The following is a 288,358-nucleotide window of genomic DNA, read 5'->3' as shown; positions in this document are numbered from 1 at the left end:
GTTTTAACACAGCAGTAGAAACACTAAGGCAACACACATGCGGGCGAACACCCAGACACTTAAAATAATAAAATAACATTTTAAATAAAAAAGAATCTCAGTGAGAACTTGGTTATAATCCATCCAGTTTCTATTGTTTAAAACCAGTCCAAAAAAAATACACTGCACATGTAAAGGTGGATTCAGAAATTCACTGGGAAAGACAACAACGGAGAGGGTTGGCCAAGAGAAACTAACTGTAGCTTAATTCTACTGTGAGGCTCAAGATCATGTCTCACTGTGTTTCCCTCGAGTGTGTGTGTGTGTGTGTGTGTGTGTGTGTGTGTGTGTGTGTGTTTCTTTTTGTAAACATCTCCTAAAAATGTAAACAACCAGGGGGAAAGCACGGACTGACAGGAAGCAGGAAAGGAGAGGGGAACTCTACTGTGAGTGTCTGTTACTCTCAGCCACTGTCCAGGGGAAAGATACACCCTCCTGGGGTGGGGAGGAAATTGTGGTAGCCTGCACAAAGAGCAAACCAGTTGATCCCATAATGCCTCAGCAGAGGAAGAGGACATGAAAGAGGGGCTTGCCTGAGGGGGATACCCATCAACTTAGCAGAGACTGCAAGGATATGACCTAGCCCAAACCCCAGGGTGATTTCCTCTGAATCGAAAATCAGGAAGGACATGATATAGATGAAAAACAAACCCAGAAGCCTCTGAAGCTAAAGACGTCATCAGCGTTGAGGATTTTATCCTATTCTTATTTATCGGGGGCCGGGGCGTGCCAGTGGGAGGGTATGGGCCTTTGGGCCTGTGAGTACTGGTGAAGGCCAGCGATGTCTGCTCACCTGGAGCTACCGGCAGCCATGAGTCTACTACTGTGGGTACTGTCAGTTCCCCAGGGAAAGCAGAAGTCCTTGACCACTGAGTCATCTCTCCAGTCCCCCATTTCATCTTTATTAACTCTTGCTGCCACCCTGGTCCCCGCACTCCCCCACACATGGATAGATCTTAGTGATGAGGGCTATTCTGAAACTCCTGCTAAATACTTTGCATATAGTAGCTAATTGAGTCATCAAAAGCATCAAAACAATGAGGAAACAAACAGGTTCACAGAAGCTGGAGGAAGTCTTCAGAGTCGCATGCTAATTTGTGCAGCCAAAATTCAAACTCTGGTTCTTCCTGGTGACGACGCTTCTGGGGTCCCACACAGGTTGTAATGGAGAGTCCCGAGACTGAGTACACAGGGGTGTGCTTACTCTTTGGTACAGTAGCAGGTAGTGACAGAGCCTGACCAGAACACAGCTTCCCCATCCAAACCTTGACTCTAGCCAGGCCTGTCTCCACAGCCAAGTAAGCTTTCCGTCCACCAGGTTCTTTGGCTCCTTTTTTGCAATTAAGTGACTCATCCTCCCACCATTGCCTGGTCCTCTCTTCCTGTCTACATCTTTGCCCTTCTGTCTGTTGCCAGGCTTTAATAGAACTGCTCTGTTTTCTTTCTGTTCTCACTGTGATGCCTCTTTGCATAGGAACTCTAAGCAACTTTCTTAACAGTGGTTTTTTTTCCCCCTGTCTTTGTTATCCATAGCAACTGGGAAGTGAAGGTTCTGTAGTGAAAGGTTAGCTAAATGCCAGTGGGTTATATTGATAGAGAGGTCTCCTCCCTCCAACCCTCAGACTGAAAGAGAAATCTGAGCAAACTCACGTCCTTTTCTTACTCTTTTTGACATCTAAATAATAGGGACACACTTTTTTCATAAGTTAGTGGTAGAGTGAGAACTTCACTTGAAACTAGAAAAAAATCATAAATTACTCCCCAAATCTCCATCGAAAGCTTCTACATGGCAAAGAGAGTAATCAACTGAGTTCTGGTTATCTCCTGTGCCCTCCCTGAGTTAGTCTATGTTTCGTGGAACTGCCCTTTAGGCTATGCCTTGCCACCAATGACTTCATTTTACAAAGTAGAATTTGACATCATGTGGTGTGCAAAATAACGCCACCTGCCCAGTACCAACCAAGATGCGCCTAAAAGTGAAAGGCCTATATTGTGTGAAACTGGCCTTCAGGCTGTGCCTTGCCTAGGGTCACTTCATTTTACAAAGCAGAATTCGACATCTTGTTTGTGCACCCAACTACCACCCTTTGCCCGGTACCAACCCAGAGGTACTTAAAAGTAAGAACATACCACCTGTAAACTTAAAGTAGCCTGGGAACATGTGGGCACATGAGGATATTAAAACCATATCAGAAAAACCAGGGCCAAGAACTTACTGAGCATACAAAAGTCTGTGTGTTGAACACTTGATCCCTAGCTGTGTTACTGAGGGATCATGGGGTCTTAGGGTGCTGCCTTCATAAATGGGCTAACCCACTGAAGAGCTCTTACTGATGGGCTATTGGTTGAAAAGGCGTGGCTTGGAGAGTTGAGCAACTACCTGTTTCTATGTATAGCTGAGATTTAGTGGTTATTTGCCACATATTATCAAGGCAATGAGACCTTGACATGCTATCTAACCCAGGGTCTTCCACTTCAAGCATGTGGAGACTGAGGTCAAGACAAGTCTAAAGATGGACGTCCATTTATGTTAGATCCAGAAGTAAAGGTCCAGAGCTTGAGCTATCAATGTCTGTATATGCCCTTCTGAGAGGGTTGGGATCGCTGTGATAAAATATTTGAGAGATACAGTTTAAGAGGAGCGCTTACTGTGGCTCATAGTTCAGAAGTCTAAGTCCACGGTCAGCAGGTCAGGGTGCATTTAGACCTGTGGCAAAGCAGAAGCATTATGACTGAAGATATACCTGAGAAGGGCTTGTCTCCCGTCCCCCTCCCCTGTCTCCTGTCCCCCCCTCCCCCATCTCCCCCGGCCCCTCCTGTCACCAAGGAGCCAGAAAAGAAGAGTCCAGGGATAAATTATACCCTCCGTTGTTGCGGGTAATTTTTAAAACCCATGCTTCCTCCTTTGCCTGGGACTGTGGCCCTCACTCCGGACTTAGCTCTGAGATCAGTTGCCACGGCTCCCACTCCTGACTTGTCCATTCCTCCCAGTTTAGCTCAGCCAACAGCCAGCTACAGCCTTTCCTGGGAGCTGCGATTGCACCCCCAGCCCCTCCCAGCTAGCCTGACCAAGCGGCTTCTCTCTTTCTCTGTCCATCTTTGCTTGGCAGAAGAAAAACATTGACAGCTTTAGTACCTCAGAACTTGCCAGAAAACACAGTTTCTGGGCACAGAATCTCCTGTCCTAACATTATCAGCTAGCGTGCATCAGCCATCTGCTGGTGGCAGAGTCTGGTTCTAGCTACCCCAAGCTACGTGGTTGTTGAGTGCTTTACAAAGCCCTGCTGAAAAGCCCTTTCTCCTTCATCGAATCTCTTCTTTCCCCCTGAGACCCGGAAGTCCCACCTTTACCCTCCACCCAGCAATTGGCTTCTGTCTTCCACATTAACCAAATCAAGAACCAATTAGGGAATCAGCACCTCCCTCTACACTCTGTCATGGCCAAGTCCTCAGCAGGTTAGATGAATGAAAACCATTTTGACTCACAGTATTTCCTGTTTTTTTACTGAATGGAATGCAGTATTGTTTTAGGTAGAGGAGTAACTCTGAGAAACTATATCTAAAATCAATTCCATTTCTAACAAAACTATAACATATTTTAAAGCAGAGCATCATGTGCTTGGTTTCTAGAATGCACCAGGACCCTTCTCTTTCTGTATAACTTGTTTCATTTTTCACCTTAGCAAATAAAAGAAAATAGAAACAGATAAATGAAATGAAAAAAATAATTAAAAAGGAGAGTAATGTGGGACGGAAGACATAAAAAAGACAAGAAAGAGGGCTGTGAGAGCAGGGAGAAGAGGAAGAGGACAAGAAAGGAAGGAAAGGGAGACCCGGTGAGAGAGAGACCCAACCGCCTGGTCAGGTAGGCACTCCTGAGGCTGCAGAGCGGAAGAGACCACCAACTCTGCTCACCCCTGCCCACATCCCTGGCCCAAGAGGAAACTGTATAAGGCCTCTGGGCTCCCGTGGGGAAGGGCCCAGGAGCGGCAGGACACCTGCCTGAGACACCGCCGGAACCTGAAGGAAACAGACCAGATAAACAGTTCTCTGCACCCAAATCCCGTGGGAGGGAGAGCTAAACCTTCAGAGAGGCAGACAAGCCTGGGAAACCAGAAGTGACTGCTCCCTGCACACACATCTCGGACAGCAGAGGAAAAAGCCAAAGACCATCTGGAACCCTGGTGCACTGAAGTTCCCGGAAGGGGCGGCACAGGTCTTCCTGGTTGCTGCCGCTGCAGAGAGCCCGTGGGCAGCACCCCACGAGCGAACCTGAGCCTCGGGACCACAGGTAAGACCAAATTTTCTGCTGCAAGAAAGCTGCCTGGTGAACTCAAGACACAGGCCCACAGGAACAGCTGAAGACCTGTAGAGAGGAAAAACTACACGCCAGAAAGCAGAACACTCTGTCCCCATAACTGACTGAAAGAGAGGAAAACAGGTCTACAGCACTCCTGTCACACAGGCTTATAGGACAGTCTAGCCACTGTCAGAAATAGCAGAACAAAGTAACACTAGAGATAATCTGATGGCGAGAGGCAAGCGCAGGAACCCAAGCAACAGAAACCAAGACTACATGCCATCATCGGAGCCCAATTCTCCCACCAAAACAAACATGGAATATCCAAACACACCAGAAAAGCAAGATCTAGTTACAAAATCATATTTGATCATGATGCTGGAGGACTTCAAGAAAGACATGAACACACTTAGGGAAGCACAGGAAAACATTAATAAACAAGTAAAAGCCTACAGAGAGGAATCGCAAAAATCCCTGAAAGAATTCCAGGAAAACACAATCAAACAGTTGAAGGAATTAAAAATGGAAATAGAAGCAATCAAGAAAGAACACATGGAAACAACCCTGGATATAGAAAACCAAAAGAAGAGACAAGGAGCTGTAGATACAAGCCTCACCAACAGAATTCAAGAGATGGAAGAGAGAATCTCAGGAGCAGAAGATTCCATAGAAATCATTGACTCAACTGTCAAAGATAATGTAAAGCGGAAAAAGCTACTGGTCCAAAACATACAGGAAATCCAGGACTCAATGAGAAGATCAAACCTAAGGATAATAGGTATAGAAGAGAGTGAAGACTCCCAGCTCAAAGGACCAGTAAATATCTTCAACAAAATCATAGAAGAAAACTTCCCTAACCTAAAAAAAGAGATACCCATAGACATACAAGAAGCCTACAGAACTCCAAATAGATTGGACCAGAAAAGAAACACCTCCCGTCACATAATTGTCAAAACACCAAACGCACAAAATAAAGAAAGAATATTAAAAGCAGTAAGGGAAAAAGGTCAAGTAACATATAAAGGCAGACCTATCAGAATCACACCAGACTTTTCGCCAGAAACTATGAAGGCCAGAAGATCCTGGACTGATGTCATACAGACCCTAAGAGAACACAAATGCCAGCCCAGGTTACTGTACCCAGCAAAACTCTCAATTAACATTGATGGAGAAACCAAGATATTCCATGACAAAACCAAATTTACACAATATCTTTCTACAAATCCAGCACTACAAAGGATAATAAATGGTAAAGCACAACATAAGGAGGCAAGCTATACCCTAGAAGAAGCAAGAAACTAATCGTCTTGGCAACAAAACAAAGAGAATGAAAGCACACAAACATAACCTCACATCCAAATATGAATATAAAGGGAAGCAATAATCACTATTCCTTAATATCTCTCAATATCAATGGCCTCAATTCCCCAATAAAAAGACATAGATTAACAAACTGGATACGCAATGAGGACCCTGCATTCTGCTGCCTACAGGAAACACACCTCAGAGACAAAGACAGACACTACCTCAGAGTGAAAGGCTGGAAAACAACTTTCCAAGCAAATGGTCAGAAGAAGCAAGCTGGAGTAGCTATTCTAATATCAAATAAAATCAATTTCCAACTAAAAGTCATCAAAAAAGATAAGGAAGGACACTTCATATTCATCAAAGGAAAAATCCACCAAGATGAACTCTCAATCCTAAATATCTATGCCCCAAATACAAGGGCACCTACATACGTAAAAGAAACCTTACTAAAGCTCAAAACACACATTGCACCTCACACAATAATAGTGGGAGACTTCAACACCCCACTCTCATCAATGGACAGATCATGGAAACAGAAATTAAACAGTGATGTCGACAGACTAAGAGAAGTCATGAGCCAAATGGACTTAACGGATATTTATAGAACATTCTATCCTAAAGCAAAAGGATATACCTTCTTCTCAGCTCCTCATGGTACTTTCTCCAAAATTGACCATATAATTGGTCAAAAAACGGGCCTCAACAGGTACAGAAAGATAGAAATAATCCCATGCGTGCTATCGGACCACCACGGCCTAAAACTGGTCTTCAATAACAATAAGGGAAGAATGCCCACATATACGTGGAAATTGAACAATGCTCTACTCAATGATAACCTGGTCAAGGAAGAAATAAAGAAAGAAATTAAAAACTTTTTAGAATTTAATGAAAATGAAGATACAACATACCCAAACTTATGGGACACAATGAAAGCTGTGCTAAGAGGAAAACTCATAGCGCTGAGTGCCTGCAGAAAGAAACAGGAAAGAGCATATGTCAGCAGCTTGACAGCACACCTAAAAGCTCTAGAACAAAAAGAAGCAAATACACCCAGGAGGAGTAGAAGGCAGGAAATAATCAAACTCAGAGCTGAAATCAACCAAGTAGAAACAAAAAGGACCATAGAAAGAATCAACAGAACCAAAAGTTGGTTCTTTGAGAAAATCAACAAGATAGATAAACCCTTAGCCAGACTAACGAGAGGACACAGAGAGTGCGTCCAAATTAACAAAATTAGAAATGAAAAGGGAGACATAACTACAGATTCAGAGGAAATTCAAAAAATCATCAGATCTTACTATAAAAACCTATATTCAACAAAATTTGAAAATCTTCAGGAAATGGACAATTTCCTAGACAGATACCAGGTATCGAAGTTAAATCAGGAACAGATAAACCAGTTAAACAACCCCATAACTCCTAAGGAAATAGAAGCAGTCATTAAAGGTCTTCCAACCAAAAAGAGCCCAGGTCCAGACGGGTTTAGTGCAGAATTCTATCAAACCTTCATAGAAGACCTCATACCAATATTATCCAAACTATTCCACAAAATTGAAACAAATGGAGCACTACCGAATTCCTTCTACGAAGCCACAATTACTCTTATACCTAAACCACACAAAGACACAACAAAGAAAGAGAACTTCAGACCAATTTCCCTTATGAATATCGACGCAAAAATACTCAATAAAATTCTGGCAAACCGAATTCAAGAGCACATCAAAACAATCATCCACCATGATCAAGTAGGCTTCATCCCAGGCATGCAGGGATGGTTTAATATACGGAAAACCATCAACGTGATCCATCATATAAACAAACTGAAAGAACAAAACCACATGATCATTTCATTAGATGCTGAGAAAGCATTTGACAAAATTCAACACCCCTTCATGATAAAAGTCCTGGAAAGAATAGGAATTCAAGGCCCATACCTAAACATAGTAAAAGCCATATACAGCAAACCAGTTGCTAACATTAAACTAAATGGAGAGAAACTCGAAGCAATCCCACTAAAATCAGGGACTAGACAAGGCTGCCCACTCTCTCCCTACTTATTCAATATAGTTCTTGAAGTTCTAGCCAGAGCAATCAGACAACAAAAGGAGATCAAGGGGATACAGATCGGAAAAGAAGAAGTCAAAATATCACTATTTGCAGATGACATGATAGTATATTTAAGTGATCCCAAAAGTTCCACCAGAGAACTACTAAAGCTGATAAACAACTTCAGCAAGGTGGCTGGGTATAAAATTAACTCAAATAAATCAGTTGCCTTCCTCTATACAAAAGAGAAACAAGCCGAGAAAGAAATTAGGGAAACGACACCCTTCATAATAGACCCAAATAATATAAAGTACCTCGGTGTGACTTTAACCAAGCAAGTAAAAGATCTGTACAATAAGAACTTCAAGACACTGAGGAAAGAAATTGAAGAAGACCTCAGAAGATGGAAAGATCTCCCATGCTCATGGATTGGCAGGATTAATATAGTAAAAATGGCCATTTTACCAAAAGCAATCTACAGATTCAATGCAATCCCCATCAAAATTCCAATCCAATTCTTCAAAGAGTTAGACAGAACAATTTGCAAATTCATCTGGAATAACAAAAAACCCAGGATAGCTAAAGCTATCCTCAACAATAAAAGGACTTCAGGGGGAATCACTATCCCTGAACTCAAGCAGTATTACAGAGCAATAGTGATAAAAACTGCATGGTATTGGTACAGAGACAGACAGATAGACCAATGGAATAGAATTGAAGACCCAGAAATGAACCCACACACCTATGGTCACTTGATTTTTGACAAAGGAGCCAAAACCATCCAATGGAAAAAAGATAGCATTTTCAGCAAATGGTGCTGGTTCAACTGGAGGGCAACATGTAGAAGAATGCAGATCGATCCATGCTTATCACCCTGTACAAAGCTTAAGTCCAAGTGGATCAAGGACCTCCACATCAAACCAGACACACTCAAACTAATAGAAGAAAAACTAGGGAAGCATCTGGAACACATGGGCACTGGAAAAAATTTCCTGAACAAAACACCAATGGCTTATGCTCTAAGATCAAGAATCGACAAATGGGATCTCATAAAACTGCAAAGCTTCTGTAAGGCAAAGGACACGGTGGTTAGGACAAAACGGCAACCAACAGATTGGGAAAAGATCTTTACCAATCCTACAACAGATAGAGGCCTTATATCCAAAATATACAAAGAACTCAAGAAGTTAGACCGCAGGGAAACAAATAACCCTATTAAAAAATGGGGTTCAGAGCTAAACAAAGAATTCACAGCTGAGGAATGCCGAATGGCTGAGAAACACCTAAAGAAATGTTCAACATCTTTAGTCATAAGGGAAATGCAAATCAAAACAACCCTGAGATTTCACCTCACACCAGTGAGAATGGCTAAGATCAAAAACTCAGGTGACAGCAGATGCTGGCGAGGATGTGGAGAAAGAGGAACACTCCTTCATTGTTGGTGGGATTGCAGACTGGTAAAACCATTCTGGAAATCAGTCTGGAGGTTCCTCAGAAAATTGGACATTGAACTGCCTGAGGATCCAGCTATACCTCTCTTGGGCATATACCCAAAAGATGCCTCAACATATAAAAGAGACACGTGCTCCACTATGTTCATCGCAGCCTTATTTATAATAGCCAGAAAATGGAAAGAACCGAGATGCCCTTCAACAGAGGAATGGATACAGAAAATGTGGTACATCTACACAATGGAATATTACTCAGCTATCAAAAACAACGAGTCTATGAAATTCGTAGGCAAATGGTTGGAACTGGAAAATATCATCCTGAGTGAGCTAACCCAATCACAGAAAGACATACATGGTATGCACTCATTGATAAGTGGCTATTAGCCCAAATGCTTGAATTACCCTTGATCCCTAGAACAAACGAAACTCAAGACGGATGATCAAAATGTGAATGCTTCACTCCTTCTTTAAATGAGGAAAAAGAATACCCTTGGCTGGGAAGGGAGAGGCAAAGATTAAAACAGAGACTGAAGGAACACCCATTCAGAGCCTGCCCCACAGGTGGCCCATACATATACAGCCACCCAATTGGACAAGATGGATGAAGCAAAGAAGTGCAGACCGACAGGAGCCGGATGTAGATCGCTCCTGAGAGACACAGCCAGAATACAGCAAATACAGAGGCGAATGCCAGCAGCAAACCACTGAGCTGAGAATAGGACCCCCGTTGAAGGAATCAGAGAAAGAACTGGAAGAGCTTGAAGGGGCTCGAGACCCCATATGTACAACAATGTCAAGCAACCAGAGCTTCCAGGGACTAAGCCACTACCTAAAGACTATACATGGACTGACCCTGGACTCTGACCCCATAGGTAGCAATGAATATCCTAGTAAGAGCACCAGTGGAAGGGGAAGCCCTGGGTCCTGCTAAGACTGAACCCCCAGTGAACTAGACTATGGGGGGAGGGCGGCAATGGGGGGAGGGTTGGGAGGGGAACACCCATAAGGAAGGGGAGGGGGGAGGGGGATTTGCCCGGAAACCGGGAAAGGGAATAACACTTGAAATGTATATAAGAAATACTCAAGTTAATAAAAAAAAAAAAAAAAACAAAAACAAAACAAAAAAAATAAAAAAAAATGAAAAAAAAAAAAAAAAAAAAAAAGAAAGGAAGGAAAGGGAACAAGAGAAATTACCACATTTGCCCTGAAGAATGCCTGAGGCATCAGATAAAGTCAACTTGATAAAATGTAACTTAGTGACTAGAGTCTTTAAATTAAAATGTCATTAACTTGCTTATTCTGTGTTCATAGGGAAGGGTGCATGCAGACCACTGCACCATACGGAAGCCAGAGGACAACCGATGAGTCAATGCTCTCCTTCTCTCAAGTGGGTCCCAGGGGACAAACTCAGGTCGGCAGTCTAGGAGCCATCTAGCTGCTAGCTCCAACAGACTAGTGTGGCAGCCAGGGGGCGGGGCGTGTTGGGGTGTCTACAACCTTGATAGATAGGGAGAAATGAGCTGCCAGAGACAAGAAGGCCATTCGGCACAACACGGCACAACAGCCAGTTTGGGTCCAAACTTTGGGACTAGGTCTCTGATCGATGTATTTTAGGCTTATTTAAACACGGTACAATCTGGTAAAACCTATTTTTGCGTTGATTAACTCAACCCCACATGTGGATCCAAGCACATTTAAGTCTCTTTGAGGAATGAAGCTAAATAAAGATCAGATGTGACTACATCAGAACTCTAAAGTATATGGGACACCTTCTATAAAGATAGGTTTTATCTTTATAGACAGAGCTGAGAAAAATGAGTACAGAAGGGACACGGGAAGAGTCCAGTATGGTCTCTGGCTACACAGATTGCATAAAAGTCACTAGGCCAGGAAGTGTATCCACTCCAACCTTCTGGACTGAAACAGGTTTTGTATTCCTTCCTGTGAAGGAACAACCGTGTGTGGTTAGCATTCCTGGTTTCTCTAGTGTGTTTCTCTGAGCACAAAGACCTCCGTGCCCCCTGTAGAGCAGGTCTTCAAAAGATATGTTTTATGATTTCATCTCAAATTAGTTGCAACCTAGAGTTTAATACAAACCCTATTTTATCCTTTCTATAAAGCTGATGTATAAAATATGTCTAATTGTTTTAAATATTATAAAGTTTTTATTATATAACAAATCAGAAAGTTTGCCCATGTCTAAAAATTGAAAGTGAGACTCTAAATCATCTTTCTTTTTTTTTCTATAGTTTCCGGTCACATTAGTGGCTTTACCTCATCTTTCCTCATTACTCACCATAGGTGGCAACTTCACACCCAGTTGCTCACTTGACAGGGATCCCAAAATGTTTCCAGAATTTTGTGTGGTATTTTCACTTCCCTTATTTTATGTACCTTCCTTCCTGTTATTTTCTATGACGTAATTTCAGACTTAGAAGCAAAGAGCGTTTTTAAGAGATTATATAATTTAATCAGAACCGAAAAAATATCCCTACTGCGGTTTGTCTAATAACTCACCTATTTATTAAATGTCTTAGTACAGTGCTATTGTGACAAAAGTTAAGAGATATTTAGAGCGTCTCGTTGTTGAGGAGGTGCGTGAGAATGCAAGATGTCTGTGCGCATGTAACGCATGTGGCCGACGTTGACTTCCTCCGCTCCCAGACGCTGTGGTACCCGGCTGACTCAGACGCGAACTCTTCTGGGCCAGACTCTCCGAGAAATTTCTGCAGCACTGAAGCAGTGCCAAGTTACACCAACAGAGTTCTGCAAGAAATGTCTCTCCCTCATCAAGAAAACCAAGTATCTAAATGCTTCCCTTACTGTATCAGAAAAGGTGGCTTTTAAGTAAGCTGAAGAATCAGAGAAAAGATACAAGAAAGGTCAGTCTCTTGGAGAAGTAGATGGAATGCCTCATCACATCTGGCCTCGGACAACATGGGCATCAAATATGTTAAAAGGTTCTGTACCACCTTACAATGCTACAGTGGTTCAGACGTTGTTGGATCAGAAAGCTCTACTCATGGGGAAAACAAATTTTGATGAGTTTGCTATGGGATCTGGAAGAACAGATAGCCTGTTTAGACCAGTTAAAAACCCCTGGACTTATTCAAAGCAATACAGAGTGGGATTTAGGTCAGTGATAGAGCAAAGCAATACAGAGAAAGAAGCCGACACGATGCCCATGAGAATTCACACTGGCTGGTAACTGGAGGAAGCTCGGTTGGCAGCGTGGCAGCATGGCAGCGTGGCAGCGTGGCAGCGTGGCAACCGTGGCAGCCGTGGCAGCCGTGGCAGCCGTGGCAGCGGTCCCGGGCTTTGAGGCTCTGGGATCGGACACTGGCAGATCCACCAGGAACCCTGCTGCCCAATGTGGGATTATTGGTTTCAAACCAAACTGTGGCTTAGTTTCCCTGCACCGCCTTATTCCCCTGGTGAATTCAATGAGCATGCCAGGAATCTTCACCAGCTGTGTGGACGATACAGCAACTGTGTTAGGTGGACTGGCTGAACATGACCCCAAAGATTCCACCACAGTAAAAGGCCCTGTTAAGCCACCCACGATTCCCAGTGTGCCGGATGTGAGCAGACAGTGTATACAAATTCCAAAGGAATATCTAGTACCAGAATTGCCAAGAGAAGTACTAGCTCTCTGGTCCCAAGCTTCTGACCTCTTTGCGTCTGAAGGAGCCAAAGTGGATGACGTCTCTGCCACCCACCTTCTTCTTTTTTTTTTCTTTTTTTCCTCCATCTTTATTAACTTGAGTATTTCTTACTTACATTTCAAATGTTATTCCCTTTCCCGGTTTCCGGGCCAACATCCCCCTAGCCCCACCCCCTTCCCTTCTACATGGGTGTTCCCCTCCCCGTCCTCCCCCCATTACCACCCTCCCCCCAATAATCATGTTCACTGGAGGTTCAGCCTTGGCAGGACCAAGGGCTTTCCCTTCCACTGGTGCTCTTACTAGGATATTCATTGCTACCTATGAGGTCAGAGTCCAGGGTCAGTTCATGTATAGTCTTTAGGTACTGGCTTAGTCCCTGGAAGCTCTGGTTGGTTGGCATTGTTGTTCATATGGGGTCTCAAGCCCCTTCAAGCTCTTCCAGTCCTTTCTCTGATTCCTTCAACGGGGGTCCCGTTCTCAGTTCTGTGGTTTGCTGCTGGCATTCACCTATGTATTAGCCCTATTCTGGCTCTGTCTCTCAGGAGAGATCTACATCCGGTTCCTGTCGGCCTGCACTTCTTTGCTTCATCTAGTTTGGTACCACCCACCTTCTACTCCACGGTCTGCTATCATGGACTGTGTTCGTTAGAAGTAGCATTGAATATGGCAAGAGTTGATGGGCTACAGTACAGTCACAGGTCTGCTATTGATGTGTCGTCTACTGAAGCCCCGTATGCTGCAGCCAGACAAGAAGGGCTCAATGATGCGATGAGAGGAAGAATTCTCTCGGGGAAACTTTTTCTCATTAAAAGAAAATTATGAGAATTATTTTGTCAAGGCACAACGAGGCGTCTCGTTGTGAATGATTTCGTGAATGTTTTTGACTCTGGGGTGGATGTCCTGCTAACCCCTACCATGCTCACTGAGGTAGTGTCATACTTGATATTTTAACACAAGCTATAAATATGGCAGGCTTGCCAGCAGTGAGTGTCCCTGTGGTCCTCTCTAGCCAAGGGCTGCCAATAGGACTGCAGCTAATTGGATGTGCATTTTGTGACCAGTAGCTTCTGACAGTTGCCACGTGGTTTGAGAAACAAGTACAGTTTCCTGTTACTCAGCTGCAGGACCTCATGGATGATGGCTCCTTGATCCTTGAGAATGGAAAGTTAACTTCTGCTTCTCTAACCCAGCAATGATCAGGATATCATGCGATTGGTGTGTGCAGGTCAGTGAACAGCCCAGAGGAGGTAGTTCTATCCTTTCACCTTGTAGGTTCCAAGAATTGTCAGGCTTGGCAAATTCCTTTACCTACTAAGGCATTTCACTGGTTCTATACCAGGCAACATTTTAATGCAGTAACAAATAGTAAAAGACAACTCGAAATCCAACTTTTGAATGAATGATGTAACAGGTAATTATAAGAGCTATAAAGAAATCAAACACAAGAGGAAGCTAGAGAGTGAGTAAACAGAGAGCTGGGTAATATGGAAATTTAAAGCATTGAGTGTTGTGGTAATAACTAATATCAATGGGGGGGTCTACCTGCCTTAGACCATTTAGTTTCCAGATAAATGACTCATTTTTATATTTATAACAAACCTTAGACAGCACAAGAGCTGGGCAGATGTTGACCCTCTATGCTGTTTTGCCTACTTCTGTAGGTTGATGTCATTATGCAGGTGAAGGCAGACAAGATAAAAGGAGGCCTGTTAAAGGAGGCCTGATAAAAGGAGGATGAAAAGGAAGGCAAGCAAGAACAAGGGTTTTAGAAGGGAGGGAGAAGAGGAGAAGGAGAGCCAGAACGAGGTGAGGAGCTGAGAGAACATGGCGGCAGATGTTAAGATTCTCCTCTGCACAAAGATACAGGTTGTTATGACTATTTTTAAGGGGTGGGTGTGTACAGGGTTTTGTGCTGTCTAGATGGGCAAATCATATCTTATCAATCAGATCAGAGGATATTGTGTGGTGTGTTCTTTCATGTGGTGACTTAATTGAGTTCAAGAGAAGGTGTGGTGGAGGAACACACCAAGCCTGCCACGGAATTGAGATGTGTGTGCCTGGCGTGATGGCAAACTGGCAAGGGCTATAGGCATCTTTAGTCAACCTAGTTTTAAATTAAGGATCAAGGTTATATAGCATCATGTGATGTACATGAGGATCTTCTTGTCCCTGGGGACAACCAGACCTTGGGGGCCAATGTTTAGCATTACAATGAATAGCAACAGATCAAACCTCAACTATTAAGTGTTTCTGAGAGAAGCAATCATGGGTTTTTGAGAGAAATAATCAGTAAGCCGTGATCTAGGATGAATAATCCAGTCTATGGCATGCATGTATCTTTTTAGAATGCCTCTAAAATGTCTATAACAGTCCAATACATTTTGTAGACCAGACTATAAAGATCTTTTAAAAACTCAAATAATCTTAAGCAAAACCAAATTTGTGTTTCTCGTTACTGAAGACAGGAGCCTAGAAAATAGAGCTCCAAAGGCTTAGTTTAAAAAAAAGAAAACTTTCAGAGTAGCATACAGAGAATGCTTGCAGAAGTACCTCAATGATAGGAATTTCTTTTTTTTTATTAACTTGAGTATTTCTTATATACATTTCAAGTGTTATTCCCTTTCCCGGTTTCCAGGCAAACATCCCCCTCCCCCCTCCCCTTCCTTATGGGTGTTCCCCTTCCAACCCTCCCCCATTGCCGCCCTCCCCCCAACAGTCTAGTTCACTGGGGGTTCAGTCTTAGCAGGACCCAGGGCTTCCCCTTCCACTGGTGCTCTTACTGGGCTATTCATTGCTACCTATGAGGTCAGAGTCCAGGGTCAGTCCATGTATAGTCTTTAGGTAGTGGCTTAGTCCCTGGAAGCTTGGGTTGCTTGGCAGTGTTGTACATATGGGGTCTCGAGCCCCTTCAAGCTCTTCCAGTTCTTTCTCTGATTCCTTCAACGGGGGTCCTATTCTCAGTTCAGTGGTTTGCTGCTGGCTTTCGCCTCTGTATTTGCTGTATTCTGGCTGTGTCTCTCAGGAGCGATCTACATCCAGCTCCTGTCAGTCTGCACTTCTTTGCTTCATCCATCTTGTCTAATTGGGTGGCTGTATATGTATGGGCCACATGTGGGGCAGGCTCTGAATGGGTGTTCCTTCAGTCTCTGTTTTAATCTTTGCCTCTCTCTTCCCTGCCAAGGGTATTCTTGTTCCCCTTTTAAAGAAGGAGTGAAGGATTCACATTTTGATCATCCGTCTTGAGTTTCATTTGTTCTAGGCATCTAGGGTAATTTAAGCATTTGGGCTAATAGCCACTTATCAATGAGTGCATACCATGTATGTCTTTCTGTGATTGGGTTAGCTCACTCAGGATGATATTTTCCAGGTCCAACCATTTGCCTAAGAATTTCATAAAGTCGTTGTTTTTGATAGCTAAGTAATATTCCATTGTGTAGATGTACCACATTTTCTGTATCCATTCCTCTGTTGAAGGGCATCTGGGTTCTTTCCAGCTTCTGGCTATTATAAATAAGGCTGCGATGAGGGAATTTCTTTTTTTATTGGATTTTTTATTTACATTTCGAATGTCATCCACATTCCTGGTTTCTGTCCATAAAGCCTCTATCGCATCCTCCATACCCCTTCTTCTATGAAAATGTTCCCCCACCCACCCACTCCTTCCTGCCTCCCAGCCCTGACATTGCCCTACCCTGGGGCATCGAGCCTTGGCAGGTGCTTCTCCTCCCACTGGTGCCCAACAAGGCCATCCTCTGCTTCATATGCAGCTGGAGTCATGGGTCTGTCCAGGCGTACTCTTTGGATAGTGGTTTAGTCCTTGGGAGCTCTGGAGGGGAGGGAGGTCTGGTTGGTTGGTATTGTTCTTATGGAGTTGCAAACCTCTTCGGCTCCTTCGATCCTTTCTCTAACTCCTCCACTGGGGGCCCTGTTCTCAGTTCAATGGTTGGCTGTGAGCATCCCCCTCTGTATTTGTCATGCTCTGGCAGAACCTCTCAGGAGACAGCTATATCAGTCTCCTATCAGTTTGTACTTCTTAGAGTCAGCATATTGTCTGAATTTGGTGGCTGTATGTATATGGGCTGGATCCCCAGGTGGGGCAGTCTCTGGATGGCCTTTTCTTCAGTCTCTGCTCCAAAATTTGTCTCTGTATTCTCCTCCTGTGAATAATTTTGTTCTCCCTTCTAAGAAGGACTGAAACATCCTCACTTTGGTCATCCTTCTTGAGCTTCATGTGGTCTGTGGATTGTATCTTGGGTAATTTGAGCTTTTGGTCTAATATGCACTTATCAGTGAGTACAAACCATGTATGATTTCTTGTGGTTGGGTTACATCACTCAGGATGATATTTTCTAGTTCAATCCATTTGCATAAGAATCCATGAAATCATTGTTTTTAATAGCTGAGTAGTACTCCATTGCGTAAATGTACCACATTTTCTGTATCCATTCCTCTGTTGAGGGACATCTGGGTACTTTCCAGCTTCTGGCTATTATAAATAAGGCTGCTATGAACATAGTGGAGCATGTGTCCTTGTTATATGTTGGAGCATCTTTTGGGTATATGTCCAGGAGTGGAATAGCTGGATCCTCAGGCAGTTCAATGTTCAATTTTATGAGGAACTTCCAGACTGATTTCCAGAGTGGTTGTACCAGCTTGCAATCCCACCAACAATGGAGGAGTGTTCCTCTTTCTCCACATCCTCACTAGCATCTATTGTCTCATGAGTTTTTTATCTCAGCCATTCTGACTGGTGTGAAATGGGTTCAGGGTTGTTTTGATTTGCATTTCCCTGATGAGTAAGGATATTGAACATTTCTTTAGGTGCTTCAGGGCCATTCAATATTCCTCAGCTGAGAATTCTTTGTTTAGCTCTGTACCCCATTTTTAATAGGGTTATTTGATTCTCTGGAGTCTAACATCTAGGGTTTTTTATGTATTTTGGATATTAGCCCTCAGTGATAGGAATTTCAAAACTTAGATTTATGTGTGGGAAAAAATGTGTTCTCTGGGTGCTAGAAAGGTGGCTCAGTGGTTAGAAGGGTAACTGCTCATCAGTAGTTCCTGATTTTGGTTCCCAGAACCATCAACAGGCATCTACCAACTTCTGTGACTCTAACTCCAGGAGATCTGACATCCTCTTCTGACCTTCCACAAACACACACTCACATGCCCCCTCCCCCCCAAACACACAGTTAAAAATAAAATGAATCTTTTAACAAAACTAAAAGGTGTCCCACCTCTTGCAGCTGTGAGACTTATTCTTTGGTGGCAAAAATTCATTTTCCCAGAAACTTCCTTGTGCAGGTTATTTTTCCATATTTCTATAACCAAATGCCTGACAAAAACGACTTAAGGAAGAGTTTACTTTAGGTTGTAATTCCATGGGAGAGAAGGCATAGTAGCATCCACGAGGGCAGGAACTGCTCTTGTCCACAACAGTGGAAGTGAGGTGGCCCGCACCACAACAAACAGAACAGAACTTGGGCCAAGCTATAAATCTTGAGGCTTATTTCTTCCCTGACCCATGACTTTCAGCTAAGGTTCCACCTCCTAACGGCACCAAAACTCCATGACACAGTACTACCAGCTGGGGACTAAGTGTTCAAACAGGTGAGCTGTGAACATTTTACATTCAAACCTAAGTGCTCTGCCCCTAGCTAATAGCTCTTATAAAGTAAAAATGCCCTTAGCCCAACTTTAAGAGTCCTTATAACCTCTTAGCTATGAGTCTGTCCCTTAACTGTGAGCTGCTAGAATGTAAAAGAAAAGTTACATGCTTGCAATATACAATGGCATGGAGTAAAGATTCTCACGCCAAAGGGAACGAATCAGGACAAAGCAAAGAAAGATAGGATCAAAGCAAGACCAGCACCCAGCTGGGTAAAACCCAAGCCAGGCAGCTCCACGTCCAAGCATGAGGGGCTTTCACGTCCAAGCATGAGGGGCTTTCACGTCCAAGCATGAAGGGCTTCCATGTCCAAGCATGAGGGGCTTATAGAGGCACGGGTTTGGTTCCCACAGGCTTGGATAACCTCTCGATTCAGTGCTGATGCCTGAAGTCTGAGTCCTGTCTTGTAACACTGCATTCATCACTGTAGCTACTGCATCTTGGCCCTTTGAGTGAGGTCAAGTACAGTGCTAGTATCGGAAGCTTTTGTCACGCTTCACAATCCTGGTATTTACGTTATCCTGGGACTTCTACCAAGACTTAAGCTTCATACATTGCCTGGCCTCGGCTGCTTTCTGAAATCTTGCAAGTCTCCCTAAGCCCATGACCCTCACACTCCGTGTCGATGAACTACTTGCACTTCCAGCAAAGCATGCTGGAAGCTATTTCTTTTCAGACACTCTCCTTTATGGTGTGTATTTTTTTAATGGTTTTACAGCATGTAGCCTTTCATGGGTGAGATCTTACCTTCAAGGAACCATCTATTCATCCTGTGGGGGAATACGTGCTTTATTTTTAAGGACACTTACCACAATCGCAAACACTTTGTTTGCATCTACTGATAAGTATAGGTAGATTTGGCTGTTGTGTGTCCCTGGCATTAACTGGCTTTGTGATGCTTTCCTTGAAAAGCTCCACGTGTTCACCTCTCTCTGCTCCTCTTCCTGTTCTCTTCCACTGAGGATGTGGAAATGCAGTGAGCATACCACAGCCTGAATGCTATGCTGGAATTTCCTCCCCAAACAAATGAGTCAGTTGCTTTGGAACCCAGCTGCCTTCTTATGATCAGGACATGGGCAGAACCAGATTATTTTTTCCTCCAAAATATAACATGAATATCCTGGAGCCCAGCTCCAGAGTCATTGTTCTACCTGGAAACTTCACAAGCCTGGCCCTTACTGTCTACATTTCAACTGACAACCCTGCTCTCCTAGACTCCTGCCCATTCAGCTCTGTTTACAGCATTCTGCAGAATCGTCAACTTGTAACTCCAAACTCTTTTGCCTTTCTCCCACAAACCAGTTAGAAGGCCTCAAAGCCACATGGTCAGATTTATCATTGCAACAGGTCCAATTCTCTGTACCGATTTTCTCCATTGCAACTTAGGCAAGGAAGGATTTGTGCTAGCTCTGTTTAAGGGGTGGGGAAAGCAAGACTACTTTCTCGGGAGCGAGTACCTGTCCATGGTAGCAGGATGGTAGCTTGCTCAGACCTTAGGAAAGAAGAAAGCAAGCTCAATGGGAGGACCAATCTATAAACCTCCAGACTTGCCTCCAGTAACCCACTTCCTTTAGTTAAACCTTGCACCCTAAAGATTCCACAATGTCTCAAAACAGTATCACCAGCTAAATATTAAGTGTTATAACACATGAGCCTGTGGGGATATTTTGCATATAAACTATAATGTATGTGTCTGTTGTACATGCATGTTCATATGGGTGTATACATGTGTGCATGAAGGTACCTTATGCTCATGCATGTGAACATCAAGAGTTGGCATCAGGTGTCTTTCTCTATCACTCTCCACAGCACTAAGGTAGCTAATGCATAGTCTAGATTTCACACGAGTTCTGGGAATCTAAACTCAAGTCCTCATGCTTACACAGTAGGCACTTCAAGACCTGAGCCATCTCCCCAGCCCACAACTTAACACTTCTGTATGTAAAAGAGTGCCAAGAGTGAAACGATGTGGTCCCTGTCTCATTAGCAAGAATTAATGAGGTCCTTACTGTGTGGCTTTACTTTTTAATTTATCCTTGTGGAATCAGAGTCATGTCACTGCAAGTTGAGAAAGAACTTCATTTTATGATATATCCCATTAAACTCCATCTCCACCTATCGATCCTACATTTCTACCACAAAGAGCCAATTCCTACTCATGACATCATCAGATGGCATCAGGATAGATCTGCTTAAGTCAAATGCGTCCATTATAGACTTCACTAGCAGCAAGTCTGAAAATCCAATAGATCCAATTCAATGGCAAACTGATCACTCCCCCTTCTGTAAGACAACCTCTCTTAATGAACGAAGCTGTTTTTATTCCATGCCTGTGTCCACCAAAACCTAGTTCTGAAAGTTTCTACTTTGGTTCTTTTGCAGCAATCCCTTTGTCCTCTCTGTGTAAGTGACCTTCCTTATTGAGAGGGAATGACTTATTTCAAACCCACATCCTCTTTCCCAGGCTTTCCTCCTACACTTTGCCCTTTGGTTAAGCGCAATTTCTTCTTCCCAGGAGTTTATATGCCATCTACTTTTCCCAATAGGAAATGCTATCAGAGAGGGCTTATATCCAAGATATACAAAGAACTCAAGAAGTTAGACTGCAGGGAGACAAATAACCCTATTAAAAATGGGGTTCAGAGCTAAACAAAGAATTCACAGCTGAGGAATGCCGAATGGCTGAGAAACACTAAAGAAATGTTCAACATCTTTAGTCATAAGGGAAATGCAAATCAAAACAACCCTGAGATTTCACCTCACACCAGTGAGAATGGCTAAGATCAAAAACTCAGGTGACAGCAAATGCTGGCGAGGATGTGGAGAAAGAGGAACACTCCTCCATTGTTGGTGGGATTGCAGACTGTTACAACCATTCTGGAAATCAGTCTGGAGGTTCCTCAGAAAATTGGACATTGAACTACCTGAGGACCCAGCTATACCTCTCTTGGGCATATACCCAAAAGATGCCCCAACATATAACAAAGACACATGCTCCACTATGTTTATAGCAGCCTTATTTATAATAGCCAGAAGCTGGAAAGAATCCAGATGCCCTTCAACAGAGGAATGGATACAGAAAATGTGGTACATCTACACAATGGAATATTACTCAGCTATCAAAAACAATGACTTTATGAAATTCATAGGCAAATGGATAGAACTGGAAATAACATCCAGAGTGAGGTAACCCAATCACAGAAAAACACTCATGGTATGCACTCATTGATAAGTGGTTATTAGCCCAAATGCTTGAATTACCCTAGATGCACAGAACACATGAAACTCAAGAAGGATGACCAAAATGCAAATGCTTCACTCCTTCTTTAAAAGGGGAACAAGAATACCCTTGGGAGGGAATAGGGAGGCAAAGTTTAGAACAGAGGCAGAAGGAACACCCATTCAGAGCCTGCCCCACATGTGACCCATACATATACAGCCACCAAACTAGATAAGATGGATGAAGCAAAGAAGTGCTGGCTGACAGGAACAAGACGTAGATCTCTCTGAGAGACACAACCAGAATACAGCAAATACAGAGGTGAATGCCAGCAGCAAACCAGTGAACTGAGAAAGGGACCCCCGCTGAAGGAATCAGAGAAAGGACTGGAAGAGTTTGAAGGGGCTTGAGACCCCATATGAACAACAATGCCAACCAACCAGAGCTTCCAGGGACTAAGCCACTACCCAAAGACTATACATAGACTGACCCTGGACTCTGACCTCATAGGTAGCAATGAATAGCCTAGTAAGAGCACCAGTGGAAGGGGAAGCTCTTGGTCCTGCCAAGACTGAACCCCCAGTGAAGGTGATTTTTGGGGGAAGGGTGGTAATGAGGGAAGGATGGGGAGGGGAACACCCATATAGAAGGGAAGGGAGTGGGGTTAGGGGGATGTTGGCCTGGAAACCGGGAAGAGGAATAACAATCGAAATGTAAATAAGAAATACTCAAGTTAATAAAGATGGGGGGGGGGAAACGTTTTCAGACATTTTACGTGGTAATTAAGCTATCATATGAGCCCAAAAGAAGATCAGGCTAAGGATAAATGGAGAATGAGATGGACAATTTTATACCTCTTTTAACATGGTAGAATCCATTGCCTTAAAGCACAAAGACATAGGACAAATGTCCACTGTTTGACAGTACCTTAAGAGAAACAGAATTCACATAAAATACAAAATGGCTTAATGAGACTTTCAAGCACTGTTGATATGTTTATATTTTTACTGAAGAGCAATGTCTTGCCTACGAAGTTTTAATTAGATTTAAAATTGGATCCAATCCACATAGAGTTGATTGATTGACCACCATCCTCCCCAGCCCCACATATGTTTCATCACATCTGACTGCTCATGATGCCAAATGAAATCTGAGCCTCACCTTCCATAAGCCCAACAGCCAAGACTCAGCATGTTCTGGGAGAACCACTCCATCCCTAGGTTATTCTGTAAGAAACATCCTTACAATGCCTTAAATACAGCCTCTAGCCCTTGGTAGAGATTTTGTAGCTTGGGATGGCTTAGACACTCCCAGTCATGAGTCCTTTCTGAATATCTCTCTATGCAAACACTGATATTTCCAAGACCATGGGATGCTGTAGACTATCCTGATGAAAGGAATCTTGAAAGACTATAAAAATGGACACTAAGAGGTCTATTAAAGGAAAAAACACCTTTTTATGGTCATTTTGACCATGATAGATTAGTTATAGTCTAATCGAGAGAGAGAGAGAGAGAGAGAGAGAGAGAGAAGAGAAATATACCATAGGATGATAGGATGTCATACACTCCAATCCCTGTCCCAATTTTGCCATAAGACAATAAATGAAGTAGGAAAAGATGACTTCAGTATATTCATCTAAAAATGCAAAGTGTAATGGTTTGAATTGAGAATGGCCCCCATGGGCTTATATGTTTGAATGCTTGGTTTCCAGCTAGTGGAACTCCTTGGGAAGGATGATGAGGTGTGGCATTGTTAAAGGAGGCGTGTCACTCGAGGTGGGCTTTAGGGTTTCAAAAGCCTGAGCCAGGCCCTGAAGTGGAAACTTAAGGGTTATTTGGAAAGTCAGTTGTGTTGGATAGTGTTTTGCTGGAGCAAACACATGAAGGAGTGTTTGAGGCAGGCACAGGTGAAAGGATGTTCTGCTAAAGCAAGCATGTGAAAGGACTTGTGATGAAGGATTCTTCACTAATGACACACCTGTATAGGTCTGCCTTACATTGTATAGTTAAACTCCATTTGTCAGGACTGCAGAGAAACACACCAAAAATCTTCTGGGCATGTGCTGTGGCTTCTTGCCACTTTCTCTGATTTCCTGGACTCAGGCTGATTGGCAGAGTGATGTTAGCTGATACAGACTCACATGGAGTTTTGCTAAGTCAGATTCATGTGCTAAAGCAAGACATGTGGTTAGGCAAGACCCATGATGTTTGGAGGGAGTATCAATAAGACTCAACGAACAGAAATGGAGGCTTGACTTGCTTGCATAGATAAGTACTTGTTGGTGTCAAACCTTGGATGATCTTCACTTTGCTGAGAAGGACAGCAAAAGACTTCTCCTGTCATCCTAAACTATTCTTGCTGACTTGTGCCAATTCGGCTAAGGCCAGGTTGCTTCTGCTAGGTAGTGCCATCACTGCTGATTTGCGTTTGCTATCCCAACTCTACCAAACTGGACTGCTGGTATATCCATGAAAATGTTTGCAATTGGATCAAGCTGCTGCAGCTGACCTATGAACTGAACTGCTGACTTCCTGACAATGCAGATGGGATTTTCTCCAAAGAACCATTTCTAAACAGGTCTACTTCCCCATATCCTTTCTTTTCCACTATGTCTTGTGGGTTGTGAGCTAGAAAGGGGGTTAAAGTGTTTAAGAGCTATCTTTAAAAGTAGACTTTGAAAAAAATTAAAGTTCCAAGGCTTAGTCTTACCCTTTTTCTCTCTCTACTTCTCCAGCACCGTGCCAGCCTGACTGCTGCCACACTCCCTGCCATGATTTTGAACTCTGAAACAATGGGCAAGGCCCCAATCAAATGCTTTCTTCTGTAAGTTGCTTTGGCCATGGTGTCTTCACAGCAACCAAACATTAGCTAAAACATAGTGTGTGTGAGAAAAGGAAGATGACTAGATCTGTAAGATGCCATGGATGTACAGGACAAAATAATGGGCTACAGCATCAGGTACATTCCAGCTTCAACTCTGACACCGTGTGAGGCTCAGGGATGTCCAAGCCTTGCTTGAAATAGTAAGTCTTACACTGGGTGGTACTCACCATTTTACAATAAGATTCTGCTTTGAGGAACGCCCATTCAGAGCCTGCCCCACATGTGGCCCATACATATACAGCCACCAAACTAGATAAGATGGATGAAGCAAAGAAGTGCAGGCTGACAGGAACCGGATGTAGATCTCTCCTGAGAGACACAGCCAGAATACAGCAAATACATAGGCGAATGCCAGCAGCAAACCACTGAACTGAGAACAGGACCCGCATTGAAGGAATCAGAGAAAGGACTGAAAGAGCTAAAGGGGCTTAAGGCCCCATATGAACAACAATGCCAACAAACCAGAGCTTCCTGGGACTAAGCCACTACTCAAAGACTACACATGGACTGACCCTGGGCTCCAACTGCATAGGTAGCAATGAATAGCCTAGTAAGAGCACCAGTGGAAAGGGAAGCCCTTGGTCCTGCCAAGGCTGAACCCCCAGTTAAGGTGAATGTTGGGGGGAGGGCGGTAATGGGGGGAGGATGGGGAGGGGAACTCCCATATAGAAGGGGAAGGGGAGGAGGAGGGGTTAAGAGGATGTTGGCCTGGAAACCGGGAAAGGGAATAACAATTGAAATGTAAATAAGAAATAACCAATTTAATAAAGATGGAGAAAAAAAAAGATTCTGCTTTGAGGCGGGAGAGCTGGCTCAGCAGTTAAGAGCCCTGGATGCTCTTGCAGAGGACTGGACTTTGGGTCTCAGAACCAAAATGGCGGCTCACAACTCTCTATAACTCCAGTTCCCCATGGGTACTCCATGCACACAGTGCACATACATACATGCAGGCAAAGCACTCACACACATACAACTTTTAAGTCTCTAAAAGAAAAGGAAAAATAGTCAAGACAATGGTCCTCCCTTGCTGTCCTTTGTTTGTTTGACTTTAAATCCAGACACGCACTGCTTATTGATGAGGATGCTTCCTCAGAAAGGTATCTTTGCATTACTTCATCATTGTCTGACTATCATAAAGTACACTTACACAAGCTATGATTGCTGTGATGCCACTACATGGTATTACTGGGCCACTGTCAGCTGTGCCATCTGTCGTTGACTGAAACATGATTCTGCAGCAAACAGTTGTTCAATCAGGGAGAAATGTACCATTCACAACTTGACATAAAATTAGATTGTTTTGATAGGAGAGCACTACAGGGCTAATGTTTTCTCTGATGTAAAACTGAAAGTGTTCAAAATACTCATCTCAGTTGCTTTTTCATCCACCTCCAAACTCCAAGAAATTGAGCCAGTATTTAGTCCCAGGAGCAATCAGGTACTCGAAGAATTCAAGACTCCTCTCTTTAGACAGGAGAGAAGAGATGCAGATAATAGTTGGGTATTGCTTGACAATGAATTCCTTCAGAAGGAAGTAGGGAACCGAATTCTTTTAGTGAAACAAATCAATCATGTGAGTCTTTAAAGGTGAATAAGCTCTCTACATGGGGCTATTACCACAGTAGAAAGTAAAGAGAGAAAAGGAGGTGGTGTTGCTGGGTTTGAAGATGGAGGAGGAAGCAAGAACCAATAAGCTTGGGTCACCCTAAGAAGTTAAAATGCACAATTCTGGGTCAAGTTTCCAGACGGAAAGATGCTCTTCACATGTCTTGATATAGCCCAGTGGGACTCAAGGCAAAGTTCCTGCTTTGTGTTCTTTTCAGACACTAGGTCTATGGTAAATTACTGAAGCAACCATAGAAAACTGAGACAGATTCCTCAGTTCAGCAGCTCCAAACTAAGTATGCATCTATTCACCCCAAATCAAACCACGGAAAGCGAATCACAGCTTCCTCCTGACTAAAGTGTCTCCATGCCCTTAGGACTTTCTCCTTTCAGTCACCACTAATTCCTCACACCTCACCCACCAACTCATGTGGTGGCCTCTCTCTCCATTGACTCTGCACTCCAGGACACAGCAAGACCTTCCCACATCCCTAGTTTTGACCTTCCTCTGGTGAGGCTTCCTCATTCACACCTCTGCTTTTGATTTTGTGTTCTCCGGCTTCTATTCACAACAGTTTTAGTCATGTCACTGAGAGGAAGCTCAATCAAGTGAGTCTGGATAAACAGCAGAAAGCATCTTCCAAAAGAGGTTGCAGCCACTGGGGACTTCCAAGTTACATCACTACACTAACATAAGTTTGGGAGCTGATGATCCGGATAACATTTTTTGGTCTCTATGAGCCCTGTAAAGTCACTTCTTCCTCTGAACTCGTGTTTACATAGTAATAAATGAAAGGGAAACATTTAAATCAGTCCAAGTATGAAACAATGCATTTGCAGAAGAAAATTGTCTGTCTTTTCAGAAGCAGTGATACTAGACACCAATAAAACATTCTAGATGAAATGGATTCCTGATTATGTCTTACGATTGAGTTTTGTGTCTGGCATGGCATGGTCAGAAGTGTTGGCTAGATGATGCCACAGTTCACAAACACTGTTAAGTAGACAGAAGCAAGAGCTTTGAGTCAGAGATGTGTTTAGAGAGGTGATATATTTATAGGCTGTGGCGCCTCTCTGTTCTGTTCCTGTGGTGTTTTTTTCTGCCTGTATTACTTTAGAAGAACAATAATAGGCTAAAGTAGAAATGATATGATCTTACCTCTGTCTATATGGTGACTATTATGGGTTGGACTATGGCCATATTGTTCAAACAGAACTTGAAAGAACTCTTTGCTTCTGCAGAAACAGAAGAGTAAGTGTACAGACCTAGAAGGTTCCATTCCAACCTTAATCAAAGCAGCTGTTTTTAAAATGTTTCCTATCTTAACAATGGCTGCTCACTTACGCATGGTTTTATTGATATAAATCTTTTTCATTAAGAATAACAATGATGGGCAGGAAAGATGACTCAGTGGTTAAGAGCCCTGACTGCTCTTCTAGAAGTCCTGAGTTCAAATCCCAGAAACCACATGGTGGCTCACAACCATCTGTATTGAGATCTGATGCCTTCTTCTGGTGTGTCTGAAGACAGCAATAGTGTACTTATAATAAATAAATAAATAAATAAATAAATAAATAAATAAATAAATAAACAAATAAACCTTTTTTAAAGAGAATAACAGTGATTGCTCACTGACTGTAGTTTAAGAGCAGTGTCTACCTTTTTCTTATTTTAAATTAAATGTATCAAAATCACACATGCATTGTTCCATACTTGTTCTGACTCAAAGGATCCCTCTTTACTCATTACTGAGGAAACATTTGTAAGCTTCCTCCACCTTTATGTGAGTCAGGTGATCAAACTCGGACTGTTGGGCTGGCACAGGAAGCATCTTTCCTTGAGGCACCACCTTGCTTGCCCTAGAAGGATCTTAAGCTGAGACTAGTCCACACTTACACTAAGAACTTTTAACAAGTGCTGAAAAAGAGGGAAGTCTGGGGTTGGGTCCTTGACATTTTTCTAGCACTTATGTGATCAAACTATTATGGACCAAGATACTAAGGAACTTAATGTGAACGACAGACGACTTTGGCTTCCTCCTGCAGCTTTTTCCCATGGCACATTCTTCCCATGGCAGCTGAGGCTTTGGTACAGGTTTCATCTTGTTTCCTCCTTCCTCTGTAGGCCTTACACAACAAGGCTTTCACACTGCACCCATAGTGCAGGGATGAATTCCAGACTGGAGGGAGAAATTCTTGCAGGATCAAGAATTGAGCCACAATTCCAAGAATGACTGGGCCTCAGAAATCTGTTTTCTAGGCAAGCACTCTACCACTGAGCCACCTTCCTGTCTGATGGTTTCTGTACAGTCATGACCAATGGCCAAGGATTAATTTCCCCTTATGCTTCCAGGAAACAGCCCATCACCAATGAAAGGAAGGGCAGGAACTCAAAGAGGGCAGGAACCGAGAGGCAGGAACTGATCAAAGGCCATGGAGGAGTGCTTCTTCCTGGCTTGTTCAGACTGCTTTCTGAGAACACCCATGACCAGCATCCCAGGAGTGGCACCTCCCACAGCAGGCTGGGCTCTCCCACGTCAGTCATCACTCAAGAAAATGTACTGCAGGCTTGCCCAAGGGCTGCTCTTATGGGAACATTTTCTCAGTCAAGGTTCCCTCTTCCTTGACTCTAGCTTGTGTCAAGCAGACATAAAACTAGTCAGAATGCCTCCTTAGCCTGGAAGCTATTTTCTAAATGTTGAGGCCTGGAAAGAGAAAATTGAGAATTGAGATGATATTTCTGGAGGCAATTGCCATCTCTGCAAAGAAAGAAGGAAAATGGGGTAGGGATTGGAGTGAACACATTGGGATTGGTTAAAATATTAAGAAAGTATAAAGGGTGGCCCTTCTTTGATGTCACTTTAATGTTATTAAGACAAGAAGGAATTAACCCTTTATAAGACTAAATATCCCAAGGAGAGACTACTATGATTGTGGACAGAACTGTGAAGTAAGGCAGCTCAGTAGAATCAGGAATCTAGTACTTTCTCCCTGCATCCATACTTCTGAGGAACCGACTCCCCAAGAAGCACAGTAGAAGCTCGTGGCTCCTTATGTGCACTTTCAGATATTAACTGCTTCAAACTTTTCAAACATCACCAAAAAGCAAGGAGTTTGTCTCTTTTGCTCTATTAGGAGTCTAAAGTTAAAAGAACTGCTTCAGACCTGTCTCTAGCGCTTAAGCCAAGAATTTCTAAAATACAATTTATCTGTACCTGTTGGTTTCTCCACAGTAATACTAACCCCGTAGTGTTGCTGAATTTTTCATTTTGGAGGAAAGGAGTTTGATTTTCACCTAGTTTAAACAAGATCACTTGCCACTGTGTTGCAGATACCTCATGGTCCTTTTATTGTCATTTTTGATACAGTGTAACATTCCACAAAGTGAGGGTTGCTGGACTTGCCTGTGGATTTCTTTCTTACACCAGTTCTCTTTAAGCCTTTGTGATGACATCAGAGCTCCACCATGAGTGGATAGGAGAACATTAAGTCTAACACAATGTTGTGTTAGCTCTTCACTGCTTTTTCTGTACCATAATAACAAAAGGATCGAGCGTGTTTGCAGGGTAGGAACCCATCAAGTTCAGGTTAGGCAATAAGATAACATGTGGATATGATAGTCTGGTTTAGATATCAAGAAACAGTTCTTGGTTAATTTCCTCTTATTAAGATGGGAAGTTGAGAGAAATCTTAATGATAAAATGTTCGTTCAATTTCAACAAAATATTTTTAATTATTTCTTTTATTTTTTGATATTATAATATAATTTTATCATTGTTCCCCTTCCCTTTCCTCCCCCACAATCCTCCTTTGCTTTGGAGACACTGTACTCTTGGTTACTTTAGTTGTACATGTCCTGTTTCTGGTGGTGTCATTGCTGCAGTATGCATACCAGTGAGCGGGAGGGCACAAAAAGTCAGTGGGAGAATTTGAGCAGAGTACGTGTAGGTAGGATATGGCCTGAGCCCTCCCACTCACGTGAAAGTATGTCCCCTCCCCTGAAGCACAAGCCTATACAGTATGACACCAAAGCTTTCTGCCCTTCACAGTGACACCACCCCTCAACACCAACACTAAAGTATTCACTCACTTCAAATCTTTAGCAAATTGGAGAAGTAAAAGATAGTGCACGATTCACAATAGGCACAGTACTTCCCGTCTAGCAAGCCCAATAGACACTGGTGATGATGCTATGATAAAGGTCACACTGATAATTCATAACCACAATTCAATTCCGAAAGTCTGACATAATCAAATACTCATATATATTCCCAAAAGTTGAATACTGAGCATCATAGTCTAAACATTTAAAAGTTGACCAATACATCCATAAATGGCAATACCCATGCAACCATATATGGATAACCAATAACTCCTCTCTGCATGGTGTCAAGCAGATCAACTAAGATTTCATTTCTGTCTGCTGATTAGAAGTTTTTATTTAGTTGTTCCATGAAATCTTTGGAATTATTTAACTGTTTTATCATCATAGCACATTAATAAAATTTAGATGAATTTTTAATGTATAACTTAACCCATCATCCTCAAATAAATTTAGAGCATTATATTTTTTTAAAATAATATTAGATTATATCGACAATATGGAATAGCAGTTAAGAGCAGAAATTTGACTGATATATACAAAACCTCCAAGCATGAGGTCATTCATTTTAGTGTCTACAGTTTCTTATCAAGGATCTGAAAAAAAATTTTGGAAGAACAGGAAGTGATCAAGTAGATCTTGGGCTTTAAGATAAAAATAAAATCTGAAAATAGATTAAGCTTACTAGGGATTCCACCAGAAAGAATCACTTCAAGACAAGGAAGGCTTAAAATATGCACAAGGTTCTTGACCTACGGTCCCTACACCAGAACTGTCCAGATAACCTGGGAGGATGTCAGATGCAGCATTAGAAACTGGAGCTGTTACAGATTGGAAACGGGACACATTGAGGTTCCACCCAAGATCCCTTCAGAAACTGGCGGTAAACATCACAGCACCACGGTTGGTCCTGACACACCTATGTTCTGAAAACCTTCGAGGAGGAGAGCATAACAAAAGCCCAGAGACTCATAGAGACAGAAGTATTGAAAACATCGTAAGTTAGACACATGTGGAGCAACTTTGCTCTCAGAATTCTGTATTCCCCTGAGACAATTCCCAACATTTCACTGCAGATTCCCCGTGCACATCACAAGTCCCAACTGGTTGCCCAACAAGAATCTGAAAGGAATTTCATTATAGAACGAAGTAGGGGAACTTGAATTGATCTACATAAGTTCTTGAAGGTGGAGGATGTCTTCTTGAACTCCTTCCCCTTTACCATTGATGGTACTCAAGACCGTTTCATTGAATGAATGGAAGGCCTCAATCAGGAAGTCTGTAGCAATCTGATCTGAGTAATGACAAGATCTGATCTGCACTTCAGCTTCAGCTATGGCAGTGTCACCTTGCACCAACTATTCTCGTCTAAGTTTCATTTTCTTTGGTAACAGTTTCTATACAACAGAACTACTCTGTGGATTAGAAGAGAAATCTATAGAAAGGGCAAGGCAGAGTGCCCCAAACGTGTCCTCTGTGGGTAATTACAGGGGTACCACTTTGTAGGATTCAGTGTTTAAGGCCTTGATATCTTCCAATCTATCTTATAAAGATGTCTTTTAGAGCACACTGCTGTGAGAGGAGGAACTAAACTGTCCCTCACTGAATTCTTGCTCCACTAACAAGGTCTGGTGTCTTATGTTTAACTCTGCAAAATACCAATGTGTCCCATTTCCAATCTCTGACAACTCCAGTTCTTAATTCTTATGATAGAAAGACAGGAAGATAGCAGAGTCAAAACCTTCCTGAAGTTACTTTGTCTCAATTGATCAATGTGAGTAGTTAGAGGAGAGCTGGATTAAGACTTAACAGATTCACTTCAGAACTAAACATCATACATTGTTACTTAGGTGAAACCTCAGCAGGAATTCAGATTTTATAATTGTCGAAATTGTTGTATAGAATTTTTTTTTTCATTGAGTTTAACATAGGTGATTACAGAGCCCTCTCCTGGTTGGGTTTCTGATTTTCTTCTCCTTTGGAAGAAGATATTAGATGGCTGCTTGCTGTTGCCTTCCTTGTCTGGAGGTGGGGATACTTGTTTGGTTTACATGGGACATTATCTTCTATCTCCTCCAAGATAGCATGGGCTCCAGTTAGGAAAACAGCTCTTGGGTTGGGGATTTAGCTCAGTGGTAGAGCGCTTGCCTAGGAAGCGCAAAGCCCTGGGTTCGGTCCCCAGCTCTGAAAAAAAAAAAAAGAAAGAAAAGAAAAGAAAAGAAAGCAGCTCTTCCAAATAGAACGCTTGCTGCAGCTTGATGATTGTAAGCAGTCCCCACCAAACCCTGAGCTAAGCTTAAAGGAACCTGCAGCAGGCTGGGGCTTAGGGTAGAGCACTTACATAGCATGTTCAGGACCTGGGCTTGACCCTGCCCTCTTCAGAGAGAAAAACTGCAGGAGACATTTTTCACAGATTTCACAGAATCCCATGGAGTCATCAAATCTTGATAGATACTTCCCATTCATTGTGCCTGAGAAACCACAGATGAAATGACTGCAAACTTCCAGTAGGATATGTTTCAGAAGAGCCTTGAACACTTGTATTTCCTCTGCCCATTGACTCAGCTGTGGGCGGCTATGAGAGATTCCCTCCCTCTACGTCCATGCATTTAGGAATGTTTCAAGTATTTTTTCTCCGAAACCCATCTGTCTTATCTGGTCTTGTCTGGTCTTGTCTTGTCTGGTCTTGTCTGGTCTTGTCTTGTCTGGTCTGGTCTGGTCTGGACTTGACTTGGCTTGGCTTGGCTTGACTTGACTTGACTTGACTTGACTTGACTTGACTTGACTTGACTTGACTTGACTTGTCTTGCCAACTTCCAGTTTCAGTCAGTGTCTTACCTTACCTTCCTTCCCCCAAAGCCATCTCAGCCACCGGACATGGATTTGTTTGTGGTTTTTTTTTTCTTCAAGCTCTTTTACATATTCTATATTTGCATTGCAGTCATTTCCATTCCAACCTGAAGAGCTCATCTCTGAAACCCACTTTTTTAGGATGGAGATCAAGAGCAAGGACTCTGAAACCACAATGAATGAATTCATTCAGAAAGACAGGCATCAGTCAATCGTGGTACCTCACATATGTGATCTGCAGTAGGGATGCTGTGGCAGGAGGATTTCTGAGAGTTTGAAGCTAACCTGGGCTACATAGTGTATTTCAGGCAAACCTAGGATGTAGAATGAGACTCTGTCTCAAAAAAACAGTCAAACACCACCACCCCCCAAAGGAACAAGACTAGTCTTTTTTTCATGCAACCAATATAGTCATTTCTAATTAAAGTTGACAATGAAGTTGTGGGACCATAGGATGATTTGTCCTTTTAGGATTAGTATCCATGTATAATTGCAGTGTAACCTTATGCCTTCCTTCTTTAAATTCTGTTCTTTATTTCCACTTTCTTTTTGATTTCTCAAATTCTTTTAATGCTCCTCAAAGTGATCAATAAACTCTGTCAGGACAACTCGGGTAGGAAAATTATAAACGAAAATTAGTTCATAACAATGTTTCTCAACCTGTGGGTCATGACTCCATTGGGGGTGTTTGAAGGACTCTTTCACAGGGGTAGCAGCATATCAGATATCCTGTATATCTGATATTTACATTATGAGTCATAGTAGTAGCAAAATTATAGTTATGAAGTAGCAACAGAAATAATTTTATGGTTAGAGACACTGTGAGGAGAAATTGTTACAGCCTTTGGAAGGTTGGGAACCACTGGATTACAATATAAACTTAATGTGTAGAAATGTTATTGCTGAGGACTCTAGGAGGCACTCAAGTCTCCTTATACCCACCCAACCCCCCTTTATTGATTTATTTATTTATTTATATCTCAAATGCTGCTCCCCATTCCAGTTCCTCCCCCATAGAGTCCCTACTCCCCTTCCCATTTCCTCTGAGAGGGTGGGGCCTCCCCTGGGTATCTCCTCACTCTGACACATCAAATCTCAGCCTGATTAAACGCATCCTACCCCACTGAGGCTGCCATAAAGACTGAACTGCCTGGCTGCTATATATGCCACGAGGACCTCATTTCCAGCCCCTATAGTCCTTTGGTTGGTGGCTCAGACTCTAAGAGCTCCCAGGGGCTGAGGTTTGTTGACTCATTTGGTCTTCCTATGGGGTTTCTATCTACTTCAGGACCTTTGATCCTTCTCCCACCTCTTCTGTAAGTGTCCCTGACATTTAATGTTTGACTGTGAGTCTCTTCATCTGTTTTGGTCAGCTCTTGGATGAAGCCTCTCAGAGGACACTTATGCTAGGCTCCTGTCTGCAAGCATAACTCAGTATCATTAATAATGTCAGGAATTGGTCCTTGTCTATGGGATGGATTTTCGAGTTGGGTCTGTTATTGGTTGGCCTTTCCGTCCATCTCTGCTCCATCCCTGCATTTCTTTTACATGGGATAATTTTAATTTCTTTTAGTTGGTGTCCGTATCTCACCTCTGGGGTTCCTACCTGGCAATAAAAGGTGACCTCTTCAGGTTCCAAGTCCCCACTATTAGACATCTCCAAGAGGTTACTTGAATTGACTCCTGGGAACCTCCCCTACCCCATGTCTCTGAGACTTCCTAGAGACCCTCCCTTCTATCCCCCAACCCCAGCAGCTGCTGATTTCCGTTCATTCTCCTGGCCCTCTGGACCTCTCTCCTGTCTCTCCACCATACCTGATCCTACCTCCCCATTCCCTGCACCCTACCCTCTCCTGCCCATTTCCCAACCTCCCTCTGCCTCCTATGATTATTTCGTTTCCCCTTTTTTGTGTGTTCAAGCACCTTTGCTTATGCCTTCCTTCTTGTTTAACTTCTTTGGGTCTGTGAGTGGTATCATAAGTATTCTATATTTTATGGTTAATATCAATTTATCAGTGAGTACATAACATGCATGTCCTTTTGGGTGTGAGTTACCTCAGGATGATATTTTAATCCATCAAAAAAATTCATGATATCCTTGTTTCTAATAGCTGAATAGTATTTCCATTGTGTAAATGAACCACATTTTCTGTATCCATTCTTCAGTTATGGGACATCTGGGTTGTTTCCAGTTTCTGACAATTATGAATAAAGCTGCTACGAACATAATGGAGCACCTGTCCTTGGGGTATGGTGGAGCATCTTTTGGGTATATGCCCAGAATTGGTATAGCTGGGTCTTCAAGTAGAACTATTACTAATTTTCTAAGAAACTGCCAGATTGATTTCCAGAGTGGCTGTACAAGTTCGCAGTACCACTAGCAATAAAGAAGTGTTCACCTTTCTATACATCCTCACCAGCATGTACTGACTCTTGAGTTTTTTTATCTTAGCCATTCTGGTTGGTGTGAGGTGGAATCTCAGGGTCATTTTGATTTGCATTCCCCTGATGACTAAGAATGTTGTACATTTCTTTAGATATTCAAGATTCTTCTGTTGAGAATTTTCCGTTTAGCCCTGTACCACATTTTAAAATTGGGTTATTTGGTTTCTTGGAGTCTAACTTTGTGAGTTCTTTGTGTGTTTTGGATATTAGCCCTCTGTCAGATGTAGGATTAGTGAAGATATTTTCTCAGTCTATAGACTTGTTGAAAATGTCCTTTGCCTTACAGAAGCTTTTCAGTTTCATGAGGTCCCATTTATCAATTGTTGAACTAAGGGCCTGAGCCATTGGTATTGTGTTCAGGAAATTGTCTTGTGTACCAATGCGTTCAAGGCTATTTCCCACTTTCTACGTTTAGTGTATTGGGTTTTACATTGAGGTCTTGATCCACTTGGACTTAAGTTTCATTCAGGGTGATAAATATAGATCTATTTGCATTTTTCTACATGCAGACATCCAGTTAGACCAGCATCATTTATTAAAGATGCTTTCTTTTACCTATTGTATGGTTTTGGCTCCTTTGTCAAAAATAAAAAATCCTTTGTCCTTAGGTGTGTGGGTTAATTTCTGGGTCTTCAATTTGATTCCATTGATCTGCCTGTTTCTGTACCAGTACCATGTAGTTTTTATCACTATTGCTTTAAGGTCCAGGATGATGATTCCTCCAGAGGCTCTTTTATTGCTCAGAATTCTTTTGACTATCCTGGCTGTTTTGTTTTTCAATATGATGTTGAGAATTGTTCTTTTAAGGTCTGTAAAAAATGTGTTGGAATTTTGACGGGGATTGAATTAAATCTGTAGATTGCTTTTGTCAGGATGGCAATTTTCACTGTTAATCCTAACTAATCCATGAGCATGGAAGATCTTCTCATGGTCTAATATATTCTTCTATTTCTTTCTTCAGGAACTTGGAGTTCTTATCATACAGATCTTTTACTTGTTTGGTTAGAGTTACACCAAGATATTTTATATTATTTGTGGCTACTGTGAAGGATGTTCTTTCCCTAATTTCTTTCTCTGCCAATTTATCCTTTGTATAAAGGAGAGCTACTGATTTCTTTGAGTTAACTTTATATCCAGCCACTTCACTGAAGTTGTGTATCAGCTGTAGAAGTTCTCTGGTAGAATTTTGGGGATTGAGCTTATATATTATATTATATATATATATATATATATATATATATATGTGTGTGTGTGTGTGTGTGTGTGTGCGCGCGTGTGCGTGCGTGCGTGCGTGTGTGCGTGCATGTATGTATATGTATATGTATATGTATATGTATATGTATATGTATATGTATATGTATATGTATATGTATATGTATATGTATATGTATATGTATATGTATATTCATATCATCCACAAATAGTGATACCTTGACGTCTTCATTTCTAATTTGTATTCCCTTAATCTCCTTTTCTTGTCTTATTGCTTTGGCTAGAACTTCAAGTACCATATTGAATAGACAGGGAGATAGTTGGCAGTCTTGTCTTATCCATGATTTTAATGAATTTACTTTAAGTTTCTCTCCATTTAATTTGATATCAGCTATTGGCTGGTGGTATATTGTTTTTATTATATTTAGGTGTGTGCCTTGAATTCCTGATTTTTCCAAGACATGAAAAGGTGTTGTATTTTGTCAAAGGCTTTCTCAGCATCTAATGAGATGACCATATGATTTTTGTCTTTCAGTTTATTTATACAGTGGATTATATTGATAGGTTTTTGAACATTGATCCATCCTTGCATCCCTGGAATGCAACCTACTTGGTTATGATTATTGATATTTTTGATGTGTTCTTGGATTTGGTTTGAAGAATTTTGTTGAATATTTTTGCATCAATGTTCTTGGTGAAATTGGTCTGAAGTTCTCTCTCTTTTTTGGGTCTTTGTGTGGTTTAGGTATCAGAGTAACTGTGGCTTCATAGAATCAATTAGATAGTGTTCCTTCTGTTTCTATTTTTGTGGAATGGTTTGAGGAGTATTGGTATTACCTCTTCTTTGAATGTCTGGCAGAATTCCACACTAAATCCCTCTGGCCCTGGGATTGTTTTGATTGGGAGCCCCCTTCTCTGACATGATGGGTGGTATGGCTGTTGTCTCAGATACAAAAAAGCAAATTAATAATATAAAGGTATAACAAATTAATTCAATCATAGATTTACTTGATATAAAAATAGGCTGAAAATCTATAAAATCAGGCTGTGTAAATCATGGTTGTCCATTTCTCATTAACCTATTCATAAAGTGAACTGCCAATTTTATGAACAGCTAAATGAAATATGGAAAGCATGTAGAAATATGAGATGACTGGACAAAGGGAAATTATTCATAACAGGTAGAAGGCAAAGCTTCTCTGTTTCAATCCTTCATGACTTCTTTCTGTAGCATTCTTTTCTTCTGAGTATAGGGTACGGGAGTTTGGGGAATGTGGGGGACATGTGATGTACAGTTCCACAAGGCAGGTCTGAAATTTTCTTTACTGCCAACTCTTCCACAGAAAGGTAGGGGCAAAACTGTGTCATAGCTTAGGGGAATGGGATTGCTGTTTTCTCTATTTTGCTTTGGAAAAGAGAAATTCTGCTTTCTATGTCTTTTCTACAAACACACACACACACACACACACACACACACACACACACGGGGGGGGGGAGGGAGAGGAAGAAGGAGAGAGAGAGAGAGAGAGAGAGAGAGAGAGAGAGAGAGAGAAGCTTTACTCCTGGGGCTTCCTTAAAAGCTTTCACTTTGGGGTTGTCACTTCAGTTCCCCCTTCAAATAGCAGAAAAATACATCAACCTAAACTATTAATAAGCAATCAATATTAATAAGCAATTCAACAGATTCTGACCAAATTAGCATTAGCCAGACTTTAGTCTGCTTGAGATTCTGAAATGAAATACCTTTGACTTAAGAACAGAAATTTGGCTGGGTATAGTGGCTCACATCTGCAATTTCAATATTGTAGAGCCTTGGGAGTATCACTATAAGTCTGAGGCTGGCTTGTAATACTTAATTTCAGAACATCTCAGGGTACAATATAAGACTTTCTCCAAAACAAAAAACAAAAACAAAAACAAAACAAAAACAGAAATTTATTTTCTCAGTTCCAGACACTGGGAAATCCAAGGTTTAAGTGCCACCTAATTATCTAGTTTCCATTCTGAGCCCTCTTCCAGACTTAACAGGTAGCTAGCTCTCTTCTTGCTGTGTCCCAGTACTGCAGATAATAAGGGCTCTATCATCTAAATCTAATTTTCTCCATAAGGGCCCATCTCAGAATAGCCACAGTTTCCATCACACTGATAGTTAGGACTTTAGTGCATGAATTTGGTTGAGAGTGGAGAGATACAACTCAATCCATTCCAATCATAAAAAGAGAAGGTCAAATTGAGAAGCCTGCATGGTCTAGTCTAATCTCTAGAAAACAAGAGTAAAACTCGGATAAGAAAGAAACCAGAATGAGACTTCCAGTTTCCTCTTACTGTGTTATTCTCTTACTTCATCTTGGAAACATGACTCACAACAACCAAAACACAACCTAATGCAGAAGATCTTTAAGGTCAGGTCACTCCTTCTGCTCCATCTTTTAGCCACATACTTACCTCAAACACAGCTCTCAAACACTTGATCACATCCCTTCCTCTAGAGCTCATAACCTTATTAAAAAGATTATCCATATGACTTAAATATATTGACCAATTCCAAAGATATAACCGGTCACATTAAAGTTCTTGGTGGTATAGCAGAAGAAATAGAATGTTCTTAGAGTCCTGCTATTTTTCTATGGTTAAACTCCTTGCTCACATGGCTGGGGTGACTATGTAAATTCTAATCTTGTTTGGAAAGACGCCATCCAACATCTCTACTTCAAAAATCTTAGAAGGAAATTCTGCAGCTCTAAGGTTAATGTGGCCTCATTGCTTTAAAGAATTCCTATGCACTTCGGTGTAAGTAGCCCTCAAAGTTCTAGGTTCTATGTGGTAAGGATTCTGGTGTTAATCTTGAGCTGCTTTACCCACTCCCATTCTCAGAATCCTTGTGGATTTGGACACACATAGCATCTGAAAAGAAAGGCAAAAGATTTAGATGATTCTTCATGAATATGATTAAACAGAATTGGCTGGGCGTCAATCACCCCGGGCTAAGCCAAACTTCTCAATTTAAAAAACAGCCCTTCAGGTACCATCCGCCAGGGCAGGGGTCACCTCAAAGGGCCATCCTTACTCCATCTATCCAGGAGAAAAGCTCAGGGAGCCAAGTTTCCTTTTTGTGTATTTGTTTCTTTTTGTTTGTGTTTCCGTTTTGAGACAGGATTTCTTTGTGTAACCTTAGCAGTCCTAGAACTAGCTCTGTAAACCAGCCTGGCCTTAAACTGACAGAGATATGACTGCTTCTGCCTCAGAGTGCTGGGATCAGTGTGTGCCACTATGCCCCACCTAAGGAAGCGAGTTTCTTACAACCCCTACTGGTTGGATAATTTACTAGAATACTTCATGGCACTGTATTAATTATTGCAGGCTTTTTAATAAAAACAATTAAATAGAGGATAGCACAAGGAAAGCTCTGGGAGAGTTTGGGATTTGAAGCCTCTGCTGTCCTCTCCCCAACATGCTTGTCATCACTCCCCCTATCGTTCATGTATGGTAGCATGCAGAGAGGTAGCAATTAGTGAAGCCCACTCATGTGCCATGTTCCAGAGTTTTATTGTAATTTCATTACATGGGCATCACAGATAGGAATAGTATCCTGCCCCCATGTTTGAACCCAACTCCCTCCATTGCTTTCCAGAGGTCAAGCCAATATCACTGTGGCTCAGAGCTCCAATCCCTTTATTTATATGGTTGGCTTTCTGAGTGATCAGATTCATATCCTGGGTCATTTCATTAATGTTAACTATCAAATGTCCCACTGTGAGTCATTCTGTTATCATAAAGTCACTGTCTTTATCACTCAGGAAATTCCAAGACAGAAATGTGTACAGGGAAGACAAGCTCTTATCTGATATGCTTAGTAGCTACTCCAGCAAGAAAGAAATGCTACCTCTTTCTGGGTAGAAGAAGCCAAATAAAATAAAGCTCAGAACAGCTAACTGGTCTCAGCTGCTGACAAGAGTGGCTATACAGCAATAGCCATGCCTGGGTCAATCTTGGTGAGCAGAAGTCAAGTTGCTGAGTTCATGATTAATCTCTATTCTGCTATGAAGACCACTTTGCTCACGAAATCAATGGGTAACAGCAAAGAGTTACTGGGGGGAAAGACTATCTGGTACCCAAAGAATGACTCTTCCCATATACTAAATGCCTAATTCTCTTCTTCTTAAGGTAACTCTTTGGTGAACATTTATATAAGACACAAATATTTTCATGTTTTCCACATTCATAAAGCCTACTCGCACTCTAACCTTCCAAGTATCTCGTCCTATTCATTTTGCTTACTTCTCTCCCAGTGACACCATCAGCTACAGCCCACAAAGTGGTTTGGACTCCCTTGTCTGGCTCAGATGCTATGTGTATCCAAAGCCACAATGATGCTGAGAATGGGAGTAGGTAAAGCGGAGCAAGATTAACATCAGAATCTTCACCAATATAGGACCTACAACTTTGAGGGCTACTTATGCTGAAGTGCATAGGTATTCTTTAAAGCAACAAGGCTAAATTAAGCTTGAAACTGCAGAATATGTTCTCCAAAATAAACAGCAAGCTGCACTGCTCAAACGTGTGCCTACTGAGATTCCCTTTCACAATTATCCTTCAGAGATACCCCTCAAATGGACTGTAACACAACCACAGTCCACTTGAAGGCAGTGTCTGTTAAATAGATCAAGCCTTTTCTTACTCATCAGAGGGAATTCCCCTATGAGACCACAGTAAAAGAGGCAGAGAAATATTATAACACTGGAGGTCTTGGACATTTGAGCTGCTTAATCCTGGTAGCCAACTTTATGGCTTGGCAGGTTTAAGAAGAGTTCATGGTGGGAAACTCGGGTTGCACGGTTGCTTCATGACCTATAATTAACCACTAGTTTCTTCTGAGGCCTGATTTAAAGCCAAGACCTATCTTGAAGGCCATGGTCTGGTGATAAAGTTTGGGTCTTACTCAAAAATCCTCAGCATCTGGGATGTAATTTTTACACAAGGACTTGTCAGAGGAGCCAAACAAGATTTGAACCTGTCACTGATAGGTCAAGTCCCACTGGATCTGCCACCTCCATACAAGCCATTTCACAAAACATCTACAGCACCTAGATTTTTTTACAGTATTTGGTTTTGTTCTGTGTTTCATTCAAAACTGGCAGTATTTAAAGGGTAAGGATGATTAAAGGCATGGGAGTAACACAACCAAATCAGGGTCATACAACATCAAAATCCAAAGGAGACCAATAGACATTTGGGGTATTTATTGGTTGTAGGAGATGTCACTTGCAATAACATTCCTTCATCGTGGAAGGGATACCTATTATTTAGAGTACATAGATTGCTTCCTTGTTTTTATTACATTAGTACTCACAAGTCTGAGGAGCCGACATTGCTACCTGAGCCCAGAGAAAAGTTACACTGAAATCTATGCCAATCCCATAGGGAGAGAACAGAAGTATTGAAAATAAAGTCAAGTTCAATTCTCTGGGGGCACTATACTGGTTTGGTGAGTTGTGAAATTTTGATATTATCCTTAGGAGACTATAAATTTACTCTTAAGGATTATTTTCTTTTGTAAAAAATATTTTTGTCAATTTTTATTTTAAATTGTAAATGTTTTAAATAAGTACTTAAATAAGTTATTGTCTCATTTAAGATCTTCAAACGATGTGATTTAATCATATTCCGTCCTTCTAGTCTAGCTCCTCCACATCCACAATCTCATCCCTGTCCAGTGTTTCAAAAACAATACTATCAAATCCAATTGGAGCTCCCATATATTCTTGGATGTGTGGCCTTTCACTAGAGTGTGACCAACTTTCTGGGGGCTACACTCTTGAGAAAATGGACCCCCCTCCATTGCCAATAGCTCCTTAACTAGGGGATGGGACTTTCTGTCCATCTCTTTTCCATGCTGGCATTCAGTCTGGCTTGGACTTCTGCATGCTGTCATAGCTACTATAAGATCACGTGCACAGCTGCACTGCTGTGTTCAGAACATGCTGTCCTTGTAATCTTCCTTTGCCTCTGGCTCTTATGCTCCTTCTTCCCCCTCTTCTGTAATGATCACTGAGGCTTGAAGTAAGGGACATGATATAGATGTCCCATTTGGGGCTAAGCATTCCTCAGTCTCTTATCCTCTGCACTATGGCCAGTTGTGGGCCTCCAGGTTAACCACTATCTCCTGCAAGTAGGACTTCTCTGATGAGGATTGAGGGACACATTAATCTATTGGTACAATGATTAATCATTAGTAATCAGTTTAATATTGTGTCCACATAACACAGTGGTTCTCAACCTGTGGGTTGCAACTCCTTTGGAGGTCAAATGACCCTTTCACAAGGGTGACATATCAGATATCCTCCATATCATACAGTTATAGTACTATGATTCATAACAGTAGCAAACTTACAGTCATGATGTAGCAACAAAATAATTTTATGTTAAGGTCATCACAACATGACCTATATTAGAGGGTCGCATAGCATTAGGAAGATTGAGAACCACTGGTTTAGCAGAATAAAGTCCTAGGTTTTCCCTAGTGCCTATGCCCTATCTATCAACAAGTTCTTGGCCCGATAATGATACCTGGTGTGGGTTTAATTTTGTCAAGTGGGATTTAAATCCAATTGAAAATGTTTGGTTAGCCCCATAATGTTCGTGTTACTATTTTCCCAATGACCATGTCTTATGAGGCCAGTCATTATTGTAGCTTGCAGCAATCATAGATGAGTAAGACTGATTATTCCTTTTCTCTTCCAGTACCATGCAAACACATTCCAGCATGATGAATGTTAGCCAGTAGGATTGAAGCTTCTCGGTCAGTATCAGCTTGATATCGCCATGTTCCATGACTCCAGCATATAATGTCCTTAGATAGGGTCTTGCCATAGAGTTCTGGAAGGTTACCAAGAGCATTGGCAAAGCCTGTACTATGTAAGGTCTATGGAACCTCACTGGCCAACAACTCTAAAAACTGTAACCCATTTCATATAATCATGAAAGGAACTATGAATAGGTAAAACTCAAAAGTGGTTTAGATAAAAAAAAGCATTAGAAAAAACTTTAGGGGAAATTGAGTGGTAATTGGAATGTGCTTTTAAGGAGAAAAAGAAATGACATAAAATTTCCAATCATAGAGCAAATACTCATGTATTTTAAACAGTGGGTAATAGTAAAAGTAAGCTTACTGAGTTTCTCACCCAGCCATCAAACAAGAGTAAGAATCATAGCTCTAGTTTTAAATGTAAATGCATACATAATGTATATGGACATATATGTGCATCCTTCTACAGTAGTAGGTTTCCATGTGACTTTTTTGAAAGGAATTTTGTGTTACTTTTCCCTCCCTGGATTATTTTCTCTACCTAGCCCTCCTACTACATTCAACCCTTGTAGAGATAAAATTATAAGAAAGGAATCCTTTTCCTTTCCTCAGGTACTATATTGGGTTTAAAAATATATCAAGACATAGTGGTGGAGAGGGTGGAGGGAGATGGGGAGGGTGGGAATAGCAACAGGAGATATCAGGTAGGGGGAGGGTCAAGGGAAAGAGTATCAGGAGAGACATGTGGGGTTGGGAAACATCTCTGAAACAAGGTAAAACTCTAGCACAATGCTAAGTCCCAGATGTCTCTGAGGGTGATCCTAGCTAATACTCCTAGAAATGGGGATACAGAGCCTGAACCAGCCATCTTCTGTAACCAGGCAAGACGTTCAATGGAGGGATTGGAACTCCAAACTAGCCACAAAAGTTTTGATCTACAATTTGTTCTACCTACAAGATGTGCTGGGATAAAGGGGGTGCAGAAATTAGGGGAGTGGCCAGCCAATGCTTGACCCCACTTGAGACCCATGCCATGGGAAGGAGCCTACCCCCAGACACTGGAGGCCAGAGACCTAGAATAGAACAAAATATGAATGGCAAAAAAGTCAATGAAATTATTCCTAATGATATTCTGCTGTACTCATAGATTGGATTGGTGCCTAACCCAGTTGTCATCAGAGAGGCTTCAGCCAACAACTGATGGAAACAGATGCAGAGACTCACAGCCAAACATTAGGCAGAGCTTGGGAAATCCTGCTGAAGAGGGGAAAGAAGGATTGTAGGAGCCAGAAGAGTCAAGAAAACACACAGAATCAACTAACCTTGGGTCACAGGAGCCCCCAGAGACTGACCCACCAACCACAGAGCCTGCATGGGACTGACCTAGGTCCTCTGCACATATGCTACAGTTGTGTAGCTTGGTGTTTTTGTGAGACTCCTAACAGTAGGAGTATGGGCTTTTTCTAACTCCTCTGCCTGCCTTCGAGACCTTATCCTCCTACTGGGTTGTTTCATCTACCCTTACTAGGAGAGGAGATGCCTAGTCTTACTGTAACTCAATATGCCATGGCTGGTTGATATCCATGGGAGGCCTGACCCTTTCTGAAAAGATGAGGAGTTAGGCAACAGGGACTAGGTGGAGAGGAGGGAGGAAAGACTGCAGTAAGGATGTAAAATAAATAACGAATAAGATTTCGAAAGTCAAATTACACACACTAAAATGAAATTTAGGTGATTACAAGTTTTCTGTAGCACGCGGCAAACATCCCTAGCTGGGGCAGTGGTTGTCACGTTTTTGTTTGTATAGGCCTTTAAGAGAAATTTTTTAAAAAAATTCTCTTGTCAAAAATATTTAAGTGTATAACTGAAGCTTTCCTCCTGTGTAATAATTGGCGATCTAGTTTCACTTCGGTTGCAGCGATAAAACACTCCAACCAAAAACAACTTAGAGGGAAAAAAAGATTTGGCTTACATTCAGGTCACAGTCAATCACTGAGAGAAGTCAGGGCAGGAAATTGAAGGCAGCTTATCTGAACATTCCCTCTAACTAAGGAACTCACATAGGGATGCCGCCTGATGACTCACTTAGCTAGTTATACTGACCAAGACCACCTATGTAGTGACAATTTTAGCATTTTGGTTTCTTTTACACACACACACACACACACACACACACACACACACAGAGGAATATTATGGGAATGTGTTTTTGTTTTAATCTCAGGTGGGAGGTACTTTAGACTTTCCACAGCAGCTGACTATGATTTGCCTCCTGCTGTAGCAGGGGCATGATTTTGCCAGCAGCAGATAGTTTCTTTAAGTGTGACAGTTGGAATTCTGGGGACTTCTCAGAGGATATATAAATGCTAGGGCTCCGAGAGTTGGGGTGGGTTGTTGGTTGTTGGTTGTTGGTGGTCGCAGTTTGTTAAGTAGTCACGGGCAAAGAAGGAAGAAGAAAAAATTAGATATCCTTATGGCAAAGCTCAAATTTATCCCAAGGAACTAAATGCCCCTAAGGAGCAGGAAGTAGTCTAACAATAACATTGCCCCATTTTCAAGTATTCATTTTTTCTCTCCTGTTTAGAGTTACAGGGTTGGAAGGATGAAGGTGGGGTAGAGAAGGGTAGAATAAAACACTCACACAGCTGCACAGGAAATGTTGCTGTCCAGTGGGCGAGGGCTTGTAGGTAGGCCTAACAACCAAAATAATTCCCTCATAAACATGCTCATAGACTAATCTTATCTAGGCAATCCCTCAGTTGAGACTCCTCTCTCAGGTGATCCTAGGTTCTATCCAGTTGACAGTCAAATAAGACAATTGGAAACTATGAAAATCCAACTACAGTATAAGTATTGACCTTTTTATCAAAGTTTCTTGTTGTCTACTTTTTCATTTTTTTTAAGATGTACTTACTTATTTTATGTATGTGAGTACACTGTCGCTGTCTTCAGACACCAGAAGAAAGCATTGAATCCCATTACAAATGGTTGTGAGCCACCATGTGGTTGCTGGGAATTGAACTCAGGACCTCTGGAAGAACAGTCAGTGTTCTTAACCACTGAGCCATCTCTCCAGCTTGTAAGTGTTGACTTTTAAACTAGAGCTGCCGCCCTTACTCTTGTTTGATGGCTGGGTCAGAAACTCGATAAGTTTACTTTTACTATCGCCCACTGTTTAAAATATATGAGTATTTGCTCTATGATTGGAAATTTTACATCATTTCTTTTCTCCTGGAAAGCATATTTCCATTCAATTTCCCCTAAGTTTTTTTTCTAATGTTTTTTATATCTAAAACACTTTTGGTTTTTACCCACTCATGTTCTTTCCATGCTGACTACAATATTGTTTCTATTTTATTTCCTGTAAGTATAGGACTTTAGAGAGATCTTAAATCTGTTCTGGATTATAAGACTGGAGAAATGGCTCTGCAGTGAGGAGCATTTACTATTCTCTCAGATGGCCTAGGTTTGATTTCTAAAACCCAAACCAGGTCATTTACAACTGCTGCTGGCATGTAACTCTTGCTCTGGGTGGTCTGAACCCTCTCCTGGTCTCCCTGGCTCCTACACTCACACGCACATACTCATACAAAGAAACACATTCATACACTTACTTGAAAATAAATCTTTTAAAATAAGTTTGTTCTGGATTGAATTATAATTTTTAGTAGTATGCAACTCATTGGGTCACATATAAACATTTTATTGTAATTATACAGCTTCAAGATTGTGACGGATTTGGATTGCAATCCATGGAATAATACATGGAAATATGTTTGTATTGTGATTGCACAATAGTATGGATAGTGTGGTGATTGATTTGAATTGTCTACTTGATTGAATTAAGAGACACCTAAGTCAATGGTCTTGTTGGGCACCAAAGGAAGAAGCCCTTTGGTCCTGCCAAGATTGGACCCCCAGTGTAGGGGAATGTTGGGGGGATGGGAAAGGGGAGTGGATGGGGAGGGGAACACCCTTATAGAAGAAGGGGAGGGGATGGGAGCTTATGGACAGGAAACCAGGAAAGGAAATAACATTCGAAATGTAAATAAAAAATATATCCAATAAAATTTTAAAAAGAGAGGGAGAGACACCTAAGCCATTAGTGAGGCATACTTTTTGTGGGTCTGAGAGGGTGTTTCCAGAGAAGTTTAACTGAGGAGGAAAGAGCCATGTTAAATATGAAAGGCAAAATACCAGGGGTCAGGGACCTAATAAAAATAAAAAGGAGAAAGCATGATGAACATCAGTATTCATTTCCCTGTGCTTCCTGTCTGTGGATACAATGTAGCCTGATGAACAACAGCATTCATTTCCCTGTGCTTCCTGTCTGTGGATACAATGTAGCCTGATGAACAACAGCATTCATTTCCCTGTGCTTCCTGTCTGTGGGAACAATGTAGCCTGATGAACAACAGCATTCATTTCCCTGTGCTTCCTGTCTGTGGATACAATGTAGCCTGATGAACAACAGTATTCATTTCCCTGTGCTTCCTGTCTGTGGGAACAATGTAGCCTGATGAACAACAGCATTCATTTCCCTGTGCTTCCTGTCTGTGGATACAATGTATCCACCTGCTTCACATTCCTGCCAACATGTATTCTACCAGGATACATGGACTGTATCCCTTTACACGGTGAGCATAATAAATGCTTACCTGTAGCTCCTTCTGTCAGGTATTTTGGTCACAGCAGTGAGAAAGGTAACTAACACAGGTAGATAGAATTTTTTTTTTTACTGCAGCACTTTTATTTCTCTTTACACAATGACGTGTTGCTGGGGCCTAATGTTCTCACTGAACAGTAGAAAACCAAAATTTGTCATTTCTTAAAGAATTGAGTACAAAAACCTTACATAAATTAGAAGGATGAATACATTTACAGGTGTCGATGCAAACGTTCCCAACTCAAGGCAAGTAACAACCCATGGCGGTCAGGAGGGAAAAAACCAGAATAGAAACTGGGTCCTAAGGCTCAGACTTTCCCACCCTGTTAGACTGGCAAGAAAAGAAGTGGTAACTGGTTCAGGAACCCTTGCCAGCCTCGGGAAATCCTGGAAGTCTGCTGTTGGTTAATACCCTGCACAGATCACTACATGGTGCTCACAGAGATCCACTAGGCTGGGGACTGACTTTTCCACAGATCTCCCCAGCCACCAAGTGACCGAGCCACATGAACTAAGGACTAAATCAAGATATGCACAGGGTATTAAACATATACCAAGGGAACAGTTTACTTGAATACAAGGTCAAAAATCGGCAACAAGTTCTACGATCCAGTGCTGATATCAGATACAAGCTTCAAGGATACATTTCTTTTCAAAGGCTTATTCCAGTTTCATGAGGCTAGCATGAGGTGTGTACATTTGCCAGGGCAAATCGATACTTCAGAATCAGCTCATGCAGCAGATGCCTGGCACCTGCTCAGTCCATCTAGAAGCATTTGCGGTGGATGATGGAGGGGCCTGACTCATCATACTCCTGCTTGCTGATCCACATCTGCTGGAAGGTGGACAGTGAGGCCAGGATGGAGCCGCCAATCCAGACTGAGTACTTGCGTTCAGGAGGAGCAATGATCTTAATCTTCATTGTGCTGGGAGCCAGGGCTGTGATCTCCTTCTGCATCCTGTCAGCAATGCCTGGATACATGGTGGTTCCACCAGACAGCACTGTGTTGCCATACAAGTCTTTGCAGATTTCCACATCACACTTCATGATGGAGTTGAAGGTGGTCTCGTGGATGCCACAGGACTCCATGCCCAGGAAGGAAGGCTGGAAGAGAGCCTCTGGACACCGGAAGCGCTCATTGCCAATGGTGATCACCTGCCCATCAGGCAGCTCATAACTCTTCTCCAAGGAGGAAGATGATGCAGCAGTAGCCATTTCTTGCTCAAAATCCAGGGCAACATAGCACAGCTTCTCCTTTATGTCACGAACAATTTCCCTCTCAGCAGTGGTGGTAAAGCTGTAGCCCCTTTCAGTAAGGATCTTCATGAGGTAGTCTGTCAGGTCCCGGCCAACCAGGTCCAGACGCAAGATGGCGTGGGGAAGGGCATAGCCCTCATAGATGGGCACTGTGTGTGTGACCCCGTCACCAGAGTCCATGACAATGCCAGTGGTACGCCCAGATGCATACAAGGAGAGCACCGCCTGAATGGCCACGTACATGGCTGGGGTATTGAAGGTTTCAAACATTATCTGCGTCATCTTCTCTCTGTTAGCTTTGGGGTTCAGGGGGGCCTCGGTCAGAAGCACCGGGTGCTCCTCAGGGGCCACACGCAGCTCGTTGTAGAAGGTGTGGTGCCAGATCGTCTCCATGTCATCCCAGTTGGTGACAATGCCATGCTCGATAGGGTACTTCGGGGTCAGGATACCCCTCTTGCTCTGGGCCTCATCACCCACGTACGAGTCTTTCTGGCCCATGCCCACCATGACGCCCTGGTGTCGGGGGTGCCGACAATGGAAGGAAACACGGCCCTGGGGGCGTCGTCCCCAGCAAAGCCAGCTTTGCACATGCCGGAGTCATTGTCAATGACGAGGGCGGCGATTTCTTCTTCCATTGCGATCGGCAGAGGACGGGACGACAGAGCAGCGGAAAGAAGCGCAGTGTAAGCCAGCGGCGAAGTGTGAGCGATAGAAATTTTTAAAATGTATTTCATTTGTTCTTTAGTGAATAAAACTTTAAGGTAAAATGAAACAATAAATAGGAATTTTATTCCTATTTTAAGTTTCATACATTAAGCTGAATATCATCAGAAATTCTTTTTTAATAGCTATCACCTGAAAACTCAGTTTGATGCTCCCGAATTTTGTTGAAAGCACAAGCATGACAACTACCTAACCTGCTCAAAAGAATTATAGTTGTTTACTTTTTTTAACTTTCTAGGAAATAACCCCAAAAGACTCTCAATGGTGCTTAACAAATGCTCATTAGTTGCGTTGTTACTCCTCTGGGAAGAGTCACTTTCTTTAGTATGAGACCAAGGGCTACTATTGTCCTTCAAGATGTTCCAAAAGAACCTTTATACTCCAACATGGGACATCACTGAATATCATCTGATCCAAGGGTTGTAGCCCTGGGAAAACGGCTCCTATAACAGAGAGTAATCCACAGAGAGCTCAAACCTTAGGGCTCCCACTGAGCTACACAGCTTTGTTTTAAAGGCCTTGAAGAGAAAATGTAAGACACACAAGTCACATATTTAAATGGAAACAAGACAACCAACCTAAATAGACACTTTCCAAAAGAAGACATAGAACTGGACACCAAGGATATAAGATGCCTTCTACATAACTGATGATAATAATAAATCAAACACAACCAGCTGTCATGACACTTCAGTAGGAATGACTATCAAAATTACAAAGAACCACAAGTGCTGGTTAGATAGTTAGAAAGGGGAATACTTACTTACTATAGGTGGGAATGTGAATTGGTCATTGAATAAAAGAATATGATAGCATCCTCAAAAATTTAAAAATAAAGAGTTTCTATGGTGCGGCAGTCCTACTACCAGGTCCATATCCAGAGAAAATTAAAGGTGTGTGTTGAAGAAGCACTTGTACTACAATGTTTATCACAGTGCTATTCATAAGAATGATAAATGTGAAGAACCTAAGGGTTCAACTGATGACTAGGTAAAAAATAATGTGGTGCATAATACTATGAACATTGTTAATGCAAAATTCAAAAAAAGAAGTGTTCCACTTGGAGAAAGGATTAGAAAAAAGTGATCAACAGGTGCTAAGATTGGGGGAGATGGGGAGTTGGTAAAGTGGCTCAGTGGTTAAGAGCACTAACTGCCCTTCCAGAGGTCCTGAGTTCAAATCCCAGCAACCACATGGTGACTCACAGCCATCTGTAATGAGATCTGATGCCCTCTTCTGGTGTGTCTGAAGACAGCTACAGTGTACTTACATATAATAAATAAATAAATAAATATTTAAAAAAAAGATTGGGGAAAATGCATCCCAGCATTTATTGAACAGTGTGACAAGCATAATAAGTATAATATACTATGTGTTTCAAAACAAGAGCCAGAAAGGAGGGTTTGAAATATCTATACACTAAAAAATGGTAAATATTTGAAATTGTAAATATTTGATCCTTAGCCTGATTTGAGAACCACACAATATATACCAGTATGAAAACTTCACAAGAAGCATGTAGAATTATTATGTATTAGTAACTATTCTAAAGGATACCTAAAATAAGCACAAACAAGTAATCACACTTAAATATTTCACTTAATCTTAATATTTTCGTATTTTCTCTTCCAAATGTTCATGTCTTAGGTTAGGCAGGAGAGCCTGTTCCTAGAGAATGCCTTCTCTGGAACTGAATGACCACAGCAGGCTGTCACTGTGAAACCCAAAAGTCAAATCAAGCATGCTTCTGACAATACTTTTTTCCACTTAACAAAAAAAGACATGTCAATACCCAGGCCTATAATAACCAGCTCACGTCTGAGTTCCTCGTCTCAGAAAGAGTAAGGATGGGACTCAGACCACAGCCACCAATTTTATTTCCAAATGCACAAGGTCAAGGTGCCTCCAGGATTTGCTCCAAAGTGAGTTTGTGGTCACGTGACTTTCCAGAGGCTCATGTATTTGGCTGATTTGATTGACACTTGTCAGATTCTGCTCAAGTATCATTCCTGCAGGAAGTCTTCCTTCCAAGCAGCCAACTACAGCAAGTAACTTCATGTTCTCTTTGAATTCCTCCCTGCATAGCAATGCTTATATGCTACTCATAAGATTTATTTGTGGGCCTCTCTCCCCTTCTATACTTCAGTCTCCTTCAAAGACACGTTGGTTTATGTGTGCCTAGAATCCATAACAGTATCAAATATTTGGGGAGCACTGAAAAACAATATGTATTTAAAACTTTTAGAATAGGAATGATTTCCAAAATCATTGTTGAAAAATAAGGAAAATCTACATGTGAGAGTAAGAATGAAGAAGGTGGTCCAGCAAGATAGCTCAGCTAATGAAGGCTGCCACCAAGCCTGGCAACCAGAGTTAATCCCCAACCCCACATGGTGGAAGGAGAATACTGACTCCCACAAGTTGTTCTCTGACCTCCACATGTGCCTATCTCTCTCTCTCTCTCTCTCTCTCTCTCTCTCTCTCTCTCTCTCTCTCAGGAATGGAGGAATAAAAATTTGAAAAGACATGGTACATAGTAATCATCTCAGCATGGAGGATGGTGATAGTTTAGGAAAATAGTCAATTATTGAGCAGCATAATACTTAAGTCATTATAAATTTAAATTGATTGTAATTGACGTGATTGAACATTTTTCCCAAGTACATTGAGCTATGCAGAGACAGAGAATACTGTATATAATAAGGCTTTTATTAAAACAACAAATGGGAAAATTACAAGGCAGTTGAAAATATACAAAAGATACTAACAACAAAAGTTGTTACATAGGGGTGACAGTAGATTTATTTCCCCAAATAAAAAACAATATGAAAATATACTATAAAACTAGAATATACTGAAAGAAAAAAGAATGGCATAAATACCAGTTTATTGGGTAACAACAGGATTGGAATTGAATATTTAGAAATAAATCTCTGTATGTATGTATTATATAATAAAAGTGGCATCTTTAAGCATTAGAAAGGGCTACTTAAGAAATATTGTTGGGACGATGTGTTTTAGTTAAAGTTGTTTTGCTGTGAAGAGACACCATGACCGCAGCAACTCTTACAAAGAGAAACATTTAATTGAGGCCAGCTAATACTTTCAATGGTTTAGTTCATTATCATCGTGCCAGGAAGCATAGCAGTGTACAAGCAGACATGGTGCTAGAGGAGCTGAGAGCTCTACATCTTGATTCACAGGAGGTACAAGGAGACTGCATGCCACACTGTGAATATAGGAGATGCCAAAGCCCACCCCCACAGTGACACACTTCCTCCAACAAGGCCACGCCTACTCCAACAAGGCACATCGCCTAATAGTGCTACTCACTCTAGGCCAAACATTCGAACAAATGAGTCTATGGGAGCCATTCACATTCAAACAACCACAGATGTCTAGCCAATTGCAAAAAGTAAGGAAAGTTAGAACCTCATTTCACACCAGACCCTAAAATAAATTTCAGAAGAACTAATTTTTAAAATATTAATTAAACAGTAAGATTCCTGCAAGAGAATATTTATGAACAGATATATAATGTTAGAATGGTAGATTTCTGGGAATTCTAGACAGAGTCAAAAGGATAGATGTAAATGCACACATACCTAGACATGAAGATAGATTGACTGGAAAAATTAGCTCATGTGATTATAGAGCCTAAGTCCCCCATGATAGAGCTTCTGCAGGCTAGAAATCCTGAGGTACCCATAGAATGGCTTAGTTTAACTCTGAAAGCCTCTAAACTGGGAAGCTGAATCCAAAGTCTTCATCCAAAACTAAAATTACGAGAACAAGGGTTCCACCTAAGATATAAATTCTAGGGTCTGGAGTTCTAATTCCTACGGGTACAAGAGTCTCAGTAAACTTGGAAGATAGCCAGATAGAAACCTCAGCCCAAGGAAATACTGATGTTAACCCATTGTGCTTCCAAGGAGAGAGCCCAGATACTCCTTTCCTAGAGTTCTGACCTATAGAAACACACACTTAATGTTACTTTGAGCCACTAGATTTACCATAATGTTATATCAGCAATAGGAATTTGATACAGTAAGAATTGACAAATCCAGGCAGAGGACCCTAGCTTCTTTCAACCTTACTTAGAGACGCTTCTGTTTGCAGTGGGAAGTACCCAATACAGAAACACACGGCAGGTCAAATGCTGAGGAAAAAAAAGAGATTGTGAGTGTTCACCCCTAAATGAAACATTATTATCAATCTCCCTATGCTCCCGCTAGGACCTCCAATAAGGTCCAGGTAAAATCACAGAGGAGGAGACAGAAGGAATGAATGAGAGGCAAGAGGGGAAGGACACTGTGAAATTCTGTCTTCTGTACAAGGCATGGTTCTTGCGCTCATAAATTCACATCATCTGGGATCACCTTCAGAAGACCCTCACAAAACCAAGCCTGCAAAAATTCTGGGATGAAAAGGGAGATGCTCTCCAGACCCTATCCCTTACTGAGGAGTTTTGGTCATTGAGAGCTACTGAGAGAAAAAGAGTCACTCTCTTCTGAGAAGGTGGCCACTGATAAGTTTACTCTTTTTTTTTTTTGTCAACATTTCCTTTTTTTATTTTTGTCCTTTTTTTTTATTATTAACTTGAGTATTTCTTATATACATTTCAAGTGTTATTCCCTTTCCCAGTTTCCGGGCAAACATCCCCCCTCCCCCTCCCCTTCTTTATGGGTGTTCCCCTCCCCATCCTCCCCCCCTTGCCGCCCTCCCCCCAACAGTCTAGTTCACTGGGGGTTCAGTCTTAGCAGGACCAAGGGCTTCCCCTTCCACTGGTGATCTTACTAGAATATTCATTGCTACCTATGAGGTCAGAGTCCAGGGTCAGTCCATGTATAGTCTTTAGGTAGTGACTTAGCCCCTGGAAGCTCTGGTTGCTTGGCATTGTTGTACATATGGGGTCTTGAGCCCCTTCAAGCTCTTCCAGTTCTTTCTCTGATTCCTTCAACGGGGGTCCTATTCTCAATTCAGTGGTTTGCTGCTGGCATATGCCTCTGTGTTTGCTGTATTCTGGCTGTGTCTCTCGGGAGAGATCTACATCCGGCTCCTGTCGGCCTGCACTTCTTTGCTTCATCCATCTTATCTAATTGGATGGCTGTATATTCATGGGCCACATGTGGGGCAGGCTCTGAATGGGTGTTCCTTCTGTGTCTGTTTTAATCTTTGCCTCTCTATTCCCTGCCAAGGGTATTCTTGTTCCCCTTTTAAAGAAGGAGTGAAGCATTCACATTTTGATCATCCGTCTTGAGTTTCATTTGTTCTAGGCATCTAGGGTAATTCAAGCATTTGGGCTAATAGCCACTTATCAATGAGTGCATACCATGTGTGTTTTTCTGTGATTGGGTTACCTCACTCAGGATGATATTTTCTCTTGTAGATAACCGAAACTCACTCACACCAGCAAAAACAAAAGACATAAAGGTGTGGCCATGTTGAAGGAAATATGGGAAGAGTTGGAAGATAGATGTGTGTGGTTATTATGATTATATTCCTCAAAGAATAAAAATTTGAAATAATTCACCCTCCTCACAATTGTATACAATATGCCTATTTTCTTCATTTTTTCCCACCAGCTTGACTTTTAAATTGAGTCCAATTGATAATCAAAAAGTAACATACTTTATATTTTATTTCTAAGTAAAATAAAATTTGGGCTGGAGAGATGGTTGAAAGCACTGACTGCTCTTCCAGAGGTCCTGAGTTCAAATCCCAGCAACTACATAGTGGCTCACAACCATGTGTAATGAGATCTGATGCCCTCTTCTGGCGTGTCTGAAGACAGCATATATATATATATATATATATATATATATATGTTATGTATACAACAAATTAATAAATCTTTAAAAAAATTTAAAATAAAAATGAAATTGAACATATTTCTGTATGTCCTGGGTTTTCTCTTTTATGAGCTGTCTTCTACATATTTTGAAATTTTTCTATTGAGTCATTGGTCCATGTTTTTTACTACATGTTTATTTATTTGTTTGGGGTTTGGGTGTGTGGGTGTGTGTTCAGATGGTGGTGGTGGTGGTGGTGGTGGTGGTGGTGGTGGTGGTGGTGGTAGTGGTAGTGGTGATGGTGAGAATATGTGTGTGTGTGTGTGTTCTTATGTATATGAGTGTTCACACATTCATGCGTATGTGCACCAAAGCATGCATGTTGAGGTCAGAGAACAACTTGTGAGAGCTGATTCTGTCCTCTTTCCTTTTACCACCAATATTTTCATATAATTTAATGTTCTACTGACTCCTCATCTCAAAGACTTAAACAATCTTTTTTTGTTTGCTTGTTTATCTATTTATTTATCAAGACAGGGTTTTTTCTTGTAGCCTTGGCTATCCTACAGAGTGAAACTCACTCTGTATACCAAGCTGGCCTTGAACTCAGAGATTTGCCTGCCTCTGCCTCCCAAATGCTGGGATTAAGCAATCTTTAAGAAACTGCATAGATGTTAGGTTACCCTACTACCCTTTCAGAATTTACTCAGAAAAGAAACAAACCTGCATGGGTTTAGACAGCTTTACTAATGGCAGGGCAACAGCACAAGCCCCATGGCCATGTATGTCGCCTTGTCCAGTGCAGAAAAAGAGAGTGATTCTGCATTGGTAAATCCACATCCCATCCCAGCTGAGCAATGGTGAGCCAAGGAAATCTTCAGTCTTTGAAGGAACTGTGACCTAGACCAGTAGGTTGTTTTCTAATGACAGGATCCTAAGTAGGAGGTGGCCGGAGATGAGACAATAAAGAAGGTAAGAAAGGTGGGATCAGGAGGTCCTGCATAATCTGATGACTCACAAAAGCGAGTTAATTAAGAAGTACAACACCTTATATACATTTTGAGGAGGGAAGATGGAACAGAGTCAACAGAAAACTGTCATACAGTGGAATGACAGCATCACAGCAGAAAGCTGTCATACAGTGGAATGACAGCATCACAGCAGAAAGCTGCCATACAGTGGAATGACAGCATCACAGCAGAAAGCTGCCATACAGTGGAATGACAGCATCACAGCAGAAAGCTGCCATACAGTGGAATGACAGCATCACAGCAGAAAGCTGCCATACAGTGGAATGACAGCATCACAGCAGAAAGCTGCCATACAGTGGAATGACAGCATCACAGCAGAAAGCTGCCATACAGTGGAATGACAGCATCACAGCAGAAAGCTGTCATACAGTGGAATGACAGCATCACAAAGCTAAATAAGCAATGTTCCAACAGGCTGGGTTGAAGAGGGTGAGGTTGTTTGTTTGTTTGTTTGTTTGTTTGTTTGTTTGTTTGTTTTCAGGAAGGAGCAAGTTACAGTCCTGTTTGCACATGAGAGCTATAGTTCCGATAAGACATAACATTGGAGGAAAGGTGTTCACCATTGTGGAGGAACCCTTTCTGCTGGAAAATATATCTATCCTGGGTATAAGTTGACAATGACTCATGGGTTCAATACTAGGAGTGTAAGGATGGTTCATCATCTCTCATCTATTAGGATCTCATTCTGCATAAGTTATAATAATAATGCCTAGCACTATAAAAACCCACTGAAGTATCCCAACAGTGTGCTTGGTACTAATAGCATTATACTAAGAAAAACAATGAAAGTGTTTTAACTGGCTGTCAAAAGAAGAAAACTTATTTTTTTATTTTTTATTAATTTTTATTTATATGAGTACACTGTTACTGTCTTCAGACACACCAGAAGAGGGCACCAGATCTCATCACAGATGGTTGTGAGCAACCATATGGTTTCTGGGAATTGAACTCAGGGTCTCTGGAAGAGCAGTCAATGCTCTTAACCACTGAACCATCTCTCCAGCCCCAGAAGAAAACTTTTAAAACTTGATCTTTAAACAATCATGATACACATTTTTCTAGCATAAAAAAAAGGCAATTTCAAGCTATCAATACCAAACCTATGAATGAAGACAAGGAAAACTAAGTTAAACCTATGCATTTCAGGGCTTTTCCTGGAGAGAAGTGAATAAAACTCTACTCACCCCCAATAAGGCATCCACCAGAGCCCACCCAAGTGTGCCATACTGAGTTTATTGGGGTTACTTACAGAAACATGGATGGAGGGTTACTTACAGGGTGACTCAAGGATGATCTATCACCACAAACTCTACTCAAGCATGAGTGATAATCATGAGACCTGCATCTTCAGAACCCTCCATCCTGGACATTGGGCCACGGTGCCACGGCACTAGCCACGATTCCCAGAAACTTAACCGGTTAGCATTCAATAGCTTCTGAGCACCTAGGAGGACCAGGGTTCCTTCTGAGGCAGACAGCAGCTATTATAAAAGCACAAACATAAATGGTTAGAAGTTAATAAATATACCTCCTGTTTAACAAGAAAAAGTCAGTTACTTCTCCTATGGGTCTATGACCTCTCCAGCTGTGGAGTAAATAGCTTCAGAACACTATACCAAAGAGACAAGTAAGAGAGAAGGCCAGTGGAATGCTTTGATTTTTATTGTTGTTGATAATGGTTTTGTGACTACTGATGCTTGCTTCTTTATTTTGTTTTTCTGTTTAAGGCAAGCCCAGCCTAGCCTTGAGCTCTCAACCCTCCTGCATCAGCTTCCTGGGCATTGGAATTATAGGCACGGGCCACCAAGGCTGGACTGACTTCTCAATACAATTCTTTTGAAAGAGTAAGACAAATCTACCCAACTTTTGTAACTGCCTTTTTAGTGAACAAAATATGCCCATAGGAAAACAAGCAGCAAGCTACAGGCCCTAGCCCTCTGGTATTGTCTATTTTTCCTTCCAGTTGCTTGGCAAACAAGAGGAACTTTACAGTGTTCACAGTTAATTCCAACTTCCCAGAATTGGGAACAACTCCTGAACAATCGTTCATCAACTTGTCCAAAGGAAAAACACGATCCCGGCCACAGACACCGCCGGACCCTGAAGGAAACAGACCGGATAAACAGTTCTCTGCACCCAAATCCCGTGGGAGGGAGAGCTAAACCTTCAGAGAGGCAGACAGGCCTGGGAAACCAGAAGAGACTGCTCCCTGCACACACATCTCGGACGCCAGAGGAAAAAGCCAAAGACCATCTGGAACCCTGGTGCACTGAAGCTCCCGGAAGGGGAGGCACAGGTCTTCCTGGTTGCTGCCGCTGCAGAGAGCCCCTGGGCAGCACCCCACGAGCGAACTTGAGCCTCGGGACCACAGGTAAGACCAAATTTTCTGCTGCAAGAAAGCTGCCTGGTGAGCTTGGGACACACGGAAGCAGAATTTCTCTAGAACCGGGCACGTTCTGTGTTTACCGGAAGTCCCACACCCGCGGATCCCGGCCCGCAGCAGCTCTCTGCTCCCAGACCCGGTGAGAGAGAGACCCAACCGCCTGGTCAGGTGGGCACTCCTGAGGCTGCAGAGCGGAAGAGACCACCAACACTGCTCACCCCTGCCCACATCCCTGGCCCAAGAGGAAACTGTATAAGGCCTCTGGGCTCCCGTGGGGGAGGGCCCAGGAGCGGCAGGACCCCTGCCACAGACACCGCCGGACCCTGAAGGAAACAGACCGGATAAACAGTTCTCTGCACCCAAATCCCGTGGGAGGGAGAGCTAAACCTTCAGAGAGGCAGACAGGCCTGGGAAACCAGAAGAGACTGCTCCCTGCACACACATCTCGGACGCCAGAGGAAAAAGCCAAAGACCATCTGGAACCCTGGTACACTGAAGCTCCCGGAAGGGGAGGCACAGGTCTTCCTGGTTGCTGCCGCTGCAGAGAGCCCCTGGGCAGCACCCCACGAGCGAACTTGAGCCTCGGGACCACAGGTAAGACCAAATTTTCTGCTGCAAGAAAGCTGCCTGGTGAACTCAAGACACAGGCCCACAGGAACAGCTGAAGACCTGTAGAGGAAAAACTACACGCCCGAAAGCAGAACACTCTGTCCCCATAACTGACTGAAAGAGAGGAAAACAGGTATACAGCACTCCTGACACACAGGCTTATAGGACAGTCTAGCCACTGTCAGAAATAGCAGAACAAAGTAACACTAGAGATAATCTGATGGCGAGAGGCAAGCGCAGGAACCCAAGCAACAGAAACCAAGACTACATGCCATCATCGGAGCCCAATTCTCCCACCAAAACAAACATGGAATATCCAAACACACCAGAAAAGCAAGATCTAGTTTCAAAATCATATTTGATCATGATGCTGGAGGACTTCAGGAAAGACCTGAACACACTTAGGGAAGCACAGGAAAACATTAATAAACAAGTAGAAGCCTACAGAGAGGAATCGCAAAAATCCCTGAAAGAATTCCAGGAAAACACAATCAAACAGTTGAAGGAATTAAAAATGGAAATAGAAGCAATCAAGAAAGAACACATGGAAACAACCCTGGATATAGAAAACCAAAAGAAGAGACAAGGAGCTGTAGATACAAGCTTCACCAACAGAATACAAGAGATGGAAGAGAGAATCTCAGGAGCAGAAGATTCCATAGAAATCATTGACTCAACTGTCAAAGATAATGTAAAGCGGAAAAAGCTACTGGTCCAAAACATACAGGAAATCCAGGACTCAATGAGAAGATCAAACCTAAGGATAATAGGTATAGAAGAGAGTGAAGACTCCCAGCTCAAAGGACCAGTAAATATCTTCAACAAAATCATAGAAGAAAACTTCCCTAACCTAAAAAAAGAGATACCCATAGACATACAGGAAGCCTACAGAACTCCAAATAGATTGGACCAGAAAAGAAACACCTCCCGTCACATAATTGTCAAAACACCAAACGCACAAAATAAAGAAAGAATATTAAAAGCAGTAAGGGAAAAAGGTCAAGTAACATATAAAGGGAGACCTATCAGAATCACACCAGACTTCTCGCCAGAAACTATGAAGGCCAGAAGATCCTGGACTGATGTTATACAGACCCTAAGAGAACACAAATGCCAGCCCAGATTACTGTATCCAGCAAAACTCTCAATTAACATTGATGGAGAAACCAAGATATTCCATGACAAAACCAAATTTACACAATATCTTTCTACAAATCCAGCACTACAAAGGATAATAAATGGTAAAGCCCAACATAAGGAGGCAAGCTATACCCTAGAAGAAGCAAGAAACTAATCGTCTTGGCAACAAAACAAAGAGAATGAAAGCACACAAACATAACCTCACATCAAATATGAATATAACGGGAAGCAATAATCACTATTCCTTAATATCTCTCAATATCAATGGCCTCAACTCCCCAATAAAAAGACATAGATTAACAAACTGGATACGCAACGAGGACCCTGCATTCTGCTGCCTACAGGAAACACACCTCAGAGACAAAGACAGACACTACCTCAGAGTGAAAGGCTGGAAAACAACTTTCCAAGCAAATGGTCAGAAGAAGCAAGCTGGAGTAGCCATTCTAATATCAAATAAAATCAATTTCCAACTAAAAGTCATCAAAAAAGATAAGGAAGGACACTTCATATTCATCAAAGGAAAAATCAACCAAGATGAACTCTCAATCCTAAATATCTATGCCCCAAATACAAGGGCACCTACATACGTAAAAGAAACCTTACTAAAGCTCAAAACACACATTGCACCTCACACAATAATAGTGGGAGATTTCAACACCCCACTCTCATCAATGGACAGATCATGGAAACAGAAATTAAACAGTGATGTAGACAGACTAAGAGAAGTCATGAGCCAAATGGACTTAACGGATATTTATAGAACATTCTATCCTAAAGCAAAAGGATATACCTTCTTCTCAGCTCCTCATGGTACTTTCTCCAAAATTGACCATATAATTGGTCAAAAAACGGGCCTCAACAGGTACAGAAAGATAGAAATAATCCCATGCGTGCTATCGGACCACCACGGCCTAAAACTGGTCTTCAATAACAATAAGGGAAGAATGCCCACATATACGTGGAAATTGAACAATGCTCTACTCAATGATAACCTGGTCAAGGAAGAAATAAAGAAAGAAATTAAAAACTTTTTAGAATTTAATGAAAATGAAGATACAACATACTCAAACTTATGGGACACAATGAAAGCTGTGCTAAGAGGAAAACTCATAGCGCTGAGTGCCTGCAGAAAGAAACAGGAAAGAGCATATGTCAGCAGCTTGACAGCACACCTAAAAGCTTTAGAACAAAAAGAAGCAAATACACCCAGGAGGAGTAGAAGGCAGGAAATAATCAAACTCAGAGCTGAAATCAACCAAGTAGAAACAAAAAGGACCATAGAAAGAATCAACAGAACCAAAAGTTGGTTCTTTGAGAAAATCAACAAGATAGATAAACCCTTAGCCAGACTAACGAGAGGACACAGAGAGTGTGTCCAAATTAACAAAATCAGAAATGAAAAGGGAGACATAACTACAGATTCGGAGGAAATTCAAAAAATCATCAGATCTTACTATAAAAACCTATATTCAACAAAATTTGAAAATCTTCAGGAAATGGACAATTTCCTAGACAGATACCAGGTATCGAAGTTAAATCAGGAACAGATAAACCAGTTAAACAACCCCATAACTCCTAAGGAAATAGAAGCAGTCATTAAAGGTCTCCCAACCAAAAAGAGCCCAGGTCCAGACGGGTTTAGTGCAGAATTCTATCAAACCTTCATAGAAGACCTCATACCAATATTATCCAAACTATTCCACAAAATTGAAACAGATGGAGCCCTACCGAATTCCTTCTACGAAGCCACAATTACTCTTATACCTAAACCACACAAAGACACAACAAAGAAAGAGAACTTCAGACCAATTTCCCTTATGAATATCGACGCAAAAATACTCAATAAAATTCTGGCAAACCGAATTCAAGAGCACATCAAAACAATCATCCACCATGATCAAGTAGGCTTCATCCCAGGCATGCAGGGATGGTTTAATATACGGAAAACCATCAACGTGATCCATTATATAAACAAACTGAAAGAACAGAACCACATGATCATTTCATTAGATGCTGAGAAAGCATTTGACAAAATTCAACACCCCTTCATGATAAAAGTCCTGGAAAGAATAGGAATTCAAGGCCCATACCTAAACATATTAAAAGCCGTATACAGCAAACCAGTTGCTAACATTAAACTAAATGGAGAGAAACTTGAAGCAATCCCACTAAAATCAGGGACTAGACAAGGCTGCCCACTCTCTCCCTACTTATTCAATATAGTTCTTGAAGTTCTAGCCAGAGCAATCAGACAACAAAAGGAGATCAAAGGATACAGATCGGAAAAGAAGAGGTCAAAATATCACTATTTGCAGATGACATGATAGTATATTTAAGTGATCCCAAAAGTTCCACCAGAGAACTACTAAAGCTGATAAACAACTTCAGCAAAGTGGCTGGGTATAAAATTAACTCAAATAAATCAGTTGCCTTCCTCTATACAAAAGAGAAACAAGCCGAGAAAGAAATTAGGGAAACGACACCCTTCATAATAGACCCAAATAATATAAAGTACCTCGGTGTGACTTTAACCAAGCAAGTAAAAGATCTGTACAATAAGAACTTCAAGACACTGAGGAAAGAAATTGAAGAAGACCTCAGAAGATGGAAAGATCTCCCATGCTCATGGATTGGCAGGATTAATATGGTAAAAATGGCCATTTTACCAAAAGCAATCTACAGATTCAATGCAATCCCCATCAAAATACCAATCCAATTCTTCAAAGAGTTAGACAGAACAATTTGCAAATTCATCTGGAATAACAAAAAACCCAGGATAGCTAAAGCTATCCTCAACAATAAAAGGACTTCAGGGGGAATCACTATCCCTGAACTCAAGCAGTATTACAGAGCAATAGTGATAAAAACTGCATGGTATTGGTACAGAGACAGACAGATAGACCAATGGAATAGAATTGAAGACCCAGAAATGAACCCACACACCTATGGTCACTTGATTTTTGACAAAGGAGCCAAAACCATCCAATGGAAAAAAGATAGTATTTTCAGCAAATGGTGCTGGTTCAACTGGAGGGCAACATGTAGAAGAATGCAGATCGATCCATGCTTATCACCCTGTACAAAGCTTAAGTCCAAGTGGATCAAGGACCTCCACATCAAACCAGACACACTCAAACTAATAGAAGAAAAACTAGGGAAGCATCTGGAACACATGGGCACTGGAAAAAATTTCCTGAACAAAACACCAATGGCTTATGCTCTAAGATCAAGAATCGACAAATGGGATCTCATAAAACTGCAAAGCTTCTGTAAGGCAAAGGACACTGTGGTTAGGACAAAACGGCAACCAACAGATTGGGAAAAGATCTTTACCAATCCTACAACAGATAGAGGCCTTATTTCCAAAATATACAAAGAACTCAAGAAGTTAGACCGCAGGGAAACAAATAACCCTATTAAAAAATGGGGTTCAGAGCTAAACAAAGAATTCACAGCTGAGGAATGCCGAATGGCTGAGAAACACCTAAAGAAATGTTCAACATCTTTAGTCATAAGGGAAATGCAAATCAAAACAACCCTGAGATTTCACCTCACACCAGTGCGATTGGCTAAGATCAAAAACTCAGGTGACAGCAGATGCTGGCGAGGATGTGGAGAAAGAGGAACACTCCTCCATTGTTGGTGGGATTGCAGACTGGTAAAACCATTCTGGAAATCAGTCTGGAGGTTCCTCAGAAAATTGGACATTGAACTGCCTGATGATCCAGCTATACCTCTCTTGGGCATATACCCAAAAGATGCCTCAACATATAAAAGAGACACGTGCTCCACTATGTTCATCGCAGCCTTATTTATAATAGCCAGAAGCTGGAAAGAACCCAGATGCCCTTCAACAGAGGAATGGATACAGAAAATGTGGTACATCTACACAATGGAATATTACTCAGCTATCAAAAACAACGAGTTTATGAAATTCGTAGGCAAATGGTTGGAACTGGAAAATATCATCCTGAGTGAGCTAACCCAATCACAGAAAGACATACATGGTATGCACTCATTGATAAGTGGCTATTAGCCCAAATGCTTGAATTACCCTAGATCCCTAGAACAAACGAAACTCAAGACGGATGATCAAAATGTGAATGCTTCACTCCTTCTTTAAATGAGGAAAAAGAATACCCTTGGCAGGGAAGGGAGAGGCAAAGATTAAAACAGAGACTGAAGGAACACCCATTCAGAGCCTGCCCCACATGTGGCCCATACATATACAGCCACCCAATTAGACAAGATGGATGAAGCAAAGAAGTGCAGACCGACAGGAGCCGGATGTAGATCGCTCCTGAGAGACACAGCCAGAATACAGCAAATATAGAGGCGAATGCCAGCAGCAAACTACTGAACTGAGAATAGGTCCCCTATTGAAGGAATCAGAGAAAGAACTGGAAGAGCTTGAAGGGGCTCGAGACCCCAAAAGTACAACAATGCCAAGCAACCAGAGCTTCCAGGGACTAAGCCACTACCTAAAGACTATACATGGACTGACCCTGGACTCTGACCCCATAGGTAGCAATGAATATCCTAGTAAGAGCACCAGTGGAAGGGGAAGCCCTGGGTCCTGCTAAGACTGAACCCACAGTGAACTAGTCTATGGGGGGAGGGCGGCAATGGGGGGAGGGTTGGGAGGGGAACACCCATAAGGAAGGGGAGGGGGGAGGGGGATGTTTGCCCGGAAACCGGGAAAGGGAATAACACTCGAAATGTATATAAGAAATACTCAAGTTAATAAAAAAAAAAAAAAAAAAGAAGAAGAAAACCTACAAAAAAAAAAAAAAAAAAAAAAAAACAAAGGAAAAACACATCAAGGTGGAAGTGGACAAGTCTTGTCCAGAAGCAACAGATGAGAATAATAGAGTCAGGAGAAGTCACTGATCTGAGAGCCTAAGACCATGGTAAAGGAGTTCTATGTGACCCTCCACCACCTCTGGCTGGATCTTCTGACCATCCTTGATTTATGAACTCAAGCTTAATGGACATTTTCTATTTTACACTTCAAATTTACAGATTTAATTGAATTTTGTTGAGAAAATTACCATGTACCCAATTTTTAAGAAAGGAGATTAAACTAGGCTAGTGGAAAATTAGAAGCCAAGGGTGGTTTGAAAATACGCAGTGGTACTATTAGGAGGTGTGGCCTTGTTGGCGGAAGTGTGGGTGGGCTTCGGAGGTTTCCTATGCTCAGGCTCTACCCATTCACAGAAGAGAGGTTCCTCCTAGCTGCCTGAGAATGACAGTCCTCTCCTGTAGAACCAAGATGTAGAATTCTCAGCTCCTTCTCCAGCACCATGTCTGCTTACATGCTGCCATGCTTCCTGCAATGATGACAATGGACTCAACCTCTGAAACAGTATAAGAGTTGTCTTGGTCATGGTATCTCTTAAGCAATAGAAACCCTAACTAAGACATCAAGTCAAGAACTTTATGTCACTTCCCCCTTTCAATCCAAGAATCTGCATTTCAGCCCCAACAGTGAGGTCAATATTGATGGTTTTTTTTCCTGTTAGCTAAATCTAACATCTAAGAGTGGCACCATGATTGAACCATACATCTGATAGCAGCATACCTCACTCTTCCAGGGACATACGATTATAGCTTGATCCGTGACACACACTCACAATCATGGCCATTCCCTCGGTTGGATGATCCACTGAACCCAGGAGTTCAGTGCCTGCCAAACCAAATGAATGAGATATCCTGACTCTAAAATGGACCAATGACAAAAGTCATGATTAAAGTGCCTAAAATAAGAATCACCCTAGTTTTTCAGTGCATGTCTGCTAAAATAGTGCCTCAAAGGTTCCAGGTTTCTGTAAAGCCATCAGAGTGAAACTTTCTTTGAACTTGTTCAACTGGAATGAAACTCTGCCCATGGTAAAAAGAAAACTATACATGGTTTCGTGGTACTCATCTGCCACCTTCCATGGATGAGAGACAGAAACCTCTCTGGGGTGAAGACCATGGGGAAATTTGAGGCTCTTGGCATCTTTCATGACTATGATCACTGTGGCATCTATTCTGTTCAGCCAGTTACTGATGTATGTCCCATTCAAAAAACACAAGGGTAAAGCCTGAAAGCCGGGAGTCTGAGGTATTGAGGACTTACAATGTCTCGTGTAGTCATCTTGACTTTCTCTAGCTTTCCCAGACAACTCTAGTGTTAAGAAAGTGCTTCTATATCCCCCATTATATTCATCTAGAGATCTCATCTGTCTCATCAGCTAATACATTGGTAAAAGCTTGCTTGGCACAAAATAGATATTCAATCCACTCTCTAATTAATAACTTTATCTACTTACAATCATCCTCTGTACTTCAAAATGATACATTTCTGCTCATATTTCACCTCCCTAAGACAGGCAAGAAATATTTGTTTTTATTCCCATAGACCCACTGGTTTCCTTTTCCAGAGGGGATGGAGTCTTTGAATAGCATGACTTCCCCGCCATTACTAACGTACACCATTTCCAAAAACAGCAGGAAAGAGTCTTGCATCTGTAAGCAGAGCTCAGTGAAACTTCCAATGGAAGGGCAAAGTCCTCCAAAACCCACACTGGATATCCCACTAAGTCAAATACAATGGCAGGTCACAGTCAGCATAAAAACAATTCCATTAACACAGAGAAACCATCCCTTCAAGAAAATGGCACTTCCACTTTAATCAGAAGGGTAGGGTCATGGCAGACAGAGCAGGAGGAAGAGAGTTCCAGGAGGCATATTTCAGTTAGCATAAATACTCTCATAATAAACTGATATCATGCGAAGAGTTAAGGGGAGACAGCAAGGCAAAAGTTGCACTGAAAAGTCATATTTGAGCATAAGAGACAGCCAACCATGATTGCATAGAATTGGATCAAGCTGCCTGTCTGCCAAGAAATTCCAAAGAAACTTCCAAGAGAAATTAACATAGTCCTCAAGAAGTAGTATCTGGCTTCCTCCTCTAGCAAACATAAATTGCTACAGCCCGCAGACTCCTCCTCCTGACTGCCAACTTGATTGTTAGCCAAGTAGTTCCCAGAGTAACCAGCAGGTCCAACCACAACTTGGAATCTGTATGAAGACATAATGAGAACCAAGGGCTCTCACTTTTTAAAATCACATGAATCTGATCTCTATCCCTAACTCCGTGATAGTACTGCTGTTTGCTTCTCTTGGTTTGAGGCTTTGTTTCTAGTTTTAGATCTTTTGGATACCCAGTTTCCTTCACATTTTTTTTCCTTCAGGCTTCATGATTCTATCATGAGTCCTCTTATTTACCTATGGCTTCAATTCTAACATTAGTTATTAAAACCCAAATTTAAATGTGTAGCCCCGTCTATCTCCAGCTTTATATCCAGTAACTCTGGGCATCTTGATTCCAAGGAGGAATCAACAGGCACCTCGAATACATTTGGTCCAAGACTGAACTCACAATAGCTTTATTCTGGTCTGTCCCTATGTGTTTCCTGGCAGTGGTTATTAAAAAAAATGGCACCAGGAACACAATCATCCAGACCTTATCAATTATCCTAAATGCTTACATTGCAACAAATTAGCCATTAAGCAGAGAACTTCTATACTGTTAGGTATTTTCAATTCTGTGTCCTTCCAATTTTCCATCACCATTAACAACCTTTTTAGGGTTCCATTGTCAAGGTTCACTCCCTGGATTCTATTCGGTGCAATACCAATTCACTTATTTAAAAATGAATCTAAGATAATCACAGTCAAAATTATTTATTATTCATTTATTTAGGATAAGTTACAAAGCATTCTCCTGTGTATGGAAGACCTCCTATAGATTTCTTTATGTTAACTTTTGCCAAACTTCTTGTACTTCTTAGAAAATACCTTGCTTTTCATTCTACACTTTACAGTAAAGTCTTAACTAGGGAACCCTATTATCTGCATGCTAAACTTCTTCGTGTACTTCTAAATTTAAACTGGCCACATCTTCCCTCATACACAATCCCTCTATGACTTCCCTCACTGTAACCTAAATATCACCTTTCCCATTTCTACCCCTCTCCAGCCCCTCAAAGGAGACTAAATACTGCTCCCCTTTTTACCACCTTACCAATTACTTTAAGTATATTTCATTTTCCTTTAGGATTATTAGTTATTTGACTTCCTCCTCCTTTAGATTATAAGTTCCTTGAGGTCAATATTTTAGATCTGAGTCCTGAGTTTCCATGTGTCCAGCTCTAACTACTGTTTATCTGTCATATGGATGGATGGATGGATGGATGGATGGATGGATGGATGGATGGACGGATGGATGGATAGATGGGTGGATGGATGGATAGATGGATGGATGGATGGATGGGTGGGTAGATGGATGGATGGATGGATGGATGGATGGGTGGATGGATGGGTGGGTGGATGGATGGATGGATGGATGGATGGATGGATAGATGGATGGATGGATGGATGGATGGATGGATGGATGATGGATGGATGGGTGGGTGGGTGGATGGATGGATGGATGGATGGGTGGGTGGGTGGATGGATGGATGGATGGATGGATGGGTGGGTGGGTGAATGGATGGATGGATGGATGGATGGATGGATGGGTGGATGGATGGGTGGATGGATGGATGGATGGATGGGTGGGTGGGTGGATGGATGGATGGATGGATGGATGGATGGGTGGATGGATGGATGGATAGATGGATGGATAGACGGATGGATGGGTAGGTGGAAAGATAACACAAGGTCAAAACAAAATAGTCTCAAAGGTCACTCAATCTAAGCCATCTTATGAGTCTTAAGAATAAACCATTACTTCATAACTGGTTCCTGTCCCCTATAGGACTGGAGAACCACCGTCATTTTTTCTCAGGCTCTCTCTCAGTATTCCTCATGTCTTGCTCCTGTGCTTCCAACACCTTTCTGTAGAGACTGGCATGATTCACTGACTGTTCTCTTTTGTGAATATCATCTTCCAGTTACTCTTCACTGATATGAGACTCAGATCTCACTGACTGGCATCTGCATGATTTTGAAAATCATGACTCAGAAGATGATTATCAATAATGCCCTGGCCTAATTTTAGTAATCTCTCATCTGAGTCACTGGATGTGGATTTTTACCATTTCGGTTCTCACACACACAAAACCCTGCTTTCTCGCGTACATCTCCATTGCCGTGTTAAAGTAGTTGTAGCTCTTTAATATGTTCTCCTTCAGAGAAGACCAAAGGGGAAGCCTTGGAAGTTGAAGTAGAATCAGTGAGAAGTCTTGGAAAGTAAGAAAATGTGTTTTGTGTGGTGTGTTTCCAGTATGTGGAAGGCTCCAGACATACACACCACAGTCTGGGGATCACTGTGTGCATGTATGATTCTCCTCTGTACTGTTTGTGCTGCAGCTAGCAAAATGGTAGTCAATATTTACTGAATCCATAATACCAAAGACATTTTATATGGTTTGTGAACATTATCTTATTTAATACAATATGTTAGAGGGGTATTAAAATTACCCCTACGTCAAAGAAAGTAAAGTGAGGCATGCATCGTTAAGTAATAGCACTGTATCTGACCCAGATCTTCTCATGCTCCCCCACAACACAATCTCCTCATCAAAATCTCAGTCTTCTTTATAAGTCTAGAGTCTGCCTTAAGAACAGAGGTCAGGTATTTAAACTATTAAGTTATAAATAATAGGTATTGAATATGTGCAATAAAATTGTTAAACTTTATAAAGGATGCTTTCAGCTGGTACATGTGTTTATTCTTAAGTTGTATTTCTATAGTAAGTTACACCTAGGTGTAAATGGTGAGTAGTAATCTTTTTTGAAATACAATACTTTTTTGTCCTTTTGATCATTTCCTAAATGCACACGATGTATTTTGGCCACATCTGCCCCTCCATTATTCCTGGTCCTGCTTCTCCTCCTTTCCTTCTCCTCTTTTTTCCTCCTCTTCTCCCTCTACATGTTTATAACCAACTGAATCTAATTTCCAGAGCTTATGTACACAAGTTTTGGGAGCCAACCACTGGAGCATTGTCAACCTACCAGGAGTTCATATCTGAAAAAAGCTAGCTCTCCCTCCCCCAGTAGCTCTCAATATCTCCTCATCTAAGAGTAAGTGCTCATGAGCTCTCCTGCACTGATACTGGAAGCCTGAATGGCTTGTTCTTGTACAAGTCTTATGGAGGCAACCACAGCTGTTCACTAGTGCAACAGTTCTACCATATCCAGAGACACTGCTTCATAGTATTCCTCTCCATGGCTTCTCCACTCACTCTCTCACACTATTCCCTGAGTCCTTGGGGAGAAGATGCGACAGCTATGAGATAATGATTTTTAATATGTCATCTGCAGGGATAAACCTGACAAACATTCCCCTGTGTTGCTAACTACTGCAACTTAAAAGAAAAGAGGCTTATTTTAAAATAGTGTTGCAGGTATCCACGACAAGCAAACACTAAAAACATGTTTTGGCAATAAATCTGTACCTGATCTATGGGCATACTATGATGATGGCACTTTTCTCTGCCTATATTAAGTGTGAATTATTCATTCAAAAGATACTTGCGATGGGCACTGGATTCATATAAGCGTGGCTTCTGAAGCCTTCTACTTCTGATTATACTCTGAAGGACCCTTTACTGTACATTAGCCAGACCCTAGATAAACCAGATTTTTTTAATGTATTTCTAATACGTCTTTGAAGGTTCCAACCAACAAACCCTGTATTCATACTCATTCCTCTGAAAAAGTGACTGGAAATCATCAAATCACGGAAGTCATTAAATAACAAGAAAAGGACAGCATCATCTACACATGGTTTTGATCAGTTTGGGGAAACTAAACACCAATCAAGATAGTTCATCTAAATTGGACATTCCTACATAAACCAAAAATATAGAAGGATGTGAAAATACCACGAGTCTGGTATGAATTACCTGCTTGCTAAAGTAAAAAAAAAAGTGGAAATCATATCTAGGAACTCTTCTCTGTGGCCAAAGAGGCTCAAAGGATAATCTCCACCAAGAAAAAGCTCCAAAAGAAACTGTTGAGTTTCCTAGAGACCAAAAAGTACCCCAACTGATTTGAAAACCTAAAAATTTAGTGAACAAAATTACAAATTACTTAAAATTCTGGAAATAGCTGGTAATATGATGTAGAATACATGTGAAATGCCTTTTCTAAAATGGTGTAACCACAAATAAATAATAAGTATGAATCCCTTTAACCAAATGCAGGTAAGTGTGGAGAATAGGACCTTAGAAATAAATAATGTGATCATTGAAGGGGGGGAGTTATAAAAATAGAGGGAAAGGGCAGATAATCCAAAAAAAAATAACAATTAGATTGAAATGATAGCTCATTTCCCAACAGAAACAACTCAAGCAAGTTGAGAACTAATTGCCAAAATTGTAACTATATACATCAAAACTAAAATTCACTACAGTTTAAGTAAATGACTTTAGGCAGTAAGGAAGCATTCCCTGAAATAGGTCCAGGATGCTGAGTAAGGGAACCAGTGAATAGGAAAGGCGGTAAGCATGTAAGACTTATTTCTAAGGAAAGCAGTTAATCTACAGATAAATAAATAAATAAATAAATAAATAAATAAATAAATAAGGCTGAGTGAAAGTATCACAATAACAGGTGTATTTTGAGAGGTGTATTTTGAAACTGAGTAGAATTAAGATAGTCCAGATACTAGCTTGATAAATACAATGAAATAACAGAAACGGTCAATACAGAGATAAGAAGTGACATGAAACGTGGAAGAAATACAAAGAGAACATGAAATGAGAAGGAACACGTCCACACAGTGACACTTTTTCATACATGAAGTATAAAAGCCAGCAATTACAACATTTAAATGTTTTTTGTTTAATAAGTTTTTAGCACGTCTTACATGAGCACTGCATCTACACCACTCCTGACCCTCCCCCAACTTCTCCCATATCCCTTCTCTAAATTCCATGATCTCTTCTTTAAATCATTATTGTTTTACACACACACACACACACACATACATATATATATACATACATACATATATATACATACATATACACACACAATATATGCATGTATATGTAGCCTATCCAGTTAGATTTGCCCATATGTAAGTCTATCCATATGAACATGTATGTCCAGGGCTGACCACTTGGGATTGAGAAGTAGATCAATGTAGAAGCCAGTCCCTGGAGAAGACTGATTGATTCTCCCACTCTCAGCAGGCACTGACCATTTGTAACTCTTCCTCTAGGGGTGGAATCATGTGGAATTTCCCACCCACACTGGTTTGTCAACTGGTATTGTCATTACCCTGGTCTCTCTCTGGGAACAATATCGTTCATTGTTCATCGGTGCAGCTTTTCTGTCACAGACAGAAGACACTATCTCACAGCAGACATCCAGTCTTCTAGCTCTCGCATTTTTCCTGTCGCCTCTCTTCTGCTTTTCCTTGAGCCTGGGTGCAGGAGTTGCAGTGCAGATGTATAAGTTGGGTCCAAGGCACCTCATTTATTCGCTGCATTCTGGCCAGTTGTAAATCTCAAGTAGTCTCCATTAGTTGCAAAGGGAAACTTCCTTGACTAGGGGCAAGAGAAACACTTATCAGCGAGTATAAGGCTAAATGTTCAGAATACAGCTAGAATTTATATTGGATTAGGAAGATAACAAAGTCCCCACCTTGTGTCTATAACTTCTGCAGCCATGTGTAGTTGGCTGTTAACAATGGGAAAACTTACCATTGTAGTTGGCATGAACTCTCTCCTGTTGACTGGGCCTTAAGTCCACTAGACAGTTCTGACTACCCCAAGTAAAAGGTGCGACTATCTCACCATTGTGGGTGTCTTTCTGGTTCAGGCATTGTTGCAGTTTATAGACTTTACAGCTGAGTAAAACTATCAATTGTGCCCCTTCCTTGGCAGCTTGGATTGCACTTTCTACTACTATGAGAGTAAATATTCAGGGAGAAATTTTCCAGGCCAGTCCCAGCGTGATTCCTCCAAGGCTTGTGTCCAAAATAGCTAGTGTTCTCGGTGATAGGTTCCTACCTTCAAGCTCAGGGAGGCAGCCAAGGGCAACAGCAATAGCATACATTATTTGAGGAGTCTCTTGGACATCCTTGACCTAAGGGAGGTTTCCTATGGCTTACATAGTCTACCGCTCTTGGGGAAAGTATTATCGCCCCACCCAAAGGCATAGCTTCCTTTAAATTATATTTAAGTACATATGTGTATATATATATACATATATGTACTTTTATATGTATTTTAAGTAAATATAAAATAGTGTTTCCATTTTTTATATTACCATTAGTGTTTTTCTCCTCTCTCCATCTCCCTCAGTGTTTCTCTCTCCCTCCCCAAATAGTCCCCCACATTTTTGGCATTTCCCTCTTCATAGCACCTGTGTCCTACTCTCTGCCTCTCTATAGCTCCTTCTTTATTACAGGTTCTATCCTCCCATCTTGAATACTTGGAGCTAAGAATAGCAAACAAGAGGGAAAACACAGCCTTCGTCTTTCTAGAACTGGGTCACCTCACTCTGTAGAATGTGTTCTAGTTCCATCTATTTATCTGCAACTGTGTAGTGGGTTTTTTTACAGCTAGATAGAATTCCATTGTTTATATGCACCACATTTTCACTAACCATTCATTGATAGGAGAAAATTAGGTTGTCCCTAGATCTTGTGAATACAGTGGCAATGAACTTGTTTGAGCAAGTATCTGTAGACTACAATGTCTATACCTTTGGGCATACGCCAAGTAACAGTGTAGCAGGGCCATGTGATAGATTTATTTTTAGCTTTCTTATAATGCTCCACCGTGATTTCCAGAGTGATTGTACAAGTTTGCAGTCCCACCAACAGGAATTTCCCTAAAACCTTGCCAGCATTTGTCGCCTGTTGTTTTCTTTTTTTTTGGGGGGGGGGGTTCTTTTTTTTTCGGAGCTGGGGACCGAACCCAGGGCCTTGTGCTTCCTAGGCAAGCGCTCTACCACTGAGCTAAATCACCAACCCCGCCTGTTGTTTTCTTGATCTTGGTCATTCTAACTGGGGTAGGATGAAATCCTCAAGTAGTATTAATCCACATTTCCTTAATTGCCAAGGATGCTGACCACTTTTTTATATACTTCTTAGCCACTTTTATTCCTTCTTTTGAGGCTACTCTGTTCCAATTCATAGCCTGTTCCTGCTGCCACCCCCCTTTTAAATGTAGTTAGGTGATTTGCCTACATGTATATCTGTGTATCATATATATTCAGTGCCCGTGATGGAAAAAGGAGGAAGCCAGATCCCCTGGGACTAGAGTTAAAGATGTCTGTGAGGCACACTGTATGCTATGTTGCTTTTGGCAGGATGTCCATCTTCACAATTATATTCCTACCTATAAGCATAAGTGATCTTTTCAGCTTATGGTGTATTCTTCAATGTCTTAAAATTTTTATTTCTGGGTTAGCATTATCACAAGATATTTGTTGTTGTTGTTGTTGTTGAGGCTGCATAAAAGGTATTGTTTCCCTGATTCCTTTCTTAGTAGTTCTTCATTTGTATATAGGAAGGTCACTGGTTTTTTTTGTTTGTTAATTTTATATCCTGATACTTTGATGAAGGTGTTTATCAGCTGAAGAAGTATTCTGATGGCGTCCTGTGTTTTATGTTTCTTTCCACTTATGTTGGCTGTGAGCATGTGGGTGCTAGGAATTGAATTCAGGTCCTTGGTAAGAGCAGCAAATGTTCTTGACTACTCAGCTATCTCTCCAGCTTCATGGCCAACTGGATCTTTTGTTTTGGAAGGGAATGAGTTCTTGAAATATTCTGGAGTTTAGTCTTCTATCAGACATATATCTGACAAAGATTCTCTCCCATTCTGTGGGGTTCCTCTTCCCTTGGGTGGCTTTGCTGTATAAAAGTTTAGTTTATGAGGTATGTACCAAAATCAGGACTTTGTCCATGTTTTCTTTCAGTAGTTTCAATGCTTCAAGTTTCAAATTGAAATCTGGAGCTGATGTTTTGTGGGGTGATAAATAGGGATCTAATTAGATTCCTTTCCACATGTGCATCCCCTTTCCTAATCCCACTTGATGGTGCTCTCTGTATTCTGGTGTCTATCTTTGGCATCTTTGTCAAGATGTCAGATGGCTGTAACCACATATACTCACATTTGGATCTTCTATCTGGCCTGTTGATCTACAAGTTCATTTGGGGTCAGTACCATATTGTTCTGTTTGATTGTTGTGTTTTGTTTCTTTTTAACTACATCTCTGTAATATAGCTTGAAATCTGAAATGGGAATATCTCCAGCATTGTTCTTTACAGTCAGTATTACTTTGGCTATCTGGGGTATTTTCTGATTCCATATGAACCTTAGTATTTTTTTTCTATTTCCATGATGAATGTCATGGATATTTTTATTGAAATTGCATTGTATCTGTAAGTTGGTTTGGGTAGGGTTATTTCAATCACATCAATTGTTCCCATCCATGAGCATAGGAAGTCTTCTGACTTGGGATGTCTCCCTTAGTCTTTCTTAAGAGACTTAAATTTTTCATTGACAATTTTGTATCGTAAGAGGCTAAATCATGTGCTATTTATCAGAGAATTACTTATGACTGCCAATAAACTATAACATGAAGGTTTAACTAGGCTCATTGTTTTTTATTTTAGTTTTAGCTTTAGTTTATTAGAACATAGAAATGTCATTTGTTTGCCTGCTAACTCTACAACAGCAAAATTAATTGTGACAGAGATAGTAGTCATTCTGTCACTTCACCAAAATAGGCTTGCTGACTCCTGACCTAAAATCAAAAGACATGGACAAGTTAAACTTTTCTACACCTAACCAAGTCATGTTCAAACGTAGTAAAACATGCAGAGAGAAAAACTAAGGACATGATTTTATAGAAGAGCATAGGCATATATTATCAAGCTCAATATTGTGAAGATATTTCATTTTAAATTATTCTATATATTCAGTTGAATCATGATTTAAACTTTCAACAGAGATTTGTTTGCCCTGGTTTAGTAAACACTTATGCTAATTCTCGAGTTATCTAAAAAGAAGACTGATCTAGAAAATATTAGTGACCAGTTAAAACCTTCAACTTAGAAGTAATGTTGAAAATTGAAAGGACAAACAAGTTGAGGCAAAAAAAAGAATTAGAAACAAATAACAGAAGTAATAAAAGAATATATTTAAATAGAAAAGACATAGTATCAATAAAACTAAGTTTGTTTTATGGAAAGAATAACAGAAACTGTCTTCTTTTTTGTTGTTGGGGGGGTCATTTTTTCTTGGATTTTTTTATTTACATTTCAAATGTTATTCCCTTTCCTGGTTTCCCATCCATAAACCCCCCTATCCCATCCCCCCCCTTTCTTTTATGAGGGTGTTCCCCTTCTCCAACCACCCCTGACCTGACATTCCCTATACTGGGGGATTCAGCATTGGCAGAACCAAAGTATTCTCCTCCCATTGGTGCCCAACAAGGCTATCCTCCACTATATATGCAGCTGGAGGCATGGGACTGTCCATGTGTACTCTTTGGATGGCGGTTTAGTCCCTGGGAGCTCTGGTTGGTTGGTATTATTGTTCTTATGGGGTTGCAAGCCCCTTCAGCTCCTTCAGTCCTTTCTTTAACTCCAGAAACTGATTTCTAACAATGCACTTACTATTCAATACTGTAGCCATCAGTCACATGTGCCTCTTTATACTTAAATACAGGCAAGTTAAAAATCAAATGCAGTTAATATGGTTCCTCTTTCACAGTAAGTACATTTCAAGTGTTCAATAATCACATCTGGCTTGAGGTTAGCTTACTGAACAGAGCAGGATAGAGTATTTCAACTGTCACAGAACAATAGCACCAAGTTCAATAAGACTAATCACAAAGAAGGTACACAGAACTTTCCTATTCCCACACCGTACACAAGCAATCAGAATGTGATAAGACTGCATTACATTGCTGTGACAAATGGAAGTAAAAGGCTGCTATAAGCAATCAGCCCACATTAGCATAACCCTAGGGAGCCTTTTAGAGGCAGGGATTTTGATGTAAGTGTAAGTTAACCGTACAGAGCTAGGAAGCTAACATACTTGAGAATCGTAACACCTTGGCGACAAGGTAATCCAACTGTCCTATCCTGAATATCTGATTATATGAGTTTTGATCTACCAGACAACTATGAAATTCCTGCTGTCGACAGCATTGTGTTACAAATACTAGAGATAAAAGACTTGAGATGAGCTATGTCTTCATCTTCTTCAAGGAGCTCGCATTGGGTTACAGAGATAGAGTATAACCACACAGAGACACAGACATGGAATTACATGTGTGACACACACACACACACACACACACACACTGAGTTTTACAGTGGTCCAAATCAACCATTAAAGCCTCTTGAGCTACACACTAGTTCAGTAATTGCCATATAAGTTATATAAAGTATGTAAAGTATGATGGATTTGTTAACTGGTAAGATATAGTACAGGAGAGAATCATCCTTGGCTCTCATCAACTCTATCTATCCAGTGGGAGAAAACTTTGCCTAACCTGATTTCAGAACAAGCAAAATGGTGTGGATAAATCAAAGTAGCAGAAAGTAAAAAATTGAACAGCCAACTTACCTTCATTACTGCATCTCAGTGAGGCACGGACCTTCATTGATCTCCAAAACTGGTTTTACTACTTCTCTTTCTTCCCAGAAAACTGATGAAGGGAATCTCTACTTCCCCAAGCTTAGTTAGAGAATGAATATGCAATAACATTTCTATGTTCCAGGTTGTATAGATACAATAATGATCAAGAAAAATCTAATCCTTGTGATATCTGTCAGAAGAAAGAAACCCAGAAGATATAGGATGGAGGACTTACTATGACACTGAGGAGCACAGGAAAGCTCCCCGGCCTGCTTATGGAGGCTCGGAGCATATCCATAAACAAAACGTTCCTTTATATTCACATACCATCCGGTGACAAGCTATTCTTTGATTTCTTTAAGAGATCGTAGGAGCAGTAGGAGTCAGTGGCTCATCTACACAGACCAGAAATCACTGGTACAGAGGATGGATTTGTCAGGGATCAAGCAGAGTCAGATTTCCTAACCACTGTGTGTCTCGTGAGATTATTAATGCGCTGCTGACAAGGGTGTGGATGCCAGAATCGCACCATCTACACATTTTGAAATAACAGAAAGCATGAATGAGATTTGAGCTCCATTGTCCTCCTGGTTCATTGGAATGATCCCAGCCAAACAACTCAGAGATGGATGGAGGTCGAATATGGGAGATGGAGGGAAGTGTGGCTCCAAGGAGCGAGTGCTAAAGTTAAGGGTAGACCTGTCTAGAGATGTATCCCATACAGGAATGCTGCAAAGAAGATCATAAAATGTGGGCTTCTTTTCCAGAAGCTTTGGAAACAGGTGGGTAGATGGATGACAGAGTATTTGTGAGTTTCAGATAGAAGAATAAAGAAAAAAGGACTATGGGTAAAGCAAAGAACAGAGGAGTGTCCAACTCAGAGGAAGCCATCCCATTACACTTCCCAGGAGCTGACATGGGATTTCCTCCAGTTTTCTGATCAAAATCAAGGTTATGGTATCACAAAGATGAAATGACTGAGCGCTCTGAGGAAACCTTTCTGATGCTGCACATAGGGTCTGGGGAAACCCACACCAGCTCTGTTCTGACATGAAGCATACTAACCTCTATTCAGGACAGGGACAGAGAGAGTGCTGACACAGCCAAGGACTAAAGATGAAATGGAAGCAACCACAACCACAATAAAAGGAGAGAACAAACAAGGGAATACTTAAAAATAATGCTGCTTGCTTTCGAATGAGTCACGGCAGTACCAGGAAGTTGATAAACCTAAGATTTGGTCCAAGGATCCTAGAACAATGTAAATGCTGTAGGTTTTTCTTTCCTCCAGATGACATGGCTTCTCTTTACCTGGGGGAAGGACCAGCCCATGGACATAATACTTTTCTTGACATGATAATTTTATTTGCCTGCCTCATTTGTTTCATTTTTAATTTGCCTTGGTCAACTGGACCTTGCTGGCAACAGTGAAGCAGAAACAGCTTTTGGCACTGGAGGATAATTCCACCGTTCACACACACTCTTGCTTTGACAATTCCCTGCCCCATTCCTTCGGTTGTGCCATCCCTATTTTTTCTGGCCCACTTTCAAGTCTGGAAGCAAATTGCTCTAGCTAACCACAGCTAGAGCCTCTCCGGTCTGGCCTTTTGATGGGCATCTTTTGTTAGTGAAGCCCTGGAAAGAGCTGTTCAAAATGTCATCGTCACTAATTTACAGAGGAGAAAATGAGAAGGAAACATTCTGTAATGACCCAGGCAGGTCTTTAACTCAAAAGCAGATCACATGGATAACTACAGAGTATATACAGAATAAAATTCATGTAGAAATCTAGTAGCTATGTAACAAGTAGTAAACACCTAGAACTGATGCTTCTAAACTAGCAACTGTATGTGTCCTAGCCTTCCCTTGTTAAAATATGCCACTCATATGTGAGGAATTTTAAGAGACACTTGGAAGAGACAGCCGGCTTATGTTGTCACTTCCTTAATAATACTTGTTGAGTGTTGTCATGGATACTATGGCATGCCACCCAGATCCCTGCACTCCAATGAGCACACATTACCTCACCGTGAACCTTTGGAGAATTTGCAGTGGCTAGCACACTTTAGCTGAGCTGTAGTCTAAAATCTTCCCTCCTTCAGTCTATGAAATCCATCTTGCCCAAAGACATGTCTCACTTCCAGAACTAACCTGGATCCTTTGTCACTAGAAGAGGAAGAAAGGCCTCGTTTTCTTTCCATGAAGCAGGAAGATTCTGAAGAGGCACGCGTCAGATCTTAAGATGCCTTTACAGTTACTGTTTCTAATCCCAACTGTTCCCTGCACCAACACAACTACCTTCATTTTCCCACATCTGTGGTTCTCCCCTGCACACAAACCTGTGGTCTACATTGATTTTTCCAATGGAACCCTACCAAGATAAGCAGCAACAGTGAGACAGGTACCATGAGTTGCATTTGTTTTTGTGTGTGTGTGTGTGTGTTTGTTTGTTTGTTTGTTTGTTTGTTTGTTTTTATGGGAACTAAATTCTTCTTTCGTACATAACAATCAAAGTTTCCCCCACCTTCTCCCAGTTTTGCCCCCACCAACCCCTCTCTCCCCCAAGATCCACTCCACTTCAGTTTCAGAAAAAAGGAGTCTTCCAAGAGACAACAGTCAAACAGACAAACAGTCAAACAGACAAACAGTCAAACGAGACACAATAAGACAAGGTAAAAAGCCTTCACATCGAGGCGAGACAAGTGAGCCCAATAGGAGGGAAAGGGTCTCAAGAGCAGGCAAGAAGGCAGAGATGCACCTGCTCCCATTGTTAGGAGTCCCACAAAGCCACCAAGCTAACAGCATGATACATCTTCAGAGGACCTTGTGCAAACCCATGCAGGCCCCATGCTTGCCTGCTTCAGTCTCTGGGAGCCCATATGAGCCCTACTTAGTTGATTCCGTAGGCCATGTTCTCCTGTTGTCCTCCATCCCCTCTAACTCATACAATCCTTCCTCCCCCTCCTCACTGAGGTTCCCAATCTATGAGGGAAGGGACATGATGGAGACCCCCAAGTTAAACTATCTCCTTATAATGTCTGGTTGTAGGTCTCTGTGCAGGCTTCCCTCTGATGCTGGAGGAAGGCTCTCTTATCTTTGATGATAACTGGACAGGGCAGGAATCCTTTCATTGATTTTTTTCCAGTCATGTTTGCTTCTACCCTAAGTCTCTGGGCTATCCAGTCTGTGGTTCCTGGCCATCTGAGCAGTAGCCATGTACATGAGCTGCCTTTAAAGACTGTCATGGTGACAAGATATAAAGAACCAAAGTACAATCACAGAGCCTAGTAAGAAGTCTACAGTGCAGGAAAGGGAGCTGTGATGAAAAACAAAATTCAAGGCACAGAAAATAGCATTTCGCCAATTTTTTAGTTATGAACTATAGGTGGCCTTGGTCTTGTTTGTTTGCTTGTTTGTTTTTAACACTGAGATGGTGTCCAAACAAAAAGGAAAGAAATAAAATGCCAACAAATTATATTAATGAAAATTTAAATATTTCTCATAACTTTAGAAAACTGAAATTCCTGTATTTTTCTTCAAGATATTTTTCTACTTCCTTAGAAAGCAAAGTTCAAAATTGTGCTGTGTTTTATCAAAAGGCCCATATAGGTAACCTATATATGCTTCTCATGCTGACTGTTTGATTTAGGAGCCAACGATTAAGACTTTTTTCCTTAGGGCTGGAGAGATGGCTCAGTGGTTAGGAGCCCTGACTGCTCTTCCAGAGGTCATGAGTTCAATTCCCAGCAAGCACATGGTGGCTCACGACCATCTGTAATGGGATCCGATGCCCTCTTCTGGTGTGTCTGAAGACCGTATACTCACATACATAAAATAAATAAATGAACTTTAAAAAAATACTTTTTTCTGAGATAATGTAGAACAGAGGTATTTGTGGGGATCTACGTGTGGAGACCAGAAAAGGGCATCTAATCCCTTAGAGGTGGAGTTACAAGCATTTGTGTGATGCTCTTCGTGATTATACAGCAAACACTCTCAACTTCTCAGTCATCTTTCCAGGAAGGCGGAAAGGAAGAAGGGAGGAAAAAAGGATGAATGGAGAGAGGGAGGAGAGGACAGTGAAGGTGAGGCTGAAGATGGTCTTAAAACTCCCTGGGGGCATATCCAGAAGCCTTAAAGGTTGTTCTATTCAGCCCACCCGTGCCGAGGGGGGGTGGTTTCCAGTCAGGATCGTCTTTGACGAAGAGGAGGGGTATCAGACACAGAAACCCTCAGTCATTCAGAGAAAGCATGGAAGACGGTATCTGCCATTGGCGCTCAGATTGCACTTTATCGGTTCATAGAATCTCGGAGGTTCCTGGGGTACTTGGTTGTCAGAAAGGAAGTTTCTTAGTTTAGGGATTTCCCCTAAGAGTCTCTGTTACGGTTTCATCTTTGATCTGTTGGTCGCCTGCTAACTCTCTCAGTATCCAATTGGGACTGCTCCTCACTGACCCTTGAGGGACTGGTGCTGTGGGCATTCACAGAAGCCAATTACTAACGTTTTTCTATACCACTCCCTCCCCCGCCCTCCAGTAAACTCATTTAGGTAAAAGTTTACACACACATACAGAAGTGCCAAAGATGATCAGCCTGGCGATCACCTTCGTGGAAGAGAGGGGTTTGTGGGATACTTTCTATATTCTTCAGAGATTCATGGGTCACAGAGCAGGGAGGTCTGCTCTGAGAGGCAGAGAAGCCAGATGGGAGTTTTGGTATACACCTCTTCTTATACGTGCTATCAAGAGTGCTAGTGAGTACAAGAGATGTACAAACTTCAAGGAGAATCGGAGGGGGCAGAATCACAATTTGGGGGGAAAATCTTTTCTATTAGTCATCATAAATTGTGGGTATCCCTAAATATTTCAGTATTTCTCTATATCCCAACTTTTGCTTCTTTCCAAGAAAATCTAGTATTCGACCTTTCTTAGAGGCGTGTACATTGGAGAAGAGGAATTTTGACATGAGCCCTCAAGCAGCTTCTCCCTTTCTGTCCAGACATTTGAAAAAGGCAGGTTTTGTTCCCACTACTCTGATATCTGACCGGACGATTACAGTTCCTACCCAGTTTATTATGTGAGGTCATCATAAAACACCAGTAGGAACCATCAGTCCTGTTTCTATGGTCACTATGGTCCTTTAAAGCATCTGTATTAATTTACTTACTCTCCCCTGGAGGAAATTTCAGGCAAATCTTACTGCTCTCCCAATTGTTCTCCAAAAAGAAAAGAAAAGTGTCAGCTGTTCTGAGGCAAATTTGTTTTTCTGTTTGAACACATCCTCTTCAAAATCTAACCCCCAGTGGCATCTTGCAATCATAAGTAGAAAACTTTTTCTTTTTTTTTATGACATCTGAAAATGATGATGCACCTTATAAAATAATGCTCATGCTAGGTGAAATGTGGTGAGCTCTTACTGTGCGTATTAAAGACTGTGGTCAAGTATAGTAATTAAAATTTTTCTCATTCTATTGAAATTAGCATAAAATCAGAGATGGCAAGGGAGATAAAAGGCCTTGTCTAACCTGTTCCACCTCTTCCCTCACTCCTTGGTTGGTGCACTGGGACCTTCCAAGGACTGACCCATGCAAAAAAAGACAAATGAGTAAAGCCACTCTCCACAAAACTTACACTCTGGTGTAGCTATCTTCTCTTCAATAGATGTTCTAAATGTCAATCCTTTTTTTTTTCTGGAGTAATTTTGTGGGACTTTTTTCAAAGAAGACTTCCATCACTGGGTATCTCTTGCTTCCAGTCTCTCCAGACAACCACTTTCAATTTCCCCTATCTTTCGACCTCCCTCCACCCCCCAAAAAAAATCAGAACACAGTTTCCTCCTGTTGGACCTTCAGGAGCATGTGTAAATTTAAGCAACCATTTTGCCAAATACTAGAAGTCATGCTGGATTTCCACAGAGCCATCTTCCTTCATTCTACGTGATCAGCAGGTGTCAGGCCACTGAGTGTCATTCTTGGAATTTAGAGGTATGAGGTCCATCTACTCATCCCTCCAACTCCAGAGAGAAGACCAGAAACTGTCTGAATGACTCAGAAACATCCTCATTGAATTTCAGAACACTACTCGTTAATTTATTCTTAAAAATGATCAGTCTTAATAAGCAATTTCGCCTCTGTTTCTGGTTGTATCATCATCTTTAGACAAACATTTATAAATGAAATATGAGGATTTTTATGCTTTGTTGTTAAATCAATCCATTCTCTATTTTGCCTCACAATACTGGCAAGTAACTTACAACACTTGCTAATGCATAACCTAAATCTAATCATGGGGGAAGAGCAGTCCATCCCAGGTTCAGGGACATCATACAAAATAATGGCTTATGCTCTCCCAATAAGTCAATGACCTGGGTGTCTGTGAAGGGCTGAGAGACTGTTTCAAAACTGATAAGATGATTGAAATATAAGTAAGTACAATATACAAGCATGTGCTGGATCTTGGGTTGTGAGCAAAATTCTACTAAGAAAAATTGAAAATATAAATAAATTCCTGTTAGAACTTTCAGTTTAATAACATATAACAGTCATAGAGAAGAGTGTGATTTGCTCAGAAGAAATATAAAATATTTACGTCTAAAATGACACAATTCCTAAGATTTTCAAATGGCTCAGGAAATACATGGACACACACAGCTGCAATTCTGGATTCTAAGAGAGAGAATAGAAGAAGAGAGAGGGAGGAAAAGATGGAGGGAGGGAGGCAGAGAGAGAGGGAGGGATCAAGAGGGGGGACCCAGAGCTGGGTACATAAATTCTTCTGTAAGACTAAAATTACTTCAAAATAAGAGTTATTCCTCAAATTCTTTACAAATCTGAAAGTGGGTATGATAATGCCCATTTTATGAAAAAAAAACCTAAGGCTTGGCAGTAACAGCTAAGATTCTGCTCATTAACACATCCCTTATTCTTTCTATCCATCTATATTGTTTCTCTGTAGCATTAAAAAGTAGGAGCAAATATAGAAGCCATCTGGGTTAGAAAAATGTCTATGAATTGTCTTGCTGGGTGAACCATAAAAGCTAGAATGACAATTAAAGACAAGTAGATTACTTAACGCAGTATCAGGTGAGCAGACTTTAAAAGTCCCTCTGAAACGACTTGCTTTTATTTCACTACCAAACTCCACAGTAAGCTGCTTATACACTGTTTGTGTAGGAGACCGAGTCTAAACAAGCAGAGGATGAACAAAGTCCACAGGTTTTAGGGCCAAGATGGAGAAGTTGTCTCTGCTTGGACCCAGGAGATGGGAACATTAGCTTATGGTTATTGAATCCTGTGTTTCACCCAAATCTGATTATTACTGGATATCACATGTCAAACACTTATGCTTGGTTTTCATGACATCTTCCCTTCCAGTTTCATCCTGCCTAACCCTGTATTACATGCATCCATGTTGTTAAAAGTAGCATTCATTCACTCATGTTCTCTATTGCTTAAGGCCAAAGCTATAGCACACCTAAGCGTACTTATCCATTCTAGCGATAATGAATATTTGAATTGTTTTCCGCTGTTTGGGATCACCATGTTATTATGAGCAGCCTTCTTTATATCCCATGACATAAGAACTCAGATTTATACAAAATAAACTCCCAGGTTACGAGTGCTGGACTCCAGCTACCACACGCTCAGTTTCAGAAGACAACCGCATTGTTTCTCGGCCTTTTGGCTAAGATCAAGTGCAGAAGACAATGGCGTGCCAGTCTTTGCTCTAGCTGTACACTCTGCTGGGTTGTGTTTGATAATTGTTCACTGTGACTCATTCTTCCCAAAATAGAACTGTTCATATCTTCAACGTCAGTTGTTCTAATGAATATAAAATGTTACTTAACTGTGTTTTTTATTTGATTTCTCTTGATAACTAGTAAATTTGATCACTACTTTGTATGTTCCTGAACTTTGGAGATCCTCTTGAATTAAATGTGCCATTCAACTCTTGTGCATTTTTAACTACTCTGCCGTTTTGGGGAGTTGTGAATTCTCTGTCTTCTGAATATGAGTCCATTGCCTGTTATTTATATCACAGATACTTGCTATTGACCTTTTACTGTTTAATGAATTTTTTACTAAGCAGAAGTTCTTTGAATGTGGTCAAAACTATCAAGTGATTGGTCCTTTCTCTTTCTCTCCCTTCACTCCCCCCACCCCGTCTTCCTCCCTCACCACCACCATCCCTTTCCGTATGCATGCATACATGCCTTATTAAGAACTTTTCTCCTACATAAATCCTGAAGATAGTTTCCTAATTCATCATCTAGAATCTTTATTATTAGGCTTTTTTGTGTTTATGTCAGTAGTCTCTGGGAGTTACTATCTGTATGCCGTGTGTTAGTTATCACTTTTCCATATGAGTACATAGCTTTAATGTTTGAAAAGACAATGCTACTGCCCCCGGCGCCCTGCACCATCTCTGTGCAAATGAAATCTATTTAGTTACAAGTCTGTTTCTGAGAGCAAGCCAGTAAGGAGTATTCCGCTGTGGTCTCTGCTTTGGTTTTGGCCTCCAGGTTCCTGTCTTGAACTCCTATGGTGACCTCCATTGATGATATGTTGTAAAGTGTAAACTAATGTAAACCCTGTACTCCCCAAATTGGTTATAGTGTTTTATCACAGCAACATGAAGCAGTGAGGCTGAGGCAGGAGGATTACTACAGGGTCAATCAAGGCCAGCCTAGGCTACATAGTGAAATTCAAGCCAGCTTTGGCTACAAAGCAAAATCCCATCTCTAAAACAAAACAAAAGAGGGCTGGAGAATTGGCTTGGTTGTTAAGGGTACGTGCTACTCTCCTACAGGACCGGGGTTCAGTTCCCAATACCCACGTAATGGTTAACAATTGTCTATAACTCCAGTTACAGATTTCAGGGGACCCAACACCTTCTTCTGACCTCTGTGAACATATGTGCAAGCAAAAAACTCATATACATAAAAAATAAAAATAAATAAAATTTTCAAAAATATTTTTAAAGAAAAACCAACCACAAAATGATTTTCAAATAATAGTCATTTCATATCGTTAAATGTCAGTGCTAAATTTTAATTAATAATTGACACTAATAAAAAAGTTTCAATATACCATTATTGTGTGAATTTATTAATCACTAATGTTAATACTAAGTTAACTATAGTCTCATACACTTTTCATTAACTCTTCACAGCATAAGGTTGATATTATTATTGAAGTTTACAGATGAGAAGACTGAGACTCAAAAACTGCATAATTAACAGAAAGTCCACCTTCTGGAAAAAAACATTTGTGAACATAAAGAAGAGACTGATCTCATCAGCTCCACAAGTCGAGCCCTGTGCTCAACTTTTCCTCCGGGAAAGACCACAGTTCCTGGAACACGCAGATAAGGCACCAAGAGACCCTCATCCAGTATAAGAGAGGGTGGAGTTCTCTACCCTAAATGGGACAACTGTATCTTATCCCTCCTCTCAAAGCCCAGAGATCATCACAGACGAAGGAGCAGAGAGATTTTAATTACCAGAAGCAGTCGATGATTACAAGGAAATGGTGTTTTCCAAATAGAACAGGGCAGTTGCACCTGTGAACTCGTGGCAACTGTGACAGCATGTGTGAAAATCTAAGCAAGCTCAAGCAGGACAACATCTCAGCATGGAGAGGGAAAATGGTCACAAAGTCCCACCTGTCCCTGAGGAGCTATTGGCACTTGATAGCTACTGGGGAGGAGTTTTCTTCAAGGGTGAGACCCTTGGTAGGTCAACTATACTCTAGGGGACACCCCATAAACATAACCCAAGAGTATTTGAGCAACACAAAGTAGACTCAATGAATTCACATGCACACACACACACACACACACACACACACACAGAGAGAGAGAGAGAGAGAGAGAGAGAGAGAGAGAGAGAGAGCGCAAAAAGTGAAGTTGGGTGGTCAGGAAAGCAGTTAGGAACTGAAAATGATCAAAATACATTGTATCAAGTTCTCAAAGAACTAATACAAGTTTTTTAAAAAAAATTAATAGAATAATCTGTTCCAAAGAAGAAAGAGGGCATGCTTCAGAAATTCAGAAAGGCAACAATTACACAGCTGAAAATGAACAGGAAAAAGATGAGCAGCCATAGAAAAGAGGCCAAGATAAACAAGGCTCTGACCGTGTGAGTGAGAGAAGAAAGGGGTTCCAGAAACCACATCCCAGAAGTGCTCCAGGAAGCCCCAGTGACCCAGTTGCAGGTTTTAATGAGAAAGTATTTCTCAGGTGAGTGGGTCAACAGTGAAGAGGAATCACATTTTGTCACTCTGTGTGACTTGAAGGGCAGGGCTGGGTGCCATCTTGAATGGGAGCTTACAGCTTAAAACTGAGCAACTTGGGGGTCAGAGAAAGAGAACAACCATGAGCCAAGGAGCCTAATTTTATACGCTACAAATCAGTAGCAATATACTACACCAGAGGGGAAGCTGTGGGGAGTCGGGGTCGGGGGTCAGCTACTAAAAGTGTGAGAACAGGCAAAAGAGACCCATCTCCAGTAGCTTGATTCATATCCAGTTTTCACGGCCCGAGGGTCTATAGCACCAACTGAGAATAACTGGCATTTGAAGACCCTGAGCCTGAGGTCAATGGATAGATCAACGGCTGGAGCCATTCAGTACAGTGAAGGCAAAGAACTCAAAATATTTTCTCAACAGATAAATACTTAAGAGAGCCTCAAAGTATGAAGGCAAATCCTCCGTAGAGATCTGTTTCTTGGCTGTGCCTAACAGCTCTCAGCTCGAACACTAGTCAGCCAAGGGGGCATTGTCTGGAGAGTGCGTAAGAAGGAAGAAAATGTGCCCGTATCTCAACGAACTGAATGTAGCCAGCAGAGGCCCTTAGTACACAAATAAGGGAAGCCGCTAGAGTGCAGGCAGCTGTGGAAGCCATTGTGATACTTATCCAAAGAAGGCATGACTCCAGCAGATCAGAGGGAAGACAAGTGTTAGCGCGTTCAACCCACCCACTACTCGCCCACCCGCGCCTATCACAGCCAGAATCCAGATTTCACGGACCTAGACGCTGAAACACACCGTCTTATTATTTCCCACGTTCTTTTTTCTTTCTTCATGCGTGCTTGCTTTTCCATCCGGTGATTCTCTTTTTTACTTTTCCTAAAAGTTTAGTAGAACTTTTACTTTGTCATATTTAAAAACATTTATATTTTATGTCTTTATTTCCCTTCGTACACATAGCATAGTTGCTTAATTTTATTTCCACATTTTTCTTTGTTATAGTGCAACCTCGTGTTCTCTTCTTTTAAGACTGTTTTTCCCTTTTATATTCTCTCTACTATAACTATATTGTATCCTGACCTTACAACTCATGACTTATTTTTTTATCTGACATTTGTCTAATTTTGATTTCAACCTTTTCCCAGGATTGGGGGGGGGGAATCTGTGTTTTCTTTTTTTAATTTTTTCTGACCTCTTGATCTTTTCTATTCCCCACCATGTTGTCCTTCTGGCCCTTTTCTTTTTGCTCATTAAACCTGTCTTTTTCCTATTTTTCCTTTCCTTACTTTTTCATCTCATTTGTTTATTATTTCCATACTTAGAGTAATTAATCTGCAGAACATTGCATGCTTTAATTTTGGCATTCTTTATTGCCCAGTGATTGTTGTTGATGTATTAGTAGGTTTAAGTATTTCTAAATTTTTCCTTTTCCTTTTTAAATATTTATTTAACTTTGTGTATGTGTGCATATGAGTATATGCACATGAATTCGGTACCCTAGGAACCTCAAGTTGTTGAAACTCCTAAAGCCAGAGCAACACTCATGAGCCATGGGACATGGTACTAAGAACCAAACTCAGGTCTTCTGTAAGAGTGGTATGTGTTCTTAACCACTAAATTATCTCTCCAGCTCAGTGTTTCTTTTGAAGCATTTCAGTATTTGACTTTCTGATTCAATATGATTACAAGAAAGAACCAGGTTTTTGTGGTCAATCAATAACAGAACTGAACACCAGCATCAGATAACATCCAGAGGGAAGTGAAAAGGTGAGTGGCTTATCTAAAACAGATTTTAGAAAGGAAATTATCCCAGCCAGGAGACTGAGTAAAAGTCAGATTCATTTCATTTACTGACTCTGACTTTCTGTATCCTAGATACCACAATAGTAAAGTAGCAAATCATACCAGTGTACTGCTGCAAACCACATCAAAACCCCAAAAAGCAGTTTTGAATGTCAAAAACATTCACTTCCTTAAAAAACAACTTTCTTATCTGAGTGTGGTATAAATCCACATAGTGATTCCAGAACAGTGGAGGAAAGGCCAAAGCTTGAGTTTCTGACCATCCTGGGTTACAGAATAAGACTCTGTCTCAAGGGAACACACACACACACACACACACACACACACACGCACGCACGCACGCACGCACGCACACACACACACACACACACACACACACATACACACACGCAAAGAGAGAGAGAGGCAAACAGACACACACAGAGAGACTCACAATCACAAAAATACAGACACACATAGACACAGATACACATACATACATACCCAGACACACATTCATATACACATTCACACATGCACACCCACACACACACACCCACACAGAGATATACACACACAAACATACAGATATACACATGCACACAAGCACACACACACACACACACACACACACACACATTTCTTTACTGATGTTTAGATGGAGTATTTCCTAACATGATGAAAATGTCTTAAGATGTCTGAAATACGATCAAGAGATCAACTATAAAAATTCTTGGTTAGTAGGAGATGTATAATAACTAAAGTCATAATGAGACTATTCAATGAAACAGAGTTTTTTTCAAACTAAGAGAAAAATTGATATCAAAACCCAGAAGGTACTTAGAACTCTGAAATGCACATCACCGGAGAAGACCATCCCCATGATATATTATAATTAAGATGTCAAAACAAAAAGCACAGGAGCAATACTAAAAGCTGTGACGGGGTAAATACCAATTTACCTACAACAACAAACAAATCATCAGACTTAGAAGGCAAGAAAAGTGAGGAATAATGTATTTCAAGCCCCCAAAGTAAATAACAGCAAACAGGATTATATTATTTCTATATCCAGAAAAAATCTTTTTTAAGTTGTAATTTTCTTATTTCTTAATTTTTGATACAGTATATTTTTTAAAAGATTTATTTTATTTATTCCATGTATGTAAGTACACTGTAGCTGTCTTCAGACACACCTGAAGGGGACATCGGATCCCATTACAGATGGTTGTGAGCCACCATGTGGTTGCTGGGAATTGAACTCAGGGCCTCTGGAAGAGCAGTCAGTGCTCTTAACCGCTGAGCCATCTTTCCAGCCCAATACAGTATATTTTGATTGTATTATTTCTGACAATTCCTCCCAAACTCCCTCCCTGCCCACCCAACTTCATTCTCTCTCTCTCTCTCTCTCTCTCTCTCTCTCTCTCCCCTCCCCCCTCCACTTCCCCTCCCCATCCCTATCCCCATCCCCTCCCCTGCTCTCCCTCTTCCCCTCCCTTTTCCTCTCCCTCTTTCTCCCTCTCTTAGAAAAAAAAAAAAAAAGCACACAGAGAATCTATTTTGTGTTGGCCAACTAGGGATGTGAAGTCTGTCCTGAAGAAAACCAAATGCTGACGGAGAAGTAAGGGCATTTCAAACACAAACTAAGGCATTTCACAGCTCATGTCATGTCCAGCAGAAAGCATCACAGCGACTACTATCCTACAGTCTTACATTATTTCTGCTTGCTTTTCTATGACGTTCCCCAACTCATGGCGCGTGCCATTTAGGGCTAAGCACTCACAATCAATTCTTCTTAGCATTTTTTTACTAGTTGTTCTAATCAACTTCTGCCCACTGCAAAAGGAAGTTTCTCTGACAAAGGTGGAAAGTGTCACAGATCTATGGGTGTAAATAAAAATATTGAGAGAGCAGTTTAATACAAGCACAAACCAAGGTAGTTCGTGCCAGGCTACAGAAGATGATCAAAGGAATGCCGTATTCAGAGAAGGAAGCAACACAGTTTCATCCAAAAGAGCACAGGAAGCAGTGAAATTTGATGAGAGGAATCGATTAACAAACAAGAGCTGGAAAAGAGTCTATCACATCGAACACAGTAAATGGGCAAAACACCAATACATGGTAGAGGAGAGAAAATAACAATTATGATCTAAGTAACCGTAAAAACCACCAACAAGATGACAGGAATCAGTAAGCCTTTCTCAATAATACCTTTAAAAGTCAACAGCTTCAACTCATCTATCGAGACACATGTCCTAGATGACTGACTGTCTTCAAAGGCAGGATGCAATTGTCTACTTGTTCTAGAAAACTCACCTAACTAGAAAAAACACCCACAGAGGGTAGGTCAAAGAATGGAAGTTCCTTTATCAAGAAAACAGGTGCCCAAACCAAGCCGGTCTGTTAGTTATGTAGTTATTCTGTTATTTGATGAAGAAGAATTCAAACCAAAGTTAGCTAGACGAGATAAAAAGGCACATTGCGTATTAGCATAGGGTGTGTTTATTAAAGAGATAGAGCCACTGCAATTACATGTGCGTTAGAGCTCCCATTCTTATATATTTGGTTGTGAGCCTAGCCTTTAACGGCTGAGCCATCTTTCCAGCCCGCTCCCATTCTTAACATGAAAACAAACGGGCACGGCAGGTCAGACAGGTCATGATACAAGTGGGTGGCTTCGATTTCCTGCTGTCACCTTTACCTAGGTCATCAAATTGAAAAGACCAACAAAGATCCTACAGTTGGGCTACATTGTAGGTTAAAAGGACTTAATGGATACCTAATAGTACTGTATCTGACAGATACAGAATACATATTCTCATATTCTCTATAAAGCCATTTCTAAAATAAATCACATTCTAGGAAACAAAAGTATCTTTTTTGTTGTTGTGTTTGTTTTTTTTGTTTGTTTGCTTCTGTTTTTGTTTTTCGAGACAGGGTCCCTTCCGTGTAACAGCCCTGGTTGTCCTGGACTTTCTTTCTTGACCAGGCTGGCCTCAACTCACAGAGACCTATCTCCACACTGCTGGGATTAAAGGTATGCACCACCATGCCTGGCTTGACAAAGAAATCTTAACAGATACAAAAGAATGAAAATAATTTCTATTTTATCACATCAGGGAAGAATGACATTGGAAAACAACAGAAGATAAGCTAGAGAAAGTACCCAAGTGCTCAGAGAATTCAAGCTACTTTTTGAATTATTAGTGTACCATTAAAGATACCAGGGAGGACTTTTGTTTTCACTATTTTTTTTAAATCCAATGTCCTCCCACACTTTCTCAACCCATTCCTCCTTCCCCCCCCCACTGCCCCCTCCCTCCAGGCCTCTGTACTCCCCGGACTCAAGTCTCTCAAGTGTTAGATGCATCTTCTCTCACTGAGGCCAGACTAGGCAGTCCTCTGCTGTTTATGTCAGGGGCCTCATATCAGCTGCTATATGCTGCCTGGTCGGTGACTCAGTGTCTGACAGATCTGAGGGGTCTGGGTGGGTTGAGACTGCTGGTCTTCCTAGGAGGTCACCCACCTCCTCAGCTTCTTCCAGCCTTGCCATAATTCAACCACAGGGGTCCCTGACTTCAGTCCAATGGTTAGGGGTAAGTATCTACGTCTGTCTCAGTCAGTTGCTTGTTGGACTTCTCAGAGGACAGCCATGCTAGGCTCCTGTCTGTAAGCACATTATAGCATCAGTAATAGTGTCAGGCCTTGGAGCCTCCCCTTGAGATGGATCTCAAGTTGTACTGGTCACATTTTGCAGGCAAATGGATAGGACTAGAAAAATCATCATGGACCAAAAGGACATACATGGTATATACTCACTAAGTAGATATTAGCCAAAAAAAGTACAGAATACCTAGGATACAATCCACAGAACTCAAGAGAGTTAGTTAACAAGCAGAAGGGCTCAAGTGAGGATGACTCAATCCCGCTTGAGAGAGAGAAGAAAACAATCATGGGAGGGAGGGGACCTGAGTAGGAGAGGAAAAGGGGAACAGGATCAGATATGGGAGGGGGCAGGAGAGAAACCCTGAGGGGCAGCAGAATGAATATGGGAGGTGGAGGTGGGGGGAACCTCTAGATACTACCGGAGACCTGGGAGGTGAGAGACTCTCAGGACTCAAAGGGAGGAACCTTAGATGAAAAGCCCAACAATGGGGAGAGGGAACTCATAGAGCCCACCTCCTGTAGAAAGACAGGGCATCAAGTAGAGGGATGGGGTTGCCATCCCACAGTCAAAAACTCTGACCCAGAATTGTTTCTGTCTAAAGTAACTGCAGGGTCAAAATGGAGAAGAAACCAGGGAGTAAGTTTAAGAGTTGCTGCAATCAAATGAAAATGAAATGCAGCTTACCAAGGCCTTTCAGTCACAGGTAAAGCAGCTTTAAGAAGAAACTGTATGAGTGTTAAGAATGAAACACCAGATAGCAAATGACAACACAACTCAAAGTCTTAGGAAAACAAAATCAAGCCAAGTCTAAAAGCAGTAGACAACAAATCATAAGAAAGATTGGGGCAGAGATTAATGAAATGTAGACTAAGAGAACATCTCATAAACTTAATCAAACAAAACATTGGTATTTTGAAAAGATAAACAAGAATTTCAAACACAAATTAAGTCAAAGAAAGAAAAGACTCCAAATAATAAAATTAGAGACAGGAGGGCTGGAGGGATGGCTCAGTGGTTAAGAGCACTGACTGCTCTTCCAGAGGTCCTGAGTTCTATTCCCAGCAGCCACATGGTGGCTCACAGACATCTGTAATGAGATCTGATGCTCTCTTCCCGTGTGTCTGAAGACAGCTACAGTGTACATACATACAAATAAATAAATCTTTTAAAAAAAATTAGAGACAGAAAAGAATGTTACAGCAGATTCCCATAAAAATCAGAGATGTCTCAGGAGACACTTGGATAACGTGTGTTCTAAAATGCTGGAAAATATAGAAGAAATGGATAAAATCTTAGGTGCATCTGTATTTCCAAATTTATATCCAGAAGATATAAAAAGAAGGTCCCTAACAATAAGCTCACAGGAGCCGTGGTTACCGCACAAGATGGATCAAGCCAATTGATCCCTCCTCGGTTTTAAAAGGTAGAATGCTGAGAAGTGGAGGCACCTGCGTTAGTCCCTGCACTCAGGAGGCAAGCAGAGGAGGGCAGATCTCTGAGTTCAAGGTCAAGCTGGTCTATAGAACAAGTTCCAGGATGGTCGGGGCTACACAGAGAAAGCCTGCCTTGAAAAACAAAGGAAGGAAGGAAGGAAGGAAGGAAGGAAGGAAGGAAGGAAGGAAGGAAGGAAGGAAGGAAGAAGGAAGGAAGAAGGAAGGAAGGATGGATTCCTGTATATCGTCATCTTGTTTCGAAGATTTGGGAGATTTTTTGTCTGGGCTTCCCAACTGGGAGAGCTGGTGATGAGTGACAAGAAGTTGTGCTACTATGCTTGGGTTTGTGGGCAATTTGGTTCTTTTCTCTTATGGCTTCTTCCTCTGTATTTTTGTCATCTTAACTATCATATATCATGGACGTATCCTTTTCTGGTCATGACTATTGGGACCTAAGCAACTTTTGTTTTTTTTAAGATTTATTTATTTTACATATGTGAGTACACTGTAGCTGTCTGCAGACACACCAGAAGAGGGCATCAGATCCCATTACTGATGGTTGTGAGCCACCATGTGGTTTCTGGGGATTGAACTTAGGACCTCTGGAAGAGCAGTCAGTGCTCTTAACCACTGAGCCGTCTCTCCAGCCCTGTAAGTGCCTTTTATGTTCGGCTATTTCTTCCTTTCTCCAGATTTGGGAGATTTTTTTTTGCTATGATTTTGCTGGACATTGCGTGAATCTAGATACCTTCTAAATATTTACATTTATACTCATAGATTAGCACTTCTCTTTAGTTCGGAAAGCCTTTTGCAATAGGTTGTGGTTAATGCAGATACTCACAACTGCTCCACGTTCTGAGAATAAATGACTTTTGAGGGCTGAACACTACACAAGGCTTCTCTATCAACCCCTTGAAGGCTCAGGAGCTGTGAAGGAAGAAGGATGGTAAGAAGGCAAAGCCTGGAGAACAGGGAAGAGTGCTGTGAAGCACTTCTCTGAACATGAGGGCGAGACTGCACTCATGATCTCACAGCAGCTGGAGCTATCCACCAAGGCTGGAGACACCACCACCCCATCAGGATGGGGAGGGGCTCCTGAGACACTACTCCCTCGACGATCTATCGGCAGTTACTGGTTGATGGGAGAGGAGGAAGCACTAGTAAGTTTTCCAAACTCCAATAAATAATCTTCTGCCCAGGCTCATGTAGCAATCTTTTGTTTGTTTGCTTACTCTTTGAGAATTTTTTATTATTATTAATTATTAATATCATTATTATTGTTGTTTTTATCCTTTAATCCTTTTTTTACAGCCCAGTCTGCTCCCTGACTGTTCCTCTTCCCATACCACCCCAACCCCTGTCTTCAAGAGGATGTCTCCATCCCCCAACCCCACCACACCAGGCTTCCCCACTCCCTGGGGCCTCAAGTTTCTCAAGGGTTAGGTGCATCTTCTCTCACTGAGGCCAGACCAGGCAGTCCTCCAGTTTATGTGTTAGGGGCCTCATATCAGCTGCTATATGCTGCCTGGTTGGTGGCTCAGTGTCTGGAAGATCCTGGGGTTCCAGGTTAGTTGAGACTGCTGGTCTTCCTATGAGGTCACCTCCTCCCCAGCTTCTGTCCATTGGTTGGGTGCTAGTATCTGTATCTGACTCTTTCATATCTGACTCCTTCAACTGTTTGTTGAGCCTCTCAGAGGACAGCCATGCTAAGTTCCTGTCTGCAAGCACACCACAGGATCACTAACAGTGTCAGGGCCCCAGGCCTCCCCTTGAGCTGAATCCCAATTTGGGGCTGTCACTCACTGGACATCCTTTCTCTAATGATCATCTCCATTTTGTCCCTGCAGTTCCTTCAGACAGCTACAATTCTGGGTCAGAGCTTTTGACTGTGAGATGGCAACCCATGCCTCCACTCGACGTCCTGTCCCTCCACTGGAGGTGGACTCTACAAGTTCCCTCTCCCCATTGTAGGGCACTTCATCCAAGGTCCCTCCCTTTGAGTCCTTAGAGTCTCTCACCTCCCAGGTCTCTGGTACATTCTAGAAGGTTCCCCCACTCCTCCTACCTCCCAGGGTTGCCTGTTTCCATTCTTTCTGCTGGCCCTCAGAGTTTCAGTCCTGCCCACCCACATCTGAATTTCATATAGTATTTTTTTATTCTTTTCTATTTCCCAGATCTTCCCCCTGTCTCTCCCCACCTTCCACCAAACTTCATGGTCTTTCTCTCCCATAAAAGGAAAGGGGGGGAAAAAAACACTAGTAGCCATGGATCAAATTTGTGTTAACCAACTGTTCTTGAACATGGGGCCTGCCCAGGAGTGTGATTGACAGACTCAGTGACAGTCCATTGGAGAAAGCTTATCTTCCCTCACCTAGCACCTATTATTAGCTAGAGATGGTACTTTGTGCTCACTTCCCCTCCTCCACCCTGGGATTTTTGTCCAATCTGAGTTTGTGTAGGTCTTATCATCTGTCACAGTCTCTGTGAGTTCATATGTGTCTCTGCCCCATTTTATCTGGAAAATGCTATCTTCTTAACATTGTCCACCACCTCTATCTCTTATAATCTCTCCACACCGTCTCCCATTGTGGGTCTCTGAATCCAGAAAGGTTTGAGATAGAGACAGCCCATGTGGACATGAAAGGAGGATGAGGACTTAGCAGAAAGAACTGATTCAAACTGGGCAAAGAGGGATGAGCATGATCAAAAAACATCAAAATGCATGAAATTGACAAATAAACGTCTTAATATTTTTGAAAGAGTAGGAAACCTACCTAATGTTTAATTGTTTTCCCTACCTTTTAGAATGTTTGTTAGAACATCATTTCCAGGCTTCAGAATTAAAGTAATATATTTTAAACTAATTAAAAAGCTTCGATCAAAAATGTCTAATGAAAGACATACAAGTACCCAGAGATTGTCCAGGAAGAGAATAGGACTCATAGGAAGGTGGTAACATGGAGGAAAGCAGCGGAGGTGAACATGATCGAGGTATGGGAGATGCACATGAGAAACTACCTCAATAAAAGCCATTGTTTTTGTATAGTAAATAGATGTTAAATAGTAAATAGATGTTTAAGAAAAGCTTCTTAAATTATAATTTGTCATCTTACTTTAGTGTGTGTGTGTCTGTATGTGTGTGTGTCTGTGTGTGTGTGTCTGTGTGTGTGTGTCTGTGTGTGTGTCTGTGTGTGTGTCTGTATGTGTGTGTGTGTCTGTGTGTGTGTCTGTGTGTGTGTGTCTGTATGTGTGTGTGTCTGTATGTGTGTCTGTGTGTGTGTCTGTATGTGTGTGTGTCTGTGTGTGTGTCTGTGTGTGTGTGTCTGTATGTGTGTGTGCCTGTATGTGTGTCTGTGTGTGTGTCTGTATGTGTGTGTGTCTGTATGTGTGTCTGTGTGTGTGTGTGTGTCTGTGTGTGTCTGTATGTGTGTATGTCTGTGTGTGTGTGTGTGTCCACTGAGGCCAGATGTGAGATCCTTTGGAGCTAGACTTACAGCTGGCTATGACCCATCTAACTTGGGTTCTGGGAATCGAATTCAGATTTTCAGAAAGAGTAGCAAGTGCTCTTAACCACTGAGCCACCCCCAAAGAGATTCTTAACTCTTGACCCATTTTCCTCTCAACTCCACATACACTGTGCTTCACTCTTCCTACAGCTGAGAAAGTGGTCATATGAGAGAGTGAAATGTTCCTTTCTCTGGCCAACCATAAGCTCACAGAAACCATAAAGAAAAACTCTTTCTTTTGGTAACTGCGCTTGCTGAATAGCTGTGCTGTGTGAGCTGAGGCTTAGACACAACTCTGCTGTCTCAGAACTCGAACCTACCTAAGACCTGCTACAAAGTAACAGTTCCCAAGCCTAAAAGCCTGGTGGGCTTGGCAGTGAACTCAGCTCTGTGGTGATGGAGAGCGTGAGACCGGAGCAGTGAATGATGATTATTGAGCTGGTGGGGATCTATTTGCCTAAAGACATTTCCATTCAAAATTGATACTTATCCCTGTACTGACCAAAGAAAACAAGCATCACAACTTATCAGCCATAAGTTAAACTTATGGTTTATAAACTTTTCTCCAAGTTTAAAGACAAATAGAATAATTTTAGCTCTGTGCATTCTTTAAGGAAGATGAGACAGGCTCGAGTGATGGCAGGTGTTCGGTGCAAGAGAAGGATGTCTAGCCTTTCAGATCAAGGCATCCAGTGCAGGGCACTGCATGTTAGTGTCTCTGCCAAGAATTTCAAGTGAGGAGCTCAGACCTTGAAAAAAAAGTATCTTTTCTGGCTTGTGGTTACCATATGAAGCAACCCCAAGTTCCATCTTGACGAGAAAAGCTACTAAAATGAGAAGAAAAGATGAAATCTATGGAAACTCTTACAACCCAAAAATAGAGTTGAGAATCAGGCACATCCAGGCAGGCACTGATTGGGTACAACTGATTTAATAGAAAATTGCTCTTTCATTTTTCATAATGCCTTCCAGAAATCACTTGTCATAAACAGTATGATTGTGTGACGAGTTGAGGTTTTTTAGGTCTAGCACCTAACTTTGATCCTGGTGAGGAACTCAAGACCAGCTGTTTGCTTGGTATATGCGACTCCTTCAACTATAATGAAGTTCACAATCTTTCACACAACCTTTTTTCCATGTACTTAAGGTTTTGCGTGTACCCTCAGCAATATGCTTCACATTCAGGTCATGTCTGTTTTGAAACGTATACTTTTAAGAGATTTTGTTTCTAATGTATGAACCCAGGAGTAAATAACAGGCACAATTTCTATGCTCTCTGCTTATGGGAAGGTCAAGCTAGCTCTTTCTGGAAATCAACATTGGCTTGGCTGTAAGAGGACATGTTTTAAATTAAATAATAGTTACAAATCTAAAAGGTGGTGTGCAGTTTATAGCTCACGAGGCCCTGGTTGTGGTGGCAGAGCAGTGCTTCTGTAAAATATCCAGTTGGTAAGTTAGCTATTCTCTTCATGTTTTCAGAAGAATATCAAAATTAAATAAAATATAAGAATCATCAGACCTGGGAGAATTAAAATGCTTTTTCCAAGGACTTCACAGCTACTTAGACACAGCTCTGTAACTCTCCAGGGTGACAACTCCAAGCCAGTATTCTTCCCACCACTCTGCCTCACACCCGACACACATAGAGAACTCACACAGAAGACAAGGCTATAACATGTATGTGGTGGGCTGCAAATGACCTTTATACGATCTCCATGACCAAAGCCACACCAGACCCTTCACTGGGCCCTTAAGGTAATACATATAGCCGATCTCTAGAACCATCTTCTTTGAAGAAATAACTTGTACTTTGAGTTGAGGATCGATGTAATTGTGCCTCTTTGTGCACAGTAGATTGCCTTGCACCAGGAAACATTTTTCCAAATTGTACTGTGCTTAAGCATACTTAAAATAAACTGCTCGGGTCGGACTCTAGAAGTCTGAACCAGCGCCCGCTAAGTCATGCAGAACCAGATTTCCTTCTTGCCTTCCGTGGGTTGTTCCTCTGCAGACCCTAACATTTGCAGGGAACCACACTTTCTCATACAATTAAGTGAAAGATGTTTATATTGGGAAAGTATCTCGAATTCTTCTGGCAAGTCCAATGTAATCTCAGGAAACTAGGACAGTTAGCACCAGAAAAAGGTCTGTGATGACGGAGTAACAGTTACAATAATGTAAAGAGTGTGGGCCACTCCTGGTGACAGAAAATATGACAAAGGAATAGAGTCTAGCTAGACCCAGACAGCATAGGCTTGCTGACACACACCAATTTTAGTTCCTCAAAACTCATTGTGGACTCTGTCCTTCAGAACTGCAGGATAATACATTTGTGTTGCTGTTGTTGTTGTCGTCCAAAATTGTTGCAATAATGCATATATGTTATTCTAACCATTGATGGCTACAAGTTGCTTTTTGTTTCACAGCCCACTACCATAATGGTGAGCAAAATATTTAGGACTACTGTCACATAAAGAATTTTCCATCATCTTTCCTCACTCATACTGAACTTCACATTTCAGTTCATATAAGAATTTCCTACACTGTCTAATACTGCATTACTGTTCATCAAGATCATGAATGAGTGATCTTTAACTAAGGCCATTGCTTCGTCAGCAGTGTTCTCTGATGTCACACACTTCTGCTGAAAACAATATGATGTCATATATTGTGTATTCCGCCTTATAAATATATGCCTACTGTGAAGACTCCAGAAGGACTCCAGCTGATAGGAATTCAGAATTGTTTTTTGCCAGATTTAGGAAGTTGAGGTGGTAAAGAACACTGCATCTTCCCACACTGGCTTCCCTCAGGAATACTTCTCTTCCTATTGGATAGCATTAGCAATAGCTTTGAGAACTGGATAACATCCAGTCTGATGGCTCTGGGGGAAGAGGAGGATATTATACCATCCTTGCAAATTGTCTTCACTTTAAAAAGTATTTAAAAATATAGGCAAAATTCAATTGAAATTTTCAGACTTTCCAGGTATATCCAAATCGGACAGAATTTGCATTGTGCTGCTTCCTGAATGTTCCATGAAGGGCAATTGCTTTTAGTGGTTTAAAATATTTTGGTAAATTAAAGGTGTTTTTCGCATTAGACTATGGCTCCCCCATACAGAACTGTTCTGCAGCATCAGCATGAGAAATGAAGATACTGATTAGGCTGGTGGGAGGGTGAAGGGAAAGTGGTAAGTGGGAGATTGATCGGGGAGCTTCTACACTTCTAGTTTTATCTGCTTCCTGATCTAGGACCAGGTTAATGCATACACATTTTTTATATACACTTATCTCTTCAAGGTAGGTGGTTTGCATTTATGCTCTTTTCTGTAAACACCTTATCCTTCAGTAAAAAATTAAAAAAAAATAAAGGCAGTGCTTTGACTTTTAAAATCCATTATAAAACCCAAGATGATGTTGGTGTTTTTGAGAACCTAATCTGTGATACCCAGAAATGAGCAGTGAACCAACAAGTCAACCTACAGAGAAAGTGTGTCTTAGTCAGGGTTTCTATTCTTGCACAAACATCACGAACAAGAAGCAAGTTGGGGAGGAAAGGGTTTATTCAGCTTACACATTCACGTTGCTGTTCATCACCAAAGGAAGTCAGGACTGGAATTCACACAGGGCAGAAAGCAGGAGCTGATGCAGAGGCGATGGAGAGATGTTACTTACTGGCTTGTTTCCTCTGGCTTGCTCAGCTTGCTTTCTTATAGAACCCAGGACTACCAGCCATGGATGGCACCACCCATTAGGGGCTGGGCCCTCCCACCATGTTCACTAATTGAGAAAATGCCTTACAGCTGGATCTCACAGAGGCATTTTCTCAAGGGAGGCTCCTTTCTCTGTGATAACTCCAGCTTGTGTCAAGTTGACACACAAAACCAGCCAGTACACTGTGGTTCAACAGGAATTCAAGGCAGAAATTCACAGAGTGCCAGAATAGGAGGGGGAAAAAGCCAGTGGTTCATGCAAACATGGTAAGGGGCTCTCAAGATGCAATTTTACTACCTCATTGTTAGTCTTCCTTTAAAAATGTCAACATTCAAAAGATGTGCATGGTAGGGAGATTTGGTTAGTGTAACCATTCCACTGATGCTGTAATAGTTACAGTCAAGTCTTTCTGAGCTCCCATGGTCTGGTATCTAAGCATGTTGGTTACCAGTATTGCAAAGGAAATGAGTGAAGAGAAAGCACGTCTATTCTACTTGACAGAATAGCAGAAATATACTTCCTATGAAAACTCAAAGTGTAGTCAGTCATATTCCTTCTCAAGGGTAATTTTCACCAAGAAACTCCAACCTTTTCTGTCAAAGCACTGAAAGGATATGCAAGTGCATGGAGCCCTGCTCCCTAGGTGGGACTCTGCATGGCCTCCTCAGTGCTTCTCACACTGAACCTGGTGGCCTTGTTACAGCATGGGCTCAGACAGGACTTGGCAAGGGACTGTAACTTTCTTATTGGTGATGTGCTATTCACAGTGGGCCTCACTAAATCCCAGTCATTGATCCATTGATTTACTTCCCCTTTGTATAGAAGGATTGGGATCAAATCTCCTCTCATATCCCCTCCAGCTCCTTGTTCTCCACTACATTCCCCTCCCAACTTCACATGTTCATGCTTTCTCTCTCTCTCTCTCTCTCTCTCTCTCTCTCTCTCTCTCTCTCTCTCTTTCTAACACATTGAGTCCACATATGCACAGGTACAGGATCATCTATTGAACTAAGGGTGGTCCCTCGGGGGCCAGCATCCATAAAGAAATCTGACTCTCCCTCCCCTGGCAGCCATCAGTTTCCAGTATCTCTTCAGATATGGGTGAAACTTTATAAGCTCCACCCCCATCCATGATAAGATTTTGACTGGTCTGCTTTGTTCTATATGTGGACTGGAATGCCTGCTATGCAGATGAGACACTTTCTATCACAACCTTAGAGGAACCAGTTAAGAACTTTCTGTTGACATGCCCCCCCCTCAGAGTTGATGGGCCAGGCTGAAACTAGAACAGTGACTTGATCCCCAAATTCCTTATGGGCAAGGGTCACCTGGCAAAGGTGCTCTTGAATACAGAAGTGATCAATACTTTGACTTAAAAGTGTTAGATGGCAGTTTTGTCTACAAGAGGGCAAGATCTACAATGAGCCTTCCACTAGAACCAAAGCTTTGACTTCTAATCTGATGGGCATGCATAAAAATGGTACTTCTCCAACTTCCTAGTGTTTGCAGAAAACTCGGGTGAGAATAACCCAAGACATTCATGGAAGTCAACTGCTCCACCCCCTGCTAACAGCGTTTGTGATATCTACCAGAAAGTTGACCTGGCACAGGATGTCATTGACTTCATTGCCCATACCTTGGTGCTCTATTACACTGATGACTACCTGGACCAGCCTTGCCTATTAACCTCATCAAATTGCATATCAAGTTTCTTGTCTGGAAATGACAAGTGTGCAAATTTGTATCCATGCTATCATTTGAGTGAGCTGTCCCAGAGATGTACAAGATTTAGTGCCATCTATAAGATGCTGAGCAAACTTATGAATGACATAATCATGAAGAATGGCAACATGGTGGGCATTAAATAAAGGAAGATCTGTAATCCCAGCTATACCCCATACCATGTGCAGAAGGCTAAGCAGGCTACTCATGTCATCTGTGTTTTCAGCCACCATATCAAGAACACAGGTGATGTTATACTAACTCATCATACCCCAAAATGAGATCAACAGGAAGTCAGACATCCATGGGTGCATGACCTATGCATACAATATGTCCCCACAAACACCTTGTCATCCCACCACAAGCACTATGGGTAGAGACTGAAGAACTGGAAAAGGAGACTGAGCCTCCATTGAAATTTCCCCAACCCACTGGCTAGAAGTTTATAGCTGTGACTTGTTTCATCCCTCTGATAATGATTCCAAGCCCATGTTTTTCCCTGCCCCTATGGTACTACCACACACTTGCAGAAAACATGCAATGACACCAAAAGTGTTTGCACATGCATGGCCTTTGGTTTTGAGAACATGGCACCCACATAGAATGATGTCTTTGAGGAGGGTGATCAGTGAGTGCTGACTCTTCCTCCAGCCCCTACTGCCTGTACATCGTCTGTCTGTTCTCCTCTAAAGCTGAGGAGATGCTCCTGCTGGACTCCCCTGCTTCCAGCATCTGCTGCTTCTCCACTACATTCCCATCATGCACCTCATTGACTCACTGGCCAAATCCTTAGCCTTGGGAACAGATGGAGAGAGGAGTGGGAAATGTCCTCTTCTTGGCCCTTCCTCATCCTAGGAAAAGAGAATGTCTCTCCTTGGGTGTCTCTCCAGCCTCCTCTCCAAATTCTACTCTGTTTCAGAAGGATTGGGGAGGGGGAGCTGGTTTCTACTCCAACTGCTCTTACTCTCATCTTAGTGGCCTGAATTTCATGGTTGGTTGATTGGTTGGTTGGTTGGGTGGGTGGGTGGGTGGGTGGTTGGTTGGTTAGTTTTGGTTTTGGTTTTGGTTTTGGCTTTTGAGACAGGGTTTCTCTAACAATGTAGCCCTGACTGTCCTAGAACTCATTCTATATGCCAGACTGCCGTCCTTGAACTCAGGATCTGCCTGCCTCTGCCTCCCAAGTGCTGAGATTAAAGGCATGAACCACCACTACCACACCCCCAGTTCTTAGTGGTCTTTGAAGATACAACCTGCCTTCCCTTCCTCCCTCGTTCATGTTAGAGAGAAATGCCCCTACCAGCACAAAACTACACCCACTCCCCTGTAATGTATTCTAACGTATTCACTTTGGCTCATCTTGCCCTCTAGTACTGGTTGAGAGTCTAAAATGAGCTTCCCCAGACCTGACAGAGGGGAAGAAGAGGGTTTGCCTCCTTGGAGGTTGGTCTGTTTTTATTCCTTATCTCTGTATTCATGATCCCTGGTACTTGGCAGAAGAAAAAAAATGTGAGCAAGGCAGAAGATGGGAAAACAAATGTGACCCCAGGGTACCCACCTCATGCCTTGCTTCAGTGGTGGGAAAACCCTTGTCTTACAAAGTGAATCCCCTATCTCAGCCTCTGGTATGTTTCACAAGAAATGAATCCTTGCAACAAAACTTGAAAGATGGGGGAGTGGGGATATGCACCTTTTTCTATTGTCTTACCTAGGGTGGGTTATATAACTGAGCAATGCTAATATGTAATATCATATATGGTGTATTAAGAGGTGATACATAATGGAAGCCAGAACAATGGGGAAGGACCATGAAGGAGATACAGCAATAGCAGCTGGTATTGTTATCCAATACCAAAGCATGGCTTTGGCTTTACAGGCTCAATTCTGTGCTGTTTTGATCACTCTGTATACCACACTGTGAAGGACTTACTATCATCCCCTGTTTTATAGACAAAAAAGCTGTAGGCTTAAAAGGCAAACTATATGAGCAAGAAAATTGAATTGTGAAGTAGCAGAGCAGAGCCAAACTTAAGCCGTGGCCTGCCAGAGCACAGGCACTAAGTGGCAAGATATGTTCTCAAAATCTTGCTTGCAGTCACCTATGAAGCTCGTTGAAGGGCAGATTCCCAGCCTTTTGCAAAAAGCTACAAGGGAGATTTTTACACAACCTCACACCACACCACCCATCTGAATTCAGAAACCACTACTAAATCTTCTGTCTTCCTCTTACAATGTGAGGGGATTTTCAAAGACATATACTGTGTATAAGGACTTGGTCACAATAAAGACCCTGAGACTGCATTAACAGAAATTTCCGTAGAGCTGGTTCCCACAGCCTCCCTGTGTCATTGGTCTCTAGGCCGTCCTACAAATGTCTGTCACTTCCTACCTGCTGCCCGTGAGAAGACTCTAATGCTCCTTGATCTGAGCCTGGGTCTGGGACTTGATAGTGTGTATCCAGTTTTAATGGCCAGGAGTACCAGTCCACTACAGAGTAACATACCCCAACATGAATGAGTCTCGAGGTGATGTTTTGTTGGACGGTAGAGGGTATTTGTTTTGCTTTAATTTTCGTTGGTCCTTCATGAAAGTCTCTCATGCTTCTTCTTTTGACAGGAAGCATTTGGGGAAATCCCTCTGACTTTCCCCTGCTGACACTGGTCTTGCTTGACCCTTGGCCAGTGTGGGGTTCTTTGTCTGCCACCACAGACCAGAATATTCCACTTTGCCCAGCATCAAAAGAAGAGAGGAAAACTGCCACCTACGTAAGGAATGGCGTACTCTGCCTACAGTCTGAGGAGAGGCAGGTGTCATCCCTCACACTTCCCCTCGGGTCTACTCTGTCCCCTTCCCTGGTAGCTAGAGGGATGGGGTTCACTCCAGAAGACCCGGGTGTACTATGGCAATGTCTCAGTTATGGCATATAGTAGCCATGTGCTGACAAACAAATTGTTGATCACTTTAGCTTCTGTTCTTAAGATTTTCTATCCTATTTTATTTATATCTGTGCACGTGCCCCATGTGTGCAGGTGGTCACAGAGGCCAGAAGGGGCTTGGATGCCCTGGAGCTGGTGTGCGAGCAGGAATGTGGTTGTGAGCTACTCGACATAGGTGCTGAGAACCGAATTTGGATTCTCTCCAAAAGCAGCAAGTGCCCTTGATCACTGAGCATTCTCTCTAATGTCTCATTGTGGTTTCTTAATGTACAGTATTAAAAAGTCTTTTAAAAATAATTTCCAAAGTTCTGGAGAATTGAGTCATAAGAGCAAACACTTGGTAAACACTTGACCAAAAGATATTGAAATGAATCTTCCCAGAGGTTAACTGCCACATGTCACATCCTCTTAGTCGGCTCATGATTGCCTTGCTGGAGCAGCAGCCCACCTCACAGCCAGCCCTGCTGCTGTGTGACTTCATTTCTTTTCCCTGTTACATGTTTATTATTTCATACAAACTGCAGTGCAGTAGAAGTCAGAGGCAACCTTCAGGAGTCGGTTCTTTCCTTCCACCTTTATGGGACGGATGTAGCGGTAAATAATTAAAGAAAGAAAGAAAGAAAGAAAGAAAGAAAGAAAGAAAGAAAGAAAGAAAGAAAGAAAGAAAGAAAGAAAGAAAGAAAGAAATCCACCAACCCACTCTGGTGCCGGCTTGGTTGGACACACAGCATCTGTGGGGTATTTTCATCCTAGTCAGCAAAGCGTCTCAACCGCTACTCGCCAGGCTCCTAATCTCCATCCCAAGCTGCTGCCAGCTACTCTCTGCTGCGAACTCTGCTCACATCCCAGCATCCGCCCCCTGTGGTTATAGTCACAACTCCCAGTAGCCCATTAAAATAAAAACTCAATAAGCTTGTAATTTATCAATCAGATTTATATCTTAAGTTCTCACTCCACAAAACGTCTACATGATAAACTCTGAACCAACTAACAATGATGTAAAACTAGATAAGACAAATTGTCCTATAAAAATCCATCCCTTATGAAATATTCATAACTCCCTGTGGCCCTTTAAGGCCTCACAGATCTGGGTCATCCTTCTCTGCCTCCATCTTGGTTCTCCTCTCTCTCTCTCTCTCTCTTCCCTTCAAAACTCTGTGCCCGCCTTACTTTTTCACTGCCCAATCACAAGCCTTGCCTTATCTTGTTCCTGCCTTCACCTACATAAAGACAATAATCTACAGATGAAGGGATGCCACTCAGGACTTCAGGCTTGGCAGTATGAACCTTTATTCCTGAGCCATCTTGGTGGGCCTCTGCCTCCATTTCTGACTCTGCCTCATTACCTTGAAACCTCTAATGCAACAGAAAGAGGGATCCATCTGACCCATTAACTGGGTCATTATCAGAGTGACTAGAGATTTTGAAAATAGGACCACTTACAAACATCACCCAAGCCTATGTGTGATAGCTCACACCTTCCATCTCAACCCTCAGGATGAAGAGGCTATCAGATTGCGGAGTTCAAGGCCAGCCTGGTCTACATAACAAGTTCTAGGCCAACCAGGACTGTACATTGAGCCAAAGACAAGTCCCTGGTGAGTCCCTCAGGCAGGATGAGGACATGTTTCTGGCAGAAGAGGAAACAGTCTGTAGCAGACAAACCACAGGGTAGTGAAAAACCAGAGGAGGCTGGGAAACAGCAGAGAGGCATAAAGAGAGAGACATGAAGCTGCAGTAGGCCATTGCTGGCTTTCACTGCTGCTCTGCACACCTGTGGCTAAGGCTCCGCTTCTTACTTATAGGCCCTGGAACATTTCCCTGAATCTGTTGGGGAACTTATCCTTTTTGGCCGCCTGGCACTTTGAGCTATTCTGGAAATCCCCTACCTCATGAATCTTAGAGAAAGAGAATCAGCTCTCACTGTCGGTGCTGACTACTGATGTTCACCTCTTTCCTGCCTGCTTTGCTCTGGAAGTCTTGTACCAGAAGAGCATTTGTATGGGATAATCCAACCCAATAGTGCTGATACCCCCCAAACCCTCTCCCAGAGGGGAAAATGACAGAGAGGTGACCATTGCTGTGACCTACAGCCCTCATGCACCATTCTGTGATGTTTGGCCATTTGTGCTGTAGCCAAATGATTTTGAGTTATGAAGTCCTCACCCTGAATCTCAGGCCAGCTGACAATCCTGTGCTTTATTCTATGTAAATTCATACTTTACCATCCATGCCTAAGTTCCCCAAAATATTGACTCTGAGACTTCTTATATATGAAACTTTGGACAATAGTTTGGGCCTTTACCCAGACTAGCTCCTAACTTAATGTCCCATATATTTTATTCTGTGAATGTCACATGGCTGATTACCTGGTTACCTGGTCCTCTATTTCATGCAACCATCTTCTATGTCTGAGGTGACTCTCCTTTCTCTCTCTCTCTCTCTCTCTCTCTCTCTCTCTCTCTCTCTCTCTCTCTGGTGTTCCACTTTTCCAGTCCTGCCTCAGCTCATTGGCCATAGGCTTTTTTACTGACAGGTGAAGCATCCATGCGCTGCACAAAAAGTCTCTCTACAATTCTATGTAGTTTCAACAGTTCCATTTGAGCCCAAATGAACTAGAGTTCATTTGTATGCTTGATCCAGGCACTCAAGCAGGTAACCACCCTGCTATTGCTCAGCTCTTGAATGTTCCTACAAAGGTCCATGTGCTGTCTTACCATCTTGAAGCTCTGAAGATGGGACAAACATTAAATGAGGCCTAATGGGAGGTCTTTCAGGTCACTGGAGTCGTGCTCTGAGCCTGCCCCTTCCTTTTCCTTCTCTTTCTCCTTTCTAGCCACCATGAGCTGTTCACAGGATTTGCTACCTTACCACAGATCCAAAAGCAGTGGGTCTGCCCAACCAGGTCAGAAACACACATAAATATGAACCAAAATAAACCTTTTCTCTTTTTAACATTGATTATCTTGGGTATTTGTTACAGTAACAGAAATCCAATGTATTGGGTAGTTACGTCAACTTGACATAGGCAAGAGACATAAGGAGAAAACCTCAATTAAGAAAATGTCACCATAACATTGGGCTTTGGGGAATTTTGTAAGGCATTTTCTTAATTAGTGATCAATGGGGGAGGTCCCAATCCATTGGGTGGAATTGTTCCTGGGCTGGTGGTTTTGTGTTCTATAAGAAAGCAGGCTGAGCAAACCATGGGGAGAAAGCCAATAAGCACTCCTTTATGGTCTCTGCATCAGCCCCTGCCTCCATGTTTCTGCCCTATTTGAGCTCCTGTCCTGACTTTCTTCTATGATGAGAAGTGATATGGAAGTGAAAACCAAATAAACCCTTTCATAGAAAGGAATTTTAATCCAGCAACATTGGCTGCTGGATAATGTATTATTGGCTACCCTTTAACCTAATTGGTCCTGAGTGAGGTAAGAAGGGTGGAGGACAAGTGGTGAACAGGGGAATTTCAGAACATTGAGTAACAAGATACAAGTGATTCACCTATAACTTTTTGTCTTATTAGTAGCATTCTTCAATGTCAGCTATTGATAATTACTTCTTGGAAGTAGAAATAGAGTATGAAAACCTGAACTTAATTTCACCTTATGAGCAAAATAAAGAATGAATACAAAATGGCTACAGCTATGTTAAAAGGAGAAGGCCAAGCAGAGCAATTCAGTCAGAAGCCAAGAGAATCCAGTTTGAATCAGTCAGCTTAGAGCGGTGAACAACTGAGTTGAACTAGCCAGCCAGAGTTCAGAAGAGCTAGAAAGGGTGAGCTTATTTAGCAATAAGCCTCTGAGACACACTTACATCTGGCAAATAAGTTACATTTACACTTCTCCCACCCCAAGTTGGTTTTGGTCATGGTGTTTCATCACAGCAATGGTAACTCCAACTAAGCCATAATTCTCCATTTTGGCTTATACAAGCTTATGAAGATTCTATTTCTTAAAACACAGGAAATAAAGTCTAAACACAGTGAGTAATTGTGTGGTTGCTGTGTGAATTTTCTATATCATGATGTCTGACAACAAAGACATTGTATCCCCACAAATCATGGAAGAGAAAGAAAGTAAAATAAGCTAATTAATGTGTGTGAACTAGGGCTTGGGGTGTAGTTCAGTTGGTAGAGTGCTCTTCTATCATGAAAAGCTCTTGATTGATCCTCAGTACTACATAGACTGCAATGATGCATAATAATAACCACAGAATTTTGAAGGTAGAGCAAGAAGCTCAGATGTTCAAGGTGACAATTGGCTACACGGTGAGTTCGAGAACCACCTGGGCTACATGAGAACCTGTCTCTAAAACAACAACAAAATGTGTAAATGTGTCCCCCTCCCTGTAAGAAACAGTATCTCCACCCCTTAACTTATGGGGCATACATTTTAAGACACCCAATAGAAGCCTGAAATTCCAGATAGTACTGAATCCATGTGGTGGACTTCTCCCTGTATAGTCATGACTGTCATAAAGTTTCTTTATGAATGAAGCATAGTCAGACCATCTTAGTTACATTTCTGCTGCTGTGACAAAACCATGATCAAGTCAACTTACAAAAGAAGGCATTTAATTTGGGGCATGTGGCTCTAGGGGGTCACAATTCATAGCCATCATGACAGAGAACATAGCAGCAGACAAGCAGGAAGGCATGGTGCTGGAGCAGTAGCTGAGAGATCACGTCTGAACCACATATTTCTACAAAGATTAAAGCATTTACAGTGAAATGTATTCTTATCCTTTTGAGTAAAAGGAAGGGAGGCACTTTTAAAGGAAATGTTGGTCATTCAGTAGGGAAAAGAAAGGATATGGGGTACTTTTATATTCCTTATTGTAAAGGGACTCTTCTCATACATATAATTAATATCTTAGTACATACACCCTGTTAGTTAACAATGCTGGGTTAACCCTACATTGTAGATAGCTCAGAGGAGAGCAAGTTTCATACAGACACTAACTAAACAGTGTAACTTAGCAGACATCCAGAGAATGGGAGAGAAGGCAACACAAGCTCCAGCACTGAGATTACAACGCTGAGCTCCAGGAAGCTATCCCTGTCCAGTCAAACTTGTTACTCCTCATCTGAATTCACATAGTATCTACTGCCCAGCACGCTGACAAGGACAAGAACTATCTAAGAATTTGTGTCTCTTTCCTTCCTAAGCACCTAGCTCCAGGTATGCCAGGTCCCCGAATCTTTTTCATCTGAGCACCCACCAGCACCACATCAGCAATAGGCAGACCACAGGGCTTTTCTTACTGACTCTGGCACCAGTGAAATTATGCCTGGACCAGTCATCTTCCTGGGAAACATTCTTGGGGACATAGAGAACTGGAATGTGCTGTCCCCTCCCTGTAAGTTAGGCACTCATACAGTGAATTGACCAAGGCTCAGAGCAGCATTCTTACTATCCGAAAAGTTGCCCTGCCTGGGGGCTAGTGAAATGACATCCTGTAGGTAAATTCCAAGTTTTGGTCTTGCTGACCTTCAGCACACAGTGTCACAGTATTGACTGCGGGAGTTCCACCGAAGGCAGAGGTTCCTCGTGAGTCATTCTTTACATGGCTATAAAGAATCTTGATTGCTTTGGCTCAGCGCTTTCCATTTGTAGGTGTCTTAAAAACTTTACAGTCAGAAAAAAAAATAAGAAGAAAAAAGAGTAATGTATATTGAGAGCTAAATATTGGAGGTCATAGGTTAGGGTAGCAAATATAACAGAGGGAGTATCCTGGTCTGGAAGTCAAAGATTTTTCCTCCCACTAGGGCTCTTTACTACTTCTAACAGACTGTGGGGCCCTTGGGCAAGTCGGCCTTCCTCTCAGCTCCCCACCTGTTAAAGAGATCCTAAGGAGGTGGAAGGGAAGCCTGGCAGACTGCTAGGTAGAGCCCAAAGCTCTCGTTATAGAGCTGGAGAGAAGTGGGTAAGAGCACTTGCTGCTTCTCCTGGGGACTGGAATTCAGTTCCCAGTACCCTCTCAGATGGCTCACAAGTTTCTGTAACAGCAGATCCAAGGAATCTGATTTCTCTGACCTCTACTTGAATTTGTGTTTCTAGAACCACATGCACTACATGTATCTACACGTATTTAAAAATAATGGGGCTGGAGAGATGGCTCAGTGGTTAAGAGCACTGACTGTTCTTCCAGAGGTCCTGAGTTCAAATCCTAGCAACCATATGGTAGCTCACAACCGTCTGTAATGAGATCCGATGTCCCCTTCTGGTGTGTCTGCAGATAGCTACAGTGTACTTATATATAATAAATAAATCTTTTTTAAAAATAATGAATATAAGTCTTTTTTTTAAAAAAATGTATTGGCATGCCTGTGCTACGGAAGAGGGAAATAACAGAGGAGTGAGAAGCTCAGAGAGAAGCATTTATGGAGCCAGTACCTCTACCCTATCCATTCCTGTGGGGCTAAGAAAGATAGAAAGAAAGAAAGAAAGAAAGACAGAAAGAAAGAAAGAAAGAAAGAAAGAAAGAAAGAAAGAAAGAAAGAAAGAAAGAAAGAAAGGAATAGCAAAAGGCTTTGGGAAGGGAGAGGAGGTTAGAGCAAATAAGCCAGAATCAGACTCCGCTTACAACCATGTTGCAGTAGACTACGGGCCTTATAAACAAGTTTATCTTTCTATGGAAATTTAAATGATTTATATATTTTAAACGTATCTGCTGAATAAGCTATGTACAACAGGATACAAACCCAAATCTTATTTTACATCTCTCTTTTGTTTGTCCCTTTAGCCCCATTTTCTGAATCTACCCTGTCCCGGCACATTGGGATAAAATCTAAGCAACACCACAGATATTCTAGCCACTCTTAGCCACTAAACAAAAAGGTCTTTGTCTTGGCTTTTAACAGCACCCATCCCCAACTCAATGCTAAGCACTCTCTACCTGACCGCCTCTACACTTCTTATATTCAGCACCAAGGAGGAGGGCATGAGTAATGTCACCATTCCTTAGGGAGCTGCAAGTCCTTAAGCCTTGTGCTTAAGGGAAAAGACACCCCATTCAGATCCTGCCCCAACATGGGTATACAGCCCATATATATACAGCCACCCAAACTAGATAAAATTGATGAAGCTAAGAAGTGCATGCTGATAGGAGCCGGATATAAATCTCTCCTTAGAGGCATGTCAAATGCAGAGGCGAAAGCTAGCAGCAAACCACTGAACTGAGAACCCGACCACCATTGGAGGCGTTAGAGAAAGGATTGAAAGAGCTGCAGGAGTTTGCCACCCCATAATAACAACAATACCAACCAACCAGAGCTCCCAGAAACTAAACCACTACCCAAAGAGTATACATGGACTGACCCATGGCTCCAGCTGCCTATGTAGCAGAGGATGGCCTTGTTGAGCCCCAATGGAAGGAGAAGCCCTTGGTCCTGCCAAGGCTGGACACCCCCAGTGTAAGGGAACGTGAAAGGGCAGTGGTCGGGGAAAGGAACACTCTTATAGAAGAAGTGGAAGGGGATATTGGATAGGGAGCTTATGTCCTATTTGAATATAAATAGAAAAAATCCAATAAAAAATGAATAAACAAGAGGGACAAAAGGAGGGACAGGAGGGAGGGAGGGTGGGAGGGAGAGAGAGAGAGAGAGAGAGAGAGAGAGAGAGAGAGAGAGAGGGAGAGGGAGAGAGAGAGAGAGAGAGAGAGAGAGAGAGAGAGAGAGAGAGAGAGAGAGAGAGAGAGAGAGAGAGAGAGAATGAGAGAGAGACGATGAGCTGGCAGATCTTAAGATCTTAAGGTCTTGGCTGGCTTTTCTCTAAGTGGTACTCTTGTTCATGCTGCAATTAGAGTTCATGGACACCAGGGGGCAGTAAATGCCCTTTACTTTGCCAGAGATTGTACTCCCTGTTTTATCAAAGCCACAATTTCTTAAGATACAGTAAATTTTCTCTCACTTCAAAACAAAACAAAGAAAATAAATACCTAAACCACAAACATGCTAACATTAGTTACAATTTATCTTCCCCTCGTCTACACTCAGACCCTTTTCCCCAAGGGCTTCTTTATAGCAAATTGCCACTTAAAGACCTTCATTAATATTACCCTGTCTTGGATGTGCTATGCCAGAAACAGACAGATACACTTGTATATTTCCAACATATAAGAACTTTTTGAATAAAATAAATTATAAGCTATGTCAACCACAACTTGAGGACTGGAGAAATGTTTCAGTGGTTAAGAGCACTGACTACTCTTCCAGAGGTCCTGAGTTCAAATCCCAGCAACCACACGGTGGCTCACAACCATCTGTAATGAGACCTGATGCCCTCTTCTGGTGTGTCTGGAAATAGCTACAGTGTACTCATATAATAAATAAATCTTTTTAAAAAAAAAAACTGCAACTTGAGTAGTTCTATTTCCCCTTAATAGCTGGCCATTGACAAATTCGTTTTCTTTCATTCTGATCTTAATTACTAATATTAACTCTCAGATCTCACACATTACACAGTGTGTGTGTGTGTGTGTGTGTGTGTGTGTGTGTGTGTTTTACAGGATGACTACTAAAAGGTCAAAGAGGCCAGAGGGCAAGACATCCAGAGGCCTTACTAGAGGTGGAGGCAAAGGATTGGCACAGATTCAGACAGTCACTGATGAGATATTTATGAACCCAGTTGAAGAGCTTCTGGAAGCTTAAAAAGAGCCAGGCTGCAGGGTTGAGCCCAGCCTCAGCTCAGCTACAAAGGCACAGAATAGCATAAGCAAGGTGCAAAACCAGGCACTGACAGATAAACAGATGGACTGACAACAGGGATGGTAGCAAAAAATGGGGTCTGTGCTAAGCTGAGGTCCTCAAGCAGTTCAGAGTTCTCTGCATCCCTCCTGGATACGTACACTGTGTGGTCAGATTAAATGAGATCTTCAACAGTGTGCTATGCTCTCTTCGAGGATGTGGCGTTGATCTGGTGGTTTTGATAACGTCTTTTCTGACATGGTTTTAATGTTCCCAAGTGCTCTACTTTAGAAAGTTTACAGGTGGTGGTTTTTTTACTTTGTAGAGTACGTTTCTGATCCAGGCCTCATGGCTGGTGGTGGGCAAGGGTTTGTGTCTGTGTGCATGAAGTGCACTGTCATTCGGCGTCTGTGTCTGTACCCAAGAGAAAACCAAAGGCTTCTTTGTAGAATGGAGTCAAGGAGGGCAAAGCACACCCTGAAAGTTGCTGTTTCACGCAGTATGGGGTAACGGAGCAGCCTACTTACTGTCTGATCTCTACCATAGTCATGTATTAATATTCCAGTATTAATTTACTCGGACTAATTATCAGAATTATTCTAATAAAAATCCATTGGCTTTCCTATATACAAGGTAAAAACTTTCTGCATGGTAGTAAATGTGATACTACTTTATCACCACAACAACCCTACAAGATAATTAGACTTAACACAAACACACCCCACTTAGGAGTTCTGGGGAGAGCATAGGCTGGCTGTTTAAATTTGAATTAATACACAACAAATAATAATCAAGTATACTGCTCATGCAACCTTCAGAAACAAACTACATGGACCGTAAATAATTTATATGAAAATATCACTTCACCAAAACTCAAATCTAACCTGGACTAAATTGGAAAGCTTCTGTATCAGGAAACTGTCCCTTGGTGGAAAAACAGGAACTTGACCTAAATAGCAGCCGGAAAGCAATCCAAAGTGTCCCCCAGCTCCAAACCCCAGGCTCCTGGTAATGCCTGCCCTACAGACCACGCTGCCCTCTCCTTGCCACGTGAAGGGTTCCCATCTCAGGTGAACTAACCCTTGTCATGGTTCCCAGGTTACTAGGAAAGAAAAGATTCTTCCTGGCAGAGGACTCACCAAGTAATACACTCCCATAATGCATTCCTCCTTAATAGATTCTGTTTAATCAGAAACACAGTGAAAAGCTCCCTCGACCTTTGTTTATATTGTCTACCCTGATACTCATGTTCCTATAATTCCTTTGAAGGCTCACTTTAGTAAACTGAGATTTAAACACAATAGTCCTTCATGACTTGGTCCTGGGGCTTAAATTACCTGGCGCTCAATAATGTGATTTAAACAGAACATAAAGAGAACAAAATAAAACCATTATGTTTCAATGCTATAAGGAAATTGGATACTTAGTAGACTTTTATAGTTATATCAGCCAACTTGGATTTCCTTAAGGGATTTAGTGTACTAAGAAGGGACTATGGGGGCGGGGTAGTATTCCCTTCTCCCAAGGTTAAGGTTAGTCCCTGGCAGAAAAGGAGGGGAGGGGAGGGGAGAGGGAGGAGGAGAAGAAAAAGAAGAAAAGAACATAGGAAAAGCCGTATACAAGTAAAGTGTTCAGGATAGTGTCTGTAGATGGGAGTTATTGTTACCATTTTTACTAACACCTGGGAACTTGCTGTCAATACTTGGTCTTCATCCCTAACTCCCATAAACAGTGCAGAATGAAAAGTTAGCGTCCAGAGATAAAAAGGTAAGACTGAGAAACAGTAGAGAAGTCTATGCAGTCATTCACATCGCACCACGAGAAAGTGCTGTGCACCAGTTCTGAAGGTCTGGGGAGTCTAATGTAGTGAGACAATTCTGTGATGGAGAAACAATGCCTACTACATCGTGGAAATACAAAGTAAACCTAAGCCAGTCAGAGAAACTTCTAGAGTGATACTCCAGCTCATGCTCACTGGGATGATAGCTGCTGACCAGACTGAGATGGCACCTTCCAGACAGAAGAGTCCCTTAAAGGTAACCGTACAGGAATAAGACACTACCGTGTATGTGGGGGGAGCGGGAGGGGGGAACAACTCATTAGCTCTCTCTTGGAAACCCAAGACTGAGCAATCTACAGTTCCGGTAATAATGGAACACCATCTGTAGCACCTTGCAGAAGGAAAACCAGAGGGAAAATTCTTCCATCTTCAACAGACAAGGTGACATCACAAGACAAGGGACGTGGAGAGAAGAGCTCTTTGTATGCCAACCACTGAAGATGCTATAACAGCCTAATTTACATTAGTAACATCACCGCCATGAATGCCTCCAGTCAGTATATGAGCGGTCACAGTTGGCATAGCCATACTGCCACACAGGTCTTTTTAGCGCCATGCTACATATGAGGAAGCAGACTTTTAAGGCAACTGAATGATTTTTCTCAAGATACCATATGCAATAACAGGAAACATAAGACTCAACCAACTTGTCAGGAGTTATTTTATCCTCTCTTCATTCCTACCACTTTGATCCGGGTAAACCTTTTATCTTATATTCTAACACATCAACACCCCGAATTCCACACCTCTGCAAAGATTCCCAAGAGTCCCCCACAGTACAAGGTGTGGAACCTTTGATGTACCAGGCACTCAGTGGCACTTTGATGAGAGGTAATGACAACCAGCTATGGACCCTTGTGGGCACCTGTGTCCACAGCGTAAGGGAGTCACAGTCATCTAGACCCATAAGGACAACCTCTAGGAAAGACTGAACATTGATCCAGGTCTTGAAGAAATTGGTAGCCCTTAGCTGATGGAAACGTGTGGTAGGAAAGGAAAACAGTTCATGTAGAGTGAAGAAGAAATGATTTGTACAAAGACTTGGCCACCTCCCTTCTCTGTCTTCAGCTTTCACTCAGGTGTGTGTCACTTGAACAACAGGAGCTGCTCTCAGGACTTTATCATTGGGCAATGCTTTTTCTTTTTCTTTTTCTTTTTTTTTTTCGGAGCTGGGGACCGAACCCAGGGCCTTGCGCTTGCTAGGCAAGCGCTCTACCACTGAGCTAAATCCCCAACCCCTGGGCAATCCTTTTGTGTCATCATCACACACTGTGCTCTCCTAAACCCATGTGATATGGGTGCACTCACTGACATGGCCTCTTGATGCAGTCAAGAGAAGTGGTAGATATAGATAGACAAGGCTGCTCCCACTGTAACATGCCCATTGTTTCATAACCCTTTCTTTATAGGTAGGTGTATACTCTGAAATTATGCTAAAAGTATAGCACAGTAAATATATAATCTAGAAACAAGATTTAACATCACTATCAAGTACATATAATATATATATATATACATATATAATTATATTGCTAGACTTTTACCTGTCAACACAATAGGTTATTTACACATGGTCATCATAGACACATGACTAATGTACTTCATCTCTGACATTATGATTGCTACTATTAAAGGATGAAGGCTTCTCAGAACCTCTATAATCTTATGGGACATTTGTAGTATGTATGGTCTATTGTTGACCAAAACATTACTACATGGTGTGTGGCAACACCATTATGACAAACATCATTTATAACGTGTTTAGTCCATTTGTGCCACTAGAGCAAAATATCTAAGCCTAGGTAATTTATAAAAAGGAAAATCAATTTCTTGCAGTTTGGGGGACAGATGAAGACTGTGAATGGTTTCTATATGCTCTCAGCCCAGGGAGCAGCACTTCTGAACCTGTAAGCCAGCCCCAAATATATGTTGTCCTTATAAGAGTTGCCTTGGTCATGGTATCTGTTGACAGCAGTAAGAACATAACTAAGACAAAGACCCAAGGTCCAGACACTAGCAGATATAACAGCTGTTATCTACACATGGCAGAAGAGAACAGAAGAAACCCACTCCCACCAGCCCTTGTCTAGGGGCTCTTATCTAACCCATGAGAACTCCAAACTCCTGGTGTGATCACCTCTCCCCTGCTTAGTAAGGCCCCACTCAGCTTATTATCCATAATGAAGTGACATTGGACACACTCACACTCAAGGACGTATGGTAACAAGTGTGCCTGCCTTCTTAACACCATCACTTTGGAGATTAAATTTAAACATGAATTTGGAGGAAGAGATTCTGATTATGGCTTACTTATATTTTATGCTACACATATGTTTTCAATGTCTCCTATTAACAAGGCAATTTGGGAGGCACAATGATGAATGGGATAAAGTTTATATACTCACTTGGAAAACATACACAAGTGTCAAGAATGAAAGGTGCAAAGTGGAAACAGCCATGGACAGTGGATACTGTTCCTGGAGCTATCAGACAAATGCAGATGGGGGAAGGAAGTAGAAGTTTGAGTCACGTGTTGCAGATTCACATGGTATTTTGCTGAGGCAAGACCTGTGGGTGAACATGTGATGTTTAGAAAGATTATAACTGAGTCTAAACAGACAGTGACAAGGTACTAGCATAGCTAGCTGTGTAATGTTGGTCTTGTATTTTCCCTGATCTTCACTTCATTGAGAGAGGTCCAGCAGAAAACTCCTGGCATTCTGTCTGTTTCTGGTCTCTCCCACTGACTTATGCTGATTCAGCAGAGGCCTGGAGGTTTCTGCTGGATCATGCCGCCATTGCTGACTTGCGTTTGACAACACTTTTGAACTGGACTGTTGATATCTTAACACTACTGAGCTGGACTACTGGTATCCTGACAAATTGGGACTGAAATCACCCCCAAAGAACTACTTCTAAACAAGTCCACATCCCCTTGTCCTATTTACCATTTTTTTCTGTCCTATGGGAGGAGTCAAAGTGTTTGAGGACCTTATTAAAGTAGGTTTTGAAAAATCTAAGCCTACGGGGACATCCTTAATGGCTTTCCTATAGCATTGCTTCCAGACTTTCCAGGATGAGATTTTTTTCAAGAATCAAAATGGGGGCTGGGGATTTAGCTCAGTGGTAGAGCGCTTACCTAGGAAGCGCAAGGCCCTGGGTTCGGTCCCCAGCTCCGAAAAAAAGAACCAAAAAAAAAAAAAAAAGAATCAAAATGGATTCCAGGCTATTCCAGGCAGGAATTAACACAGAGACATTTGTGGAGAAGTTAAAGATCCAGCAAAGAGTGGAGAGTTAGGCTTTATTATAACACTGAGACAGAGAAAAGAGTTGAAAATATGTTTTTAACATGGATGATGACAAACCATCATGTGGAGAGAATATGGAACTTTGGGTTTCTAAGAGAGAATTCTGAGTCTAGCACTGACTTCCTGTGGGACTCAGAGTAATTTACTTAACTCTGAGCCTCAGTTGTCTCAGCTGAAAGAGAAGATTACATAGTCAATCTTCAAGTACACATATAACAGTGCCCTTCCATCAGATGCCCAAGCATTTATTCAAAAGTAAGTTTTGGAAAGAAAAGGGGAGGGAAGGAAGGAAGGAAGGAAGGAAGGAAGGAAGGAAGGAAGGAAGGAAGGAAGGAAGGGAGGGAGGGAGGAAGGGAGGAAGGGCGAGCTTGTCCTCAGGTAACAATTCCCAGGCTTTCCTATACTATTTCAAAGAAGTTCAGTATTCCGCCCCACTGAATATTATCCTGTATTTAATCTAGTAATCTGAGTGTGTCCCTTTTTTGTACTTGGTACAGACCCTTCAACAGGGATTCATGTTAAATTTCATTACTAATGGTGTCTTTTTTCACCTATGTGCTGTGACATTGAACTTCTGGCTTCTGGCCTGTCCCTTGAATTAGCTTAGCCTAGAATGGTTGCAAGGATTCCATGTGCAGGCCATTCTGTTAAAATTACTTAATTACCATTGACACTGGCGCCATGGAGGCTGAGTAGAGGTAATTTGGGAAGACTATTTCATAACCTAAGCAAAGAGTCGAAGATAAAAGAGTTCTAAGATATAAAAAAAATGGCTCTGGGAATCTTAAATTGTGTACGGAAACAAGATCCCCAGGCCTTAGCAAGTATCTAAGAAGGAAAAGAGGAGGCTGAACTCTGCCTCTAGGAAGCCGATAAGACAATGAACACAAGTAACCAATGAAGAGGTAAGGGACTGGTTTGAAAGGGAAGCTGGTGACTCCATCTGTGTCACTCTCAGGGGCAGCACAACTAGACAGAGACACCAGGCAATTATAAATTCAACCCATTAAAGGAACAAATGAGACATGAATGGACACACAGCCTTGATGTCCTGGGTCATCCTATGAACTAGTCTCCAGGGGGCCAAGTCTGGGTGCTGTGAACAAATTAAAGTATTAAAAAAAAAGAGAGAAGCAAGGGGAGATTATCCAAGGATCTGGTTTGCCAGCTCAGTCAGTCAACAGGTTCTCCAGGGCAGGAGTGAGGATTAAAAAGAGAAAAAGACAATTAGACAAGCCCATAGCATGACCCCAGCCAGTTCTGAGGCTGAGGCGGGTTTATTTTTTCCCCAGTCTGCTTTTATACCACTTTAAGTACATGCAGGTAATAAGGTCGGTTCTAAGTTAAGGGTCAAGCAAGATAATAAACACAGTCAAGGAACAAGCAAGGCAAGGAACAAAGTCCCGGGATCACTGTTTCTAGGGGCTTATCAGGATGACCAAGATATCTGAGCCTACTTCCCTGTCCTAGTCCAATGTTTCACCTGAAGCCTGGTTCTTTGTTCTAGCCTAAAATCAGATTCTTGCCTGAGCTTACTTCCCTGTCCCAGCCCAATGTCAAATTCCTGCCAAGTTTCCAGAATCAGCCCCAAAAGCTCTCAGAGCTGACAGTCGGGAAACATCAGGCATCACTAATAAAGTTAAATTTGCCCACAGAAACAGTGTGTGAGTGTGTGTGTGTGTGTGTGTGTGTGTGTGTGTGTGTGTGTGTGTTCTCAAAGATGGCTCAAGAAAAACCTCTTAAAGACAATGAATAAACTCTGGTCTATAACACTGCCCTCAGCACTTCTCCTTCACTCCTATACCTAAAAAATGCCCCTTATAAGTCTTTGGTATGTCCTTTTACAAACTCTATGCTGCTTCTTCATACTGGGTCAAACCCGATATCCTTTTATTTTTTTGTTTTCTTAAAATCCAAGAATCCAGTTTTTGTAAATCCAAGAATCCTGGCTTTTGCCTGAATGGATATTCCTGAAGAGGAAGATAATGCCTCCCGCTGCAGCTGCTGTGACACCTAGTCCTGCTGTGGCTGACGATATTGGGGGCTACATTGTACTGATTCTGTTAAATCAGTCTATGTCCATGTGATTAAGCTTCCACACTTTATGACTTTTACTTATTTTAAAGTGGTAAGCAGCAGAACACTTAAAAGATAAAAGACTCCCACATCCTAACCCTGCAGCTTGTGAATGTTCTTTATTCCCCCTGATCCTTGGGAACAAGACCCCAAAGAGAAATATCCTCAAAGTCTCACTTCCAGTACAAATTCGGGTACCACATCCGGCAGCTGTGAGGGAGATCCACCATACCCTTACCTAGGAATCACAGCACTTCACACTGTGCCTGGCACTTGATTAGCACAAGGTAAATATCTGAGAACAAAAGGAGGAAGTGGACTCGATGGGTTTTCATTCTTTATTGCCATAGTGAAATATTGTGCAGAATTTTTCTAATTGCCTCTAATCCTCCTTGTATTCTTCTGGAAGGAGAAAACCTTCTTTAAGGAGGTTGTTGCTGGGGAACCTAACACACGGCACAAAGAACAGCCACAAAGTGTTTCAGTGATCTGTATTTATCCCAACAGGAACCAATGTGCCCAGATGTATATGTCTTTTCAAGGTACGAATTACAGAATTCAATCTGTTTTGTTAGCTGGATCTGTGGCTCACAGATTTCTTTTTCTTAAATTTTGGCATTTAGCATGAATAACTTTTACAAAGGTTCCCACTTTCTCTACAGCAAATGCAGTATGATGGCTAGTCCCAGCTGTCAACCTGACGACATCTGGAACAAACTCCATACAGTCCAGAAATGGAGAGCACAACTGTGATCCAGATCTTGAGGCATGGTGACCACAAAAAGCTTAGGCCCAGGTAAGGTGATACACGCCTTTAGTCCCAGGAGAGAGAAGTAAGCATATCTCTGAGTTCAAGGCCAGCCTGGGACAGAGCAAGTTCCAAATAAAAAAACAGTTTAGGTCCAGGCATGGTGGTCCACACCTTTAGTCTGGGCCATACCTCCTGCTGGAGGCCTACATATGAACATATGTCTTTGCTAGCTCTTACGTGTAGCCCATCTGCTGGCACTTACTTCTTCAGGATTCCAGACCAGCCAGCCCCGTGGGACTGAGCAACTACTGGATTCTTGGACTTCCTGTTCACAGCTGCCCATTGTTGGGTTTTGACTGTAAATCATTCCAATAATTTCCTTTAATATATGAGACATTTCATAAGTCCTGTGACTGTAAAGAGCCTTGACTGCTACATGATACTATAAACTTGCTATCCTAGATGTGAAAAAATGTTTAATAGGCAGTAGGTTAAGCTGCGTCGTGACAGAGAGTGCCGCAAGGAGGAGAGAGCAATGCGTTGGGTTTCACCGTATCTTGACTTCTTTTCGTGCCTTTTGCTCTCTTCCTGCTTCTTGTTAGAACTGACTGTTTCTATTCCATAACAAAACCTTTGAGTACTTGTGCACATGGAAAGCAAGATCCTATTTAAATGGATATTCCAGGCTGAGGACACTATGTAGTTGTTTACTGCAGGAATCACTCCTACTCTATATGTACACATAATTGTGTTAGTGTGAGTAATTTGCAGGAAGTGGGCAGTTAGAAAAGATGTAGGAAGGAAAGAGATAATGCCCCCACATATCAAATGCAGTCATCCATGGCATGTAGCCAAACACAGTCATCTGCCTTTGTTACCTCTGGGCCAAGAACCATCTGGGCAGAGAAAAAGAAGTGGTAGTCTAAGAAAGGAGAGGACTGAGGAGGAAAAATGGAATCTCTAAAGAGGGGAAGCCATAGGATCTCAATATGTCTTGCCCAGAGATGACTTGTCAGTCAGCCAGCTCTGAAGACCCCACCCATCCTGAGGGATGCTTTCTGGTTGCTTCAATAAATACCTACTTCCACTTACTATGCATCCTCACTTGTCCGTTTGTCCTAGGTGTGTAATTCTTTGTTTGCCATGGGAAAGAACACAAACCTCTAGACAGCCAAACCTTTCACTTGGGCCCTTATTACATCTGTAGAGGTTGACCTGGGATTTGAAGAGACATTTGTTGCTGCTGTAACTGGCTGAGAATCAGAAGACAGGAATCAGGGACAGCTGTTGCTTTTCCCATGTCCGGACACTCCTTGCCAGCCAAAGGAAACCCTCAGCCACAGTTGGCATGCTTGAGTCCCCCACCGTCGCTCTTTACAAGTCAGGATGTATAGAGAAGGGGCCCAAAAGACAAGGCAACCCAACATCAAACAGCTAAACAGAGAGATTTTCCTCCCCCCCCCCATAATATGGGGAACCAAGGCAGGAGTTTATACTGTTAAGTCAAGAGACAGGACTCTGAGATTCTAAGAAGGGTCTTGGGGTGGCCAAATCTTAAGGACTAGTTGATACCCTAGGTCAACAGAAAGACCTCTTCACTTGTCATATCTGGATATACCTTCTGTCTCTGAACAGAATGGGAACATTTCTTCACCCATGCCTGGGATAGAAGTCTGAATAAGGTCTCCCTACTCCTCATCTGTTACCTCATTACATTTGATCTTTCAGTCCCTAATGTGACATGTTTCTTATTTATCAAGTCCCCTTTATCAATTCCTCCTTTTCCTGCCATATATCTACCACTTTGGTGACCACCCATCAACATTCCTCTGTATTTGGTAAGTTCCACAGGATCACACACTTCAGGAAGTCTTTAAACATCATGGTGACTAAGTCCTGGTGGATACTCATCAAATCTATCTGGTCATGTCTGACTCGCAAGAAGGACCATGGCAGTTTTGTAGTCTTTCACTTCCTTCTCAAACCCTGAATGCAGGAAATCGAATAGCAAATACACTGTTTTTAAAGAATGACAATTTCACAGACACCGAGATATTAAAAATAAAATTACAGAGCACTTATACACACCTAAGCTCCTGCAGGCTTGAAGGGAGAGAAACACGATCTTCTGAATTGGTTTGACTCAGTGGAGAACTGAACCAGGAGTAAGTGCAAAAGTCCCACTCCTTGGGCCAACTAGACCACTAGCTGCCTCTCAACAGGCAGGCTGGAGTTGGTCTCTGAGTTGAGTAGGGAATGGGGGTGAGAATGGGTAGAGCCCATCCAAGAGTTTGCTATCATTCTCTTTTCATCTTAGTGTGGTTGGGACATCCAGCTCTATGATCTCTCCAAAACTGTCACTCAGATGTCTGATTAAATACTGGATGGAATTAACCATGGAAATCCTAGTAAGAAAAACCTCATCTTTTTTTCTCCAGTAGGCTTGACTGCAATACCCTCTGGGAAAAGGTAAAATTGGCCATCCCAAGGAAGCCTAATTCTGGTACATTCTCCAACTAGACCTATTTTGCAAAAGTCTAAAAATCCCCTTTATACAGCTTTTCTTCTCCAGGTGCATCCCGAACTTGCTGATAGTTGCCAACTAGCTCCCTCTACTCCATCTGTGGTCTGCAGACCACTCCCCTCAAAAAGGGAGCCTGAGGATCCAGTGCTTAAACCCATCACTCCAATACCTGCACTCAATTCTTAGCCTCCAAATTTAATGTCCCTGAAGACCTCTACCCCATCCTTACCGTGAGGAACCAGGAGATCTCCCACTCCAGGCTCCCAAGGTACCCCATTGCCTCTACCTCTAGGGCATTTCCTTTCCAAGAAATGATTATAGGAGAAGTTGTGGCCATCTATGTCCACCAGCCTTTCTCCCTTATTGAGCTTAAAGATGTTAAAGGGGAACGAGGCAGTTTCGCTGAAATCCCTGGCCAGTTAAGTACAGATCTTGGTGCGATGTTATATTTATTCTGGATCAAGCCCTGACCTCCATAGAAAAATGGAGAGTAATGAACACACAGTCAACACTAACAATGATTATTTCAGAACACACTTGCAGGTCCCTCGTTCTTCTTCTATGTGGCAATGAGCAACACCCATCTCAGACTGGAGGCTCAGCTGGGACCAAGAGGAACAAAGAGGGACAAGGGACTGCAAATGTTTCACTGACTGTCTTTTAGAGGTCCTCCTCAGGGTTAGAATAAGTCCTCCAATTATACTTTATGATCTAACTGTAATTTGGGGGGACCCATGAGCCGCAGACCACCCAGGGAAGTGTATCAGCAGAGGGACCAAAGCTTGGATTTCAGGTAGAGAATGGATTTGGCAAGACAGACACAAACTCGAGGTGTGTGCTGCTGCAAAAAGCTTTACTTCTTGGCATAGATTTAAGCAGTTAGAACAGGTACATCATATTTGGCAATCATCCAGCTCTTATTCATCACCCCACCAAATGTCCCTTGCAAGGAGGAAAGCTGAACGTACAGTCTAGGAAACAATTTTTAGCTGCAAACAATAGTTTAGAAGACTGTAGTTATACTGTCAGACTTGTGGGCACCAGATATGTATTTAACATTTACCTTTATTTTAATAAAGTTTAAACTCTATGTTTATGGCCCCTGAGAATAATATGGAAACTTTTGTAACCATTCTATAATTTCTTTTATTTCTTGTTTAATGTTAGTTTCTCTTTTCCTTCTAGTTAACTCTTTTTTTTTCGGAGCTGGGGACCGAACCCAGGGCCTTGCGCTTCCTAGGCAAGCTCTCTACCACTGAGCCAAATCCCCAACCCCTATAGTTAACTCTTGATAAGTTTGCTCAACTTGTTGGAACTTATCCATGATCTTTCTAAAAGAGTCACTACTATTTTGAATCATGCTAAACAAAACTTTCTCAAAAGTGGGAAAAGACTTTTCTGGAACAGTCATATTCTTAATAGCTGCAATTAATTTCTCTCCTATTTGCTGGGGACGAATGGGTGTAGCAGTTGAATTCATCGCAGCCGTTGAGTTCATCAGGATCAGGATGGTGTGAGACGTTTCCGTCTCTGAACTCTCAGTTCCTGAGACATCTAAAGGTACATGACCATCTTCCCACACTGCTATATTCTTAAAATCAGATATTGTTGACAGGCTTAAAGTTGCTAAAATCACCAAGGCTAGAACACAGATGGCAACTCCACCGCAAGCATAGACCCTAGTCATCATTTTTTCATAGGGAGACAGCCAGGACCTCCAGGAGGCTGAGCCATTCCAGGCACAGCCTCTGTCTGGACAGAAACAAAGCACAAGAGCTTCAGGTCACACAGACTCCACTGGAGTGGGTGTGGCAACTTTTCTAAGTGTAAGAGAGAGAATCTGAAAACACAGTAAGAAACTTCAGAATCCATGAAGGGGGAAGTCCTTCCAAAGGACAATTTTACCACCCAACTGGCATCAGACAGCTGTAGAATCCATAATACAGAAGCTGCTTCAAATGACCCAGGCAAGACTTTAGATCACTTCATCAGTCTATTACAGTCAAGACATAAAGAAGGAAAGGAGAGAGAGAGAGAGAGAGAGAGAGAGAGAGAGAGAGAGAGAGAGACCCTGAAATCCTACCTATTATGGAGGTGACCTGGGGGGAACCATTCTGAGAAGTCCTTCCAGGGCATGCTTCCTCTGTGGACAAAAGAGACATTTCAAGAAGGAATGTCCCAATTGGGATAGGAAGGTAAGGTTCCCCATATATCCAAAAGGCCCCAAGTGATCTCCTCTTGCAGAATATTGATTGGTTCTGGGGCCATCCCTAAAGGCTCCCATGATATCAACCCAATTGAGAAACTCCAGATAATCCTAGAGCTGGCACATGTATCTTGCATTCTTTTTTTTTCTTCTTTTTTTTTTCAGAGCTGGGGGCCAAACCCAGGGCCTTGCGCTTGCTAGGCAAGTGCTCTACCAGTGAGCTAAATCCCCAACCCTGTATCTTGCATTCTTGATTTCCAGGCTGCCATAGTCTCCAAGTCCGAGATCTAATCACATGGCTGTCTTTAGGATCTTGTGGAGAGCTGCAATAACATTCGCCACCACAAGATGGTGCTGCCTTCCACTGCGCCCCACGTGGAAAGCCAGGATAGCTTTCGCCATTACAAGATGGCGCTGGCCTCCGCCGCGCCAGCCGACTTCCTTTCAGGAAGTTAACTGTGTGCGCATGTGCAAGAGTGCCTTCGTGCCAGGCCTTTGCCCACTCCAGGGCGTGCCTAATGAGATCATGGGTAAGCGACCAATAAGGTGTGGATGCTCCACGCTAGGGTGTATATAAGCCGCGCCATACCGGCCCGGGCCCCCTCTTTAAGATACAATAAACATTTTAGCTGCAGAAGAATTCGTGTGTCCCCGCGTGTTCTTGCTGGCGAGATAGCGCGGGGCATCTGGTGCCGAAACCCGGGATAGAAACGCCACACCATCGCCAGGCACCGAGAGAGGGGTTCTCCATCCGCGGAGGGAATTCAGAACTGCAGTGTTTTTAAGGTAGGCTCTGAGAGATATGTTTGGTCTTGATCTGTTCCACTGCTCTCCCCCGCTAGAAGATGCGGCAGAAGTTTTTATTATTGTTTTATCAGCCTTCGTGCTTTCTCTTTTGGTTTTTGATTTCGTGGCTGCCACTAGGCACCGTCAGAGGTCGCACCTAGAAGATGGGAAGTGCCGCCCAACTGTGGTGGCGGGACGGAGAGTGCTAGGGAAGTTACAAGGCAGCATGTCAGAAACAGGGTGGGATAAAAAATTAAAGAGCTCAAGGAGAAAAGATAAATATAAGCAGACAGACCCTTCCAAAGACTTCAGATCTGAGGAAGCAAGAGGTTGGGGAAAGAATGCCCCGGGAGAGAAAAAGGGAGGAGATAAAAGGAACACAGTATTTTGGGTGAAAAATTTTGTCTTTGTGCTTGTAAAAGGTGTGATTAGGCTCTGGAAGCTTCACAGAGTCATACTGATCAGATTTGATAGAGGTAGACCGCCTGAAAATTTATTCAGGAGAATCAAACAAAAGGACATCTCAATGTCCATGCACAGTTTGATGGAGTTAATGTAATTGGGTTGTGAGTGGAAATATTCAGGACTGTGTTTCACTTCCATACCATTTGTGAATGTCAGTCGTGCTGCTCAGATATCCCGTAATATATCTCAGTATCTTACAGGAATTTTGTTTCAACACGTTGATGGACTAGTCCAGGAATTGAGACAATCCATCGTCCATATCAACTCCACTCGAGTGGATGGTCACCGTGGAAGTGGTGGGAAAGGGGAAATCCTACCTCTCTGCTGACTCCTATTGGAACCTGGGTTCCTTTTCATGAAACACCATCTAGTTTTTCCCCTTTGTCTATTGTCTGTCCTTGGTGCACCAAGCTGTCTGTGTATGTCAGTTTATGTCTGTGGTTTTTGTTTCTTGTTGCTTAAATGTTTTATGTTTTATGTTCAAAAGAGAAAATGGTAAAAACTTTATCTGCCGGTCGTTCACACCTTGATTTGGTTTTAACTCGTTTCAAAAAAGGAACAAATGAATAAAAAGCAGTTTCAATCAGGCCTTTAGAGCCCTGTACCTGTAGCCAGGAGTCTAGGTCAGCTGGAGAAGCTGCCCAGAGGGCTGAGCGTCTGCACGAGCTGATCTTAAAGGCACCAGCAGCTCCTCAGCTTCTATGGTAATAAAACTGATGGCTGTTTCCCTTAGAAAATCTTTGACTGTGATTATTAGACTCAACAGGTGACAAGGTGCTTCTCTTAAAATCACAGCTAGAAAACTAAAAATGGTGCTTGGTGTAAATATTAAAGACATGTGTAGCCACTTCAATTTTGTTTCTGATTGGTTTTAAATGTATAAATATGCTCTACATGCCTTGGTTATGGACTATTGGCTTTTAAGTATTGGCTATGGTTAAAAAGGTATAATATTGGTAATAGAAAGTTGACATAAAACTGTAATTTGGATGAAGTCATTCTAGACAACATGTGGCATGAGCCAACCTAGGGAAACAGGTCTAAATTGAGATAATATTTTTATGGAATTCTTATTCTAGAAACCAGGCTTCTAAAAGATTTTTAGGGCAATGTCTCTTTGTTGAGGTATTGGAGACCACACCATCGTGCATTCATTTGTAGGAATTGACAGTCAAACTTTGTAACGGTATTTTGGAGACTGGATTTTAGAGGCTAGTTTGTTAGAAGTTGAGTTTTGCTTTCCAAAGTTGTGGTTTGCCCAGAAGTTATCTGTATTTTGATGCTAATTCCACTGCCCCAAGAACAGCTGCCTAGTCACATACTCAGGACTCAGGTGACTTTCCAAAGTTGTGGCTGTGCTCTGGTGTTACAAGGAGAACTTAAAGATTGTGATTAAGGATTGCCAGTGTTACATTGACTAACTCAAACTTATTTGTAATTAAGAAAAAAATCAAACAGGTAGAGATTGTTACAGGATTTACGAAGGATTGATGAGGTTTTGAAACTTGTGAGAGCATTACAGCCAGTTTGCTTACTCCAACTGCCATTTCAAGATAGATTTAGAGGATTGTTTTTATGCAAATTATTTACATCCTGGCGATTGTGAGTTTTCATTTCGTGAGCTTGCTTATAATTTTAGAGAGCCCATAAAGTGATATCATTAGGAATGGCTAATAGCCTTATATTATGTAATTTTGTTGCTTCTTCAATGTTAGAAGTTAGAACTTAAGTCTTTTTAGTGTATATGAAAATTTTTACTACAAATCTTTGCTCTCAAAATGAGCTTTAATATTTGGGGAGTAGCTGTTACACTACTCCAGAAAAGAATATTTGAAACTAATTTTAAGCTTCTAAGGATATGTTAATTGGCTAAGTACCTCACCTTACCAGAGGACTTAGGTCTTTGTTATCCACATTGGAGATAAAGCTTCAGTTGTGTTAATACAAAATTGTAGGCTAGAGTCATGGAAGTATTTTAAAAAGAAACCTGGTAAAACATATCTTATTCCAAACAACAGTAAATTGGTTATTACAAAATACTGATATTTGGCCTATTACATATACAAATTTTTCAGGCAAAATTGATAATTTTACTCTTTACATGCTTTTGTACTTCCTGTATATTTGTGCATACAACCCATAGGAAATGCGCTTGCTGTATTTATAGGTGGTTCATCTAATGAAAAGGCTACATGTATGATTGGATCACTTGTTTATTCTCTTGAGTTCCTGTTGCTTCAACACAGATTATTAAATTCCATGGTTTAGCCACTGTTTTTAAATCAAGCTTTCAATTCACATACTGATAGCCAATATGTGGCTTATGGTTTACAATTGATTTCAATTACTTAATGCTTTATTAGAGGCAGGTTTTCTACTTGAAATCAGTGAGTGATGATTTCAGTGTGAATTGTCTGACAACTCACTGTCCTTTCAGTGCTCTGGCTCAGACAACTAAACAAAACCATAGACCCAGCTCTTTAAAATGGAGTTTTTTAATGGAGTTGATATGAAAAGAGGAAGACTCCATTTGCTTACTTTCAATTCCCAGCCTCACCCTGCCAGCTCAGAGATTTCTAGTAAGACTGAAATTGTACAATATTTACAGGTTTTGAAATTTCTAATTAATGCTTATGTTTAGGTAAATAAAGTTTGTGAGGTGCTAGAGAAATGGCTTAGTGGTTAAGAACACTAAATACTGTTACTTTATAGGACATTAAGAACTCAAACTGGATTGCCTGGACTCCTTAACAAGGGAGGACAATGATACCAGACAGATTATAGGCCTTACATAAGAACAATTAGTCAAAAAATCTCATTCTTTATATATCCAAAACAATAATGCTGGAGACAATAATTTGGTATACAAGTCAATTTATAAATACAAGTGCTCAGTGTCCTCAATTTAATCCTCGAGGACTTACCTTAATAAATAATATCTTTACTATATCTTAATAAATAAAAAGGGGGAGTTATCTCTGTATGCTAAATAATGCTCCTTTTATTTCAATCTTAAAATTTGTATGCCAAGGAACACTCTGAGTGTTTATGGCACTCTACAACTAGGCATACTTTTGCCTAGGTGAAATAGAGAGATCCACATATTGACATGATCCTGTCCAGATATTTTATATGGGGAAGAGGGAATGTTTGTGTTTTTTCTACAGGATGCTACAAGAGTATGCCAGCTGCCTGAGTGGCTGGTGAGACATGCTGATCCTGGTTGCATAAAGATTCAGCTCTCCTGGTTCGGGTCCCTGGAGTCATTCCTCTGCCCTGAGAGGAAGATGGAAGATTCCCCCTCATCTTTTGTCATCACAGAGATTTTGCCGTTGCTGCAGTCAGTGTTACCGCTGCGTGTGTCCCGTCCCACTGTGGCCTACGCTCAGACCCTCTGTGCCCTGCTGCTTTCTGGAGAAGACTGGATTCCAGCCGTTACTGCCCCCCTCATTCCCCTGGTGACTCTTGCTGCCTTAACTGGTGTCGTCATTTTGCAGTCTATAGCTTCACAGGAATGCCACCTGCGTAAAGCTGCTGTAGACTGGGGAACTCTGCCCTGGTTATGCAGATCTCAGACATGGTTCCATTGCCTGCTGGTTGTTCCAGAAAAGAATGGCTGATCCTGAACTGTCCTGGGAAAGACCTTGTTATTTTTGCTGCTATTGTAGCAGCCATTACTGCTACAGCCATTGTGTCTACAGTGTCTAGAGTTACCCTCCCCCAATCTATTGTTAGACAAGCACAGTGGGTGAACTTTCTGGAGTAGTTGCTAACAATTGGGAATTCTAAATTTTATTATAGGAGCGGCTTGACTATGGCCCTTGGTGGTAGCAGCTGAGGAGAACCAGATGAGGTGCCCACTACTTATCGGGAGTGGCTCTGTTTGGTGCAGCCCTATGCTGTGGATTAGTGTTCATGCTATGGTTGGTTTGCAAAGTCAGATCTCAACAGAAACGTGACAAGGTCGTTATCACTCAAGCACTTGTGGCCATTGAACAAGGGGCCTCCCCTAGAATTTGGTTATCTATGCTCAAGAATCAGTCGATATCTGAGTTCTCTGCTCTTACACTGGGATGAGAGAGACTCAATGATTCGTTGATCAGCCCTTCTACATCGCTGAGGTTTCCTCATTGCACATGATAGGGTGATCATGATTTCCCCACTAACTCATTTTCTGGCTGGCCTCTTTTATAGAGTTCGCCCTAGGTCGTTTAACAGTTACTGTCACACAGCACTGCAGTATTCAGAGACGGGCAACTTTCCTCATGCACAGACCAATCTAAGACACAGGGCCCGGTGGCGATAGGGTTACCCTTCGACGGATAAGGCTGTGACATAGAGGAACGACCTAAGACAGGAGCCACAGCAGATGACGTAACTGTAGGGACCTAGACCAGCCTCATATTAATAAAACAATAAGGGGGGTCATATTAATAAAACAATAAGGGGGAGATGTGGAGAGCCGCAATAACATTCGCCACCACAAGATGGTGCTGGCTTCCACTGCGCCCCACATGGAAAGCCGGGATAGCTTTCGCCATTACAAGATGGCGCTGGCCTCCGCCGCGCCAGCCGACTTCCTTTCAGGAAGTTAACTGTGTGCGCATGTGCAAGAGTGCCTTCGTGCCAGGCCTTTGCCCACTCCAGGGCGTGCCTAATGAGATCATGGGTAAGCGACCAATCAGGTGTGGATGCGCAGCGCTAGGGTGTATATAAGCCACACCATGCGGGCGCCCCGGGCCCCCTCTTTAAGATACAATAAACATTTTAGCTGCAGAAGAATTCGTGTGTCCCCGAGTGTTCTTGCTGGCGAGATAGCGCGGGGCAGGATCTTATCTGGCCAGCTACTAGGAAGATACTTTGACACTTTACTAAACTTCTTGTGTGCTTATGGGGGACTCTCCTCCTTCTATCCGTCCTTTAGTACCAGAGACACTAACCCTTCTATTAGGAACAGAGATCCTTTCCTGCTGCCAGGTAGGACTTATCTTACTGTCTAAAGAAAATCTGTTTACCAATAATAGAGATCAGTGGAGACCCTATGCTATGAAAGGATAGGAAAATGGTGGGCTGAGCTAAACTGTGGCACTCACTGATTATAGTACTCTTGAATGACCTCACCTATTTTTCCCCACCAGAAACAGTGCCTGCTTGACCCTGAAACTATAGAGAGACTCAAACCTATTTTTCTGGCCCTTAAAAGACACAGACTCTTGAGAAAATGTTCCAGCTCTTATAACTCATTTATTCTTAGAGTTCACAAAGGACATAATAAATGGAGGTTAACTCATGAAGTTATGGTTCCCCTTCATCTCTTGGCATATATTTATTCAATCTTCTGGGACAACTTACTATTCTGTTCTATACTTAAAAGATGACTTCTTGACATATGACACCAAAAAAAAAAAAAAGTCAATGAAATGATCTCTAATGATAGATATTCTTCTCTACTCATAGCCCAGTTGTCATCAAAAAGGCTTCCTCCAGCAACTGAAGGGAGCAGAAACAGGGATCCACTGCCAAATATTAGGTAGATCTCTGCAGAAGAGAGGGATGAAGAATTGTAGGAGACAGAGGGGCTGAGGACACGACAAGAACACAGCCCACAGAACCAACTAAGCAGGGCTCATAGAGGCTCCAAGACTAAGGCAACGATCAGGAGCCTGTTCAGAGCTAGGCTAGGCCCTTTGCCTGTGTTGAGGTTTGGTCCTTTGCTATGTATTAAAATGTTAAATACTGGAGCCTGAGGTCTGGTTGCCCCAGGGATAAGAAAATCCGCACAAAGACCCAAGTGACACTATTTAACCTTGTCCCCCAAGTTATCACTGATTGGTGAATAAAGGTACCTGTAGATGGGCAGAAGAAAGGTATTTAGGTTCCCAGGCTTGGGGTCAAGGCAGGAGACCATGAGGAAGGAGAAAGGAAGATGGAGATAGGACAAGACGACATGGGGTTGAAATCATGAGAATATGGTGGCTGGCCAATTGGAGTTAAGAACTACCCAGATAGAACATGACAAGTTATAACTCAGTGTTATTGATGGAGAAGTAAATCCTAATAACTTAGAGGATAGACTTCTGACCAGCTTTAGTGCCGATTAAGGCTTATTATAATTATAAAGGTTGCATGTCTTTTATCTGGGAGCTGAATGATCAAAGAAGAGGTAGAAACCCCCCATTTAAGATTAAATATTTTCTGTATGTTACGGTTGTTAGCTTGGTGGATTTGTGGGACTCCTAACAGTGGGGGTGGGGGTTTCTGTGACTCTCTCGCCTGCTCTTGGGATCCTTTTTTCCTACTGGGGTGCTAAGTCAACTCTTTGACAAGATGCTTTGTGCCTAATCTTATTGTTTCTTGTTATGCTGTGCTCAGTTGATGTCCCTGGGAGGCCTGCTCTTTTCCAAAGGGAAATGGAGGAGCAGTGGATCTGGGGGACAGGAGAGATGGGAGGGGATTGAGAATGGGAGGGGGGAGGCTGCAGTTGAGATGTATTGTATGAGAGAAGAATAAATAAAAGGGGAAATTTTAATGCCTTCTTTTGTATTTACCATGCCCCAATAATTAAACCTCTTTATCCCCGAAGATCCAACTCATGAGTCCAGACAGGTCATTTGGACTGTGTGGTAGTTTGGATGAAAATGGCCAGAGGGGCTCATAGGTAGTGACACTATTTGGAGGTGTGGCCTCGTTGGAGGAAGTGTGTCACTTGGGGTGAACTTTGAAGTCTAAGGTGCGTGCTCGCTTCGGCAGCACATATACTAAAATTGAAGTCTAAGGTGCTCATGGCAGGCCTAGAGTGACTTTCTCTTCCTTTGCCTGCTGATCTGGATGAAGAACTCTCAGCTCCTTCTCCAGTACCCTGCAAACCTACATGCCACCATGCTTCCCCTCCATGACAAAAATTCACTAAACTTCTGAAACCATAAGCCATCCATGATTAAATGTTTTCCTTTGTAGGAACTGCCATGGTGGGCTGGAGAGATGGCTCAGTGATTAAGAACACTGACTGCTCTTCCAGAGGTCCTGAGTTCAAATCCCAGAAACCACATGATGGCTCACAACCATCTGTGATGAGATCTGATGCCCTCTTCTGATGTGTCTGAATACAGGTACAGTGTACTTACATATAATAAATAAATCTTAAAAAAAAATAAATCAGCTGCCATGGTCAAACTGTCTTATCCCAAGAATTTAGAGAAAGCCCCCATTTATTTGGACTAGCCTTGGCCCGAGATATCCTTGATTGATCAAGCACACACATACGTCTTTCTCCTTCAATATGTAGAAGGGCACTTTGTAGTCTCCAAGAAAACTAAATCCTTTCTTAACATCGTAACCATAAGGAGCTATACAAACTCTTTTAAAAAGGTCGATTATACCAATGTCAAGTCACAAATCTAGAGATGGCACTAGAATTGAGAACCTTTTTCCGGGAGACAGGCTTCTGGAGGATTTATTTGTACTTGTAGATTTGCAAAGCTAGCTAACCACTTTACCAGCTCCTCAGAGAAACTCAGTTAAGCTCTTTGGTTTCTGTGGTACAGGAAGGAACCCAACTCCTGTCACTCTTCCAATGACTTATGGAGCCACTCCCTTAGGATGTTGCTTTGGGATTGACTGGTCAGCCCTGATTTTCCCTGCATGTACTGAAAGGAAAACAATTGCTTTGAGGGTCCTAATCTACCTAATGGAACATGTACCTCTGTCAGTGGGACACTAGTAAAGAACAGAACTCTCCAGAATGTTTAAGGGCAGTCACAGCTGTAGAAGTCCTGGTTACATTAGGTGATGTGCAGAACTCCAGCAGTTATGTCATTTGTCATATGCATGTCTGTTGTAACGCAGAACCTACATTTGAATCCTAGGAAAATCTAAGGTAATACACTTGCTCAGCACCCAAAGGTCCTGAAGCACTTCCTACTGCTTTCAAAGCCCTGCTGGGATCGGGATAATTTCTATTCAAGTCTAGCCTTATCCAGAAGCTTTTTGTAAAATAGTCAATTTGCAGGGTAAATGTAATTCCAAGGAGGCAAATTGGAATTTTGAATGGTCTTAGTGTGTTAGTATCTTAGGTCGTGATTCAGCAACTAATTACTAAGTCTTTTTTTTTCCCCACACCCATCTTTTAAAAAGAAGAGTACATCGTTCATATTTCTAAATTAGTGTTTTGTTTTTACCAACATAAAATGAATGAATCAAAATGGTTAAGTCTCCAGTTCTCTTTGGAAAATACTCTTTCATTGTGAATATCCTCCAAGACAATTATTTCTTTAAAATGTGTCCTTTTCCTTAAATAATAACCATCGGGATGGTTTTGAAATTGAACATTCTGCAATTCTTCCAAGCTAAGGACCTTAAAAGTCTTTGCTGCCCTTCTTTAATAAGTTGCTAGGCAATGGCCCGTGCTTTGAGTTCACTGGGCTGCTTTTGGCAACAAATGCCTGGAAGGGGAGCTCCTGCCCAGGGAAGAAACGCTGCTTCTTTGTGCCTTCTCTGGGCCTCAGCTACAAGAGGTACATTCTTCTGCCTTAATAAGTTGGCCTCCTGCTTGGGATTGTCTACTCTGTCCCAATTTTCCCCTTATGTGACTAAAAGGAAGGAAATTGCTTTAAGGGTCCTAAATATATTACTTTTTAGAGATAGATAGATAGATAGATAGATAGATAGATAGATAGATAGATGATAGATAGATGATAGATAGATAGATAGATAGATAGATAGATAGATAGATAGATAGATAGATATCATTTTTGTGGTAGTATTAAGTAACTATATAATTGGTTCTGCCAATCTGTAATTTCTCCACATTTAATTGATTCCATTTGAGATTTGTTTTGTTAAATGCTATTTAGGTAGGGTTTATTTTTAATCCCTTCTTACTATTTCCCAGGTTGTCAAACAATCCAATATCATCTTTTAAATATTTTTTCTTTGTTTTCATCACAAACTGAGACTTCCATAACATTAAGTATGCTCCAACAAGTCTGAGCAGGTAAAAAGTATCCCCATTAGTTTTGTCTACACTCTTGGTAGTATTTCCAAGTGTACTTATCAGAAGCTTGCACCCCTTTCCTTGTAAACTGTATCTTTTGCATATATATATATATATATATATATATACACACATACACACACACACACACACACACACACACACACACACACTTTGTTCCCCATGGAGTATTCAGATGAGGCACACAGAGTCAAACTTTGTGTGTGTGTGTGTGTGTGTGTGTGTGTGTGTGTGTACATGTGTGCTAATCATACAAATTAATGTTTCATTGTATGCATATTTCTTACCTGTTGCTTCTATTTCAATCTTCTCTTCCATCATAAAATTTTATGCAACCCAGGAAATTTCTTAACCCAGAACATAATGAGATGCCAAATCTTTTAAATTCAGACTCCATTTTAGAGTTTGAATTCAGGTAACAGGCCAGTACCTAACATTAGTTTCCAAGTTGCCCCCCCCTTGTGGTTTGCCCTGGAGTTATCTGTATTTTGGTGTTAATTCCAATGCCTCAAGGACAGATGCCTAGTCAAGTACTCAGGACTCAGGTGACTTCACCAGAACCTTCTCCCCATTGAATTTGTAAAATACAGGTGAGGGGTAGGCACAGGATAGAAGGAGGCCTGTGATTTGATGAGAAGGAAGGATGGGCGGGAGAGAAGTTTGAAGGAAGAGGAGGAGACTGGAACAAAGAGAGGAAGAGACAGGAGGGAGAGGGAGAGAAGCCGTGGCAGGACAATATGGCGGGTGACACTAAGATTCCATGCTGTACCTTTACAGGTTGCTACAAATGTTCTTAAGGGATGGATGGTACTGGGCTTTTATGTTTAGGTGGGCAATTATATCTTATCAATTGGATGATTGTGTTGTGTGTTCTTTCATGTGTAGATTTAACTGTAAGGGAGTGTGAGGCAGCTGGTCGGGGCCGCCATGGAGTTGGGATGTGTGCTTCTGGCAAGATATCCAGCAGGTATCTTGGGGCACTGCAGTTACAGACCTAGTGGGGATAAAAGACCGCCTTACATTTTTTATTTTTTATATTTTTACAACAACAACCCCCAACAAAATCCAGTCTCTAGACTAATCCCCAACAAGACCAGTGTTTCAGGTTTTACCCTCAGCAAGACCAGTGTCTCCAAGTAATTACCCCAACAAACCTGTACCCCCAGGTTACAAGCCCACCCCCTGCCTAACAACCACCAATGCAGAGGGGAGCAGAAATTAAGTTTATATGACACCCAGTACCAGCCAATTATGTTAAAGGCCACAGTAGCTTTTCAACTAGATGCTTGCACATGTACTCCCTGCTTGCTGCCTACTATAAATCCTTTCCCCGTAGAGATTCAGGGCTCCCCACCACCCAAGCCGTCCTGTGTGATGGAGGTGCATTGCAGGGGGATGAGCTAGCTGGAATAGAATAAAGACCCGGTTGCGTCAGATCAGCTCCTGTTCTGTGTTTTTGGGGATCGCTAACATTTCCCTGGCACTACAACAAAAGGAAAGTTTACATCGATTTGTCAATGTTCTTGAGATTACATTAAACAAAAAGTCAATTTGGAGAAAGTATATTTAAAATAAATTTGTTTAAAACAAATTTTTCCATGCAGGAGCATGGTATGTCCCATGGCCTAAGAAGAAAAACAAATATTTTAATAGCTCATATTCTTCACATAGGTCCAGCTAAGCTCAAGGAAGTAAACATTTTTTTAATCTCCAGAAAATTTTCCCTTCCATAACATTAAGTGTGCTCCAGTCTGAGCAGGTAAAAAGTAACCCCGTGAGTTTTGTCTGCACTTTTGGTGGTGTTTCCAAATATACTTATCAGAAGCTTGCACCCCTTTCCCTGTGAACTGTATCTTTTGCATAGAGCTGGAGACGAGTGGCTAAGAGTGATTGCTACACAGTCTTAAGGAGCCGAGTTTTGGATTCCAGCATCTACACAGAAACCTGGGCATCCCATGGACACATAACATTAGCTCTGTGCAATCAGATGCCCTCTTCTGGCTTCTATGCCAAAACACACACACACACACACACACACACACACGCTCATGTGTATGAATACCTACCAATGCACATATACTCACACAGACACACACATAAATAAATAAAAAGTATTGAAAAACAAATAAGTTGAGTATGGTGGCATGCTGAGTATGGCATGGTCCTGGTGGGGATAGGTATGACATGGCTTCTGCCCCTGGGACAGGGCCAATAGGGCAAAAGCCATGAGTATGGATGGCTGCTGTAGGCATAAGGCCTGTGTGTATAATAATGTACACGTATTCACATTCCTCTGAGGAATGTCCTGTCTGTTAACATTAATGACTCCCTGATTATCAGAGACAGCATGAATCTGGGAGGTGGAGGTGTGGTTAATGCATAAACACTGGGACCTTCTGGACAGCCCTTAAGGCTGTGGAAAAGAACTCTAAAAACGTGAGTTGAAAAATATATAATTTCTCAACTATGCTAAAATATAAGAATGCAATATGAGTTGTACAAGGAGCTTCACAGATCTGAAGGAACAGGCAGCTACAACATGAGCCAGCTTGTCAGAAAGATACAAAGACTGGCAGACACAAATTCAGGCAGATTCCTGAGTTCAGGGTCAGCCTATGACAGAGCAAATTTAGGTTCAGGTTGGAATGGTAATTCCAGGGCGGGATCCCACCCGGCTCTCTTACTGTCTGTGCTTATGTTTGCTGTCTCATCCTAAGAGTCAAAGGTCTAAGGTCAGGGAATGCTGATTCATGGGATGGTCAAGAGTGAACCGGAATAAATAACTGGATTGATTTGTAAATAAAAATCTGGGCTTTTGGTCTGTATGAGATGAGCTATCAGAAAGAGACAGGAGTTCTTTTTTAGAATTTTTTTTCCCTAGCTAGAGCTGAGCTATCTAGAGACCTCTGGAGCGAGAACACAGCTCTTCAAGAATTTTTTCTAACATTTCTGACCTCGGTCAGGAATCCCAAGAATTACTTAGAGCTCACCTCTTTTCGAATGTTTCCTAGCAGTTATCCAGAGAAGGCCGCCTGAAGAGCAAACTCGGCTCTTTTAGAATTCTTTTCTGGCTTTCTGATTTTGATTGGAAAACCCAAGAATTACTTTTAGAAGTTTTCCAACAGGATTTCTGACTTGGTCAGAAGATCCGAGAAATTTTTATAGTAGCTTTTCTGACAGAAGTCAGAAAACCCATGAGCTCTCCCAAGAGCTTTTCATATTTTGACCAGCAGAGAGAGAGCACATCTTGAGCAGAAGGCTAGCACTCTCATCCAGAGAAAGCTGTCTAGAGCAGAGCAGAACACAGAGGGAGAGCTCTCTAAAAAGCTATCTCGAGCAGACTACAGAGCCAGCAGCTATCTGTGGAGACCTGTCTAGGGAGCCATCTCAAGCAGAACATAGCCCACCAGCTTGAACCCATTATTAGACTTTGTTTCAATGTTCCCAAACACCTCGTCTCTCAGAACCCCTGAGGCCGAGAGAAGCCTCCAAGCCAGGCTGGTTCTGCCACACCTTAAATCCCAGCACTTTGGAAGCACAGACAGATGGATCCTTGAGAGGGAGGCCAGCCTGGTCTATCTAGTAAATTCCAGGCCACCCAGGGCTTCACAGTGACACCTGGTGTGAAGCGAAAAGAGTGACATTTTACTATAGATAGATTTGCTTCATATACTACTTGTTTCTTAATTTTATTATGCTTTCTGATATGCATATTTAAATTATTTCTTACTTTAAAATCTGTTCTTTGTGGTTTCTTTAATGATCTTTATACTTAGGAATACTACCAAAATACCAAATAATTTTCTAGTGTGCTTCCTTCTACTGATTCGTGTTCTTCTGTTTGTTTTATATCGCACATCTAATTCTGATCCCCTAATTCCTGTGGGATTTGTATAGGTTTATTGCCTAAAAAGTTGGATTTGTTTCAAATGTTAAAAGTTGCCTGATTTGTTTCTCTGTTGAACCCTGGTCATCTGTTTGGAGATTTTTCTATGCCAAGACCATGTTCTTGGTTTACTAAGCAACTTCTTGGCACATAGTGTTAAGTAGAGTAACAGAATGTTCTCATTCTGAAAGGACTTTTAGTAATTGCAGCTGAAGCCCTCTTACCAGTTGCTGTAGTTCAGGTCTGAAATGTCCTTTAAAGGCCCACGTGGTAAAGCTTAATTCACTAGCTTGGGAGAGGTGGAACCTTTAAGAGGGAATGAGAAACATTAGGCCCATGAAAACTCACTCTGAGAGGAGGCTGCCTTCTTCCCCGTCTCTCTCTCTCTCTTATATCCAGACACAAGGAGATTGACTTGGCTCTTCCATGCATTCCCACCACAATGATATGCTGCACCATCACACACACATGCTACACGGTCAGTTGGTTAAAGGAATTGAGCCCTGAAAGGTGCAGGGGTATCATTATTTCAGCTACAATGTATCATATGCTGAAAGGTTCTGATACATAACAGAGATGAGTGGATACAGGCCTTGGCACCTCTTTATCCTAATCTTCCCTTTACACCAGGATCTTGACGTTTGTGACAAATCAGCTTTCAGCCGAGATCAGCAAAGTGTGGAAGCAGTAACTGCATTTCTACTCTTTGGCAGAGTTAAGCAGGGGCGGGGGAGGATATTGCACGTAACTGGGTGGAGTGGATGCGAGTCTTGCACAATAATTCAAAGGTTTTACTGACTCAAAGACCTGTTTGTGCAACCCATCAGATGTTCACATTCTTCAGATGACTAAAAAAAAATTGCATTCAGTCTCTTTTTTTTTTTTCCTTTTTTCGGAGCTGGGGACCAAACCCAGGGCCTTGCGCTTGCTAGGCAAGCACTCTACCACTGAGCTAAATCCCCAACCCCTGCATTCAGTCTCTTTGTTCTCCTGAGGTGCCTTTTCACTTCTCCTTCATTTCTGTCAGGCTGTATCCTTCTGTTAAATCCCAAAAGTAGAAGACAAATATGCCTATAAGATTACCTTAAACATAATCGTCACCTATATTTGTAGATATTTCAAATACACATTTGTACACATTTCAAATTAAAACTGAGTGCAATACAAAATACTTGGAAACACTCCAAATTAAAAATCACAACTCAATACCATTGACGTGAAAACTTTTACAACTTCATCAATAATTAGCAAATCACACTTTTTTCCTAATTTAGTACAAAACGTAAGCAGCAACAACTAATGACGCTTCATCATTTGTACACTGGCTGCTGGAGTTTAGATCGTAAGTATCCTCTCTAAATGTCTACTTGTTAAAAGGCTGCAGCCCCATTTTGGTGCTCCTGAGGGATGACGGAACTTTTAGAGTGGAGCTGAGTGAGAAGTGTTTGGGCTCTTTGGGAGCATGCTCCCAAAGAGCATTGTGGGAACCAGTTTCTCTTGTCCCTTCCACTCACTTCCCAACCACGAAGTGAGCAGTTTTGTTCTGTTAGGGGCTCCTTGCCGTTGCCATCTGTCCCTACCAAGAAGCCTGCCTGATCATGGAGTCAGATTTCCAAAACTGTGACACAAAGTAAACCCTTTCTCTCTAAGGTTGATTGTCTCGGGTGTCTGTCGCAGTACTGGAAAGCTGGTGTACACACCCAGAGTTACAGAGGAGCTCATTTGCCCTCAAAGGCATAGCTCGGTCAAAGCCTTAAGACTAGGAGTCCGCTGTGGATTCAGGCTGCAGTCCAAAACAACAAGGTTGCTAGGTTCTCAGCAAGTATCTAAGACCAAAGCTAACCTAAGCTAACCTAACATTTCATGATGTCTCTACCTGTGAAGACATAAGTCAAAACAGTACATAGAGGGCATTGAGGATGAAAGATCCAAACACAGTTCAGGGCTGTCCTCTGAGAAACTCTACCAGCAGCTGACTGAGACAGATGAAGATACAACCAACCACTAGCCTGAGGCTGGGGATCCCTATGGATGAATTAGGGGAGGACTGAAGAAGCTGAAGGGGATGGCAAGAACAGTATCAACTAACCTGGACTTCTAGGAGCTCCCAGAGACTAAGCTACCAACCAAGGAGCATACATGGGCTGGTCTGTGGTCCCTGGCACATACATAACTGAAGACTGCCTTGTTTGGCCTCAGTGGGAGAGGATGCTTCCTGTGGAAACTGGATGCCCCAGGGAAGGGGATGATCTGGGGGTGGGTAGTTGGGTGAGGGTGGTGGGCTGGGGGAGTACCCTCTTAGACGCAAAGGAGATGGGAGAGGAGCTAAAGAACTCTTGGTGGTGGGGATGGGGGGGCCAGGAAGGAAGGCAACATTTGGAATGTAAATAAATAAAACAATTTTAAAAATAACATTTAACAAATAAATACTGTTGGGAAAAAACTTTTTTCTGCATCCTTCAACTATAGAAAAATTCAAGTCTTTGTTACCAAAAAATTTAATAGATATTTCTAAGTCTTCAACTATTAAAATATTTGAGATAATAAGAGATTGTTCTGGGTGTGTACTAGAAGAAGCAGCAGACAGACACTCTAGGTGGTGGAATATTGCCACCAATTTGTTAGGGTATCAGAAGGTCAACTGTAAATATCTTCCTGATGATAAATTTAACACCGCCATGTTGGTAGGTCAGAGGTCAGAGTGTGCATATTGACACCAAGGAAACTTGCAAGTACTACTAGTTAGACATTCCCCAATGTAGTCACCATGAGGACTTTCACCAGCACACTGCTACACAGACAGCTTCTACAGTGTCTAGGGCAAGGGGACCATGGCTTTATCCACGGTGACAGAAATGAGGTTGAGTGAATGGATTTACAAAGATATTTGGACGTAGTACTGGTAGGCTAGTGTATCTGTTGACTAGATGTGAAGTCCAGTATTTAGGTAGCTGGCAGAGATAAGACTATCTCCCATGTTCTGATGAGAAAGTCAAATATTCTGAGGTAATACTTTGACTTTGAGACAGAGACGGTGAGGTAATTCTTGAATTTCCACACCCCACAGCTTTCAGTCCTGGCCTCAGTCCACCCTTCCCAACTCATCTGGACCACGGTCATCGCCATTTTAGTCATCTTTCAGCTAGAAAACTTTCTTGAGCCCTAGGATCTTCCCACACAAAGTTCTCTATGCCTAGAAAGTTCTTATCTCAGATCTCTGCATGACCGGCTTTTCTCAGGTCTCAACCTCAAACTGCCCAAAGTAAGTCTCCCACACACCTTATCTTCCATCACTACTGATTTGTATCCATCCTAGCACCTAGCACTTATCACAACTTACAGTCTGTCTACTGTGTGTGTGTGTGTGTGTGTGTGTGTGTGTGTATGTTCTATCTCCTTCACCAGACTGAAGCTTAAAAAAAATTATAACCAATAATTTCTGATTCTTTAGTATCTAACACAATTCTCTGAAAAACTAAATATATTCAAAAGACATAGCTAGGAGAGGTCAATACTCTATGTCCTTTACCGTACAGATCTCTCAAAGCCTGTCATAAAAATCTGTATTGAAGAAAACAGCCAAGACTCTGCAAGTAGGTCCTATGCAGAACAGGGTGGTGACACAGCAGAGGCAGGTCCACCTAGGTCCCTAATCACACTGCTTTGGCTTTCTCCTGATGCCAAGTCTGACCCAGGGGAAGAATGGGGAAGTTCATTGTAAAAGTGGCAAGTGGGTAAACACCTTAAGGTCATATGTATTACATTTCTATAGCAGTTACAGCTCACAAAGGGTAGTTTACATTTTCGATGAATCCTTAAATTGACCCAATAAAGAGGAGGGGTTACTCACTATATTCTGGGTGGATATGAGGAAGGTAAAAGATCAGAGTTTTATTCAAGTTCACGGTCTTAACAAGTACAAAACAGGATTCAAGTCTGGGTCACTTGCCTCCCAGTTCGCGGTTCTGTGCACCGTGTGGTAGAACCATCAGACCAGTTAGAAAGTAAACATGTGCAAGGCCTTGATACGGTTCTCAGTGCTGCAAGAAAACAACATCCATTAAAACGACCCACTTAGCATGTATTTTTGTGTAAACAAGTAGAAATTTCAAAGGAATTAAATAACATAATCCTTGACCTAACACAGACAAGTGTATCCACAAAACAATCTGAGCCTGTCCCAGCCCATCAGAACAAGCTGAGGTGATCAACTGAGAGGAAAAATGTGAAGACCAACAAGGCAACCTGTGACAGAAGATGGACCTGAGCTCTGCAGGCTCTGTCCTGAGACCTTTCAATATAGAGGAACAGACTGAGTTCACTGTGTCCCAGGAAAACACATCTCCTTGACTTTCACTGTTGAAGACACTTTCAGAACAAAGAACCCCCTTTCTCAGCAACAATGTGATGTACATGTGGTTGCTTTACATGGCAGCAACACACCTTGTCCATAGTCAGTGTTGTTTCCTCTTGGTTCTTCTATTCTGCCAGTTTCTACCTACAAAGTTCGATTCCCAAAGTTGAGTGTTATGAGAAGTTAAAAAGCCGTCATGTAGTCATCACGTAATCCTGGGGATACTATCCTGTTAGTGGTTTCACTTCAACAGAAGACTTCATGATTGGACTGGCATAGGCGCTGTCAAGCAGAAAGGCTACTAAATATTATATTCTTTGGCTTATGACTTAGATATATAGAGCATGACCCATTTCCAGCTGCCACCATCAAATGTATAACTTCTAACCGTAATATTAGCCCTCCTCCTGGGTAAGGAGCAAAGCGTGTCTGTTCTTGATTCCGTCTTGTGTGAAGACAATACCATCCTCGGGGACTACAAGAGATAATACTATCCAACAGCATAAGCCTCAAGCCGGATGTAATTGCCTTCCTCCTTGACCACTAGGTCTTGTTCCCTTCCTCTGACAAGTAAGAGCCAGGCGTTTTATTCAGAGCTCCTTAATAAACAGCACATCTATATTTTCTGAAGTGAACATTTGCATGCTATTTTTTTACACCTTGTGTTTTTTTCTATCTTGTGCTAAAGAAACTGAAAAAACAAATTTATTTTCTTAAAACACTGTCTTCAGGTGAAATCTCTAAAGCATTGTGAAATGTACCATTCACAGATGAGTTTTTGAGATAAATAAGCTTAGTTGGGAGAGTGTTTGCCTAGCATGAGTGTTTGCCTTCCCCTGGGTCTCGTCTCCAATGCTGCATAAAATGACTCATTGCACACGACTGTAATCCCAGAAAGGAGGTAGAGGTAGGAAGATCACACATTCAAAGCCCTCCTTGACTATAAGACTGATACCAACCTGGGCTTGGGATAGTTAATAATAATAATAATGATAATAATAATAATAATAATAATAATAAAAGTAGATCAGATTTTAAGTTTACCAAAGCAAAATACAGATTATATTCATATAATCTAATAAAAATTACTAAATCTTCAGATATACATAATTGTGTCAAAGGTGGAGGTAGTCACAACCCCATAAGAAAATTCACTGATTACCAAAAACAAATGGTAAAGAAGGAAAATAAAAGCTGCTTCTCAAAACTGCCAATTCCATGGAGTTCTAAATGGAACAGAGCTGACTCCTTTTCCCTCCTTTTTCCCAAGAAAACCCAGAGGAGTTCAAGCCCCTCTACCCAGCAGGCTCCTCACTGCTCAGTCCACACTGCAGATCTTTCTTCCCTAGGTATTTCTTTTATTTCTAACCCCTTTCCTCTTTCTCATCTGCCTTAGTCAGCGTCCTATTGCTGTGGAATGACGCCATGACCACAGCAACTCTAATAAAGGAAAGCCCCAGCTGTCTTACGTTCAAAGGTTTAGTTTATTATCTTTATGGCAGGAAGCATCGAGGCCCTCAGGCAGACAGGTGCTGGAGAGGTAGCAGAGTTCTACATCTGGGTCAGCAGGCAGCAGGAAGACAAGCCCACACTGGGCCTGGGTTGAGCATCTGAGACCTCAAAACACTTCCCCGGTGACACACTTCCTCCAACCAAGCCACATCCACACCAACAAGGCCACACCCACTCCAACAAGGCCACACCCACTCCAACAAGGCCACACCCACTCCAACAAGGCCACATCTCCTATAGTGCCTCTCCCTGTGAGCCCATAGGGGCCATTTCCGTTCAAAGCACCCCATAGTTCCTTTTCCTCTCCCCTCCCTGTCCTTCCTCATTCTCCACCTCCTCCTCACTCCCTCTACTGCTTTCTACATTCTCATTAGTATTAAAAATGCTGTAAACAGTATTACAGAGCAATAGTGATAAAAACTGCATGGTATTGGTACAGAGACAGACAGATAGACCAATGGAATAGAATTGAAGACCCAGAAATGAACCCACACACCTATGGTCACTTGATTTTTGACAAAGGAGCCAAAACCATCCAATGGAAAAAAGATAGCATTTTCAGCAAATGGTGCTGGTTCAACTGGAGGTCAACATGTAGAAGAATGCAGATCGATCCATGCTTATCACCCTGTACAAAGCTTAAGTACAAGAGGATCAAGGACCTCCACATCAAACCAGATACACTCAAACTAATAGAAGGAAAACTAGGGAAGCATCTGGAACACATGGGCACTGGAAAAAATTTCCTAAACAAAACACCAATGGCTTACGCTCTAAGATCAAGAATCGACAAATGGGATCTCATAAAACTGCAAAGCTTCTGTAAGGCAAAGGACACTGTGGTTAAGACAAAACGGCAACCAACAGATTGGGAAAAGATCTTTACCAATCCTACAACAGATAGAGGCCTTATATCCAAAATATACAAAGAACTCAAGAAGTTAGACCGCAGGGAAACAAATAACCCTATTAAAAAATGGGGTTCAGAGCTAAACAAAGAATTCACAGCTGAGGAATGCCAAATGGCTGAGAAACACCTAAAGAAATGTTCAACATCTTTAGTCATAAGGGAAATGCAAATCAAAACAACCCTGAGATTTCACCTCACACCAGTGAGAATGGCTAAGATCAAAAACTCAGGTGACAGCAGATGCTGGCGAGGATGTGGAAAAAGAGGAACACTCCTCCATTGTTGGTGGGGTTGCAGACTGGTACAACCATTCTGGAAATCAGTCTGGAGGTTCCTCAGAAAATTGGACATTGAACTGCCTGAGGATCCAGCTATACCTCTCTTGGGCATATACCCAAAAGATGCCTCAACATGTAAAAGAGACACGTGCTCCACTATGTTCATTGCAGCCTTATTTATAATAGCCAGAAACTGGAAAGAACCCAGATGCCCTTCAACAGAGGAATGGATACAGAAAATGTGGTACATCTACACAATGGAATATTACTCAGCTATCAAAAACAACGAGTTTATGAAATTCGTAGGCAAATGGTTGGAACTGGAAAATATCATCCTGAGTGAACTAACCCAATCACAGAAAGACATACATGGTATGCACTCATTGATAAGTGGCTATTAGCCCAAATGCTTGAATTACCCTAGATCCCTAGAACAAACGAAACTCAAGACGGATGATCAAAAGGTGAATGCTTCACTCCTTCTTTAAATGAGGAAAAAGAATACCCTTGGCAGGGAAGGGAGAGGCAAAGATTAAAACAGAGACTGAAGGAACACCCATTCAGAGCCTGCCCCACATGTGGCCCATACATATAGAGCCACCCAATTAGACAAGATGGATGAAGCAAAGAAGTGCAGACCGACAGGAGCGGATGTAGATTGCTCCTGAGAGACACAGCCAGAGTACAGCAAATACAGAGGCGAATGCCAGCAGCAAACCACTGAACTGAGAATAGGACCCCCGTTGAAGGAATCAGAGAAAGAACTGGAAGAGCTTGAAGGGGCTCGAGACCCCATATGTACAACAATGCCAAGCAACCAGAGCTTCCAGGGACTAAGCCACTACCTAAAGACTATACATGGACTGACCCTGGACTCTGACCCCATAGGTAGCAATGAATATCCTAGTAAGAGCACCAGTGGAAGGGGAAGCCCTGGGTCCTGCTAAGACTGAACCCCCAGTGAACTAGACTATGGGGGGAGGGCGGCAATGGGGGGAGGGTTGGGAGGGGAACACCCATAAGGAAGGGGAGGGGGGCGGGGGATGTTTGCCCGGAAACCGGGAAAGGGAATAACACTTGAAATGTGTATAAGAAATACTCAAGTTAATAAAAAAAAAAAAAGTCTCTACATATAAGAGAAAAAAAAATGCTGTAAAACCAAGCCCCCAAATTGCTGTTCTATGCTTTGGAAATCTTAAGCTCTCGTTTTAAATGCCAGTGCTTTGAGTGTTTTCTGGTTTCCCACTCTAATGAAAAGCACGCGGAGCCAGGTGTGGTGGTGCACGTCTTTAATCCCAACCTCTGGGAAGCAGAGGCAGGTGGGTATCTGTGAGTTTGAGAGTTTTGGGAGTCTGGTCTACACAAGGAGTTCTAGGACAACATGGCTATGTAGGGAGTCCCAGTCTCAAAAAACTAAGACTGGTTTGTGGGCATCCAAAGATGATGTTGGTGCCTACATTATTCATGATGGCCCCCTAGAGGTTAGCAGACTCTAAAAGAAAGAGTGCTTTCTACTCTAGAGTTGTATTACTTTGGGCAAACCATCTAAGACCTGCTAAAACTGAATTTCTGTACAAAGATTGCACCTTTATGGCTGGAAAATGATTCCCTTGGTGCCCGTGACACACTGAAGACCGTATCGACCATCCTTTACCTCCCTGGGCTATCATCGCTCTTGATATAGTGAACAGCTTATAACTCCACCTTATTTCTGCTTTATCCAGAGTGACTTAAGCCTTGTTTCAAAGTGTAATTCACCTTCTCTTCATTTTCTCAAGACACTCTTCGCTAGAGAAATACCCAATTGCCTTCCACTCTTCCATGTTTCGGGAGCTACCTTCAATCTTTTTTCTTCCCTGAACCTTCCTCTGAGGGTTCTCTTCTAGCCTCAGAATCAGGTGTTCCGGGGCTGAAATTTAGCCATCTGTATGTTAACTTGCATTCTGTGTTGTTTTGTTTGGGAAGGACCATAGTAGCTTACTGTCAGTATAAAGGAGAAAAAAAAAAAACCTGAGAAAAATTATAAAGAGAAAGGTTTGTTTTGGCTCACAGTTCTGCGGGGTCCAGTCCACGATGGCTGTGGTTCGGCTCGGGTGAAGCAGCACATATTATATGGCAGGATGAGCAGAGAAGCAAAACTACTCATTCTGTGACCAGAAGAGAAGAAGCCTAGGGTACCACTGCCTCTTTCTGGAGGATACAACACTCTCTCTCTCTCTCTCTCTCTCTCTCTCTCTCTCTCTCTCTCTCTCTCTCTCTCTCTCTCTCAATGATCTAAAGATATCTCACTGGGTCCGGCTCTCTGTAAGATTTGAACACCTCCCAGCAATATCATCCTAGGCTTTAACACACAGGTCTTTGGGAAGTTGAGGGTCCCTTCAAGATCCAAATATAACACAGTTTACAACTTCTCCTACTTCCATTTGTTGTTTATCTGCACCGAATTCTAGCCCTGGCTCTTTTGGCCTTAGACACTAATTGCTCAGTGAACACCTTCTGGCATAAAAGACGTCTCTTCTCTGAGAAGGGAAGTGCGACAAAGGCCTTGGCAGCTTGTATTCCTAGCTTTATCCTGAGCTAATTATCAGTTTCCCAACTGATCACAAATAGAGAAGAGGATTATGCCAGGGCTGATTTTCATCCAGTATTTATCCCTGCATTCCTACTGGATCCTCAGCTTCTAAGCCTCTATCCAGTGTCTACTTCACCTAATGCTCCTCTGACAGCTTTAGGTTTCTCACCAAAGAACCAACTAAATAAATGTGTTTCTTCATGTACCTTGGATTTTGCTTGTATTCAATTACAGTGAGACGACAAGCCAAAAAGTGATTGGCAATGAGAAGATGCTTTCAGCTCTCAAGAAAAGAGAGTATATGCTGTACCATGCAGGCTCAGGATCATATGGGGGGATACCAGGAGCAGGCCGGGACCAGGAGGCTCCTGGGAAAGGTTCACTGTGGTGTTTCAGGAAGTTATGGATAAGCAGGGACTATAGCTGGGTAAACTGAGTTCAACCCCCAGGACCACATTAAAAACAAAACAAAACAAAAAGATCATGGAGGCACAATCTGTCATCTTAGCACAGAAAGGTAGAAGCAGAAAGTTCGAAGTCATCTTCACCCACTGAGTGAGTTTGAAGCCAGCCTAAGCTACATGAGAACCTGTCTCAAAAAGAATGGAAAGAAGGAAGGAAGGGAGGGAGGGAGGGAGGGAAGGAAGGAAGGAAGGAAGGAAGGAAGGAAGGAAGGAAGGAAGGAAAAGAAAAATAAGACCAAAAAGTGCTAGCAAAGTACATACAAATAAATGGATTCTGGTAGGGAGGAATAGCCAGTTGAAAATACAATGAGAACACATCCTTTCCAGAAAATCAGCTTTAAAGGGAAAGCAATCTTGAGTAAATCACAAAACACACAATTCTTGTGGGAATATGTTTTGTATATAAAATAATGATGGGCTGGAGAGATGGCTCAGTGGTTAAGAGAACTGACTGCTCTTCCAGAGGTCCTGAGTTCAAATCCCAGCAACCACATGGTGCACCTGTAATGAGATCTGATGCCCTCTTCTGGTGTGTCTGAAGACAGCTTCTGTGTACTATTATATAATAAATAAATAAATCTTTAAAAAAAAATGATATTTGTCTTAACAAAAATGAAAAAGACCTATCGAGTCTCTAAAAAGTTTGCTGTTTAAAATACCCGAAGCCTTCCTCTGAACTAATTGATAAAATCAATGAGACCCTGATTGTAATCTTATCGGTTTGGGTTTTGGTTGTTGGTTCTGTGGTTAACAGCAAAGATATATGGATGAGAATAAATCATAAGGAAGAACATCGGAGCGATGAATCATTTTTAGAAAAGAAATTTCCTTCAGGCAGGCAGGCTGCTCCCTTCTAGATACCAAAACTTCCTGTAAGTTCTGTTAGTAGTGTGGTACTGGGGGGGAAAAAGAGAAAAGAGAAACAAATAGAAAAGAAACAAATAGAAAAGAGAGTCTGAAAGCATATTTAAGTTTTGGGGAAACTGTAGATGGCTTAGAGGTGATACTGACCGCTCTCCCAGAGTTCCAAGGTTTGATCGAGTCCCAGGACCCACATGACAGCTCAGAACTGTCTGTACCTGGAAGGCACCAGGCACCTGTGCATAGACAAACATGAAGGCATTCACAAATATTCATAAAATAAGTAAATAAATAAAATGTTAAGGGGAGGTGCTACTCAGTGGTTACAAGCACTGGCTGTTCTTCCAGAAGACCCAGGTTCAATTCCCCAACACCAACATGGCAACTCAAAACTGTCAGTAACCTCAGTCAATTCTAAAGGATCGGGTACCCTCTTCAAGACTCTGAGTACCAGGGTTGGGGATTTAGCTCAGTGGTAGAGCGCTTGCCTAGCAATCGCAAGGCCCTGGGTTCGGTCCCCAGCTCGGAAAAAGAAAAAAAGAAAAAAAAAGACTCTGAGTACCAGGCACACTAACAATGCATAAACATACATGCAAGCAAAATACTCACACACATAAAATAATACGTATAATGTTTAACCCACCCCAAATACTTCTCATTGCCATTAGACCCATAACTAAGGAGGTCACATCTCAGTGTGTCCTCGTGTCTGGAGGCAGCAGGAGCCCTTGGGTAGAACTCCAGATGTAACTCTTATTCCAGGGAGTTTCTACTTGCTCTGCAGAAGGAAGGTGGTCCAAAACAGCCGAAAGGTTTTTATCTTCCCCAAATTCCTCCTATGAAGCCGTCTGACGTGCACCTAAATGTCTCATCAATGACCCTTTCCACTCACCCTCCTGGCTCTGGTTCAGCACCAAAGGCTGAATTACAAAAACTCTAGGTTGGAGAGAAAGCTAGAAACGTGAGTATTACTTGTTCATGCAAAGCATACCACCTGATCACTTAAATACTCAGCCTAGCTTCTTGGGTTTCCCTCATTAGTATCAGTAAATATTAAGAGAGCATGACCGAGCATGTTGAACAACTAAAAGAGATCACGTGGTAGGCATCTATGAGAAACACAGAGCCTGGGTCCTCTGGTGCTCAAGTGTCCTAGCTTAACAGTAAGCACACGCCTTTGCATTTTCACAGACTGGCCTCACTAGGGAAGTTCTAAGCTATTTTCTTCTGGTTGACACGATTTCATGTAACTAGACTTTTCCAACACTATGTGGGAATGGTAAATGGACAGAGACAGTCACTAAGGTTGTTTCAGAGGGAAGTGTGGTTTTTACTTATACTGAAAGAGGATAAAAGCAGACTTTGAAAGAGCAGATGTGAGAAGTCGAATCCAACATTATAGAGTTAATCTGATTAGGAAACCTAGCATTCCTTGTGTTATCCCCATACCTCCAATTGCCCCATACTGTGGTACCTCCAACCAACCACTGACGTGCCCAGCCTAGGAGGTTGTGTTAGTGGCAAAAGTAAAGTGCAGACACATACCCCATCTTTGCCACAAAGACTACTCAAAACCTGAACCTTCCTGAGTTGGGTGATCTGAACTTAATAGATGGATACTTGCATATAGAAAGCAGGAAGAAATGAAGACAGATAGACAGAAAGACTTTAAATAGGAGAAATAGCAGAAGAATGAAAAGGTAAAGAGCTGTAAAGAGAGTAGAGGAGCATTTAGCTACAAGTTTGGTGAGACCTCATGCCAGTAAGACCTCATAACCAGAGATCTCTGGTCACTGGACAGATACATAAATGAATTTGTAAGTAAATTATCTGAATAATTTAGTTTTATATCAAATAATCCAGAAACTCTGGTGAATATTAAGCAAATCTATCTGTATATAAGAAGCCAATAGCACTGACATTCCCTCTCAGGCCTTAAAATAGAAGCATGTATCTTCCACTGTCTGTCCTTCACTGGAGATGTTTGTCTATGAACTGAACACCTACCCTACCCAGTTACCTTTCTGCAAGGATATTGATCGCAGAGATGGGCCTGTCATACAGCAGGGCAGAATTTATGAGTGTGTGAGGAAGGCCTGAACCTTTGGTTTGGTTTTAAGAACCCAGGGTTGGTTTGTTTGTTTGTTTGTTTGTTTCTCAACTAAGATGAGATGAAAATGAAGACTGGATGCTTACTGATGAGAACCAACTACACACTTAGATGCACAAAAGTAAAACCCAAGAAGAAAAAATTAAATTCTGAGGTATCAGTCCATCGGTCAAAATCTTACAAAGAATTTTTGATTGTTAATTGTGAAATAACTCCACCTGTTGGTGTGGACTCTTGGGAAAGTGTAGGTGACGAATAGCATTTTAAAAACTCTGCTTACACAATTCTAATTGTTTATCCCTCTGTGCTTACCTTCAGTGGTCAAGGACTAGAGCAAACCCACACTTCCCCTCAGAACAGCAGCCTGATCCCAGGCATTTGCTAAAGATGACTCAGCAAACACTGAGAACAAATCTCAGAGGTAAAGAGACGGCCTGTGCCAAATGTCCTGTTTCTTCTCCCCAAGACTTTCATGACACTGAAGTACCAGATCACCAGGGATGCAGCCAGAAAGCTACAAGTGTTTAACTTGCCATTGGCAATGCAAAGCGACAGTGTTGACAAGCCCAGAGCTGGACAACAGTCACCATGGATATGCTTCATTAAAATGAATTCTTCTATTCAGGAGTCATAACGTTACCTGTTGAAATTAAGTACAGGACACACCTAAGTACATTCTTAAACAAAACCATTGAGTTTAAGGATCTGGAGCCTGCTGTTTGGTTAGGTTTTCTTGGCCCGAACTCTCCTGCAGGGAAGGCAAGAGACTCCTTAAACAAGAGTAACACTCATTGAAACTTGAGCCTTGTTGTGTATGTAATAAGAAGAAGAAGGCTTGGAGGTTGCTTTGAAGGAAAGTATGCTTTGAAGGAAAAATGCAGGGTGCCTGCTCCAGGCTCTTTAAAGAAAGACAGACTCCCTCCACTGGCAGAGGAGATTCAGAGTAACTGAAGGATGTCCATTCATTTCAGCCCAACTATATGACCCTATTTTTAAGTTTGAGGTTCTTCCTTCCAGGATCAGAGATTTAACTTCCATGAGAAAACTGGCCAAGCTGTGATTTCCAATGATGTTCTGGTATGGCAACCAAACTGTTAAACTTTGATTTTTTAACAGTATCAAATCTGTGGGAAGAAAAAGAAAATCATGTTAGGACTATGTTAGGGCTACCATGAAACGAAAGCTCTCTCATCCTTAAGCAAAGAATTGAGCCTTGAATTTAAGGACCTTAGTTTTTCCTTTTGTTTGCAAACATTCCATTCCAGTAGAAATATGCTATCACACCACATTCCCCACACACCAGGGCCATTGCTGCCTTCAGGGTCAAGCGCAGCAGCTGCTTGAGCCCCCCAAGTACCTGCGTTTCATCACAATCAACCGCATGTGATCATTTCATGTTGATGCCATGGCGTGCCACGGATTACTAGGCTTATGTTTTCCATTACCAATGGGCTCAGGCCTAACCGATGAAGGTGCATCTATTAGAGAGGAGAGTGTCACTCCCAGGATTATTCCTTCAATCCCTGTTGTCAATCGGGATGCATGCAGGCAAGAGACAGAAACCACACAGTCATTGAAATAACACAATTGCAGCTATAAAGAACTGTTAACCTTGACGAAGGGTAGTTCATTGCTAAGAAAGGAATTTTTTTATTTGTTTATTTATTATATATAAGTACACTGTAGCTGTCTTCAGACACACCAGAGGAGAGCATCAGATCCCATTACAGATGGTTGTGAATCACCATGTGGTTGCTGGGATTTGAGCTCAGGACCTCTGGAAGAGCAATCAGTGCTCTTAACCGCCGAGCCATCTCTCCAGGCCAAGAAGGGAATTTTTTAAAGTATGATATAAAAGTACTGTACTCACAAACTATGGATACTTCTAGACTAAGGAACAAGCAAACAGAGGCATGCTTAGGAATGTAGAAAAGAGCCAAGACAAACGAGATTCAGGCCTCTTAGGAAGTGCCTCAGTTGTATGAAATGTCACCCCACTAGGATAAAAATCACAATTTCCATGTCCCTTGATGGGGCCCCATGGGAGCAATCTATTGCCTGGAAAACACTGTCAGGGAAACATACACACACACACACACACACACACACACACACACACACACACACGTTCCTTTTCTCTCGTCAGGTGGAAATTGTAACTAGGCAATGAGTAGTGTTGGGAGTCCAATGTCCAAAGGCTTTTGGACTCTGAGACTTACAGCCCTAAACTCAGAATCAGAGACTTGTGGCTCTAGGCTTTGAAAGCCAGAGGTTTATTGATCTGAGCTTTTAGAGACTGAGGCTTTCGGCAGTGGGCCTTGAGAGCTAGAGGCCCACTTTCAAAGCCAGAGACTTACAGTCCTGAGTACTCAAGTCACAGGCTTAATTCTCTGGGCTTTAAGGGCGAGTGGCCTTGTGCCCAAAAGTCAGTATGGTTGACTCCAAGCTTTTGGCATCCCGACCCTCAGCACTCAACCTTCGGCCGCTCTGTAGAACTTTTCCAGCAGCCGCGGTCTGCACTCCCTTCACTCAGCTGTTTGCGGTCTTTCACCTTCCACCTTCTCAGCTCTCCCGACTGTTACCCTTCCAGCATGTCTACCGTCATTCACAGTCTCAGTTCCCAACTCTTCTCTGGAACCCTTCAGTGGCCTCCTAGCTTCTGAGTTAGCCAAGAGTGTGCATCCTCAGGAGCTCCCCAAGGCCTTAGACTCCCACATCAGCCTCCAACCACCTTGTAAGTGATGCTTTGAAATACCTACTAAGTGCTTCGTCTGGAAGCCCCAGGGGTTTGTCTGCTCTAAGTGTAACCAGCTCAGCTACTCTACTTGTAATAAAGGAAATAAGCAACCAATAGAGAGCGATTGGGAGGCTTTATTAGGGGGGGCCTTTTGTTACCAGACAGAGAGTATATAGGACAGAAGCCTGATCTAAGAGAAGTGGGATGCTCGTTTGTCTAGTAAAAGGGAATGGTATGCTTGTATCCTGCTTCTGGGTTTACCAGCCACATGCTTTTAATGTAGTTTCCTTCTGCCAATCACAGCGTTTTTGCTGAGTCTTCAGGGAAGCTTTTTTTTCCCCTTCCACTGTCCTGAATAGCTAGAGGATGGGTGGGGCCTACTCAGCACCACTGCAGTAAGATCGTGGTCAAAAGAAATCTCTAGAAGTTATTGGGTGTTGTCTAGAGAAGTCATGACTGGAGCAAATCCCCTAAAGCACTTGTTGTAGCTCCTGGTGTAGATTTTTCTCAGGGCATCCGAGAGGGGTTCTAAGCAACCATGATGACCATTGGGCTGATTGTCAAATAAAAAAGTCTTCTTGATTGACAGGCCACCACTTAAGGTGGCTGGGCACAGGGGAAAGATCCCACAGCTGTCAACCAAAAAGTCAAATGTGACTCCTGACAGCATATTCAAAAACTGCTACCCATAAAGACCCATCGTGACAGGAACACACAGGGCAGTTGTTAACAGTGTTTAACCCCCAGCCAAATAACACTGAGGTACAGCTAACCCCACGTTATGTTTCACCAAGGCCAGTTGTGGGCTGCTCTGTTCTCCGACACATGAAGGGAGGAAAACAACGGGAAAAGACAAGGCCTTTCCTCTTTCTCCAGTCTTGAGAATCCCTTTCAGGACACCCTGAACTCCAAGGACAAACCCCAACAGACAGCTGGCTATCATCAGAGGGAGATGGGGAGGATGTAACTTGAACAGTTCTGATCCCACAAGGAGGACAACGAAAGGCAAGTGTGCAGTCAGGAGGGGGTATACCTCCATCAAGAGGCTAAGCGCAAGACAAAGATATGCTTTGCAGCAAGCACTGATGAGACAGTATGGGACAAATACGTTTGTGAGGTGGAAGGCAGTGAGGATTAAGAATTACATATTGGTCATATGTCAAATGAGCAGGTGGATATATAAATCGTGAGTGTTCCTCAAGAGAAAAATGAACATTTTCGGCATATACATGTAATTTAAAGCCACAGGTCTACTTACATCACCTACAGAGAAACTATACATTTTTACTGTTGAAGAATGTGCTCTGGGGAGTATGCATGGGACAGGCCTAGGCCCCCTACACATATGTCACAGGCTTGCAGCTCCATCCTTGTGTGAATCCCCTAAGAGCAAGAGCAGGAGCTTTTTCTGACTACATTGCCTGCCTTCGGATCCCTTTCCCCTAACTGAGCTGCCTTGTCTAGGCTCAATAGAAGATGCACTTAGTCCTATGCAACTTGATGCCAAGGCAGGTTGATACCGTGGGAGGCCTCCCCTTCTCTGAAGGGATAGGGGGAGAGTAAGGGAAGGGGAGGTCAGAGTGTGGGGCTGGAAAGAGGAGGGAGGGGAAACTTCCATAGGAATGTAAGTGTGGATTTTTGAAACTTACTCTTTTAATTTTATATTTTTAAGGTTAAAAGAGTAAGTTTCAAAAATCCACAGACTCAGGGCTAAACACTGTCCAGGCAGGGCGGGGCCCACCCTGCAGCCAGGACTGACAGGCCATAAAGATAAAGAAAAGGAATACAGGAACCAGCCCAGGCTTCTAAATTCCTGAACGCCCCAGTCAGCACGTACTCTTCTGCTGTGCTGTAATCTCACTGCTATGTTTGAATGAGCCAATCACTTATAGCCGCGCCGACTTTCCCCAACCCCCTATTCCTCACCCTATAAAAACCCCTTCCTTCTAAAAGTCCAGGTCGACACCTCTGTCTCCTGCACGGGATACGTGTCGGCCTGGAGATCTCCGTAATAGATCTCCGTAATAAACCTCGCCTTTGCTTATTACATCCAAAACGGTCTCTCTGTGTCTGGGGTCCACAATTTCCCGAGACTTGAGTAAGGGTCTCTCTTCGAGGATCTTTCATTTGGGGGCTCGTCCAGGATCGGTGTTTCCTGGGGCGTGCCATCCTGAGACTCGAGCTAGGTTCTTTCAGTAATATACCACAGAAAAGGAAGAAAGGGAGGGAGGGAGGGAAGGCGAGAGAGAGAGAGAGAGAGAGAGAGAGAGAGAGAGAGAGAGCATAAGCAAAGAAGAATCAACTCTTGGAAGAAAGGAAGGAGAAAGAGCTGCCATGGGAAAGCAGGAGAGTTTGGTGCTGTGGAAGCTGAAAGGAAGTGGTTCCAAAATAATGATGAAGTAGTGGGCGCTGCCCAACATACAGGAGCGAAGAAAAGCACCCATTGGATTCAACAATATGTGTTTCATAGGAAAGAAAAGAGAGATGCACAGAAAAGAGCAGGAAGAACTTTTTAAATATTACAAAGCATTGAGAGTGAGTTGTTAACAGGTGGCTATTGAGTCCTGATAATGCAAAACTCTCCTTTTATGCATTCATCCCTTTGTGTTTTATAAAACACAGCATAATAATGTGGGAGGAACCACCTCAGCCGGCCCTGCCAAGGTGTCCCCCTGAACAATCAAGCCATGTGACAGGACTAGTACAAAAGGAAGTTTATTGGGGGGAGGGGAAGGGAGCCAAGGAGTAGAGCAGGAACCTGGAGAGGGGTAGAGGCAGGGAAAGGAGGACAAAAAAGGACAGAAAGAGAGGAAAGAGGAAGAGAAGGCCGCTGGGGACACATGGGAGACAGGGGGAGAGAGAGAGAGAGAGAGAGAGAGAGAGAGAGAGAGAGAGAGAGACTGACTCTGAGATTCAACCCCATCACTGTGTAGAGTTGAGGAGGCTTCATTCTGCTGTTGTTCAATACTTTATTTCCTGGCTACCAACAATTCACTTCCTCTGTGACATGCATGGATGATGTGTATGATTATTCTGACCCTATGGCATTGCTTTTAGGAGTATTCTACACAATCTTTTTGGTAACCATACATACAGTTTAAACCAACATTTTTGAATGTTTTCATCAGCATAAGTGTTTGGTTTCCATATACACTTTGTTCTTGTTGATCTTCTCCCACTACCCCTCTTTCCTTCCTCCTTTCCTCTTCCTAATAGTCCAGAGAGAGAGAGAGAGAGAGTGAGAGAGAGAGAGAGAGAGAGAGAGAGAGAGAGAGAGAGAGAGAGAGAGAGAACAGCCGTTATCAACCCCTTTGTCCTTTCATGAATCTTTTTGAAGCAGTTAGAACAGGACAGGCTGTGTGGATCAGACAGTAGCCCACTGGCAAGTCCTGCACTTCCTGGTTAGCCCTCAGGAGATAATTTTAGGACCTCGATGTTCTCTCCAACCATTAGGTTGTTTAAAAGCATTTCCTCCTGATACCAGGACCTTCAGTCCTTCATAGCAAATGGTTCCCTTAGCCTGGTTCTTTTCCATGTTCTGGCCTCTCCCACAGTGAGTCCCTCCCTCTTTGTCCACTGTGCTTCTCACTTGTCCTTGAGAAAATGGTCTTAACTGTCCTCCTGCAAGGTCCTGATTCCATATATATAAGTCAAGGTCAAACTCACTTACCTACAAGGGCCAAACAACACAGTGGGCCTCTAACTTTATTCACATACTAAGTACATGAGAACATTCTTTGCTTTCACCAGGACCTATACTATACCAGGTTTTTGCCTTGAATAAAATTGCCTTCATCTTTCATGTTCACAATGTGACAAACAGAATGAAGAAATGGTAATAAAAAGTCATGAAAAGAGGCTACTTTGTAATCCACTGTTTCCAAGTGGGCCTGTAGCCTTCTGCTGCTAGATCTGTAGACTTCTCAGAAGGCAGAAATTCAAGTGTTTTGTCACATAAAGTTGTCAAAAATGTTAATCTCAACTGGGCAGTGGCACACCCCTTTGATCACAGAGGGAGGAGGCAGATCTCTGCGAGTTGGAGCCAGCCTGGTTTACAGAGCATGTTCCAGAACAGCCAGTGATACACAAAGAAACCCTGTCTTGAAAAACAATCAAACAGACATGTTAATCTCTACCTTAAAAGAATTCCAATCTTTGCCAAGGCTAAAGCACAGTTACTAAATCACCACCAGCATGCTATTTCCGGCACTATAAACTGAAATAGGTGTTTATCCTACTAGCTTAATTTAAAGTGGTGGCTGTTCATAGAGATCAGTCACTTTGTTTCTGCTCCCTTTCTCTGTATTGTGGTGTATCAGATTTTTAGCCCATCTTTGCAACACTGCTCATAGTTCCCTAACCTCAAGCTACTTTGCCTCCCCGCTATGAAAATAAGTAAACAAATAAAGTGAAGATATGTGCTTTCAAAACAGAATGGTGGAGTCAAGCTAGACATTAAGTTATCTTAACTTTAAAATGCAAGGCAGTCATCTCACTGTCAGTCTGTGTACAATGAAGCAGGTATAACCAGCAGGCACGCAGACGAAAAGACGGGGCTCACTCGTCACCATGATGAAAACACAGGTCACAGTGGGTCACTGCACTCAGCACTGACACAACGTTCCTTTGAATCTGTCGAGTCTATTCCAGAGGATTCCTCACACCGAACCCCAAACAATCACAGCTCCCCTGTCCATATCACTTTACATGATATCGTAATTGCATTCAATTAACTTTTGCTGTAAGAGCTGGGAGTATGTCTCACATCAGGCCCCGCCATGGTGTCTAGCTAGCAATAAGGAAAGTAAGAGTTACTGCATGAATCAGATCACCTAAGTAATGGCTACCAGTCTCAGAGTGCTCACCATGTGCTAAGTAGTTTACCTCATATACACTGTCCTGCAGGCTTTCCCAGGCTGGACCCCACAATCTAAAGTCGACCTCTAGTTAGCCTCACTTAACTTACATAAACTCACTTTCGTTTCTCCAGCTAGGACTCTGGGGCTTTCTAACATATTCTCCACCACACCCTAGCACTGGCGGTTGGACCTAGGGCTTCCCACACTCCAGGCAAACATTCTACCATAGACCTTCTTCCCAATTCCCCTTTACTTTATTTTGAGACAGGCTCTAAGTTCCCCAGGCCTTGAACTTCCTCTGTACCTCAAAACTTACAATCCCCCTCCTTTCTCTGGAGTAGTTGGGGTTTCAGGTTTGCGATCACCAGGCTGAGCTTCTAACAGATTCTGGGTTTTGTGCAGAACATCTACTATCTGTCTCTAGTAAGGGCAGGCATCCTCTCTACTTTGTGCTTGGAAAATAGTTAATAAGTGGGTCAAACTCTCCCACTTCTTCGGGTGGAAATTGACTTGCATACACTCGATTTCAAGAAGCCTGATATGAAACCTGTTATTTAAACCTTAGGATTAATGTGTTGCACATTTTATAGTTCATAAGAAACTCCAGGAATAGGGAGGCGAAATAAAAAAAGGTTGTTTCCATTGTCCTCTTATTGACATTGGTATAGAATTTTTGCTGCAATAAGAAAGCCACTTCCCTCTGACTGAGCCCCCACCACAAGTCTGGTTCTTGCCACATCCTGAGAAACTTCTGCAGCCTAGGTTGGCTGAGTAGTCTCATTCATTCAGCCAACTACTAGATGCTCACCGTAAAAGAGGGGTGTACCACCAGACCTCTAAGTTGTAAGTCAGACAAGGGTGGGAAGGCTAGCAGGTCTGCGCTAACTCCGCCTTCGCCTAGAGCATCTTTGCAGAGCCGCGAGACGTACGAGTGCCGGCAATTCTCGGCCTTACGCTTCCTTCCTATTGCACGTGGCCTCCTTTAGCTCCAGAATCTCGCTTGCCTGTAAACTCCACGTGAAGAACAGCAGCCGCCAGACTCCCGGTCGCCCCGCCCCCGGCCCGCCCCGGCCCGCCCCGCCCCGGGCCCGCCCATTCGGCCAGCACTGATCTAGGTCTCCGTAGGAGCCCGCCCGCTCCTCACTGCTGCGGCTGCGCCTCCTTGTTCCCAGCGTCACCACTGCCGCCATGCCCGGAGGGCTGCTTCTCGGGGACGAAGCCCCCAACTTTGAGGCCAATACCACCATCGGCCACATCCGCTTCCACGATTTCCTAGGAGATTCGTAAGTGGCCACCGCGTTGCCCTGCCAGGTTACGGGTCCCTAGAACTACTGGCCCCGCTTCTTTCTGTGCTGCGCTCGGCCGCGGCGCGCTGCTGACTTAGCCCCTCACCGGTTCCCGCACGTGCCCGCCGCCGGGGTCCTGCGGAGCATCACGGGGCGTTGCTGGGGACCTGCGACCTCTGGCCCGCCCTGCGCCGATCAGCAGATCCTTCCCTGACCCAGCATGGCTGGGCTGGCATGGGGACGGAGGTCCTTTGCCGAGGACGGTTTGTTGTCCATTTAACCTGGCTTTGTATACAGTGCTTGGTTTATGCCCTGGTCGATCCGGAAGGCCGGGGAAGGTGGGGCGGGGTCGTTCGGTGTTTGAGGTCACTTCCCGGAACGCTTGCCCGGGGTCGCACTGCTCGACCTCCCGCCGCTCTGGAATTTGCACCCTGCGGAAGTTGGCTGCCTAAGGCCAAAGTTAGAGCACACAGCCGCAAATTAAGGGCTGGCCCGATATTATCTGAGGTCCTGCTTAACTTCGGGGAGTGTTATTTGCGGACTTTTGGTTTTTTTTTTAAATGAACTACTGGGCCAAGTAAGTAGCCAAAAGACTTTTTGTCCAGAGCCTCCTTCTGTGGTCAAAAACAAGATTCTATGTAACAGCTTTGGGAGGAACCAAGAACACTCTGTAGGTGTGACGGTGATTCTAGAAGAAGCAGCGCTTTGAGGGGGCTGATAAGCTCCTGAGACCGTTTTGCCACTGTAGGCCATTCCAAGGCTAGGACACTGTACCTCCCACTTTGAGACTCTTTTGTTTCCCAGTGGTCCCCTCCCCCTCTGCCTTGCTTCAGCGCCTGGCCTCGCTGATGATAGCAACAGTGGTGGCCATAATGGCTAGGAATGCACCGATATTGTCTTAGTTTTTTAAAGCTCCTGAGTGCACAAATAGTAACGTTTAGTTTACTTAAATGCTTAGTTTCAGACCGCGTTTTGCATATGTGTCAGGTTACATTGTGGTTCTGGAGTTTCAGTGCCCAACTACACTCAATGAACAAACTCCTGGGTCTGTGTCCTTTTCATATCTAGTATGTATGAGGACAGTGCAGTTTATGAAACTACTAAGTGACCAGGCAGGGAAGGAAGCATTAGAGAATCAGGGGAGGATTCTTTCCTGAGGTGAGTTTGGCGCCTACGGACTAAGGGGAAGCAGAGCTTTTAAAAGGTGAACTAGAAAAAGTAGCAAATGGAACCCTTAGGCCTTGCAGGAGAAAAGTCTAGGAATAAGCATGACTGCCATTCTCATAACTCAAAACTCTAGTGTTAATATTTATCCAAGACCGCCCACGATTTACACGGTGTTCCTTCCCGTTCCTGTCTGCAGCCCACACCCCCAGGAAATGCAAGATCTTTCGGAACTCTTCATCTGTATGGACAAGAGATAATAGGAATCTAAAGCACATGTGCTGTGAAGATGGCCACACTGGAGAGTGTGTGTGTGTGGGGGGGGGGGGTGTCTTTGTGATTGTTTATTGATCTAGAAAGTTCTGCTGCAACCAAGGAACTGTTTTATTCCATGTACTAAGGAGACAGTTGGGAAGATCCTAACTTCAAGGCTAAGCCAGCTTAGTGAGGCTCTGTTTCTAAATAACTAAATAAACAGATGAAGTGGTATCTTTTTTTAAATTTATTTATTATATATATGTGAGTACACTGTAGCTGTCTTCAGACACACCAGAAGAGGGCACCCGATCTCATTACAGATGGTTGTGAGCCATCGTGTGGTTGCTGGGATTTACTCAGGACGTTTGGAAGAGCAGTCAGTGCTCTTAACTACTGAGCCATCTCTCCAGTCCATGAAGTGGTACCTTAGGATGAGGGAAATTTATAAGCAAGCATGACAGTGCACTTAGCACCAGTGAGTCATGATACACCCGCAATGACCAAGAAAGACATTTCCACCCTGCATGTTTGCCTAGTTTTTCCAAACTCCATTCTGTAGATGATCTCAAGTCACTTTGTCACTTACGGACTCAAATATCCTTTGGAGGAGGAAAAAAAAAAGAACTTCACACATTACTCTACCCCTGACAATTTGAAACAGCTAAAGGTTTGGGGAGCTGTGTGGGTTTGAGTAACTTTGTGTGGTCTATGGATGTGGAGGCATCATGTATATCCCAGGGTTCCTCACTAACAAACACCTGCACCAGAGGTTTTCTGATAGGAGACTCCATTCTGTTAGAAGGAGGAAACCTTTAGTCTTTAGAAAATGAGGAAGGATATGGCATAATGTAATTGAATTTCTCCAAAGAGTAGGGAAAGCAGGCCAGCGCAAGACATTCTTTGAATGCCCTGAGATAACGCCGGAAGGGGCGTAGTGTGTGAAGGAGTGTGAATGCAGTTCACCAGCATGATTCAGCAAAACACATTGTCTCACAAGTTTGAAAATTCTAATTAATCACTCCTATCAAGGTACAAAAAGAAATGCTCTGTAACTTTTTTTTGTTTGTTTTTCCTTCAACTTATAGAGCCTTTCTCTTAAGTCTCATCTGACCAACTTCGGTCCTTTCCAGTAGGACCTAAGGCCTAACTGTGACACCTAGAATAAATCTTGAAAGCTGTATGTTGCTTTTAATGCCCCATATTAAAGGAAAAACCCTAAGCACGCATCTCCACAGTCTTCAAGTATCACCCACCTCTTTCCTACAATAGGGTCTCCCATCCTTTTAGGCCTTGCCTTGCCCTGTGAGTGGCTGCTGTAGGTGGAGGGCAGTGGCTTTGTCTGCTTTGTTCTTCGTGCTCAGGGAGGTTTGCCAAACGCTCAGATTGAGTAATCTAGTTAGGGACCTTGGCCCTGGGTGGCTCAAGCAGTGAGAGTGTCCGTGCCGAATTTTCCTTTGAGCTTGAAAGAGCTATTGCCAAAGAGAAGGAAATGTACTCTACGCAAAGGTTTCTCATGAACTCCATTTGAATCATCCTCAACATCTGTACAGTCTTATCCTTGGACATGGATTCCATTGTTATCTTAAGAACTAACTGTTGATGGGGAAATCTACTCTGTAGAGTATCTGTGTTTTCTACCTGCTTGATCTAAAGGAAGAGACTACAACAGTGGAGTAGCATTTTTGTCTTGGTGAAAATATGGGCGTCTTGTTTAACAGGTTAGATCAGTGAGTGGCTCTATGAAAGATTTTATGTATGCCTGCTTCTAAAACGCCAAGGGCCAAGCTGAATCTTACTTTCCTACAAGTCTGAGGCTAGAGCTCTCTCTGCTCTGGGTTACATAATCTGTTTATTATAATCAGACATCTGTTTGGATTTGGGGCATAGTAGGCAATGAATTTTAAGGACTATTTCAATAGGGTGCTTGACTTGAATAGCACAAATTTTATTGACTGAAAAGGAGTCACACTGTGGCCCACACCTTTAATCCCAAGCACTCTGGGAGGCAGAGGCCAACCAGTCTGAGTTCAAGGCCAAGCCTGATCTACAGTGACATCCCCTAATCATATATTTGATGTCCAAAGTTTTATAAAGCTATTTGAGCTGTCAACTTGGTCTTCTCTGGAGACAGGGTTGGAACTAAAAGGTTTAAATGTCTTCGTTATGCAGACATTTTTAAGTGTGAATACCCAGTGTTTCATTCTGTGTGGTGATGGTGACTTTCCATTCAGTTGTGACCTTCTTCTTCATTCCAGATGGGGCATTCTCTTTTCCCACCCACGGGACTTTACCCCAGTGTGCACCACAGAACTTGGCAGAGCTGCAAAGCTGGCGCCAGAGTTTGCCAAGAGGAATGTTAAGTTGATTGCTCTTTCAATAGACTCTGTTGAGGACCATTTTGCCTGGAGCAAGGTATAGTTCTATGGCCTGAGGTGGTGTGTGTGTGTGTGTGTGTGTGTGTGTGTGTGTGTGTGAAATTCCTCCTTTCTGGTTGCCTCCCATGCATTCCTAATAGTCTTTATGTCTTCTGAGATGCAGTGCCTTTTTTATATGCTAATGATTGGTTGGTGGCCATAGCTCCCACTACAACTTTGAACAGAACCAGGCAGGACTAGGGGGAGAAGCAGCTGAAGGTTGAACTGTGCATCTGTGGTTGATGATTTAATACCCATGCAATGAAGATTCCATAATGAGTTCCATGATCTGGATTGCTAAACGAGTGGACTTTCCTGGAAGGTTAGGTAAACCTAGGGCATGGAGGCTCCATCCCAAATTTGTACATCTATTCATCTACATCCTTTGTAAATGCATTTCCCTAAATTCTGTAAGTTCCAACAAGTTAACCAGTCCCAAAGAAAGGATCATAAGTGTCCCAAATTGTTAGTCAGCTTGGAACTTGTGATTGGTATCAAAAGTTGAGGTTGTTGGAGGGGAAAATGCCTGTAGACTTTCAAGTCTTTGTGTTCCATAGTAAGAAAATAGGAAAAGCCACTTTGCTTTCCCCTCCTCTGTAATAGAAGTATTGGTTGCCATGTGCTATGAGTGTGAAGTTTCATAGAATGTAACTTGGTTTCTGAGAGAAAAGTGTATGTAAACCTCGGTTAACTGAAAGTCAGACTTCAACTTTGTAGCGATCCGTGTTGTTATACTCAACGACAGCTTCTCTGTCACCGTCTGCCCCAGTTCATCAGTAGGATTCAGCCCAGTTGATCTCTCTGAGCCTCTGCTCTCGCTTTTCAGGATGCAGCCTCCAGCTGACCATACTTTAGCATTGTTCCTCATGCTCTCCCAGTTCCTAACTGGTGCTGAGGCTGGCCCACGCTTCTTTCATTCATGGGCCGCCACTTCTCTCTTTCCCCCTTGGTGAATTCTTCCACTCACTAAGATAAACCAAAGATAATGTCCATGAGCTGCTTCTCTGAGCCTCATCTGTCAGGACTCTCCTGGTCCCCAGGTAGTACAGTATGGGCTCCTTGGCACCTCCCTTGGCCATGCAGGCATGTTGAACCTAGCTAGTATAAAAGTGGGCGCCATTATCCTGAGATATGATTCATCCTGTATTAAATGCATCCACTCACCTTACCTGTCCTTTACTGCTTTGCTGTTTTACTTCAAATGGCTCATTATAACCCTTTTTGTTTTTAAAATTATAACACCTGATGGTACTTCATATCTCCTCTTTAGCCCTTGTGTAAATCTCTGCTTGTCTGGTCACTATGTTTTCCCCCTTGGGAGTGTAGGGTCCAGCAGGAATAAACTAATTCACTGCTACCAAAGTTCTCAGTAGTGGTTAAGAGCGCTAGCTGTTCTTCCAGAGGACCCAGGTTCAGTTCCCAGCAACCACCTTGGAAGCTCACAGCTGTCTCCAGTTCCAGGGGATCTGACACACCTGACACAGTCAAACCTCTGATTTACATAAAATGTTATTTAAAAAAAAAAAAGTCCTCAGTATAGGTAACAGTCAGGATTTGTTGAGTGGATGGATTGAAACTGTTTTAGGCAAAAGAATTCACAGGTATTTGGACAGGATGTTTTAATCGACTGTGCTACAGTAACCCTATAATACCTCCCATCTGTATGTATGTACTGAGCCCTGTCAGTCACAGGAAACAGGTAGCATTTTGGTGTGTACATTGGGCTACACTCCGTGCGCATTTCACACCAATTAATCCTAAGTGTCTGGGATCAAAAGGGTGTCTTAAGGATGAGATTAGGCAGAGTTACCATCTTCCCTGACGGTGGGGTGGATTGCTTCCATTCTGCACGCCGTGGCGATGGGTAACTGGCATTTCCACTACCTCCTCGTGGGCGATTTCCCATTAGGTTTTTGGCAAAGCCCTTTACCGTAAGCCAATGGGTATTAGAATGACTTGCTCGAGCTCAAAAAAAAAAAAAAAAACCAAAATGTATTTACAAAGCAAATGTGGTTCTTTGGTGTCTGTACTGTCAAACAAGACGAGGACAGGAATTAATGTATTAATACTCAGTGTCTAGCAATATCAAAACATATATAAATCCCAGAACATAACAGGTCTAAATAGGAGCATGCCCGGGTTCATTTCTTTTGCCTCCTTAGAAGTTTCCAAACTTGTGTTCTGGAATAGACAATGAATTCAAATGTCCAAAAGCAGCGCCAGCCTTGATCTATGACTGATTACATAGGAAAGCCCTACGCGAGCCAGCAGGAAACTTGGTTCTAATTTGGCTGGTGACTAAATAACAGGTAGCCAGTGACCCACAACAAAAAGCGACTTCGGGCAATAAAATTAATGAATATGCTAGCTATCTCAGAGAGATCTGTATCTCCTCTCATCTCCAAAGAAATGCAAAACCATCCCAACTGCTTCAAATCTGCCATCCTGTCAATCCCGTCTCCACTCTGATGAGCTTCACATGAATAATAAACTCACCCTTGTCTAATTTTAAATTCACTTCCCTGTCACTTCCTAAACTCCTAGCTACCTACATACATTATGCATAGACTTGCCTACATGGTCCCCTTAATACTCCTCTTCTCCCCAAAATGCCTTGTTCTTCCCAGTGAAAAGCTTTACCTGTCTTTCAGAGCCCAGGTAGGCATTCTACCCCTTTCTGGAAGCCTTCCCTCCCTCCTCAGTCCTATACATTTCAAGAGAGTTCAGCATGGGAAGGGCCCTGGCCTGTGCATACGGCTCTGCTAATGTTCCTTTGAGCGAATAATCACTTCCGACAAGGAGTATCTGTTCATGCATCTTATGATTCCTTAAAGAACATGAGTATGGGGATAGGTCCTTGGCTTGCAAAGCGATGATTCTTAGCCTGGGGAGACTCTGAGAACCGTGTCAGGCTTAAGAGTCTCTCTCCCCCTTCTCTTGTTTCAGGACATCAATGCTTACAATGGTGCAGCACCCACAGAAAAGCTACCATTTCCCATCATCGACGATAAGGACAGGGACCTTGCCATCCTGTTGGGCATGTTGGATCCAGCAGAGAAGGATGAAAAAGGCATGCCCGTGACAGCCCGTGTGGTGAGTCATAGCACTGTGTAAATGCTTGAGCCAGTCCAAGAGGAAAATGTACAGTCGTGAGACAGCTCCTGATTGTGCCCTTTATTACACGCTGTACGTATTAATATGTGGCTAGAATATTCAGTTAAAATTTCTGTTTAATTCGTAGCTGTACATAAATAAGTAGTACATCCAAAACTGTTTTTCTAGAGTTAAAAAAATCGTATGTCTCCTGCCAGCTGTCCTTAAAGCAATTCTGACAGGACAATCTAGAACTTTCTTATAGGTCGTTTATTCACTGGGGAACAAGCCTACTCTCCACTCATACACAGCCCGCGTTAGTGACGTATTTATTTATATAATAAATTACAGCTCACATTCATAATAAATATGTCCACGGTAAGTAACCATCCTAGGTGAACTAGGACCTCTACCTGAGGCTGAACCCCGAGGTTGCATTGCAGTGCTTTTCTTCCTGGAACAGCAAACTTTGAAGAATACATAGACAAGAAAGCGCCCTGTGACCCAAACAGAACCTTGTCCACTCACCCACTCCTTTGTTCTGTTTTTATTTGTTTATTTGTTTATTTATTTATTGCATCTTGGATCACTTAGTGACTCCAAAGCTTCCTGGGGGCTTTGTATCAGACTTTAAAACAGTGAACCCCAAAGAATCTCCAGGAATCCCGTGCTGGAAGGGAAAGGCTAAGGCATCCACACCAAGTGGGAACTTTCTCTTTCCTCGAAGGACGACATTTCCCACAGTCTTGAGGGCTGTGTGAATGGACGTGTGCGAGCTTCTGGCTTCTGGTTCATCTGTTCTATGACTGTGTTACACGGGAGCAAGGTAGCTTAGCAGCTGAGAGCGTTTGCTGCCAGACCTGAGGGTCTGATTGGATTTCCGGGACCCACATGGTGCAGGAGAGAACCAACTCCTGCAAGCTGACCTATGACCTCTATTCTCACACTGGCACAAGTATACACCCACACCCTCACACACAAAAATAAGTTGCTTTTTTGTTTTGTGGTTTTGTTTTTTTGGTTTTTTTTTTTTTTTTTTTTAATTATAGAACTCTAACTATAGAACAACCCTTTCACAGGGGTCACGTCATATTCTGCATATCAGTCTTTACATTATGATTCATAATTAGCAAAATTACAGTTATGAAGTAGCAACAAAATGATTTTCTGGTTGGGGATCACATGAAGAACTGTATTAAAGGGTCACAGCACTGGGAAGGTAGAGAAACCCCTGTGTTAGAGGAGGGATGGACAGACTAGAAGGAGTCTCCCTCCCTAGTTTGGCTACCTTGTAATTAATGACCATTTTCCTTTGCCGGTTCTGTTTTCTTATTTCCCTGAAAGAGGTATCGAGTTCATGGACCGGAGTGTCCAGAAACAGCTTTACTGTCTTGTACTAAAGACCGCCCATGTGTGTTTTACAGGTATTCATTTTTGGCCCTGACAAGAAACTAAAACTGTCCATCCTCTACCCAGCCACCACGGGCAGAAACTTTGATGAGATTCTCAGAGTGGTTGACTCCCTCCAGCTGACAGCATCAAATCCAGTTGCCACTCCAGTTGACTGGAAGGTAAAGCGCTCAAGAACTAGATGGCCAGCTTGTCGGAAAGATCCAAAGGACAGTCTCTCATGGCCACCTTCAGGATCTGGGATTCTTGGGGCTGTTTCTGTTGTCCCAGTATAGTGTACCAGGAGGATTTGTTTCAGAGATCATTCACACTGTTTGCATAAAAACTGTGATTTTTGCTAACCCTACATCATAATTCCAACATGTAGGTCACAATGATCCCTTTTTCATCTGGAAGTTAAGCATTCCTAATCCAAAAATCCCAGCTCCTCAATGCTCCAAAATCCAAAACTTCTTGAGGACATGATGCATTTCACATTTCAGTTGTTGGAGGTTAGGGGTGTTCAAAACTAGGAGGTGCACATACTCCATATCCAAAAATGCCTGAATACAAAACATTTCCTTTTCAGATAAAGGATACTTAACATAGACAAAAATTTAAAAAGGCTTACATCTATTACCTGATGAGCAGAATATTTCTCGTTGGGGTGGTACTCGTGGTCCTTGTATTCCAGAGACCAGGCCTGGAGGATAAGCTCTTGCTCGGCCTAAGCTACCTAGCAAGATCCCATCTCAAAAATCAGGAAGAAAGAATCAAAGCTTGATTGGCTGCTTCACCCATCACAGTGGCTGGTTAACTGGTGTGCACATGTTACAGCATTTCTCTTAAGCTCCAACACAGATAGATAGATAGATAGATAGATAGATAGATAGATAGATAGATAGATACATACATACATACATACATACATACATACATACATACATACACACACACACACACATAGATACATACATAGATACATACATAGATACATAGATAGATAGAGGTGTGTGTGTGTGTGTGTGTGTGTCTGAGACTTGCTCAGAAAGGTGTGGGATGTATGTGTCATGGTCTCATGTAACCCAGGCTGGCCTCAAAACTTGCCGTTTTGCCAAGAGTGGCCTTGAGTTTCTGATCATCTTCTGCCTCAAGTGCTAAGATCTCAAGCATCTGTCACCATGCCCAGTTATACATGGTCCTGGGAACCTAGGGCTTCATGCATGCCGGGCAAGCACTCTTCTGAATCAGTCCCCTCCCCTTTAAAACAGCTCAGTGTTTACCATAGGCTGGCCTTGGACTTAATCTGCCTCAGGCTCCGGTGTGCTGAGATTACAGACATATACTACCACCACCCCCAGATTGTTCATAAACTTGTAATATACCTAGGAAAGATCTCTGCAGATAAGTAGAACAAGACAGTACACCTAGGAGTCTTAGCATTGCTTTCTGCTCTGTGTGTTAACTTGAGTATTGGGTTTTGATTTTTCTGCCAGGCAAGTCACCTACATTTTTCAGCAAATGGGGTGGGGGATTGGAGATGAAAGGGAATCTAGCCTGATCCAATCCAATAGGATCTGTAAATGGGGTGTGAGTGTGTGTGTGTGTGTGTGTGTGTGTGTTTGAATTAAACTTTAAGGAGTAGTGGCCAGCTATGATGGAATTTAAAACAAGACTGTTCCTACTCACGATGGAGAAATACTCTCCTGACATGTCCAAAGTCAATTTGTAAAACAAGTTCCTCAAAGAAGAGAAAGTAAAGAATAATATTCTTTTACCATTACTGTAAGATTGAATTGCACCATTCTTAATGTCTCCCAACAGAAGGGAGAGAGTGTGATGGTCCTTCCCACCCTCCCTGAAGAGGAAGCCAAACAACTTTTCCCTAAAGGAGTCTTCACCAAAGAGCTCCCATCTGGCAAGAAATACCTCCGTTATACGCCCCAGCCTTAAGTCTGCGGGAACTGGGGCTGCAACTGCTCGCCCAGCACTGGGACCTGAGGATGACAGCTGACAGCTGCAGTTCCGTAGAAAGATTGTGGCGTGGTCACAGCCGAAGTCGCGTAGGTCGCTCGCTATACTACTGGCTCATTAAATGGAAATGGCACCAAAACATTCTCGGGATTCTTTACTCTGTGCCTTCGCCAGCATTCTGCCCCTCCATCCATCACAGCGCCCTGCTGACTGGCTTTCTTTGAAACGAATTATGTGTTGGTGACTGCAGGGTCTCTGCAGGGTCTGTGATCAGCAAGGTAGTGTCAGTGTGGGCTCCATGCTAGAATGATAAACATCTTTTGTAGGTTTCCAAACTGAATCTTCTGTTACCCATTGTGGAGAACCATAAAGTGGGGAGAAACTTTCAATTCTGTACTTTCAGTAAATAAAGCAGGGGAGGTGGGGGGGGGGGGAGAGTTCTCTATAGGAAATCCATGGTGAGTTTCTATCAAAGTGGGCTTCCAAGAATGTGTGGAAGACAGCACATGTACTTCCTGGAGTTTCCAGGTCTGCTCTCTAGTGATCTGTGAATGTGAACTCGCCTTATGAAAGACAGGCAGTGACATTGTTTGCCACTAAATGTCCTAAAGGAGTGGGTTGCCATTTCTAAATTCTGCTGTGTGAGGTTCAACAATAAAATCCTGATTAGAAAACTGTTGTCATGTTTTAAAGTACTATCTTAGACTCTCGCTGTAACGGATGGGCGTGCTTCCTTCTTGCTGAGATTGGCATGGGTATGACAGATAAATCTTGGTGTGAACCAGGAGCCACTGAAGGACAGAATTCCTACATGGATGTTAGGCCAGTTCCTTGGGAGTAGGTATGCAGATCACCAACTTCTAACTCAGGTTCTCAACTTGTGAGTCATAACCCCTTTGGGGTTGCCGATAGCCAATGGGAAATATTTATATTACAGTTCATAACAATAGCAAATTTAGAGTTATGAAGTAGAAGCAAAAATCATTTTATGGTTAGGGGGTCACCATAACATGTTGCAGCATTAGAAAGGTTGAAAACCACTATTCTAATGGTCATATAGTCTAACCTAATGTCTTAGCAGTATAGTGGGGCTTAAAGTAAGGTAGTGGTATGTTTTGTTTTTCTACTCTGAACTTTCTTTCTAACTTACACTGGTACTAGTCAGAGTAGAAAGGTATTATGGGTCTTAGTCTAGGTTGTAACACAGATGCCATGGCCTGAACATTGGATGTTTATTGCTATGTGTCAAGCTGGAGAGTTAAAATCTAGGCAGTGGTGCATCCTGGGTCATCTCCCTCTAGTTAGGTGCCTCACTGCCCTCTCTTCCTTTACACACTTGATTACTTTGGTCCTTGCTTTCATGGGAAGTCTGGCTTCCAGTTCCTGTTGAGGTATTTCTGCTTGTGTTTAGGATACTGTCTTGCTTTTGTAACCCAGGCTGGACTTGAAGTCATTCCTACTGCCACAGCTCTTGGGGGCTCAGACTGCAAGAGCCACTACCATGCCCTATGCTAGCAACTCATGACAAAGTTCAAAATCGAAACTGCCGTTGTTGATCACTCAAACTTGAGTCTTGGGTTGACTGGCCAAAGGAATGTCTGCCATTGAATTCGCAAACTCATTTTTCCCTCCTCCCCATAAACATGTTGATCCTCCTTACTCAAACTCCCAAATCTTGGTATTTGGACTATTTTGCCCACATTAATAATGTCAATATAGAAATGCTTTTTTTTTTTAATTCTGCTAAACAGTTTTGAAAATGAGACTCAATCCAAGACTTTACCAAATACAAAATACTCAAATAGTGTTAGACATGTACAGGACAAGAGTGATCCTAAACACATTTTTAAATGCATTGTGAATGGGGAGGGTAGATTTTGGCCTCAATTATTTTTAGAATGAATTTCATTATTTTGTGGGGTTTTTGTTGTTTTTGAAACTGAATTATGGCTGTAAGAAACAGGGAATTGGCTTTTTATTTTTTGAAACAGGAACTCACTATGTAGCCCAAGCTAGCTTCAAACTCTCTGAGGTTCACTTGCCCCTGACTCCTGACTCCCCACTGCTGGGATTAAAGGTGTATATGCCACTGCCCCGGCCCTAGAGACAAGGACTTGGAGGTAGTTCCTATGGCTCTTCCAGAATTAAATGCTCTTGGTAGACCAGATAGCCTTCTAAGAAGATCACAGTGATGAGCTGAACCCTAGTCTTATCAAAGTCGGTTTCATCTTCATCCTCAGAGGTCAGCAAAAGGAGAAGGTGACAGTTTAAATGACAGAGTCAACTGTCAGCTCCTACAAGCAGCACCTAGGCATGGCCTCCCTTATTGTCCCTTCTTGTTGAAAGCCATGCAAGTTATGAAGTGCTTGCCATACAGTCCCCAGTGTGGTGCTTGTAATCCCACCATTGAGGTGTCAGACAGGTGCATCTCTAGGTCTCCCTGTCCAACCAACTCAAGCTAATCTGCAAGTCCCGGTCCCATTGAGTGATCCTGTGTGAAGATAAGGTGGTCAGCTTCTGAAGAACGCCTAAGATAGTCCTCTGCCTCCGCTTGTATGCATACACATACATTTTAAAAAAAGAAAGTCATTATCACCCTCTTCTGATGGACAGGTTCAGAAACCAGTGGTGAGTGATTACTTCTTGCCTGTGAGGCACAAGAGACTCCTAGGACATTTTTAGAATTTACTTTTCTTTCTTTCTGTTTTGGAAACAGTGTTGTGTAAGTTGGCCTTGAAATTTTGATCTACTTTTACTTCCCAAGTGCTAGGATTCTAGGTGTGAGCCACCATGCTGGACTTCTAAAGTAATTCTTTAGCTGAACTGTAATTAGCAGTGTTTGGGGAGGGGTTGGTTGCAGGTGTTTTGGGGTGAGGGGAGTGTAGTGGCTATTCCTGGTTGTCAACTTGACTCTATCTGGAATGAACTACAATCCAGAATTGGAAGGCTCACCTGTGATCCTGCTCTTGAGGCAGGGAGATACAAGTTTTTAAGCTGCATCTTGGCATGGAGATCTTGAGGCATAGTGGCTGTGAATCCCAGGAGACTAAGGCAAGGAGCTCTCTGAGTTCAAGGTCATCTGGGACAAAGCAAATCCCAGACCCCGGCATGGTGGTACACACCTTTAATCTTGGCAATACCATCTGCTGGAGACCTACATAAGGACTCCAGCAGAAGGAAGACTTGGCGAGCCTGCTTGCCTTGTGGGACTAAGCAACTGCTAGATCCTTGGACTTCCATTCACAGCTCCTGCTGACCATTGGTGGGGAGTTGGACTACAGACTAAGTCATCAACAAATTTCCTTACTATATAGAGACTACCCATAAGTTATGTGACTCTAGAGAACCCTGACAGGGGGTGTAGGGGGGTGAGATTGTTCTTTTCTTTTACTGGATGTGATTTTTAAAAAAAATGCAACCACAGAATAAAGTTGAACAAGTGAGTAACAGAACAGAGAAAGAAAAACTAGTCTTTGATAATTTCTACCGTCAGGGAACTGTCCTATTTGGGGTTGCTTTCTAGTTATCTGAAGTGCAACACATTCTGTATACATTGAAGTGCCATCTTCTAATCATTTCATCTCCATGCTAATATGCATCCTAAGCGAGACCATAAAGCTTATGCCTTTTCTAGTGCATCTATACCACCAACACTTGAGTGCAAGGTTAAATGTGCACTCAATATACTGAGCAGTCCAGTAAAATGAGAAGTCGAGAGACTGGGACCACAGAGCCATATATAGAGTCTAGGTACTGCTGACAGGCAGAATAATACTATTGTCACCAATGTCTGTTCCCCTCTCAAAGGCAAAGGTACCTGTCCTTGTTTCTCTACAGTAGTGATAAATCACCCGGACCAGAAGTTAACAGGGGGAAGGGGGAAAAGGGATTATCTCATTTATGGTTCTAGGTTCCAGACCATCATTTTGGGGAAGTCAAGGCAGGAACTGGTCATGCATGTCACATCCACAATCAAGAGCAAAGAAGAGTAAATGTGTCTTTGTTTGATGCTTATATTTTCTCACCCTTAAGCAGTTCAGAGCCCATGAAATGGTACCACCCCTTCAACTTTGGTTAATAGTCAAGACAATCCCCACTCCAAAATTGCCCATGGACCCACTCGATCTAGCTAATTCCTCAACTGAGATTCTCTCAAGTAACTTCTCTGCTGTGGCAGGCTGACAATCAAAACTAAGCAGCCCTCCACGTAGTTTGAAAGCTCTTTTATACCACTCCTGAAAAGCAAGCAGACCACCAGGTGACACCAGTGTTTCGAGGTCGTGAGAGACCAAGGCCAAGGATGAGTGTGGGTAAGGCACAAGAAGGGGCTTGGTCTGCGACACCCTTGAGCGACAGCACCAGACATATCGGATCAGAAAAATGAAGCTCTGTGGTCAAGTCCAGTCAGGTTTCAGCAGTGTGCAGCCACACCTGATATTTCCTGACACACTGAAGCCACTCAGGACCTGCCCTGAGAAGGTTTGAGAGCTTCCAACTTTTTCTCCTATCTGTCTGTCTGTCTGTCTGTCTGTCTGTCTGTCTATCTACCTACCTACCTGCCTCTGTCCTTGTTTTCTCAAAACTATAATATATTCTCAGTCTGGTTGAAGTGAGAAGGAATAATGGATTCTGAACAGTTATTCATTGACCATAACATCCACCTTTATTTGACTTTGAAAAGTAAAGCAGAAAGTTCCATCAGACAGGACTGTGCATCGTGAGAATGCAGACTCCTCCCACACTGAGTTTTCAGTAACCAAGACTGTAGGGCGTTTCCCCAAGTTCTGCACAGTTAAGCTAGAGCGGGAAGATACAGAATGTCAGAGAGGCACGAAGTATGGCAATTTCACAAGTAAAATCTGCGAGTGAGGTAACTGAGACTACCACATTAATCAAGCGTACATCTATCTCATTTGCCAACTTACTCTGTGATGGCTTGGGCCCAGCTAGGGGAAGAGTCCCATCACTAAGTTTTAAGGGATTTTATATTGTCCTGAAGAACTTTGAGCACCTCACGTATAATGCAGCTACTAAAGATCTGAAGTGTTTGTGGTGGCCCATTAATCACTTATAAAGTAAATGCGGCAGTGAACACTTGGAGCAGTTTCTAAGTTGGCGTCATTTGTGCTGAGCTGTCGAATCTGCCTTTACCTGACTCCACACGTCATAGCTGTCTCGTTAATATGTCTTTCTAAAGAGGTGTCCGCCTTCAAACTGCAAAGGAAAGTCAAAAATATGAACTCTGTGAAAAAAGCTTCTTACCAATTAAATGGAATCAAAAATTAAGAAAAGGTTTCTATTTTATTATCTGGCACATTTTCCCTTAAAAGAACTTATTTACTAAGGGGCTCTGAGTTACTATATGATTAACATGTATATTTCTAATTTGTATTTAATCATTTGCTTTTATTTTATGTGCCTGGGTGTTTACCTGCATTTATGTGTACTGTGTGTGTGCCTAGAACCCCTGGAATTGGAGTTAGAGATGGCTGTGAGCTACCCATGGGGGTGCTGAGAACCAAACTTGGTTCCTCTGCAAGAGTGACAAGTGACAGTGAGCCATCTCTCCAGCCCCATCTATGTGTATTCATATACTATAAAGAGAAACTGCATTAATCTTTTTGTTTTTGTTTTTGAGACTGTTTCTCAGTGTTACAGTTCTGACTGCCTTGGAACTCACATTGTAGGCCAGGCTGGCCTCCAGCTCACAAAGATCCACCTGTCTTTGCCTCCCAAGTGCTGGGATCAAAGGCATGTGCCACCACCGCCTGGCGGGAGCGTTTAATTAGCAATTGGCACGGCATAAATTCAACTCTCAAAGGTGTGCTTTAGAAGAAGAGAAGCGCCATGAAATTTAAATTCTAGTTAGCTTTATGGGTGACTACAGAGTACATGGAAACTTTTTCCATAAATTCGTAAGTGGGAACTTTTTAGAAAACAATGGGGCCTGTGGGCTGGGACTATGACTCACTGGTACTATGCTCCCCTAACATGCTTAAGGCCCCAGGTTCAATCCCCCAGTCTTACAAATAATAGTGATAATGATGAACCCGGAAGAGAGGGAGAAGTAAGAAGCACAGCCGTTTGATGCTCAGGATCTCTCTCCGCCTATGAAATGGGGTTTCCGTAAGAGAGGAGAGGAGGACCCTAGAAGAGCCACCTAAAAACAGCTGAGCTGGTCCTTCCACTGGGGCTACAGAGATGGCTCAGTGGTTAAGAGCATTGGCTGCTCTTCCAGAGGTCCTGAGTTCAATTCCTAGCAACCACATGGTGGCTCACAGCCATCTGCAATGGGATCCGGGATGCCTTCTTCTGGTGTGTCTGAATTCAGCAACAGTGACAGTGACAGTGTACTCACAAACATGAACTACTGCCCATGACCTTGATGGCTGCAGCTGCCATTTCTTCAGACAAGTGCACTGCATATCACCTTCATCATAAATGTAGGTGATGGGACTCAATTTTCTCTTAAAAGAGCATTAGCGTGGTCATCTCCTTGAGGATGGGGTATGTGTATGTGTGTGTGACTTTTGCTTAGAGGACATCTAGTCATTAGAAATCAAAATGAGGCAGGCTATGAAGACCCTTAAGGCCTGTCCTTAGCACCCATCACTCCTATACCCAGTCAACCTATCAGATCTGTCTGCTCATCCACTCCACCCAGAGGTAGGCATTGTTTCAAAAGAGCTATTAAGAGACTAAACAGAGACCCTACCATCCTGAGAGTTGCAGACAGTCCCACTACCTGGGCTCTATTCTGTTCTGGCCCAGGGTAACAAGTACCTTGCCTTCACAAATCTAGGCGTGGCTTCTAGCACTGCCTGAACTTCTCCACATCAGCTCTGGCAGCTGAGGAGATCAAGGAAAGTGAGCACAAAACTAGACATGGCTTGAAAGACATTTCAAAATTCCTGGGTTTTGTTGTGATGTCTGTGACCCTCAGCAGTGATCAGCACCTCAAGGTATCCCTAAAAGGTGTGAAAATGGCATTTATGTCTCAGTGGCAACTCATGGCTACCTAATTGGATCCATGGCCCATTCAACAGGGGAGAAATCTTGCCTGTCTGATGGTAAACTCAGTCAACTCCACGTAGGTAGTGAGAGATCTCTGAGGAGAGCCTACTATTGCCAGTTTCCTAAACAAGTAAAATACCTAACTACAGGGCTGGAGAAATGGCTCAGTGGTTAAGAGCACTGACTGCTCTTCCAGAGGTCCTGAGTTCAATTCCCAGCAACCACATGGTGGCTCACAACCATCTGTAATGGGATCTGATGCCCTCTTCTGGCCTGCAGTCACATATGCAGGCAGAATGCTGTACATAAAATAAATAAGTAAATCTTAAAAAAAAAAATACCTAACTACATTCTAAATACGTGTCTTTATAACCACAGGTAACTGTAGCTCCCACCCTTCATCAAAGGACCTTCTTTTGCAACAGACAGGGACCATTACAGAAAGTCACAGCTAGTCCAAATGTAAAACAACTGAATCTGAGGTACAACCTTCACCCCCCACCCCCACCCCCAAGCGGACACATCTACAGTACAGTCCTTTATGTCTGAGGCTCAGGGAGCATCACTGAAGATGGCTACAAAGATTGCTATAACCAGGGGAACAGAAAGAGTGCTGCAAGGTCATATCCTACACCCACGAAATCTCAACAATATGGCAGTCTGAGCAAGACCTGAACAATGACACCAGTGGGCATGCCAACGTGAATAGAAAAATCACCCCTAGATGTTATACAGGCAACTGCAAACTGCTGAGTCAGGGAGAATCAATCTTCCCCAGAGAGAAACCCTAAATAAATGGTTATCTAATTCCAAGCAGCCAGCCCCCCAAAAATATCCAGATAAGCAGCACCAAATGGAGTCAGCAACAGAACTTGCATTTTTATACTTATACACACACATACACACACACACACACACATACACACACATACACATACACACACACACACACACACACACACACACACACACACACGTAACAACAATAAGTAAAAAAATAAGAGGCCATGAATTTGAAAGGGAGGTAAACAGAGGAGTGAGAGATTGAAGAGGGAGGGAGAAATGATGTAATGATATTTTAATTAAACTAATACTTTTTAAAGTGTCTGGGTTTGCCTTTAAAAACCCAAATAAGTTTGCCATCCTACTCAGTAGCATTTAATATAAAACTGTTACTTTAAGGAAACTAACAGTTAATTTGGATGATACTCTAGGAAGACGCCCATGATCAGTCTGTGACTTCACAACACTCCCCCCACCAACTCCTCCCCTTCCCCACCACCCCTGGCTTTAGAGGCCTGGCTGTGCGGACTCCCCAGTAGCGCACTCCAAAAGGGAGAAGTATGAATGCTTAAGACAGCTGTGCTTAGATCTGAGCTTGATGGATGTCCCTCCTCTTCCCACAAAGAGAGGGGAGAAAACCTGGGTGTGTCAGCTGCACATGTCTATGTTGTACATGTGTATGTGTACTCATGTGAATGACACAATGCCTGTGCCCAGAAGGGAAGCAGAAGATGATGTACTCAGACCTCTCCCTTGTCCTGTCTCCACTTTTTATTTACGTACTTAATTTTTGAGACAAGGTCTTTTACTGAGCCAGAAACAGATTTTAGAGGGGCTAGCTAGTGAGTCCTGCATTCCACCTCTCTTCCCTATTTACAAGCCCACAGCAGTGTGCTGCCATGCATGCTGTTTGTAGGCGGAGTTTCTAAACTTAGGGTCCTCAAAGATTGTAGAGGAAACACAGTAGCTAATGAGCCATTCATTGCCCCAGCCCTCAAAATTACACGATTGAAAACAATGTTTCCGAATTTTAGTTTTTAAGTAATACGGATTAGCTTGGTCTCAATTAGACCAATGCTGTGACCTGTAACAAGGCGTCTTTTCTCACTACCTGCATTTTGCTCCCTCACCTCACTATTTATCAGTGTATTTATAGAAACAGGGTCTCATACAGCTTGGGTTGCCAGCTCCAGGTCCCCCAGCTCTGCCTCCTAAGTGCTGGGATTACAGGTGTGAACCACCACACCTGACTTGTGCAATGTCTTTTTAGCTATGTAGATTAATAGTCACAATAAGGAAAACCTATCCCAAGTGCCCGGTTTATTACCTCATCTTTTCTTTTCCAGCTGTAGTCTTTCTTGGTCGTTCGAAGACCAGTGCTGACTGAGGTGAAGAGGGGGGAAAAAAGGAATATTTGAGTAAAGACATCAGGAGGTTTGGAATACCAGTCTGCTCTCTCCACCTAGGTCTTCTCTTCTTCTTCCCTTTTCCAAACAGACTTTACTTTCTTCCCCTGGAGTTTTGTAAATAATCTCTTAAAGGCCTACCATATAGTCCAGCAATCAGGTCCCACAAACAACACAGGCTGTATCCAGGCAACAGGATACACTGTGGATTACAGAGCAGAGTGCCCACTCCCACTACAGGAGTCGGTTGATATCTCACTGACAGTTGCCATCTACAGGAATGAGGACTGCATACTGCCAGACCATCTACCTTTTCTATATTTTTCCCATGGCAACTTATTGAAAATTTTCAAAGCAAAATATGTATGACAGCCCAAACTCAAGGAACTAGTGCCACCATTCGTGAATTTTGTCTCAAGAACATTAATGCTTCCTTTGGTCTAGTATCTTGCCAGGGGGTGCTGATGAAAGAGAGGTCTCTCAAACTAGCAACTCTTTAAGAATTGCATAGTTTATGGGTTGGGGATTTAGCTCAGTGGTAGAGCGCTTGCCTAGCAAACACAAGGCCCTGGGTTCCGTCCCCAGCTCCGGAAAAAAAAAAAAAAAAAGAATTGCATAGTTGGTACTGGAGAGATGGCTCAGTGGTCAAGAGCACTGGCTGCTCTTCCAGATGGGTGGTCCTGAGTTCAATGCCCAGCAACTGTGTGGTGGCTCAGAACCATCTGTAGTGAAATCTGATGCCCTCTTCTGTCATGCAGCCATACAGAAAGACAAAGCACTCGTATACATATTTAAAAAAAAAAAAATAATTGCATGGTCTCATGCACCAAAGCACTCAAGTCGACTCTGTCTGTACTCAAGTTGGGACAGGTGAGATGGTGCTGTGATTGAGCCCAGCAAGTCAGGGACAATGAGCACAGAATGAAGTCCCTGGCTATACTGTGTCCAGATCAAAGCCTTCCTACCTGCTATTCTCTGTATAATCAGTGCTCAGCAGCATGGTTAAGAATTGCACCTATCGATCACTGCAAATTACTTAGTGACCTTCAAAGCGTAACTATGCAAGCCATTGAACTTGTGCCTGTGACTGCAGCTTCTAATACTCAAGCAAGGTGGGTCAGACTCCCTATTCCCTTCAGCTACCGGAAACGGACCAGTTTCCCGTCTCTGCCTGACCCCACAGTGGGAGTCTCCCCTCTCCCCATGTCAACAGCACCCCAATATCTTTTTGTGGCTTACCAGAACTTGTCAGCTATCAAGAGTATGGAGGGAGGGAGAGAGGGGAGGCAAGAGCCACATGGATTTTAAAGTCTGGACCTTGGTCTTTGATAGATGATCTCCCAAAAGCAAAGTGACCCCAGTATGGGCCCAGAGTGGGGAACCAATTCCAGTCACCGTTCAGAGAATTTTGCATTTGTTGAAATGCTTCACAGTTGTTTTCTCGTGACTAACTGGCTATCTATTATCCCTTACCCACGTCATGGGAGGTCGCATCTTTTTTGACAGGCTCAGATGTCGGGATTACAAGAAGCTTGCTTACATCTGAAATTCCCTGGATCTGAAGGCAAAAGAAATAAAAATTTGTCAAAAGAGTATACATCTAATCCCTTAAGTGGCTGTTTCCCAATCGTCTTTGTAAAGGCTACAAGAAACACACTGAAACTTAGCGCCAGGTCTCCAACCTAAGCTGCGCGTGCGCGTGCGTGCATGTCTGCCTGTTTTCTTGTGTTCTGAGTCAGGGGCTCATGACTTAGTCTAGGCTGATGTCCAAGTTGCTAACGTCTCTCCCGGACAAACTGATGGGACTCCACCACTTACCACACAAATCCAGTCAGGCCCTATCTTTTTACTTTGAAATCCTCTTTCGTGTTGTTTCAAAGAAATCCTAGGCCAGAAAATTGCCTTTTGCATGTTTACGGAAGCCAAAGCAAAAACTTCTCCTCCTTACTTATAACTGGACTAGAATACCTCCATTTGGAAAGAAGGGAATGGCTAGCAAGTCATGGCTTACTTTTACACCTACAATGAAGATCAACTAATCAAGACCAGCCTTCCCACTGGACTCCAGGAAGCAAGGAGCAGAACCGTGATTAAGCTAGCATCTCTAAATATGAATTGCTCCATTTAGTCCTCACATTAGCCTACCAACAGGGCTGCCTGCCAGCATCCTCATTGCATTAAGTAGCAAACTAAAGGTCAGAACAGCTAAGCTGGGGGTTGGGGATTTAGCTCAGTGGTAGAGCGCTTGCCTAGCAAGCGCAAGGCCCTGGGTTTGGGTCCCCAGCTCCTGGGGGGAAAAAAAAAAAAAAGAACAGCTAAGCTGCGTGCGTGATTCCTGCATCCAGTAGGTGCCGGTCTTAAATTAAATTCAGACTCACAAGTTTACATTAAAATTAAATGCACAACTAACTGTTAGCCTCTGAGCTTTAAAAGCGCCTATGGAGCACCATGCAAAGCAAATGGCTTTTTAGAAATCATGCTCCTTACCTGCTCACACGACTTGGGAATAATGCAGGGTGCGACATGTGTTTCTTCCGTCTTGCTGTTGATCACGTTGCCGTACACAAGAATAATGAGTTTCATATTCACGTGATTAAGGGTCATTTCATTATAGCTTGACAGAGTCTCCACATAGGCGTGATTGAACATCACACACTTCTGAAACTTTAAATCCTACAAGGAAATCACACTGTTTAAGTCTAACAAGCATATACATGATGTCAAGAAGGAGACAGATGCTCTGCTCTGGATGTCAGAATGCACATAAATCCGGGAATCTACAGAACTTAAGAGTTTAGCCTGGCTTCTTCCAATGACTGAATTTGGTTGCCCAACCTGATGAAGGAGGCATCATCGGCTTCACCGTGTGATCAGTTATGTGCTATTGGAGTTCTAGGCTTAACCAGACTGAAGACTCATGGGTTTCTCCTGCGGGTAAGCAAAGGTCCCACGGGACAACTGAATAAGCAAAAGTAACAAAACAAACAAACAGAAAGCAAGCAAGTCACTTCATCTGGGCCATACACGATGGCTTTTTTTTTTTCTTTTTTTCGGAGCTGGGGACCGAACCCAGGGCCTTGCGCTTGCTAGGCAAGTGCTCTACCGCTGAGCTAAATCCCCAACCCCACACGATGGCTTTGAATCATAGACTTTGGAACTGAACAGAATCTTTGTAGGTGGAATTGAGTCCCGTCTCCTAAAGGTCTTACTTGATGTTCTAACCTTTAGCTTCATAGAATTTGACTTCGTTTGGAAGTAGGGCTACGCAGATGCACTTGGTGATAAGGCTATGTGGAAGTAGGAAAAATCTGTAGACAAACTTGGATACAGGGAGGAAACTGTAAAGATAAAGGGACCAGGTACAAGCCAAGGAGACAACCCTAGAGCAGGTGTTTCCTGTTGGCAGGAGCCAGCTTTGCGTTCAGGGGAGCCCTTGGTTGTCAGTCACTGGCAACTGTGGTGATTTTCTGTGGGGCGTCAGCATAGCCGGGGCACCAACAAATGTAAGAAAAGTAGCAAACATTTTATCTATGATTTTGCAACAAAGATGTAGAAACTGAAAGTGTACTATTTAGGTTTGAAAACGCATGCATATTGACTGACATAGAGCAGGATGGATGAGAATATTATCTAATGCTTGTCTGGGGTGCTAAAAATTCCTGACTGGTTGTCTCTTTCATGGGATTATCAGAGGGAAATAATTCCTAAAATCTTTGTACTAATGTTCGATACTTCTGTTGTTGTTGTTGCTGCTGCTGCTGCTGCTGTTAGTATTTTAAAACAAATCCTAGTTCCCTCTCCTTTCAGACTTTCACACCGAAAAAATACTTGTGTTTGTTTTATTTTTGGTTTTAAGACAGAGTCTCAGTCTGGAATTGAGGTTGGCATGTTGCTCTTGATCCTCTTGCCTCAATTTCCCTACCCTCAGCTGAAAATGAGGTTTTTAAAGCATTGCTTACCTAGTGACATCATTAAATACCTAATAAATAATTATGAACTCCTCGGTATCATCTAATAGTCAGACCACAATCAAGTTTCTCAAGTTGTATAAAGTATGATTTAAGACCCAAAGTGCTAAATTTTTTTTTCTGTATTTACATTTTTTGATCTGGAGCAGTCACTTGTCTCCTTCACTGGATTATTGGGGAGAAAATAAAATTAGTTTGTTGCTAGGCAGAATAAATAAGATTCTGAATTTATCTTCTGGGGTAGGGAGAATCTAATAGATATTCCCTGAGGAGTAAGACTGGGGAACTAATGGTTAGTGATGTCAACTGGAAAGAATCTAGAGAGGTGGTCCTCTGGGCATGCCTGTGAGGGTTTGTCTTGATTATGTTAATTAATGTAATATTAATTAATTAATGAATTGGTGTAATCTTCATTGTGGGTGGCACTGAGTAGAGAAGGGGGCTGAGCACTGATTTGCACTCATCCCTCCCTGTGAACCACCTGTGAATGTCGTGTGTCCTGCTGCTTCAATTCCTCTGCCTTGACTCTTGCCATAATGGGCTTCACTTTGAACCATGAGCTAACCATCATGTTGCTTATATCAGAGTGTCTTATCTCAGCAATAGCAAAATTAAGTGGGTTGTGGATAAACATTACTGCCCTGAACATTTTATATCTGACCATTCTTATTTGCATCATGAATTTGCATGGCTTGTGAATCAAAGCATAATTATGAAGGACAGTTGCCCTGCTGTCCAGAAAGTCCAACTTTCCTCTCTGGAGGCTCATTTTAGACTAGCAATTGTCTTACTCTTCATGGAGAGACAATATAAAAAGCGATTTTAGTCTCCTTACTCTAAAATTTTCCGGAGAGTTATCACCATCGTGTTGTAAATGAAACCTGGCTGGCGTAGAGGCCAGATTCTTTTTAACCCAAGGTTTATGGCTAACCAGTGAAAATTGTTGGACTTTGGGTCTGTCACATCCTCAGCTTCTGAGTCATGGAAAGAGTGAGTATGAATTCCAAGTGACATACAAATACAAGACTGCAGATGCTGGTCTGGGGACAGACTTGAACCACTACTCTTCGGAGGAAGAGTTCATAAACCGGACTTAGTCATCTCAAAGTTCTTGAAAGAACTAAGAGATATCTAATTAATTATATGCTTTGCTTTGTAGGATCTTCCTATTTAATATTTTCTAATTCATTTTTTAAAGGATCTTTCAGGTAGCCTGGAAAAATTAACTGCGACAAGATTGTTAATGGCACAAGGGATTCAAGATGAGACAGTAGTTAAAATGCTAATAGTCAAAACTCATTTTAAAGAGTCAGACACCACCTGTGAGTTTGGATGTGTTTGGCCCAGGAAGCGGTACTATTAGGAGGTGTGACCTTGTTGGAAGAACTGTGTCCCTGTAGGGGGTGGGCTTGGAGACCCTCCTCCTAGCTGCCTGGAAGTCAGTCTTCTGTTTGCCTTTGGAATAAGATGTAGACCTCTCAGCTCTTCCAATGTCATACCTGCCTGGATGCTGCCACGTGCTCCCGCCTTGACGATAATGGACTGAACCTCTGAGCCTGTAAGCCAGCCCCAATTAAACGTTGTCTTTCATAAAAGTTGCCTTGGTCATGGTGTCTGCTCACAGCAGTAAAACCCTAACTAAGTCACCACCTTCCTTTCTATCTTTGTCTGAAAAATACATCTGCTGTATCAACAGTGGTACATACCATTCATTTATATTCTATTCATATAACTTACCTCACCAGCAATGCTTGATTCAAAATACTGATTTGCAATGCTAAGAGCAAGCTTGAGCCACATTTTATATTCTAGAGATGGCCAGAAGACATCAAAACCTTCATATAAATCCTCCAAGGAGATGAAGAAGGCCTGGAATAACAAGGGGCCGGGCTACAGACAGCTAAATTACAACCTGTCACTAAACAAGATGGCCGCCATCTCTCAGAAAGCCAACTTACAACTCTCTGATGCTCTAGTAGTGATATAATACTCTAATATTTAAACGAATTGGCATTCAAAGTGGGACCCGACACCATTACTGAGGCTATGGGGCGCTCACAAAAAGGGGCCTATCAAGATTGCCCTCCGAAAGACCCAACAAGCAGCTGAAAGACTCAGATGCAGATATTTGCACCCAACCAATGGACAGAAGCTGCTGACCCCTTTGGTTGAATTAGGGAAAAGCCGGAGGAAGCGGAGGAGGAGGGCAGCCCTGTAGGAAGACCAGCAGTCTCAATTAACCTGGACCCCATAGATCTCTCAGACACTGGATCACCAACCAGGCAGCGCACACCAGCTGAGATGAGGCCCCCAACACATATACAGCAGGGGACTGCTGGGTCTGGGTTCAGTCAGAGAAGATGCACCTAACCCTCAAGAGACTGAAGGCCCCAGGGAGTTTAGAGGTCTGGTGGGGTGGGTGGGGCTGAGGCATCCTCGTGGAGATGGGGGTGGGGACTTTGGGGGGAAAGTATGGGATGTAGAACAGTCGGAGGGTGAACTGGGAGGGGAATAAAATCTGGCATGTAAAAATGAGTAATAAATAAATAATTTTTAAAAAAGAATTGGCATTGTGGAAAGATTATATAGGAGGATAAAAATCTGCAGTCCCGTGAGAGCTATAAACTTTAAAACGTAGCCCCATGGAGACCGTAGAGATGGCTCGGCAGTTAAGAGCACTGGCTTTTCTCCAGAGGGCCCAGGTTTGGTTCTCGGTACCCATGTCAGGTGGTTCCTAGCTCCTAGGGATCTAATGCCTTTGGCCTCTCCTGGCATAAATACCTACATGTACACGTGCACCTACACATAATTAAAATTAAAAAAAACAATGCTGTTTCTAAAAATACCCAGATTATTTATCACTCAACAGTTATGTTGAAGTTTTGGTTCACACGCCTGAGATTCAGGAACTGAGCTCTCACTATAGTTAATCCAGGATGCTCCCTACTTAGAGCCCCTCTTTCCAGAGGCAAACTGCGTGTTCTCTGTCAGAATTCAAGCTAAATGAATTGTCATGGGTTCATTCAAACATGTGACTAAATACACACTTTCTCTCCCCTTCCAGAAACAACGTAGTATAGTTTGATGAAACTCCATTCCTTTCTGCTGCTCCACAATGCCCCTAAGATTCTGTGGTTTACTCTGTTCCTTCGATCAGCCTCAAAGACTGAGAACAATTCGTAGTAGGAACTTAAGCTCCCTTTTATTGGGATTGTCCACACCAAATGGGATTTCAGGTTACTTTTATGTTGAACAAATAACTTGTTACTTGGCAAGTGAAAAAAAAGAAAAACAAATAAAGGGAGTTTTAAAACAAGCGAGTATTTTTATAGAACACTGCTTTCAGAATGGTGACCATTTCAAACAGAATAGCCCCATAAACATTTTTCTAATCTTCATAACATCAAAGAACAAGCATCCTCTCTACTTAATAAGAAAACCAACACTCAAGGAGATTAAATAGCTCATCCACAGGCAGGATGCAGCAGAACTGGGCAGAGCCTCATATGTGAGACGTCAAACCTCTTCTCGAAGCTGTTCTATACTGCTAGCATCAGACGATCTGGTGACCAAATAGAATAGCAAAACCCAAACCCCAGAAAAGACACTGGCTTTCCTTAGTAAGGATTAACCAATAACCTGCAAGAGAGCTATTCCGTACCTGCAGCGTAGTTTCACAGATGGCCGTATATTCGATTTCACGCTTAAGCAAACAGCTCAGCTCGCCAAGTACATCCCCACTGGTACAGTACTCTGTATACATAGTCTTGGACTGTCTGTCAGTAGTCCTCGGGCTTGGGTCTATCCCAAAAGTGGCAGATGAGCTATGTAACTGTTGGGGGAGAAATTATGAAAAGGGGAAATAAAAATGTTAAGTCCTTTGAATACAGAAATAGCGTCCACTCTTTCATATGATGGTTCCAGAGGAAGTCAAAGATTCTTTAATGACACGTGTCTGGAAAGCATTGTCTTTCACAAAAGTCATGGTTTATTGCATTTCAACACCTCAAGGCAAAGGTTTTACTTATATAAAAAGTAAGACTCTTAGACTCAAAGATATTGCACTTACCTAACACGCTTGAGGCCATAAAGTTCAATCCTTAGCACTGAAAATCGAAATAACACAACAAAAGGGAAAAAAACTTCAAGATTCTTATGCGGATTAAATAAAAGGAACACACTGCCTTGCTTGACTGCTTTTATAAAAATTAAAACTAAGCTCTTTACACCCGCATTACATTTTTACATACTGCTGCCTGGAGGGTCCTAATCTAAGTAGCTGAAATCCAAAACTCTCCAAAATCCCAAACTTTCCAAGGGCTGAAATAACACATCTGGTAGAAAATTCCACACTTGACCTTACATGATGGGTCACAGTAGAATGTAGGCATAATAAAAATACTATATAAAATTGTCTTTGGGATACACACAAGGCATACAAGAAACAAAAACGGATTTGGTGTTTAGACTTGAACATTACTCCAAAGAGATATCATTATAGACCAAAATCCTCTTACAGGTACCAAATGGACACTCTGATGGGTTCTACTGCAACAGGGGATTAGAAATTGAAGTTTACATCCTAGTACTAAGGAGGGGCTGCCCACAGGATCCCTGGTGTCAGAAGACTCTCTTTGCAAGGAAAAAGCTACCCCCGTGTGCATACTTCATGGCTTTGCTTTAAGTTCTGTCATTTTTATGAGAAATGCCTAGACAGAGTGAGAATTTTCCTCTCCCCATTTATGGACAGAGCTGTAAATAAATTAATTTTCCCATTCTTTATGTTATGTTTTCTTCAAAGGCAGTGAAAGACACCAATACTGTGAAAGGAGAAAGAGAGACAGAGAGAGAAAGAGAAACAGAGAGATGCGTGCCTTTAATCCCAGCACTCAGGAAACAGAGGCTCAAGGCCAGCCTGGTCTACAGATCAAGTTCAGAACATCCAGGACTACACACAGAAACACTGTCTCAAGAAACAAAACAAACAAACAAGCAAATTCCTCAGGAACAGTTAGCTACAGATGAAATTCTGGAGTGCCATATCCAAAGGACTCAAAATATTATTCCTTCCTGGCCACTAGTTTTGTTCCCAGAACCTCTACCCACAGAAATCCTGACTCAGGATTGAAACGACAACTTCTCACTGAATCACCTGAGATGAGTCTCAACTGAGAAATTATCTAAATCAGCCCATCTGTGGACATGTGTGAGGGGTGATCTTGATTGTTTATTGACCAAGCCAGTATGAGCAGCACCATTCCCTAGGTTAAACCCTGAACTATGCAATAGTGAAAAAGCTAGTTGAACATAAGCAAGGAATGGTGTGCTTGTTCACTCTTTGCATCAGAGGTCCTGTGGGTGGCACATCTTCATTTCTAATTCCTAGGACTCCTCTTTTACTATACTAAATGTGTGTTGTAGAGGAATTTAAATCCAGCAACATGGTTGTTCTGATAAGAGACCATAACCAAAGGCCTTCTAGGTCTATGTGATCCAGCTGGAATACTGACTCACTCTGGATTACAGTATGATCTGGCTGGAATACAGACACACCTTTAGTACACACCTTAACCCTTAATAATAAAGGTAAATTTTGTTTGTAGAAGAAAGAAGTCATGTTTGAAATATGCTTCGAGGGGCAGACAAAATGACAAAGAGAAAGATTTGACAGAATGAGTCAGAGATAGAATACACCCAATTCTCAAAAAGAACAGAAGAGGAAAAGGAGGCTACTTAAGAGAAGAGCCCAGGGGGGTTGGGGATTTAGCTCAGTGGTAAAGTGCTTGCCTAGCAAGCGCAAGGCCCTGAGTTCGGTCCCCAGCTCCGGAAAAAAAAGAAAGAAAAGAAAAGAAAAGAAAAAAGAAAAAAAAAGAGAATAGCCCAGGAAAAAGAGGTAAGTTAAGAGAGCAGCACACGGCACGGAAGCTCCCGGAAAGGGCGGCGCAGATCTTCCTGGTTGCTGCCGCAGCGGAGAGCTCATAGGCAGGACCCCACGAGCAAACTTGAGCCTTGGGACCACAGGTAAGACCAACTTTTCTGCTGCAAGTGACCTGCCTGGTGAACTCAGGACACACAGAAGCAAAATTCCTCTAGGACTGGGCACTTTCGCTGTTTACCGGGAGTCCCAAACCGGCGGATCCCTGCCGCAGCAGCTCTCTGCTCCCAAACCCCGTGGGAGAGAGAGCTCACCACCTGGTCAGGTGGGCACTCCTGAGGCTGCAGAGCGGAAGAGACCACCAACACTGCTCACCCCTGCTCACATCCCTGGCCCAAGAGGAAACTGTATACGGCCTCTGGGTTTCCGTAGAGGAGGGCCCAGGAGCAGCAGGTCTGCTGCATCTGAGACACCACCAGAACCTGAAGGGACCTACCGGATAAACAGTTCTCTGCACCCAAATCCCATGGGAGGGAGAGCTAAACCTTCAGAGAGGCAGACATGCCTGGGAAACCAGAAGAGACTGCACTCTGCACACATCTCTGATGCCAGAGGAAAACACCAAATGCCATCTGGAACCCTGGTGCACGGAAGCTCCCGGAAAGGGCGGCGCAGATCTTCCTGGTTGCTGCCGCCTCGGAGAGCTCATAGGCAGCACCCCACGAGCAAACTTGAGCCTCGGAACCACAGGTAAGACCAACTTTTCTGCTGCAAGTGACCTGCCTGGTGAACTCAAGACACAGGCCCACAGGAACAGTTGAAGACCTGTAGAGAGGAAAAACTACACGCCCGAAAGCAGAACACTCTGTCCCCATAACTGGCTGAAAGAAACAGGAAAACAGATCTACAGCACTCCTGACACACAGGCTTATAGGACAGTCTAGCCACTGTCAGAAAGAGCAGAACAAAGTAACACTAGAGATAATCTGATGGCAAGAGGCAAGCGCAGGAATCCAAGCAACAGAAACCAAGACTACATGGCATCATCGGAGCCCAATTCTCCCACCAAAGCAAACACGGAATATCCAAACACACCAGAAAAGCAAGATCTAGTTTCAAAATCATATTTGATCATGACACTGGAGGACTTCAAGAAAGACGTGAAGAGCTCCCATAGAGAACAAGTAGAAGCCTACAGAGAGGAATCGCAAAAATCCCTGAAAGAATTCCAGGAAAACATAAATAAACAAGTAGAAGCCCATAGAGAGGAGTCACAAAAATCCCTGAAAGAATTCCAGGAAACACAATCAAACAGTTGAAGGAATTAAAAATGGAAATAGAAGCAGTCAAGAAAGAACACATGGAAACAACCCTGGATATAGAAAACCAAAAGAAGAGACAAAGAGCTGTAGATACGAGCTTCACCAACAGAATACAAGAGATGGAAGAGAGAACCTCAGGAGCAGAAGATTCCATAGAAATCATCGACTCAACTGTCAAAGATAATGTAAAGAGGAAAAAGCTACTGGTCCAAAACATACAAGAAATCCAGGACTCAATGAGAAGATCAAACCTAAGGATAATAGGTATAGAAGAGAGTGAAGACTCCCAGCTCAAAGGACCAGTAAATATCTTCAACAAAATCAAAGAAGAAAACTTCCCTAACCTAAAGAAAGAGATACCCATAAGCATACAAGAAGCCTACAGAACTGCAAATAATTTGGACCAGAAAAGAAACTCCTCCTGTCACATAATAGTCAAAACACCAAACGCACAAAATAAAGAAAGAATATTAAAAGCAGTAAGGGAAAAAGGTCAAGTAACATATAAAGGCAGACCTATCAGAATCACACCAGACTTTTCGCCAGAAACTATGAAAGCCAGAAGATCGTGGACAGATGTCATACAGACCCTAAGAGAACACAAATGCCAGCCCAGGTTACTGTATCCTGCAAAACTCTCAATTAACATAGATGGAGAAACTAAGATATTCCATGACAAAACCAAATTTACAGAATATCTTTCTACAAATCCAGCACTACAAAGGATAATAAATGTAAAGCCCAACATAAGGAGGCAAGCTATACCCTAGAAGAAGCAAGAAACTAATCGTCTTGGCAACAAAACAAAGAGAAGAAAAGCACACAAACATAACCTCATATCCAAATATGAATATAACAGGAAGCAATAATCACTATTCCTGAATATCTCTCAACATCAATGGCCTCAACTCCCCAATAAAAAGACATAGATTAACAAACTGGATATACAACAAGGACCCTGCATTCTGCTGCCTACAGGAAACACACCTCAGAGACAAAGACAAACACTACCTCAGCTTGAAAGGCTGGAAAACAACTTTCCAAGCAAATGGTCGGAAGAAGCAAGCTGGAGTAGCCATTCTAATATCAAATAAAATCAATTTTCAACTAAAATTCATCAAAAAAGATAAGGACACTTCTTATTCATCAAAGGAAAAATCCACCAAGATGAACTCTCAACCCTAAATATCTATGCCCCAAATTCAAGGGCACCTACATACGTAAAAGAAATCTTACTAAAGCTCAAAACACACATTGCACCTCACACAATAATAGTAGGAGATTTCAACACCCCACTCTCATCAATGGACAGATCATGGAAACAGAAATTAAACAGAGACGTAGACATAATAAGAGAAGTCATGAGCCAAGTGGACTTAACAGATATTTATAGAACATTCTATCCTAAAGCAAAAGGATATACCTTCTTCTCAGCTCCTCATGGTACTTTCTCCAAAATTGATCATATAATTGGTCAAAAAACGGGCCTCAACAGGTACAGAAAGATAGAAATAATCCCATGCGTGCTATCAGACCACCACGGCCTAAAACTGGTCTTCAATAACAATAAGGGAAGAATGCCCACATATACGTGGAAATTGAACAATGCTCTACTCAATGATAACCTGGTCAAGGAAGAAATAAAGAAAGAAATTAAAGACTTTTTAGAATTTAATGAAAATGAAGGTACAACATACCCAAACTTATGGGACACAATGAAAGCTGTGCTAAGAGGAAAACTCATAGCGCTGAGTGCCTGCAGAAAGAAACAGGAAAGAGCATATGTCAGCAGCTTGACAGCACACCTAAAAGCTCTAGAACAAAAAGAAGCAAACACACCCAGGAGGAGTAGAAGGCAGGAAATAATCAAACTCAGAGCTGAAATCAACCAAGTAGAAACAAAAAGGACCATAGAAAGAATCAACAGAACCAAAAGTTGGTTCTTTGAGAAAATCAACAAGATAGATAAACCCTTAGCCAGACTAATGAGAGGACACAGAGAGTGAATCCAAATTAACAAAATCAGAAATGAAAAGGGAGACATAACTACAGATTCAGAGGAAATTCAAAAAATCATCAGATCTTACTATAAAAGCCTATATTCAACAAAACTTGAAAATCTTCAGGAAATGGACAATTTCCTAGACAGATACCAGGTATCGAAGTTAAATCAGGAACAGATAAACCAGTTAAACAACCCCATAACTCCTAAGGAAATAGGAGCAGTCATTAAACGTCTCCCAACCAAAAAGAGCCCAGGTCCAGACGGGTTTAGTGCAGAATTCTATCAGACCTTCATAGAAGACCTCATACCAATATTATCCAAACTATTCCACAAAATTGAAACAGATGGAGCACTACCGAATTCCTTCTCTGAAGCCACAATTACTCTTATACCTAAACCACACAAAGACCCAACAAAGAAAGAGAACTTCAGACCAATTTCCCTTATGAATATCGACGCAAAAATACTCAATAAAATTCTGGCAAACCAAATCCAAGAGCACATCAAAACAATCATCCACCATGATCAAGTAGGCTTCATCCCAGGCATGCAGGGGTGGTTTAATATACAGAAAACCATCAACGTGATCCATTATATAAACAAACTGAAAGAACAAAACCACATGATCATTTCATTAGATGCTGAGAAAGCATTTGACAAAATTCAACACCCCTTCATGATAAAAGTCCTGGAAAGAATAGGAATTCAAGGCCCATACCTAAACATAGTAAAAGCCATATACAGCAAACCAGTTGCTAACATTAAACTAAATGGAGAGAAACTTGAAGCAATCCCACTAAAATCAGGGACTAGACAAGGCTGCCCACTCTCTCCCTACTTATTCAATATAGTTCTTGAAGTTCTAGCCAGAGCAATCAGACAACAAAAGGAGGTCAAGGGGATACAGATCGGAAAAGAAGAAGTCAAAATATCACTATTTGCAGATGATATGATAGTATATTTAAGTGATCCCAAAAGTTCCACCAGAGAACTACTAAAGCTGATAAACAACTTCAGCAAAGTGGCTGGGTATAAAATTAACTCAAATAAATCAGTAGCCTTCCTCTACACAAAAGAGAAACAGGCCGAGAAAAAAATTAGGGAAACGACACCCTTCATAATAGACCCAAATAATATAAAGTACCTTGGTGTGACTTTAACCAAGCAAGTAAAAGATCTGTACAATAAGAACTTCAAGACGCTGAAGAAAGAAATTGAAGAAAACCTCAGAAGATGGAAAGATCTCCCATGCTCATGGATTGGCAGGATTAATATAGTAAAAATGGCCATTTTAACAAAAGCCATCTTCAGATTCAATGCAATCCCCATCAAAATACCAATCCAATTCTTCAAAGAGTTAGACAGAACAATTTGCAAATTCATCTGGAATAACAAAAAACCCAGAATAGCTAAAACTATCCTCAACAATAAAAGGACTTCAGGGGAAATCACTATCCCTGAACTCAAGCAGTATTACAGAGCAATAGTGATAAAAACTGCATGGTATTGGTACAGAGACAGACAGATAGACCAATGGAACAGAATTGAAGACCCAGAAATGAACCCACACACCTATGGGCACTTGATTTTTGACAAAGGAGCCAAAACCATCCAATGGAAAAAGATAGCATTTTCAGCAAATGGTGCTGGTTCAACTGGAGGTCAACATGTAGAAGAATGCAGATCGATCCATGCTTATCACCCTGTACAAAGCTTAAGTCCAAGTGGATCAAGGACCTCCACATCAAACCAGATACACTCAAACTAATAGAAGGAAAACTAGGGAAGCATCTGGAACACATGGGCACTGGAAAAAATTTCCTGAACAAAACACCAATGGCTTATGCTCTAAGATCAAGAATCGACAAATGGGATCTCATAAAACTGCAAAGCTTCTGTAAGGCAAAGGACACTGTGGTTAGGACAAAATGACAACCAACAGATTGGAAAAAGATCTTTACCAATCCTACAACAGATAGAGGCCTTATATCCAAAATATACAAAGAACTCAAGAAGTTAGACCGCAGGGAGACAAATAAACCTATTAAAAAATGGGGTTCAGAGCTAAACAAACAATTCACAGCTGAGGAATGCCAAATGGCTGAGAAACACCTAAAGAAATGTTCAACATCTTTAGTCATAAGGGAAATGCAAATCAAAACAACCCTGAGATTTCACATCACACCTGTGAGAATGGCTAAGATCAAAAACCCAGGTGACAGCAGAGGCTGGCGAGGATGCGGAGAAAGAGGAACACTCCTCCGTTGTTGGTGGGGTTGCAGACTGGTACAACCATTCTGGAAATCAGTCTGGAGGTTCCTCAGAAAATTGGACATTGAACTGCCTGAGGATCCAGCTATACCTCTCTTGGGCATATACCCAAAAGATGCCCCAACATATAAAAAAGTCACATGCTCCACTATGTTCATCGCAGCCTTATTTATAATAGCCAGAAGCTGGAAAGAACCCAGATGCCCTTCAACAGAGGAATGGATACAGAAAATGTGGTACATCTACACAATGGAATATTACTCAGCTATCAAAAACAATGACTTTATGAAATTCATAGGCAAATGGTTGGAACTGGAAAATATCATCCTGAGTGAGGTAACCCAATCACAGAAAAACACACATGGTATGCACTCATTGATAAGTGGCTATTAGCTCAAATGCTTGAATTACCCTAGATGCCTAGAACAAATGAAACTCAAGACAGATGATCAAAATGTGAATGCTTCACTCCTTCTTTAAAAGGGGAATAAGAATACCCTTGGCAGGGAATAGAGAGGCAAAGATTAAAACAGACACAGAAGGAACACCCATTCAGAGCCTGCCCCACATGTGGCCCATACATATACAGCCATCCAATTAGACAAGATGGATGAAGCAAAGAAGTGCAGGCCAACAGGAGCCAGATGTAGATTGCTCCTGAGAGACACAGCCAGAATACAGCAAATACAGAGAGAGGTGAATGCCAGCAGCAAACCACTGAACTGAGAATAGGACCCCCGTTGAAGGAATCAGAGAAAGAACTGGAAGAGCTTGAAGGGGCTCAAGACCCCATATGTACAACAATGCCAACCAGAGTTTCCAGGGACTAAGCCACTACCTAAAGACTATACATGGACTGACCCTGGACTCTAACCTCATAGGTAGCAATGAATATCCTAGTAAGAGCACCAGTGGAAGGGGAAGCCCTGGGTCCTGCTAAGACTGAACCCCCAGTGAACTAGATTGTTGGGGGGAGGGCGGCAATGGGGGTAGGATGGGGAGGGGAACACCCATAAACAAGGGAGGGGGAGGGACTAGGGGGATGTTTGCCCGGAAACAGGGAAAGGGAATAACACTTGAAATGTATATAAGAAATACTCAAGTTAGTAAAAGAGAGAGAGAGAAAGAGAGAGAGAGAGAAAGAGAGAGAGAGAGAGAGAGAGAGAGAGAGAGAGAGAAGCACACACACACTTAGAGAAATGGGGAAGGGGAGGGAGAGGGAGAGGGAGAGAGAGAGAGAGAGAGAGAGAGAGAGAGAGAGAGAGATTGATTGGCAGTTTTAAAGAGATAGGACAGGACACTGGTGAAGACAGAACAAGCCAGAGAATGGGGAGGAGGCAGGAGAATAGAATATATTGTCAAAGTTTGTATGAGAGCAAGCAGAGCAATTCAGTGAGAAGCTGAGAGAAGCCAGGTTGAATCAGTCAGCTTGGAAAGGAGTTTGAGCTGCAAGAGCTGACTTGAACCAGCCAGACAGAGTTCAGAAAGAACTAGAAAGGGTCAGCTTATTTAGCAGTAAGTCTCTAAGACAACAATTACATTCCACTAACAAAGTTATATTTACAGTGTAAACATTTAACTTATTTTGGTTTTGTTCCCTCTCCTTTTATCCTTTCACTGGAAAATACTTTCCAAATGAGCCAAGATTTTTTTTTTCAGTTTTGTCAGTCCAGACCTAGAATGACCAGTGCTTATTCATGAGAGTAACAAAGTACACATCTCTTTACTCAATGAACAAAACTGTCTAGGATCAGATACTTGGTATTACATTGTCTTCACATTATATTCATCACGGTAGCTTATTTTCTCAATAGTGAAAGGTCTAAAATACTCATTTTAAAATTTGGAAGTCAAATATATTCTTTTCCCAATGACAAAGCTTTGTCACATTAGAGCATCAGTGGAATTAGGAATCGATCAGTGTATAGGCCAAGTTGACCACTGTAGTCAGCTGCTGAAATGCCGGTATAAAGAGACAGAGGGTTCTTGCCCCACACCACTACTAAATTCATAATCCCTTCCTCACTTCTCACTCCCCCCAACCCCGACCCTTTAAACAGAAACCTTGCATTGATCAGCTGCCAAGTTGTATTTTGATCTTCATCCAACTTGACCTTTGTGAGGGGCTCTGAGTTGTAGCCAAGACCTTTGAGTGAACTCTCATTTAGGTAAATGAGTGCAAATACTTATTGTTTCCCATGTTTGAACATCTTCAAACCACCAATCCCTCTACTTTATTGTGAAGAGAAGGTAACAACCCTGAGAGTGCTGGGTAACATGGGAACCACAGCCAAGTAGGAAGCGTGACACTCAGTTTCAGTTGTCACACTTCGCTCTACAGAAATGGTTTTATGTGGTGGGGACTCACAATTCCAAAACCTTCAGCTCCAAAGCCTTCCCCTACATTACAACTATATATTCAAAATGCATTGGAAAAATGCATAAGCCAGTTGTTCTTACACTCGCCATTCCTGAAATAATCAAGAAGATTCCTTGCGGCATTTCACCTTCTCTACAAATGATATCCCCGTAGTCAAAGTAGGTCAGTTTGGTTCTTTCCTGAATAAAAAATAAAAATAAAACAAAATAGGAGGAGAGAGTTCAACCTTGTCTAAACAGAAATAAGATTTAAAATTAAAAATACTTCTCAAGTCGCATAAACAGAGAAAACAGATTCTTGAGTTGTTAGTTATCCTTTATAGACATAACGCATCAACTTTGAGAAATAAAAGTACAAGCAAACATGCAACAACGTTGTTATCAGTACTTGCACAATAAATAATGTTATATATAATGTATATATATACATACATATATATATATATATATATATATATATATATATATATATATATATATATATGTATGTTTGGGGGATAAGTGAGCAAGTAAACAAATAAGAAAGTGTTTTGGCCCTCACTGGGGCTTGGGCTGGAAAAGCAACCTCAACTCTTCAGAACACTTGCTAACTTTTTAAGTCAGGTTTCTGATTTCGTCCACCCCAAAAGGCTAAATTTAACTAAATTTCTGTTTAGCTCTGTTTTTATTTAGTCATAGGTTGAGGCAGGGGAAAACGTTTACAACAAGCCTGAGCCAGCACAGAAGACGTTATTACCTTGAAGAACTCAATGAGAACGTCTTTATTTTCCATCCAGACGATGTTGGGAAGGTATTTGTCAGGGGTGGGAGGTGGGATCGCCATTGGAAAGTTATTCAAGGCTTTTATTTTTGTAAGAAGAACCTAAAAATGAACATTCAAAATTATGGCAATTGTTTCTGTGATAGAACATGGACGAGAAGCCAAAACCAAGGAAATCTAAATAAATTTCTGTTGCGACTCAGTTTCTCCCCTCAAGTGTATTATACTCCTTTTTGTCCCTATTGTCTTCTTCCTGTTTTCACTTATTAACTCAGATCAAACTTGCCATCTTTATAATTCAATTATGACATCTTATACACACACACACACACGCACACACACACACACACACACACACACACACAATTGGTCCCCTCCCTTTACTATGTAACTGTCTCTGTGGATGCCCCAGCCAGGGAACTAGGCAGTACGAACTCCACCAGTAGATAAAGAAGCAGAAAAATAAATAAATACATCTACGAGTCCAGAAAGCAAGCTAGAGGAGGATTTCACAGACACAATCCTGATAAGTAATCTGGAAAACTTTCTAGATCTTTCTTTAAGTCCCTTCTAGAGGCCTGACCACACACCCTGCGAATCCCTTCTTATTTAACTGCCAAGCTGACCTCCTCACTGAACTTCGCTGCAGCTTGTTTCTGTCATTTGCAGCCAGGTTGTTCTAACTGCTGGAGCATGCCAGGAAGCACTGGCTTTGATGGCCACGGGCATTAAAAAGGCTTCGGGGAGTTACACAGGTAGCACCTGTGGCTGCACATGTCCCTCAGCTTTTCTCGTTACGTCCTGGGGCATCTGAGCTGATGGAGCCAAACGAGATGGGAACTGTGTTATCACCTTGTTCATCTCGATGCCCTCATGCTTGTCAATGATGCCTCTTGACCAAAGAAAGGTGAGGTTTTTTAGGGCCTTGGCAATCACGTTGCGGATCGTCTGCTTTGTCTTCAGAGCAATGACAACGTCACGGCCTTCATGTTCAATGAGGCCTAAGAAAATTCAAACTTGATGAGCAACTTACACAATAGCCACAGTTATAACTCACATTGTACTAGGATATCCAAAGTACTTATAGAGTAGCCTTTGGTTGTAGCTTCACGCAGAGCCCATGAGGCTGGTAGGATGAATTTGCATCCCCATTATATGGATGAGAAAATCAAACACTAGCTTCCCCCACAGCTAACCCTCTCTGCCTTATCCCATGGCATCTCCGTCTACACCAAGACTCATTTCTCTAGAGTACGGTTTCGATGTCTCTGCCTCATCCTCTATATATTTTTTGTTGATTGGATGGCAAAAAGGCTTTCATTTGAAAGAGTATCAGGACTTTGGTGGATGGGTCTCGTGAGATCAAGTGGAATATTCATTCCCTTTTAATAAACATAGGAAGTCAGAAATTAGGTTCATGCTGTCCTCTTTACACTGAATACAATGTCTGATATGTGTACACTTTTTTTTTTCACTAAAATGAGTTGACCACTAAAATAAAGGGTAGCTCTGATCTGGAGAATAGGTTTTTAGTACCAGATCTGCCAGCACTAGAGATAACCAGAGGAAGCACCAGTTTCAAACACTGATAATAAAAACCATACAAGAAAAAAAAACCATACAAGAATAGTAGAAGCCATATAAGTAGTGATTATAATAAGGATTAAATATATACATACATATATGTATGTATGTATGTATGTATGTATATCCTGCTGACATTCCCATTCTATAGCCACTCCCAGGAGTCATATGGAAACAATTAATCATTAATTGATTAATTAATTAATCATTAATCAGGACAAAATTGAGGAAACTTCATAATACTCCATATCATCTAAGACACAGCATCATGCTACACAGGTCCTAGGGCCCTGAACTTTAAGAGCAAAGAAATAAAGACCTGGGGTTGGGGATTTAGCTCAGCGGTAGAGCGCTTGCCCAGCAAGCACAAGGCCCTGGGTTCGGTCCCCAGCCCCGAAAAAAAGAAAAAAAAAAAAGAAAAAGAAAAAGAAAAAAAAATAAAGACCTTCTGCCAAGTAAAAGGCAGTCGTAACGGGTTTTGAGTTTCCTGAAACATCTCCAGAATCCTTTGGTCTAGCCTCTCCAAGCACAGACAGCCACTAGACCATTCTTCCCACTCTCATCTGGAAAGCATGTCGCTGTAAGTCCAAATGTGACTTACAATGTGACTGTGAGTTGAAAGTGGCCTTTTCTAGTGACTTCTGTTTATTAATGGTCTGCCTTGGGCCAGAGCCATGGCCCCGATGTTTTAATGCTCCTGAAACATGGTCATGTGAGGAAAGCACACTCAAGACGTGCAGCATAAATTCCTTGAGCTCCTATTATCTCCTTCAGGAAAGGTAAAATGAATGTAGATGCCCAAACAGAAATAGCATTCCCTGCAATCCTACAGTCTGGGACAGTCTTACCAAGAGAGAGGGCATAGAGTCGGGTGGGAGTCCCTACTTTCTGGAGTCTGCTGGATAGAAACTGAGGCAGAACAACTTCTTGTTAAAGGTAACAATTTTCATGTGTCCTTATGCAAAAATCTTAAGGACTCTGACCTGGCCATCTAAACACACACCCCTGCTTCCAGCCTGACCTTGCTATCTTTTTTTTTTTTTTAAGATTTTGTTTATCTTACGTGAGTACACTGTAGCTGTCCTCAGACACACTAGAAGAGGGCATCGGATCCCATCACAGATGGTTATGAGCTGCCCTGTGGTTGCTGGGAATTGAACTAACTCAGGACCTCTGGAAGAGCAGCCAGTGCTCTTAACCGCTGAGCCATCTCTCCAGCCCCTGACCTTGCTATCTTTGCAGGCGCCCTTTCATCGAGCCTTCCCTACGCCGCCACAGCAGCTGACAGATCCCTCCACGTCCTGCAGGGATGCCCTTGGGTGCGCTCACACACTCCACCAGTGCCCATTGTGTTTTGAAGAATCTGCACCTACTTAATACTGGTATTCCATCTTTTGGACTTGTAGCCAGTAAATACTGGTCGGGAAAAGGAATGAATGAGACCGTGGAAAACCACACCCTGAGTGGCCTTCGTGTTGCTCCCGCCCTGCCTGAAAACCCAAAGCTCTCCTGCCCTGTACTCACCTGCTCCAAGCGAGTGAGGAGCTTGTGGTGAGAATAAGTCACCCCCAGAGCAACAGAGCCCTGAAGAGCATCTGTCGGGAAAAGGCTCCCCGCAGGGAGACAGGGGTGGCGAAACAGCAAATGCTTGCTGCAGAAAGTTGGAGAACTTAAATCATAGAGCATGTACACACATTTGAAGGAGAAAATACCCATGTGTGATTGGGTTCTCCAGATACTTCTATGGATTTGGGGGACGTTTTTCTTCCCTCTGTCTTTTCCCTCTGTCGTGGACTGAACTGTAACCTGTCAATGTCACATGCTGAAGCTCAAAACCACAGTGACCATATTTAGAGAAAGGGCCTTTGCAGAAGTCATGGGCTTAAATAATGTCACAAGGGTGGGACTCTGGCCTTGTGAGGATGGCCCTCACTAGAGAAATTGGCATTGGAGTCCCTCTGTGTGTTCAGGAAATGTCAGATAGGGTCACAATAATCAAGCAGTCATGTTCGCTCGGCAAGAAGCCAGTCTTCACCAGAAACCAACCTTGATGGCACCATCATCCAGGATTCTGGCTGTCAGGACCACAAGAGAACAAAACCAATGGATTTTGCAAAACAAAACAGAAAGTCAAATTCTCTAACCACTTACCTAGTTCTCTAATAGCCTCTCGTTTGTTTCTTTCTAGAATGTCATATAATTTCTGTAAGAAATGAAGAAATGGTTCTCATTACACCAAGTACAATCCTGGCTTTATCACCTGATTAAAAGTTAAAGAAGCAAGAATATAGGGAAATTCTCACTTAGTGTGATTTAGGGGAGTTTTGTCTTCCAGGGAGTTCCAGTGCAATTCCCCCAGAACTCAAATTGCACTGTGTTGCATGGCTGATATTTTGCATAAGTGCCAGGCTTCGATATGACTATTATTAGTTAGGAAGGAAAGAAGGAAGGGAGAGAGGGAGGGAGGGAGGGAGGAAGGAAGGAAGGAAGGAAGGAAGGAAGGAAGGAAATGAACGAACAAAGGAAGGAACAAAGGAAAGGTACTTGCCACCCCACTGTGCACCACTGAGAATTCTCATACAGCTGTGCAGAGGGAAGAGCTGTTGGGGATCTATTCTGCTGAGAGCACAAAAACAAGTGGGATGTTGTGAGCATGCCCTGTAATGAGTTCCTCAAAGGCCACTCCTTAAATAGTTGAAAAAGTAACTCTACACTGAGGCAAACAGATCGTGTGGTTGCTTTTTTCCCCCAATCACATGACAGATGCTGTGGGATGCTCACTATGTCCCAGGTGCTTCCTCATAAAGCTCACTCTGACTTCAAGTCTTTCTAGAGCATGTTCTTAGCCATGCCAACAACTCTGAAGCAGCACTGAACCTTTCCCTGGGTTGTCAGATACTGCAGGCCACAGTACTTACAGGAAACATCTGGTCTGCTGTCTGAAGCTTAAGCAAAACAAATTTTTTGAGGGTTTTTTTTTCTCTGTTTCTTAGGGCTTTTTTTTTAATGTTGGACTTTTTTTTTTTAAAGAATTATTTATTTATTTTATGTATGTGGGAACACTGTCACTGTCTTCAGACACACCAGAGGAGGGCATCAGATCTCATTACAGATGGTTGTGAGCCACCATATGGTTGCTGGGAATTGAACTCAGGACCTCTGGAAGAGCAGTCGGGGCTCTTAACCGCTGAGCCATCTCTCCAGCCCCTTGTTAGGGCTTCTTAAATTACATGTAGTGGGGCCCTAGCTTTGAATATGCAAATGAGATATGTGTTTTTATAAAACAGTTCAATTAAAACGTCCATTCAAGTCCTTACTGAAGTCCTCTGTTTCTTAATTTTTATTTTCTTTAATGTGTAGGGGTGTTTTGTCTGAATGTATGTCTGTACCATATGCATGCCTGCTGTCAGTGGGGACTAGATGGGGAGGGCACCCAATCCCCTGAAGCTGGGGTTATAGACAGTTGTGAGCCGCCATGTGGGTGCCAAGACTTGAACCTGGATTCTCTGAAAGAACGGGCAGTGCTCTTAACCACTGGGTCGTCTCTCAACCTCCGTAGAGTCCCCTCTCCTCCCCCATTTAAAGTGCCTCAAAAGGTTTGTTTTATACCTGTTACCAAGGCAATTGCTTCCAGATCTCTCTGTCCTCCCTAAATGTCTCTAAATGTTCTTAGCTACCTCCCCGATCCTGTTCATCTTCTCTCGTTTTTCCTTCTTCTAAAGTCTTCTCTGAACTTCTCCATGTTCTGTGTTTTATGTGGTTTTGTTTGGGGAGGGCTGTGTGTTGGAGGGACAGGGTCTTATTGTGTAGCCTTGGCTGGCCCGAAGCTCACTATGTAGTCCAGCCTGGCCTAAAACAGCGTCAACCTCTCATCTGTTGGCGTTATAGGCATGAGCCACAACACTGGCTGCTCTTTTGTCTTTCTAAACTAGACCAGCCTAGCCTTTCTGTTATCTCCCTTAGTTTCATTCTCCATTTGTGATGATAAATCAACTGAATACAATTCTACTTCATATTAATGTTGATCAAGTAAAGAAGATAGGTAACTTCGTGATCTCTTTCCTAGCTACAGGCCTGAGGCCACTAACAGTCACGGCTCAAGGCATGCACCTAAAGCAGAAGACATAACCTTCAACCCTCTCGCTACTTACAGGGCCCATCAAAATTGCTGTATTAGGGATTTAATGCTCAGGATTTAAACCCATTGTATCTAAATCAGGAGTGTTATTTGAGCTCTTATCTATTACACAGTTTAGTTTAGACCCTGATTTACATTGAAATCAAGGAGCATTGCAGTGAGAGAGGAGAAAAAGAATGGAAGATAAGAAACATACGTGGAATGGGACTCCAAGAAAGCAGAGCTCATACAGGGAACAGAAGCTTAAAATAAGACATTCAAGAGACTATTCACTTTCCAAGAAAGAAATTATTGCTTGAAGAAAGAAGAAATCTCAGTTTTTGAGGATAAGAACATGACTGTCAAAATTATTTTTAAAGATGGTTTAATAGGTCCACAAAGCAGCAGAAGGGCTCCTCATGGCAAAAGGCGGGGGGGGGGGGGGGATAGTTAGAAGTTGGGAGGAAAACTGAAACAAGGACTGTGCTGGAAGTGGCACTATTAGGAGTTGCGTCCTTATGAGAGGAAGCCTGCACTGTGTGATTGGGGCTTTGAGGCTCCTCTGCTCAAGCTATGCTCTGTGTGGAAGAGACACTCCTCCTGGCTGCCTGAGGAAGACAATCCCCTCTTGGGTGCCTGCAGATCAAGATGTAGAACTCTTGGCTCCTCCAGCACCATGTCTGCCTACACTGTGCCTTGCTTCCTGCCATGGACTGAACTTCTGAAACTATGCCAGCCCCAATTAGATGTTTTCCTCTGTAAAAGTTGCCTTGGTCATGGTATCTCTTCACAGCACTAAAACCCTAGCTAAGACAAGGACGAAACCCTATGGATGATAAACAAACCATCCGTATTTATGTGATTAAGATGACTGTGGAAAACAGGCGGGCTTAACCAAGGCAAGGCTTTGGGACGGTCTCTGATGAGGCCTGAAGGAGCAAGCTGAGTCACATAGGGGATGTTTTACTTGTCACCTCTTCTTGGAACAGTGACTCGTCTTCAACTTATTCACCTTTTGTGCTTATCTCATCAATAGCAGTGACTCCACAACCATGAACTTCACCATGAGGCTCCACCAGTATCCAGTTCATATTTGACTTTCTTCGGCGTTTTCAATCCTCTTTCTGGTGTTTTTTGTTTGGTTTGGTTTTAGTTTGTTTTTTATGGGGAGGGTTGTTTTGTTTTCTTGTTCTGTCTTGCTTTGAGATGGAATCTCATATAGCACACACAAATGTGTCCACACACATACAATCATGCACCCACAGAGGTACACACACACATACACACACACACATACACACACACACACACAACACACAACACACACACACACACACACACACACACACACACACACACACACACACAGAGTTCAGGCTGTTTTCTGAAGCACCTTGTATAACAAATATTAGAACCCATTTGACTACTGTTGGTCAAATGCGTACATATAAGTAAGGTCATTCCCATCCACACAAAATAGCCACTGCCTGTATCTTACCTGATAGATTGATTCACGTCCAGAAATTTGCCTTACCAAAAGCTTGGCATCTTCCTGACTTTTGACATAGCCTTTTGTAATACTGTACATCAAACTGAGGCTCTTCTTGATCTGTACGTCTGCCATGTTTATGAGTACTGGTATTATTATCTGGAATGATGGGACCAGGGAAACCATATACTTCATTAAGTGCTTTGAGGATCTAATTTACAACGGTTATGTGTGTGCACGTAAATAGCGGTGAGGGTGGGTACAGGCTACAAAACAAGGATGGAGACCAAAGGAGGGAATAAAAGACATTGATCAAGGCAGGGAGGACAGCAGCACATGGAATATGAAAATAAAAACGAGGTGGGTGCAGGGGGTGGGGTGTGTTATAAGAAGGGGCAGTGGGATGAGAGAGAAGAGGGGGAGATAGAATTAATACAAAAATCTAATTTCATTTGAAAATCCCACAATGAAACCTAATTAGTGTAGTATTTAGTTTTAATGAGGGTGGGGGGCGGAGGGAGAGAGAGAGAGAGAGAGAGAGAGAGAGAGAGAGAGAGAGAGAGAGGAAATAAAAGGAAGAAGAAAAAGCATCATCCTCAGCAGAGGTTCTCAGAGTGTCACCTATAGGCCACCAAAAACATGTCCAGGAACTTTCCTGAAATGTAGAGTCTGTCCCAGAAATACAATGTCAAATGCTGTAGGGTGTGATCTAGCAGGGCCTGTTTCCGAAAGGCCTCTGCCTAACTGCACATACGTCTGGGTTTGCAATCACACCCAGAGAAGTTAAAGCTTATGAGTAAATGATTCTGCAGCTTTGGGTGGAGTCTCTAGCATGCCCCTGTCCCTCAGTCTCTCTGCACTTCGACTTCAGAAAGCAAAAGTTGTGCCCCAGAAACCTGAGTAAACTGCTGTGAAGAATATACCCACTCTGTGCACCTCACAGGCTGCTGCCCTCCATCCTTGTTCTACCTTTATCTACTTTAGGCCAAAGCCAACTGGTCGGTGTGGGGGCTTAAGAGAATGAGGTCTCTTAAACCAGCTCTCCAGTCACCAACTTTGTAACCTTCAGCAGGTTACCCGTGGCTCTGAGGACTCCATTTCCTCCTGTACAAAATGAGTATATTATATAAGGCCTGGAAACCCCAGGGAGCCACAGCTCCAAAGCAGAGTGTCAAGGAGGCTTCCCACAGAGACCACGCTGGCTCACAGCACAGTGGCCCTTGGTGAAAGACTCAGTATTAAGAGAAAGTAACAAAATAGTATCATAGTGAAGGAATTAAAGGAACAGAGTAAGACTTTATTAGCTGCCATTTGCGAGTAGAGGGATCCTTGTTTAAAGAAAATGTTTTCAAAGCTTTCCTCTGTGATACACTGACAACCCACTGAGCTGACCAGTGACTCCTAAGGCATCAACAATAAAGATGTCCAATATTCTCACAGTTTTTAATGAAGCAGGTATGTTTCCTTTCAAAGTCACACTGGGCTGAGTCTAAGTTTCAGGGCACCAAATTTTATGTAGAAGTCAGATCTACCTCACAAGGCTATTTTAAGAAGCTTACCTGGATAAGTTATATAAAGTGTTTTCCCCAGTTCCTGGCAAAGAGGAAATGCTCAATTTAAAAATCCAAATATGTAATGATAATATTAATTTCCTAAATACTCTTTATTAAGATTTTGGTCAGGCAGGACAAGACACGGGGCTAACTGATCAAGAATTGCTGGGCACATTCTCAATAGATTTGTGTTTAGTAATTTCCCCTAAAGTTGAGCATTCTACTCTGGAGGAAGTTCTCTTTAAGACTCAGAAAGTAAACTACTCACAAGAATCAGAAAATCACTGAAACTTATAAGAGTCACAAGGCCTCTTCCCAAAATTTTATACCAAGGATAAGGAATGCTAGGGAAAGGAAACCATCCTGTCTCTGCTGACTCACTATATAGAGCATGGCCTTCTCGGGCACCAATGGGAGGAGGGACCCTTGGTCCTGTGAAGGTTTGATGCCCCAGTGTAGAGGAATGCCAGGGGGGAGAGGTGGGAGGGAGTAGGTGGGTAGGTGGGTGGGTGGGGGAGCACCCTCATAGAAGCAGGGGGAGGGAAGATGGTACAGGGAATTTCTGGAGGGGAAACCGGGAAAGGGGATAACATTTGAAATGTAAATGTAAAAATCCAATATAGATAGATAGATAGATAGATAGATAGATAGATAGATAGATAGATAGATAGAAAAGAAAGAAACCCTTCGTCCATATTCCTGTTAAGTAAACCCCAAAAACTCATAGGTTTGCCAAGGTGGACTTGAAAATCACTACTTTGGCCTGTCTTTGACTCCTGATCTGAAATGTACAATTTTTTTTTTACATCTTTCCCCAAAAATCACACAACAATTTGGCTTACACAAAAATACACTACCAAGGGGCTGAAGACATGGCTTAGCAGTTAAGAGCACTGGCTGTTCTTCCAGAGTTCCTGAGCTCAGTTCCCAGCACCCACATGGTGGCTCCCAACCACCTATAATGTGATCTGGTGCCCTCTTCTGGCCTGCAGGTGTACATGCAGCCAGAGCACTCGCATTCAATCAATAAATCTTAAAAACAAACAAAACAGCGTTACAACCTTTTCCATCTTTAAATTTTTTTCATAAATTATTACTTCTAAAATGATTATCATGCACCTGACATGGTGGCTCATGCCTTTAATCCAGCCACTGGGAGCCAGAGGCAGTGGAACCTCCACGTTGGAAGCAAGCGTGGTCTACAGAGCAAGTTCCAGTATAGTCAGGGCTACACAGAGAAACCCTCTCTCACGTATTTGCATGCACAAGTCATCAACATAAAAACCAATTGCCCCGATAAAGTTCTTCCGTGCTGTCTTAGCCTCACTACTCACCTTTATGTCTATTAGTTTGTATAACGCAGTCACACCTACGTGAGCTCTTAGCTCAACTCCCCAAGGCAAATACCATAGAACTGAAATTATCTTTTAGGTGGATTTACATAGACCACTCTGCGGAGCAATTCCTATGCACAGTAAATGTGCATCACTAATAAACAGAAGGAAAATTTAAAAAAAAAAATTAGGCCGACGGAGGAGAGCGTAAAGAATGGGGAGCCTGGGTCTCGGCCCTTGTCTGCAGTGACTGGAAACCCTCTGTGAAGGCGAGATGTAAGCGGCTGCAAACAGGGGTGAGCAAGAGAAGTGAGCAGGGACATTCTGGAAGCAGCTCCCCGCCTCCCGCCTCCCGTGTCTCTCAAAGCAGCGAAGCGTCATAAATCACTTAGTAAACCAGGCAGGGAAACAGAATTTCAATAGAAGAAGCCTTACCTTGAAAATGGGAAGAAACCTAATCACTCTTAGATACCCTATGACCACCGTAAACTGGATGAGAACCAAGCTGTCTGGTCTCAGCTTGACGAAGTACATGCACAATATATCAACGATTCCGAGGACTATGATGAAAAAGTCCAAAGTATTCCAATTCTGAAGAAAATATTTCCTTTTTAAAATTAGTATCTGTTTTTTTTTAAAAAAAAAAGTATATATTACTCCATCACAACTGTAGGGGAGAGGCAAAGACTTAAAATTGTAAGTCAACTAGAAATGATTCGTTCTCTAAAATTTTTTTTCTTTGTGTGGTGTGTGTGCATCTGTGTGTGTATATTCACCTGAGTGCGCGTTTGTGTGTACTATGTATGTGCAGGTGCCTAGGGAGTTCAGAAGAGAGATGGTCTGGATCTGGAGTTACAGTTAGGGGTAGAGTGATTATGAGCCACTCAGTGTGGATTCTGGGAATTGAACCTGGACCCTCTACAAGAGTAGTTAGTACCCAATCTTTTTTTTAAAGATTCATTTATTTATTCTATATAAGTACACTGTAGCTGTCTTCAGACACACCAGAGGAGGGCATCAGACCCCATTACAGATGGTTGAGCCACCATGTGGTTGCTGGGAACTGAACTCAAGATCTCTGGAAGAGCAGTCAGTGCTCTTAACCACTGAGCCATCTCTCCAGCCCCCCGAGTTGTATTCTAAAAGCTGAATTTTAAGCTACTTGCGTGGCATTCTCCTAAACTATTATTTTTCCACATCAAAACGTTTAATGTGATTCAAATCTTTAAAAGCGGGGTTGGGGATTTAGCTCAGTGGTAGAGCACTTGCCTAGCAAGCGCAAGGCCCTGGGTTCGGTCCCCAGCTCTGAAAAAAAAGAAAAGGAAAAAACAAAACAAAACAAAACAAAACAAAATTTTAAAAGCAATGAACAAGTTTGCTGTGAGACTATGAATAACGAAGCACGGTAAGCTATGGTCACTGAGCTATCTGGTCCAACATGTGGCTCTCAGGCCAGTTCACCTATATTTGTGGAAATACCCTGCATTATTTCAGGAAGAATTCAAGGGCGGCATCTATATCTGAAATTTACAGGGTTTTTTTTTTCCCAACCTAATCCTTGGGAGTTTCTCTACTTTTATGAGACTTAGCTGAAGTCCAAGGCTTAGACTAAGGGTGTTAACATTCCAGGACCCCATCAGCTGTAATAACAAATGGTTTCTGGTATCGAGTATAATAAAGTAGCAAAAGTGGATTTGAAATAGCTGAACTATTCTTTTTATACAACACGTCTCTATTCTCCACAGTACCTTCAGTGCTGATTCCAATGTATATAAAAACATATAGTAGTAGTTTATGGATATCAGTGCCGATACATTTAACTCTCTTGCAATTGGCCACAGATGTATTATCATAGGGAAAATATACATTACTGTCACAACATGTGTTGCATATTCAAATTCTTCTGAAATTATAATGCGATAGACAAAAATCAGAAGCTTATTATTCCTGGAAAAGAAAAAGACCAAATAAAATATTGGATCATTTGAAGTATAACCAGTAAGCGGGGAGGTCCAACATCCGTGTAAACAAATTAAACTAGAAATAATACGAAAAAGAGAAGTAAAAGTAACCAACATACAGCAGGGCATGATGGTGCTTGCCTTTAGTCCCAGCACTCAGGAGGGAGAGGCACTGGGCTGGAGCCCAGCCTGGTCTGTACCATGAGTTCCGGTACAGCCAGGGCTACACAGAGAAACCCTGTCTCAAAATAACAGACACAATAATAGCGACAGGCATACCTTAAACAGATATTATAATAGAGGAGCACATGAGGGTGACTCTGTTAACGTATATAATAAATCAAAAGCAAGAGGTGCACTTAGAGGAGAGCATGTTATTCATCAGCATTGTTTAAGATTTTTAAACAGGAAAGATATTCCATAATGAACTTATTCGTTTCTTTTTTTTTCTTTTTTTTTTTTTTTCGGAGCTGGGGACTGAACCCAGGGCCTTGCGCTTCTAGGCAAGCGCTCTACCACTGAGCTAAATCCCCAACCCCAACTTATTCGTTTCTTACAGCTTTCTAACCCGTTGAAAATAGAGCTGAACAAAAGAGGCTCCCTGATGTGAAAGCTATTGTATGTGGCCAACTTGACTGGATTAAAAAAACACCTTGTATTGGGATTCCCCCCTTACAATGTGTTGCCCAGATAGCTCCCAGAGGCTTCCAGAACAGTACAAGCTATTGCCCTTGTTCTTGCTTACCCAGTAGAACTAGATATTCTAAGTCCTCACCGCTGAAGGCAACACAGCACACACTCTGCATACAGAACACAGAGGGAAAAAGCTGAGCGTGAACTGGAAGCTTCTTCCCTGCTGGCTCACACGCATAGTGCTGGAAGGTGCCATCTACACAGGCTGTCAACAGAGACACAGTCACAGTCACAACCAGCTGAAGTCACAGTCACAGTCACAGTCAGCTGAAGACCTTGAGTGTTTAGGGCTCTACTGCCGGCCGAGGTATGCCTACTGGTTCAGTAATGGCGTTACTGTTCCGAGAGAAACAACCACGGAGATCTGGATGGAATATATGCCTGCCCCAGTAGAGCTGGGCCAAAAGCTCGTGGCCGAGGAGTGCACAGTACTTATAGTGGAGTTGCAGCCGAAGTTTTGTCAAGTGGACAGTAAAACTGCCTTCCAGATATGTAAGCACATACCCAGAGACTAGCACAATGCTCAGCCTCCATCAGAGAAGCATCTTTTACCGCAGGCCACAGGCAAAGCAGGGACTCATAACTGGTCACAATGATGAGATTAAGGCACTGTCTAGTGCTTGACCTCAAATAGGACATTTATGTCACCGCCTCTGAGGCCCAGGGAGCATCTTGGAAGATGGGTGCAAGGATTATGGGGACCAAAGGGAGAAGACTGTGATAGAGAGTTATCTTCAGGATGTGATGTAGCTGTTGCAATCATAAACACACAATAGGTGTGAATGCGGGAGGCAGACAGACAGACAGACAGGCAGACAGACAGACATCTCTACTAAGTCTGAGCAAGCAGACTTACTCTCCCAATGCCATTTCTCCTCTGCCATGGTGACCTATGCCTCCTCAAACTTTGAGCCAAAATTATCCTTCCTTGAGTTGCCTCATGTCAAGTATCCCCTCACAGAGGCAAGGAGAGAGACAAGCGCTCCTGAACACGTCAGGATGCTAGGACTTTGATTTTTTTATGTTCTCTTCAATGTATTCAATGGAAGAAAGCAAAAACTATTCCTGGTGTGTTCTTTTGTTGACATCTACTGTTGTGGGGGGGAGATCATTTTCCTGCTCTAAAAATTATATATAAGTTCACAGTCTAATAGAAAAGAGAAGAACCTACCCAAGCTAAGCAAAATGTATATTTTTATAATATCTTGGAAAAATCAGTGATAGGCATTCTTAAGGCAGTGTTAATGTTTCCTTAATTTTAGACATTAATACTATATTATTAAAGCAGACTGTCCTATTCCACAAATGAAGTTACACAGAGCTAGATTTAGCCCATCGTGCATGCGGCTTACCCTGCTAGGTCCTCTACCTAGATGAATACTGCAAGCAACATGGTATGTAAGCTAGCCCTAAGCTGCTACCATTTTCTTTAACAAGGGTATCAATGAAGTTGCTAAGACAGAATAGAAAAGGCAAACACACTGTTTGGTCAACACTTAACCTGTAAATATCTGATATAAAATTAGTTTGAAGGGAGGGGTAATCTACTCTAAAATGTTGAAATCATGATATTCTATGTATGCCACGATTAAAGGTTCATAATACTTACCCAGGTACCGTAAAAAGTACCCTTTCTTTGTGATATTCCAAGTAAGTTAACATGTTTTTAAACTTTATAAGCCAACTTCTAGCTCTCACGTAAGTTGAAACATCAGAAATACTCATGAATCTAAGAAAAACACACATATGTATTATTAAAGATATTGTCTTGGTTGGGACAATAAAAGGGGGGACAGATATGCAAATGCAAATTTTATGGGCGCTTACTGAATGTTTACTTAGCCCTTAGCTCCTGTACCTGTTCACCTGCTCACCATGGTCATGTTTCAGGGACAGTTTTAACCTGAGATTCCTGTGTCCTTACTCCTGGATCTATCCTGACCTGAGACAGAACCTAATTAAAGCCTTTCCAGACTATCCCCCTTTGAAGTTCTGGAATTAATCTTCTTTTTGTTTCATGTTGCCCAACCCAAAAGGCAACTGAATGTCCCAACTTTCCCAAATGCAATCCCTGGGCCAATGTCAGGTCTCCCTCAGAGATCACCATCACCAGACCGTTGGAATAGTAAATGTCCCCTGACTGGTATAGTGACCACTGTCTCACAGGTTTGTCTCAGAGTGTCCATTCACCAATGCTTGTCAGGCTGGTGACCAGACATTGATACGTCTCTAAGACACTGAACATTTCCCACCAGACTGCACTGCATCTAGCAATAACACCATTTAGGCCAAGTCCTCCAGCGCTCACTCCATCCCCAGAAAGAGGTCTATGGACAAGATCCAGGCTTCTGTACCTTTTCCAATAAAGTGAGTATGATATAAAAGCAAAATAATTATAAGAGCAATTAAAGCTATGTAGGTTCTCATCCATGAATTCCCTTGTCTCTTACTTAAGCCCAACTCATCTCCAAAGTTATAAAACTAATGACGGCAGGAGGCAGGGTGGAGAGGGTCATTCAAAGAAGGTCATACAAGACAAGTAGAGGAGAGAATTCAGACAGTAGTGAGAGTTTACCCAGCATGCTCAGGCCCTGGGTTCAAGGCCCAGCAGAAAAAAGAAAGGGAGAGAGGAAAAGACAGAAGGGAGGAAGGGACAGAGAGAGGGAAGGGAAGAGGAAGAGGGAAAGGAAAAGAGACAGGAGGAAGAAAAAAGATTGTTATGGGATAGGTGAATGAATGAGCAGGTGAACAGAATGTCAGATAAATGGACAAGACGGAAATGACATACGGGTTAATCGGAACATTCAGTTCTGTTTGTCCACAGCGACACAGTCATTACATTTGGGAATTACCAATTAGAGAAGCGTCTCACTTACTTTCCATGGATGGGGCAGTAGCTTTTGGTGGCACCGATTAGTATTCGAGCTGCCTCAACTCCCAGGATGCCGTCATTACACTGCTTTTCAAAACTGCTCTGAAATGGGTTTTATTTTTAACACTTAGTATTTATACATATTTACATATATTTATATTTAAATAGAAATTAGGAAGGATCAAGACAAATGGAATGGCAGAGAACTGCGGCCCACACCCGTAATCCCAGCACGTGAGAGGCAGGAGGATTGTCATGAGTTCCAGGCCTGCCTGGGCTGCCTCAAAACCAAAAACCAAAGAATACATATGACTCAGGCTTCCTTTTACATTTCTTTATTTTCTGTGTGAGCACAAGGAGGTCGGAGGACAGTGTGTGGGAATTGGCTCTCTCCTTCCACTAAGTGGGTCCAGGACTGGAACTTAGGTATCCCCACTAGGTGGCAAATGCTGGTAGTTCACACACACACACACACACACACACACACACACACACACACACACACACACGCATGAGCATGCACATGCACGCTTGCATACAATCAAATAAATAAATTTCTGTAGCTCAAACACTAATTGTGTCAATAGACAATATAAGGAGACAAAGGGGTTTTCTAATCACCTCAAAACCATAAAGATTTAAGGCATGTAAGACAAAAAAAACATAATTAAGATTGTTTGAATAATACCAACCATTTGTATTATAGCTACATGCAATCTGGCCTCTTCTATTAAAACTTCATCGGTTGGCGACTCCTCTCTTGGACCATGCGAAATATGGGCAAGTGGAACAGTGCGAGCCTGTTTTAAAATCTGAAGAAACAAAAATAAGGAAAAATAAGTTAAAAAATTAAGTAAAACTGGTAAAGACAGGACAAACACTATGCTTAACAAAGGCGAATTTCAGAGCCACTGCCATGGCGAGCTATGTGTAACTTGGGTACTGTGCTTCCCTTGGAGGCAATTGTTTTCAATAGTCCACTTACCCTTCAACCCATCTGTACTCCACTACTCTATACTTTGGCCTGTGTTTTCTGCTTTTTCTAACACACAGGGAAGTTCTCTCGGGATCTCAACCTGTTGGAAGGTCCTGGCCAACCTTGGCCAAGATCATTGTTTGTGATTCATTTTATGAAACGGCCATTCTCCCTGGATCTGATAGAAAGGCCAATCATAAAGACTTTCTTTTTGGGAACAGAATTGAAGTTACTTCACCAGGACAGTCAAGCTAATACATATTTTACAGCATTTAGTTAGTGATAGGTTATTTCTAGGCCTCCATTGAAATGAGTCAATTCGAGACAGATTAGATTTGATTCAATGCAGGTTTATTGGGGTGCTGCTCTCGGGCGAGTTCACTGGCCCCAAGGATAGAGACCAGGGGAGTCACCACAGGGAGGGTTTGGGGAGATGGGAAAGAGAGAGGATGCATACACAGAGAGAGAAAATGAAAGAGAGAGAGACCAAACTGTCTGGATTATATAGGGAGGAGCCCCTGGAAGAAGGGAACTCCAGCTATTGGGCCGGAAAGTTCAAGGTTGGGGGCAAGATATGCCAGGTAGGGACTGAGGGATGCTGGGAGAATCTGGAGGCCAAGTCTGCTTTGGTATGTAGAATGTGCACCTCAGTCCCTTGTCCCAGGGTCCCAAACCATACAGTTAGTAGAATCAGGATTGTGTGTGACTACTTGTGGAGAGATGTAGGCGTGTGTGTGTGTGTGTGTGTGTGTGTGTGTGTGTGTGTGTGCGCGCGCGCGCGCGCTCATGTGTGTGGAGGCTAGAAGTCAACCTCAGATGTCCTTCCTCAGAATAGCCACTCACCTTCTTTTAGGTTTTTGCTTCTGCTTTACTTTTCAAAGGGATTTTTAACTAATTAAATTTGTTCTTTGACAATTACAGACATTCAACTCTTGAGGCAGAGTCTAACAATGTAAGCGGGAGCTCACAGACTGGGCTAGGTGGCTGTCCTGTGAAGCCTAAAGCACTGGCACCACAAGCACGCACCATCACATCAAACTTTTCTGTGGTCTGAGAAGCAAACTCAGGTCCCGATGCTTGTGCGACAAGCGCTCTACCCACTGAGCTCTCTCCCCATCCCGGAATCACGTTTTTGATATTGAGTCATGACAGACAGGAAGACCCAGAGAGGGAACTCGAGACTCTCAACTCACAGGATTGTATTCAATCTTGGCTTTTTCTTCTACTACGTTCCAGTTAACGTTTGTCAATATTTTCTCTGTCTTAAATAAAGTGATTGTGTTCCGTATAATCTCCTGTATGTGTTCGGTGGCATTTCGAACGGCCATTTGTCTTGGGAGGGAGAGAGCACACAAGCCTGTGGTTTATAAAATAAGGAAGGCTTTAGTAGAGCCCACCTCTGCATCCATCCCCACCCAACCCCCACCCTTGTGCTACCAATGAGCTTACTCTGAATTTCCCTACCTGACGTGCTTATTTATTATTTTACTGACCTTATGCATTGTATTAGAAATAGTTTCAAATTCCTGTTAGACATTTTTTTTTTGGTTCTTTTTTTCGGAGCTGGGGACCGAACCCAGGGCCTTGCGCTTCCTAGGCAAGCGCTCTACCACTGAGCTAAATCCCCAACCCCCTGTTAGACATTTTTGAATGCTCCCATCTGTGATTCTATCCTAACTGTGTACATCCAGTTCCTTTTGGGGCTAGGCAGCCATAGCAGAACTTGTGAAGCATCTCCCAATACCATGCTCTCCTTTATTCTTCTGCCAATACGATCCCTGACTTTGACTAAAAACACAGCCAGGCTGGAAAACTAAAATCATCCAGACTTTGTCACTCATGTGTCTTATGTCATTAAGCTCTAACCTCTGGAATATGCACAGAAATGATAGGTCTGTCCTTCAAGAAAAGCTGCTTATCCTCCAGTCCCCATGTCCCATTATTCTACATGCTTTGGTAGAAGGAAAAGACCTTTTCCTTAAGGCTCTTTTTACTTGATTCCTACTAAATTGTGTGAACCAATATTACAATTAATGAGTAACCTATATACAATCCATTAATGTAAACAAGTCATTTCTAAGCCAATTCCTGAGGTCTCTAAGAAATGCCTACACAACTCTCCATTAATACTCTATTTGCATTTTCTCTCCAGAAAGCCTGTGAACAGTACATGTACTTTACCTAATGTCTTGGCTGACCGGAGCATCATATGTGAATTTATTCCTGTGGTCAGTATTGACAGTGCTTGTATATAGAATATACACTAAAAACAAAACATACAGATATTACAGTCAAACATGCCAAGTACTCTTTCCAGGGGAGAACATTCTAACTGAATCCATATTTCTAAATTCTGTCTCTAATAGGCCAAGGCAAAGGGGTCATTTTGTGGACACCGTTTGGTCATAGTACTGGGACAGAAATTAGCCTTCCGTTTGAGAGAAGAAAAGAAGAAAGAAAACTGATGTATATTCTAGAATAAGGACACTAGTCAGTAAGGTTGCAGCCACCTGCATGGTGGGAACAAAGAGGCCACAGCAACCAAAGGAAAAGACAAACACAACCGTCAGCTTTAGTTTTGTCATCCGTTGGCCATGAGCCCTGGAGCCAGATAACACCTATGAGACAGCTCAGGACTCTTCACCAGGAAATGAAGTTAATAACGGTCTCTCCTCCAAAACATTTTCCCAAACTAATGAAATGTCTGAGGAACTTGTCAAACACTCTGACTCCCAGGCCCCTGCCCAGACATCGTGACTATAGGCTTGGGGTGCAACCCAGGGGATTCCTAATATCATGCAGATATAGGAAACACTGTAAAAGTGATACCCAAATGTTAGTTAACAGCTCACTTTAGGCCAACTCATTGCACAGAAAGGGATCCAGGAGGATAAGTTCTTGGTTATTATACTTTTCCTTTGGAACATGGAAGGACCTTTAATATCTTTGTGAAACCACAGACTTTCTTCAGCACCAAATTAATTCCCAGACCAAGGCCTCAGATCAAAGTCTTACAGAAGACCTAGGGAGGAATACAATTCTCCTATAATTCTCTACAATTTTTTTGTTTTTTGTTTGTTTGTTTTTTTAAGATTTTTTTATTTAATGTATGTGAGTACACTGTTGCTATCTTCAGTCACACCAGAAGAGGGCATCAGATCCCATTACAGATGGTTGTGAGCCACCATGTGGTCGCTGGGAATTGAACTCAGATCCTCTAGGAAGAGCAGTCAGTGCTCTTAACCGCTGAGCCATCTTTCCAGCCCTCATCTTTACTTTAATTTCCCCACATTCAAAATGAAAATGTTGACAGTTAATCAAAAAAGAAAGAAAGGAAGGAAGAAAGAAACAAAGAAACAAAGAAAGAAAGAGCATGTGTCCAAGGTTTGGAAAATGAAAGCAAACCAGTATTGTTTTTCACTGCAGACCACAACGTCTTCAGCCAGACTTGTTTTGTTTTTATTTTGTCTTGACGCAGTCTCTCTACGAAGCTATTGGCTGTCATGGAACTTGCTATGTACACCAAGCTGGCCTCGAGCTCTGCCTGTCTCTGATTCCCAAGTACTGGGAGCAAAGGCATGTGCCACAATACCTGGCTTCAGCCAAACATCTTAAAATGAGTCTGGAGACTAAAGGATATCCTTCATGCGACAATTTACAGACTCTTTCTTCCCTTGTTATACTTAACTAGCACTTCAGGTTTGATTCTAGCAGCTACACAGAGATTTGAGGGCATTTTATTGTCACACGTTCTGATAGCTGTTGGGGGTAAATGGCATTTGTGTGCCAGTAACACTTACAGGGCGTTTATTAGGCATCAACTGTTTTATGGAGAATCGTCTCAATCCTCAATTAGAAGCTGAGGCTCAGTGAATGGTGGGGTCAGGGTTGAAAATCAAGTCTCCAAGTAACCCTAACAATAATTACTATATGAACATTGGCCCCTTGTCACTGTCAGCATAAACGGTTTACTGACAGTGCCCTTTTGTAATGAAAAGAATGCATTGTTTTTAAATCTAACTCAGAGTTGGTTAAGTTTAAGATTAGGTACAGTATGCTACAAAATAAGTAATAATGAGCAAATAAAAACAATCATAACGCGTGATTATTTTCCCTACCATATGTGGCGCCGCTAATTTGTATTCAGAAAAATTGTAAATATCAGGAGCCAACAGTAAGCTAAAGACGCCTCTGATTCCGGACCACGTGATAACAACTCCCCATCGCCAGTCATACTCATAGCTTGAATGCATCAAAATGGGGCTCACTAAAATAATAGTGAGCAGCCTGTGGGCAGGAAAACAGTGTAAGCAGATAACGTACTCCACACAGGGTGTCCTTCGTGGATAAAATCATGTGTTCGGTACTAAATGTCGTTGAAAAGTTTCCAGGAATGACAGCACAGCATAGTCATCAATAAGCCACTGGGCGAACCTCAATTTTGTGAGTACTATCATATATGTACAGGGAGTAACTCTACACACTGTAAGGAGGTGTCATCAACAGTATGGTGTGTCATTTACAGGTAGGGAGTGAGTTCCTATATGGACATTTCTCTAAAGCACATTGACAAATTGAGCTATTCTGCCCTGAACAATAAAATGACTGAGAAGCTGCAATTGGAAGGGGGGCTGATCAGACCGGAAAAAAAAAATAAACAAAAGTATAGACATATTAATAAACGTAACCAAACATGTTTTTTCTTTAGCTCCTACAAGAATCACACACTAGGTCTGGGGGGACGGTTCAGTGGTGAAATGACTTGCCAAATAAGTATGAGGACTGCAGTTCGGATCCCCAAAAATCAAGTAAATGTCTGGTGGGTATGGTGGGCCACTGGTAATTCCAGCCACGGGAGGCAGAGACAGAAAATCTCCACGGTAAGCTGTGGGCATAGCTGTATCAGTGAGCCCTGGCCTTCATTCAGAAACTCTACTTCAGTGAGCGAGGGGGAAGGGCAGTCAGAGATGAGTCTCAAAATCATGTGTGTGCATGCACACCCCATACTTATACATACACATATAAAACATACCTACGTGCACTAGAGAGAAAGAGAGAGAGAGAAGGAGGGGGGCAGGAAAGAATTCTATATTTACTTCAATGTGTTTCTGCTTACTTTAAGGTCACTTTTCAATAGGATCTTATGACAAAATTCAGAACCTAACCTCTTTTTCATTACTTTATTCTGTGTTTGGATGTTTTGCCTGCGTGTATGTCAATGTATCACATGCATTCCTGGTGACCTCACAGACCAGAAGAAGGCGTTAGGTCCCCTAGAACTGGAGTTACATGCTGTTATGAGTTGCCTTATGGGTGCTGGGAAATAAACCCAGGTCCTCTGAAGGAGCAGCCAATGCGCTGCACCTCAGGGCGTCTCTCCAGCCCCTCAGAATCTGCCTTCAGGGGTCTGGACCAGCAGAATATGTTTATTATATGTCAGATGATTTGAGACAAATGAGTCTTCAGCGAGATAAAATCAAACATGCACATGCACGCACGCGCGTGCACACAGAGTTGGGGGACTGAATACACACACACACACACACACACAAATAATCTAAATCCAGCAAAAAAAAAAAGAGATGTTAAAATATGATCATTACCTTACAAAATTCACTGTTACAAATAAAGTCACAGTGAAAACTAGGGAGTGAAATCTGAAATACTTGATTTCTCCACAGCCGATAACAATGCCAAAGAAGGCATATATTAAGTGTTCATATACAGACGAACACATTATTAAGAACCTAGGAGGGATGAAAAGGAAAAGACATTTTAATCGATGCTTTTTAAAGATATATTCTTTTTCACATAAAAAAGCACGCAGTTTGTGCCTATCCCTGCTATCTCAGTAGAAGCTGTGGCCTCAGTAATAGTCAGTCAACATGAAAAGGTATTTTGTCAGGCTAAGATACTCATTCGCTTCATCATACCAAACCCCATGGGATGCCTCGCACAAAACAACAGAAAGAGAAGCAGAGAAATAAAGCCCCCTCCCCCGAATCTGGTGATGTACCCATTTCTCTGGGATTAGCCAGTGGTTTATCTAGTATTGGAGATGCCGCTGAAAAGTCCAAAGCAAGGGAGGTTGCAAAGAAGCACCTGGTGCCTTCAGATGACAGGTGACAATGCCCCTTCAGATGACAGGTGACAATGCCCCATTGCTTCCTTGCCACTTCTCCTGCTGTGACTTGCACATGCTCCTCCCCCTACTTTGGAAAGTCTCTTTTGGCTGCTTTCCAATCTGCTGAATGCCTACAAGTCTTGGAAACCCGGTTCTTCTCCAATGTTCTCCATCTGACCACTCTGGTTAGGCATGACCTCGTCTGCGTCCCTGCAATGCTGCACTGGCACAGTAGAGCAAGGGAAAGCAATAAATTTTTCTTGGATTGCTTCTGGGAAAATCTATGATGCTCTCTACATGCTGGCTTGCATGAGTCGGGGCCAGATCCTTCATCTACAGGCAGATCTCAAGCCCTGCCTCCTCTTCATTCCCTCCCTCTCTTGGGGCTTCCCCAAAACCTGTCTCCTCAAAAGACAGCCAAGTGCAGTTGCAACACTGATCTGTAAGCCATACAAACCAGTATTTCCAAGCTTCATTCACAAACACATTAAAGGAACAGGTTATAGGTGCAAATTTTGTTTCATTTTGCAAAACCAAAAAAAAAAAAAATGCCATCCTCCATCAACAGTATTTATCTTTTATGGGATAATTTAAAGTCTTAAAATAAAATAGGAAGGACGTCTTTTCAGAACAGCCTTTACACTGAATGAATTTCCATGGGAAAAGTCAGAGTGGAGGCTTATAGTTCACAGCTGCTTTCAATTGATATGAGGATTTCTTTGACAGATTTCAATTTAGTGTCTGTGATTTTGCATGGTTTCTGAGAGGAGGCCTAATCCATTCGTCTGAGAAGGCACTGTTCCACCACCTACCCCACCCCAACACCCACACCCACAACTACCCCTATCCCTACCCCTACCCCCACCCCCATCCACATGGCATCTTTTTAACACCAGGTGAGAAGGGTAGGTAAGAATTTCGCTAGTGATGCATCTCTGACTTCCTTCTTCCTTCACACATTACGATGGTGTCACCCAAGTGTGGATGTAAAGGGAAAAAACTGACAATCCATAGTATAAGTCTACCAGAGGGACGCACTATGGTCTCTGGACCACTGAGTCTTTCCCCAGAGTGACTGTCAGTAATGCTGATCACTGATGGCACATTAAAACCTTAAAGATGACGTATATAAATAACTAGAATTGTACTCGCCTCCTCAGAGACAAGGCTGGCTAAGTACTGAAATTCTTTGAAATCCATACTGGATACACATCGGGGAAACTCACTTAGTAATTATGAACTCCATCCTCGGTTTAAAGCTTAAAGAATCCAAATTCAGGCCTACTGTGACCAAAGCAACAATGCCCGACATTCCAAAATATTCCACTGGGGAGAGAAGAAAGTGAGTTAAAATTAAATGTAATTAAATCTGCACACTGGTGTGGTCTGAGTGAAGAATCAGTAGGAAAGTTGAAAGTAGCGATTCTTATTTAGAAAGATGCTTCAATACCGTGGCTCAGGGAATAGCAATGCTTCTTCTGAAATGAGCGATATAATAAATATCTAGCCTTTGTGAGCCATGGGGCCTTTGACAGCTACTCTGTCAGCTAGTATTCTGCAAGAAGCCAGAGATAATACGCAAACAAATGGCTAGCCAATAAAATACTTTAGACTTCATATAATCTTCATCTCCTCGAGGTATTATTCTTTTAGTCTGCTCTTTTCATAAAGCTGTTTTTAGCTAAGAGCAGATTTGACGCCGTTTGCCAATCCTACATCATTACTGAGGTTTGGGCGAGTGGGAAAAGGAATTATGCAGCCTCTGCTCAGCTCCTCTGGGTCATGGTGCAGCATGAGCCAGGAGCTGCTGACCATTCGAGCTCACTGCTTCCTGGAGCTTTTGCCCTCCCCTCCCTGACTAACGTGGCAATTCACTGGGCTCTAAATGTTGAAGCATAGTCTAGGGAGTATGTTCAAATGTGAAAACACTAAAGGTGCTGGGCTGCAGAGCCCAGGGTAACGGTAGACAGAAAGGAAGAGAAAGAACATCCAAGCAAGCAGTGGACGAGCTTTGAAACAGGGCCCAGCACTGCTTGTGGAATGTGACCTCCATTTTCTCCATGAATGTCCCCGAGTCTGCAAAGCAGGTGTTAAAGGAGGCGAATAGCATCTCAGGTACATTAAGTGAGATGATATATGACTCGGCACATTTGCGTGGCAGCGGATGGCCACTGCTGTGGCTACGGTATTGATTTTAACCCACTGGTTCTACTGCTTGGCGATGCTTGTTAACACTCGGGGAAGAAGATTTCATGATTCTTTTCATTTATCTAGTCACTTAACTTCACTTTGGACTCTACTTACCTAACAAATTTAAACAACCAAATCGAGTAAGACCAACAGTTCTGTAAATGTTTTGATAGGGGACAACCGTTGTCAAACTCTTACTTACAGTTTCTTTTATAATGAGTACATCCCAGTTCTTTTTTGTCACATATATCATTCATATATATATGTATATATATTCTTGATATATGTGTTCTTGATATATATATCATATATATTCTTGCTGGGTTTTAAACACATTTTTGTCAAATGTTTGTTTCAATGACTTGAGCCAAACTGACAGGACATTTTGGTTATAATGATAAATGAAAATAAGGAACTTGTATTGTTAATTACGGGACAACCCCATCCCCACTTGAAAACTGGTGTGTCTGGGCTGGGAGTCTTCTAATGTGCAAATGAGGCTAATATGCTTTCTGCAATCCTGTCTTGCCTCTTTACCCTCCGCTCTCTTTCATTCAGTCTGTTTAAGGGGGGCCCAAACATTGGCTGCAAACACCTCCATTCCTAGAAGAAAGAAGAATTGAACCAGCACCTGTGAACCACCCTGTCTTGAACCCAGTGGCGAGCTGGCAAATGCTTAAAAACAAATCTCTGGGACCGGGGAGAAAGTCTTGCTATGCATGGCATAAAGACACACACACACACCCTCTGGGAACAACTGTCACTCAGAAGGAAGTGGGAGGAGCTGTGTACATAAGGAGCTCTTGCCAGCCCCTGGGCTACCTGCAGCTCACAAGTTTAGCAAGTCTCATTGCTTCATTACGGCCTGCAGTGCCTTACACAAACGGGGTATTATTAGACCGTTTGTATAGAGGAAGAGACAAGCTTAGAGAGGCTGAGTATTTCCCAACGTCGCTGATTGATGGAGTATATCTAGATTTTGCCCACTCAAAAACACTTTGAGAAGGAATGTTGGTTCATTCGATCATCACGTATTAAATTACTGTCAGGCATTTGACAAACTCTAAGCTTGGCTGAAAGGAGGAAAACCAGGTAGAGTAAGTCGCTGACCGTGAGCGCCACTCTAGAGGCTCACAGTCTGATAGGGAGGTGAAAAGAATGAAGTAAGGCATCCACAAAACTTTCCCTAAGGAGAAAAGAAACACAGCTTAAGAAAATGAATGTTTTCCCTAGTTTGACTGGCTCAGGGAAGTAAGCAACCACTAGGTGGCGATATATCTACAGGAAAAATTGCCTTTCCACAACTGGTGGTTTAAGAGCTGAGATCTTCACTGACTGAAGTTGCTCCGCTGTATGATATGGGAACAAAAGTAGTCTGGTCGTAGTTAATACGGCTCCTGGGAACTGTAACAACTCAAGTCCCAATTTTACAAGATTGAACCAACGGAAGGCCCACCGGGGCTCGGTACCGTTAGTTCTGCAATTACCCAATCACCCAGCTTCTCTTCCAGATACAAACACCCCTGATCTCCCCACTCCCATTTCCCACCTTCTAGATTCAAGAAAGGACTGCTATTTCAAAGGCCTTTTTGGTTTAGTAAGTGAAGGCAGACGAGTTTGGAAAGCCCTCGGGAAGTTCTCCGCCAACTTTTCCCATTTTATGGGTGAGTTGCTCAAAAGTCAGAACAGAAACAACTCCATGTTGATTCCACTACTAGGGCACTGCCAGGGACTTACTCTAGGGTTAGAGAATCGAGGGCAAAGGGGTAAGAGTAACCAGAGATAGGAGCGCAAAGACGAGGGAAATGGGGTTATAATGACAGGCCAAGAAAGAGCTAGAGATGACAGAAAGGTAAAGTGATAAAACAGGAGGCCACAGAGAGAAGGGAAACATGAAGTATCCGGAGAAAGGAGCAGGGCAAAACCATAATTCCAGGGCTCTCCCGTAAGATAGTAGTTCTTGCGTTTGTTTGCCTTACCAAGGTAAAAAGTCATGTACACCAGTGAAAAACAGAGAACAACGTTCGTCAGTGTGTTGCTAAAGAGGTCGGTCAATATAATCTGAATGACTCTCGTACACCAATATCCACATACTGCGCTTCCAAAAATATCAAAGCTGAGCCCGATGATTACATGTAACTCTAAATATAAAAGAAAGGAGAGAGACAAGAAAACTCGGGTTAACCGTCTGGGTTTTGGCTTGTTTGTTTTGTTTCTTTTTTGACTGATTGCACTTTGGTTTGCTCTTGAGGTTTGTAAATGAGGAGCCGGTTCTTCGGCAGGCAGAGTGCCCAGCGAGAGTCTGAAAAAGAAATCTACTTAATGTAGATTTCTCCAGGGATGTAAACAAACTCCTACCCATACTCCCATAAACAATCCCAATGAAACTCCTTAGGTCACACACCAAAAAGGCATTAGATAGAAGGGGCGAGTTGGAAAGGGGATTAATAAGAGTGGGGAAAGAAACAGGAGAGAATAACAGGAGAGAACACAATTGAAATAGGTCATGAAAACATAATGAAGCCCATTACATAATGAATGTGTGCTAATGACCCATTTTTAAAACTATCTACCCAGTTTCCACCAACACTTCTTTCTGCTTTTAGTCCTCTTCGACACCTCTTGTAGCAACCTCAAATGTGTATCAGGAGCTCACGTCTCCCCTTCATGCTATGCCCTGACTCCCCCCCTTTCTTCTCTAGCTACTAACAAAACATCTAGAAAGCTGTCAGATGAACATATTCCACATTCCAGTGGCCATTAGCCACTCAAATCTGGGTTGTTGTCAACCTTAGGATTGTTTTGCTGATACCACAGTGATTGCCTGTGTTCACCATCAAGACCTAAGGCCAAGTCAACTCTTAGCATCCACCAACTGAGAAACATGTTGATCCCAGCTCGAGGGATAGCCTGAATCAGATGGTGCAATTGTGTGTGTGTGTGTGTGTGTGTGTGTGTGTGTGTGTGTGTGTGTGTGCACATGCGTGCTAAGGGACAGGCCTTTAATTAGTTCTTTTCTCTATCTTTTTGAGATTATAGAATTACATCATTTCCTCCTTCCCTCTTTCCAGCCCTCCCCCACACCCCAGCTTGCCTATTACAGGTCGATCTAACACACACTTTGTATTTTAGTGATGATAAAATGCAAATGTGGTAGCTATACTTTCGGATTACCTCACTTATTATATTTTAATTGGTCCAAGAGCAACATACAGAGAAAGATGCAGGGACAAATGCACTTTCATTTCAGTAAGAGTAATCTTAGGAAGCATACAGACAGAACACAACGGTCTTACCCCTGAACATGGAAACGTTAGTTGTGTGGCCTCGAAAAATTCCAAAGAAAATGCATGTGAAGCTACAAATGATCAGCGACTCTCCTCTGATGATATCCGTGTACATCTTAGAAATGCCTGGAAAGGAAACACGGGCTGCAGTTTAAGGGGGTGCATGGAAATGGTGCTCTTGCATAGAAAGAACAGGATGGGGAGAAGAAAGGGAAAGAAGACCATTGTAACTGGTGTGAGTCTGACACAATCCCAGCTAACACCTTTTATGTTTCCTACTCTGCCCTCTGACTTTTCAGTGGCGAAGGATAAAACTGGAGTGCCCTGGTACTGCCCTGTCCTGGTTTCATTTCTGCTGCTATGATAAAAATATCCTGACAAAAGCAACTTATAGGACAAAGGGTTTTCTTTAGCCCATGGTTCCGGGTTATAGTCCATCCTAGCGGAAAGTCAAGACACCAGACATTTAGAACAGCTAGCTACTTCACATACATTATCAAAGGCAGAGAGAATCTGTGCATTCAGGCTTACTTGAACTCAGTCCTCTCTCTACACTTACACAGGCCAAGATTCCCTGCCTAGGGAATGGTGCCACCCACAGTGGCCCTATTATAGTGGGTCAGCACTATGTAGCTGGGCTTTGCTATATCAATTAACTCATACTTTATATAGGCAATCTCTCACTGAGACTCTCTTCTCAGGTGACTCTAGGTTGTGACAAGTTGGCAATTAAAGATCTCAAAGCACTGATCTCTGTTTGGGCTAGTCTGGCTTGCTCCAGGGAGTCTTTGTCTCTGCTTTCCCCCACACTAGGATTATAGGTAACCTACCATGTCTACCTGGCTTTGAAGTGAGTGCCAAAGGATCGGAACTACTGTCCTTACTCAAATGCTTTACATTTTAAGGCTTCCGAATGAGACAAATTCTAAGACACCACATTTAACTTGAATAAACATCAGAGTCCAGAACAAGCTCATTTTTGAAAAGTGCAAAATAGCCAGACACTGGGGTGTATGCCTTTAATCCCAGAACTGGGAAGCAAAGGCAGAGGCAGGAGGATCTCTGTGAGTTTGGGGCTAACCTGGTCTACATAGAGAATTCCAGAATAGTCAGGACTACATAGAGAAACCTGGGAGGGAGGGAGGGAGGGAGGGAGGGAGGGAGGGAGGGAGGGAGGGAGAGAGAGAAAGATGGAGACAGAGACAGACAGAGACAGAGACAGAGACAGACAGAGACACAGAAAGATGTAAATATAACCCCGTAAATACATGTATGTGGATGTTCAGAGTTACCCACAATTCACTGCCTGTCAGCCAATGAGTACATGAATTTGGAGGTTACTCCCCTCTGACAGGACACTGTCCACTCACAGAAAGAACTTAAATGCTGCTTCAGTTACAGCACGATGAACTTTGAGAACCTTTTCAGTGGAAGATGCCAGACACAAAACCATGCACATGTCCTTTGGCGTCTGTGACCCACCCATTCTCCATCAGTTTAGTCCTTTGAGGGCAACTACAGTCCCAATGTAGAAAATGGAAAAGTGCAGAAATTAACAACTCATAAGATTTTTTTATTTTAAATTGTATTTTTCTTGGATATTTTATGTATTTATATTTCAAATGTTATCCTCTTTCTTCCCTCTCCCATACCCCCTCCTCCTCCCCATTTCTCTGAGGATGCTCCCACTCCCAACCACCCACTTCAATCTCAACTCCCTGGCATTACCCAACATTGGGGAAACGAGCCTTCATAGAACCAAGGGCTTTTCCTCCTATTGATGCTGGACATTGCCATCCTCTGCTACATATACTGCTGAAGTCATGGGTCCCTCTATGTGTACTGTTTGGTTGCTGGTATAGTCCCTGGGAGCTCTGTAAGGGTTTGGTTGGTTGATATTGTTCTTCCTGTGGTGTTACAAACCCCTTCAGCTCCTTCAGTCCTTTCTCTAACTCCTTCATTGGAGTCCCCTTGTTCAGTCCAATGGTTAGCTGCAACCATCCTCATCTGTATCAGTAGGGCTCCTGAGAGGCTCTGACTCTCAAGAGACACCCATATCAGGGTCTTGTCAGCAAGCACTTCTTGGCATCAGCGATAGTGACTGGGTTTGGTGACTGCATATGGGATGGATCCCCAGGTGGGGCAGTCTCTGGATGACCTTTCCTTCTTTTCTCCCAGAAGAGGCATGGTGTGCATTAAACTGCTGTGGGACAATGAATGAACAGGTCTGCAGGTTTTATGGGTCAGGACAAGCTGATAGAAGTAAAATTTCAACCTCTGAATTTTCTGATCGCCCCCACCTCTTCTGATTATTTTTTTTCTTCTTCAGATTTAGTGGTAGTCTTTGAATCTGGAATTTTCCTGCCAAAGCTATCACACTAATCATTCTTTGTTTTTCCCGTAAGTCTCCAGGCAATGCCTTCCATCTCCTAGGAACTAAAAGGCTGATTTTGACTGGAATAACCACCTTGTTCCTCAATGGATACTTGTATTAAGGATAACACAAATAGTTACAATACCATAGTGGTTGACTTAGTGAGGAATTTGATGTCTGGATGCGAACACACTGGTGCTTCTGTATATTCTGATGGATACGGCTTGTGTCATCTGAGGAAGGGAATGCTTCACCTCTGAGGAGCATTACTGGGAGCTGGATGTGAATGACTCTCCCTGGGAACAAAGCCCAAGGGTCTGTTAAGGACAGGGAAGAACCTCACAATTGAATCTGAGGCCATACCCCTTCATTTATGGTAAGAAGAAGGGTGACCATTATACTCTCTTGTATGTCTCTCCAATGCTTCTGCACTGTGTAGACAAACCCCTGGCCTGGGTCAGTGTGTTCCTCGAGTATGTGAATGGTATGTAAAATTTAAAATAACTTTTAGTTAATTTAGTTAATTAATTTATATTTATATTTATTATATACAAATATATATCTCACATTATAGTAACACATATTAAATCATTAATGATTCTATATTAAGTTAATTTTCATTCATTTAATTACTTTTAATTAATTTTTGTTGTTGCTGTTTTCCATTAATTTATTTATTCACTTTACATCTCAATTGCAGCCCCCCTCCTCTCAGTCCTCCCTCACACAGTCCCTCCCCTGATTGCCTTCATCTCTGAGAAGGGGGAGGCCTCCCCCCCCCAGTACCTCAAGTTACTCCAGGACTAGGTACATCCTCCCCCACTGGAGCCAGAAAAAGAGAGCCCAGTTAGGGGAACAGGATCCACATACAGGCAACAGAGTCAGGGTAAACCCCTACTCCAGTTGTTGAGGGATCTCCACAAAGACCAAGCCGCACATCTGCTACGTGTGTGCAGAGCCTTGGTCCAGCCCTTGTATGCTTTTTGGTTGGTGCTTCAATATCTGGGAGCTCTCAAGGGTTCAAGTTAGTTGACTCTGTGGGTCAACTTGTGGAGTCCCTGTCCCCTCCTGGCTCCTCAATTCTTCCCCCAACTCTTCCACAAGACTTCCTGAGCTCCTTCTAAAGTTGTCTGTGGGTCTCTGCAACTGTTTCAGTCAGCTGCTGGCTGGAGCCTCTCAGAGGACAGTTATGCTAGACTCCTTCCTGTCTGTAAGCATAACAGAGGATCATCAATAGTGCCAGGGGTTGGTTCTTGCCCATTGGATGGATCTCAAGATGCACTTCTTGAAAGCAGGACAAATTTTGGGTGGAGGGCTTTGTGGGTGGATTAGTGTACTTCTCCCTTCACTAGGGGTTCTGCCTGGCTACAGGTGGCCTCTTCAAGCTCTATAGCCCCCTCTGCTAGGAGTCTTGGCTAGAGTCACCCTCATAGACTCCCTGGAGCCTCCCCCATCCTAAGTCTCTGGCACATCCTAGAGATGTCCCTCTGTCTCCCCCACCACCACCACTGCATCTCCCTTTACTCTCCCTGCCCTCTCTACCTAGTTCTCCCTACAGCTGACCCATTTCCCATTCCCCTCTCCATCTCCTCCCCCACCCAATTCCCTCCCTCCATCCACCTCCAACAACAATTTTATTTCCCCTTCTAAGTGAGATTCAAGCATCCCCCCGTGGACCCTCCTTGTTAATTAGCTTCTTTGGGTCTGTGGGTTATAGCATGAGTATCCTGTACATTGTAGTTAATATTCACTTATCAGTGCGTACATACCAGGCATGTCCTATAGGGTCTGGGTTATCTCACTCAAAATAACATTTTCTAATTCCGTCCATTTGTGTGCAAATTTCACGATGTCCTTGTTTTTGATAGCTGGATCGTATTCTATTGTGTAAATGAACCACATTTTCTTTATCCATTCTTTGGTTAAGGTGCATATGGGTTATCTTCAGTTTCTGGCTATTACAAATAAGGCTGCCAGGTGCTGAAGAGATGGCTCAGTGGTTAAGAGCACTAATTGCTCTTCCAGAGGTTCTGAGTTCAAATCCCAGCAACCACATGGTGGCTCACAACCATCTGTAATTGGGTCCAATGCCCTCTTCTGGTGTGTCTGAAGACAGAAACAGCATACTCATAACTAAAATAAATAAACCTTTAAAAAAAGACAAATAAGGCTGCTATGAACATAGTGGAGTCGGTGTCCTTGGGGTATGGTGGAGCATCTTTTAGGTATATAGGTATATGCCCAGAAGTGGTATATCTGGGTCTTGAAGTAGAATGATTCCTAATTTTCTAAGGAACCGCCAGGTTGAGTTCCAGGGTAATTGCACAATTTTGCACTCTCACCAGCAATGGAGGAATGTTCCCCTTGCTCCACATCCTCACCAGCATGTGCTGTCCCTTGAGTTTTTGATCATAGCCATTCTGATTGATGTGAGGTGGAATCTCAGAATCATTTTGATATTCATTTCCCCGATGACTAAAGATGCTGAACATTTCTTTAGAGAATCCTTTGCTGAGAATTCCCTGTTTAGCTCTGTACCCCATTGTAACTGGGTATTTGGTTTATTGGAGTCTAACTTCTTGAGTATTTACATATTTTGGATATTAGCCCTCTGTCAGATAAAGGGTTGGTGAAGACATTTGCCCAATCTGTAGGCTGCCATTTTGTCCCGTTGAGGTTGTACTTCGCCTTACAAAAACTTTTCAGTTTCATCAGGATTATGTTGATTTTAGTCCTGAGCTATTGGGGTTCTGTTCAGGAAGTTGTCTCCTGCACCAATACTTCAAGGCTATTCCACACTTTGTCTTCTATTAGATTTAGGGATCCACTTGGACTTGTTTCGTGCAGGGTAATAGATAATGGATCTATTTACATTTTCCTACATGAAGATACCCAGTTAGATCAGCACCATTTGTTGAAGATGCTTCCTTTTTTCCATTGTATGGTTTTGGTTTCTTTGTCAAACATCAAGTGTCCATAGGTGTGTGGGTTTATGTCTGGGTCTTTAATTTGATTCCATTGACCCACCTGTCTGTTTCTGTACCAACACCATGCAGTTTTTTTGTTTTTTGATTTTTGTTTTTTGTTTTTTGTTTTTTGTTTTTTTTTTTTTACCACTATTGCTCTGCAGTACAGCTTGAGATCAGGGATACCGCCAGAAGTTCTTTAATTGTGCAGAATTCCTTTAGATAGCCTAATTTTATTTTTAACTTTTCCATATGAAGCTGGGAATTTTCTCTCAAGGTCTGTGAAGAATTGTGTTGGGAGTTAATGGGAATCTATAGATTGCTTTTGGTAAGATGGCCATTTTTACTATGTTAATCCTACCAGTCTATGAGCATGGTGGCAGGGGCAGGGGTCCTTTCCATCCTCTGATATCTTCTTCAGTTATTTTCTTCAGAGGCTTGAAGTTCCTGTCACGCAGGTCTTTCACTTGCTTGGTTAGAGTTACACCAAGATATTTAGATTATTCGTGGCTATTGGTGAAGGGGGTTGTTTCTCTGATTCCTTGCCGCCCATTTATTGTTTCTCTCCATTTAATTTGAGGTTGTCTATTGGCTTTGCTGTATATTGCTTTCATTGTGTTTAGGTATGTGCCTTGTATCCCTGGTCTCTCTAACACTTTTAACATGAAGAGTTGTTGGATTTTGTCAAAGGCTTTTTTCAGTATCTAAAGAGATGATTGTGTGGGTTTTATTCCTTTCAGTTTGTTTATGTGGTGGATTACCTTGATAGATTTTTTTTTTTTGGTTCTTTTCTCGGAGCTGGGGACCGAACCCAGGGCCTTGCGCTTCCTAGGTAAGCGCTCTACCACTGAGCTAAATCCCCACCCCCTTGATAGATTTTCTTATATTGAACCACCCCTGTATCCCTGGGATGAAACCTACTTGATCATGGTAGATGATGTCTTTGATGGGTCCTTGGATTCGGTTTGTGAGTGTTTTATTGAGTATTTTTGCATATGTTCATAAGGGAAACTGGTCTGAAATTCTCTTTCTTTGAGTTTTTGTGTAGTTTAGGGTGACTGTGGTCTCATAGGATGAGTTTGGCAATCTTCCTTCTGTTTCTTTTTTTTTTTTTTTTTTTTTTGGTTCTTTTTTTTCGGAGCTGGGGACCGAACCCAGGGCCTTGCGCTTCCTAGGCAAGCACTCTACCACTGAGCTAAATCCCCAACCCCCCCCTTTTTTAAAGATTTATTCATTTATTATATATAAGTACACTGTAGCTGTCTTCAGATACACCAGAAGAGGGCATCGGATCTCTTTACAGATGGTTGTAAGCCACCATGTGGTTGCTGGGAATTGAACTCAGGACCTCTGAAAGAGTAGTCGGGTACTCTTAACCACTGAGCCATCTCTCCAGCCCCTGTTTCTGTTTTGTGGAATAGTTTGAGGAGTATTAGTGTTAAGTCTTCTTTGAAAGTCTGACAGAATTATAGCTAAAACCATCTGGTCCTGAGCTTTTGGAGGGAGACTTTTAATGACTATTTCTATTTTCTTAGAGACTATTTAGACACTTAATCTTATCTTAATTTAACTTTGGTAAGTGATATGTCTGGAAAAATCATCCATTTCATTTAGATTTTTCCAATTTTGTGGTGTACCAGCGTTTGAAGTAACAATTCTTTGAATTTCCTCAGTGTCTATTATGTCCCTTTTTTCATTGCTGATTTTGTTCATTTGGATACTGTCTGTATGCCTTTTAGTTAATTTGGCTAAGGGTTTGTCTATCTGATTGATTTTCTCAAAGAGCCAATTCTCATTCTCATTGATTCTTTGAATTGTTCTCTTTGTTTCTAATTTATTGATTCCAGCTCTGAGTTTGATTATTTTCTGCCATCTACTTCTCTTGGGTGTGATTCCTTCTTTTTGTTCCAGATATTTCAGGTGTGCTGTTGAGTTGCTAGTATGAGATTTTTCCAGTTTCTGTCTCAGTGACCTGTCATTTGATGAGAGTAGGGTGTCGAAGTCTCCCTAATAATGTTTCTTTTATGAATGTGGGTGCCCTTGCATTTGGGGTATAGATGCTCAAATTTGAGATGTCATCTTGGTGGATTTTTCCTTTGATGAGTATGAAGTGTTCTTCTGAATCTCTTTTGATTAATTATAGCTGAAAGTTTATCTTATTAGATATTAGAATGACTACTCTAGCTTGTTTCGTGGGTCCATTTGCTTGAAAAATCTTTTCCTAGCCCTTTATTCTGAGGAAACATCTAGTTTTGTTGCTGAGGTGTGTTTCTTGCATGCAGCAGAATGATGGATCCTGTTTACGCATCCACTCTGTTAACCTATGTCTTTTTTTTTTTAAGATTAATTTATTTATTATATATAAGTACACTGTAGCTGTCTTCAGACACACCAGAAGAGGGCATCAGATCTCATTACAGATGGTTATGAGCCACCATGTGGTTACTAGGATTTGAACTCAGGACGTCTGGAAGAGCAGTCAGTGCTCTTAATCACTGAGCCACCTCTCCAGCCCAACCTATGACTTTTTATTGGGGGATTGAATCCATTGATGTTGAGAGATATTCATGACTAATGGTTGTTAGTTCCTTTTAGTGGTAGGAGTGTGTGTGTGTGTGTGTGTGTGTGTGTGTGTGTGTGTGTGTGTTTCTTCTTTTGGTTTTGCTGGTATGGACTTATCTATTTTTTGTGTTTTTTGTGGGTGTAGTTACCCTCCTTTCATTGGAGTTTTCCTTCTAGTATCTTCTATAGGACTGGACTAGTGGAAAGATATTGTTTAAATTTAGTTTTGTCATTGGATATCTGTTTTTTCCATCTATGATTGAAAATTTTTCTGGCTATACGAGTTTGAGCTGACACCTGTGGTTTCTTAAGAGACTGTAAGACATCAGCTCAGGCCCTTCTGGCTTTTAGAGTCTCTACTGAGAAGTCAGGTGTAATTCTAATAGTTCTGCCTTTTATGTTGCTTGACCTTTCCCCCTTGCATCTTTTAACATTCTTTCTTTGTTCTGTACATTTAGTGTTTTGATTATTATGTGGTTAGAAGATTTTTTTTTCTGGTCTAATCTATTTGGTGTTCTGTAAGTTTCTTTTACATTTATAGGCATCTCTTTAAATTAGGGAAATTTTTTCTATGATTTTTGTTAAAGATATTTTCTGGGCCTTTGAGCTGGGAATTTTCTCCTTCTATTTCTATTACTCTTAGGTTTGGCCTTTTCATAGTGTTCCAATTTTCCTGAATGTTTTGTGTCATGAACTTTTTATATTTTTCATTTTCTTTGACAGATGTATCCATTTTTTCTATTGTATCTTCTATGCCTGAGATTCTCTCTTCCATCTCCTGTATTCAGTTGTTGATGTTTGCATCTGAAGTTCCTGGTCTCTTCCCTAGGTTTTGCATCTCTAGGGTTGACTCAGCTTGTGTTTTCTTTATTGTTTCTATTTCCATTTTCAGAGTTCTTGGACAATTTTATTCATTTTCTTCACCTGTTTGATTGTATTTTCCTGTATTTCTTAAAGGGATGTATTAAGTAAAGGCCTCCATCATCTTTATAAAGTTGAATGTAAGGTCATCTTCTTATGCTTTGGCTGTGTTAGTATACCCAGGGCTTGTAGTAGTAGGATAGCTGGGCTCTGGTATTGCCATAGTGCCTTGGCTCTTGGGGACTATGTTCTTACACTATTCTGTAGCCATCTGTTTGGTGCTGGTGTTGGCTGGATGATCCTGGTGCCATCAGGGCTTCTCTGGAAGGCATGGTCCAGATAATAGAGGTGAGAAGGTAGCACTCAGCTCACCTCTGCTGGCTGTGCCCCAGGTGGACCAGACTGGCAAGGGATTGGTGGGGGAGGGTTCCTGGTGCGCCCAGAAGGCCTCCACAGTGAAGCATAAGGCCCCTTGGGATGGTAGGGTGAGCCCAGAGCCAGAAAATAGAGCACTTTTAATTAGTTACTTTTTCTCATTGTTGTTAGAAAATACCTGACAAGAAACAATTTAAGGGGGCTAGAGAGATGGCTCAGCAGTTAAGAGCACTGACTGCTCATCCAGAAGACCCAGGTTCAAAATGCACCCACATGACAGCTCACAGCTGTCTGTAACTCTCTGCATTTGCTTCCCAGCACCCAAATTGGATAGTTCACAACTGCCTATAGCTGCAGTTTCAGGGTTTCTGAAGTCTTAGCCTCCTAGGGCACTTGCACACACTTGCTGCATATACACCTACACACTCCAACACACATACTAAAAAAAGAAAAAAAGAAAAGAATCAAGGAAAGAAAGGTTAATGTGGTTCACAGTTTGAGGATAGCATCCATCACAATGAGGAATTCATAGCAGGGCTATATGGGGCTTCCTGTTCTGAGTCAAGAAGCAGAGAAAAATAAATGATAACGTTCAACTGGCTTTCTCCTTTCCCCCTTCCTAGTCGGTCGAATCTTGGTTGCTGTTCTATTGCTGTGATAAGACAACATGACCAAGGCAATTTACAGAAGAAAGAGTTTTTCTTGGGTTTACAGTTTCAGAGGGCGAATCCATGACCATCATGGTAGGTAGCATGGCAGTAGGCAGGCAGGCATGGGGCTGGAGCAGTAACTAAGAGCTTACACCTGACCCTCAAATACAGGGCGGAGAGATAATTGGGAAAGGTGTGGGCTTTTGAAATCTCAAAGCCTCCCCTCAGTGACACACCTTTTGCAATAAGGAAGGCCACACCTCCTAATCCTTTGCAAATTGTTCAACTAGCTGAGGACCAAGTATTCAAATAAATAAGCCTAAGGGAGTATTTCTTATTCAATCCACCTCATTCCTGGCCCCCATATACTATGGCCATCTCAAAATAAAAAAGGCTTTTAGTCCAACTTCAAAAGATCCCACAGTCTTTTGCAGTCTCAATACAGTTTAAAATCCAACACCCAAGGTGGTCTCTGCTGAGATGCAAGGCAATCTCTTAATTGTAACCCCCTGTAAAATAAAAAAGCAAATGATGTACTTCCAACACATAACTACAAGAACTATACATTACCATTCCAAAAGGGCAGAATGGAGGCATAGTGTGAAAATACTGAGCCAAATTCAGACCAAACCGTGGCAGGGCAAACTCCAAAACCTGACACTTGATGTCAAAGGACTTAGATGGTTCCACTATTGCTGACTGCAGCACACTCTGGTCTCTTGGGTTTGTTCTGCTTCCTGTATACAGCTCTCCTCGGCAAGTATCCCACAGCTCTGGCACCTCTAACATTTTGGGGACTCCAACAACCCAGGTCTCTCAGGGCCACACAGGGAGTCCCTTGCCACATGCCTATCCACGGCAATTTTCCTTAACCTTGGAGGAAAATTCCAGAACCCATTTACTCATGTATCCTTCGTGGCTCTAAAGTCAGAAGAACCACATGGCCAACACTGCCAAGTTCATCTGCCTGCTTAGAATAGAGTCTGGCTTCCTCCTTGAACTACATCTGCATAAGCTTTGATTTATTGTTGCTTCTTAGGACCAGAAAATCCCTCTGACTTTCTTTTCACCAACTGCAGGATTAGCTGGGTGAGGGTCTTACCCTGAGGTCTCCTCCCTTTTCTCACCAGGCCTCTCCTTCAGCACAAGCCTGGGCTCTAAGATTGCCTTTCCTAGTGCTTCTTCCCTCAAACTGTACGTTTTTGTATTTCTTTTTGCTCTGCTTGTTCTCTTTTATTTAGGCCCTCCAAAGAGTGACTATTAGTGACCATGTGACAGAGCCAATCTTAGACTGTCTGCAAATCTCTTTGCCCAACCCTCAGTCCTAAATGGAATATCTCCATCAAATCCTCCGGATTCGGGGAACTTAGAGGAAGGAGAGGCAGAGAGAGTGTAAGAGTCAGTGGCCGGTGGAAGACACCAAGCAAACAAGGCCTTCTAAACACAACAAGGCTGGTACGCCTGTGACTCATGGAGACTGTGGCAACAATCACAGGACCTCCACAGGCTAAGCCAAGAGGAGCTCCAGCACTGAGAGGGGAAGCAGACACAACCCCACCCCAAACCTTTCCTTTGAAAACGATCTCCAAACGACAACTATTTTCAAAGGAAAAAATTTTGTTTTCTCCAAAGGAGTCTCGCTGGGTATACAAACCATACTTAAGGACAGACCCCATACCCAGCAGTAGATGACTAACACAAAAGGAACCTAATGGTATTTTTGGTTCCTTTTTGGTTTAAAAACAAAAAACAATAGTTTTTTTTTAAACCATACAGGTCTTTTGATTATATAGTATGATCTGATTTTGCATTTTTATGTGATTTCTGTGTTTGTTTTTTCCATGACACTGCTTCTTTTTCCCTTGTTTTGTCCTGAGGGTTTTTGTTTTGTTTTGTTTTGTTTTGTTTTCCTGTTTGTTTTCTAATGAGAGAGAAAGAAAGGATGGGCAGGAGGGTAGAGAGAATCTGGGAGGATTTGGGGGAGGAGAAATTGTGAACAGAATATCAGAATATATTGTTTGTAAAAAAATTATTTTCAATTAATGAACAGAAAGAGAAAGACAGACAGAAACAGAGACAGGGAGAGGAAGACAGACAGGTGAGTTGTGGTGGGGAATGGTGGTGCACACCTTTAGTCCCAGCACTTGGGAGGCAGAGGAAGGCAGATCTCTGAATTGAGGGCCAGCCTCGTCTACAGAGCTAGTTCCAGGGCAGTCAGAGCTACAGAGAGAAACCCTGGCTCAAAAAAGAAAGAAAGGAAGAAAGAAAGGAAGGAAGGAATGTAGGAAGGAAGGAATGGAGAAAGGAAAGAAAAGAAAAAATAAAGAAAAAGTTCAGTTTAACTTCATAAAGTCAAGGACAAGGACATAAGGTAGCCGTATTCTTTACCCAAACATCACAAGAATGGTCCATAAACCACTTAAATTACTTGGAGCTAGGGTCTTACTATAGAACCCTGGCTGGTCGGGAGCTTGCTATGTACATAGGCTAGCTTTGAAATCACAGAGATCCATCTGCCTTTGCCTCCAGAGTGCTGGGATTGAAAAGTGTACATCACCACAACCAGCCTGTGAGTCTTGCTTTAAGCTTCATTGTGTAACACCAGAACAGCCATCTAACTAAGGCTGAGTCTGACGTAGCAAGTGGAGGAAGCCCTGGGTGATTAAGGTCCTGAGTGAGTGTGTGGGTGCTGTGACATGGGCTCAGTCATGTCAAGGACAAAGTCAAAGCTTACCCACATCATCCAGGTTCAAGAGACACGGCAAAGCTTTCCTCGGGAGTCGGAGTTTAGGTGTTTATGAATGATTGATTAGTTTGTGCAAAGATTAGCAACTGCAGCCACCCACCAAACTAGCTCACCCCTCCCCCATGCTGAGAAAACACCCCCTGATCCTGGTTTATTATATGTGTGTACACATGTATGTGCATGTGTGTGCCTGTCCTTTCTTCATTCCCTGGCCTCCCAGTCAGGGTTGCAGGAGGACCTGGCTCCTTGGCCCACAGCACTGCAGCCCACTGAGGCAATAATATTCTGCGTGTTCTATCTGATGTACCGTGAACTGAGGCTGCTCTCCACGAAGAATGTAGAGAATCTGAAGGAAATTACTTCTTTCCTCTTTCATGTATTTTCTTCCTCTAGCCTTGGCCATTGCACACACATGCAGTAATGATGTCCTATCCAAAACGCAGACCTTTATCCTGCTTCCTTCAAGCAGCTTTCGTCTCTGCAGTGACTTTTCTGTAGGGCCTGGAGCTGCTCAACTCTAAGGAAACCTCCAAGCTCCGCCTTAAGTTTTCTCTCTCTAGCCTAGGACAGAAAGGCTCTCCAGATGGGAAGCTAAAGAAAGAGCTATTCTGTCTGTCTGTCTGTGTGCCTGCCTGTTTCTCTCTGTGTCTCTGTCTCTCTCTCTCCCTCCTCTCCCCATCTCTCGAGACCCACTGACCTACGTACACTGTCTGACTGGTAACTCTCTTTTTCTTTTATTTTGTTCTCTGTCCAGTTTTATCTTGGTTTTTGTTTTTTAGTTCTTTCAGAAGGTAACTCCAGCTCCAGTTTCTCTAGAGCGTGAGCCTTGATGAGTTTGTGATGTGCCTACCAGCCTTAGTCTTCTCTTACTTAGACACGTGAACCCCAAACTTAAGAAGCTATGACCTATGGTAGTATACACTATGTAGCCCAATGCAAATACAAATTGATAGACAGGTTTTCATAACCCTGTATTTCAAAAGCAACTGTTAGGCCACATTCAGAAGGCAAAAGCGGACAGATCTCTGAGGTCAAGGCTAGCCTGGCCTATGTAGTGAGCTTCAGGTAAGCCAAAGCTACCTAGGGAAACCCTGTGTGAAGAACAAAATAAATGTGATCATTTAATATAAACCATTGGGGAAAAAAAACCCCAAACTGATAATATCATCATCATCATCACCATCATCATCATCATCAAAAAACTGGACTTAGATAATCTTTTTTTCACCTCAGGGTCTTGAAGCAATAATTTAAAATATATAGTTGAGATATTATCACCATCCCTATTATCGCTATTGTCATTCCTAAGGCTAGGTATATTTATAGTTTTTGTTGTAATTGTTTTTCCAGTGTTTAATCTGGATGTAAAGTACTAGGATGCCTGCCTCCCCATGAGCTCTGAGTGATAGGGTTAAATACCAGGTTACTCAGAATTTGATTCTCCCTGAGAAAATAAAGCACGAAGCCCTGCTCGGCTGAGCCCACAAACCACGGGAGGAAGTACTTCCGGCAGGTTGTCGTCAAAGCGAGGAGCGGGAGCCTGGCCTACCGATCATCTTCAGCGAGTTGACGGAGTGCAGAGGGTCTATGATACACAGCGTGATGCTGAAGAGCAGACAGCACTGCAGATCCCACTTGTCCTCGTGGAATTTCAGGACCACGTAGGAAATAGTAGCAAACGCTGTGCCAAAACTGATCAGTCCGGTTAGCAAGACCTGTGAAGCAATTCACCACATGGCGTTACATTATCCCAAGAGAACTTGACGGCTTTGACGTTCAAGACCCACATCTGTGACTATCGACTCTTTTTACTATATTACTTTTAATTATATAATATTTTTCATTTATCCTTTGAGAATTTCATGCATATACACAATGTATCTTGGCCATAATCACCATTTTATTCTTTTATGTCACGGTGTGGGCATTCTACCTGTATGTATATCCGTGGCATTTAGACTACTTGTATAACCCGTCCCCATGGAGGCCAGAAATGGGCATCGGATCCCCTGGAACTGAAATTACAGATGATTGTGAGCTGCCGTGTGTGTGCTGGGAACCAAATCCAGGTCCTCTGGAGGAACAGCCCATGTCTTACGGACTGGGCCATGTCTCTCGCCGTTATTTTATTACTTTAACTGGCATTGTTTGGGGTTTGCGGTTACAGGGCACCCAAAGGACTCTAAACCAACACATCACAGGTCACTTGCACATCTCTATTTACTGCAACACTACCTGCACCCTGCAGGCCTGGTGGTGCACACCTTTAACCCCAACAGACAGAACCTTGTATACTCAAGGTCAGCCTGGTCTACATATGAGTTAAGTAAAAAATAATGTATCCCTGCCCCCCAAAAAGCTTTTTAAAAATTGGAATTTAGTAATAATGGAAACACTAAAAGACAAAACATGAAGTCATGTTAAAGGGGGAAAAAATTACACCCTGCATATACAAAATACTATTAAAATGCTACAATTCAATTCGTTTTAATTCAAGGTGCTAGAAAGAACAAAGTTAAACCAAAACGGGGGAAATGTTCTCTGAAAACAGAAATAAAATGCAACAAGTATAATTAAAGAAAAAGAGAAAAGATAAATAACTACAATTCTAGCAATAAAAGGAAGGCCTGTACAGTCGAGATGAAATTGGATTAGACCGGAACCCAGACCCACGTATTTCCGGATCCTCTTGTGAACTCTGCTTCAGTGGTTCATGGGCAAAACTGAGATGTTATTTCCTCGGATCCTAAACTTGGTGGTGCCTCAGCAAACATTAATCCCACCCTGCCCAACCCTGCCACTTTTCTAAATTAGTAGCCCTACAGAGCAGAGACGGTTAGCTGTTTTAAAATGCTTTCTTACCTGCCAAAACACGTTCTTGACTATATAAAAGTCCACGTCCAAAGCAGCCACGAATACAATTAAAGGTAAAAAATAACAATACAGTGAAAAGCTTGGCGTTTTTAGAAGAGGGTAGACAATTTGGTGCACCTAAAGTAGCAAATGCAAGGAGATATTAGCCTGTTACTGTGGTGGTTTAGAAGCGTGGGCCCCGAACCCACACCGGCACCGCACCCACACCCGCACCGCGCTGCATCTCCAAGGCCTTGAAAAGGTTTGTTTGAGGGCTTGGTTCCAACAGGTGGTGCTGCTGGGTTTTGGATCATGAGAATGCAAATGTCGTCATTGGGCTTTTAGGATATGGGTACTGAATGGAAGGACATTGAGGTGGCATTCTAGAGCATATCTTGTCCTAGAGCGTTTCTTTCTAGCTCTCTGTCATGAGGTGAGCAGCCTTGCTCTGCCCCATCCTCTGTCACGATGTTGATGCTCCGTCTCCCTACAAATCACAGCCATGGAGCTGAACAACCAAGGACTGAAAAAGTATGAAACCATGAGCCCAAATACATCTTTTCTCCTTTTGAAGAATAACTTATGTTTGGCTGCATCTGCATTTGTGCATACTCGCTACATGCCTTCAGTACCCCAGGAGGCCAGGTTAAAGTGTCAGATCCCCTGGAACTGGAGTTACAAAGGGTTGTGAGTCACCATGTTGGTGCTGGGAACCAAATGTAGACCCTCTGCAAGAGAACCAAGTGTCCTAACCACTGAGCCGCCTCTCTAGCCCCTTCCTTCCCATTCTTTCCTTTTAAACTGGTCTTCTCTGATAAGGTATTTTACATGAACATTGCATATATATGATATACATACAGTATTACATATTATAATCTATAATTGGTATTTACAGAAATTATATCCCTTACCATTGGTGTCACCTGAGATAATGCTACCCAATCCACAGAAAAGTATTTTAACTATGTTATTAGATATTTAGTTTAATATATCTATTACATACTCTTGCATAGATATTTGTGGATTTGCAGAGATTTGCTTAAATTGAAGAAAAATCCCAGTTCATCAGTAGAGAAGCATGCTGTTTAGATGGTGGTATAATCTGTATAGGGCATGGATGGGGAATGGTGCACATAAAGTAATAGAAAACACAGTGGTGGTCCAAGTGCTGCAATTATTCTCCTCTAAAAGTGTTTTCTAGAATATTCCAATTTGACATTCACATTATCTAACTTCTCAGTGCCTCGGTTCCTCATCTATAAAGTGGTTAGTGAGTACTAACCATGAATGAATGAATGAATGAATGCCTCACCCAAGGGTTATTGAGTTGGTAAATTCATAAGTACAGAGCACTTAAAAATGCGTGTGGAACATAGTAAACACTCAAATGATGCTAGCCAGTGGGAGTGGTGAGACTTGGGGAGACTGATAGGCTTTCACAGCCCTAGATAAATAGACTTTAGGTATTATCTCCCATCCTAAAAACCTGAAACATTGAACAGAGACAAATTGTTGATGGACATTGTACTGCTGTTAAGACCGGGCAGTAATAAGCTGAAACAATGAAGGAGTATTTTCTCATGGTTAGGTTGTGTGTGGTGCATATTTCATATTTACTCTGAGAGAAAAGAGAGAGTGTGCTTTATCATGAAAAGAACTGCTACAGGGGCTAGAAAGATGGTTTAGTGGTTAGAGCACTTGCTGCTATTACTGAGGACCAGGTAAAGTTCACTGCACCCACACAGAGGCTAATACTGTCTGTAACTCCAGCTCCAGGGGATCTGGCACCCTCTTCTGGCTTTCATGGATAGTAGAAAGGCACACAATGCACTTACAGGAGGCAAAATGCCCCATACACATAAAATAAATCTTAAAAAAAAAAAGAGATGCTGCCTTCTGTATCAAGTCTCTACATGTTTAAAGTGAACATCAGGGAATAAGCCAGTGTACCCACAAAGGAAAGAAAGAGGAATTTGGAAGGAGTAACAAGACAGAAAGGGTAAGGCTCAGAGAAGAATGACAAGGAACCTGCCAGTGCACATGAATTGCCCTTACTTCCAAATTACAGCTTCATTTGAAGCTTTCCTAACTTACAACTCTCTTATTGTATTTCTTTTTCTTTTCAGATTTTTTTATTTTTATGTATGAATACACTGTAGCTATATTCAGACACACCAGAAGAGGGCATTGGGTCCCATTACAGATGGTTGTGAGCCACCATGTGGTTGCTGAGAATTGAACTCAGGACCTCTGTAAGAGCAGTCAGTGTTCTTAACCTCTGCGTCACCTCTCCAGCCCTCTTATTATATTTCTTATGTGTCTTTCATTACAAAAATGCTCAGCACCGTATGAAATTATCTTAATATCTGTTCACATTTTTTTTAACTTCATAGGGCTGGAGGTGCACAAAATTGAGAGAGTGCTTCTGCCTGGCATGTGTGTGGTCCTGAGTTTGATCCCCTGTACTAAAGAAAAACTTGCACATTAGGAGTAGATCTTGTTTGAGGTGTTTGACCTTTGATTCACTCTCTAACTTATTATGTATACAGTACCTCAATAAAATTGTAAGCCAGTCGCCCTGTCACAAATCCCGACACAGAGAGAATTATCATGACAAAGACTTCAGAATTCTTTAAAACCATCCTTGAAAACCCTAAAAAATAAAAATATAACTTATAGTTTCAAAATAATAACTATCCTACTCGGTTGGTATACATTGCATTAAATGTCTGTGTCAACCTGTACTGTAACCCTTTGCATATGTGTGTGTATACTAAAAATAAACCTTCCTGAAAGAGATAGATGTTTATATTTTCAAAATAGTGTCATTGATATTCAGCCTAGTTATTTAATTTTCAACATTTTCTGAGTCATAGTGTGTGTGAAGAGTTAATAATTATTACAAACGTGTTTGGATTTGGTGTGTGTGTGTGTGTGTGTGTGTGTGTGTGTGTGTGTGTGTGTGTGGAGAGAGTCAAGGACTCTACATACCTTATGTGGGTTCTGGGAATTGAATTCATGTGGACAGGCTTGTAAGACAGGTGCTTTTACTTCCTGAAACTCACTGGCCCACAAATGCATTTCGTTAAGTAGAAGGTACACATAATTGGCATCCCTCACAGAAGACTATGGAAAATATGGAGGCTTCACCAGCCTCCCACTTGCTCACCCTGGAACATATTAGGATCATTCTACAGGCATCTTACCAACGGCAGAAAGCAAGGCTCACTGGCGGCCTAGATTTGGTACTTCCTACCTCCCAGACTGAGGTTGAACCAGAGCAGTAAAGAATTATTGAATATTTCTTAGGCTCAAGTCTGGGTAAAGAGATGGTTTTCACATTATTTCTGCAATGCCCTTTGCTCCTGACCGTTTTTCTTTACATCCTCAGGGTGTATCTAGAGCCATCAAAGCTCATGGTCATCTGATCATTGTGGGTACTGAAAGGAACCAAAGTCATTAGTGAGTGTATCAAAAGGCCCAGACACAGCAATTTCCCTCCCTGATGAACAGTAAAGTGAAAGTTCTCTTTACGTGTATTTGTTTCATTATTCAGTCCTTGGGAATCTCCCTAAGTCCAGAAGATTTTGGAGCAGCCGGCATCAGAGACCTAGAAACTCTCATCACAGGGGTATTTTTGACTGGGCTACTTTATCTCTATGAACACTATTCAGTACACCTGCTGAATTTGAAATCCACGTTCAGGAAACCTTTATTTACAAAGCCCTCTCTAATTTTTTTTTCCAGGCGGGCAAAGTGGGTGGAGTAAAGAAAAATCCCATCAAAAGCCATCATGGGGGCTGAAGGGATGGCTCCGTGGTCAAGCACACTTTCTGATTTTCCAGAGGGACCTAGGTTCGGTCCCCAGCACTAACATTCATGGCAGCTCAGAAGCAGTCATAACTAAACAGTTCTAGAGGTTCCAATGCCCTCTCCTGGCACCATGAGCACTGCACGCACATGGTACACAGACATATATGCAGGCAAAAGCATTCCTACACATAATGGAATCTTTCTCTGTGAGACAGGGTCTTTCTGTATAACCCCGGGTGTCCTGGAACTCACTCCATCTGGCCTCAAACTCAGAGATCTGCCTGCCTCTGACTGGCATTAGAGGATAAAATCTAAAGAAGCCATAATACACAAGATTAATGACATCAACTATGCAAACTGTGGGTGGTTTGTCTGTGATCTTTGTCTGTCTGTCAAGCTGTCTCTCCTCTCCCAGATAATTTGATCAGGGTAGGCCTGGCCATCTTGGCAGTATCAGAGTCTCCCTCCTCATTTCTAGAGAATCCTGACATGATCTCTACATGTAGCACATTGCCTCATGAATATTTTTTTGCCTCCCTCCCCCAGGAGGAAGCTCCATGATGGCAGACAGTCTCATGTTTCTTGATCTACCGGCCACCTTCCCATGCTCAGCCAGTGGGACAGAATAAAGCAATGGATACACACGGACACTCTTTAAAAACTAAATGAGGCTGGGTGGTCGGCCTTCATTCACAGCTTGAAGTTCCACTGGATACACTTTTGGCATAGCTGTGATCCTCTACAATGAGAAAAGGTTCAATGGACAGAGGAGAGTCTCACGTAGCCACTTACCTCCCAAAACAATAGTGGCACATATAAGAATTGTGAAATGCTTCTGGACCACAAAGTAATCAGCCGGCCTCCCACACAGTAGATCAGGCTTGTTGTCATTTCTTGCCACCCAGAAAGAAAAACTGTTGTTCGACATTGCTTCTCCAGGACTAACTTGCACTATGGCAGACTATTCTGTTGTAACACGGAAGGAAAAAAAAAAAACAAAAACAAAAAAAACAAAACAGACCGTGAGGCCTGCTCGAGTCCCGTTCATCCACGCCCACCTGAGTGGGGGTAGCAGACTCAGCTCTGAGCACGTTAATACCACGCATTCTCCCTTATGCTCCAGGAATATTTACAAGGACACTGGTGTTGGTGTCTTTTTTTTTTCTTTTTTTCGGAGCTGGGGACCGAACCCAGGGCCTTGTGCTCGCTAGGCAAGCGCTCTACCGCTGAGCTAAATCCCCAACCTCTGGTGTTGGTGTCTTATCCACGCAGTGCTGCCTACACACGGGAAGGAGTGGATCGTGAGGACACTGCTCATGTGGGAGCCTGGAGCAGCGAGTCTCTCAGAGGCTGAGACTGAGATTTTGATTTTCCTTAAGGTTGTAAACAGTCTGCAGCACAGGACCGGTGCATCATACCCATTTGATGGAGTGGAATCTTTTAAGAGGAAAGGATCGGAAGGCAATCATCACACTCCTTGTTTCCCACCAGTACAAATCACTCTGGGATTCCACTTCACTACTCAGACCTCAAAATTTATTGATTGTCCCTCTCTCAGCGACTGAGAAACAAGGTAAATTGCATCCTATCAGTTAAAGTGTGGATCAGATCAGTTAAGGTTTGCAGTGAGGACAGGGATAAACACTTTTTTTTTTTAACTTGAAAAGATTTGAGGTTTGATTGTGTGACGCCTTTGATTGAATTAGGGAAAAGTACCTCTCCCCCGGGGTCATGCAGCCTGACAACAGGCACATGGCTTGTCTTAGCAATAAAAGCCTGGGTTTCATTCCTGATGCTTCCCCTGGATTGGTCTCCTGAGTGAGACATAGCCTATAAATGTATGGGAAGGTCCTGAGAAGGACTTGAGTATTTTGCTTTTCCTTATAGCTAGTCTTAACCTAAGACTTCCTAAAGGGTCCTGGAGTAGCCTTTGTCCCCTGTTTTATACTTGTTTGCTACCAGTCACAAAGATTCTAATGTAAAGGAGGTGGCCACTACATCTTCAAGTTAGCCCCTATCCTCAAGCAGTCCTTCCGGTCCTGATCTCCAAACCCTCATCCCCATGTTAATGACCTTAAAACCAAGTTCCTCCCCAGAGGTGTGTTCTCCCAAATCTAAACTGGCTCCGAGTTGAAATCAAAATGCAACCTTTCAAAGAACAGGGCTCAGTTCTGCGGAGTTGTGCTGTTTGCCAGGGTCCGTACCACCAACCGATACCAAAGCAAAAGCTGTTTCCATACTGACTTCCCATTGGTTTCTTGCCGGCCTGCTTTTGTTCTGATTGGCTGAGCTCATTATTCCCACCTCCAATCCAAAAGGAGTTATTGAGCTGCAAAGAAACAGCACGGCTTAATGGCCACACTCTGCTACGCCCACAACTGTTTTTTAACTGATTTCCTTTGCCTGATGTTAACACATGAAAGGGTCAAAGATTATGCACGTAGACAGAACCCATACATTAAAAACTATATATGATGTCTTATGCCAGTTCTATCCAGTTCAGCCCTAACTCACTTAACTCTGAAAGGTGTATCACAGTTCTTCATGCTGACAAGTACCGCTGCTGGGAAACGGAGATGTGGCAGTTCTGTTGCCGTCAGAGTGCAGCAGTGATGATCACTTTAGAACAGGCAGAAAACCATCTACCCAGCCACGTGAAAAATGCCCAAAGTCCCAGTGCCTCTTAAAAGAGTGCCATCTTAAATGTTTCTGATTTCTTTACAGATACCCCGTAGTTCTGTCCCACATTTTATCTTTTCCCGGAAGTCATTTTTTGGATTAATAACTTTCGTCACCTACAGAGACTGGGAAATGAGGAGACACTTCCATTTCAAACTGCTGCCACATGTTTCTTTCCAATTTTACTTGAAAGTTGGTGTGTTCCTTTTCACACCTCAGAAAAGGCTAGGTGGCACTGGGGCAGAGCTGGGACATAGTCACTGAATCATTGGGTTTTTTTACTTAAACGTCATGGAAAACCTCCTGGGACCTCCTAATTGGAGCCTTTCTCTCTAGCTTGCAGGGACACTTCACTCCTCCCACTAGTAACCCCTTAGAGGATCTGAAGGTTTCTACTTGAGGCCTGGAGCCATCACTTGCGTTTCCCCACCAGACCTTTGAAGCTTCAACCCACCACCCAGTTTTAGAACAAAGCCACACATTCTGGGCCCTGTTGTGCCACTTCATATTTCTGAGTTCTAACATGTGTATGTTCTATTTTTTGTATAACCAATAAATACAAAACTGTGTAGCTTAAAACAAAAACATTTATTTATCTCAGAAGCTCATGATTTTGGTAGAACTTGGCAGAGAAAGTGTGTCTCCATTCCACATAACATCAAACAGGGGCTTGATTGGAGAATTCACTTCCAAGATGACTGCATGATCTGGGCAGGTTGAGAGCAATGGCTAAGCTGGGCAGAGCACAGCCAGCGCTGCAGGCTTGAGCAACAGTTCCTTCCCTTGCTGGACTCCCCACAGACTGGCTTCTAGGGCAGGATCTTAAGAGACTGAGGCAGAAGCCAAACCAACCTCTTATAACCTAGCACTGGAAATGACACAGGACCATTTTCAACTACAGTCATGGGCTCCCTGGATTCAAGAGAGACCAGAAACTGGCATTGCTATGCTAGAAATGGTAGGACCACACAGTAAGAGGAGTGTGTGAAATGGGGGGTTACTACTTCGCCTGTACAATATGAGCTACTGCATATGAGATGAACACTAGATGTCAACCTTTTACAATGTTTAATGTTAAAATAAATGTCAGTCTGCTGCATATTAGATGAACACCAGAGGAACTGCCAGCCTCTTACAAGGTTTAATGTTAAAACAAATGCCAGTTTGACATCTACAGTGGTAGATGTCGAAAGTTAGACACTAGGTCAGTTCTGGTGTATGATAAAAGTTCTATCATACGAGGCAAAATGAGAAGAGTACATCTAACATAAAGTTCTATAACAACATTTAGTTTATTCAGTTCATACTGTCACCACATAGCCCCCTACTTTTTGGAGTTAAAACATCTTTTGTTACATGACAGTGATAACAGGCAGCAGTTGTTATTTTAATAGTTATATTAATATCGTACCTTTACATTTTTTTTACATTTTTATGACCAATGAAACATAAAATCTAAAGAACTACCACCTAGAACTGATCATAACATTAAATTGCCTCCCTTTTGAATACTGTGGAGGCATTCCTGAACTGTTGGCTCATACTTTTAAAAAGTAACTAATCAATGCAAGATCAGAAAACACCATGCAGCTAATGAAATAACATCAAACTCACAGCATAAGAGCATCTAAATCTCCTACTGATCTACCTACAAGTCAGTGCAACAATAGGTAATAATTGACATCGCCTCTCACAAAACAGAAGGTACACATACACAGATATAAGACCCCGCATAAAAGGAGTCTCTGAAATAAGATCCATGAATCCCAGGGGAATCACCACGTCCATGACATTCAAGACCAAAGTTTAAGGAACACACAGTTGGGGAGAGGGCAGACAAAGAGCCACAGTGTTTGCTGTGTGTATGGCTTGTCTGTTGAAGGAGTAGGTATTCCAGTGGCACACTGACATTAGCAGGGCATAAGCTAAGGTTGGTAGCATTTCTATAATGGCAATCAAGCTCTATGAATGAATGAAGAGGGGATGAGTTCAAAGAGTACTAGGAAGTACTAAGCAGTGCTAGGTACTGGGAGTAAGGTAATACTAAGTGAGTCAATTCAACTTTTATCTACCAACTTACTATTTTACAATGTCTTTAGGGATGAGGAAGGCCACAACAAAAGGTCCTTTCATAAAGATCCATATTCATTCACATGGAGAGAGAAGCATGCAATTAATTACACAGGACACAGAAAGAGGTTTCGTTACAGACACAGAATGGGACTTCATTGCACAGGACACAGAATGAGACTTCATTGCACAGACACAGAATGAGGCTTTGTTACAGACACAGAATGAGGCTTCATTGCACAGGACACAGAATGAGGCTTTGTTACACAGGACACAGAATGAGGAGTGGTCATGGGATGAGGAAGAACCAGTGTCCCACCAAGAACCAGAATTGAATCCTGAGAGGTTCTGACAATGAGGGTCAAGAAGAAGAGAAGCTGGTGGGGAGTTAGAAAAGGAGATTTTAAGAAAGTTGGTATAAAGGTGCCAATTCAAGGGACTGTACAAATACTGTGTTAGCAAGTGTATCAAAGACTATAAAATGGCTGAGGACAAAGATTGTGAGGCAAAGAGGGAGAGAGAAGTTATTCTAATAGGTTGTTAAGAATGCTCTGTCTTACCTGGGAATAAAAATGAGTTTTCAGACTCCCTTCCTACTTATAAGGAGCAAAGGCCTAGAAAACATCATTGTATTCATGATCAAGGCTCAGAGAATGTGACAGAATAAAAATGAGAACAACCCCCAACCCTACAGACACCTAGGCTCTTTCTAGTGATCTCAGTGCTGATGTGCACCAAGTATCTTGAAAGATACCATTCTAAAAGGGCCGCACAGGTCTCTGCCTCCCGTAAGCGGTGAACACTCCGGTGTCACAGAGTAGGCCTAGTGTTCGTGTTTCTGCTGAAGGAAGCCAAATGGTAATTGCTTGTAGAAAGAAAACATGGAAATTTGGGGAAACATTTAAAATAAGATGGCCTCAATACTGTAACCAAGAGAACATCGCCTGACGAGTATGACTGAATGGCTCCCTTGTTTTTTTTACCCTCTAAAGTGAAAAATAGTTTGCATAGCAAGACAAAGAGGAGAAAGTGATAAAAAGATTCTCTCCCTTTTTAAATATATATATTATTATTTTTTATAAAAGCTTCCCCAGAAAGTCACAAAGTATTAGGAAGTTCAGGGTCCTGACTTGACTTGACTAGCAAAGTACTTTCTGAAGACCCTTTCCGTAACCATGACTTTAAAACACAGGCAATGTAAAAGAGACTGGTGTCTATTACAGTACATTACCAAACCCCCAAGAGGGGAAAAGAGACAGATTTGTGAGCTTTTCTCAGAAACTATATCCCACCTTTCCAGGTGAACTTTAATTCAGACGGCTAAAACCCCAAACAATTCTTAGTATTTGCTTTTTGAAAGAGAGGAAACAGTACTTTTCTTTTACAAATGGCTTAATGCGTCTTTTAAAAATGGAATTCCCTAGTCAAGTAGAAATTTATTGCTTCAGTTACACAGAAAACTATTAACTTCTGAAGGAACGCGGAAACTCTCAAAAGCGCTGTGCTTAGAGGACTCAGGAGGAGCGGTGCTTGGAGGACTCAGGAGGAGCAGTGTTTGGGGGAGCTGAGGCCCAGCCCCTGAGCCAGTCGTGAGTATTCTGGCCAGTCTAACACAAAGCCAGGTGACTGCATTTGTACCCAGACATTTCTGCAAAACCCCGGATCTATTTCTTGAATTTGGCAGGAACAGGTTTGTTCTTATGTAACACAGAAACGTAATGTAGCCTCCTACACCATGTGGCATCTGTAGAAGGTACATCCATGACGTCTCTGCTGACCATGGCTTAAATTACTGATCTGGCACTTTTCACTTGACCTGAAAGAAGCAGATTCTTAAATGACATTTAATTAGTTTGAGATATGAAACATGACATAGTTTTTCAAGCAACAGGCATAGAATACACCAGAACATCCTAGCCTGAATCAGCTAATTAATTAAACCCTGACACTGGGGTACGTAGGTTTCAATAGCCTCTGCCTTTCCTGTAGTGTGCAAAACAGAGAGGACACACTTCCCACATGCTTGCTATTCCTGGTACTTGCTGGACCACTGCCGAGAGGCACACTCATTAAGATGCTGATCCTCTAACCAGTAATTAGTCTAATCATGTTGCTTCTGGACTGTAGGACTTGATGTTGACTACGTTCCTCTCCCTCCAAACCATTTTCATGAAGAAAGACAGATTATTCTCCCACTTCTCTACTGCCTGAAAGGTTTGTTTCTTTGTGTGTTTGAGACAGGGTCTTGCTATGCAGCCCAGGCTAGCCTCAAACTCATGGTCCTCTTGCTCCAGCCTTTCAAGTTCTGGGATTATAGACACACAACACCAAACACCTTGTGTGTGTGTGTGTGTGTGTGTGTGTGTGTGTGTGTGTGTGTGTGTGTGTGTATGTGTGTTGGGGGGGTGTACAGGTGAACTCGAGTGTGCTAAGCACATGAATCCACATGCCTTTGGAAGTTAGAGGAGAGTCTCAAGTGTCCTGCTTCAGGACATGCCGCAGTATTTTCTGAGACAGAGTCTCTCATTGGTCTGTGACTTGCTGATATAGCAAGGCTGGCCTGCCGGTTAGCCCCAGAGATCTGCCTGTCCCCACCACAACAATGAAATTGCAAGCATATGACATCTCGTTCATCTATATTCGTGGCTTCTAGGGATCAAACTCAGATCCTCATGTTTGTGAGGCAAGCATTTTCCTGACTGAGCTCTCTCTAGACCTAAAAGCTCTGTAATGATGTCCCACTGCCCATAAAATAAAGCTTAAAGCTGTTGGACACTCTTTCAGTAGTTTTAATAAAATGGTCACAAACTGACTTTACAGCCCTGTTTCCTACCCTGCCTTGACAGGACAACCAGTGAGCAAAACAGGAGCCCTCCACTTCCCCTGTCCCTCATTTGGACCGTCCATCGGGAGCCTGTGCTTTCAATCTGAAACTATCAAGATCTACCCTGGTTTCATGGTGGCAATTCCTCCTGCCTCATGCTCTCTCGTTTTTCCTCTGAGCCTCTCTAAACTTAGTTTACCTTTTCCAGACTTTACTTACAATCTGCATGAGGAGTTGTTTAAGGTGGAGTACTCTAAAGACTGCCACTCACAAGGTACCTAGGGGGCTGCTTGCCACCTATCTAATCAACAGACATTAGTTACAAAAAGGACAAGGGCTGGCCTCCCATACTACCTATATTATCCTGATTGTCTCAACCTCTTAAAACACATGACCCCTCTTGAAAAACATAAAAAGCTTAGGTAATAAATAACATACGCCACACCAAATACAAAATAAGTAACTCTTATCACAGGATGAAATGCAAGCCAAAGCTATAAAACTCAGGAAAAACATGGGCTACATCTTGGTAACCTCCCGTTAGGCAATGTAGCTCCACGTCAACAATGACACTGAGCAGAGACAAAGTCAAGGAAATGAAGGCAGACTCATAGCCAGACAGTGCCACCTCAGGAACATTGATTAATAACCAAAAAAGGACTGGAAAGATGCCTGCAAAATCGTGGGTCCTATTACCTCCCAGGACCACACACATTACTCTAAGTGAACAGAGTATGGTTGGCTCAGTGCCTGGCAAAGCTCCTCATTAACTGAGCCATAACACGGACAGGTGCCACCCACTTCCCTCTTCTCTTCAGCTGCAGTTTGGATGAGCTCCTTCTTCTGTAGGGTGGGGATAATTCCAGTTAGAGCCCTTTGCTTGCTCGAGGAATACCCTAGCAGATAAGGGCAGTTAGACAACTTGTCCCTTTTATCTTGATTATTCTGTCCTATTGAAGTAGGTCTCTGGAGAAGTCTGGAAACTTCCACGGAGTCTCTTTGGGCATTTAAAACATTATCTCTCCAACGACTGATTTATACGGGAGCCTAACAAGATGAATCCCTTCTTTGTATTCCTGGCCCCAGCTCTCCTCTCTTTCAAACCCATCCTTCCCTCAACTCTCAGGGAACATAGAAATGAAGCCTGTTGTCATCAATGGATCATGAAAAGTCCAAGGTAACCTCAAACTCATGATCCTCCTGACTCGGCCTTCCCCGTGCTGAGACTGCAGGCACTTATCACCATGTCCAGCTCAGTGTCATATTTCTCATAGTAGACTTGTATCCAAAACATATAAAGAACTTCTGTAACGAGCTATGCAAAAGACCCTTCAAATTTAAAATTTGAAATAGTCAAAATAAGAAGCTCTCCAGAGTAATTAGACAAGTGACCCATAAACACAGGAAAAGATACTTATAATATAGGGATCAAGGAAATTCAAATCAGAGCATGATGTCACTTCACATCCACTGAGTGTGTCTAAGATGCTTTAAAGGCAACAATAAACATCAATAAAGTCATGAAGAAATTGGAATCTTCAGATGCCACTGATGAGAATGGAAACAGAAAACACCTTTAGCAGTTTCCCAGAAGGCTTGACAGAGAGTTACATACTACGAAGCAGTTCCTCTCCTGTTGACATCCCAAAGAAAAGAGGAAGCATACGGCAATATACACAACAGCTCATGGCAGCACTGTGTATGCTGGCTCAAGAGTAAAAACAAACGTGTACTCTGGCCGATGAATGGATTAAATTTGTATCCATACCATGGAAGGTTATTCATCTTTATTAAGTGTCAATTCATTAAAAAGAACTAAATAGGCATTGTGCCAAGGGATAGAACCCAATCGCAAAGGGCAATGTGTACGTTGTGATCCTATCTGTGAAGAGTTTAGAGCAGCCAGGTCCAAGCCGGGCATGAGAGCTCACATCTGTAATTCTGGCACTCGACAGGCTGAGGCAGGAGGATTACAGCAAATTCGAGGCTAGCCTGGTCTATATAACAAGTCCCAGTGCATGCAGGACTACATAGCAAGACCCTGACTCAAACAAACAAGCCAACCAACCCATGAGGATAGAAAATAAAGTAATGACTGCCTGGGCTTGGGAGAGGGGGCAGAAAGTGCCTGTTGATAAGTGTAGGGTGTCTTTGTGAGGGAGCAAAGTGACCTAAAATTAGAAATGATGATGATTTCATAACTTGGTGATATGCTGAAACACACTGGTTGGAGCCTTTAAGGGGTGAATTTCATGAAAACAGTATGAAACAGATAAGGCTGCCATTTTTAAATCTTAGGTATACCTGCCCCTGAGATTCTGATGTGTGCATTTCTGACCTCGGGATATTATTTCCACAGTTGTTTTCCCCAACCAAAACCAGAAGTATAATACTGAAAACCCTTCCCTGACTCTGCCATCCTGTCTCCCAGAAGAATGTCCTTTCCTGGGTGACAATCTCTGATCAAAAATCAGTGGCATGAGGGGTTGGGGATTTAGCTCAGTGGTAGAGCGCTTGCCTAGGAAGCGCAAGGCCCTCGGTTCGGTCCCCAGCTCCGAAAAAAAGAACCAAAAAAAAAAAAAAATCAGTGGCATGAAAACCAGGTGGTATGTGCAATGCAGGTATTCAGAGGACACAGGCAACTAGAGCCACGTTTGCAAAACGCAGTATCAGAAAGACCTCAACGGCGTGCATAGGGAGATCGGCAGCTAAGAGGACTGGATGTGCTTACACGGGCCCTGGGATCGGTTCCTGGCACACATGATGCCTCACAACCATCCGTAATTCCAGTTCTGAGGAATCTGACACAGGTGTCAGGCATGCATGACAGTGAACACACATGCATGCAGGAAAAACGCTCATAAAATAAAATAAACAGATCTTTAAAAAAATAGGTTACAAACATATACTTTCGCAACTGATAATGTAATGTCAAGACCAGGATCAGGCATGTCTTATGAAAGGAATACAGCTATAACTAGGGAGGTGAAGATAGTAAAAACCATAGTGTATCAGAAAAAAACAACAACAACACTGAGCTTAACAATTCTATTTCCTGACATTCAGACATAGAACTTACGTGGTGTAGACATTTTTGCTATGATTGGGGAAACAATGTCTTCCAGTTGTTGTTTCTGCACAAAAAGCTCACTGATGGAGGCCTCCGGGTGGCTTTCCAACCACTCATTTTTCATGCGGCATGCGTTGAGGATGGCATTCTGGGGACAGAAACTGTGAATTTACTTCCACTCACTGATTGAAAAATAAGGCTATAGAATCTCTAGGGTCAGAAGGAGAGCTTAGTGGCTGAAAATGCTTTCATCAAAGATGACAACCTGCATTTGATACCCAGAGTCCACACAGTGTAAGGGAGAAGAGATTCAGCCAAGCTGTCCTCTGACCTCAACATATGTGAACGCCAAGGCATCCACACATGCGCACATACGTGCACATACATGCACAGTCACACACACGCATTGTTTTTACAAACTGGAGTGTTTCTAAGGCTACGTGCTATCTGGCAGAAACTCACCCAATACAGTAACCCTTAGGTGTATTTAGCTCTTGAGAACCTGGAATCTGGCTAAAGTGACTGAAGAACTAAATTTGAAATTATACCTCATTTTAGATAAGTAAATTTGAAATAGCAGATGGCTTCTGGCTTCTGAACCATCTAACAGTGGTAGAAGGAGAGGTCATACAACTCACCATTGAGACTCGAGAAGCCTTAAACCAGTGTATTTTTTTCTCCCTGATTCTCTGCTTTTATTGAGCCCCCCTGATGAGAGAAGTGTTTGCAAAAGTTGAAAAAGAATAGGGAGAGAATAGGTCTGGGGAGATGGCTCAGCAGTTAAGAGCACGTGTAGTTCTTGCAGAGAACCTGGGTTCGGTTCCTGGCATACACATGGCAGTTCCAACCATCTGTAACTTCAGCGCCAGGAGATCCTGTGCCCTTTTCTGGCATCTACAGGTACTGCACACACATGGTACACACACACACATGCGTGCTGACAAACACTCACGCACAGAATAAAAACGAGTAAAAATTTAGAAAAATGGTGGATTGTATGAGCTACAGGAGACTCACTAAGTTATTTACTTCCTCTAAATGGTGTCTGAAGGAGAAAGATCAAAAAAAAAAAAAATCTCCATCTGATCACACACTGGCAGCACATTCCTGATGTCTGTTTAAAGATAGTTTTCCTGAGTTCAAACCCCAGCAACCATACGGTGGTTCAAAACCATCTGTAATGGGATCTGATGCCCTCTTCTGGTGTGTCCGAACACAGCTAAAGTGTACTTATATATAATAAATAAATCTTTAAAAATCAAAAAGATAGTTCTCACATGTGCCTTATACATACAGACAGAATGTGTCAACCAAAAACTTTTTCAAGTAAAAAAGAAAAAGCTGTTTGGTAAGGTTGATAATAACGAACACAGATTAACAACCTGCTGATTGTTCTTCCGTAGTGCTGAAGAGTAAGCCGTAGATACAGATATATGAGGAAAAAAAGACTCAGACATGTCCACAAGATACCAGGGGAGGGAAAAAGCAAGTTAATAATAATAGTAACCAATACAGTAGGATCCCACTTTTATAGTAGAAATATCTCCCTGACAAACCTGTATCTGTAAGTAAAGGGGGAAAGATGAAATCTCAAAACTGTTATTAGAATTCCAGGGGTAATAAGACCAAAAGTGAAAGGAGTGTTAAGTTTGTTCTAGATGTTTTTATTGTCTTCTAATTAATGGGGTGTGCCTATGACATTTTTTATTGATATTTGAAGGTTTTTCTAGTATTAGTTAACAAAGCACCATTCTTTCATGGGAAGAACCTGTAAATTGCAGGTCAACAGCCCTAGTACCTGCTCTAATTGAACGTGTTGTGTTTTCTTTCATAAGAAATTTTGTAAAGTTGTTTATAGGTACTAATTTAATGTGTGCCTTAGTGAGATTTGCTGGTACCCTTTAAGGAGCAGCTAACTGTATTTCATCAAATAATATCAAATAAATTCTCAGGGATTCCACATGGCACACAGAAAACAATTCAAAGTCAATGCACATATCTAATACCTGGAACATATTTAGTTTTTAAACACAGGGTCATATTACACCGCCCTGGCTGGCCTGGTTCTCAGAGTGTGACCAGACTTGCCTAGAACTAAAGGTAATCCTCCTGCCTGCGCTTTCCAAATGCTGGAACACAGATGTACGCCACTATGACCAGCTTAATGGGCACAATTTTTTTTTTGGTTCTTTTTTTCAGAGCTGGGGACCGAACCCAGGGCCTTGCGCTTCCTAGGTAAGCGCTCTACCACTGAGCTAAATCCCCAGCCCCAATGGGCACAATTTTAATGTATATCCAATCAATTTTTTTAACTTTACAAATTTTTTAACTTTTTTTTTACTTTTCATTATGGAAGATTTGTACATGTAATATACACACATGCATATATACTATAGTGTGCATATTTATATAGTATATACAAGTGCATACATACTAACATATATCATGTGTGTTTTAAGGTGTGAAGCAAACTATAGAATTGAATATCAGAAGAGCATAGTACTCCAACAGAATAGAAAGCTTTTCTCTTTGTAGTTTTACTATTAAAACAGGTATCTAACGATATGCTTTAGGAGAGCTGGCTTTATAAAAATCTTTGCAGGCTTGGGCTTTGTTTTTCCAAATTTTCACTCAGCACAACATTTCTGAATTTCATCTATGTGGTCAGGTGTGATATTTTGAACATCGACATCATTTATTTACTCTATCATTTCATCTCTTATCAGAAGCTTACTCAAGAAAGGAGGGGAAGGAGAGGACGGAGAAAGGAGAACCATCTACCTCTAAAACATCAGGACAGGAAATAATCACAACACAGTACCTTATCTTCCTTGAAGAGTTTCCCTGGTGTCTTTTCTGGGTCAGTAATGATGAGAGAGGATTTTGTAATAAATTTTTTCAGAATCAGCCTTGCATCTGAAAAGACAGGACAAAAAAACAAGAAATAAGGACAACAACAGAGGGCAAGTCAACTTGCTAGCCCATCCCACAGCCAAAACTCAAGGAGACTTGTGTAGAAAGTTCACTGTCAGTGTCGGAGGAACTCAGAAAAACAGCACTCAGGTGTAGTTCCGAGTTCCGATTCTTCCCTCCAGTATCCAGGCACCACTCCACACTGGCCTGGAATGGGGGGAGGGGCGCCTGTCTGCAGGATCCCAATCCAACTGAGAGTGTGGGAGGTTGGGGAGGGGAGCCTTCTTCAAGGATTGTAGTGTTACTTTTCTCTTAAACATCACTCAGTTTAAACAGCTCCCTTCGACAGTCTTCGGTGAAACAGCTTGTGCACATACACATTATTCAGGGTGGACAAGGGCTAAGTACAAACCTTGGAGAGTGGGAAGGAGTTTTAGGGTGAACGTAACTCATTGGCTGGGGCTTAACATACTGGGAATGCCTCATTTGCATGAAGAGGCATTCCTGCAGGCCCAGGGACTTGCTGAGCAGATTCTGAATGGGAAAAGAGGAAGTTAAACCTGTAGGTTTGCCAAGGACTATGTGACCTTCCCCAGGTGGCGGATGTTGGGGTCAGACTCCCCAGATAAGGTCAGGCCAAGAAGAGGAAAGCCTGCTGGTAAAGGGAGTCCTCCATTTTGTGCTGAGCTCAGAGACACTGTCTGGATATGGTAGACTGTGACCTTAAATAGCAAGGTTTCCCAACACTCGGGGATATCACTTCAGCACACCCAGTGTGTTCCTAGAATTATGATAGGACTTTTGAAGAACCAAAGAAATACAAAACATGACACCAGGTCCCGTGAACAACATCTGCCAAAATGTTCCCTCTGGAGAAAACAGTAACAACAGAGAAATATTTCCAGTGGGCAGATTGTCGATTGCTTTTCTTTTCTTGAGCTTTCAAACACATATGTGTGCGCGGGCTCACACACACACACACACACACACACACACACACACACACACACACACACCACACCTCCAAGATGTGTTTAAAAAGTACACTTTGCTGAGAGAAATCAGTCCCAAATCACATTAGACGTGATAAAGCACTTTCCCCTCAATGTATCCCTTTCCTTTCCCATTTCACTACAGACAGCAAGAAAAAGACCAGCTAGGCCTTCAACACTTGGCTTGGAAATGTTACCCAAGTATCCAAGTTCTCTTCCTGAGCCTCCTTTTCACATGATGGCAGGGTTCAAAACAGCCAATCTTCTCCTGCCCTACTGCGAGACGCCACTACCTTTGAGGGCTTGTTTAATTTTTTTTTGTTTTTGTTTTTGTTTTTTTCATGGGGTTTCATTTTTATTTATTTATTTTTTTGACTGCATACTGCAAACACTCAACCGCAAAACAGCAAATAGCTCATTTCAAGAATCCTAGGGTGATTAGCCGGGTACACCTTTTCATCCCAGTGCATTTTTTAGTGATGTCACTGAACATCCCCCTGAGTCACTATGGCTGACGATGTAACAATGGCTGGCACTGTGTACTTTGCTGCGTGTAGGATTGACTAACAGGACTATCTGAAAGGCTTTGACGGGAGCACCACCTTAGTGCTTGAGGCATCTTTTGCTCTGTCTGACCAATTTTTTACCGCAAGATTTTCTTCTCAGTTAAGACAAAAAAAAAAAAGATGTCTAATCAAAGACTATCTATGCTTTCTCCCCTTCTGTTCTTCTGCTTCGTCAGAGAGAGTTCCTGCATTTGTGACGGAACAACTTGGACAAAGGTCGGATGGGAGATTTTTCCAGAGGAAGTGCACTACCTGAAAGTTAAGGTTCCCCCATCCCGCTGCCTGCCTTTCCCTCTGGACAAACTCTGCTGCAACTTTGCTAACATGGACCTATTACAGAGTTCCTTACACCTCACTTATATCTTAGTACAAGCTCTCTTCTTAATCCTGTTTGTTCTATCTGTGCATTACCTATGGATGAAATGGACGAGACACCAAAAAAAGGTGAATTTGTGATGCAAATAGGATTTATAGAATCTCAAAGAGCGCACAGCCCAAGGTTATCCAGACCTTTGATCCATCTCCTCCACCTTCCCTGCCCCCACTTACCCCACCACCATCAGCTAGCAGCGACATGCCCATGGTCAAGAGTTCTACAGATGAATGTTTAATCAGAAGGTCTTAAAACCGCCTCCTCCAACCTCTACTTCAAGTTACAAAACACAACAAAACAGTAAGATGCGGTAGGTAGGATTATAGGAGTGAGGGAAGTCGTGTGCTCTTAGCCTTCCCATAAAATGATCTGAAACAAGGGGTCTCTTGGAGAATCTGTGAGCCTATGAAAGATCACTACAAAGGTTAGCATGAGTTTCCCAGGCAGACTGTAAACTGATTTTAAATGTTAGGATTTAGTGGGAAACAGGTCACTTAATTCCCAATTTTGCCAATAGACGGTGCTATAATTTGAGACAATTAAGAATTCTGCTAAGCACATAAATACACACACTTCCTTGCTCATCAGCATGACCTAGCTATATAAATGTTTTCTTGTTTTTAAAATATGTACTTATTATACAGTGATGCTGCTTAATAAGGGAAATGTTTTTTCTGGTTTATTTGGTTCTGGGAATCAAATCCAGGGCCTCCTACTTACTAGGCAAGTTTTCTACAACTCACTGAGCTATATCCCCAATCCCTAACCACAGTCTTAAGGGCTCATTTTATGCTCCAAGTACTGCCGAGCTTTATTTATTCAGGTTAACCTGCCAGGAACCACACACTTAAAGAAAATTAACTCTCCCTTTCCCCGAAGTTGTCAAGTGCAAAACTATTCATTTAGGGGTAAGGGTTTATGACCCCTACCCACTCCATTCTAGCATGAAACTGACTTGACCTTGAACAGATCGTGTGTGCTGTTAATTCACGAGTGCAGAATTTCTGTCCTGATCAGAAGATACTGGTTTTTTTTGCTCTGGTCCCCTCTGACATCTGGCTCTTCAGACTCCCTGCCCCACCTTCCATGATGCCTGAGGGGAGGCGACAATGATATAGATGTCTCATTTACATCTGTGCATGCCCAGAGTCTCTGCACTTTGACTAGTTGCAAGTTTCTGCATGAACCACCATCACCTGCACAGAGACTTCTCTGATAAGGTCAGAGAGTTGAACTAATCTTAGTACAGAGAGACAACTTTAGAGGGCAGTTTGACATTATGCCCATTTAGCAAAATAACATTAGTAAGTTTACCAATGAGACGTATGAGCTCCCCAACCAAGAGTTCTTGGCCAGATCTGCAGTATCAAGCAAGTGTTCCTCTTGTGGAGCAGGTCTTAAATCCAATCAGAAGGCAGCTGGTTGCCCTTGTGATGATATTCGTGCCATGGTTGAACCCATGGACACATTTTACCATGCTAGTCATTCCTGCAGTTCACAGAGTTCACAGTTCAGTAGGACCAGGGGAGGCACTGTCTAATACTGTGAGAGCTAGCCAGCAGGGAGGACGTCATCTGTCCATACTGATTCAATTTCTCCACGTCCTGCAGGAAAACATGTTGTTGACACCCTAACTGCTCCTGGCAAAATGCTCTCTAACCTCAGAAAATGTTGACCAATGTTTGCCCGGGATGACAGGGAGTCAGTCTAGTCTTGTGTTGTACATAAGGAAGAGTATCTCTTCTGCACTTGGGCCTTCTATAGTAACCTTCTCTATTTGCATAAATATGTGATGCATACATCTTAGTGCTGTTTAAATTTGCTTATCCAGAATGTGGGTTCAGTGGTTTGTTTTGCTTTTGCAGCTGAAAAAGCAAGCCTCTTTAGAGAAGCATGCTAACGACCGAGACCTGAGCCCCTCCATCTATGACATTGAACAAATACTCTGCAGACTGCTGGCCACCACGTCAATGATGACCAAGTTCCTGAAGCAGGTGTCTCACCATTCTTCTGTTAAGAAAGTTAAGCAACAACGTAAATTAAGGAGGAAGAAGAGTAAAGGAGGAGAGGAGCAAAAGAATATCACTAACCCTAAGCACATGCAAATGTAGCTTGGCGGAGAGTACGAAAGAATCTATTGCAAGGACTATCTGAGGAGACAAAGGTTTCTTTGGGGGCTTGCTTCTTTTCTTTCTTTTTTTTTTTTTCTTGCCACAATCATTACTGAAAATTTTTCACACAAGTCTGGGTTTCCGTTCGACTGAAAAAGAATCCACACTTACAAACGTGGCTCCCAGAATAAACTGAAAACACCTTAACTGGCACTTCAGGGTATAATCTGGTGGTAATTATAGCAACAGCATTTTTTTTCCAGCCTGACCACATGACAGGTAGTTGCTATGTGCTTTGCACTGTATCATTTAGCCCTCACAAGTCTCAAGAGGAAGGAGCTATTATTAGCTCCGCTTATCAGAAAGGAAACTAGGGTACAAAGATGTGTACCCTGCTCATGCTTATGTAGTATTCAAACACAGACATCCTCCAGAGAACCTGCTTATCCCTTCCTTGTGGAAGCTACGGCAAGGGCTCTAGTAAGAGGGTCTTGTCCCTGTCCCCTAGCATGTTCCTTTCATTCTCAGATTTAATGTTTTGCTTATGCTCTTTGCTCTACCACTGTGTATTCAAATCCTGTTCATTTTGTAAGGCCCAGTTGAACCCCAATAAGCTTTCTTCAGGTTCTCTAACTACCCCAGGGCATGAACTGCCTTTCCTGCTAATTATTACCTTCCCTCTTTCTCTTAATACTCACATATTTTTTTTTTTTTTTGGTTCTTTTTTTCCGGAGCTGGGGACCGAACCCAGGGCCTTGCACTTCCTAGGCAAGCGCTCTACCACTGAGCTAAATCCCCAACCCCTACTCACATCTTTCTGATACTGTTGCCAACTGATTTCTAGATGATTGCTTCACCTAAAAAGAAACTCCACAGGGAAGAAACAACCATTGCTGTATGCCATGCCTACAGCAGTATTAACATGCTTAGTAGTGGGCACTCCATAAAAACCTGCTGAGCATGGCAATGCAGACAGCCATATAAAATGGTTTCATTTTAAATTCTATAAGCACACAGCAAGTCACACAGTTACATATTCCTAAAGTCTCTTCAGGCTATATAACACAGACCTGAGGAATGAGAACAAAATGTAAACAAAATTCAAGGCAGCACAAAAAAAAATTTGGATTCTGTTGAGATAGAATATTTATAAAAGACATGGAAACTTTGAAGTGTACATCTCAAATGAACTTTCATAAGTAAAATACCCATGTAACCAGCAGGCAAATTGAGAGGAAAATGACAGGTCTCAGAAGTCCTGCCGTGCTACGGGGTAGTTATGATTTGGGCTACTGATACTATAGGTTAACTTTTCCTAGGAAAATATTTTTAATTTTCAACAGCAAATTTCCTTTCTGGGGGTCAAATATGTTACTGAAATATGCTGGTATATATATATGGAATAGTGTACTTTGGGTCTTTCAAAAAACAACCTTGAACATATATTGTATGTATGGAAAGTTTGTTGCTTAAATTGTCAGAAATTGGTAAATCAACAAGATACAAACAGAGAGAGAGAGAGAGAGAGAGAGAGAGGCAGAGGCAGAGGCGCAGAGAGGCAGAGAGAGGCAGAGAGGCAGAGAGAGGCAGAGAGGCAGAGAGAGGCAGAGAGAGGCAGAGGCAGAGGCAGAGTTAAGAGCAATGCTTTGCGGTCAATAGTAAAGTAAAAGAGGAAAGAAATGAAGGCAGTCTTTATACACTATTGACAACAGAAAGCACATCACCTAGCTGGAAGGTGGAAATATCATTCATAGCACTCCATGGCCTCAATCATCTTCATACCATCTGTGCTCCTTACCTGCCCGGTCCAGAAAATGAACACATTCGGCCTGAGAATAGCGAGCAGCAACGTCTCGAGCTTTCTCTCCCCGGAAGTTCAAAGCCTCTATATCAACATCCAGTTCCACCAGGGCCTTCAAAGTTTCCAGGCGGCCCCAGGCTGCAGCGCAGTGTAAGAGTGTGTACCCTGACAGAGAGTAAAGACAGCTGGGTCAAACAGACTTGGGGTGACTTGACAGCAGTTTTAAAACGCACTGGAAACTTTGATGCTCAGTCTTTCCCAAGGCTAGTAATGTGTGTTCCAATACTCTGACAAGATACTGAGCAGTAACGGTGAGGAACAGCTCCTAGGCAGCCATGTGACCTCAGGAATAAACCGTTCCCTGGCATGCTGTCTGGTGTACAGTGTTGCTAAGCTATGATGAGCAGGCTAGCTGTGTTAAATGCATGCTTCTGTTTACAGTACTTTATAATGGGTCCATCGGGTCATCACTTTATCATAAGTCAAGGTACATCTGTGTGTTAGTCCAGACTATTTTATGTAGCAGATCATAAACACAATCAAGTACTGAATGATAGCTAAGAGACAGGCACTCAGTGTTCTACCTAGTAACCTCGTTGAATTTACAAACCCTATAGCATCAGAATTATTATAATCCTCATCTTACAGACAAGGAAACTAAAACTCAGAGATGTTAAGAAACTTGGCTCAAGGAACGCAGCCAGTAATGACGAACACAAGATACCAACACGGGCAGCCTGACTCCTGAGCCCCTCCTCATCTGCTAAGAATGACGGCCACCTGCACTTCGGAACAGTCAGCCTATGATTTTAAGGAATTTTCATCAAACTCTTAGTACCCTACCTTTATTGTTAACACAATCATCAAAATCATTATAGCCGTGTATGCTTTGGTTTGGAAATTTCTTTTGAATTAAAGCTTAAGTATGACTTAACACATTAGAAAGTCATTTCTTAGACTTCCTGAGGTGCAACTGTAGAGGCGGAAACACGGGATCCATTGTCAAGAGTTTTTCAGAGTTTTATAAAAGTCAAAGATCAGAGATAAATTGTTTGGAGAGGCCTCAGTTAAACGGGAGAGCCAGGACTGAAGGCACAGTTCCATGGCATTTCTCTTGCTTAACATGTACAAAGTCCTGGGTTCAAGAAAGCAATTAGAAATGATCTAGAATGGGGTTCCAACACCAAAGATGTGGCAGTTCTTATCAGAAGACCTTAGGAGTGGGGCTCATGGTGTGCCTTTCACAAGTCCCATGCCTTGCCCAATGCACAACCAGGAAGTCCCTCACATTAGGAAACATGCATATGGGGGGGGGGGTGACCTGGTGGCCCTCATCTGACTCATACCCAGTGTCCACCTGGCCCACACTTGTCTTAAGAACCCAACCTTGTTTTCTCAATGCTTCCAGGAAAATCCTGGCTTTAGGTGACCTCTGGTTTGTCGGCTAGAAGCTGCAGATTCAAGATACTTATACATAGGGGCTGGGGATTTAGCTCAGTGGTAGAGCGCTTGCCTAGGAAGCGCAAGGCCCTGGGTTCAGTCCCCAGCTCCAAAAAAAAAAGAACCAAAAAAAAAAAAAAAGATACTTATACATTAATGGGGACATGACTTAACCTCTAGATACTGGCTGAGGGAAAGTGTGAGTCAGTCCTGTGTTCCCAGGTCACTCAAAGGAGGAATAAAATGTGGCAACTAAGGGCAGATACAGGAAAATAGATTATAACTTTAAATTTGGGGCAAATGGTGAAGAAAGTAGGATGAGGTGGTATGGCCATTCCTTCTGCCTTCCGTCTCTGCCATGCTTGGAGAACTTCCAGCAGTGTATGTTAGGCCAGAGTATCCAGAGGTTCACCACCTCCGTGGTGCATCGCAGCCACTATGAGGAGGGTCCGGGGAAGAATTTGCTGTTTTCAGTGGAAAACAAGTAGCGGTTACTGGCTATGATGACCGTGTACTTTGGATCTGGAATTGCTGCTCCTTTCTTTATAGTAAGGCACCAGCTACTTAAAAAATAAAGATATTTAATTCATCCCATTAACAGAATGAAGAAAGTTTAAGAGATATGATCTGAAAATTGGATTAAACTCTTGAACTCTTACACTAGAAAAAATTATAAATAAACTAATGATATAAATTTAAAAAAAAATTTGTGGCAAATTCCCAAATGGCCCAAAAAAACAGCGAGAAAACACATGCACTCATGCTCTCTCTCTCTCTCTCTCTCTCTCTCTCTCTCTCTCTCTCTCTCTCACACACACACAAACACACACACACACACACACTGCTGGCAGAAGAGATGCTGCTAAAGTATTATCACTGACCACAAGCCTGGGCCATTTGGATGTGGTGTAGATCTGGTATCAAAGGTGACTGCGCCATGCTTTTGGTAGGAAAAATTTCAAGAGATGCTGAGTCGATATAAATTGTAATGATTCACTACATATACCCCTAAGAATTATGGGTACTTATGACTCCCTCAAACATCCAGAGAGACAAAGAGAAGTGAGCAAGCACTGCCCTGCTGAAACTATTCTGTATCAGGACTCTGTGCCCTTCACTTCATTACTGCAATAGTCCCAGGAGGAAGGCATTAGCCTCACTACAGTCTATAATAGAGAGGGAAGGTCTGGAGTCCATTCCTTTCCCAAGGTCACACTGGTGGTTTGTAGCCAAAGTAAGATTAAAACCTGGATATGTTTCTATAAAGAGTTTGTGAAGAAAAGAAACACCTATGGGCTAATTTCTGACTGAGCTAGGAAAAAGGAAGACACAATTCATCTCTACTTGTCCTAGAAATCTTTTAGCTCCTTACCCACCACAGTGCCACAGCCCTGGGCCTACCTGAGACCAATTTGTAACCATTATGACCAGAAGGGATAATGAAATGTTAATAAAGAATCCAAAGTGATCTGGTCTATATCATGAGTTTCGGGACAGCCAGAGCTACACAGATCTTGTCTCTAAATAAATAAATAATAAATAAATATAGTTTCAGAAATAAAATCTTGACTGAAAGCCTCTCAGTAATTTTAAAACCTATAATTTTTGATAGACAGCCTTTTAAGAGATTTATTATATTCCTATCTCCCTAAGAATTTACATCATAAATTTTTTTCTTTTTCTTTTTTTCAGAGCTGGGGATCGAACCCAGGGCCTTGCGCTTGCTAGGCAAGTGCTCTACTGCTGAGCTAAATCCCCAACCCCATAAATTTCTTTTAAATGACCTTTCTACATTTATTAACATGCTCACATTTCGCTTAAAAAAATTTTTTTGAGACAAATTCTCATGTAGTCTAGGCTGGCCCAAACCCCTTAAGTAGCTTAGCCAATGACCTTGAACTTCTGATTCCCCTGCCTTTTCCTCCTTTGTAATCATAGGCATGTAGCACCATGTCTGCAGCTCTGGGGCTCAAACCCAGGGCCTTGTACAGGTTTTACCAACTGAGCTACATCCCAATCCATGCTTGCTTAATCTCTTAATATAGGGAATTACACTAGTCTTTTCTAACATTATAACCACCTATCAGTCATGGTATAAACACAGCTGACAGATAAGTTTGGCCTTGATGAAAATGAGTTTAACTTTTAATTTAAAAATTAAAATGTTTTTGAAATGGTTGTTTAAAGTATAAAACAGGCACATCAAAGCCACCCAATCATAAAGACAGTGAGGAACAGCTGTAGGTGGTCACAAGTAATATCGAAAAGATGAAATACCTCTGGCAGTTTTCTCATTCAGATTCACCCCATACTTTGCCAAAGCTCTAATTACATCACTTTTGCCAGCCATGCAAGCTGCATACAGCAGATTTCTCCCAACAATGTCTTCTTCCAAAAGCAGCTGCACAGCATTCTCATGGTGAGGATTTTCAGGATCCTCAAAAATCTTCTGTAAACCTTCTACGTCCCCGGTGAGAGTCGGCTGCAGGAGGGGGTTCTCGGTGCCTGTTTCATCTGCTTCTTGGGATTCTTCATAGTCATGCCGTGAGGAAAATAGTGACTTTTCTGAACTCTCTGATTCTAGAGCTTCTTCTGGCTCCATTAACTCCAAAAATACCTAGCCAAAAAAAAAAAAAAAGTAATTCAAACATATTAGTGGTTATAGTGGTTATTTATTTACTTGTTTGCTGGCAGCCTGCCCTGGGCTGCGTCCTCTCTGGAAGGTATTATAATGGACAGAGCATGGGAGGTGGGGGGACTTGGGTTCCACCACCCCCCCCACCCCCCCACCCCCGAGTCAAAGGTTGCTTAGTATTAATAGTATTTACTCTCTTTGATTCTTAGTTTTACTGAGGCCAGATGCCAATGGCTTCAGAGGAATTATCAACTTTTGCTTAATGGAGGAGAGGGTAAGTAAAGAATTTATTGTTAATGCTCCCTTTTCTGGCCAGGCAGCCAAAAGCCTTTCACTGGCTGGGCTGGTTAACTCTTTGCGAACCAGAGAGGAAGGAAAGGAAAAGAATTAAGATCCTTTACACAGGCGAATTTGCACAGACACATATACATTCCAGGCCAAACCATCTGTCTCAATTCCACAAATATTCATGCATGCTTACACACACACACACACACACACACACACACACACACACACACAACTACATATAAACAGACATATACATATATAAATTTGGATGAACAGATGGATGGATGAGGCAGGCAGAGCCCCCCTATAAGCCATCACACACACCATACCATATCACCACATCTTTATTTCTTTCCTCTGGCCTTTTTATATCTTTTTAGACAGAAGTTCTTTAAAATTACCTCATAGATAAGATGTTACAAAAAACAGGAGTTACAAATGAGTGTTGATATTAAATTTAAAGCAATGTTTCATTCTATAAGCTCATTATAAGTTCAGAGCAACAGTTTCACATTTCCTTGTCTTATCATAGTGCACACCTGTGACTTTATCCTTGGACCTGAATGTTTTTCCTTGAACAGAAATTTGTTCCAAGCCTATATCTCTTCTAGTGCAATTATGAAAGCTCATTGTATTTCTTACTATGCAGCCTTTACTTACTATTACGAGGAGGGAGCACGTTCTATTCTTGATTCTAACTATATTGGACCTTTCTGGTAAAAAGACTAAAACCATTTCCTAAAATTTTCTTCCAAAGATTATTTGAATCAAATCAGGAATTATTTTATTAATTTAATAATGACAGGAAAGGTACATCAGCTGCCAGAAGCAATCCTGAGGTGAAGTCTCTTGCCTCATCGAGCTCACCCATTGCAACCATGCAAAATGGTGGACCACCTCTAGGAGGGCCACCTGGTGGCCTGACAGAGTCTATCCTAGATGACTCCTGACACTTGTTTATTTTTTGAGTGGGGAGTCTCACTATGTAGTTCTGGCTGGTCTGACTTGCTGTATAAGCCAGCTGGCTTTGAACTCATCAAGATTCCTACTTCTGCCTCTGACCTCACTGAGATCACCTGCCTCTGCTTCCCAAGTGCTGAGATTAAAGGTGTATGCAAGCATACTGGGCTACTTAATTATCTTCAGTCCGAACACTGACAATATGAATGAAATAAAAATATGTACTTGAAAACAATTATAGTTATAAAATAATCTACTTTACCCTTTCAATCAATAAAATCTACAGTGAGTAAACACATGGCCTCAGTATATGATAAAATACTAAATATTAATATGAATAGTATACTCAGTAGGGACAGACAAGAGATCAAAGAGAATTAAATTCATTAGGAAAGAAATCAAAAGAGAGTTTATCTACTAAAATGACTCTTGTTGGGGAACATTAAGAAGTATAGTTAGACCATTGAGGTAAATTATAAAAACTTTAAAAATTAGGCACTAGATTTTTAAACAGAATTCATTCAATTTATTCACTTATTGTTTATTAAAGGATTATTACTGTGTTATTTAAATGTTTATATAAATTACAAACACTTATTTTTTTTGTTTTTGTTTTGAGAATGAATCTTGCTAGGTAGCCCTGGCTGGCCTGAAACTTGCTGTGTAGACCAGACTGGCTTTGAATTTGCAGTGATTCTCCTGCCTCCACACTGGTGCTGGGATTACAGGTATGAGATACTGTATCTAGCTTAAAACCAACAAGTTTATCTTCTGCCCTCAACAATATACTCCATAGGAGAAAATATGAGATAAAATATATGTAATAAAAAGTGACATGTGGTGAGGACTTTAATATAAAATATTCTATGGGATTTCAGAAAGGAAAAGTTAATTACAGTCATCTACAGAAGTCTTACCAGTGCTCACGCTGATGGAATACATGTCAAATAAGGAATGACTCAGGGAAAAGCACCATACACACCAAATGTTATAACATCACTATGTACTCACAGCAGCAAAAGCCTTAAGGGGAAGCCATGCTTGGGGACAGAAGAGACGACTCAGAAATCTGGAATGCTCCCTGTGACTGCGGAGGTCCCAGGTTTGGTTCCCAGCACCCACACGGCAGGTCACAACTACCTATAATTAATTCCAGTTCCCAGATTCCAAAACATTCTCCTGGCTGCCTTAGGCTCCTCCATGCACCTGGTATATATAAACGTATGCAGGCTCATATGCACACATATAAATAAAACAACTAATTTTAAAAGAAAAGTATAGATGGCAGTTGAATGGACTGAATTAGGGCAATATACCAATCACAAGATGCTTCTGCCCTGGCTCACAACTCCCCACCTTGCCTCCAGATGCCCACGCCTTTGTTAATCCCGTCACCATCAGCATGGGCTCCACTTAGTGACTTGCTTCTAATGAAGAGTCACAGCAGCTAGAATGGTATGCTAATGGTATGATGCTTCCATGATTGGACCTCAATAGACTGTGGCTTACCTTTTCGTCCTGGCTCTCCTCACACAGTGGAGAGAGCCACCTTTCGAGAAAAGTGAAGGCCGGGCTGGAGAGATGGCTCAGTGGTTAAGAGCACCGACTGCTCTTCCAGAGGTCCTGAGTTCAATTCCCAGCAACCACATGGTGGCTCACAACCATCTGTAATGGGATCTGGTGCCCTCTTCTGGTGCGTCTGAAGACAGCAACAGTGTACTTATAATAAATAAATAAATAAATAAATAAATAAATAAATAAATAAATAAATAAATAAATGTATGTTAAAAACAAAGTTAAAATGACTTTCTAAGCATGCAAATAGATTCAGTTACACTCAGTGGTGGTTTGAATAAGAATGTCCCCCACAGGCTTCCCGATTAGTATCTAAATACTTTGTGGTGCTGTTTGGGAAGGATCAAGAAGTGTGGCCTTATTGGAGGAGGTGGGTCACTGAGGCTTTGAGGTTTCAAAAACCCATGCCACTCCCAGTTAGCTGCTTCATGTTTACCTCTCAAAATGTGAGATCTTGGCTCCTGCGCCAGTGTCATGCCTGTCTGCCTGCCTGCCTGTCTGCCTGCCTGCCTGCCTGCCGCCAGTGCTCCCTGCCATGTTAGCCCATGGACACTGAAATTGTAAGCTCCAAGTAAGTTCTTTCCTCTAGTAGCTGCCTTGGTCATGGTGACTTAGCATAGTAATAGAAAAGTAACTAAGAAACACTTTTTAAGACAGGCTTGGTAGATCACACCTGTAATCCCTGGGCTTGAGAGGGTGGGCATGAGGATTGCAAACTCAAGGTTGATCTGGGTTAGACGACAAGACTTCACTTTTGCAAATGTGGTATTTGCAAACAGATAAAGACCCACAGGTCATAGAATTGAGACAAGACAAATTATGTTCTCTTTGCCCATATACATGGGAAGCACAAGTTTCACAGACGGTACAGGCGGAGAGAGGAGAAAGGAGCCTGGACCTCTGAAGGCAGGATGCTACTGCCTTCCTCTTTATTATTATGTCTCAAAAACAAGAAGGAAGGAGAGGATAGGGAGGAAGTAAAGGAAGAGGAGAAATAAGAGGAGGGAGAAGAGGAAGAGGAGGAGGGAGGGGGCGTGGAAGGAAAGAGAAGCAAAGCCAGATTGTTCACAAGACTCAGGATATTTACCAAAAGGTGCTGGACAATAAGTAATAAGCCAGGAACTGGATGATTTCAATGTAGTTGATTCATCAAGCATTCGACAAATCAGAGAGGAAGGGGAAAAAAGAATGGCTGACTGTACCAGTACTGCAGAAGTTCGGACTAAGAGAGCACGGGCTGTAATTACTCACTCACGGAAGACAGTGCCTACTAAGTTTCTTCCAATACAAGGTTCCCTCCAATCATGGTGCTTATGGATATGGGCAAGAAACAAAGAGAAGAAATTTTAGATTGCCATGGGTAACAAAATTGAAGAACAAGGAAATAACAGGAAAGAGGAGGGGGGAAAACTTAAAATGGGAGGGATAGGGAGAGGATGCTGACACAGGATGGCAGAGGCTAAGGCTAATGAAGGCCTCAGGAGGGCAGTGCATTCCAAATGGCACACTGTAGGCTTGTGGGGCCTATCACATGACTACTCCCTCTAGTCGGCGAGTGATCGCGGGCGTCACACAAATAAATGGTTGTGTCTGTGGCAAAAATATTTATAAAATGGATAGCTGATTAAGCAATCCCAGGTCACAGCTTTCCGAGCCTACTCTCAAGGCCACAAAACAAATTACGTTTTCTATGCCCACATACATAACAATATGAAACATAAGCTCCACGGGCTGCAGGAGAATCGAGGGGTGGGAGGAGCTGGACCGACGAAGGCGGAATGTCAGTGATTTAAAGCTCTTTATTTAATTTTCTGAAGTGAGGATATAACCTGCTCTGACTTACTAAATGGTTCCGGGAGGTCCAGAAACTTCCCGACTACACAACGGGAACATCGAGAGGCTGCAAAATACCAAAAATAGACAATTCCAACAGGCCAGGTTGCCAACCCACAGTCTAACCAGCAAGCGCAGAGAAACAGGATGCAAGGGCTATAGCTGAGCTTATACAGAGGAAGGGCAGCGAGAGCAAACTGGGAGTCCAAGGTCCCAGAAGGGCTTTCCTAGCGGGGTGATACTTGAGTAACAGGGTAGAAGGAGGCTTAATGGTGATGATATCCGAATCCTTTAAACAAAGAGCAACGGACGCAGATGAAGCTTCCCGAAGTTGTAGTGGAGTTGACCCCAAAGGCTTTTACCCAGTTGAAGTCTTTCTTTAAAGAGGGGAAAAAAGATAATGGGGATTTTTAAGTCCCAGATCCTCTAAGCATCCAGGATTCGATGAAGAGCGAAGGCCTGGGGACCCTCACATGGAGTGCTAGCTTTTCTGTGCTAACCCGGTCACGTGGAAAGAACACGTTCCCTGAGGCAATTCCCTGAGGGGCTTGAGAGTTCTCCCTTCCGCTGAGATCGCCCTCGACCTTCGGCCTGCCCTTTTGCTGCGGCGGGAGGATCAAAGCCGGGATAGGATGCACAAAGCCCACCGGACACACGAAAGCTGAGGATACCTTGGATGAAGCCCACCACAGCAGCCCTAGCCGCCAGCACCGTAGAGATGATGCGGGTCTATTCACCCGCGATCGCCCACCCAGGACCTCGGCTCCAGGACTCCTACTCACCTCACCCAGGGCCCAGGCTTCCGCGGTTACCATGGCGACGGCGCACTTCGCGCAGCCGCGCCTGGCCCAGGTTCTGGCTGAGCGGGAAGGTCAAGGATTGTCAAGACTTTAGAGTGGAAAAGCTAGAGGAATTCTTCCGAGTAACGAAAATCAGTGTTCTGATGGTAGTATGAAAGTGTTTTATTTTGTAAAAATTCTGTAATAGGTCTGAATTTAACCACTTTAAATTCCTTGCATGTTCCTTGATGATCTCTTTTGCCTTTAAGTGATTTTGTGTGTGTGTGTGTGTGTGAACATATGAGAGTATAAAAAAAAAAAAAACAATCAACTAAACATCTTGCTTAATTTTCTAGTTTTTGGGGGAACTCATATAGTTAAACTTAGTGTCTTCTAGACTGTTCCTGACAACTCACAAATGCTAACTAGGTAGGAGCAGAAGGAACTTAGGAATTATATGTGTTAGATACTTTTTTTATTCGGAAATGTAAAATCCAAAACATCTCTGAGGGTGGGTAGGAGGACGGGAAAATTGTAGAAAAGCCAACAGAGAAGTACCACCTTACTTGTTAAGCAGTATACATAGTCACGTGTTTGGCAGAGAGAAACCCAGGAAGTTTTGTTCTGAAGTCAAGTGTGAAGGGAAATATCGTTTGTTTCTACAATAAGATCATTAAAAAGGAGGCAATACTCCTGAAGGACTCAGCATTTGCACTGAAGATGAATACCTATTTAAAAATCAATGTTTGAAGCCTGGAGAAAGAGCTTAGTGGTTAAGAGAACATATTCTTGGGAGTTCAAATCCAGCACCCACAGCAGGCAGCTTACAATTGCCCCAGACTCCAGCTTCAAGGAACCTACACTCTCTGGCCTCCTTAGGCAAATCTCCATATTCACATGCAGGCAATACACAAAAATAAATCATAAAAATGTTAAAATAAGTAAATAATACTTGATGAACTCAATCATGCCTTTAGAAACAAAATTAAAAAAAATAAAAAATAAATAAGTGTTTTCAGGGTATAGTAGTACAAAACTTTAATCCCAGCACTGGGGAAGCAGAGGCAAAGACAGATCTTTATGAGTTTAAGGCTAGACAGTGATAGCCTGTCTCAAAAACAAGCAAAATAAAGTAAAAATTAAAATGAATGCATGACTTAAGGCCCAGGCAAAATATCAACCATTACCAAGCTGGAGTTCTATAATGTAAAAAAAAGAGAAAGTCTCAAATTTCCTTTTGCTTTGTTCTTCAAGGCAGTCTATATTGCATTGGCTGTTCTGGAACAGGCTGGCCTCAAACTCACAGATCTGCCTCTGCCTCTCATGTGCTGAGATTAAAGGCACGTGCTGCCGCCACCTGGCTGAAATCTTAATTTTTAAATGTGGAGGTTTTTGTTTAATTCAAAAAAGGTATAGTGGTCAGAATTTTAGAATGTGACATTACAAACAGAGACAAAAGACAGATGCTCTGTGAGCTGCAGGCTTATTCCTATAGCCACCACGTAATAGATCTGGAAGACTGAAAACCATTTCCTACAGAAGTTGGTGGTGAGAAGCCAAGTACGCCTTAGGTTTGAACACATCATTTTAATATGTTCTGCTTTCACTGCAGTCTTTTTCTAAGGGAGATCTGTTGGTTTTTAATATCTGCATAAAATATGACATAATGCATAATCATATGCAACTTTATTTTTAATTAATATTTTAGAGGCTGCAGAGAATTTGCAAGCATAAATACTTCTGAAAAGCTTTAAGTGGAGCTAAGTAAAAGCCAGAGTTTTTCACTGTTGTTGTTTGCTTCAAGTTGATTTTTTTATACATTTATTGGAACAGGGGGCACCCTCTTGCCACAACATGTGTGGGTCACAGGAGAGCCTGCAGGACAGGTTCTCTCCACTATGCCGGTGCAAAGGGTCAAAGTCCGGTCATCAGCTCTGCATCAAGTACCTTGTCACCTGACGAGTCACCGTGCCAGCCCTGCTTTTGGTTTTTGAAACAGGCTCTTCCTATCCAGCCCAGACTATGCCTAGAACTCACTACGATAAACCTAGCCGGGCACCAAAGGGGCAGTAATCTTGCCTTGATCTCATGGGATTACAGATAGACAGTTGGCTCTAAACAGATTTTTTAAGGTGTATTTTTATTTTAATTATGTGTATTTGTGTGTCTGGAGCTGAGGGTTGGGGTATGTGCATATGAGTGCAGACACCGATGGAGGCCAGAAGAGGGTGTCAGATCCCCGGGAGCTGGAGTCTCTGGCAGTTGTGAGCAGCCCTGGCGTAGGTGCTGGGGCCACAACTCAGATGTCATTCCAATGCAGCATACGCTGAGCAATCTCTCCAGCCCCGGTCTCTCAAAGATTGTTTTTAATGCTCTGAATGCTAGCACTATATAGGAGACCAGAAACTAATGGATTTGAGAAACGTAAAGCAACTGAACTCTGGTCTCTGGTTGAGCTCATGTCAGTAGCAACTGTGTGGTGCATTTAGGCAGATAGGGCTAGAAATAGATGATGAAGGAGATCTGTGGCTCAAGTACAGCCAGCCGGGGTTCAGCAGACTCACTCCCATGCAGTGTTACCCCCCAAAAATACAAATGTTAAAGACTGGTCCGAGGCTGGTGGAGCAAAACAGCACAAAAGGACTGATTGTTGGGGCTCTGACCCTCAATGGACTTGTCACGTGATGTCATTGACGGAGGTGCGTGAAACAGGAAGTGGAATAGAGATGAAGGAAGTAAGTCACTGGGGTTGGGGGTCACTCTGGAAGGGTTTATGTTGTTCATAGCCCCTTCTTGTGCCTGTTTGCTTCTTGACTGCCCTTAGATGCACAACCTCTTCAGTACACTGCTATGGCAACCAGCCTTGCCCAGGTCCCGAGAAAGTCGGACATAGAAACCTCGAAAACCAGAAACCAAATTACTTTTTCTTCCCTTAAGTTGCCTTTCTTGGCAACTTAATCAGTCTGATGAGCTGGTTCAAGAAAGATGCTCCTAATGTAACATAATGTACTAATTAATAAAAGGGTCTTTAATGTAACCCACTAGACTGTGACAAATTTTCCACAGAAATCGCCTTATCATTACTGCTGTGTGTGTGCGTGCATGTGTGTGCATGCGTGTGTGTGTGTGCGTGTGTGTGTGTGTGTGTGTGTGTTCCATGTTTAAATGGAGGACAGAGCTTAGTGTGAGATATCTTCCTTCATTGCACCCCACTATGACTCTTTTTTTTTTTTTTTTTAGCTCAAAGATTGTTTTATTAGAGTTTAAGAGAAAAAAACAACAGGACAGGAAAGCTGCTAAGAAGAAGATGAAGCAAGGCCCTGGGTTCGGTCCCCAGCTCCGAAAAAAAGAACCAAAAAAAAAAAAAAAAAAGATGAAGAGGAGTGAGAAAGCCATGCTGTTTTGAGTTAGAGTTCAAGAAAGCCAATAAACTCAAGGATAGAGCACTGACTTTAGAAGACCCGGGTTTGATTCCCCACATTGAAGCTCATAACCATCTGGGACTCCGGTCACAGATGATCTGACACCGTCTTCTGGCCTCAGAGGCATTGCATACACATAGTAAACAGACATGGATGCAGGCAAAACACAAAAACTTAAAATTTAATTTTTAGAAAAATTTAAAAGCCGGAAAACTCAGCAGTGGAGGTTAGCAAACAGGTTGGCAAACTATTACATGGTGGGAGTTGGGGAGCTTCAAAGAAAGACCCAGAGGGGTAAAGAAAGTATGGTTAGAATAGAGGGGGTAAAATACTGTGCTTCTGGGTTAGAACTCAAAAAATGCAAGCAGGCTTACCAGGACTGCATCACAGAATCTCTGTAAGTGGTTGTCACGACTTTATTTCTTGAGGCAGAGTCTCTCACTGAACCCAGAGCTCAATGGCTGACTAGACTGGCTGCCTACCAAGCCTTCCGGATTCTCCTCTCTCATCTCCCAGTGCTGAGACTATGGGTAAACACCACCGTGTCTGGCTTTTCTGTGGGTAGTAGGGATCTGAAAATAGGTCCTTGCAGTGCACAAGCACTTTACCCAATGGGCCATCTCCACAGTTCCCACCACTGGCATTTCCGACACAGAAGGATGTCTTGGATCATATGGTACCTCAACAAAGCCCTCTTTCTGTTCTGTGTTGAACTAAAAAAAGAGGTTTTAGTCCTTTAAATCACTGACTAATGAGTAGAAGCAGCTTCCTAGATGAGAAGGCATACAAGGTATTGTGGAAGGTACAAAAGTTGTCCTGTCCTATAAATGGGACGTCTTAACATGCTCCAAATCTGCCAGACCCTAATATTACATAGATGTAGGGAGGTCCTCTGAATATCTTACAGGTTTAACTTACCTTCTGAAGCATGCTTCTTATTAATACACCAATAGACCATCCACATCTTACTTTGGGGCGCCTTATTAGTGCTATGTCACTGACAAAACGGATCAATGTGATACTTTAGGGAATTTCTAGCTGGTTCAGATCTATTCAAATTATGCTGTGTAGGAAGAAGTGTGAGACTCTAAAGATTTGTGCTTGTCCATTTCAAATGAATATAAACTGTTCTGATCTTCCTCCAGTGAAGAAATAGCTCTTTGATGATAGCTGGGTTCCTGAGATTATGCTAACACTGCTAATATCCTATAACAATGCCATGTTGCAATAAGAGCTACAGCATTTGCTGCATGGATGAGTTTGCACAGTACATGTCCATCTTCCAGGATCCATTTGCCTACTGTGAGGTCTGGATATAAACCCAGCAGGTGAGATGAGACTACAGGATCCATGTATCCATTGGGTCTTTAAGTGATACAAATTTCTATCATTTTCTCTTCCTCTGGACGCAGTATGCTTTAGTTTTACTCCTAGGCTATAGGAGTTCCACTCGGCCTTCCCAACTATGGTCATTCTTAGCCTACTGTCCACGGAACCAATGTGAAGATCACACCAAATGCTGAAGTACGTCTATCCAATTATACAGTCAGGGATGGGGGAAATGGTATTGGGAAAATCTCATGGATCTACTGGATCCTCTGCAAACCAGACCTCAGGCAACATTCTATCTATTGACATCTTGTTCCATACAGAAAATGATCTCCAATAAATAAAAAGATCCTGAGTTTTCAATAAGTGAGTTTATTAAAAACGTAGCAAGCCAAAGTAAAAGAATTAATAGCAAGTAGTAGAAAGAAGTGCTAGCAGACCAAAGGCTCTGAGGGTAGGATCTATCCTGGGGGCTAGATGGCATCGTCTTCCAGTGTCTGCATATCACCTTTATGCCTATGTCTTTGTTCAGAATCCCTCTGTGAGTCAGGACGCCAGTCAACTACACCAGGGCCTGCCTCCAAACATAATCCTGAGGTACCCAAAGCTAAGATGTCAACAGAGAGATTGTTGGGTTGAGGGAACACGATTCAGTCCATAATAGAGATTGCTTCCCAGAGAAGCCGAGGATCTGGAAGGTTATACATTATAGGGATGCTGGATTAAGAGGGACAGAATATAAAATTAAATAATAAGTTTAATTGCTCTGGAGGCATTCTCTTGGGATGTGGGATCTGACCACAGTGCAAATGTGCCCCTAGGATTGCTTCTGTAAACATGAGAAAGTGATGATTTGTGAATGGGGTGGAGGTAGGTGCCGGGGTTGCTATAGAAGTAGAAGAGGGCATTTAAAGGCTCAAAGAATTAAGTAGGCTAGGGCTAGTGTACTATGCAAGCAGAAGACTAACAAGACAACCATATTCTGCATGGTGGTCCCTTTACCAAAACAGCCAGGCCACATTGTACTGGAATCAGTGCTAAGCTCAGCGGTGGCTCTTCTTAATAGACCAGCTAGATTCTTGGAGATGCAGCTAAGGACTGGTATTACTAATTATTTTTTAATAAAGGAATACTTTTTATTAAATATTATATTTATTTACATTTCAAATGTTATCCACTTTCCAGGTCCCCCGACCCCAAACCTCCTATACCATTCCCTCTCCCCCTTCTTCTGTGAGGGTGTTCCCCCACCCATCCACCCATCCCTTCCAGTCTCTCCGCCCTGACATTCTCCTACACTGGGGGTGTCCAGCCTTGACAGGATCAAGGGCTTCTCCTCCCATTGATGCTCAACAAAGCCATCCTCTGCTACATATGCAGCTGGAGCCAGGAGTCTGTCTTTGGATGGTGGTTTAATCCCTGGGAGTTCTGATTGGTTGGTATTGATGTTCTTATGGGGTTGCAAACCTCTTCAGCTCCTTCAATCCTTTCTCTAACCTCTCCAATGGGGACCCCGTTCTCAGTTCAATGGTTTGCTGCTAGCATTCACCTCTGTATTTGTCATGCTCTAGCTAAGCCTCTCAGGAGACAGCTATGTAAGGATCCTGTCAGCAAGCACTTCTTGGCATCAGCAATAGTGTCTGGGTTTGGTAGCTGCAGATGGGATGGATCCCCAGGTGGGGCAGTCTCTGGATGGCCTTTCCTTCAGCCTCAGTTCCGCACTTTGTCCAATATCTCCTTAAAGACAGGAGCAATTCTGGGTTAAAATTTTGGAGATGAGTGGATGGCCCCATCCCTCAACTGGGGGCCTTGCCTAACCTCTGAATATGGTCTCTACAGGTTCTCCCTCCCTTTGTTGGGTATTTCAGCTAATGTCATCCCCGTTGGGTCCTTGGAGCCTCTTGCTTTCCTGGCATCTAGGACTTTACAGTGGCTACCCCAGTTCCCATCCCCCATTGCTACGTACCTCTGTTCAATTTCCTGACCCTCTGTATGTCATCTCAGTCTCCTCCCACACCTGATCTTGCCCCCCCTTTTCCTTCCCCCTCTTCTCTTCCTCCCAAGTCCCTCCCATCCTCTACCTCCTGTGAGTACTTTGTTCCCCCTTCTGAGGACTGAAGCATCCACACTCTGGTCTTCCTTCTTCTTGAGCTTCATATGGTCTGTGAGTGGCCTGTGAGTTGTATCAGGGGTATTCCGAGCTTTTTGTCTAATATCCATTTATCAGTGAGTGCGTACCATGTGTGTTCCTTTGTTACCTCACTCAGGATGATATTTTCTAGTTCCATCCATTTGCCTATGAATTTCGTGTCATTGTTTTTAATTGCTGAGACTCCAGAAAACCAAATAACCCTATTTAAACATGGGGTGCAGAGCTAAACAAAGAATTCTCAACTGAGGGATATGGAATGGCTGAGAAGTGCCTAAAGAAATGTTCTACATCTTTAGTCATCAGGGAAATGCAAATCAAAACAACCCTGAGATTTCACCTCAAACCAGTCAGAATGGCTAAGATCAAAAACTCAGGGGACAACAGATGCTGGCAAGGATGTGGAGAAAGAGCAACACTCCTCCATTGTTGGTGGGATTGCAAGCTGGTACAACCACTCTGGAAATCAGTCTGGAGGTTCCTCAGAAAATTGGACATTGAACTGCCTGAGGACCCAGCTATACCACTCCTGGGTGTTGGGGTAATAATTAGAAAGGAAAGTTTTCTATCAGTTTCTGTTCACTCTGGCTGCTACTCTACCACACAGTCTGCAAGCCATCCTCTCCTGGCTATTTCCCTTTTAGCTGCCCTCTCTGCATGGTTCCTAGGCAGAAGTCACCACGCCTGGCGCTCTCTCTCTCTCTCTCTCTCTCTCTCTCTCTCTCTCTCTCTCATTCTGCAGGCCCTGCACATTCTCACTCTGTGCAGAACCAGATCTGCACGCTCCAACTGCCTCTTAGCCATTTCTTTCACACACCGTCCTCTTTAGCTTGGTAAATCAAAGTTCCAGAAACTTGTAATTTAGCAATTAGATTTACGTGTTAAATTCCCAATCCACAATACATCCACAGAATAAATTCACTGCCAATTAAAGTAGAAATCGCCCACCTAGACAAGATAAAATTGACCTAGTCCACCTGAATCGGAATCATCTTCCTCCGTTGTCTCCACATCTTGATTCCCTCCCCCCCACCACGCCCTGCCCTCCTCCCTCCTCCCTCCTCCCTCCTCCTCCTCCTTCTTAGGCTTTTCCCCGCCTACTCGTCCTTCTCATCCAATGATAGGCTGGACCTAGCTTGCTGCATAATGACATCATCCTACTCCTGGACATATACCCAAAAGATGCTCCAACATATAACAAGGACACGTGCTCCACTATGCTCATAGCATCCTTATTTATAATAGCCAGAAGCTGGAAAGAACCCAGATGCCCTTCAACAGAAGAATGGATACAGAAAATGTGGTACATTTATACAATGGAGTTCACTAATTATAATGGAGAGGATTAGGTCGGGGAGGGAGGGGGTCATACTCCTGAAGAGGATACTCTGCCTGCTCAGACCTGCCGATTGTTTCCAAGCCATGAGGTGAGAAGTGTCACACTAGCAAGTCACATCACCATGATAGGCTCCCTCACCCCAGCCTCCAAAATGAGGTTAATTGAGCACAGTGTTTGGTTTTCACAATACACCTGAAGAGTATTAATAGATCTTTCTCTTTTCTTATTTTATGGTACCTGGCCATGGCAGAGATATCCCACAGTTTATTTAATCAGTCCCCTATTGAGAGGCTGCTTGTATTTGCTGTTTCTACTATTTTTGCTATCTCTTAGAGTCCTATAGTGAATAACCTTGTGCCTAATCTTTTATTCCCACTTCTTTTCACATTTACCCTTTTCTTTCTGCAACTAATTCCATGGTGTAACAGAATCATGAGATCAAACGGA

General features: G+C 42.4%; 4 protein-coding genes, 2 long non-coding RNA genes and 3 pseudogenes across 28 annotated transcripts; 5 read left to right on the top strand and 4 right to left on the bottom strand.

Annotated features, from left to right (window-relative positions):
* Positions 1–10,171: 10,171 nt before the first annotated feature.
* Positions 10,172–14,610, top strand: Qrsl1l1 (glutaminyl-tRNA amidotransferase subunit QRSL1 like 1; annotated as a pseudogene).
* Positions 14,611–48,328: 33,718 nt separating this feature from the next.
* Positions 48,329–50,226, bottom strand: Actg1-ps4 (actin, gamma 1, pseudogene 4; annotated as a pseudogene).
* Positions 50,227–139,665: 89,439 nt separating this feature from the next.
* LOC102552207 (uncharacterized) lies at positions 139,666–166,674 on the bottom strand. 6 transcript variants are annotated; one of them, XR_010057260.1, is made up of 4 exons: positions 165,412–166,674; positions 154,464–157,547; positions 143,587–147,998; positions 139,666–140,470 (listed from the first exon to the last, which is right to left on the bottom strand). It is a non-coding gene; the product is annotated as an uncharacterized LOC102552207 (long non-coding RNA). The 6 variants fall into 6 exon arrangements; XR_005492576.2 differs by lacking the exon at positions 139,666–140,470 and having other exon boundaries at positions 144,447–147,998; positions 154,464–154,549; positions 156,736–157,547; XR_005492577.2 differs by lacking the exon at positions 139,666–140,470 and having other exon boundaries at positions 144,447–147,402; positions 154,464–154,549; positions 156,736–157,547.
* Prdx6 (peroxiredoxin 6) lies at positions 165,188–175,737 on the top strand. The gene is made up of 5 exons (NM_053576.2): positions 165,188–165,302; positions 168,983–169,139; positions 172,088–172,234; positions 173,659–173,805; positions 175,448–175,737. The coding sequence occupies exons 1-5, from the start codon at positions 165,208–165,210 to the stop codon at positions 175,574–175,576; spliced, it is 675 nt and encodes a 224-aa protein (NP_446028.1). The 5' UTR covers positions 165,188–165,207; the 3' UTR covers positions 175,577–175,737.
* A 4,500-nt stretch (positions 175,738–180,237) lies between these two features.
* Slc9c2 (solute carrier family 9, member C2 (putative)) lies at positions 180,238–253,686 on the bottom strand. Of its 6 annotated transcripts, none has more exons than XM_039091388.2 (29): positions 253,275–253,683; positions 251,553–251,726; positions 249,500–249,600; positions 246,957–247,085; positions 245,644–245,809; positions 231,570–231,686; positions 230,253–230,414; positions 227,310–227,409; positions 225,563–225,706; positions 224,078–224,246; positions 222,141–222,222; positions 221,153–221,316; positions 219,676–219,795; positions 218,988–219,085; positions 217,721–217,840; positions 215,206–215,404; positions 213,893–214,081; positions 210,580–210,729; positions 207,116–207,167; positions 204,233–204,381; positions 203,357–203,482; positions 202,702–202,800; positions 192,430–192,600; positions 190,506–190,637; positions 187,288–187,473; positions 186,274–186,358; positions 184,722–184,777; positions 180,749–180,811; positions 180,238–180,394 (listed from the first exon to the last, which is right to left on the bottom strand). In XM_039091388.2, the coding sequence occupies exons 2-28, from the start codon at positions 251,686–251,688 to the stop codon at positions 180,776–180,778; spliced, it is 3,438 nt and encodes a 1,145-aa protein (XP_038947316.1). In that variant the 5' UTR covers positions 251,689–251,726; positions 253,275–253,683; the 3' UTR covers positions 180,238–180,394; positions 180,749–180,775. The 6 variants fall into 6 exon arrangements, with proteins under 6 accessions (XP_038947316.1, NP_001389321.1, XP_063128584.1 ...); NM_001402392.1 differs by lacking the exon at positions 253,275–253,683 and adding an exon at positions 252,909–253,064; XM_063272514.1 differs by lacking the exon at positions 253,275–253,683 and adding an exon at positions 252,834–252,971.
* Positions 252,951–280,772, bottom strand: Ankrd45 (ankyrin repeat domain 45). 12 transcript variants are annotated; one of them, XM_063272107.1, is made up of 7 exons: positions 279,676–280,738; positions 276,995–277,204; positions 273,877–274,216; positions 270,157–270,324; positions 264,225–264,319; positions 261,413–261,551; positions 257,348–259,229 (listed from the first exon to the last, which is right to left on the bottom strand). In XM_063272107.1, exons 3-7 carry the CDS (start codon positions 274,199–274,201, stop codon positions 259,048–259,050), a joined length of 909 nt encoding a protein of 302 aa, XP_063128177.1. In that variant the 5' UTR covers positions 274,202–274,216; positions 276,995–277,204; positions 279,676–280,738; the 3' UTR covers positions 257,348–259,047. The 12 variants fall into 12 exon arrangements, with proteins under 12 accessions (XP_063128184.1, XP_063128183.1, XP_063128182.1 ...); XM_063272110.1 differs by having other exon boundaries at positions 276,995–277,184; positions 279,676–279,719; XM_063272108.1 differs by having other exon boundaries at positions 279,565–279,678.
* On the top strand, positions 265,688–271,093 carry Tex50 (testis expressed 50). 2 transcript variants are annotated; one of them, XM_006250118.5, is made up of 3 exons: positions 265,688–266,318; positions 268,113–268,241; positions 270,808–271,093. In XM_006250118.5, exons 1-3 carry the CDS (start codon positions 265,995–265,997, stop codon positions 270,898–270,900), a joined length of 546 nt encoding a protein of 181 aa, XP_006250180.1. In that variant the 5' UTR covers positions 265,688–265,994; the 3' UTR covers positions 270,901–271,093. The 2 variants fall into 2 exon arrangements, with proteins under 2 accessions (XP_006250180.1, NP_001385728.1); NM_001398799.1 differs by lacking the exon at positions 270,808–271,093 and having other exon boundaries at positions 265,878–266,318; positions 268,113–268,568.
* Cox7c-ps1 (Cytochrome c oxidase subunit 7C, pseudogene 1) lies at positions 271,737–272,304 on the top strand (annotated as a pseudogene).
* LOC134481580 (uncharacterized) lies at positions 278,037–283,122 on the top strand. The gene is made up of 2 exons (XR_010057263.1): positions 278,037–279,839; positions 282,913–283,122. It is a non-coding gene; the product is annotated as an uncharacterized LOC134481580 (long non-coding RNA).
* Positions 283,123–288,358: the final 5,236 nt, after the last annotated feature.

This window comes from Rattus norvegicus, chromosome 13 (assembly GCF_036323735.1).
Source record: "Rattus norvegicus strain BN/NHsdMcwi chromosome 13, GRCr8, whole genome shotgun sequence".
Classification (NCBI taxonomy): domain Eukaryota; kingdom Metazoa; phylum Chordata; class Mammalia; order Rodentia; family Muridae; genus Rattus; species Rattus norvegicus.
This window is presented reverse-complemented; position numbering and strand designations above follow the sequence as displayed.

Excerpts from the sequence above, each read along its gene's own strand:
- Ankrd45 (XM_063272105.1), bottom strand. The coding sequence starts at position 279,708 with ATGGTAACCGCGGAAGCCTGGGCCCTGGGTGAG. Across the intron at positions 274,217-279,675 it reads AAGCCTGGGCCCTGGGTGAG|GTATTTTTGGAGTTAATGGA; the intron begins GTGAGTAGGAGT and ends TTTTTTGGCTAG. Across the intron at positions 270,325-273,876 it reads GAATGAGAAAACTGCCAGAG|GGTACACACTCTTACACTGC; the intron begins GTATTTCATCTT and ends ACTCTCTGTCAG.
- Prdx6 (NM_053576.2), top strand. The coding sequence starts at position 165,208 with ATGCCCGGAGGGCTGCTTCTCGGGGACGAAGCCCCCAACTTTGAGGCC. Across the intron at positions 169,140-172,087 it reads ACCATTTTGCCTGGAGCAAG|GACATCAATGCTTACAATGG; the intron begins GTATAGTTCTAT and ends CTCTTGTTTCAG. Across the intron at positions 173,806-175,447 it reads CCACTCCAGTTGACTGGAAG|AAGGGAGAGAGTGTGATGGT; the intron begins GTAAAGCGCTCA and ends GTCTCCCAACAG.
- Slc9c2 (XM_039091388.2), bottom strand. The coding sequence starts at position 251,688 with ATGTCGAACAACAGTTTTTCTTTCTGGGTGGCAAGAAATGACAACAAG. Across the intron at positions 207,168-210,579 it reads GACGTGAATCAATCTATCAG|AAATTATATGACATTCTAGA; the intron begins GTAAGATACAGG and ends CATTTCTTACAG. Across the intron at positions 187,474-190,505 it reads AATCAAGCATTGCTGGTGAG|GATTTAAAGTTTCAGAAGTG; the intron begins GTAAGTTATATG and ends ATTTCCTTGTAG.
- Tex50 (NM_001398799.1), top strand. The coding sequence starts at position 265,995 with ATGTCTAATCAAAGACTATCTATGCTTTCTCCCCTTCTGTTCTTCTGC. Across the intron at positions 266,319-268,112 it reads GGACGAGACACCAAAAAAAG|CTGAAAAAGCAAGCCTCTTT; the intron begins GTGAATTTGTGA and ends TTGCTTTTGCAG.